The 237,199-nt window shown below is 41.5% G+C and overlaps 3 protein-coding genes across 6 annotated transcripts; 1 reads left to right on the forward strand and 2 right to left on the reverse strand.

Moving 5' to 3' along the window:
• Nucleotides 1-9,573: 9,573 nt before the first annotated feature.
• On the forward strand, nt 9,574-186,570 carry WDFY2 (WD repeat and FYVE domain containing 2). 4 transcript variants are annotated; one of them, XM_077973835.1, is made up of 12 exons: nt 9,574-10,270; nt 83,472-83,539; nt 99,525-99,598; nt 126,668-126,722; nt 137,084-137,234; nt 145,522-145,634; nt 157,030-157,156; nt 169,294-169,399; nt 175,144-175,245; nt 176,140-176,270; nt 178,013-178,121; nt 179,542-186,570. In XM_077973835.1, the coding sequence occupies exons 2-12, from the start codon at nt 83,533-83,535 to the stop codon at nt 179,569-179,571; spliced, it is 1,005 nt and encodes a 334-aa protein (XP_077829961.1). In that variant the 5' UTR covers nt 9,574-10,270; nt 83,472-83,532; the 3' UTR covers nt 179,572-186,570. The 4 variants fall into 4 exon arrangements, with proteins under 4 accessions (XP_077829961.1, XP_028693401.1, XP_077829960.1 ...); XM_028837568.2 differs by having other exon boundaries at nt 9,574-9,952; XM_077973834.1 differs by lacking the exons at nt 137,084-137,234; nt 145,522-145,634 and having other exon boundaries at nt 9,574-9,952.
• HNRNPA1L2 (heterogeneous nuclear ribonucleoprotein A1 like 2) lies at nt 92,243-93,497 on the reverse strand. Its single transcript, XM_015121112.3, is given in 2 exon segments — nt 92,243-92,471; nt 92,474-93,497. Coding segments are annotated over 2 exon segments (1,068 nt in total). The 5' UTR covers nt 93,416-93,497; the 3' UTR covers nt 92,243-92,345.
• A 1,257-nt stretch (nt 186,571-187,827) lies between the features above and the next one.
• On the reverse strand, nt 187,828-228,574 carry DHRS12 (dehydrogenase/reductase 12). Its single transcript, XM_002808146.4, is given in 11 exon segments — nt 187,828-188,060; nt 195,109-195,243; nt 197,779-197,869; nt 199,932-200,036; nt 201,150-201,211; nt 214,366-214,383; nt 214,386-214,446; nt 215,518-215,610; nt 222,212-222,294; nt 223,892-224,043; nt 228,443-228,574. Coding segments are annotated over 11 exon segments (966 nt in total). The 5' UTR covers nt 228,499-228,574; the 3' UTR covers nt 187,828-187,950.
• Between the last annotated feature and the right edge of the window lie 8,625 nt (nt 228,575-237,199).

Raw genomic sequence — 237,199 nt, forward strand, 5'->3', positions numbered from 1 at the left:
TGCTTATTGGCCATTTGTGTATCTCCTCTGGAGATATGTCTACTCAGATCCTTTGCCCATTTAAAAATGGGGTTGTCTTTTTATTATTGAGTTGTAAGAGTTCTTTAGATATTCTAGATATAAGAACCTCATCAGGTATATGATTTGCAAAAGGTATCTCCCAACTGTGTGATTTTTGACATTTAACTCAAAAAGAGTTCAAAGAACTGAGTGGTGGCCATGTGCAGTGGCTCACACCTATAACCCCAGCACTTTGTGAGGCCAAGGTGGGTGGATCACCTGAGGTCAGGAATTCGAGACCAGCCTGGCCAACATAGTGAAACCCCATCTCTACTAAAAATACAAAATTAGCTCGGTGTGGTGGCATGTGCCTGAAATCCCATCTACTTGGGAGGCTGAGGCAGGAGAATTGCTTGAATCTGGGAGCCAGAGTTTGCTGTGGGCCAAGATCGGGCCATTGCACTCCACCCTGGGCAACAAGAATGAAACTCCATATTAAAAAAAAAAAAAAGAACTCAGTGGCATTGCTACACCAAAACTCTCTCCATTCCCTCCATTTATATAAATGAGGTTGCTCAGTCCTTATATTTACAAAATAAAATGTGGGAATAGAATTGATCCTGAATCCTGCTTAATTCTAACAATAAATTATTATTTACTTTTGAATACAGGGAAATATAAAAACCCAGTCTTGTTCATCTCCAATAAAAATTTTTATTAAAAATTTACTTTTGGCCAGACATGGTGGTTAATGCCTATAATTCCAGCACTTTGGGAGGTTGAGGTGGGTGGATCACCTGAAGTTAGGAGTTTGAAACTAGCCTGGCCAACATGGTGAAACACTGTCTCTACTAAAAAATACAAAAAATTTGCCAGGTGCCACTGGTGGTGGGTGCCTGTAGCCCTAGCTACTCAGGAGGCTGAGGCAGGAGAATCAATTGAACCAGGGAGGCAGAGGTTGCAATGAGCCGAGATCGCACCACTGCACTTCAGCCAGACTCTGTACCTGAAAAAAAAAGAAAAAAGAAAAGAAAATTTACTTTTTTGTTGAATAGTTTTACATAAAACTGTAATATATTTTGGTTGTTTTAACTATTGTGAACTAACCATTGTAATGATTAGTTAATCTAGAAGAAACTTTGAAAAATTAGAGCTTATGGCCTTAGTATATTAAACAAATTATAGAATTTTAATTTATATATACATATTCACACGTATATATTTTATTTCAGATAGTATTACAAGGGGACTCAATAACATTCTCAAATGTAAAAATCTTTATAATAAATGTTAATATTTATAAGGTGCTAGAATTCAGACTCAAACATTTAAAATTATACTTAATTTCTGCAAGGGGTTAGCAGTTTTTCAAAATTATTTAAAGTGGTATATAAACAAAGAAATTTGAAAATCATTTTTCTAGAAGTCTACTCCTTTCTGTCCTTGATCCTCATCAGAATGCCATTTCTTGTGTGGTGAGGAGTGGGACTAAGTAGTCCTATATTTTCCCAGAGCAGGCAAGAATTCTCAGGCTGGATTTCTGATAGTTGCGTGCCTTCTGAAATTGCATGTAAAATTTAGTTTGTACATGAGTACATGCCTCCTCCTCTAGCAGATGTGTAATGTTGATCTGATTTTTAATAAGGTCTGTGACCTAAAAGGTTAAGAACTACTAGGGTAGTCTTCCTCTATCAGGAAGGCCAGAAGCTCTAAATTTTCAAAGTTTCTCCTATCTGTCTATTAGGACACCTCGTTTATTTCATGCTATGCTTTTCTCTCGGATACAAATTGCTAACCTGTTGCCTTTACCATACTGATATTTTCCTATGCCTGTTGGACATACCTGCAGTTGTGTATTTTTTCCCAAAGTCAGCCCCATCCCACAAATTAGGGCAAATTCCAGATTCCAGTGTTTCCATGATGCTTTAATGGAATAGAGTTAAACAAATCTGAACCTGCCTCTGGCTAGTCATTCATTCAACAAATATTTAAAACATGCCTCCTAACATGCCAGGTGCTACTCCAGGGGCTAGGAATACAATGGTGCACAGACTGTCAAGATCCTTTCTTTCCCGGTGCTTCTCTTCTAGAGAAGGGAGACTAACGAATACGTAAGAAACAAACAAGATGATTTTAGGCAGAGGTAAGTACTGTGAAGAAAATAAAACAGAGTGATATGACAGTGAGTGTTCTGAAGAGGTGGGGTACTTCAGAGGTGGTAGGTAAGGCTCTTTTTTTTCTTGAGATGGTGTCTCACTCACTCTGTCACCCAGGCTAGAGTGCAGTGGTGTAATCTTGGCTCACTGCAACCTCTATCGCCTGGGTTCAAGTGATTCTTATGCCTCAGCCTCTCAATAGCTGAGACTACAGGCGCATGCCACCACGCCCAGCTAATTTTTGTATTTTTAGTAGAGACAGGGTTTCGCCATATTGGCCAGGCTGGTCTCAATCTCTTGACCTCATGATCTACCCGCCTTGGCCTCCCAAAGTGCTGGGATTACAGGCATGAGCCAATGCACCCGACTAGGTAAGACTCTTTTAGGAGCTAACTTTGGAGCTGAAGCCTGAAGGGTGAGAAGAAAATAACTAGGAGGTGCATATAGCTGGTGCAAAGACCACCAGTAGGAAGGAAGTTTGTGTTTCTGTGGACTTTCTAGGCCATTACTGAGCAGGAGGAGAGGTGAGGTTGGTGAGGCATTTTATCCCAAGTGTAATGATAAGCACTGATGAATTGAAAGCACTGGAGGAATATAATATGGTTTACATTTTAAAACAAAAAACACTCTGGCTACTGTGATAAAAATGGATTGTATGGGGTTGATGAGAAGAGTTCAAGAGAAGAAGCAGAGAAACCAGTTGGCTACTGTGCTGGGGCCAGAGATTATGGCAACTTGGACCGAGGTAGAGACAGCATAAAGTAGGACAAGTCAAGATATACTTTGGAGGTGGAGCTGACAGGACTTGTTAATGGTTTGGATATGAGTAATGAGAAAAACAAGAGAATCAAGGATGACTCCTAGGAACTTACTTTTGAAGGATTGGGTGACAGATGCAGTAGATTTAAAGATACGGTTTGGGAACATTTAAAACATCTATTAAACAGTAAGTGACAAAGTGGAGAAGTCATTAGATATATTAGTCTGGAATTCAGGAGTGAGGTCAGAGCTGGAGATGAGAAATTGGGAGTAAGATACTTAAAACCTCGGTTGGCTGAATAACAATTCCCCAAATATGTCTACGGTCCAATCCTTGGAACTTACAAATACAGCAAAAGGGACTTTGCAAATGTGATTAAGTTAAGGATCTTGAGATGAGAAGATTATCCTGGAGAGCTGGGCAGGTCCCATGTAGTCACAACAGTACTTATAAGAGGGAGGACTGGCCAGGTGCTGTGACTCATGCCTGTAATCCTAGCATTTTGAGAGGCCGAGGCAGGTGGATCATGAGATCAAGAGTTAAAGAACAGCCTGGCCAACATGGTGAAATCCTGTCTCTACTAAAAATACAAAAATTAGCCAGGCATGGTGGCGCAGGCCTGTAGTCTCAGGAGGCTGACACAGGAGAATCACTTGAACCCAAGAGGCAAGGGTTGCAGTGAGCTGAGATTGCGCCACTGCACTCCAGCTTGGGCAACAGAGTGAGACTTCATCTCAAAAACAAAAACAAAAAAAAAAGAGGGAGGACAGAGAAGTTAGAATTGGAGAAGGTGATGTGGTAACAAAGGCAGAGACTGGAGTGACACAATTTAAAGAAGGAGGAAGGGGTTACAAACTAAAGAATACAGATGGCCACTAGAAGCTGAAAAAGGCAAGAAAATGGGTTTTCCCTCAGTGCCTCTAAGGAATTAGCCTTGTTGAAACCCTTGACTTTGGCCCAGAAAGACCCCTTTTGGATTTTTGAGCCCCAGAAATATGAGAGATAAATTTGTGTTGTTTTAAGCCACTAACTCTGTGGCAATTTGTTACAGCAGCAATAGGAAACAAATAGAGCCATTAAAATTAGATAAGATCACCCAGAAAGAGTGTGGATAAAGAAGAGAAGAAGACTGAAGACTGAGTCCTAGAGCACTGCAGAATTGAAGAGTGAAGCCCAGGAGGATAAGCCAGTGAGGAGTACCAACGTCCTAGGAGGAAAACTAAGAAAGTGTGAAGCCATGAAAACCAAAGGAAGAGTGTCACGGCAGGAAGAGTGGTCAGTTGTGCTGAATGCTTCTGAGAAGCAGATTAAGATGAGGCAGAAGAAATGGCCATTGCATTTGGCAAGACAGAGGTTGTTTGATCTTGTCAAGAGAAGTTCTAATAGTGTGTAGATTTAGGAAGGTTCTTAAGATAGTTGAAGAGAGAATGGGAAATGAGGATGTGGAAATTCTAAGTCCAAACAAACTGAGTAGTTTTTTGAGAAGAAGAATGAAGAAATGGAGGAGAATGTGCAGCTAGAAGAGTTTTGTGGGTTTTTTCTTTTTTTTTGGCCAGGGGGTCTCACTCTGTTGCCCAGGCTGGAGGGCAGTGGCACGATCTTGGTTCACTGCAACCTCTGCCTCCAGGGTTCAAGCAATCTTCCCACCTCAGCCTCCTGAGTAGCAAGGCCCACAGTTGCATGCCACCACATCCTGCTAACTTTTGTATTTTTTGAAAAGACTGAGTTTCTTCATGTTGCCCAGGTTGGTCTCGAACGTCTGGGCTCAAGTGATCCACCCGCTTCAGCCTCCCAATGTGCTGGTATTACAGGCATGAGTTACCACACCTGGCCTGTGTTTATTTAAAAAATGGGAGACAGAGTAGTGCATGTTTATACTCCACTGGGAAAGATCCAATGGAGAAGGAAAAAGTGGCGCAACATAGAGAGTGAATAACTGCAGGAATCTTCAATGAGGAAAGAGAGGTTTACTCATGCTGGCCTCGAATGGGAGCAGACTCTTTTTCCATTGTTACAGAAGAAAGGCAGAGAATATGGAAGAATATGGGTACAGATTGCAGGCAGGATGATAGATCTGATGACATGAAGATGAGACAGCTTCTGATTGCTTCTTCCTTCTTCCCTCCCTCCTTCCTTCCCTCCCTCCCTCCCTCCCTCCCTCCCTCCCTCCCTCCCTTCCTTCCTTCCTTCCTTCCTTCCTTCCTTCCTTCCTTCCTTCCTTCCTTCCTTCCTTCCTTCCTTCTTTTTTCTAAGACAGAGTCTTGCTCTGTCACCCAGGCTGGAGTGCAGTGGTGTGATCTCGGCTCACTGCAACCTCTGCCTCCTGGGTTCAAGCAATTCTCCTGCCTCAGCCTCCCAAGTAGCTGGGATTACAGGCATGTACCATCACACCCAGCTAAGTTTTGTATTTTTAGTCGAGACGGGGTTTCACCATGTTGGCCAGGCTGGTCTCAAACTCCTAACCTCAAGTGATCCGCCTGCCTCGGCCTCCCAAAGTGCTGGGATTACAGGCGTGAGCCACTGCGCCTGGCCAACTTTCTAATTAAAGAGAGATAAGAGAATTACCAGAGACCTAGAGTTGTGAGTCTAGAGTGAGACCAATCAGAATGTTTGTGCAATTTTCTCCTGCCAAGTTCAAAGCAGATATGAAGCAAGTGAAAAGTTGGATTGGTCAGGATTGGGGTTTTGCCTGCCAAGTATGAAAGAGAGGCAAGGATGCTATGGGTGTTTGCAAGAGACTGCTAGGATAATGGGCAATGGGAATTAAGTAGTGAAAGGAGGGAAGTGAGAACATGAGGGGGATAATGGATAATAATAATATAATGGCAAACCCTACATCGTGGTTACTGGGTGGCAGGCACTGGTTTTAGCTTATTACATATAATAACATATAATCTTATGACTACATTGGACAGTGAAAAAGTGCAATGGTCAGTGAATCAGAAGTCTCCTAGGAAGCCAAAGAATCAATGGGGTGGGAATATTTGAATAAATGAACCTGGAGGCGAAGGAGACAGACAGACTTGGGTGTGTGTAACCGCTGTCATCTGTTATAACTGTGTGACTGCAAGAAAGGCACTTTGCCTCTCTGACTTTCTATGGCATAAGCCAACAATAACCTATGCCTTTCAGTTTTCAGCCAGTTGTGTTTTTGTTACCTGCAACCAAGGGTTCTGACAATTATAATACAATTGTAATTACACAATTATGAGGATAGAGTGCTGGAGTATGTGGCTCACAGTGAATTTCTACAGTCACTAGCTCTCTTCCTTTTCCCCTTCCAGCGATGACCTCCAAGAGCAGCAAATGTCTCTTGTATTATTCCAGGAGCTTGAACTTGTGCTGGTCACAGCAGAGACGTGCTCTGAGGACACAATAGTTCTCCATCACATAAAGGTTAAAACTCAAGTTCCTAAACAAGGACCTTGTCCACACCTGTCCATATTTCCAGTCCAATATCTTGACCTTCCTCCCTCCTCAAACTTTGCCCTCCAGCTACTAGAGGTTCCCAGAAGAGACGACGCAATTCTCCCAACTTCTCACCTCTTGCACATGCTGTTTCCTCTGTCTGGATTTACTAGTTCCAAACTCAAGATGAGCTCTTTCTTCTCCAGAAAACTTCCCTGATTTAACAGCCAGACACAGGTGAGGGTCTCCAGTTCTCACCGAACTTCATAGCACTTCCATTGTAGCAGCTGCCACATTGATAGTAATTGATAGTTTGAGTACCCATCCCACCTAAGGATGATGTGGCAGGTGCCCAGGGTGCATCCCTTCCAACCAAGAACAAGTGCGTCAGGCCATGGTCCATACTCAGCTCCTCTGATGTCTTCACCTTCACCTCTCTCTTCATAAGCCTTTCACTTCCCTAACAAGCATGTAAGGACTGCCCCCACTTTACTCACCCCTCTCCCGAATACTCTTTGAGCTCATGTAACCAGACTACATCTGCTCACTCTTCAAGACTCTGTCTAGTCTCTACCTCCTCTATGCAGCTTTTCCTGCCCAACCCTCTCCACTGCAGGCCCTGTTAGGTATTTCTCCTGTGTTACCCCATCTTCCTGAGTCCCCTATTATAACTCTTGCCATCATCACTTCCCTGTCATGACCCATTCTCTTATCTGTCTCTAATGATCTGTGAGATTCTTGAGAATTGAGAGGTTTGCATTCAAATCTGCGTTCTCCCTGCCTATCACTAGTAGTTATTAAATATTTCTTGAATGAATGACAAGATAGAGATTCTGGCTCTTTGGAATTGAGGGTCAGACTCAGGGTTATGGTGATGCTATTCAGGTTCTAATTCCCATAAAGCCTGGGGTGGGGGCAGCAGGTGTTACCTCCTTTGTAACTTTAAGAGGATAGGGGAAGGTATCTGGGTCATAACTGTAATTGCCACCAGAACCACCCGATGTAGGTGTTATGCCCTATTTAAATAGATGTGGAACCTGAGACTCAGAGAAGTGGAATGCCTGCAGTAGGTCCTACAGCTGGAAAATACCTCAAGCCTATTTCAAGGTTCTTACAGAATTTCTGCAAAACGGAAGGTGGTAAAGAGTTGCCCTGTGTGCTTTGAGACAGGTTCTTTGCACCTGTTCTCTTATGTCTCTAGTGATCTGTGAGATCCTTGAGCTGTCAAACACCTACCTTAGACATGCATTTCCACAAGGCCTGTCCCTTTCTTTTCCTAGCTATGGCATTATTTCTCTCTCACTTCCAGAGCCCTGCAACTCAATCACACCACATAGACCATGATTACTCTTTAGCTAACTTAATTCTGGGATTGCTCAGTGGAGGTTATCACATAATGACTATTGATGAAAAGAGTTAAACTTTGTAAAATATTTTAAGAAATTTATTCTGAGCCAAATATGAGTGACCATGGCCCATGACACAGCCCTTAGGAGGTCCTGAGAACATGTGCCCAAGGTGGCCGGGGTACAGCTTAGTTTTATATATTTTAAGAAGGCATGAAACATCAATCAAATACATTTAAGAAATACATTGGTTTGGTTCAGAAAAGCGGGACAACTTAATGCGGGGGCTTCAAGGCTATAGGTACATTTAAACATCTTTTGGTTGACAATTGGTTGAGTTTATCTGAAAACCTGGGATCAATGGAAAGGAATGTTCAGGTTAAGGTAAAGGATTGTGGACCAAGTTTTATTGTGCAGAGGAATCTTTTAGATAGCAGCGTTTAGAGAGAGCAGGTTGTAAAATGTTCCTTACCAGATTAAAAGGATGCCTGGTTCTTAGTTGGTTATCTCCCGGGTGTGGGAAGGAAGGAAAACAAAGGCGAAAGGGGATATAGAACGTGGATTTTTCCCACAAGAGACTTTGCAGGGCAATTTTAAGGTATGGCAATGAAATATCATTTGGGGTAAAACATTTTGATTTTCTTCCTTGTTATGCCAGAGTCCGATTGGAAAGTAAGTCATGATATACACGGTCAAAACCCATCTGATGAGAATTTATGGTTTTTGTAGGCCATGACTCCCCAGACCCCTTAGATAGGAATTTGGGCAAGACAAAAAATCGGAGCTTAGTCTTCACGATCAACCCCACATGCCAGGCCTTGTGGTAGGCACCTAACATTCATTCAGTAACTACAGTAACTCTGTCCATTGTGTTCGGAGCAAGTTAAAAAGGCTGGATTGCTGGGGAAATGGAAAGAAGCCAGCACTAGGGGACTGGGTTCAAGTCTGGAAGGAAGGAGGGGTTGTTTAGCCCTAACTTTGCACTAAAGTAACCTTGGCTGAATAATTTAGCCATCTAAGAAAACGAGGCGATAGACACCACAGATGATCTCTGAGCTCCCTTGAAGATATCTGTATGAAAGATTCTCTCCTTTCCATGTCCCTTCCGTGCCACTATTCCGAGCATCAGCCTGATCCTAGGAGTGGTGACGTCCTGCTCAGCTGGGGGCTGCTCCTCAGTTCCCACAGAGGCAAGTCCAGGTCCTGACTTGGCCAATGGCCCTGGAGGCCGCTGAGCTCCCCAGGCCCACAGCCCAGAGAAGTGGGCGATAGGTCATTCCAGGACAAGGGGGCGGAGGCTCCAAGAAACTACGACTCCCAGGAGGCCACTGGGTGCCATCCGGCAGCTTGGGCCTGGTACATGTTGGGAGCTGTAAGCGGCCTCCCGCCGCGCTTCATTGTTAAGACAGCTAGGCCAGGTACCCCGCGCGCATGCCCAGTCACGTCCCAACTAATTGGGCTTCTTTCCTTCCTGCAGGCCTCTTCTCTTTCCGGTCTTGCTGAGGCGCTCCTTTCCCCGCCCCGCCTCCGCCCTCTTTTCAGGGAATTTCGAAGGGGCGTGGCCTCCGGCAAGCGCGTCCCCAGGGGTGTGTATACGCGCGTTCACGGGAGGTTAAAGAGGGAGGGGACTAAACCTTGGGTGTGGGAGGCAGAGAGAAGACCGCGGGGAACGGAAAGCGCATGCGTCCTAGTGGTGCTGCAGCGCCCGGGGAGCCGCGGAGGGGAGGGGGGGAAAATGGGCGAGGGGGACTGACGCACGCGCACTGGGACACCAGATCCCCGCCTCCTGCTCCAGGTTTCCCCTCCTCCTTCACCACCCTCCCGGAAGTGGACCCGCCCTCGCGCCCACCAGCGGCCACCCCCCTGCGGCAGGCCCCGCCCACAAGGCTCCGCCCCTCCGGCTCTCCGCCCCCTCCTCTGGTAGTGGCGCCGGCTTGCATCCCGGTTGTGGCGGTTTTGGTGCCTGAAGCAGGGAGCGCGGAGTCGTTCCCGAGAGAGGAGGCCAGGCTATGCTCGCCGGTTTCCGGCGTTCCGCTCCGGCCAGCCAGAGTCTCTGTCTCAACCTGTGTCCGTGCCCCAGCAGTCTCCTCAGCCCGGCCCCGCGGCGCGATTGGCGGCGGCGCCCAAGACGCGCCCCCTCCTCCGATGGCGGCGGAGATCCAGCCCAAGCCTCTGACCCGCAAGCCGATCCTGCTGCAGCGGATGGAGGGGTCCCAGGAGGTGGTGAATATGGCCGTGATCGTGCCCAAAGAGGAGGGCGTCATCAGCGTCTCGGAGGACAGGTATGGACTGCTGCCCTTCTGCCGCGAGGAGGGGCGGGACGGGCCGACGGTCCCCGAGCCCGCGTCAGGGGCTGTGCCTCCGCGTCGTCGCGTGTAGACTTGCTCCCCCAAGTTTTACTGTAATGCGCCTCTTGGCGGTGCCGGTGTCCAGCTGCGCGCCGCCTCCGCTGCGTGGCTCCGGGAGCTGGGACGGCGGAGTGCGCTCCGGCTTCACCCTTGCGGGAGCCAGGTGGCCCTCGGGGTAACGGTGCGCCGGCGGGACTTTGGTCCATCCCTGAGGACAGGAGAGAAAAAGGGAGAAGCCGCCCGGCCCTGCAGGTGTGTGCTTGGGAAACGATGCCCTGAGCCTCCTCTGCAAGATAACCAAGAGGTTGGGGTACTCTCTGCTACAGCTCCCAGGGTTTCAAACGGAGAAAGCAAATGCCACTCCCTTCTCCCAGGCATTCCCACCGAATCCAGATAGCCCAGACATCTTAGGCTGAATTCAATGAATATTCTAAGTTGTGCCAAGAGTAAGTTTAGGCTTCTGTGTGGTGCCTTCTCTCCTTTCCCCTCCTTATCTCTTGGAACTCAAGGAGAAGCACGTAGAACTTGTAACGGATCACTGCTGCAAATAGCTCTTGAGTTCCTTCCCTTTGCCTGTTTCCTTTATTTTTACTTAATTTTGCTTAATTTGCAGAAGTGGAACCAGTTGTTCTGCCTTCACATATTCTCCCTGTTTTGCGTTTTCGCTTTAACTGAGTGTCCTTTAATAATTGCAGAAATAAAGCTGATGAAGCTAATTTCTAGAGGAATGTTGCTTGAAGATAGTGTTATGATAATTTATCTGGAATTGTTTCTTTGCTAAAGTCCATATAAGCATTCTTAAAAAAGAACACCGTAGAGGAACATAACACAGGGGTTTTACAGTAGGTAGGTTTTCTTAATATAAGTTCAAATCATGCAGAGGTAAAGCGTCCTTTCTTGGTGACTCTCAAAATTGAGAGGCTAAGCAACAAAGTGCTCATTGCTGTCTTTATAGTCGTTTCAGCACTTTGCATAGTGTGTGGCCTCAAAAATTGAGCTTGATAGGTTTGTTCATGTCTTATTCAGTGTAATTAGGATAAGTATATTAATGACATATTCTTGTCTACATCATGCTCGATACAAATGGCGCCTGATTAATTTCCAATGCAGATCCAATGGAAAACATTGTAAACATACACCAGCAAGCATTCTGCAATGAACAGAAGAAATTCATGGCTGAAATGGAGTACATGGATGTAGGACCCTTTTGAAATTCGCAGATAAGCTTTACAAGAAAGTTTGATTTTTTTCCATAAAGGCAAAATTTTATTAAAAAGACTGCTTCTGGACCTAGAAATTCTTTGTCACAGTATTGTTTTTATGGGATATATTCCATAAAATATATTGAAGGAATATATTGGTAGATGTCACTTTCCCAGTCTGTAACTACTGGAGATGGAACTAATCAATTTCTAACTGCTGTGGAAAATTCATATGCAAGTTTATGGAATCAAGAAAAGGAGAAAGGTAGTTAAACCTAAGCTCCTTTAATATTTTATTTATTTATTTTTTTAAGACTAGTCAAGTATGGTAGTGAGAAGGGGAGAAGAATAGAACAAGGAGTTCAATCTGTAACTGACTGTGAACAATTGAGATAATAAAACTACCTTCAGACCAGCCTAAGCTCCTTTAATATTAAGTTGTTATTATAGTATTGAAACTTCTGATTCCCATTTCACCGCATTTACCTTGAAGTAAACAGCTTTACTGGGGTATATTTTCAAGTGTTTGGAGACGCTGAAGTAGTGTATATGAATGAAACTGAAGAATAAATTTTATTTTATTATAGGATGAAAGAAATGCAATGTTTAACTATATCTTAGCCTAATTTTCACTTTCCTAGTTTACAGTGTAAATAACAGAAATTATTTTGTCATGGAGTTACTGTTAAATAAGGTTTACCCATAAGTCTGGAATTATTATTAATATACATTTTTTATTATTCAAGTTGACAAGTCTGCTTCTTTGGGTCATGTACTCAAACATGAACATAACTTTGTTATTTAGAGCTCAGTTTTGGTTATGGTTTTCATTAGAAGAATTGATCTATCTTCTTGCTTTCCAAAATTCAATGTTAATGTCACTTGATATAATGCTAAATATATGAAAATGGAATATTGATTTTCATCACAACCTACAAAGCCATTACCATTCACTGCTTTGGCTAGAAACTAGTAATCTCCATTCCTGAACTCTTAAGGTTAAAGCCGCAAGTAATGTCCCATACCTGAATGGCCGTGTTCCATAAATTCTTATGAAACCCTGGTTTATCTTTTTGACCTTTGACTTTTTCATTGCCTTTATGTGTGCCTTTGAAAACACATAACATTTTCCATTTTAAACAGTGTTATACAGTATATGCTTCATGTCCATTTTATTTTCTCGTCTGTGAGTTCCCTAAGGAGCTTTGTGCGTCTTATTCATTGTATCATCATTAGGGCCTGACATGGTACCTGGCATGCAATAGGTCCTTAATACACATTTGTTGTATTGGTGACTGATGTGTTTTGTTGCTGTTCCAGAAAGCACAGCATCTTAACTATTGTAGGCTTTTAGTTGATATTTGTTGAATTAATTATATGATGACCTATGAAAGCCTTACGTGGACAAATATACACTTGTAGGAAAAGTACTGGACGAGGTGGACTTTAGAGTCCACGCCGAAAGTCCATGAGTTGCTTCATTTATTCTGTCAACAAACATTTGAGTACTTACTGTGTTCCAGTCACATGCGTACATGGTAATGATGAAAATGATAAGATCCTTTCAAGATGCTCACAATTTAGTGGAGGAATTTTAGAAGAACATTGCTTAATAAAAACAAAACTACTACTTCCAAGATTTAGTACTGGAAAGAGAATTTGCAGATGGAGAAGAATGGCTGGATTCCACAATCCATGTTGTCCCCTAAATTTTACCTCCCTTTGGAGGATTCTTTCACTCAAATTGCCCTCAATAGTGGCCTGATAATACTCATGTCTTTAAGCCCAAGATTGGATAAAAACTCTTGCCTTCAAGTTCCTTTTACCTGAGTTCAAACAGCCTTGAACTTTACTCATTATCAATGGAGGAAATATAAAGGAATAGAAGAAATATAAATACAATCTGATTTACAAATATAGATTTCTGGTGCTACCATAGTACAGAGCCTGTTTCAGAAACTCTCCACCCTTGTCTGAGTCTATCTTTGCCTTAGTTGTAGTTGGGTTATATACCCAAAGGGCATACCAAACTTTGACACTTTGGATACCTCATTTCCCCGCTTCTTTTTGGACTGTCTTTTCTGAGTGAATGCCATTTTAGCATTCCCTGCCTAGGAGCTTCCTTTCAGATATCTCCACTCTGTTTTGGTCAAGACTTATGTTTAGTCTACAGCTTAGCAGGGGCTCCTTTGTTTAGTGGCAGCCTCTTCAAGTGATGAAATCCAGGAGGGACCTCTCTCCTGGTGGGACCCAGTCCCATGCAGACCTTTGTATCTTCATAAGTTCTTTATAAGCATATCAACACAAGTCAGTAATCTTAGCATTCATACAGAGATTTTCAGTAACTAGGTAGTTTCTATTAGGCAATTATGGGAAATCATTCCCTCCCTAGGAGTTAACAACAGGTACAAACATTGTCCTCTGGGGTTGCCAATGAACCTCCTGCTTGTGGTTAGAAAACACCAATAATCTCTTCTACAGATGGGTGTTGCAGGGTGAGTAGGAGTTCTTGTGAAAAAGCCTTTCCTGTGGAGGAAAGGGCATTTTAGATAGAGGAGGCAAGAAAACTCCCATTCATTAAGAAGCACTAGAATGTCCTGATTAAGGGTAGACAACGGAGCCAATTGGCTTGAGTTCAGAACTCAGCACTCAGTGTCCTCACATTTTGAGGAATCTGGAAATTAGTGCCTGCAGGAAGAGTGACTCTGATAGCAAAAAGTACTGAACCCGTTGGATGAAAGATTTCAGAGTTCTTTTTCTGGATAAAAAGGCCTGTGTTGGTGGTAGGGTGTGGAGAAGGAGGCTGTGGGAGAGAGAACTATAGGGAAGAAAGGTACTGGCGAGGGCGATATGGGGAACTGCCTTTTTATATTATGACTTTATTCAGGGCCAATTTATACAACATAGTTAGCTGTGTTCTCTCTAAGTCCTGAGGGCAGAGCACAAACAATTGTTAAGAGGGGGGTGAGATTTTTATCCCAATATATAGAAATCTGACCCCCAATGCCTAGCACAAAGGAGATAGGCATTATATGTTCCTTGAATGAATTAAGCAATGACTGGTGATCACTTTTTGAATTGAAATGGACCTGAGGATGTTGTGCGATTCTGTCGGCAAAGGTATTTAAGTTGAGCCTGAGAAGCCGGGGTGACCAACAGTACAATATGGGATGGGAGTGGGAATGGGCTGGAACAAGGGGGTTGGATTTTTTTCTACTTCAAGGGCCTTTTTTTTCCAACTCCAAATTACTATGATTCGAAGTGGCCATGACTACTTGACTATTTCCTGAAAAAAAAAAGTTAAAATTTTATTTCGTCTTATGTATCCTCATAGTATTGGTTCATTTACCATTAATTCTTTGTATTATGAAATTGCACTATCTCAGTTCTCTGCTTCAACCATTAGTTTAACTGATAATTAGACCTTGGTGCAGTTCAGTTGAGCTCCTGATAGAGTTTTATGTACCATGTATTTTATAACATTTGCACAATTTTCATAAGAAATGCAAATCAAAGTTTTACAGTGCCAAGCACAGTTCTGAAAGTTGAGGACTCTTCAGAGTGAGGGAGTGAGGGCTCTGAAGTCAGCAAAATTAGAACCCATCTAAACTAATTTTTGAGTGTGTGAAGTCTCTAATAGCATAAAATTAATACACTTTCCACTGCGCACTTGAGACTCGTCACTTGGTGGTAATAATTGTGGATTTCAAGGTCCCGAAGAGGGAACTTGTCCTGTATAATTGTGGAAAATTAGACCTTTACTCCGAATTCAAAACATGAAGCACTCTCTTCATGCTAGCAAATCTTTCTGGAAACAGGCTGTCTCTGTCTCTAAAGGTCAGAAGCAGACTGACTTTTTAAGGAAAGATCACTATGGGAAAGCTTATTTGAGGAGGCTTACTAGAGTAGGATTAGCTTCAAGTGATCCCAGAGCTCCTGACAGTTCTGAATTTCCTATTTTTATATTATCAAACCAGAGTCTGTCCAGGACTTCACAGATCTTAATCAGTATATATTCATCCAGATATTGCAACACTATGGGAAAGTTAGGGTGGCAATTCCGACACTCTTAAAATGAGTGATTTTTAAGTCATGAAATCCTGACCATCTGTCTTACACCTCAAGTGTTACTAATCTTATTTTGAAAAAGAAATATAGGTAAAAAATCATAGGATTTAAGTAGCTAGAAGAAACTTTAGAGAGATGGCCTTTTCCAAACAAACAAAATCGAAACTTTAGAAAAGGAAATGTGAGTTTTTACTTGCGTAGCATCTTTCTCTGGCTGTCTCTTTTCACTTTGCATTTGGCTTTGAGAAAGCATGGAGAATCATCTTCATGTCATTAAAAATAACAGTTTGGGGGAAATTACAACACTTAGTGGCATTTAGAAATCAATAAGTAGATTGTGGTTTAAGACTACTGCAGTTGGTGATTTGTTGATATCTGTAACACTAAACTAAATTGTGTACAGTATATACTTATCTGAGAAGAGAATGACTACCTTACCAAGCTTTTCTTCTCAACTATTGTCAGAATAGAAAGAATTCAAAAAGAGATCACACTGCTTTATTTTTATATGAGTAGGTCTCCCAAGGAGAGTGTTACAATTAACCTAGAAATTCCCTGATAGAGAAACAAACAAAAACAAACAAACAAACAAACAAAAAACCTCCCCTTGTGCAGCTTCAGCAAGCAGTCTTATTAACTCTTTAAAAACTTTTTTAAAATTTAAGGACGGGGGCCTCTTCATCCAAATATTTTATTTAGTCCTTAGTAAAAATTAATTGAGAAGTATAATAAACTAACCAGTAAGACCAAAAAAGAAAAGAAAATGTTATCTGCTTGTCTCTTGGCAGGGAGTGCTGCTTTATGCTCTCCTGTGCCTTTAATTTAAGGATTCTCGGAAAAGAACTGGGACTGGGAGTCTGATCTCAGCTCTACTCGGCATTGACCTTGGCATTTCCTGGGGCATTTCATCACTCTAAGCCTCAGTTTGTCCATCTGGCAAAGGAGGGGGTTAGATTTCCTAGCTATGACTCCCGGTACTGTGATGTGCTTCTGTAGTGACTAGATAAGTAGTCTCCACAACCATATCATCCTAAAATCTCAAGTGGAGGAAAGCACGCATTAGGGAAAAGGCAGCATACTTGTGTGAAACTGTCAGCACCTCATGGTGCAACCGTAAAACGATGCTTTCTGGAGCCTTTGGTTGGCAGCGGTTATTTATTCCTGAATGAAATATTAAGAAGTATTTGTTTTGTGTTAGTGCCTAACACCCAGTTGAACTGGACTCACTACATTCCTACTTCTAGACGAGTCCTTTAGTTTCAAACAATTTATCTCTGGGTGGTTTTCTAGCACCCAAGTCAGGGCCTGGGTTATCTAAATGAATGCTTTGGAAATTTTTTTGACCACAAATCATAGTAAAAAATATAGTTAGCATTGCTACGCTGACATACTGTTTCACACATATACACACATATGATAGAAACAAAGGTTTTATGAAATGGTATCCTCTTAATGTGACATGCACACCATTTTCTGTTCTGTTGCAGCCCTTATAAGATCCTAGTTGTGACCCTTTCAATTTTGTGACTAACTAAAGGGTTGTGAACAACAGTTTGAATTACTACAGAGCTTTAGAAGAACTGGTAATGTTTCGTACCTTCTTTTTCTCCCGTTATGTAGTTTCGGTTTTTTAGAAGATGGAAATGTAATTCGACTTGGGGACCTTAACCCTACTAGCCTACCCTACCTCTGGCCTGGCCTGCTTTTCTGAAATTCCCACTGACATTATAGAATTGACCCAGACTGACTGGAAGCCTTCAAATCAAGAGATAACTGTTCTAAAGCCTTTTAGCCCAGAGCCAGAGAGGGCTCAGAAAAAAAGTAGGAATGTACCAAATTGAGCATTTGCTATTGTTTGAGTGTCTTCATTTTGGCTTCCTGTTATTTATTACTGAGTTAGGACTCAGAAATGATGCATCACATCTGAATTATGAATGTCACCGGGTGGGGTGGCTCACGCCTGTAATCCCAGCACTTTGGGAAGTTGAGGTGGGTGGATCACCTGAGGTCAGGAGTTCGAGACCAGCCTGGCCAACATGGCGAAACCCTGTCTCTACTAAAAATACAAAAATTAGCTGGGTATGGTGGTGGGCACCTGTAATCCCAGCTACTCGGGAGGCTAAGGCGGGAGAATCGCTTGAACCCGGGAGGCGGAAGTTGCAGTGAGCCGAGATTGTACCACCACTGCACTCCAGCCTGGGCAACAGAGGGAGACTCCATCTCAAAAAAAAAAAAAACAAGAAACAAAACAACAACAAAAAAAACCAAAAATAAATAAAATAAAATAAAAATAAATAATAAATGTCAGTTGCTGACTTCTCTGTGTGACTATGCTTTTCTTTTTAGCTGGGCAGATTTACTTATAATACGGAGCTATTTAGAGATTTTATGTATTTTCCATTGGTTATTAAATTATCTTTTCTCCGATTTCTAAGGATCAACTTAAATTTTAAATAATTATCATAATAATCACTCTGGAGTGTGTTTACATTTTAAATAAAGATAATAGGCCAGACATGGTGATTCACACCTATAATCTCAGCACTTTGGGAGGCTGAGGTGGGAGCACTGGCTTGAGGCCAGGTGTTCAAGACCAGCCTGAGCAAGATAGCAAGATCCTGTCTCTACAACAAATAAATAAATAAAAGATAATAACCACAATAAAGAATTAGTGCTCATAAACCCCTTAGCACAATGACTGTTAGTATTTCATATATTTCTAGCAGTTTTTCTAATGCAGTTTTCAAAAATATGATTGTAACACACTTTTATGTTCTTGCCCTCACTTAAACTTTTGCCAGCACCTACCTAGATTTTAACCATCATTTTAAGTAGCCTTATATTTTTGCTTTCCTTCAGTATTCACTCATATTTATTTAATGATTATACTGTATATACTTGGCCCCTGATCTCCCATCGTGAACAAGACATATCCTGCTCTCAAGGTACTGGTAATCTAGTCACTACATCATAATTTATCTTTTCCCTATTTATTTACATTATTTTCAGTTTTATAAATGTTACGATGAACATTGTTACATGTACAGGTGTCCCCTTTTATCCCCCACTCTGAGTTTTTTGATTATTTCTTTAGGAAAGATTGTAAGAAGATTGCCATATTATTTTCCAAAAAGTTTATGCCACTTTAAAATGCTTATAGTTATGTATGCATATGAGAATATTAGTTTTGCCATACCTGACCAGCCATGGATATTATTATTTTAAAATTCTTGTTCATGATTTGCTTGATAAATGGTGGCACTTTATTGATGTTTATTTGTATTTTTTTGGCTGACAGTCAGTGAATATTTTTCTGTTCATTTATTTCTAGTTATTTTTCCTTTTTGAGTTGTCTGTTTCTGTCCTTTGTCCATTTCTCAATTGAAGTCTTTTGGTTCTTCTTAACAATTTCTTTTACATATATTCTTTTTTTCTTTTCTTTTCTTTTTTTTTTTTTTATTGAGACAGAGTTTCGCTTTTGAACCTGGGAGGCAGAGGTTTTTTTATTTTTTTATTTTTTTATTTTTTTATTTTCTTTATTATACTTTAAGTTCTAGGGTACATGTGCATAATGTGCAGGCTTGTTACATATGTATACTTGTGCCATGTTGGTGTGCTGCACCCATCAACTTGTCAGCACCCATCAACTCGTCAGCACCCATCAACTCCATCAGTTATAACTCCCAGTGCAATCCCTCCTCCCTCCCTCCTCCCCGTGATAGGCCCTGGTGTGTGATGTTCCCCTTCCCGAGTCCAAGTGATCTCATTGTTCAGTTCCCACCTATGAGTGAGAACATGCGGTGTTTGGTTTTCTGTTCTTGCGATAGTTTGCTGAGAATGATGGTTTCCAGCTGCATCCATGTCCCTACAAAGGACACACACTCATCCTTTTTTATGGCTGCATGGTATTCCATGGTATATATGTGCCACATTTTCTTAATCCAGTCTGTCACTGATGGACATTTGGGTTGATTCCAAGTCTTTGCTATTGTGAATAGTGCCGCAATAAACATACGTGTGCATGTGTCTTTATAGCAGCATGATTTATAATCCTTTGGGTATATACCCAGTAATGGGATGGCTGGGTCATACGGTACTTCTAGTTCTAGATCCTTGAGGAATCGCCATACTGTTTTCCATAATGGTTGAACTAGTTTACAATCCCACCAGCAGTGTAAAAGTGTTCCTATTTCTCCACATCCTCTCCAGCACCTGTTGTTTCCTGACTTTTTAATGATTGCCATTCTAACGGGTGTGAGATGGTGTCTCATTGTGGTTTTTTTTTTTTGCAATCTACTCATCAGACAAAGGGCTAATATCCAGAACCTACAAAGAACTCAAACAAATTTACAAGAAAAAAACAAACAGCCCCATCAAAAAGTGGGCAAAGGATATGAATAGACATTTCTCAAAAGAGGACATTCATACAGCCAACAGACACATGAAAAAATGCTCATCATCACTGGCCATCAGAGAAATGCAAATCTTTTACATGTATTCTATAAATATAGTAAGACTATTAACCCCAGGCCTGTTATATATCCAGATATACCTTACATTTTGTTGTTTGCCTTTTCATTTTTTATATAGAAAACATTTACTTTTAAGTTTAGCTCTCAAAATTTATTTATTTAAACAATTTTAAAATAAGAGACAGGGTCTCACCATGTTGTTCTGGCTGCAGTGCAGTGGCCATTCAGAAGCACATTCCCGCTACTGATCAGCAAGGGAGTTTTGACATGCTCTGTTTCCGACTTGGGCCAGTTTACCCCTTCTTAGGCAACCTGGTGGTCCCCAGCTCACATGAGGTCACTAGATTGGCGTCTTACTTAGTGTGGACACCTGATTAGCATAGCGCACTATAGCCCAGAACTTCTGGGCTCGAGTGAACCTCCTGCCTCAGCTTGCTGAATAACTGGGACTACAGGTGTGTGCCACCACACACCTTTTTTTTAATAATTGAAATTTCTTCCGTAACTCCTAATTTTTGAAAGTAACACTTTGCCCGGAGAGCCAGTGATACTCATTTTTCTTTCATCTTAGTTATATAATTTGATGAAAAAATAACTTTTCGATTTGTTTGAAGTGTATTTCATTAAGTGGCATAATTTGGGAAGTATAAATGGATTTTCCTAAAACTTGCTGTTAATTATTTCAACATTACTTATTGAGTGGTCCTTATATTTTCTTTTGTATTTATTTGTGAAACTAATTTTGTCACAAACTTTAAGTTCTCATAATCAACAGGGCCTGCTGTGGCCTCTGCTGTGTCTTAAGGAATCTCTTTGCCTCTTTTAGTGCCAGTTCTACACTTTTAATTATTGTAGCTAATGAGTTTTTCTTGACTTCTTGCCATTATGTGTCTGCAATGATAGCCCTAATCTCTCTGGCCAGGTCATCTGGCTAATGGGAAAGGAATCAGATATTGGCTCTTTCCAAAGCCTTAGGATTTTACAGTCTCAGTTTCCGTGTCTGCAAATTGGGAATAATGACTCTTTCTAGTGTTGTTGGGAGGTTTACATAAGATGATCTTCCTGCAGCACCTGCAGCACTTGGAGCATCGATGGCGCTCAGTCAAAGTTTGTTTTATTTTTTGTTTATAACACCAGCACACCTCTAAGCAGGTAAGCTTTTTCTGTTGCCATGGTTCCATTAAGACTATTTTGAAACTCACTTTGGATATACAGAGTTTGGGCTGTTGAACTTGTTTTTTGTTTTTCTAGAATTCTGAGCCCCTTTTTTCTTCTCTAATATAGAAGGGTGGGGTTAACTCTGTCATCTTTGTACCACCACTTTCCAAATTTGCCCTGTGACAGCCAGTGGTAAGGAGAGGTGTGTGGTGGGTGGGTGCTGTGCTCTCCTTTGCAGGCTTCTCTCTCTCTCTTCATTTGCTATCTTGCCCTGAAATGGTGTGTCCTTTGTCCCCACTGGTCTCCTGGACAGCAAGGGTTGTATCTTCCATGGCTTCCATAAGGAATATATTTAGGGAAGGATAAAAGTTTAACTAAATTGTTCTTAACCAGAAGCTTAGGCATTATAAACTGGCAACTAGCAGACTGAAGTCCACCCTTGGACAGATTTAGAGTGGTCCACACACAGTGTTTTTAGAAGTTTTGAATTTGTCGGCAAGGTTTAAACATATGGACTTCACATAAACATCCAGATTGCCAGCTTCTCTTGACACATGGGAAGACGGAGCTGTGCCAAGCCATGAAATTACCTCCTGCGGACCCCTTGCTCCTGCTGTGCCTGCTGGGGCTAAGGTCCTCTGAGCTGGCTGTGAGAGGTGAAGGTTTGCTGCCATGGCTGCCTGCCGGTGGGAAAGCAGCACATGAGACCCAGAAAGCCTTCATCGAAAATCTGAAATGCTTCCCCTTTTTTGGACTAAGTAGTTAGAGCTTTTTTGATATTTAGAAGAGGAAAAAGAAAAAAGGAAATCAAAAGATAGCCAGAAAGCTCATGTTTCTAGAAACTTAGGTGTGGGCCAAGGGTGGAAGCATATACATAAAAAATCAAGACAGCTTTTATAACAGATGCTGATGTACCCAGTAAATATAAAAATAAAGGTGAGTATTGGTAAATTAAGGATGGCGTTTACCCTGATTCCCTGTCTGGAGGCATTTTTGGGGGGGCCAGGGACTGGAGTCAGAGAAGCCTGGGTTTGACTCTTTGCTCTGCCACTTCATATTTAAATACATTTAAATTCTAGTTTTAGAAAAGCTTAAATTACATTGTTGCTTTTTATTTTGTGCATCTGGATTAATATTCCTGGAATCAGTTTACATGCCTTGTTAGAATCTCAGTAACCTGTTTCAGTGTTCATTGGGGGAGAAGGAGTGTTGGAATGGCTAATTTATTTCATTATATTTTGATTTGGGGGATATTTTTGAATTTATATTTGAATGGTTTAATTAATTCTCTTTACATGTCAAAGCTTAGATTGTTAAACAGTTTTGAAGGATGAATAATTTTTATCTAGAAAATTAAATTAAGGAGGTTAATCTGCATACGTAGTTAGCTGAATTGGCATGCTGTTTGAATGGATTCAATTGGTTTGGAGTTTGGTTGCAGTGTGACTTTTCTGACTTATTTTTCTTATTGAGCTTCCATTTGGGAAATTTCTGTCACATCAGATGTGCAAAATATAAATCTTTGAGCTTGATGTGGATAGGATAGGGCAAAGTTTGAGAAAGTAAAGTTCACTCAGTCTGAAAAGGTTCTGTCAACCTTAAATAATGAGATTCAGAAAATATGATTTAAGTACAGTTTATTTGAGTGCAAAGCTTGAGGATGATCACCTGGAAACACTGACTCCAAGTGAATGGGGTCAGTGTTCCAATGTGAAGTCAAGGTTTCACTTACATAGGTAGAGACAGAGAAGTTCCAGCAGGATTATATCGTTCATACAAGACCAGAACATACACCACAGCAATTTGATTGGTTACAGATTGCTACATTCCAGGGAAGATTCCTTACTCCGTGAGAAGGGACAAGGATCTGAGGGGGTCTTATCTCTGGTGCTGCTTGGCATTTTAATTATTTACAGAAAAAATGGCAGAAGTTGCACCTGTATACCACGTGACTTGGGCTGCGTAGCCATATTCCTCTCAAGGCTCAGAATCAGTTAAAATTCCCACAGCTTTAAGTTGGAGTTATTTTAAGTTTGAACAATTTTATTTCACAGTTCAGTGTAGTATATGGAGAAGAATTGGTCCAGAAAAGTTCTTTTGAGACTCTGGGGGCTTGTGTGGGCTTGTCTACAGGTAGATTATATTTCTCCAGGGTGTGGTCCTCCTCTCACCTCACTTTAATTTTTTGTTTTCTTTTTTAAAATGTTCTACCTTACTCTTTACCAATTTCTCATTATTGAATTAGTGGAAGTATAGATCATTGTCAGGATTGAACCTAGAAGAACTGTATACTATATACCAAGTTGTTGCTTTATTGATCAGTGAACAAAAGATTGAGTTCTTGAGATTACTGTGATGAGATTTCCAGTGCTCATAGGCACTTTTCTAAGGGTCTTTGGCTATAATTGAAGTTCTTATATTTTGGTCATAAGAACTTCAGTGATGTCCTTATCATTATATAATTATTGGGAAACTACATTCTTAAGCTTGAAGGACTGAACTTGAACTTGAAAGCTTTTGAAGCAGTGAACTGTTTTCACATTGCACAAGTAAGTTTGTCCTTTGAGGGATGCTGCTGTAGTCACTATTTTCAGGACCCAGCATTGCTTATTTCTGCCTTTTCAAAATTTTTGCTTAAAAAGTTGATCCGTCTGTTGCTTTTGTTGCCTAGTAGTTCATGCTTATGTGTGTGGAAAAGTGAGGTTAATGATGGCAACAAATCCTGGATGGATTTGCAGAGAGAATGGGATCTAAATGACAGAAACATTTAGTTACTTGAAATGGAGTTTAGCTAGGAGATTGCAACAATTTGAAATTAAATAATCGTAGTACAAAAGAAGTAAGGTTTTAAAAATATTACTTATTTGATAGTTTGTTTCCCTTGATGAAATTCTGAATATTTGAATGAAAAACAGGAGGTAGAAATAGATACTAGCATTTACATTTACAAAATAATCAACCTTGGTGGTTATTAGTTGATGGTACATGTATATGCAAAATTCAGAAGGCTGTGATGAGAAAAGTCTCCTTCCCACTCACGGGTTTTAAGATTTTGTGAAAGGAAAACTGATAGAATTTGCACAAGCTGTAATGTATATGCCCTGATATGGATCTCTGGGCATTTCTGCTTCAGCTGTGTTAAACTTTTCACTTATAAAGCTGCTTTGGTAGGGGCAGGTGTGGTGGCTCACGCCTGTAATCCCAGCACTTTGGGAGGCTGAGGTGGGCAGATCACCTGAGGTCAGGAGTTTGAGACCAGCCAGGCCAACATGGTGAAACCCTGTCTCTACTAAAAATACAAAAATTAGCTGGGTGTCCATCCTGGCTCACATGGTGAAACCCCATCTCTACTAAAAAATAGAAAAAATTAGCCTGGTGTGGTGGGGGGGGGGGGCGCCTGTAGTCCCAGCTACTCAGGAGGCTGAGGCAGGAGAATCGCTTGGACCTGGGAGGCGGAGGTTGCAGTGAGCCGAGATCGCACCACTGCGCTCCAGTCTAGGCAACAAAGCGAGACTCTGTCTCAAAAAAAAAAAAAAAAAATTAGCTGGGTGTAGTGGCAGGCATCTGTAATCCCAGCTACTCAGGGTGCTGGGACAGGAGAATTGCTTGAACTTGGGAGGTGGAGGTTGCAGTGAGCCGAGATTGCGCCACTGCACTCTAGTCTGGACAACAGAGCGAGACTCTGTCTCAAAAAAGATAAAAATACAAATAAATAAAACTGCTTTGGGAGGTCAGGGTCACAGGGATGCTAAGACTGCTGCCTTGGTACTTTTCTGCTGATGCCACAGTGGCCCCCTCTCTGAAAAAAACAGCCCTCCTAGGTCCAGGAGGCATGCAACAAGGATCTTTCACACAGGGCAGCCAAGTCTTACCCCTCTACTATCTCTTCCTGAATATGGAGGAAAAGTTCTTGGCCTGATCCCTGAGGAATTCCTCATTTCTTTATCCTAAAACCACTGTAATAGGACTGTGTGTACTCAGAAATGGGTTTATTTTGTATTCTCTATCCAAAGAAATATATGTGGTTATCCTGGAGAACTTTTCTACTCTATCAGTAGTAGGGATACTTGTCTATGTAATTAAAAATATTATCCTCTATTAGAGAATTTGCTGATGAACTCAGTGAACAAAAAATTGCCCAATTAGAAGAGGTGAAGCAGGCTTTTCTCAGACAAATTCAGCAGGAGATTGATTTGGAGAAGTCACAGCAGGCACTGGTTCAGAAGTGTCATTTACTTTTTTTTTTTTTTTTTTTTGAGATAGAGTCTCGCTCTGTTGCCAGGCTAGAGTGCAGTGGTGTGATCTTGTCTCACTGCAACCTCTGCCTTCCAGGTTCAAGCGATTCTTCTGCCTCAGCCTCCCGAGTAGCTGGGACTACAGGCGTGCGCCACCATGCCCAACTAATTTTTGTATTTTTAGTAGAGACGGGGTTTCACCACGTTGGCCAGGATGGTCTTGATCTCTTGACCTCATGATCTGTCCACCTCTGCCTCCCAAAGTGCTGGGAATATAGGCGTGAGCCACCGCTCCCGGCCTTAGAGTTGCCATTTACTTTTTTGACACCCAGAGGAATAACATCGCTTTAACCTTGAAGGCTACTTACTGAGAATAGCTGCATAAAGTATTGAAGGCTATAAAGAATTGCCTGACTTTCATATCTCTGTGCAGAATATTATGGGAGGAGCACAAAGTGCAGAGCATCTCTGCACAGCAAGAAAAGGAGACATTTGTCAAGCGCATTGCACAGTAAAGCTGCTCACAAAGAAGGCTCAAGCACAGCCAGCTCTATTAACGTATCTATCCCAATTGAGACAGCTGGAAACAGTTGACTGACTAAATGGAAACTGATCTATGTAACAACATGTTTTTGTGTCGCTGTCTACTGAAGTTACTGTATATGTTTCCTAAAAGTGAAAAGTTTGCCTTTCGTGTGATGAGAGAACTAAGTCCACTGGCCAGGCAGATGTTTTTCACCCTTCTTACTCTGGACTTTGAGTTGTTCCAGGATCACTTTTGAATAAGGAGCTTACTTTTGTTAAAACTTGCTACCTTACTAAAGATTATAAGTTATAGTTTAAATTTGTAATTAATTCTGCCATCTTGCAATAAAGTGACAATTGAAACAAGGTGTTCCAAGTTGCGTAGTGAAGTACTATTCGACTTTTGTGATGTGGGTGAAAGTTAAAGATGCCATTGAACTACAAACAACAACAACAACAACAACAAAAACAACAAAACTGCTCTGGGGCTTGCAGCGCTTGCATGTGGCCACTGTGACACAAAAACTTCCTTCCTTCCTCCTTCCCTACTTCTCCCTCCCTCATCTCCAGATAGCTGCATTCTCTTAGCACACTCTTCATGTATTTGTTAAAGCACTGCCTCACATTGAAATTATTTCTCTTCTGCCCTGTGGTCCTTATCATTGTATCTCTGAAGACCTCTAGATCAGGGCTGAGAACACAGTAGGTAAAATTGAAACAATACAGGTTTGCGTTATGTATTAGGTCACACTGTGGGAGAGTTACTTTGAAAATCAGTTGTCTCCTAATGATATATAGTAATGGAGTCCCTTAGGTTTCTTTGATACAGAAACCAGCTCTGGCATTTCCTGGTAGGAGACTCAAGTATCTTGCGGAATCCAAGGGATGCATTTGGTCCTTGGGAATAGAACTGAAGACTGAAGCACACGGACAGCCAGGAAATCTCTTCTCCCTGCTGCTCATCGGTTTCTCTGTATCTGCCTCATTCTCTCTTGCTCACACTGGCTTCCTCCGTTTCTTTCTTAGTCCACATGGCAGAACATGGCTGCCAGCTGCTCCTGAATTTTACATTACAGTCTAGATAAGCGGGGAGAGATTGATCTCAGGCTCCCAGAATTGCAGAATTCCTTGGGAAGGAACCCAGTGGTCTGGCCAGGGTCAGCTATTCACGCTGGAATTATGGCCAGAAGTAGGGTCATGTTGCAGGGATATGGCAATCCCCACTGCAGTCTGTGGATGGGGAGAGGAGGGAAGGGAGGAGGGGCATGTCTCAGAAAGAGATGAAAGATAAACAGTCCAGCAGGTGCCCACTACTGGACCCTATGGGCATGAGATGAGCCCATGCCCTTGTGGCTTGGAGTATCGTTGGTCATTGCTTTGGTAGCAGCAGAATAATGAACACTCACAGACTCTTGTGTTTCTCCTGACCTTCGTTGCTATTTTCCTTGAAGTCTGCTCATATTGCAGGTGAAATGTTCAGATGGCCATTTTCTCATTGCTTTATTTGCTGGTTTGATGTGTGGACTATTTTCCTGTAGTGGATATAAGATGAAGAATGGGTAGATATTTCAGTATGAGTGTTCTGAGCAAAAGCCATTGTTATGTGACAAATTTTAGCAATGGTGAGTGGACCCCATATGATAACCATATTTTATAAACTCCAAGTAAAAGCACATGGCTCAACAAAATATTTTTTCTTCTGATGGATGAAATTATTAAATTGCATTTTGTGATATATTTAACCAACTGAAAAAATAACATGAAACTAGACTGCCAAGCATATATGGGCACAGTATATATCCTATCTCAGGGAGGAAGTGGAAAAGCCTCAAGTATATTAATAGTAATTAATACTAGGTTACTCTTTCTGAATATGTTCCATTGGCCAGACACTGGGTTACTCTGTTTATGTGCCTGTTCTTATTTAATTCTAAGAATGATTGTATGAAGTTAGTAGTTTACTGGGTTTTTTTGTTTTTTTTTTTTTTAGACAGAGTTTCGTTCTCGTTGCCCAGGCTGGAGTGCAGTGGTGCGATCTCAGCTCACTGCAACCTCTGCCTCCTGGGTTCAAGCGATTCTCCTGCCTCAGCGTCCAAGTAGCTGGGATTACAGGCGCCCGCCACCACGCCCGGCTGATTTTTGTATTTTTTAGTAGAGACAGGGGTTTTACCACGTTGGCCAGGCTTGTCTCCAATTTCTGACCTCAGGTGATCCACCCAACTTGGCCTCCCAATGAGTTTACTGTCATTTTAAAGATGTAGAAACTGATGCAGCTAGGAAGAGGCAGAGTGGGGAGGGGCACCCTGATTCATCGGACTCCACACCCCTTCTACTGCACCTTACAATGCCACCTCTCCATGAGGCGCTCTGGAAGAAGATGCAGAGGCACGAGTATGGAGCCTCCATGGAAATCGCAACAGGCTGAACTTGGTTTTTCAGAGGAAAGGCTAGCAAGTCAGCTAGCCAATCAACAAATGACAATACAAATTAAATAGAAGAGGGCAGATACCCCTAAGACATTCCTTTTAAACCCTTGCAACTCCCTTCTTTACTTGCTCTGAGTATTGGCATTATACAATTGTAGATATGACTTTGAGTTATATTAGGAAAAGCTATGCATTTGTTGTTGGAACAGGGTCTTTGAGGAAGTACTTAAGAGCTGGGTGGGGCTTTTTTCAGTGTGGCCTAACCAAGTGTAATTAATGTGTCGCATAACAACATTTCTATCAATAACAGACTGCAAGTATGACAGTGGTCCCATAGATTATAATGGAGCTGAAAAATTCCTATTGCCTAATGACATTGTAGCCATCTTAACATTGTAGTGCAACTTTTTCAATGTTTAAATCCATTCAGATACCTAAATACTTTCCATTGTGTTACAGTTGCCTATAGTATTCAGTACAGTAACACGTTGTACAGGTTCATAGCCTAAGAGCAATAGGCCATACTGTATAGCCTGTATGTGTAGTAGGCTATGTACCATATAGGTTTGTATAGATACACTCTATGATGTTTGCACATTGATAGAATAGCAACTCTACTGGTTTATTTTTCTCACATAACAAAACGTCTGGAAATAGGTGCTCTTAATCTCTTTCTTCTCCATTATCCCCAATTTGTGGCTTTCATCCTGCCCCATGGTTGAAGATGACTCTTTGACCTTCAGCTTCGCATCTGCTTATAAATATGTCACAAGACTACCTAGCTACGAGGGATGATGAGGGCATTTATTCTTTAATTATTTTTAAGCAATTGTAGTTTTTTAGCTGAGCACATTGATAATTGAACAAATTTGGATATTGGAGAGATAAATGACTAGTATGACCTCCCATGAGGCCTTTGGTTAGGGGAAATTCTTTGTACTCATCTGACCAGTGTTCATGCTTTAAGCTTAGGAGTAGCTTTTTCTCCAAATGGGTTCCGTTTGCATTTTGTACCCTGTAAAAGTATTTATAACTCTTCCCCCTACTCCCAGCTCTGCCCCTTCTGCTTATATTGCAGGATTGCCTTTGCTGCTTGGAACATGTTTCCAGATTGGACTGAATGCTGTGATCTAAATCCTTATGCCTGGGGACTTGTGGTTTCTTGAGTTCAGGCATATAGGCCTGGGACTTTTATTACAGATACAAAGTGATTTGACCATGGCCCACCATAAAGTTAATCCGTTAATATGGCAAATGGAAATACCAGAAAGATTCCCAATTTTTGACTGCCTTTAGGAACCACCAGGAATCATTCTTTTGCCCTTCTTGTTTAGACACCACATATTGAACTGCTGGAGGAATTCGTAAGAGCCCAACCACTGCATGTTTCCTACCAACGTTTTTATTCCAGAACATCTGTAGCAGAAGTTCTCTTGTGGGGGATTGGGTTACAGGTATAGTGAGGTAGTAATGCCTGGTGGGGCCTGGAGCAGCAGGAGCCTCAGGTTGTGTGTTTCCAGCTGTTAGAAGCCCTGGTTAGTTCTTTGGGGGTAAAAGGGTGAGAAGCTTCTCTCTGGAGATACTCATGACTTCTCACGTTCTGTATACATCAACCTGGCCGTACTTTCTCTGTGACATGTTCAGCAAAATATTGAAGGATGTTTTCTTTACATTCTAATGTAAGAAATTTGCCCGCAATTTAAACCATAGACTTTTTCTTGGGCTAATGTCAAGTATTGTCTTGTGGCAAAAAGAGCATGGAAGAAGGAGTTATAAGACCTGAGTTAAAACCATGCTTTTCCAATGTATACTTAATTTTTCTGAGGGCCACTTTTCTAATTTACAAATGGGAAGAATAATGCTTCCTTCTTCATAGGATTTTGGTAAGAATTAAGCAAAATAATGGATATGAAAAAAAACTTTGTAAAGCTTTTTTATTAGGGGTTGCTGACTCATATGGCCTTAGGCACAAGGCAGGTAACATAAGTGAGTAAAGTGGCATGCTTTACCTGGGTGTCAGAAATACTATACAAGAGGGAGCAGTGGGGCTTGTGGCACACTGGAGTGTTTGCCTAATGAAAGAGGGCAGCAACTTCTTGGCACCAGCTGATGTTTGCCATCTGGGAATGCGGACCCAGTGTCTCCAGATCACTGGATTTTTCCAGAAGTGCTAGAAATCAATTTTTGTGTGAAATATTTACATTTTTAAAGTTAATGCAAAAACTTTTTTTTTTTTAACTTTACAGGAGCAAGCACAGTATTAATGCACACTGGAGCCAGCCTTTTGTGCTGTAAAGATTAATTTCTTTAGAAAATAATACATGCCAGTTTATAATACTTATCGACAAGATTTCCAACTAGAAAAGACATTTGTATCTGGGTGGCCTCCCTCATCTTGCCACCTCAGAAATTTCTGCTTCAGATTAGCCCCTGAAAGGTTATTCCCCAAATGTGTTGAGAGAAACAGCTATGATTCTGCCTCTGCCAAACAGAAACTCAGAGAAGAGGCCATTTTCATAGGAATCAGACTATGTCTTCATTTTTAGACAAGAAACAGGAATGTTCCAAAAAAACCTAAGGAAAGGGGAGTTTATTATGAGCCTACAGGGTAACTCCTGGAAGCCAAGTTCAGAAGGAAGGTCACTAGACATTTTGAATGTCAAGGTTTGGGATAGAGAGACTTGAGGACTACGTAGGACAGTGCTGTCCAGTATGGTAGCCACTTGCTGCATGTGGCTATTTAAGTTTACATTTAAATTAATTAAAATTAAATAAAAAATCCTTAGGTGGCACTAGCTGCATTTCAGGTGCTCAGAAACCACTTGTAGCTAATGGCTACCGTACTGAATAGTGCAGATTGTAGAACATTTTCATCATCACAGGAAGTTCCATTGGACATTGTGGATAGAGGGTCGGGGGGCATAAAGTGGGAGATCTAGTTAAAGGTTAAACTAAATGATGGTGGTGCCTGAACTGAAGCATTGTCAGGAGGGCACATTGAGAAGGATTTCAGAGTTATTGAGAGGTAGTATAGTTCAGGGATTAAGAGCAAGGATTGGGTCAGATGGTCCCTGCTTTACCTTTACTTATCTGTATGCTCTTAGGCAAGGTACTTAAGACTTACTTTCCTAGATGATAAGTGGGGATTATTGAAGCCTTGGGGATGGATGCAATATTGCGGGAAAATACGTAGAATGAAAAGGGAGGAGGGTGAGAGAGCGATCAAAGAGAATGCTGCAGAAGCTGGCACTGAGGAATGGCCATCAGGGAAGGCCTTGGAAAGAGATGGATGCTCACTGTGTTTCAAAAGATGAGTGGATTGGTCAGTTGGATCTCTAAGTTGGTCAGTGTCCACATATGGACAGCACATTGGATCAAGAGCGGGCATTGGAGTCAGACCTGGGTTCAACGTCACCATTTTCTAGCTGTAAGTAGATATGCAGCAGTTAGCACACAACGCCCCATTACCTGGACCTTTGTTTTCTTAGGTACAAAATGAGGCTAGTAATAGAATTTATCTCAAAGGTTGTGAGGATTAAGGGATATAATTCATACGAAGTTGTAGTAAGGGGCCTGATAAGTGGTAAATAAATACTCAATAGATGTTAGTGTTTGTTGTTAGAATCCATCCTTGAAAGGTGAAAGTTCAATAGAGTATCATGGTAGACATGGGTTGTATAAATATGAAGAATTTTCACCAAATATATATTATGAAAACACCCTGTCAGAAATTTAGAATGTGAAAGAAATAATTTTGGTAAAAATGAAGAGTTTCACATTACATAATTATTACTCATGAAACTTATTACCCAGAACTTTGTAGAGAAATAAGTTTAAGTAAAGTTTAGAATTTTGAATTCATTGATGATAAAGCCACACTGGGTGATGAAGGAGAATGCAAAGGGTATTTGGTACATCTGAGAGAGCATGTTAAGATTCAAGAGCCATTGTAAATGTTCTCCTTAGGGACGAATGGTCACATGCCTTACAGGGAATGGGAAGAGGACTTTGCCAGCATTTTATCATGATGAGTTGCTTCCAGGACAATTCCTCTTTCATTGTTACTCTATGAGATTTTCCTTCTCTTTCATTCTAATGTCAATCCCAGTTAGTCTTTACTCACTTTAAATAAAAAAGCACAATGCAGAGATAGCAAAAGGCAGTGTTGGATGGTGAAGAAAGCCAGGAAGATCTACTTGAACTATATCCCAGCTCCTCCACTTACTAGCTGTGGGACTTCCCTCAGAGAAATTAAATCATTTTAGAAATGTGTTCTGGTGTTGTGAGGATTAAAGGACAGAAGTTGTACGTAAAGCTCCTAGCACATGATAGGATTTTTAGATATTACACAAATGCTTTAATTCAGTTGGTATCTCTAATTCAAAAATTTCTATTTGATTTTTGGTGAGGATTTTGTGTCCCTGGTCTCAAGTACAGCGTCAGACATGTTGTAAGCACCTCAGTAACTGTGCATTAGATTAATAATCCAAGAATGTATGTAACTCTTTGTATATTTGGAGAAGAAATTACCTATGCTGTTATTTCTATTGCTTTTTTTATCTAAAGTGATATATCCAGGTTAGATGTTTTTATAACTAGGTATTTGGGAAACAAATACCGTAAATGGGAGCTATTGTAATAATCCAGAACTTGGATTTTAAAAGCAACAGTGTGGAAAATTTACCTTTCACAATGAAACTGGCATTTGAGCTTTTATTGACAAATACATTTTGTTCATATCAATGGAATATGAACAGGAATGTCACAACATGCCTAAACATGCAATATTGTAATAAGTAAATATTATTGTATTTAGAATTGTATTAGTTAAAACATTGCAAATGTAATAAGCCCTGGAATATACAGTATATCACTGTATTTTCTGCTTTTTAATATAAATATATATTTTATATAGTAAAATGGAAAGACATTTTCCAGTGTTGTCACTCTTAATTTATGTTTCATACTGCCTACCTAAATAACAAAATAATAATTTTTCACCATTTAATTCTAGAGGTTGCTAGTTTCTTTCCCATTGAATGGACAAGATAATTTATCTTGCTGTAATATTCTGTGGCAGAAAGCAGTATCCCTTCAGTACCAGCTGCCATTTGTTCAGTGACTTAAGCTATATGAAGTGTAACTGAAAACCAGAAAATAAACAAAAATAACCTTTAGCAGCCAAAATGTGGCATAAAAACTCTGTTCCCTAAAATTTGTATGCTTTTCTCCTCTTAGAAACACCCTTTAGATACTTACTTATGTACTGATTCCATAACATAGCATATTTCATTGATTCTAAGATCTATAGTTCTTCACCCTTAAGTATCTCTGAAATCAGGGTTAGTGACTTAAAACAGCAATCATAATTTGTGCAAGATTCAGTGAGTTGTTTAGGGGAGGTTGGGGTAGCTGGCATGGCCACATAGTCTCTTTCCGTTAGTAGACTTGCTTGGATGTGTTCACATGGTAGAAGGGCAGTAGCAAGAGGCCACTTTCGGTGGCACCAGCACTTCTCCAGGCTCTGCTCAGATCATGTTTGCTGATATCCTGTTGAAGAAATAGACTGCCTCTTGATAAGAGGAGGACTCCAGTCATGTTGCCAAGGAGTGTATATTTTGGGATGGGAGAGATTTCTGAGAACATTTTTGCAAATAATCCACCGTGATATTACAAGGAATATCAAAGTTGAGTGTTTTTTTTCTTTCAGAGTCATACATAAAATAATGTATCTTATAGTCGAGGGCATCTTAGAGTTGATAAAAATATAGTCTGTTGGATTTTTAATTAAAACAACAAAACATTTGTTGCGGGAAGTCAGGGACCCCGAACAGAGGGACCGGCTCAAGCCATGGCAGAAGAACATAAATTGTGAAGATTTCATGGACATTATTAGTTACCCAAATTAATAGTTTTATAATTTCTTACACCTGTCTTTACTGCAGTCTCTGAACATAAATTGTGAAGATTTCATGGACACTTATCACTTCCCCAGTCAATACCCTTGTGATTTCCTATGCCTGTCTTTACTTTAATCTCTTAATCCCGTCATCTTCTTCGTAAGCTGAGGAGGATGTACGTCGCCTCAGGACCCTGTGATGATTGTGTTAACTGCACAAATTGTTTGTAGAGCATGTGTGTTTGAACGATATGAAATCTGGACACCTTGAAAAAAGAACAGGATAACAGCAATCTTCAGGGAACAAGGGAGATAAGACTTGGAGCCTGACTGCCGGTGAGCTGGATGGAACAGAGCTGTATTTCTCTTCTTTCAAAGGCAAATAGGAGAAATATCGCTGAATTCTTTTTCTCAGCAAGGAACATCCCTGAGAAAGAGAATGCGCCCTGAGGGTAGGTCTATAGATGGCCCTCTTGAGGTGGCCGCCTTTTATGGTCAAAGCCGAAGGGATGAAATAAGCCCTGGTCTCCTGTAGTGCTCCCAGGCTTATTAGGACAAGGAAATTCCCACCTAATAAATTTTGGTCAGACAGGTTGTCTGCTCTCAAACCCTGTCTCCTGATAAGGTGTTATCAATGACAATGTGTGCCCAGAACTTCATTAGCAATTTTAATTTCGCCCTATCCTGTGGTCCTGTGATCTCGCCCTGCCTCCACTTGCTTTGTGATATTATTACCTTGTGAAGTATGTGATCTCTGTGACTCACACCCTATTCGTGTACTCCCTCCCCTTTTGAAAATTGCTAATAGAAATTGCTGGTTTTACGGCTCGGGGAGCATCATGGAACCTGCCGACATGTGATGTCTCCCCCGGACACCCAGCTTTAAAATTTCTCTCTCTCGTACTCTTTCCCTTTATTTCTCAAACCAGCCAAGATGCTTAGGGAATAGAAAAGAACCCACGTTAACCATTGGGGGCAGGTTCTCCTGATAAACATTCAATGTAAAAAATAAAAATAATATAGAAGTATCACAATGAAAGTACTCCCCTACTCCTGGATGCTGTGTCTCAGAACTTAGCTGCACGACAGTTCAGCAAATGCTGTTGTGATAGGCTGAATGATGAGGCCCCCCAACACGTCAAATGATGAGGCCCCTAACACATCTATGTCCTAGTCCCCAGACCCTGTGATTATATTACGTGTAAAAGAGATTTTGTAGATATGATTAAGTTAAGGATCTTGAATGGGGAGATTTTCCTGGACTCTCAGGATGGGTCCAATGTAAACACAAAGGTCTTTGTAAGAGGGAGGCAGAAGGATTAGAATCAGAGAGGACAAGGCAATGTGTAGATGAAAGCAGAGATTGGAGTGATGTGGCCACAAGCTAAGGAATGCTGGAAGTCTTTAGAAGCTGGACTTCTAAAGGTGAGAAACAGATTCTCCCTAGCAACTCCAAAGGAACCAGCCCTGTTGACACCTTGATTTTACCCCCTTAACACTCGCTTTGGATTTCTGACCTTCAGAACTGTAAGATAATATATTTGTGTTGTTTTAAGCCACAGATTTGTAATAGTTTGTTATAGCAACAAATGGAAATGAATATATTTGTTTATTTAATTTTTATTACTTTAAAAGAAATACATGGTTATTGGCCAGGAATTCAAATAGAATCATATGGTAGAAAGTAAAATCCCCTATTTTTCCTCATGAACTATTCCTGCATCCTCTAGGTTACCACTCTTAACATTTTCATATGCATTCAAACTGTAAGATAATATATTTGTGTTGTTTTAAGCCACAAATTTGTAATAGTTTGTTATAGCAACAAATGGAAATGAATATATTTGTTTATTTAATTTTTATTACTTTAAAAGAAATACATGGTTATTGGCCAGGAATTCAAATAGAATCAAATGGTAGAAAGTAAAATCCCCTATTTTTCCTCATGAACTATTCCTGTATCCTCTAGGTTACCACTCTTAACATTTTCATATGCATTCATTTCTTCAAAAATAGTCATGTTTGGCTGGGTGTGGCGGCTCACGCCTGTAATCCCAACACTTTGGGAGGCCGAGGTGGGCAGATCACCTGAGATCAGGAGTTTGAGACCAGCCTGACCAATATGGTAAAACCCTGTCTCTACTAAAAATACAAAAATTAGCCAGGTGTGGTGGCTCATGCCTGTAATCCCAGCTACTTGGGCGGCTGAGGCAAGAGAATTGCTTACACCTGGGACATGGAGGTTGCAGTGAGATGAGCTGGTACCACTGCACTCCAGCCTGGGTGACAGAGCGAGACTCTGTCTTAAAAAAATAAAAAGAAAAAGAAACAGTCACATTTTATTTTCTCATTTTTGGACAAGTAAGATTATATAGATATGCATATTTTGTTCTTCAACTTGCTTATTTAATTAAATATTTTTTGAACATATTTTCAATCAGAATAAATTGATCTACCTCATTCAGTACCATAATGTATTTTACCGTTTCTCTATTGGGGGCCTTTAGGTTGTTTCCGGGGCATTTTTTTCTGTTTTTTCTTTTCCTCTTTTTCTGTTATCAACAATGCTTAAATGAACTCTCTTCTACAAATATCATTGGCTGTCATCTACAAATATAATTGCAGGCAGTGGAATTGCTACTTGAATGTTGCTCTGTTTGTGTGTGTGTGTGTGTGTGTGTGTGTGTGTGTGTGTGTGTGTCTGTGTGCATGTGCTAAGTGAGAGTAGGGGGAGGTGTATCTTCCTATTCAACTCTTTGCCTATATGTTATTTTTAACTTAAAAAAATTGTGAAATATACAGAAAAGCGCATATGACATAAATGTATGGTTCAATGCACTGTTGAAAAGCGAACACTCATATAATCACCATTCACATCAAGAAATTGAGTGTTGTTAGCACCTTGTATACCCTGTACTGATCACAACTCCCAAGAGGGAAGCACGGTTCTGCCTTTTATATCCTGTTGTTATTTTGAGTAGAACTCTAACAAACTTGGTCATGTGTCTTTTTAGTCCTCAAAAGATTAGACTTGTGAAAAGGGCTGATTAGGGTATTCATAATAATACAATCAAGCATTGATAGATGACCTTGGAAAAAGTATAGAAAGTAGATACAAGAACTAAAAATAAAGTGAGAGTTTGAGACATTTAGTGTTGGTATAAGCAACCCTCTCTGCAGGACTGTAGCTCCTGGGACATCTGTATTTAAGGCATCAAAAAAACAAACAAACAAAATCCAAAAAAACCCAACCTCCCCGCCCCCTAAAAAAACCAGGTTCACATATGTTTAAGAACACAGGAGAATATTTTAGAAAGGAGACCATAAAAGTGATTAAAAGAAAAAAATAGTGTTTGAAAAGCTGTCTGCTTGTTACCTTGAAAATTCAGTCTGAGAGATTGCCTTAATGTACTGAGATGTCAAATATATGCATCTATTATATGGTGCATTAAGCAACCCCATCTTCATCATTAAAAGCTAAATTGATTCTAAGGGAAGTTCCTAGGAGATTTGATTTAGAGCAGCCTTGAAGGTCTAGTTCTTAAGTCTGTTCTGCTTTGTAAACTCCCTGGAGGAGTTCTTTCTGAGCAATGCTGATTGGTCAAAGATGGAACTGAATCCTCGACACATATGATTCTTGTCTTTCTTCTTCTTGATTTATACCTAAGTCCAGAGGGTAGCGCTAAAAAAGGCAAGAATGAGCTCCTCCTCTATGAAAGACTTGGCTAGGTTCTGGGGTTAGGGTGGTGAATGTGTGGAGATGGGTGTGCATAGATGGAGAGGTCTCATCCCTCATCTGAAATGGCTTAGAGCTGGGATTGCCTTCTGAGTTGGACTCAGAGTTATCGTCTTTGCTAATTTTGCTCCCAAACTTATTTGACCTTTTTTTTTTTTTTTTTTTTTGCCTAAAAGCCAACCATCTAATCCCTTTTCATTGATGATTTTTATGGATATAAAGTTTCAGGGATTTGGGAAGCATGAAAATAAGTAAAATGGAAAGTTTAAAGGAATAGTAACAAGTATTATGTATTTATAGTATGAAATTTGCTTTATTGTATGAATTTATTGTATGAAATTACTAGAGAAAATTCTTTTGACTAATACCCAGGTGATGAATATTTGCTTAAGCATATAAATTTCTTTCCCATTTTTAAGTTGTGTGACTCTAAGGTATCATTTAACTTCATTTGAAGAATAAAGCAACCAAACTCTCTTTGCATCCAATAATGTTACCTTGTTTAGTAAGGATTGGTAGGAATGTAACATTTACTTGTAAGACTCCCAGATAAGAATATAATGCCAAATCTACTATCTATTAATAGACAACAGTCATGAAAATTATCCATCGTAGTTTGCTCTTATGATTGATTCTCTAGTTGTCTGTATTTTGTGTGCATTTGGTTGTTTTTATACTGTAGATATTGCCGCTATTTCAGTTCTGCCCTTTGCAAGTATCATTTTCAGAAATGATAGCTGAAAGGTGGCCTTCGTTTTTGGCATTCATCTGGAATTGGAGGGAGAAACAGAGGAATTTGAGTAACTCATCCTTTGCTCTGTTGGTGAGCAGCTGTCAATTTCTTTCCCCTAGATTCATGATTTTATTTTTGGGTGGTATAGGGAAGTAAGAGAAGTAAACAAAAACTAAAAGTTATTGGAATTAATTAAAAATTACATGTGTTCTGGTAATTTGAGTTCAGCATATGCTATTAATTAAGAATGTTTGTCTCCAAAAGTATTTATGCAGTTAAGCGTACAGTGTAAGCACCAACAAGGCAGGGATTTTTCTCTGTTCACTGATATATCCCCAGTGCTTACATACTGCCTGGTACATAGTAGTTGCTCAGAAAACATTTGTTGAATGTAAAATGGAGGTATATATTGGCTGTAAAACCTATTGCTGATGCTTCGTTTGGTCAGTCTGCATATACTTGAAGAATATGTATATTCACCGTTTTTCAAAACCTCACATTTTACTGTGTTAGGAATGGTGGTCATTATAGTTTGTTGTTTTGTGATTTTTTTTTAAAAAAAGGAATATCTTTTGTTTTCAATGAATTTATTTTATCATCGAGATTTTGCCTCAACATAAAACAGATCTCCTTAAATGAGTAATAATATCTTGCATCTATAAAGCATTTTATACTTTGCAGTTTTTTTTTTTTTCTTTATCATTTGATCCTCACTACAGTACTGTGAAGTAAGAGGTTCACAACACTGTTGGTTATCTGTTCAGTTGTCTGTTTCATTCTTTCTTGCTAGTTGAACCTCAATTTTGTTTAGGTATTTACCCCTACCTCACATGACTCAGGACTGAGTCTTGATGACACTAAATCTGTTATGGTAAATTCATTCCCTTTGCCAGGAGTTTGGTTTAGGACAGGCATGAGATCCAACTCTGGCCAGTGATAGGAGCGGGGACGTCTGCTGGGCATAAAGAAGGAGATACCTCTGGGAGGGGAAAGTTCACTCCCTTCTGGGAAGAAATACACAGGAATGATCCCTGTTTTTCTTCTACCTGTTGTCATGACTGGATGTGACTACTTGGAGCTAAAGTCATGTGCCCATAAGGAGAGGTAGCCTGAAAATAAGTTGACTGACTAAATATGGCAGAAAAGAAATATGGAAAGAGCCAGCCATCAAATGAACCAACCTGGAGCTGCCCTGCTGCTTGACTTCTTGTTACTAGACAATACATTTTCCTTATTGTAGTTGAGAGCATCCTAATTCATATTGGTATCATTATTAACTTTTACAGGCAAGGGAACTGAGAATTATAGAGCTTTACATGGAATGATCATCATTAGATGGTGAATGCACTAGTGAAGCTAGGAGAATTAAGACACATACTGATTTCTAGTCTATGGCCTGTTCCACTGTGTAGCTTCTCTGTAAAGCAGCCCTGCCTCCCTGTTTAGGAGGGAACTGGGTTACCAAATTTAGGTATTTATGTATGAAATCCATTTTAGACAGTTCCTAATTATTTGGTGATTGATTACCTATGACAGATACTGCTTTGGAATTTTCACTGATAATCTTGCTACCTACTTTTCTTAACTTGGCTGACATAAATTAGAACTTTGAACACTTTCAAACAGTGTTTCAAATTAACACTTTGAACAGAAACCTTTTTACAATTAATTTTTTTTTTACTGTTTTGTAAATACACATTTCAAAAAGTTTGTTAAGTTCTGTCTATGCTTGTAGATACATATGCCAAAAAGTGTATTAAACTCTGAGAAGTGATATGGTCCATTTGTAAAAGGAAGTATTAAAATAATAACTAACCAATGCACTGGATCGGAATAGGGGATTTATGTCTGGCTTTGGCAGCTGTATAGTTCTTTGTTAATGTGGAGAGTTTATGGTTGACCATATACATTATGTTCTGTGCATTGTCCTTCTTTGTTGACTTTCTTCTTTGTACTCTATTTTTTTCTCCACGTTCCTCCCCCTTACAGGTAGAGGGTACAGAGATTGTGATCAGTAGAATGTGGTACATTTCTTCTTATTACAGAGACAAATCAGGACAGTGTTCAATGTGAGTAAGGGAGTTTATTCACAGTTGAAGAATTCAATTAAAAAATATCTGATGCCATGTGAAAGACCCTTTGATGGGGGAGGGTTAGGTGTTTTTGAAAAGAAAATTATTCTTGGTGGAGGCCGTGGTGGCTGATCATGAAGAAGCTGCAGCCATGTGCAGCGGTGCATGCCTGTTGTCCCAGCTACCCAGAAGGCTGAGGTGGGAGGATCACTTAAGCCCAGGAGTTTGAGACTGTAGTGTGTGATCATCTTGCCTGTGCATAGCCACTGCACTCCAGCCTGGGTGACATAATGAGACCCTGTCTCTAAAAAATAAAAAAGAAGAAGCTGCAAAGATGACAGTGCTAGTCCCCAGTCTTCTGGAGCTTACAGCATATGCCCCCCATCTCCCCTTCTTTCCCAAGCTGAAGTGACTGCTATCCTGGGAGGACCTCTGTCAAGGGCTAAATCTGCTCCTCTTGCGGGGCTTTTGCTCCTTCTTCGGTTCTGAAAGGCTGGCTAGCTGAAGTGAGGACTAAAACAGTACTTCATTTTGAGTGTTCTCTCCAGTAGCAGAGTGGTTAAATAGTTCCATCAGCTTGTGCGTTCCCTTCCTTATCTAGTGAAATGCTTTGAAAAACGTGATTTCGGACAGTGGTGGGACTTTCCCTGGGCACATTCTGTAATATTTTCTTAATTCTTCATTTCAGGCTACAAGTGAGCCCAAATTCTTGGGAATGGATTAATGACAAAAATACATACTCAGTCTTGTATAATTGTTAATAATTCCTTCTCAGCTGTGATTTTGTTTTTTCGTTGAAGAGTCTTACGTGCCTAAATTTTATGTCACAGCTAAAACAAGCCATGTAGTGTGCTGATAAGGGTAATTTAACACCAAGTTAGCACAGGTGACACCATATGTTGCTGATTACTGACTTCACCTTAAGGGTGCTCTTGAATTTTGTACTTGAAGTGCTTAATGATTTGATTTCTCCTATTAAAATTATGTATGTCTGTGAATAAGGCCGGGCACAATGGCTCATGCCTGTAATCCCAGCACTTCGGGAGGCCGAAGCGGGTGGATCATGAGGTCAGGAGTTTGAGACCAGGCTGGCTAACATATTGAAACCCCGTCTCTACTAAAAATACAAAAAATTAGCTGGGCGTGATGGTGGGCGCCTGCAATCCCAGCTACTTGGGAGGCTGAGGCAGGAGAATCGCTTGAACCTGGGAGGCGGAGGTTGCAGTGAGCTGAGATCGCGCTCCAGCCTGGGTGACAGTGTGAGACTCGGTCTCCAAAAAAAAATACAAAGTGTATTTGTGAATAGGGAACTTGCCTTTCAAACCAGCATAGCTTTTCTTCAAGAGATTATCTCAAGCTATGAAAATGAAGGGGTTGTTTTAAAATTTATATGAAGATGTTGAGTGAACCCTGATATATAGTTTAGATTCTAGATTTTGCTGCAATGAACAGAAAACCTGACTAATTCATAATGTCTTAAACGAGTAAATGGTTATTTTCTTTTAATACCAAGAAGTCCAGAGGTGGGCGTTCTAGGGTTGGTCATTGGCTCAGAGAAGCTATCAGAGACCCACGCTGCTGCCGCCTTTCCATTCAGCCATCCTTAGTGATCTTGTCACTTTGAAGTCTCATGATGGCTGCTCTCCAGTCAGCATTGCATCTGCTTTCCAGGCAAGAAGGAGGAGAAGGGCAGATGGCAGAAGGCACATGCCAGCTGTGCTTGTTCTCTTTCAAAGAGCTTCCTGGAAGCTCAGTTCAGTGACTTCCGCTTACATGTCATTAACCAGAACTGTGTCACATTGCCACCCGTAGCTGCAGACGAGGCTGGGAAATGTAGTTTTGGCTGGGCACGTTGTCACCCTAAATACAATTGGAATTCTGTTGGAAAATATTTTAAAAAGAATTATGTGTCTGTTGTCTCTAAACTAATGGGACTCAGGAGGAATGAAATAAGTGAACATTTATTGAAAATCTACACACTGAGTGTTGTGCTGAGTTCTTTTGAGTGCTTCTGAGAGATCATATACACTTTGATGTAAAAGAATAAAATAAGCTCAGAGTGCACATAAAGAGGTAAAAAACGGGATTAATTGTATCCTTTGTGGATGTGTCTCTCAATTGATTTATTAAGCTTGGAATTAGTTTAAAAACTGTATCTTGAAACCCAGAAATTATAATGGGAAATTTTGACTAATTTAACCATATTCATTTAAAAAATCTATATGTTGAAAGCCAGCATTCATAAATGAAGGGTTAGAGAGAATATTTGCAACACAAGTTGAAACATCTTAGTATTCATAATAGATTAAAAGCCTCAAATAGTATAAAAAAGCTAACCCTATTAAAAAATAAAAAATATGGGCAGGTAGATACTTCTCCAAAGACAACATACAGATAGTAAAAAAAAAAAAGTTGGAAACAAATAATTAAATCAGTGCAAATTAAAAAAAAAAACCAAACACTGAAACATCATATTTTGATTCCTAGATTGGTAAATATTTTTAAAAATGGATAATAAGGATCTAAGGAGAAAAGGCACTTTCATGTATTTTGATAGTACTGTTGATATCATCACTTTGAAGAACAGTTTGGCAGTACCTGTCGATGTGAAATATACATACCCTTTGATTGTTTAACAAAGGCCCTTTAAACAGGCCCACTTCTTGAGATAAATTTTACTTCTTGGGATAAATCATACATTGCAATTAAATAAAAATGTGGAATAAGCTGCAATGTCCGTCAGTAGAGACATGGTTAAATAAATGATGTTATGACCATACAATATAATTATTAACTGGAAAGCTGTTAAGGTCTTTGCAAAGTATACTCTTTTTGTGACACCGTGTCTCTTTCTTTTTAAAAAAATCTATGTATGCATATAAAGGAATCAAGGTAAGAGGTTTGGTTATTTTTTTAATTTTTATACTTAGGGGTTTGACTTTTTTGCTAGGGTGAATTATTCTGTGTGTGTGTTTTGCAAGGATGGATTTCTATTTTTTAACCAGTAATGACTTTTTAAAAAGCAGAATATTTGAAAATAAAAGAATAGGCCATATGTGGTGGCTTTTACCTGTAATCCTAGCTCTTTGGGAGGCCCAGGCAGGAGGATCACTTGAGCCCAGAAGTTCAGGACCAGCCTAATCAACATAGTGAGACCTCATCTTTACAAAGACAGTAGTCGAGCACAGTGGTGCATGTTCCTAGTCCCAGCTACTGGAAGGCTGAGGTGGGAGGATTGCTTGAACCCAGGAGGTCAAGACTGCAGCCAGTTGTGATTGTGTCACTGTGCTCCAGCCTGGGCAACAGAACAAGACCCTGTCTCAATGTGAATCAATAAGACACTATATAAATTCATGATTCTCATAATGCCAAAATTCAGATAGCTATTTTTATGACTTGTGTTCTGGGAGAGTTTGGGGAGCAAATGATATGGTGGGGAGAAAGTCTGGAATAACAAACAATCTGAATTCTAGAATATTGGAAAAGAAATGCTGTCTTCTTTTTCTCAGTTACCTAGTACTCACCTGCATCAGTCAGGATAGGCTAGATTAAATTGCAATAACAGGTAACTCCCAAATCTCAGAGGCTTTTAACCCAAAGATTTATTTCTCACTCATGGTCCCTGACTCTTGAGAGTTCTGTATGTCTCTTCTAACAGAGCTGATAGGCTAACTGAGGCTCTACCAACTTGAGCATTGCCACTCACCATGATAGGGGAAAAGATTTGGCAGATCCTGCACTGGCTTTTAAAAACTTCTGTCACCCAGAAGTGACACACGTCTCTTCCACTTATTCTTCGTCAAAGTAAGTCGCATGGTCATGGCTAAATTTAAGGAAGCTGGAAAGTGCTATCCTATCATGTGCTTAGGAGGAGGAGAATCAGAATATTTGGTGACACCTCAACAGGGTACTATAAGATGAGTTACCATATGTAAAGCTTTTAGAATAGTGCCTGGCACATAGTTTTAAGTGTTTTCATTTTTAGAGATACAGTCACTTACACCAAGCTAGAAGAGTTTCTTAAGAAATGGTTTTCTATTTATTAAATCAAAAGGTATTTGTTGAGTTCATGTCATTGTGATAAACCTGTGAAAGATAAAGTGATTTGTATATATTTAGGTGAGATTTTGTGAAAACTTTTCTTAAATTTCTTGAAAATCTTCCCCACCTCTCAAACATGTTTATTGCAATTTTATAAAGGAAACTTATGTGGAATTTTGTTGTGCTTATACAAAACTCTTAGTGTTAACTCTAACAGAACTCTAACTTAATCTATTTAATAATAGCTATCAGATGTGTTTAACAGCAGTAACTCCTTAGGTCTGCTTCTAGGTTTGGCTGAGTGGGAAGGTTCATTCCATTATGAGAAAGGAAATCTTTTTAGATTCTTTATATATGAAGTCCAAGTACAGAATTTTTTTTTTTTTTTTTTTTTTTTTTTTTTTTTTTTTGAGATGGAGTCTTGCTTTGTTGCCCAGGCTGGAGTGCAGTGGTGTGATCTCAGCTCACTGCAACCTTTGCCTCCCGGGTTCAAGTGAGAATTCTTTTCTTATTATGCTGTTCATGGTTCAGTACAAAGTTGTCCTCATCTGGACATCATGAAGTTATTCTTCCCTCTCTTATCTTCTTTTCCCCCATAATCCTCTGTCTTTTCATTCTTACTGTCCTCAAGGACTTAGCTCTTGACTGTAAGTTTCATTCTGTTTTCCCATAAATGAGCAGATTTTTCAGGCCTTCAGATTCCTTAGGGTGGAACATCTATAAGACAAGCAAACCTTTCATCTGCAATCCAGGAGGAGGTGGAAAATTCCTCTTGACACTTTAATAAAATCGTGAGTTGTATGTCAAGAAATTTCAAGTCATATGTCCCAGCCTGCTTTGAGATGCAGGCTAACATTCTAGGCCTTGAATTTTCCACACTTGTTAGATTTATTGGTTATATTTTTCTTCTCTAGCCATTGACTACAAAAAGCTAAGTCATTGCCATATTTAAAGAAATTCATTTATAAAAGATAAAGCTGCCCATTTGTTTCTATTTGCTGTTAATTTCAGCCATCATTATTCAGCAGCCTTGGTCTAACTCTAGATACTAACATCTAGTTAAGAGAACCATCACAGCTTTTTTGATGTAGACGTACACATTAATGCCCAAATTTGGGATGCCTGTTAAGTACAGGTGACAAGCAATCTATTAATTCAATAGAATTTTATGTCATTGTCTTCAGGCCCCCTGTTGTTAGTGCTATATTTTGGCAGCACTTCCTGAAGCAAATTAGTATCAACACTTCTTTAAGAGAGGACAGGAAAGAGAATTAGTATTTTTTTGAGCACTGACTATGTGCCAGTGCCATGTTATTACATACCTTGTTAGAAGTTTGCTTTAGGCTCACAGCTGGCCTCATTTCTCCTACTAGTAGCAGTGATATTGATAATAAATGGAGAATTGACAGTTTGGTGCTTTGTCTTTCTCTGTTAGCTTCGGAGCCTGTTGAGTGCAGGAATTGTATTTTGTTCTGTGTATCCACAGTGGTGTGGCACAATGTGTTATTAATAAAATTAGTTAATGAATGCCTGTGTGTGTGGATGAATAAGTGGACAAATGAGTGGACATAGAATCAGTTATACCACCTGATCCCTAATCTGGATAACTTTATGATTTAGAAATAATTAATGAATCTTGAAAATGATTAGTGAATGTTAAAGGGCTTCCTAATTTATAGAGTGTAATGAAGCTTGCCTACCTTGCATAAGGTGAGTCTACCTCTTCCTGTCACTCATGACACCACAGCAAATCCTTATTGCTATTATGTTGCATCACAGCCTGTGGCTAATTAACCCATATTCTCACAGATTGTTGCTGGGAATTTCTCTGAGCACAGAACATCTCAGTTCTAGAAGATGGGAGGTCTGCCAATGCAAAACAATAAAGGCTTAGAGTCCTCCCTGCCTTTTGCCATTGTGAATAGTGGAGGAGGGTGTGTTGAAGAGAGAGTGGGCAGTACCACATACCTTTCATCAAGCAGCAATCACAAGACTGCTGGAGCTCATCCACCTTTGGTAAGGCTAGGGAAGTGAACCAAATGTGTGATCCCCTTTGCTGCTCTAAAAATGCTATTATTCTAATGGTGAGCTACAGAGCTCCAAGTAGGAAAAGCAAATTGTGTGCCTCACTCTCTTTCTTTGATTTGCTCTCACATCTATGTCTTTTCTATTATTCTTCACAAGACCTGCTTCCTCCATCTTCAAAAATAGGCAAATAAAGAACTCAAGGCTGCATGTAGTGGATCACGCCTGTAATCCCAATACTTTGGGAGGCTGAGGCGGGCAGACTGCTTGAGCCCAGGAGTTTGAGACCAGCTTGGGCAACATGGTAAGACCCCATCTGTAACAAAAAAATGCAACAACAACAAAAAATTAGCCAGGCATGGTGGTGCAGGCCTGTGGTCCCAGCAAGGCAAGGAGATTGAGGTTGCAGTGAGCTATGATCACACCACTGCACTCCAGCCTGGGCAACAGAGCCAGACACTATCTCCAAAAAAAACAAAAAACAAAAAGCCTCCAGAAGGTATCAGAAGATATTTCCATCCCCTATTTAAATTTAGATGATGAAAACTAGGTCTTTCAAATACACTCGGGGACTATTTTCCTCCTTCTGTCTCATATGTGAACAATTAAAGTAAGGGTCAGAACAAACAATGGTTATTTATGGAGCATGCGGGCAAAGAAAATAAGTCCTGTTAAAAGAAAAACTTTAGACAAATTAAACAGAGCTTGATTGAGCAAGGAATGATTCATGAATTGGGTAGTCCCCAGAACCAGAATAGGTTCAGAATGACTCCAGAACTGCCACATGGTCAGATAACATTTATGGACAGAAAAAGGAAAGTGATGGATAGAAACAGAAGTGAGGTACAGAAACAGCTGGATTGGTTACAGTTGGGCCTTTGCCTTATTTGAACCTGCCTTGCATAGTTGGCTTCCTGTAGTTGGCTGCGACTCGCCTACTCGTTCATCAGGTTAGGTTATTGTTCCCTGTGTATGGAGAAACCTTTAGGCCTAACTTAAAGTATGTATGGAGGCAGCTTTAGATCAAACTTAATTTAATAGTCCTTCTTTTCTAATAATCAGGGTTGATCCTCCTTACAAGCTCCTTGCCAGTACAGAAATACAGGAGAAGAGGCAGTGCCCAAATCTGGTTCCACCCAGTAAAATTAGTCTGATGTGACAATTTAATACCTTTTAGATAAATGTTCCTTTTAAAAAATGTAAAATGCTGTGCTTCTCATATTTCCTCACTAAGATGGCATCTGGGTGTGGGGTGGGTGGGTTGGGAGACTGTGGGTGGATGGAATCCATAGACCCCCACGGAGTGACCTCAGGTCCTTTTTGGCTCTGCCATGGAACAGCTGCTCTGGCCTGTTGCCTGGACTGGAGATGGCTGAGGATGGCATCTCTCCCTGGTGTCTTCTGTTGAAGACTCTGGCGGGTCCTTGCCTGTCTTTGCTTGGCCATGCCTGGTGGTGCTCTGGCGGGCTCCACTTCACTTCATCTCTTATGGCATGATTCCCTTCTGGGTCTCTGTCTTATCCTTCATCCTGCTCTTGCCCTAGAGGTCCCCTGTAGCCTTTGTAGTGGCATCATCTCCCCCATACTACTGTGGGCTCTCAACCCATCCCAGCCCATCTGCACCTGCTCACTCCCATCCCCTCTATCCAGACAGGATTTTTCTGGGTCTATGTAAACAAAAGTCAGGGCCACAGAGGAAGGATACACTCCAGCCATTGTTCTGTCTGACTTTGCTGTAGCACTGAGTTTTCTTTGATGTAGCTGAGCCGGGCGTGGTGTGGTGTGGCCTGTGAGGCAGTCTTTCCCCAGAATCCTAAATGGGAAGTGTGGCAGAAGCTCTCTCATGTCGATATTTCTCTTACCCGGTGAGCACTCCTTCCAAGAGGGAAGTTGGATGCGCTCATCTCATCCACTTCTTCTCCTGCGTCTGGCTCTCCTCCCCTCTCCCATTTTCCTCTGTGCCAGGCTTTCCCTCTGTCCTCATCCTGTCAGAATAGTACTGCCTGCCCGTACACACAATATATAAAACTCTACCATCAAGTCCTGTTGTTTTTAATATGTTTATTGATGTGAAAGGGATTTAGAAGAAATTTTCTCTGAATAAAGCTTGAGGTAAACTTCCTGTCCTCTCCTCTCTTCCCCCTTCCTGCATTTCTGCTGCAGTACAAGCCTTACCTACACAAACGCATACCTTTAATAGATTGGAAGTGGTTATGTGCAGAACAAGTATATTAATAGCTTTTGAAAATACTCTTGGCTGGACGTGGTGGCTCACGCCTGTAATCCCAGCACTTTGGGAGGCCAAGGTGGGTAGATCACTTGAGGTCAGGAGTTCAAGACCAGCCTGGCCAACATGTTGAAACCCCGTCTCTACTGAAAATACAAAAATTAGCTGGGCATGGTGGTAGGCACCTGTAATCCCAGCTACTTGGGAGGCTGAGGCAGGAGAATTGCTTGAACCCAGGAGGCAGAGGTTGCAGTGAGCCAAGATTGCGCCACTGCACTCCAGCCTGGGTGACAAGAGTGAAACTTTGTCTCAAGAAAAAGAAAGAAAATACTCTCTTCATTAAATCTAGAGGAATTAAAGGGGCATCGGTTACCTGGGAAAGCAGACCTTGATGCAGTTGAGACTATTTTGAATTGAAGATTCTTATGGACTTCATGTCCTAAACAGAGTTGCAAATAATTAAGTGGCTGCTGCCTCACCTCTCTGAAAGTTTTAAAGAATGCAACATGATGCTGGCCAGATTCGTCCTTTTGGTTTTCCTCAGGCCTAAATGGCAGTCAGCATCAGAAAAAATGCAGTTAAGATTAGACTGGTTCTGGAACAGCCATGTGGTACTAATGACTCTACAAGTTGGGTGGAGGGTTGAACAAAAGAACTGAAGTATTATGAGAAACAGTTCCTGTTTCTCCCATTATTGCGATGGGACTTTCTGTCTTTAATTCAATTAAAAATCACGCCTCCATTCTTTTTTCTTTATTTTTTTTAAAAACCTTTTTGCTCAATTTAGCTTGATGTAGAAAGATGGGTGTGTGTGTGTGAGACAGAAGGGAGGCGGGAAAGATGGACTGTTTAGCGTCGTCTTCAACATTATATTTTGGGTTTATAAAATTGCCCTGAAATTGGAGGTCATTATTAGTTCTCTTTTCACTAAAGCGCAAGATTAACCCAAAGTACATTTGTGCTGTGATTGTTGCAGGAGGCCTTGTGCCAACAGTGCTAAGCTTTGCAATATTTGTATTCCTGAAGATGGTTTTGAATTTTAAAAGAATGTTTAAGTGGAGCAGTTGACATTCCTCTCTCCCCCCCCCCCGCCCACCCTTTTTTTTTTTTGGAGTCCCTTCTCCTTTAGTTAATTTCTCTTTGTTTTTATTATTGTTTTTTATTTGTTTTTATTTGTATTTATTTTATTTTGTTTTTATTTTGTATTTATTTTATTTGTTTTTATTATTTTGTTTTTTATTTTAGCCTTGTGAATCTGTCCAAATATTTATAAGCCCACATACATTTCTTTGTAGCCACTGTCTCCTGTGGTTACCCACAGGTGAGTAAATGACTATTCTTTACTTGGGCAGCAACACACATTCACAGCATTTTCTAGTACATTGGCTCTTTCTCCAATTTTATTAACCATCTCAGATACAGCTGAAGCAGTTTATAAGTTTCAAATTCTGAGCCTGGTGGATGGCAGATTTCCTCTGTGAAATGAAAATGAACCAGGAGGCAGTTTAGGATAACATTCATGCATTTGTTCATTTATTAAACATTTATTAACAGTATGCCTGACATTATGCCGGGTTGAAAGCATAAAAACACAGGATACACATAACTGTTCTCAAAAAGCTCACAATTCAGGGAGGCAGGTAACTAAATAGTTACAGTAGAGTAGGGGAAAACAAGGATGATCATGTAATTATAGTTTGAACTGGAATACCTTTAAAAGTGAAGGTAGGTTTAACTGTACACTTGTATTTTATTTTTTTGAGATGGAGTCTAGCTCTGGCCACCCAGGCTGGAGTATGGTAGTACTATCTTGGCTCACTGCAACCTCCACCTCCCGGGTTCAAGCAATTCTCCTGCCTCAGCCTCCCGAGTAACTGGGATTACAAGCACACACAACCATACCTGGCTAAGTTTTATATTTTTAATGGAGACGGGGTTTTGCCATATTGGCCAGGCTGGTCTTGAACTCCTGACCTCAAGTGATCTACCCTCCTCGGCCTCCCAAAGTGCTGGGATAATAGGCAAGTGCCACTGTGCATGGCCTTAACTGTACACTTTTAAAATGATACATTTTATCTTACGTGTATTTTTAAAGTGTAATTTTTCTAAAAAGAAAAAATGAAGGTAGGTGCTATTAATATTCAGGCCAGGCCAAAAGACATAAACCAGGACAGTCCTGGGCAAATGAGATAAATGGAGAAGCTAAGTAAGAGCAATACTACTAGAAAGATGAAAAGGAGGCTGGAGGAGGAGTAGGGAGAACGACAGGGATGTGAAAGAACGCTGTGCCTTACTTTCCTCCAGTATAAAATGGGCATGAGTATAGCACCTAATTCATAGCAGTTGTGAGGATTCAGTGAGTTAATTCAGGGTCCTGGATTACTGCCTAAGGTAAGAGTTCCATTAAAAAAAAAATCTCCATTTTTTAATAACCGCCTGTGACTTTCCTTGGTTATAGTTGCTAATTTTTTGTGTTGTGTTTTTTACAAGTAGTCTCTCAACAGATGTTTGTGGTTTATTCTTTCAGACCTCATCATTCTCCTATCAGTCGATACCACCCATCTCTCCAGCGCACCACGTGTCAGAATGCACATCTGTGAACATTGGGAAGCTACCTCGTTTCCAACTTTTTCTCATTCCCATAAGAAATTTTGGTTATTCTGTGGCTCGTCTTTCTAATTTTGTGGTCATTTCTATCTTTCCACAACAGGCAGTTTTTACAGACAGTTTTTTTTTTTTTTTAAAGGAATAGGCCCTTTTTTAATCTACAGAAGTTATTTCTTCTGTATCTCCACACCATCCCTGCCCTGCACACCAAGCTGTTAAAACAAAGAGGCAGAATAAAGAAACATAACTTGCCGTATTCCTACTTTTGCTCAGCATTCCTTTAAAGAGATGTCTTGGAAGTGATTGACCCCTATTTGGGATAATAAAGGATGACGAATTAGAGAAAGGACCAGGTTGGGATAAACCCATATACGGTGAAAATGATTCATTTAATCAGAGGCTACTCAAGGTATATACTTTTTCTTGGGGCAGTTTGGACAGATTACTGCTGGATTCTGATAGAGTCAGAACTTGCTGAAAGCAGGAGTTCAGATTTGATTCGATGTGTTCTAATCTATGTCTCAGGCCTTAACTGATTAGTTATAGTTCTGCCCCCAAGAACTGTGGTGCTAGCCGTTGCTCCTGCACTTTTTCCACCCCTGATTTGCTTTTTCCTGTTCCATTCATTGCTAAAAGGGCAAGAGTTTGTGTGTTGAGTTCTTGATATGACTGTATTATCAGACCACTTTCCCTCTGCTAATTTTACTTTAATTCACCATGTGTTCAACAACTGTTAGTTGAGCTCTGACTCTGCACCAGGCACTATTCTAGTCAGGGGCTAAAATTAGTAAACCAACAAAGATCCCTGCCACCATGGAGTTTATGTTCTTGGGGGGAAAAGACATAATAAGCAATGATCATGACTGATAAGCCTATGTTAGAAAGTGATAAGCACTGTGGACACAAATAGAGATCAGGGGTAAAGGACTGAGAATGTAGGTGTGAGTAGGGGAGGAAGTGAAGTTTCTCCTTTTAAAAAAGGAATGGCTAGGGCACTTCTCATGGAGGCAACATCTGAGCAAAGATCTGAAGGAGGTGGAGGGGTTTCCTCTGGGGCTATCTGGACATGAGTCTTCTTGGCTGAGGGAACAGCCGGTGCAAAGACAGGAATATCCCTGGTTTTCAGCAGGCTAGTGTGTCTGGGAGGAAGTGAGAGAAAGGAGAGTATTAGGAGGCAAGATTAGGGCGATGTCACAAGACAGAAAGTGTTGTAGACCATGGTGAAGATTTAGTCTTTTGCTCTAGTAACATAGGGAGCCACTGCAGAGTTTTGAGCAGATCAAGATCGAGATTTCACTCATTTTGATAGTATCAACTGACTGTGTGTGACAGCCAACTAGGTGCAGGGTGGGGCGGGTGGGGCCAGAAGCTGGAGGACCAGTTAGGAGGACATTGCAGTAGGAGACGTAAAAGTGGCTGTGACCAAGATGATGTGATGGTGGCCTGGGTGGTAAGAGGTGTTAAGGTCTGGATATACTTTAATAGTTCTTTCATAATTCAGACTTGGCTTGGTATTTCTGGTTAAGTATATCTGATTGGACAGCACTTAAGCCAGACACATTTCTAGTATCTGCATGGTTTCCTCCTCACTTAAGAGTGCATGTGCCCAGCATTTGTGTGTGTTAATGTTTGCACTGTAAAGCTCCTGTTCACCAGTTTTAGTTTGTTCTGTTTTAAAGTGGGAAGGAATGTAGCTATCCTTTAGCCTTAACTAGTAATAAAAAGAGAAAAGGTAAATCTGTTTATCTTAAAAGTAGTATATCCTTTAAAAAACAAATTGATACTTTGCTTTGTTTCCTTGCATCCCAAGGCAACCATCACTAAAATTTGGTACCCATTCTTAATAAGAGTCCATTAAAAATCCTCCTCAATTCAGAGGGTTTCAGAAATTCGATACAAAGGTGGCAGTCATGTATAGAATAAGTATCTCTGAACTTGAGAGCTAAGCAAAAATATTACTGAGGCCAACTGAAATCCTATGGAATTCAGCCAAGATTAGCCAGTCCAGAGCACTGCCAACACTGGCTGAGGGCGGAATGCTGACAGGGCAGGGATGAGGCACAGCCAGGACTTCGAAAAGGAAACTGCTATCAATGGAGGGAATTTTTCACCTGATGCAGCATTTCAAATACTTAGCACTCCAGTGAGTTCCTCCTGTTTGATTGTTTTAATGTCATCATGCATTGTTTATATATTTATAAATAAGCCCAGGTAACAATTTTTCACACACCCTTTGGTCATAGTTGGGTGGCCCAGAGCACACTGGCAGCCAAGCATGGCCTGCTGGCTGGGACATCAGTGTCCTGACAGCACAGATCTGAGGGAGGACAGATGCAGAAGGGGAAAGAATATTTCAGATTTCACTTGAAATCCTGAACTCTTAAATAAGTGAGGGAATGAGGCCCAAGCTTGTCTTCAGAACATAAATTCTTCAACAATAAAACCTGGATCTCTTTCCATTTTTTATAAATACTTGAGGCAGCATTTGTACAACAGAAAGAAGATAGGGTTTGGAGTGAGACTGGGCTGGTTGAAATTCCAGTATCTCTTTCTGCTATCAGTGAGGCCTGAACAACTTAACTTCCTAAGCCTCCATTCCCTTCTCTGTAAAAGAGGGGTTTTAAATATCTGCTTACCAGAGGTGTTCTAAGGATCATACCAACATACACAAAAATACAGGCACATACACAAAATACAGGAAGCACCTTCCGTAGCACAAGGCTCAATAATAGCTCCTTTCTCTTTCTCCACCAGTGAGGTTCATTCCATAAATTTTGATGGATGGTTAACAGGTATTTATAGTTTGTTCAATGTTGTATATCAAGTATAATTAATAAGTTGTGTGATTAATGTGGCAGGGGCTAAAAAAATGAAACACACCTAATATAAATTTTTATTTTAGCATGCTTTTGTTTACTATTTGATATTTATAAATTCCTCCCTTCAGTGTTTCATATCACATTTCTGGAGACAGCCACAATAATAAAAAAAAAGGCAAAGATTTATTTCCATTCCTTGTAGAAGTGTCATGGGATCCTTGGAGTGTTGCTTTGCCAGCCAGGAACCTCTGTGGCCAGTGGTGCCTTCTGCCTGAGTATTGCTCATGCCTGCTGGGCTCATTCCACCCATTCAGCCCAGCAGGCTGTGCTTGGCTCGTGCTGCCAACCCAGATCCCACACCTACCAAGTGCAAGCCAGGTGCAGAGCGATGATGGGGGTGTAAGCCAGTGAGCGTGGGATCTGGCCACTGCGCACAGCCAGGCATGCTGGCTGCTGTGGAGGGCGGGCAGCTTCAGGTGTTGGCACGGGTGCCGGCTGCATGCCAGGCTGCGGCTGGAGCAGGTGTACTGCATGCAGCTTCCACTGCAGGCACCTGCATCCAGACGAGGGGAATATGGTGGCACCTGGAAGCTTGGAGACACCAGGAACTGCAGAGCCCCAAAGAGGGTGTCACAGCCCTGGCTTGGGGAGCTCCTAGGCCTGGGATTCCGGAAGGGCTGACGTCTCCTCTCCTTTTCACTGTCAGTATGGTGAGTGGGAAGGGGCAGGGAGGGGGGCATGTTTTAGCCCTGTTTGTTTTGCAGCTTTTTCAGCCCCACCATTCGACGGGTTCATAGTTTGTTTTTTTTTTTTTTGAATGGAGTCTCGCTCTTGTCGCCCAGGCTGGAGTGCTGTGGCATGATCTTGGCTCATTGCAGTCGCCACCTGCTGGGTTCAAGTGATTCTTCTGCCTTAGCCTCCCAAATAGCTGGGATTACGGACACATGCCACCACGCCTGGCTAATTTTTGTTTTTTTTTTGTATTTTTAGTAGAGATGGGGTTTCACCATGTTGGCCAAGGCTGGTCTTGAACTCCTGACCTCAGGTGATCCACCCACCTCGGCCTCCCAAAGTGCTGGGATTACAGGTGTGAGCTACCATGCCCAGCTGGGTCTGTAGTTCTTGTCCCATGTCCAGGAAGAATGAGGCATGCAGACAACCGGAGGGTTAGCAAGGCAAAGAGGTGCTTTATGCAACAGAACAGCTCAGAGAAGACCTGCAGTAGGTAGCTCTTCTCCACTGGTGGGTCATCCCATTGTCTGCTTAACTCTCAACAGAGAGGAGACCCACAGTGGGTAGCTCCTCTCCACAGGCAGCTGGTCCAGTCATCTGCCGGAGTCTGGCTGAGTCCAGGGGGTTTTTATGGGCTTCAGAGGCGAGGAAGTGCTTGCTGATTGGTTCATGGGCAGCCATGGGCAGGCTCAGAAAAAGCACCATACGTTCTCATTCTGGGTCCCAGACTCTACCTGGAACTGGCAGCCTGGCCCCCAGACTTCAGGCCATCCCTGGCTTGAAGGTGGGGTTTCACTGGGGACCCACCCCTTTCTGCGAATCTGTCTGTGTCCTGGCATCAACACGCCATCCACGGTGCCCAGGCTGTTTGTGCTGAGAGGCACCTGCAGCCCTGCGCTGAGCCGCCCCTCAGCCCCCACTGGGCTCCCTCCCTGAGCTCCTTGGTGCCCACAGTTTCAGAGGCGGCTGAGGTGGCATTGGGGGTGCCGGTGTGCAGTGCTGCCCCATGTGCATGCACACCCAACCATGTTATGGCAGTGCCCAGGCTTGGCTTCAACTTTGTTCTGAAATCAGAGTGGATGCCGGGAGCTGGGAGAGGCCAGGATGTGGGGGCAGGCCCTTTTGAGCCTGTGGGGACAGGAGGGCTTCCCAGGCCCCTGAGAGTCCAGGAATGCTCGGGTCTGGAGCTTCAGCTGGGTGACTGCAGCCGCACCCAGAAGCACAGGGTTCCCACCCCATCAGCTCGGTAGGGGGCAGGGTTTCCGCCTGTTCCCTGCTTCCGCTGGCCTCACAGAGCGAGCAAGCAACCCTGGTGGCATGGCCCCTGCTGCAGCCGGCCTCTTCCCAGTGGTCCCTCCAAAGGACCACAGCTGCCATCAGAAGAAGAAAGGCAGGATGAGCTAATAGAGCCCTTGATGCATCACAGATGCCAGTTAGCTGCTTTACTCTGCAAGTCATGTTTAACTAAATGGAATTTTCTAACAGGTGGAATTGCAGTGTCTACAAAGGGCCTTAGAAACCCATTTAAAAAATGGTGTCATAACTTTAAGATTGAGCAGCAGACTAAATTCTTCCAGGATTTAGATCTCTTCTAAAGACATATTTGTGTGCTCTGTGGGACTTTTCTGTTTCTGTGATCCATTTTGATGGTTTTAAACTGTACATTGACAGATTCCTTGTGTGTGAAATGAAGAGTTTGAATAGATTATTTCTCAGGTCCCCTTCAACTTTGAAATTGAAATTCTGACACCCAAATTTTTAGTTTGAAGCTATGGAGAAAAGAGTCTTGGAAAATGCCTGTGAAACTAAGGGATAAGTGATACTCCACGTGGGAAGTCTCTCAAGCTGTTCTCTCTCTTCCAGTGAGGAAGGCTAACAGAGGAAGACCATGAAGCACACCAAATGGATAGTGTGGGTTTCTTCTAGCCTGCTTTGGTCTCTAAACGTTCATGTAGATAGATTACAGTAGATTTAGGAATGCAAATGGTTACTGGTATTAATTAGATACCTAAAAGAATTTTAAGTCTTTGGCAATTTATATAACCATGTATTTGTTTTAATATTGTGTTTATGAAGTATGGTATATGAAAAGAGGATGTTACGTGGGTTGATTTTAAATTTCTCAATTTAATATGACTTTGGAAGAGGTTCCTCACTGCAAAATGGTCTATTTACCTATTTTTAAATTTTCTCTATTTATTTATAAGGGTTGTATTCAGTAATATAAATGAAATAAGGGTGTGTGAAATGCTCTGTGAACTGTTATATACGAGCATTGCACTCTACATAGAGGACAATCATTAACAACATCATGAGCTTCCTTTTTGTACAAAACTACTGTGTGTGTGATGGAGAATTTAAAAACCTCATAAACAAATCAACTTGAGAGAATTCTAATTGGAAAACAAGGAGAAAGTACCTATGTCATTGTGGCCAAGGGGTGATTGAGCCTTTTTGTTTTCTTCAGTAACATTTCTCTTTAGTTCTTTGGGTTTTTTTCTTTTCTTTTCTTTTCTTTTCTTTCTTTCTTTCTTTCTTTCTTTCTTTCTTTCTTTCTTTCTTTCTTTCTTTCTTTCTTTCTTTCTCTTTCTCTCTCTCTCTCTCTTTCTTTCTTGATTTATACATGTATTACATCTGAAAATTATTGAAAGTACAAAAACAGTATATGAAGCAGGAGGTATGAAACCACTCATGATCCCACAATCTTGGAGCAACCACCATTAATATGTTTCCTAACTTTTTTTTCTATGATCTTAGTATAGTTAAAATCATTTTATATACACAGTCTTCTAAACCTTGTGTTCACTTAACATAAGTCACCAGCACATTGACGTGATAGAGCAGAAATATGGAGCCTTAGCCATTAAAGACATTGAGTTACTGAATCAGCCTGGACCTACCTTCTAGTCCTTTTGTTTAAGTCAGACCCTTTTTTCTTTAAATCACTGAAGTTAGGTATTGTTATTTGTAGCCCAAATCATCTTAAACTGAGAAAACTGTCCTAAATGTCTTATTTATTCCCATAGTATGATTTCTTACTTTTATAGCATGTGAATGTAGAGTAAATTTCTGTAGTGGAATTTCTGAGTCACAGATTATATACTTTGTTTTTGATTTCTGATGATTTATTTTCCTGTCAGCTCATCATAAGACTTAAAAAATATTATTTTAGTTAATTTTTTTGGTGTTTTAAACTGGTAGAGTTTCCGTTCTTTTTTTTTTTTTTTTTAAATGTTTGGGTCACCACAGTGCCTGCAACATTATTTCTTTATGCATACTTTTTGAACAACTATACATGTGGCACTTTTGCACACATTGCCTCATTTAATAACCAAGTAAGATGGGTGGTATTTTGTTCTTTCACGCAGTTTATGAGGGTTTCTCTTTTAAATGCTTTTAATATAGTATTTAACCCACTTGCATTTACTGATTGTTTGGTCTTACCCTTGGCTTTTTGTGTTACGTTTTCAAATTATTATGCTTCCTGATTGTTTAGCTTTCACTAAATTTTTTTTTCAAGTTTTTCTTTTTTTTTAGTTTCTCTTTTTTGAGATGGAGTTTTTTGTTCTTGTTGCCCAGGCTGGAGTGCAGTAGTGCGATCTCGGGTCACTGCAACCTCCGCCTCCCAGGTTCAAGCGATTCTCCTCCCTCAGCCTCCCAAGTAGCTGGGATTACAGGTGTGTGCCACCACGCCCGGCTAATTTTTGTATTTTTAGTAGAGACGGGGTTTCACCATGTTGACCAGGCTGGTCTCGAACTCCTGACCTCAGGTGATCCACCCGCCTCGGCCTCCCAAAGTGCTGGGATTACAGGCATGAATCACCGTGCCCGGCAAGCTTTTCTGTTTTTTAAGGAAAGAGAACAAGCTGGGCATGATGGCTTACACCTGTAATCCCAGCACTTTGGGAGGCCGAGGTGGGAGGATCACTTGAGCCCAGGAGTTTAAGACCAGCCTGGGCAAGATGGAGAAATCCGTCTCTACAAAAAATGTAAAAATTACCTGGGTGTGGTGGCTTGCACCTGTAGTCTCAAGTACTTGAGAGGCTGAGGTGAGAGGATCACTTGAGATCAGGAATTTCAGTCAGCAGTGAGCCAGGATGGTGTCACTGCACTGCAGCCTGGTAGGTGAAGCAAGACCCTGTCTCTTAAAAAAAAAAAGAAATTAAAAAGAAGGAAAACAATTCTCTTTGTGATTTGGAAGTTATATGTCCAATTTTTGTTCTTGTTGTGGGTAATTTAAAATTTGAACTTACTTGTTTATCATTAGAACAGTATCTATGGAGTTCCCCTCAGCCATGTGATCACTTCAGCACATTTTCTTCTTTTCTTCTCCTTACCGTCTAAATTTTGTTGAAATAATGAGAAATATTTGTTCGTTTTTTTTTACATTATGCTCCTTTGAGCATGCTTACTGAATATTTACATTATAATTTCAACCTTGACACACATTATTTAGACAACGATCTTACCATGTTGCCCAGGCTGGTTTTGAACTACGCAGCCCAAGGCTGGGCGCCGTGGCTCACGCCTGTAATCCCAGCATTTCGGGAGGCCGAAGCAGGCTGATCACAAGGTCAAGAGTTCGAGACCAGCCTGACCAATATGGTGAACTACGCGGCTCAAGCAGTCCTTCCATCTTAGCCTCCCAAAGTGCTGGGATTACAGGCGTGAGCCACTGGGGCAAGCCTCACCTCTCTAGCTTTGTTAGCTTTATTGCTCACTGCTGTTTCTCTTATACTCCTATTTATCTTTTACTTTCTTGAGTTTTTTATTCTATTTTTTCAATTGATTATATATCCTTCCTTCCTTAAGAATATTTCTGCAGATAAGGTATGTGGAAAGTATACTTTTGATTCCTCTGTTTATTAATATGTTTCTTCTACTTTATAGTAATGATAATTATAGTATTGATAATTCATCTAAATTTAGAATTTGTGTGTCATAGACTATCCTTCCAGAATCCTATAAGTCTTACTCCATTGTCTTTTAACACTTAGTGTGGTAGATGAGAAACCCAGTGTTCATCTCATTCATGTTCCTTTTTATTTTTTTAATCCTGGTGGAGGAGCGGATGTCTATTGGATTGTTTTTCTCTCTGACATTCCAAAGCTCTCCTGGGATGAGCATGGTTCTTTTATGATTAATTTTGCCAAGCTCTGAGTGAATAATTAGTTTCTAAAAAACTCATTTTGAGTTCTGTTTTGTTTTTCCCATTATTTACTTATTACTTTTTCTTTACTTAAATATTATTTCTTCTGTTCTCTCTTTCTGAAATACCTATTAGACACAGACATGGATCTTCTAGATCTATCATTCAGGCGCTATCTTTTTCAGTCATAATTTTCCATTTTTCCTTGTTTTCTTGTGCGTTCTGGGAGATTTCATGGAGCAGATCTTTCAGGGTCCCATTTGGTTTTCTGCAGGAGCCAGTCTGCAATTCAGTGCATCTCTTTTTTAGGCTACCCGTTTTGCTTTTTTCTTTCATATGCTATGTCCTATTGCTCCTTTTTCATCTCTCTTCATAATAACTTTTTTATCAGTGATACAGATACAAAAGTTTAAATCTCACTGAGAAAATTTTACAATGTGCAATCTTAAAAATTTTTAAATGTGCAAACTTGTCTTGTTTCTAGCAGTTACCCTAATTATTCAAAAATTTTCACTTCACCTAAAATACTGGGTCTTTCCCCTGTCTAGTTTGCTAGCTTCTCTGTTCACTCATCTGCCAAATAGGTCTAATTTGTTCATTATTGGTAACTGAAATATGCTTTGTCAGAGGTTGTGTATGTCATTATTCAGTTCTTTTCATTCCAGGCAAAAATCGGGAAAGACGTTAGATTTACTGTGATTTTTTTATCTGCAGCTTAAGAGTTCTAATAGTTTGTGTGGGGTAGGGTTGAAGCTGTAGGCAGTGGGAGACAACTGCAAGGCAGACTTGGTCTTTGTTCAGGAACAGTGTCCCTTTTGTATCTGCCTTGGCAGCTCCTGGCCCACTGGGGTAGTTTCCCATCCCCCTGAATAGCTGCCTGGCCTAGGCATCCAGGCAGAAACTCTATCCAGCATGGCTGCTTCTCCAGCACTGGCCTGGCCTCCAGCCTCTGCTCCTATCCTAGAGCTGTCAGTAGGCTCTGAAGTGGGGATCCTGGTGGACTTGGCCACCCCATGTGTAGCAGAGTGATTAAGAGTTTAAACTTGAGTCTGATCGCCTTTGTGTTCCAATCTTGGTTGTGCTACTTGAGAACTGTATAACATTGGTCATCTTGTTCAACTTCTGAGCCCCAGTTTACTCGTGTGTATAATAACATTGAAATTTGTTAACGGCTTAAGGCACTTAGTAGGGTATCTGGGTCTAAATAATTGATGAATGGCAGCAGTTTTGTTGTGGGTGTTCTGGGAACTGGCTGCTAATTGGCCTCTGCACTCACTCTGCTGTTTGCTAAATCATTCCCGTTAGCTCTTCTCAAGGGCTCACTTTTGTGGATGGGTCACTTAGGAAGTAGCCAGTCAGTGGTGGAGCCTTTTTTTCTCTCGAATTAGTTGGATCATTTTAGCAAGAAGTGATGAGGGAAGGGAGTCACAAACATCATCTTGGTTCTAGACCATCACAAGTAATTCTTTAAATCACCTGAAGTTTCTAGAACCAAATAAATAAATAGGGCAGCACCTTTTATTGTGTAATTCGTTTGTCCCCCCATGATTTGTAATAAATTTTTAGTATGCTAATTAGTGTATATACTTCGGTAGGTTGCTGGGCTTTCAGTTCTTTTTCCTTGGTCATTCTGTTTAATCTGGTGCAGTGCCACACTCTTTTAGTCTTTCTTTAGTGACAGGAGAGAATTGTTGTTAAGAGCATGAGGTTTGGAGACAGGTTGCCCGGGTTTGAATTCTGGCTCCTTTGATTAATTTCTAAGAGGTTAAATTAATTACTTACCTTAATTACTTAACCTCTTTTTGCCTCAGTTCATCAGCTCCAAAGTGGACATGATGATAATCCCAATTTAGAGGACTATTGTAAAGATTAAATAATTCTCATAATGTCATTAAAACTGAGCTTGGCTTTATGAGAATTATTTGAATTATTACAGGCTTTAACAACCAAGAAATGATAGTGTAGTCTTGCAAAGCCCTAGGAGTGTTTTTTTCAGAAATAGTGGATGAAAATCTTACTCTGTGGGTTCTGTGAGGGCCAGGAACCCATTTTTACCCTCTTTGTGTTCTTAGTACTAGACCTGATTCATGATTAGTACTCAGTATATATTTACCAAAACTAAGGAAAAGTAGTACTTCAGACTTTTAATACACAAAGATTTAAAAATATATCATGAATCCAGGTAAGAGTCAATTGAACTTTTGTAAATTTATAATACCTATTAGTACTTGAAGATTGAAAAAGGTGGCCAGGTGCAATGGCTGATGCCTGTAATCCCAGCACTTTGGGAGGCCGGGGTGGGTGGATTACCTGAGGTCAGGAGTTCAAGACCAGCCTGACCAACATGGTGAAACCCCGTCTCTACCAAAAATGCAAAAATTAGCTGGGTGTGGTTGTGCATGTCTATAAGATTGGAAAAGGCTGTTTTTTCCTCCATATATTCACTACTGGGAAAGAACTATAGTAGAGCAAGGAAGACTTTTTTGTGAAGACGTTTGTTTATTGATCAAAACAATAGAGTCCATCATGGTTGGGTTAAGTGGATTTATCCCTAGGTCAGAGTTGGAGGAGAGAGAAGGGAAAAATGCAGAGTCCCCCCATAAGGAAGCCCTAAACATTTATTTATTTATTTAATTTTTTAATTTTATTTTTTTGAGATGGAGGCTTACTCTGTTGCCCAGGCTGGAGTGCAGTGGCGCCATCGTGGCTCACTGCAACCTCCGCCTCCCAGGTTCAAGCGATTCTCCTGCCTCAGCCTCCCAAATAGCTGGATTACAGGTGCCTGCCACCATGCCTGGCTACTTTTTTTTTTTTTTTTGTATTTTTAGTAGAGACGGGGTTTCACCATGTTGGCCAGGCTGGTCTTGAACTCCCGACCTTCAATGATCTACCTATCTTGGCCTCCCAAAGTCCTGAGATTACAGGCTTGAGCTACTGCACCCCCGCGGGAAGTCCTAAACCTTTTAAATGGCAAGAGTTGAGAGAGAAATTATGATGTGATCATCATTTTTCATGCCAGCCTGTGAAGAACAGCAGCTTTGCGTAATTGAGAGAATTTCACAGAACAGCATGTATTTTGTCTCCTGTACTTTGAGACATAAATTAGATGTGATCAAATCCAGATCTAGTTAATACACTGTGCAAGGTGCTCTAAATGCCTGTAAGCCGTTTTCTTTGGCTTCCTGTCTTCTGTTTTCTAACTAGTGAAAACTTCACCAAACTTCTTCCATTTCACCTTTTGTCCTCCATGTCTGATTTCTTCTTCTCTCTGAGCATTCAGACAACTTCAGAAATAATCTCATGGTAAGTCAAACTGCCAGAAGGAATTCCTGGTTCTTCTTCTCCATGGCTTGGGAACCACAGACAGGTGAGGGTCTCCACAGTACAGTTTCTCACTTCTAAAGGGAAAATGAAAACAGGATCTCTCTTCCTCCTAGTACTTTTGTAAGGATTAAATGATATAAAGCAAATAAAGCACAATGTGTCTGAAAATAACAAATGCACAATATGTTATTAGTCCTTCTGCTACTATTATTTAATTTTTTCAACTAATGGAAGGAAAACTGACAGCTTTACTGTAACCATACCCTCATTCCCCATTCCTCTTCTGGTGTCCCTGTATCTCTGCAGTGCCAAAGTGTAATTCCCTTCTCAGATATGGAAGCACCTACATACACTTTAACCTGGCTTGACTCTCTTTATGGAAGCAATGCCCACCAGAAGTTTCATCATCTTTTTTTTTCAACTTGCTGGGTGCACAACTTTATCTTCCCTTACATGTATCAGAAACCCCAACAATTGTCCGTTAGGTAATTGGTGGTATTTCTTGAAAGATTTTGGTTTTTCCTGAGTTTTGTTCATTTTCAGGTCAATTAGTCTGTTAGCTTCAGCTACCTCTGTGACACACATTTATACATGTACATTTACAGTTCACATGCTGGCACGCACAGTCTGATTTGTAAACACGCTTTAGACTAAAAAATTCCTCATTTTACAATTTTCTTAGTTACCTTGGTCATGGTTAACTGGTTATTATCAAAATAGGCCTGTAGGCTATTATCAGCCCTCAGTTAACCTGGGAAGTGCCAGTTCTAGCAGAGAGGCAAAGAGGGAATTGACCTTGACCCATTGAGGCATGATGGAGAGCAGCCAGTCCTTGGGCTTCGTGATAAGAAAGGTCTTTTTGATGAGAGAAAGCAGAATCACCGCAGCAATTACCCAGGGTCAGTTATGGAAGGTATTCACGAGATGCCACAGAGTATATTTACCTAAGGTTTTAATAAAGATAAAGGATACAGTACAGCGGGGGAAAGAAAACAAGGCAAACGTTCAGGAGGTCTGGGATATTCCAGGTCCTTTGTCATTTGACAGAATGCTCTTTGTCTTTGGATCATGATCCATCTAGATACATGTGAGTGAGATCACTTGACCTAGACAAATAGGTCAGTGAAACAGGATAGAGTCCAGAAAGAGACCCACATGTCTACGGTCACTTGATTTTTTACCAAAAAGCAAAGGCAACTCAGTGGAGAAAGTATAGTGTTTTCAACAAATGGTGCCGGAACAATTGGATACCCACATGGGAAAAAATGAACTCGATCCATACCTCATACCACATGCAAAAATGAATACAAAGCAGATCATAGACTGAAATGTAAAACCTCCAATTATAAAACTTCTAGAAGAAACACCAGATAAAATATTTGTGGCTAGAATCTGCATTTTAACAAGATCCCTGGGTTATTCTTATGCACATTAAAATTTGAAAAGGACTGCCTGGCCCTGTAAGTTGTGTTAGTTTTGCAGGTGAAAACTGGGGATGGAGGAGGAACACTTGCCTCAGCAGGAGGCCAGCATGTGCAGGGACATAAAAGGATGATGAGTTAGGGAGGGGTTTCACTGAACAAGTTCATGCAAAAGGTTTTACCAGTGTGCAGTGAAATTTTTAAAAAAGGGAATGGGGCAGTGCAATGAGCATTTTATTTCTAGAATTAAGTTTCTTCGTGTTTTAAAATGATAAGATCATATTTTTCTTCTTATAAAATGGAAGTGCTAGCAAATTACAGATTTTGTTTTTGTTTGAAATAATTTTTTTTTTTTTTTTTGGCAAATGAAAAGTTGGCAACCCTGTGTTTCACTCACTACCCTTTTAGTTGTTTTTGTTACTGTTTTTTTGACCTATGAAATCCAAATGTTTGTCAGCTACCATGTTAGAGAACTAAGACTGTTACAGGAAAGAGGTCCCGATCCAGACCCCAAGAGAGGGTTCTTGGATCTCGTGCAAGAAAGAATTCAGGGTGAGTCCACAGTGCAAAGCAAAAGCAAGTTTATTAAGAAAAAGTGGTGAAAGAATAACCACTCCATAGACAGAGTAGGGCATTCCTGAAAATAAGAGGAGGAACGCGTCTGCCCTAGGTACAGTGCTTGTATATATAGGATAAAAAAGATCATGGGGGAGATGTGCTCTGCTACAAGGATTTGTGATAAAGGATTGTCTTAATTGCTCTATGTTGCAGGAACTGATATTATTCTGTTTAAAGCAAAATTAGGAATGCTTTTGTTCTCAAGATATTGGGATATTAGGACACTCCCAAGTCTGGGTCCGTTTAGTAAACATTATCAGTTTGTTCTCTTAACCGTGAACATCTAGAGGCTAGGAATACCTAACTTTCTGGGAATGCAGCCCAGCAGGTCCCAGCCTCATTTTCCTAGCCTTTACTGGAGCCTTTACTGGAGATGGAGTCACTCTGGTTTGAATGCCTCTGACAAGAGTAGTTTAGTAGAGGATGGGGCCAGCGTTGGGCAGCTAGGGTGGATAGGGCCAGAGAAGCAGACAGAGGTCAGATCCTGGAGGGCCTGGTAAACTATAGAGTTAAATATGGTCCTCAAATCTTTGAAGGTTCTGACATAATTAGATTTGGATTTTAGAAAGATGACTTCAGTGGCTGGGTGAAGAAGGGATCAGAGAAGGATGAAAAGGAATAAGGAAACCAGCTAGGATGCTCCTGGGGGTGGGGTATTAATGAGAGTGTGAACTAAGGCAGTACAGATAGTAGAGAAGACAGATTTAGTCACATTAAGGAGGTAGAATTTGACAGGGCTGAGCAACGTATTGGGTGGAAGAGATAACTTTATATTATTTAAATTATTCTCTGCGTTTAAATTTTGGTGAATTTAGTATTCCCAAATAAGTGCAAGTGAGTGCATTTTTAAAAACTCTTAAATGGATTGATTTAAATGACTCTAGAATGATTGAGCTTCCGTGCAGTGTAGTCCCTCAAAGACAAAAAGACACTCATTAAAATGAGATCAGAGGGTTAATCCATTTGCACACGAAAGTACCCATTCATGAAAAGCTATGCTGTGTGAGTCAGAAAATACTGATTTCATTCATTTTATTACCTACATAACTCCTTGAGAGTATGGTGGCTAGTAAAAATATTAGGCGCTGCTAAGCTTTTTGGATTTTTATTTTTGCAGGGCTTAACTTGATACTGATGCATATTATGCAGAGCAATGATTTACATATTATGCTTCATTACAGAATGGCCTTTGGTGGAGGGACTATGTGGCTTGTCAGCCTTAACTCAAGCTCGAGATTCTTTTGAATTTCAGAATTTTTTTGCAGTTTGATAAATTCTTGAAGAAAATTTTAGAAAATAATTTAGTTGCAGCTATTGCTTTTACCCCACTTTCCCCGCAAAAACAAGGGCTAATAAACAGAAGGTTCTGTTTCTATGGCTTCTCTGTGCATTTAATGAGTTTCCATATATGCTTTTTTTATTGGCACAGTTTAAAATCAAGGGAGGTCAAGAATATAATGAATTGTCTCTGGCAAGAGACTTTTCTCCAACCAAAAATAAAGAAATTTTGCTATCGTGGGTTCATCTCCACTTTTGTACACCATGTACTTTGATATATCAAGGACCATTGATGCACAATTCTATAGAAGCTTATGGGAAAGGCTGAATGTGGAAGAAAAGGTAATGTGATTTTGATTTATGGGATTTATTAACATTCATGAGTATACATTATGCATCACAAAAACCCACAGGAAGAAAGGTTGATTATGGGAGGAGGGGTTATCTGTATACTGTGGTTTTCCAAGATAACAGGGTTCTTCTTCAGCCGTTTATTCAAAATCATCACTTTATTCCAAGCAAAATTGTAGAGGGCAGTAGTTACTGTTGTTTGTTTATTTGACTTGGCAGAGGAAAGATATGTTATTGTCTTTTAGATTTTTTTGTTTTATACCTCCTTTGTATTCCTACAAAGCATGTCAGATGTATTTAAAGTTTGTGAGAAATGGTTAGTCTTATTTTTAAATATAGGCTGGATTATGAGGGCTTTTATTATTCCATCTGGAAACTCAGTACTTGCCTCTTTGTCACAAAGGAAAGTAGATGGATATTGGAAATAATGTAGGTTATGTAATGTGGAATCTGAATTATTTTATGCTCTTTGGTGTTTTTCAGTAGTGAGGAGAATTTAATCTTCTAATGAAATACATTTAAGCACTGCAGAAGTAGGCATTTTCATCTACTCTGCTAACTTCAAAGACGCCCATATGCTATTATCTCCTTTCTCATTGACATATACTACCATAATATATATGGAGAATATTTGACATGAGAGCTTTTAAAAAATTTCCAGCAGGATTATTCTGATACTGTGTATCAATTATTATTAGTTTTAACAATTGGGCAAATATGCTAGATAATTAGCCTCAGCTATTCAAATCTTTAAAAGCATTAATTTATTCAAGGTGGTTCATTCATTTTAGAAGCGCAGAATTTGTTATCTAGAAATAAAATGTTTTATCTGTGAACTTTTTATTAATACCAATAAAGGATATTAAATCAATTCAGATTGCTAAGTAAATGACAAAAGTGTTTAGTACTGCTTGAATTAATAATCACTACTATTTTTCTATTTACAATCTCTTTGTGCTCCCAGAAGAGGCTGTTACATATATTTATACAATTGTTGACATGAATCAAAAGCTGAAGATTTTTAAAAACAGTTTGTTCTGGGCAATTTCAAATATATACAACACACAAAAATAGCAATATATCCATCACCCAGCTTTAGTTATCAACCTTTGTCAGTCTTGTTTCGTGTTTCTACTCCTTCCACCCTTTGTTGAGTATGGATGTTGGGATTTGCTGTGAACAAATTTTAGATTATCCTTTTACCTGTTAATGCTACAGTACATATCTATAAAGGATAATTGGTTCCACATACCCCAGTGCCTTCATCACACAGAAATAAAAGAATAAGCCGGGCGCGGTGACTCACACCTATAATCTCAGCACTTTAGGAGGCTTAGGCAGGTAGATTACCTGAGGTCAGGAGTTCGAGACCAGCCTGGCCAATATGGTAAAACCCTGTCTCTACCAAAAATACAAAAAATTAGCCGGGCATGGTTGTGGGTACCTGTAGTCCCAGCTAGTCTTGAGGCTGAGGCAGGTGAATCGCTTGAATCTGGGAGGTGGAGGTTGCAGTGAGCTGAGATCACGCCATTGCACTCCAGCCTGGGCAACAAGAAACAAGAAGCCAAACAAATTCTGGACTTCTGAAATGAATGAACCACCTTGAATAAATTATGCTTTTAAAGATTTGAATAGCTGAGGCTATTTATCTAGCATATTTGCCCAATTATTTGGGCATATTTGTCAATTATTACCGACCCTTTCCCCATTTTCTTTCTCAAAAAAAAGGAAGAAACGAATAATAATTTCTTAATATCATTTAACATTTTCAAATTTTCCTAATTTGAACATATTTTTTCTCTTGATTTATTCAAACAAGTGGACAGTCAAAGCTCATGCACTTTATTTAACTAAGACTTTGTTGATGTGCCTTTCCCCACCATTTTCCTATATAACATTTATCAAATCATTTAATTCCTCTACAGTCTTAGCTAGTACCTTCACACATCTGCTGGGGATGATTATATCTTTGTTCTGCTCACTGGGATGATTTCTAAAGGATAAAGAGAAATAGAGACAGCGCAGGCACAAGAGTTGGACTTTCTGTTTTCTGTTCTGCTCTATTTAATTTTGTTAGTGGAAGTTACTTTCTAAAACCATATTCTACCCAAGTTGGGTCCATCTTATTCATGGAACATTTCTTTCTTTTTTTTTTTTTTTTTATTTGAGATGGAGTCTCACTCTGTCTCCCAGGCTGGAGTGCACTGGCATGATCTCGGCTCACTGCAAGCTCCGCACTCTGAGTTCGAGTGATTCTCCTGCCCTAGCCTCCAGAGTAGCTGGGATTATAGGTGCCTGCCACCGCGCCCGGCTAATTTTTTGTATTTTTAGTAGAGACAGGGTTTCACCGTCTTGGCCAGGCTGGTCTTGAACCCCTGACCTCGTGATCACCTGCCTCGGCCTCCCAGAATGCTGGGATTACAGGCGTGAGCCACCGTGCCTGGCCTATTCATGGAGCATTTCTAGTCACCACTGAAATACAAGAGGTGGTATTGAAAAATGTGTTTGGCATGTTTCTTATGAGACTATAGCAAAGAAAAGTGGTTATAATCTAATGATGCATGATTGGATTCCTCTTTTCTCTGATGAGGTCTGCATGCATTCATAGAGAATATTTTGTCTCATGTTCCAGGATATCAGGAAAATGGGAGTGTAGTTGAGTTACAGTTATCGTAATAATCTTATCATTTCATCTGGAAAAGGAAATAAATTTTGATCTGGTCTTGAGCTAATTTCCTTGTCATTAGTTGTCTTCATTTTGGGACTGGCATTTCTCAAAATTTGTCTAAGAGTCTGAGATATTAACTCTCAATTATTGACCCTTTCCCCATTTTCTTAGTGGTCTTTCCAGTTATATATATCTTAGACCTTTTCATTCTAATCTTTTTTACCTTGTTTTTCATGTTCAACCTTTCACATTTTCCATATCTTTGTCTCTGTGAAGACCGTATTCTATTAATAGATTGCTTTTCATTTATCTTACAGTTTATACATTCCTTCTTCATTTGTAGCTAATCTGATTTATTTGTCCATTGAGATTTTTATTTTATTTTATTTTATTTTATTTTATTTTATGTTTTGAGACAGGGTCTTGCTCTGTTGCCCAGGCTGTAGTGCAGTGGCACAATCTCGGCTCACTGCAACCTCCACCTCCTGGGCTCAAGTAATCCTCCCATCCCAGCCTCCAGAGTAGCTGGTACTACAGGTGGGCTCCACCACTCCTGGCTAATTTTATTATTATTATTTTTTATTTATTTATTTATTTATTTTTGAGACGGAGTCTCGCTCTGTCGCCCAGGCCAGAGTGCAGTGGCCGGATCTCAGCTCACTGCAAGCTCCGCCTCCCGGGTTCACGCCATTCTCCGGCCTCAGCCTCCCGAGTAGCTGGGACTACAGGCGCCCGCCACCTCGCCCGGCTAGTTTTTTGTATTTCTTAATAGAGACGGGGTTTCACCGTGTTAGCCAGGATGGTTTCGATCTCCTGACCTCATGATCCGCCCGTCTCGGCCTCCCAAAGTGCTGGGATTACAGGCTTGAGCCACCGCGCCCGGCCTAATTTTATTATTTGTTGTGTGTGTTTTTGTAGAGATGGGATTTCACCGTGTTGCCCAGGGTGATCTCGAACTCTTGAGCTCAAGTGATCCACTGTGGCCTCCCAATGTGCTATAATTAGAGGTGTGAGCCACCGTGCCCAGCCAGAGATTTTTATTTCAATAATAACATTCTCAACCAGAATAACTTTTAAAGACCTGCTTCGTGATCAGCCCATGGGCATCTTTTTTTTTTTTTTGAGACGGAGGGAGTCTCACTGTATCACCAGGCTGAAGTGCAGTGGCGCAATCTCAGCTTACTGCAACCTCCACCTCCCAGGTTCATGTGATTCTCCTGCCTCAGCCTCCTGAGTAGCTGGGACTACAAGTGCGTACCACCATGCCCAGCTAATTTTTGTATTTTTAGAGATGGGTTTCACCCTGTTGGCCAGGATGGTCTCGATCTCTTGACCTCGTGATCCACTCACCTTGGCCTCCCAAAGTGCTGGGATTACAGGTGTGAGGCCCTGCGCCCAGCCATGTGGCCATCGCCATCTGTAATTGCTGCACCGTTGGCAACTCTATGAACCCTACAGTTTTGGAGAGAGAGAGTCATTCTGCTATTTTCCTTTTTTTTTTAAATTGTTGTAAAATATATATAACATAAAGTGTATCATTTTAACTATTTGTAAGTGTTCAACTCAGTGTCATTAGGTATATTCACAATCTTGTGCAACCATCACCACTATCAATTTTTTCATCATCCCAAACAGAAATTCTGTATCCATTACACAATCACTCCCTGTTACCCTTCCCCCAGGATCTGCTGTGTTTTTAAGATGGCTATCCTGGAAGGCAGCAGTTAATCCATCTCAGATTCAGAACAGTAGCAGCCAGGGGCATCCTCTGAACCACTGCTCTTTCCAGTTACTATTTCATTGTTTCTACTGAGCATTTTTCACATGCCTGCCACTGTAACTGACTGGAGGAATATAGTGGTGAGTAGGATGACACAGACCATGCCCTCCCACTGTGTATGGAGCCAAGAACAATATTTAAATCTATATTATTCCTCTAATGGTATCATCCCGATTTCTCCTACAGGGTGGTATTGATGAACACTCTCATATTGTTGAATTGCTTAGGCTGCCAGTTCCAGGGTGGTACTCATGTTTCTCTTGCCTGTGAGGGACTCTGGCTGAAGAGCAGATGGCATGGCTGAGGCTGATGCTGATAACCAGGGCCCTGTTCAGCCTCCCTGATCTTCTGGTGCATTGCTGTTCCTGCTGCTTCCTTGTGGGTTCCTCCTCACCACTGCTTGGACAATGTTCATTTTTCTCTTTAATTTCCCTTTCTTTTTTTTCCCCCTGTATTTATATGACCTTTTAAAAGCACTTCCTGTATGCTAAATACTGTATGTGATAAAAATGAAAGTATTGTAGGTACTTTAAAAAAAATCAAAGATAAAGATGTTTGAATTTTTATTCAAATAAGGAATTATTGATTATTCAAGGAATTTCTTGTATTCCTTACAAGAAGGACTTGCTAACTAACATTGATTAATGTGATGTGTCCTAACACAGGCCTTTGCAAGGTACAATGGGATTCTGGAGCTTAGTTTTGCCTGAGGAATTGCAAAGGCTTCATAGGGAAAGTGGATATGTGTGTAACTCTGGGGAGAGACAGAGGGAGTCAGGGAAGTATAAAACCCACAGCTATGCAAGGACAGGAAGTCGTGCTTAAGCATTAGTCAGTAAGAGTTAAATTACCATGAAAACAAAAGCAAGTCTACAATGCAAGGGCACTATCTGCAGACACAAAATAGTGCTGTTTGTAAGAAAACTACTCAGAATGACCTTGTGGCTCATCTTTTCCTTCCCTCTCTGAAGGGTCTTACTACTGACTGTCTAAGACAACCATTTCCAGGTATATTGTTTGTAATTTCTCACCTGGTATATATGGGTCCCATTAACCTCATGTTGAGACTTCATTTTATAGATTTTTAAAACGCTGAAAATGTCACTTGACTGTGATTTTAAAAATTCTAAATTGTGAAGGTTTTCACAGCCTTTGGATTAAGAGAAATGACCCAACTGATAAAAACTCCAAGGGGAGATGGCTAGAATAAAGAATACACCTTGCTGATGCAAATGACTGCAAATAACCGGAATGGCGGTGTTTTTTTAAAGCAAGAGTGCCATTAGAAACCCAAGGTGTGGAAATGTAAAATAGCCACACCTCTTCTCTGGCCGCTGACTGCTGAGTTGCTACAGCTGTGAGGAAAAAAAATCCAGGTGTATGATTCAGCAGTTATTTGGATCTGTTGTACCAAGGTCATTAACGTGAGAACTGAGCTTCTTGGCAAGAGGGGACCAGAGGCTGGACAATACTGGACAACACCCAGCTTGAGTCCCCGATTCTTGAAACCCCTGGCCAGCCACCTCAATTCACTTGCAATTTCCACACAGTAGCATCTGTCTATCACGGAGGAACCCTGGATACAAAAGATACACAGTGCATTGTGGAAGATTGGGTTTAGTTTATTTACTATATGTGGTTAGAATGCATTTGCTGGGAACCTCTCAGTTTGTTTTTATTACAAGTAACTAAAGAAATCTGATAATCATAGAGAAATCAACTTTTAAAAAATCTTTCAGCTATGTTTTCTAAGAATCTCTGCAACGTTTTCTGCATTTGAAGCGTTTTTGTTTTTTTTTTCTCTCTCTTTAAACAAATGACTATAAAAACTACATCCTGTTGCTCAAAGTTTTTCTCTTAGTTTGCAGATCGCCGGGGGCTGCCTTCCTTCTGTTTGTATTGCTGTTGCAGGGTGTGATCTGTAGAAAAGTATTCCCTGGAAATTCAGGGTCTTCGAAACACAGTGGGCTTCACTTCTCCCAGCCCCTACCCCAAGTTACTTCAGTGGTGGCAAAAATAACAATTGTCCCCTGGGAAATGAAGCTCATTGCTATGGTAACTAATGAAGGTTGCATCATTCTAGGGCACATTTTTAAAAGCCTGATTTCAACATGGGTAGACGCCCCGTCTTATTTTATTCAGTAGCTTAGCAACCTGTGGTATACTGTTTGTTGCCACCCCCAGCCTTCCCTTTTCTCTCAGAAAAATGACCTATATAGATAGTATTTTATTGTAGGCACGTTTTCACTGTGAATATAGTTCAGCTCTTAGGTGTGCTTATGATGACCTTATTTTCTGGACAAAAATTCAGGACACATTTTGTGTCTGTAAGGTAAAGAAGGATTATTTCTCTCTGCTGGCGTTTTTCTCTTGACTACCCCTTAACTCTCGGTGTTTGTCTTTGTTGTTGGCCTTCTTTTCTTATTCTCTGGTAGCTACTCCCTATATGCTGATGTCTCCCAAATCTTAATTTTCAGCCCGGGTCTTACCCCTGAACTTCATGTAAACCGTTTTCTCTGCAACAGCCCTAACTGGATTTTCCCCACACTCAGTGTATTCAAGATGAACTCAACATTGACTTCCACAAAAATCACTTGTTAATGAATGATACCACCATTCATATGACACCCCACATCCAGCCAGCCCCCAATTCCTGATGCTTCTACTTCCTGACTGCTCTAAAATCTGTCATCCTCTCTCTTTTAGGCCTTCATCGTTTTTTACTTGGTTTGCGCCTGCATCCTCCAAACTGGTTACTTCAGGGTAATCCCGCCTTTTCTAGGCTGCCCCCAAACAAAGAAAAACAAGCGTCGGTGGCCTTCTGCCTGTTCTTTGTCCAGGCCGGATTCTCACCACTCCCGCTCACCTTGCCTACCTGGGCGGCAGAGGCAATGCTCCTGCAGAACGTGCTCCTACACCCTCTCCACTTTCCTCTGCCAAATGCCTTTTCACCCTGCATTTCAGGCGCCATCACCTCTGAGAAGCTTTGTCTAGCCCTGCCTGAGCCCGGGCTCTGTAGTCAGAGTTAGATGCCCTCACGTGCTCCTATTACAGCATGGGCATCTCCATACCTTAGCTCTTATCTTGCTGTGTTGTAATGTTCTATGACCTGTCTCCCCCTGTGGACCGTGAGCTTCCTGACAATAGAGGTGGCATTTGTTTTTCTTTGTGGTTTCAGTGTGTTTCACATACTAGTACCTAGTAGGTGTTTGATAATGTTGGTCGAGTAAATTAATGAATCAACAAGTCAATGAATGAATGTATGTAAGTGCACTTGTGGGGCAGTAGGGGAGAATTCCTAACTTCTAGATTTTCATAGTCTTGGAAAATCCAAGTTGTTCCAGAAGCTGTTTTTCATTATCTGCATCACTATAAGCAGACTCCTAAAGATTGCTAGAATATAGCACAAAGGATATGTCTTTGCGGGCTAGGATGGTTAGGGGCATGAACCTGGTGTGGTGCTTCATCATATCCAGTTGGCCCTTCTTATCTGTGGGTTCTGCATCCATGGATTCAACCAAACTTGGATGGAAAATATTTGGGGGAAATGGGGAGGAAGGTTGGTTGTATCTGCACTGAATATGTATAGACTTTTTTTCCTTGTCATTATTTCCTCAACAATACAGTATAACAACTGTTTACATAGCATTTACGTAGTGCTAGGTAATATAAGTAATTTAGAGATTAAAGCCTACGAGAGGATGTATGTAGGTCATATGCAAATACTGTGCCATTTTGTATTAGAGACTTGAGCATACAAAATCTGGGGGAGATCCTGGAACCAGTCCCCCATGGATATAGTCATGTGTCTCTTAACAGTGGGGATACATTCTGAGACATACGCCATTAGGCAATTCAGTCATTATGTGATTGCCATAGCATGTACTAACACAAAACTATATGGTGTAGCCTACTACATACCTAGGCTGTATGATACATATAGCCTTTTACTCCCAGGCGACAGATTTGTATATCATGTAACTATACTGAATAATGTAGGCAACTGTAACACAAATGGTAAGTATGTGTGTATCTAAACATAGAAAGCATATGGTAAAAATATGGTATTAGAATCTTAGGGGGACCAGGTTCAGTGGCTCATGCCCGTAATCCCAGCGCTTTGGGAGGCCAAGGCGGGAGGATCACTTGAGGCCAGGAGTTCCATACCAGCTTGGGAAACATAGTGAGACCTCCGTCTCTATAAAATTGTTTTAAAAATTAGCCATTTATGGTGGTGAGCATCTGTAGTTTAGCTACTTGGGATGCTGAGGTGGGAAGACCACTATTTGAGTTCAGTAGTTCAAGGTGACAGTGAGCTATGATCACATCACTGCCTTCCTGCCTGGGCAACAAAGCGAGACCCTGTCCCTATTAAAAAAAAAAAAATTTATGGGACCACCATTTTATATGTGGTCCAATGTTGACTGAAACATTGTTATGTAGCCCGTGACTATATATGTATATGCATGTATACACACGCGCACACACACACACACACGTGTCAGTTTAGCAACTGTGTCTGATAAAACTCTACTGCCAGCTTATGTGTGTCAGCACAGTTTAAAACAATAAAATACAAACTAAAAAATTGGGATCTCAAAAAGGGAATCAAAAACATATGATTCCCTGCTTAGTTGAACATGTGAGTCCCCCTCTGCGTGATCAGACTGGCTACTGTGCTGAGTGCTGTCCCTGAGGTCACACTTGTCTTAGTTAAGGTTGTAACTGAGGCAGGCACTGAATTTAGTCTGAGAGAGTTGGGGTGAGACGGGAGGCATGTGGGAATTCCCTGCCCATCAGTATTTCTTTAGGAAATAAAAGCTGGAGCTGTACAATTAAGGATTCATGGTTCTCTCCCATCATCTTACCCAGCACAATGTATAGACTTCTCAGTATCAACCTAGCTTCCTTGCTGCCATTTTGCACTACATGTCTGTCTAGGTGCAAATCAGAGGACTTCCTGACAGTGGACAAGTAGGTTGGGGTGGCCATGGCCGTAGGGAGAGATTTTTGATTGATTCTTTTAATCTTTCACAAACAGTGAGCACCAGTTTTGGATCTGATATAGTGCTTGGCCTTGGGGCAGATATTAAGTATGGTAAAATGTGGCTCCTTCTCTGCTTGCATTTATAGCCCAGTCAAGGAGCAAACCAGCACTGATCCTAGTAGAACTTTGATAAACACCACAATTTATCTAACATCTGCTTTAACCTTAAAGAAGCAATTTTGGGGTGAGGGGAGGGAATTTAGAGGATGGGTCAATAAGTACAGCAGACTACCATGGCACACATATACCTATGTAACAAACCTGCACGTTCTGCACATGTATCCCGGAACTTAAAGTAAAATAAAAATAAAATAAAAATAAAAGCAGTTTTGTTTTAGGTCTCAGCAATAGGGCTGATATTTAAAAGTAATTTTAACATGTTGAAATGTGATCAGCTATATCCAACATAGAATGAAATTATGCTGTTTTTAAATAGCTCAGGCCAGGCATAGTGGCTCACGCCTGTAATCTCAGCACTTTGGGAGGCCAAGGCAGGTGGATTGCTTGAGGTCAGAGGTTCAAGACCAGTCTGGCCACTATGGTGAAACCCTGTCTCTACTAAAAATACAAAAATTACCTGGGTGTGGTGGCATGCACCTGTAATCCCAGCTACTCGGGAGGCTGAGGCAGGAGAATCACTTGAACCTGGGAGATGGAGGTTACAGTGATCCAATGTCATGCCATTGCACTCCAACCTGGGCAGCAGAGTGAGACTTGGTCTCAAAAAATAACAAATAAAAATAAATAGCCCAGTTGCTGAACTACTTGAGACCCACTATGGGCTACCTCATCTTGGTATTTTTTAGATGAGCATTGTCTGTCTCCCAGTGTTGGTTTGTGCCTTGTGCTGGGAGCTTGGGAGAGAGGAAGAGGCAGGGAGAGAAGAAAACAGCACGTGCAAGATGGACTGTGCAATGCATTTGGCCCTGTCCTGTTCCTGCGAACTCAGGGGCTTTGTGTGGGGGAGGTGAAAGGACACTTTACCTGCGTTTCAGCGGTCGGACATTCTTCCCCTCCAATACCCTGACCTCTGCTGGCTTAATATGACTCTTAATCACAGTTGTCATTTTCTGAAAATTTTCTTCAGGGAAAAATGTTTTTTGTGTTGCTCTTAAAATATAATTTTCAGAAAAATTAAAACTTACTTCTAAGGCTTTGTATAGTAAAATTTACATTTATTTAGGAAATTCCTAACCATCCAAATAGCACTTTTGATCTCTAAGATGCAGAACCTTTTTTTTCTTTTTAAAACTGCTCTTGTACCTGAAGAGATAAGAGAACAGATATTTTTATATACTGTACTTTTATTTTTAGGTGTAAAGAGTTGATGTAAGGAGGGCAGTACGTTTAGTGAAGAGAGCTCTATTTAATAGGGTATTGTAAAGATTAAATATATATGTAAAGTGTTTTGGGGGCTGTAATTTCTTTGGAAATGTTTGTTATTAGAAACACAAATGGTTTCTGTTTGCTGATCTTGCACCTTGTAACTTTGCTTAATTTATTTAATTAGCTTTAGTCGTTTTTTTCTTGAGTGGATTATTTAGGATTTTCTGTAAGTAGAATTATGTCATCTTCCAATAAAATAGTTTTACATCTCCCTTTCCAGTGCGGATGCCTTTTATTTCTTTTATTTGCCTAATTACTCTGACTGGGACTTCCAATAATGTTGAATAACAGTGATGAAATTGAGCATCCTTATTTCTGATTTTAGGGAGTATGTTTTCACTTTTTATTGAGTATGATGTTAAGTGTGGATTTTTCATGAATATCCTTTATTAGGTTAAGGAAATTTTCTTCTATTCCCAGTATGCTATGTTTTTTTTTTCACGAAAGATTGTTGAATTTTGTCAAAGGCATTTTCTGTGTCTATTGACGGGGGGGGTGTGTGTGTGTGTGTGCGCGCGCGTGCGCGCGTTCATTCTATTAATGTGCCATATCACATTAATTGATTTTCTTATATTGAACTACCCTTGCATTTCTGGGATAAATGACACTCGGTCATGGTATATAATCCTTTTAATGTGCTGTTGAACTTGGCTTACTAGTATTTTGTTGTGGAATTTTGAATCTCTCTTCATGAAGATTTAAGTCTGTAGTTTTCTTGTGTTATCTTTGTCCAGCTTTCATAGAATGTGTTTTAAAGTATTTTCTCTTCTTCTATTTTTCTGAAGTTTGAATAGGATTGTTGTTCATTCTCCTTTAAGTGTTTGATTGACCTCACCAGTGAAGCTGTCTGGCTTTGCACTTTTCTTTGTTGAGAAGTTTTTGATTATTGATTCAATCTCTACTTGTAATAGATTTGTTGAGATTATCCATTTCTTCTTGAGTCAGTACTGGTAAATTGTATGTTTCTAGGAATTTGTTTATTTAATCTAGATTATCTAATTGGCTAGCATATGAAATTTTCTCGTATAATCCTTTAAATTTCTGTTCTGCTAAAGGTTTGTTACTTTTGCTGATCTTTTCAAGGAACTGACTTTTTGTTTCATTGATTCTCTATCTTTCTCTATCTTTTTTTTTTTTTTTCTGCTCTAATCTTTGTTATTTCCTTCCTTTGCTGACTTTCGGTTTAGTTTGCTTTTCCTTAAGGTATAAAATTAGGTTATTGATTTGTGATCTTCTTTTTTAATATAGGCATTTATAGCTATACATTTCTTCCTGAGTACTGCTTTCACAGCCCCTAATACATTTTAATGTGTTGTGCTTTTGTTTTCATTCATCTGTAAGTATTTTCTAATTTTCTTAGTAACTTCTTCCCCAGTTTTTTTTTGTTCCTGATTTTAGCCTCATTCCCTTATAGTTGGGGAAGATCCTTTGTATGATTTCAATCTTAAAATTTATTAAGGATTGTTTTACAGCCTAACAGCTGATCAATCCTAGAGAATGTTCCATGTGTACTTCAGAAAAACATGTATGTTCTGTTGTTGTTGGTTGGAGTGTTGTTTATATATCATTAGATCTAGTTGGTTTGTAGTGTTGTTCAAGTCTTCTGTTTCCTTATATGTGTGGATGTTCTTTTATTGCAAGTGAAAGACTTCAATTATTGTGGAACTCTCTATTTCTCCCTTCAATTCTGTCAGTGCTTTTTTTTTTTTTTATTTTATTTTTTTGTTGAGATGGAGTCTGGCTGTCACCCAGGCTGGAGTGCAGTGGCGCAATCTAGGCTTTGCCTCCTGGGTTCACGCCATTCTCCTGCCTCAGCCTCCCAAGCAGCTGGGACTACAGGTGCCTGCCATCAAGCCCGCCTAAAGTTTTTCTATTTTTAGTAGAGACGGGGTTTCACTGTGTTAGCCAGGATGGTCTCGGTCTCCTGACCTTGTGATCCACCCGCCTCAGCCTCCCAAAGTGCTGGGATTACAGGCGTGAGCCGCCGTGCCCGGTTACTTTTCATATATTAATATTTTGGGGGCTCTATTCTTTGGAGTATATGTATTTGTAATTATTATTTTTTTGATGAATTGACCCCTGTGTCAAAACATAGTGTCCTTGTCTCTTGTAATAAACTTTGACTCAAAACCCATTTTATCTGTTATTAGTATACCCACCTAGCTCTCTTTTGGTTACTATTTGAATGGAATGTCTTTTTTATTGTTTCGTTTTCAACCTATTTGTGTCTTTGGGTTTAAAGTGAGTCTCATTTAAGTAGCAAAAGGTTAGACCGTATTTTTTTAAAATCCATTCTGCCAGTCTCTGTTTTTCAATTTGTGAGTTTAATCCATTTATATTGAAAGTGATTACTGATAAGGAAAGACTTCTGCCATTTTGCTATTTATTTTTTTGTATTAAATCTCTTTGTTTTTTGTTTCTCAATTTCTCCACTATTGCCTTCTTTTACGTTTGAATTTCTCCACTATTCTTTTACGTTTGAATTTCTCCACTATTGCCTTCTTTTTTTTTTCTCATGTACCATTTTGATTCCCTTATTTTTCTCTTCTGTATGCCTAAATTTATATAATCTAGTTTGAATTGATATCAATTCATTTTTACTAGTGTACATTAAATCTGCTCCTAGTTAGCTCTGTTCCCACCCCTTTTGTTGCCCGTTTACATAGATAGACTTAAAATTCTTGTTCTATGCATATGTCTTTTAATCCATTTAGGAAACAGAAAGAGGAGTTATAAACAAAATATACAGTGATACTTGCTTTTATATTTACTTGTGTAGTGACCTTTACCAGTAATCTTTAATTCTTGTATGGCTTCAGGTTACCATCTAGTGTCCTGTCGTTTCAGCCTGAAAAACTCCTTTTAACATTTCTTGTAAGGAAAATCTACTAGTAATGAATTTCATTCACTTTTGTTTATCTGAGAATGTCTTAATTTTCCCTGCATTTGGAAGGATAGTGCAGCTAGATAGAGAATTCATCTGTCATTCCATATTGCATATGTTGGTACACTTGATGATGGCCCATAGGTCTCTTATGCTCTGTTTGTTAATCTTTTTTCTTTTTACTTTCTCCTCCTCAGACTGGGAAATTTCAATTGTCCCATCTTCGGGTTTGCTGGCTCTTCTGACTCTCAAACCTGCTGTTGAACCTCATTATGGAATTTTTCATTTCAGCTATTGTACTTTTCAGTTCCAGAATTTCGCTTTTATTCTGTTTTGAAATTTCTATCTCTTTATTGATATTCCCCATTCTTTCATACAAACCTTGCTCTAATTTCCTTTGTTCTTTATCTATTTAAAACTGTTAAAGTCTTGGTATAATAAGCCTGTTTTAGTTTCTTCATGGATGGTTTCTGTCAATTTCTTTTTTTTTCTGTGAATTTCTGTCAATTTTCTTTAAAATTTTGTCAGTTTATTTGTTTTTCTTTTCCTTTTTCTTTGTATACTTTGCAACTTTTGTTAAGAACTGGACATTTTGAATATTATAATGCAGTAATTCTGGAAGTCATATAATTCTCCTTCTCCAGAGGTTGCTGTTCTTACTTGCTGAGTGCTGTAATTATCCATTTGTTTAGTGACTTTTCCAAACTATTTTGGCAAAGACTATATTCTTTGTTGTATGTGATCACTGAGGTCTCTGTTCTGTTATGTCTGTCAGCCAGTGATTTCCTTAAATGCCTGCATCCGACAAGGATAAAAAAGTTTCTGTCTCTAATTTCTTTTGAAATTAGAGAAAATGTTCTTTATTATATCTGTAGTTGGTTTAGTCTTTTTCCTACTACTTATTTATTTATTTATTTTTAAATTAATTTGTTGTTTTTGAGACAGAGTCTTGCTCTGTCACCCAGGCTGGAATGTAATAGCTCCATCTCAGCTCAGTGCAACCTCCGCCTCCCAGGTTCAAGTGATTCTCCTGCCTTAACCTCCCGAGTAGCTGGGATTATAGGCATCCACCACCACATCCTGCTAATTTTTGTTATTTTTAGTAGAGATGGGGTTTTGTCATGTTGGCCAGGCTGGTTTCGAACTCCTGACCTGAGGTGATCCGCCCACCTTGGCCTCCCAAGGTGCTGGGATTACAGGCATGAGCCACTGCGCCCGGCCTACTTATTTATAGAAGACCTCCTGATTAGCTGGAGTGGCGCAGGTGGCAGATATCCAATATAATTTGAAACTCGGTCCAGTGTCTTTAGGAAGTATCCAGCTCTCTCTGAGATAAAAGTGCTCAGTTTCTCACTCTGCTTTTAACCCTGGGATGGCTTAAGAGTGTGGGGTGAGATGTGTGACCTATGATCCCCTGGCAGTGGGACACTGACTTTTTCCAACTGTTTGATGTTCACTATTTCCTCTGGTCTCTGGAATAATACCTTTCAACCTCCTACTTGTGTTTGCCTTGCTGGCATATGCTGATGATGCTACGGCTAGTGCAATTCATGGTCAGGCCTTTCTGTTTAGTCTGAACCTCATGATACTTCCCAGCTAGTTGAGTCTTTGGCACCTGCTGTCTGACTTCTCCTAGGTGTCTGCCTTGTCTCTCTACAGCTGCTGGCCTGGAACTTCATGCGCAGCCTTTGGTGCAGTATCACTGTGTTCCACAGCAAGCCCCACGGACAACACTAGCTCAGAAAATCTGCCTCAGAGCTTATAATTACTTGAGCATATTTGGAAAAACTCCCTTGAGACAATGGCTTGCTTGGCTTACAAGACCATGGACTGTATAATCCTCTTCATGTCAGAGACTGCATATTTTTTCATTTGATCTCTTTGTAGTCCCTTCACTAATAAAACCAAATAGTTCCCCAGTCAGATGAATGCTTCCAGCTGTCAAGGGCAAAGGTCAGATGCTTGGAAAGGCAAAACAACAAGAATGAAAATAATAATTTCCAAACACTATCATGATTACACACGTGTGGCATGATATTTAAAGAGTTATATGTAATTCTAAATTTGTAGAAGCCTCAAGTTTAAGGAATATAGAATCTTTAGACAGGTATATATGGTGTTCATTTATATGTATTTATGGTTAAGATACATATGTATGTTAAGATATTCTCTCTCTCTCTTATTTTTTTTAAGATGGAGTTTCTCTCTGTCACCCAGGCTGGAGTCCAGTGGTGTGATCTTGACTCACTGCAACCTCCACCTCCCAGGTTCAAGTGATTCTCCTGCCTCAGCCTCCCGAGTAGCTGGGATTACAGGCACACACCACTACTACCAGCTAATTTTTTTATTTTCAGTAGAGACAAGGTTTCACCATGTTGGCCAGGCTAGTCTCGAACTCCTGACCTCAAGTGATCCTCCTGCCTCGGCCTCTCAAAGTGCTGGGACAGGCGTGAGCCACCGCGCCTGGCCTCTCTCTATATATAATGTTAAGAGGTTTATTTTCTATGTATCAGCATTTTCCCATGGCTAAGAATAATGTGATTTCATGCACATATTTTCTTCTGTTGTAGGACAGTTCGTGTTTGGTTAAAGAGAGACAGTGGACAGTATTGGCCAAGCATATACCATGCAATGCCTTGTAAGTATCCAAATCTCTGTCTTGAAAAACCAGACATATATCCTAACTCTCCTTCCTTCCCAGATTGCCTTCTCTGTGTTTTCTTCTTAAGTGGAGAAGACTGAGGTTGGGATTCTCATTATAATGAAAAGTACCATATTAAATCATTTTAGATTTTCTAAGGCTTTCACTATGTAAAGTAAGAAAATTGTTCTGAAATTGACTCTATATTCATAGCTTCTGAATAAGATTAATGGAAGAAGGACTACAGCACATAGGCTTTCTGATTACAGCAGTCTCCCTTTCTTTTCCAACTTTTTGTTCAGCTATTTTATGAAGTATGTCCTTAGGCAATTCAGAATTTTGTCCAGTGATTACATTTGTGAAGTAAATTTGTCCTTGCCTTATTGTTATATCATTTATTCAAATTCAAGACATTCAGCATTGAGCATTCAGTTCTCAAAAGGATTTGCTTAGGATTGAAACATTCTAATTAGAAGTTGATTTCATTTCCCCAAGATCATATCTGAGAATTATGTCCTTGCACTGATAAATAATGAATCTTCCAAGTACACTTTTAAAAGAAAAGATACGTGTGATTCTTAGATTATTCCACTGGCAGAAGTTCCCCCACAGCTGAAGAAGAGCTGGCCCCCCAAAATAGGAATTTTCTTTTCAATCTAGTCTTTTGTCTTTAAAATTAGTGAAGTTTGGGCATCCTATCCCATGTTTATTTTAGTGTAAAATAATTATTTAAATTTAATATTACTTGTATTAAACATTTCCCTTACTTCCCTCCCTTCAAACCTTAATTAAAATTGACATTGTAGAAAAATCCCCCAGGTTTGTTGTTTGGACTCCTATACCTTCTGGCTTGCTGCAGTGTACACCTCATCTCTTGATATAAGTATCCCAGTTTCAGAAGCACATGCTGAAATAAATTCATGCTAAATTGTAGATTTGCTTAAAATTCTGCTTCTGGCAAAAGGATACTGTAATAACTCAAACAACAATTTTGCTTGTTATAAACAAATGACTATTAATGATATAATAATTTTAAATGATTTTCAAATTATCTTTGAGGCTTTGCATGTCTTTAGAATTTTGTAGTAAATAGATGATAACAACCAAGCTGAACAAAGTATTCAACCCTTTTGTGGGTAGAAAAAACTTCTTGTGATTCTGAATACTATATCCTTCCTTTACCTGTTTTGCTTCTAGAAGATATTGTTGTACATTACGGGATCAAGCTGAACTTTCTTTTTAAGCCATGGCAGTGATGAGGGTTTAGATAAATGGAAAAGTAGAGAATTCTGTAGGATTTTTTTCTTGTTGTTTGTTTGTTTGTTTTTGAGATGTAGTCTCCCTCTGTTGCCTAGGCTGGAGTGCAGTAGTGAGATCTTGGCTCACTGCAAACTCCGCCTCCCGGTTCAAATGATTCTCCTCCCTCAGCCTCCCAGGTAGCTGAGACTACTGGCACATCCCAGCTAATTTTTGTATTTTTAGTAGAGATGGGGTTTCACCATGTTGGCCAGGCTGGTCTCGAACTCCTAACCTCAGGTAATCCACCTGCCTTGGCCTCCCAAAGTGCTGGGATTACAGGCGTGAGCCACCGCGCCTAGCCTTTTTTCCTATTTTTTAAATGATATAACCAGTCTTTTTTCTGGTCTTGCTTCTTCATCAAACCTGCCACAGTATCTAACTGTAAGAGATAAGGGAGGGCTGTATGTAATCCAGCAAGTTGAAGTTGGCCTCAGAGATCAATAGCTCACATGACTCTGCAAATAGGAAAGGCTGACCTGGGCACAATGATGGGGATTTGGGGATGGCAAGCAAGGAATCTTCTTGAGATAAGCATTAATAGGAGCTTCATGAAGGCACAGGATCCTAAGCAATTGCTAACTCATTCTCTTCCCCCTATACAAATATATACACATTTTGGTGTCGTCCTGTAATGCTTTCTTTATTTGGATATCAGTGAGATACAGAGAAGCTTTTAGTTGCGTTTTCATCATTTATTAAGCTATATGCAAGAATGACTAAAGGTCACTATAGCTCTTACACCTGGCATAGGTGCTCAGTAAATACTTATTGAAGGATTTGGTCTGATAATAAAGATGTGTTTCCCTGAGAGGATTATCATCCAGTTTCCTTACGATTAAACATGAACTTTGAGAAAGAGGACCTTGTGATTATTTGTATACTTTGCCTTTGGTGTTCTACTAAATGAGTTAAGAAGGGATTACTTTGCTATTCAAAGTATGATCTGTGGGCCAGTAGCATCAGCATCACCTGAGAACTTATTAGAAATGCAGTCTTGGGTTCTATCCCAGAGCTACTCAATCAAAATTTGCATTTAACAAAATCCCTAGATAGGCTGGGCGGGTTAGATCATGTCCGTAATCCCAGTGTTTTGGGAGGCCAAGGCAGGAGGATTTTTTGAGGCCAGGAGTTCAAGACCAGCCTGGACCATATAGCAAGATGCCACCTCTCTCTCTTCCTGTCTCCAAAAAAAACCAAACAAACCCAAACCCTAGATAATTTGAATATACTTTAAGGTTTGAAAACATTGTCTTGTGACATTATAGCAAACATGTTGATGATCTATGTACATGTTTATATGAACACATGTAAAGCCACACATATATAGTGTTGATTGGTAACTATATGGATGTAAGCATACATGCTAGTCAATCAAATGTTTACTGTGCATCTACTGGGTACAGGCCACAAATCTAGATGCCAGGGATTTGCAGACAAACAAGATGTATATGGTCAAGATGATTTCAGTAATCTTTTGAATGGATTGAAAAGATTACTGCTGTGTAGAGGTGAAAAAGAAACTTATCTTCATCACAATTGGTTAGAAACTGGCTTTGGTGTTTCTAGGAATCTTATGCATTCAGATGACATAGTAATTGACCTGGGCAAAAATTTAAGATTTGTTTAACTTGAGAGAGGCAGAATCTTATTGCATAAGGAAATAAGCTACATTTCAATCAGTTAGAGAACATGAAGTAGATTTGAGTTTCCAAGGAATTGTTTTGTAGTCCTTCCTATTGAAAGCTGTTTTGTTAAGAGGTTACTCAGTATTATTTGTAAATAATGGTTATGTGATACTGGTTTCAGAATAGGTGAAAATGCACAATATATTCAGAGGCTATAAAATAAATATCACAAAGCAAATATTACCGTATTTTGTGTTTATTCTACTACATAATAAGTAGCATTCCAAGTATACAAGAATTTATTCTTGTGCATGTATTAAAATGACTTATTTGTTAATTTTGTCCATTAAAATACCTTTTTTTTTTTTTTCTCCCTGAGACGGAGTCTCTCTCGGTCGCCAGGCTGGAGTGCAGTGGTGCATTCCTGGCTCACTGCAACCTCTGGCGCCCTGGTTCAAGTGATTCTCCTGCCTCAGTCTCCCGAGTAGCTAGGATTACAGGCATATGCCACTACGTCCAGCTAATTTTTGTATTTTTAGTAGAGCCAGGGTTTCACCATGTTGGCCAGGATGGTCTCGATCTCCTGACCTCGTGATCCGCCCGCTTCAGCCTCCCAAAGTGCTGGGATTACAGGCGTGAGCCACTGTGCCCGGCCTAAAATACCTTTTAAATACAGTGTCGTGATCCAGGTAAGAGAGTAAATGCATTATAGCTTTGAGAAGAATTTGAAGTTTAATGAAAGGAAGGAAGTGGGAGGGCATTGCATGAGAAAGAATAAATAGTGAAGGCCAAGTTTGATGACAGGAAACCAACTTGAAAGGCAGTGTGATGAGGCTGAGTGATCTTGGGGGAGTTGCAGACAAGAGAAAGAAGAGCAGACGCATCGTGGTCAAAAACACAAGCACTGCTATGGGGATGTGGGATGTCTTCCTATCCAGTCTTTTCTGAGAAGCTCCTCCTCCGTAGAAGGGAGCCAGGAAAAACCAGGCTTGCCTGGTTAAGGCTGTTTGTCCCTGGGCCAATCTGATTTTCCCAGGAATTTAGAATTTGGAGGCAGAAATGCTAGTCTCAGCCTGGGCAGGGCCTTTTTACTGGGAACATATAAACCTAAGAGCTGTGAGGTGTTTGTGTGCATGGAGAAAGAGGAAAAAAGCTGATCTGCAGGGAAGGAAGAACGTCTGGCTCCTGATGAAGAGAAAGCCCAAGCAAGTGATGCACAAGATTTTCCTCATCCTACTAATCCCCTGAGAATCCTGGCTCTGCCTATTTGAGCTCAAAAGATACCCCTCTCTCTTATTGGATATGCCCATTTGTTCCTAAATTCACCTGAGCAGATTTCTATTACTTGTAACTGCAAGTATTTGACTAAGCCCGGGCCTCATTGTATACCTCCTAATTCCTACTCTTTCAGTTTTTCCTGGATCTCTGTGATCTTTAATGAGAAAGGACTGAGTCATGGCCCTGTTGGTGACATAGTAGAGTTAAGCTTAACATAGCCTGGGAAAGGTGAGGGCATGTAAAGAAGGAAAGCAGAAAGTAGTATTTGATCTTGTTTAATTTTTTTGGATAGTTCATTCAACAAATGTTAAGTGTTTCTTCCACATGCAACATTGTACGATGTACTAAGGATGTAGTAGTTAAATATGGCAGAGGGTTCCTGTCTTTGTGGTGTTTACAGTCTGGTGGGGAAGGCAGACATTAAATGAATACCAACCATCATGTGTGGTGAGTGTTGTAATGTGGGAAGCAGGCATAATGGGGACACGGTCACAAAGTCTGCCTATGGAAAGTTCATTTTAAACCCTACTCTCTATAGAGAATGTGGGGATGACTGCTGACTTGTTTCGTAGTTTGCCATAAGCTAGCTGATTTTTATGGATGAATGAGACATCAGAGCTTTTCCTTATCAAATATTCTTTCAAAAAAGAATACGTGTATCTTATGTAGTAGCTGCACATTGCCTGTGACAGTATCAACTTACAGCACACCCATCTGGGACCCTGCACGAGCTTGTAAACCAGGCCCTCAGGGTAAGAGTGGAAGTTTCAGTTACAGCCATAAATGTGATTATTTGTTCCAGGCTTCTAATAGATATAATTACAACCACCATAGTTGGATCACACTGTAGAGAAAAATCATGTAAAAAGCACAAGCATTTCTATTTCTGTGGTTGATTTATTTCATATTTGCTTTACCAACTAGGTTTGCCATTCATGGGATCAGACCTTTGTCCTTTGAGAGGTGACGGAGGAACCTCTTGCAGGAGGTGGTGCAAAGAGCTGGAGATTTTTCTTACTCTATCAGATAATTGGATGTCATGCCTGGCATTTATTGCCAACTTCTCCCTGGGTATGGAGAATAGATCGATCAACTTGGCTGCCAGAGATGTTGTGAATAGGAGGCTTGAGAGGACTGGAGCCTCAGGTCGGGTGTGTTGGAGAATTGGAAACCCTCTATGGGTTCTGTTCCTGCCAGGGCAGGCAAATGGAATTTACTTTGGCTCCTAAGTGTTTATAAATTTTTCCACAAAGCCAAACAAGACTTTTTTTTTTTTTTTTCATTTTTTCAAAGGTAGTTACAAATAAAGAGGCACACCTGATGTAGCAATAAAATGACCTGCCTTGTGACCTTCCCAGTTCTCTGCCTTGGCCTGGTGGGATGGCATTTGCGCAGTCTGACGTGTGGTTGGGCCGCTCAGTTTTCACACAAGTATGGATGCCTACCATCTGTTCAGTTAATGTTTAAAGTATAGGAACTCAAGGCCTCTCTGAAACATGTGATTTTGAACTGCTTGCTTCCCAGTTTTTATCAAAAGCCTGTTTGAGAGAAAGGCTATTTGTAGTGAACAGCATGAACGATAGTTAGTCTGATTATTCCTCTAAATTTGGAGTTTTCCCACTTTGTGTCAGCCCTCTGCAGAAATGCCTTCATTCATTGTGCCCTCAGCTTACACTGATGTGTACATTATATGAAGTGCTTTATGCCTGTTTTTGAAGTAATCATCTACCATAATGTGCAGTGCCCCTTTTATGAAGGAGCAAAAAGGTGGAATATTTTTCAGAATGAGGGCCAGGAACTCTTTGCTGTCTCAAAGGCAGAACTTCCCAGCCTATGTGACACAGCCTACTGGTGTGGTCTAAATGGATTACATTAGAACATGAGAACTGATCCCCTTAGCTGAACAGGGGAGTGGAGAAGAGGATGGAGGGAGGGCTAGTCTCTTCTGTTTATTCCAGTGGCTTTACAAATACAATTTTCTGTGTGTATTATGAGGCAGAAAAGATTGGGAGCAATAGCCCTAGGACCTGGTACTTCGTCATTATCGATAATGTGAAACATGAAACCAAACTGAATCTCCTAACAGATCTTTATTTTAATTTTTTTTTCTGTTTACACACACACACACACACACACACACACACACACACACACTTTTAGTCATAACTTCTTTTTGCTTATTTCTATTGTTTGGTTTTATTGGTTTTATTGTATCTGCTTTTTAAGCCATTTTAAATGGTAGGGAATACATTAAGAATAATAAATAATCTTAGTTAAGAGTTCTATGGAAAGAATATTTGAATATAGTCTATTACTTACATTAAATTCAACCTCCAAAAATGTATTGTTTCAATTGCAGTATTCAAAATGGCTTGTAGGTTAGATCCTATGCCTGGGTGGGAAACTGGAATTTGATTTTCATTTTTGCTATAATTTGCTGAATCACTTTGGGCAAGTCCTTCACATTTTCTCTGCTTTGAAGCCTAACAAATAAACTGTTATCTTTGTTCTCAAATTTGCAAAGATATTTTGGTTATTAGATATACCAAATAACTATTTGTAAAATGCCTTCAGGTTCTTGATGTTTAACAATATTACTGCCATTGTTGATATTAACCCAGAGTTATTAGGAAAAATTGGCTACTTTGTGGAGTTGTAGCTGGATTGGTTTATTTTTCTCATTTATTGGGACCATCATCTTAAGGTAACAGATAAGTTAAAATTGGGGATTTGGAAAATTAAGTTGATTAATGTGTGTATATGCTTTTATCTGGAATGGAAATGAGTTATTTTGTAAGTGAGTTGAAAGTGTTAGTTTTCCCATTGGTGAGGAGGACTTTCGGTAACTTTAGACTGTGGAGGTGGTGTATGCTTATTCCACCGCCTCTGCTGGGTGTTTTGGAGTGGGGGAAAGTTCATGTGGGTATATTAGTGGTATTATAGAAAGGTATTTAGAATTATGAACTTGGCAGTTCTGCTTTTGTGAGGTGGTGATTGTTTTCCTGACTTTTAAACATCTTTAACTCAGTTGAGAGAATTTCTTGGCAGATTGGGAGAATATGTATATACTTGGGATATGCTCATTCTGTTGTTTTAATTTATACCTTATTTCAAAAAAACCTCTGGGTTCCTGGTTGTGAAATGTATTGATCCATTTATTGCTTTCTTCTTGGTATAGGTTTTATTATGGAACCATGTGTAATTTGTTGTTTTTACTATTCGTATTCTTATAAACCATAATGTAATGTGATCTTTTAAATCTGTATTTACTAAGAAGAAAAAGGTAGCTGAGGAACTTCTCATTTTTAATGGAAATGAAGGAAAACATAGATTATCCAAACTAAACATGCTAGATATTATTTAATCTGATTAAGTACAACATTTATTTAGCATACTCTTCTTTGATTTTCATCTGAGGGGGCATTTTAAAATTTAGTGTAGTTAGATAACTTTACTGTAACTTAAAACTTGTCTGAGAGTGACCACTTATAATTCACTTTGCTGATATTACTGAGCCTAGATAAAAAGAAAACTAAATAGTTAATGTTAGTAGAGTAAATAAAATGTTGGATTTAAATGTAAAATGGTTTTTAGTGCTAGAAAATTGAAGTCCTAAGTATAGGTATGCTTAATAAAATAAAACATGTGTTAGGTACTGCAAATCTAATAAATATTATTCTATTATAAACAGGGCTGAATGAAATAGTGTCCATGAATTAAATTTTTGCTTTGTCAGGGTGTATTGCTCATTGGAAGCTCTATTGAAGACCCTCTTCTTGTGGAATCCTGACATTCAACTTCACCAGGATACTGTTAGCACCTGAAGTTTTATTTGCAGAAGTCACCATTGTTTATTTAGTTTTAAAGTTTGAACCAGAACCTCTCATGAGGAAGATTAGTGTCTCCTGCCAAATAATGCCCTTAGCATTGTAAAGCAGTGTGCTTGAAATCCACAGCTTAACCTTCAATGAAACTTGTGTTTATTTGAGCAAAGTTCAACTGGTCAGCAAAGGACAGAAAATACATTAGTCATAAAATGAAAGAATTATTGGTGTAAGTAACAGAAATTAGAAAACTTTCCTCCCAAATCGAAATATTTTGAGATTTCCTCCTCTTAAGTACATGTTTTTTGAATAAACAAGGGCAATTTTAAAAATACCAATTTTGAGATGGTATTAGAAATGCAAATAGTCACTTTCTCTCTAATCCATTTAATTATTGACTGCTGAGATTTTATGCTGATCTCTTGGGTCCCCTTTGTCTAGGGCTGTGTCTTCTGTGGTTTCCTCCCTTCAAATTATATGGCCATTAATTTAATTGCCCATACAGGAGCGTCTCTTTATTTTCATTTTCTTTTCTTTTTTTTTTTTTTTTAAAAAAGACATTTATTCAGTGTCACGATCAGACTATTACATTTAGCAATCAACAGCATGGGTGCAAAAAAAAAAAAATCTACATTAAAACTCTTTGTTGGAATGCTTTACACTTTCCACAGAACAGAAACTAAAATAACTTGTTATACAATTACTCACAAATACAGTCCTCGAGTTTTTTGCCCATACACATGAGTATTTGTCTAAAACATGTCTTCTTTGTAGCAGCTAGGCCCTGCCACCACTGTGCTTGGCTGAGTTCACAAATCTGTTGTAACCTGTAGCTTCCCTGTCACTTCTCTGGCTCTCCTCTCCTGCTAAGCTTTGTTTCCTAATTAAAATCTTCTGCCACTGCCATAGCTACTGCTGCTGCTGGAACCGCCATAGCCACCTTGGTTTCGTGGTTTTGCAAAGTATTGGCCTCCACCGCCATAGGGGCCAGAGCTTCTGCCTCCAAAATTTCCTCCCTTCATGGGTCCAAAATTTGAAGACTGATTGTTGTAATTGCCAAAATCATTGTAGCTTCCACCACCTCCAAAATTGCTTCCATCATTACCAAATCCATTATAGCCATCCCTGCTGCCACCATATCCACCACCACCATGGCTGCCACCAAAGCCACCACGACCACAGAAGTTTCCTCCACGACCGAAGTTGTCATTCCCACCGAAACCACCTCCACGACCACCACCAAAGTTTCCAGAACCACTTCGACCTCCTTGGCTGGATGAAGCACTAGCCATCTCTTGCTTTGACAGGGCTTTCCTAACTTCACAATTGTGGCCATTCACAGTATGGTATTTCTAAATGACAATCTTATCCATGGAGTCATGGTCGTCAAAGGTTACAAAGGCAAAGCCCCTTTTCTTGCCACTGCCTCGGTCAGTCATGATTTCAGTCACTTCAGTTTTCCCATACTGTTCAAAATAATCTCTTAGGTGATGTTCTTCAGCGTCTTCTTTAATGCCACCAACAAATATCTTTTTCACAGTTAAGTGGGCACCTGGTCTTTGAGAATCTTCTCTTGAGACAGCTCTCTTTGGTTCCACAACTCTTCCGTCCACCTTGTGTGGCCTTGCATTCATAGCTGCATCCACCTCCTCCACAGTGGCATATGTGACAAACCCAAAGCCCCTGGAACGCTTGGTGTTTGGATCTCTCATTACCACACAGTCCGTGAGCGTTCCCCATTGCTCAAAATGGCTCCTCAGGCTCTCATCGGTTGTTTCAAAGCTCAACCCTCCAATGAAGAGCTTCCTCAGCTGTTCGGGCTCTTTAGGAGACTCTGACTTAGACATGACGGCAGGGAGAAGAGAGACTTTAATGATGCTTCTTCGGAGGCATCCACGGGCAGAAAGGAGCAAGCTGACGAACGTATCTCTATATTTTCGTTTTCACTGAATTTTAAGCTGAATATTTGTCTTAAGTTACAAAGACTTCATTTTACCAAACACACAGTGTTATGAAAGTGTTTACTTTTATCTTATTTCTTTTTCTTTCTTTATTATTTTACCAAATACCCAGAATTCAAGGAAAGAAAGTATCTAATTTTAAAGGTGAGACACTGACAGGCCAGTCAGAACCAAAGTCTTGATACTAATATAAGAGAATAAGAGGTTACATTACTCATAGACCTGCACAGTTTCTTCTTTATCTTATTTGTGCATTTCATTGCTTCCTAAAACTTTTCCATTATATTTCTTTTGACTGTCATTAGTCTGAAACAGAAAAGGTAGATGGGAAATCTTATTCAGCTAACATGGAAAATGAGTCCTGTACTGTTTACCAAAAAACCGTAATCATTTTTCCCCTAGATTTTAATTAAAATGTTGGGGAAAATATAGACTAGAATATAATGTCAACAAAACCAGTGGCAAGGCCTTGAATTTCAGTTATTGGGTTAGTAAAGAAGTCTCAGGCCACCTACATATACCATGATATATGTGATAAGTCTTGGCAAATGGCATCACCCTACACATTTCATTCTGTATGGTTATTCTCGTGGGGAAACAGTTAAAAGTGGGGGTGATAAATATATCTTCACAATCTCTATCATGCTGTATTTATTTCATCTAGAGTTCAGGAATACAGTTTTGATAGAGGAAGTCAGTAGAGGGCAGCTGTATTATAATTTTATGGTTCTGGTCAGGCACTTCATTCACCCTTTGGAGAAAGTAATTTTAAGGTGGGGAGTAGACCAGTCTCCAGCCAGTTTGCCTGTAATTTGCATATTCAGATTTCATAGAGACCAATTATTACTTTATTGTCTTATGAATTATTCGTTTTATAGCATTTAAAGCAGAGCTCTCATTTGTGAGGCATCACAAATATTTGTAGCTATATTTCACAACTTAGCTACAAAAAATATTGTACTTAAATCATATTTTGTTTGTCGCTTCCCGTTATTCTTCCTGCCAAAGGATCCCCTTTGCCATTGGGTCATAGTTACCTTTACTTTAGTGTCTCTTCCTTCCCCAGACAGTTTTGCCCCTTTGATATTTGTCTTTCATGGCTGGGAGCCCATTTTGTATGGGCCATAGCACTAGTTTTTTTAGTTGCTTTTTTGTTAATTTCTGGTGAGTTGAAGTTAGAAGAATCTCTGTGTCAATCTGTTTACCTTTCTAATTCATAAAAGAAAAGGAAGACTTTATTGTAACAACAAATCTGGGCATCAATATTCTTTTGAATCTGCTCTCTGCTTCTTTGGACCTACCGGGGTCAATCCAAGGCCTGTTCCTGTGGGAGTGTCACAGTTGGAAAATGGTTTGAGGAGTGTTGTACGTCTCACCTGCTGCGTGCACATGTGCCCGCGCGCACACACACACACACACACACACACACACACACAGAGGTTTGCCTGGTGTTTTCCCAGAATGCCTCTTTGAAGTGGTGATTATGCCTTTGGATGTGCCTGGGAGCTAATGCTCTCAAACTCTGACACTCCCCTGTCTAGAACATCTTGGGTTCAGGCATATGGGTTGTAGAACAGTAAGATTTCTGCTCAGATTTCTTTTGTTTATGCTCATTTATAGAAGCAGTCTTTTATTATTATTATTATTTCTGTAGGTTTTTGGGGAACAGGTGGTTCTTGGTTACATGAATAAGTTCTTTACTGGTGATTTCTGAGATTTTGATGCACCTATCACCCGACGAGCGTACCCTCTACCCAACCTGTAGTCTTTTATTCCTCACCCCACTCCCGCCCTTTCCTCAAGTCCCCAAAGTCCACTGTATTATTCTTATGCCTTTGCATCCTCATAGTTTAGCTCCCACTTATGAGTGAGAACATGTGATGTTTGCTTTTCCATTCCTGAATTACTTCAGTTAGAATAATGGTCTCCAATTCCATCTAGGTTGCTATAAATGGCATTATTTTGTTACTTTTTATGGCTGAGTAATATTCCATGGTTCACCACAATTTCTTTATCCACTTGTTGATTGGTGGGCATTTGGTCTGGTTCCATGTTTTTGCAGTTGTGAATTGTGCTGCTATAAACATGCGTGTGTGAGTATCTTTTTCGTATAACGACTTCTTTTTGTCTGAGTAGATATCTAGTAGTGGGATCTCTGGATCAAATTGTAGTTCTACTTCTAGTTCTTTAAGGAATCTCCACACTGTGTTCCATAGTGGTTGTACTAGTTTACATTTCCACCAGCAGCACAGAGGTGTTCCCTTTTCACCCCATCCATGCCAACATCTATTATATTTTGAATTTTGATTATGGCCATTATTGCAGGAATAAGGTGGTACTGCATTACAGTTTTGATTTGCATTTCCCTAATCATTAGTGATGTTGAGCATTTTTTCATGTTTGTTGGCCATTTTTATATCTTTTGAGAATTGTCTATTCATGTCCTTAGCCCACTTTTTGATGGAATTGTTTTTTTTCTTGCTAATTTGTTTGAGTTCCTTGTAGATTCTGGGTATTAGTCCTTTGTTGGATGTATAAATTGCTAAGATTTTTTTTTTCCCACTCTTTGGGTTATCTGTTTACTCTGCTGATTGTTTCTTTTGCTAGGCAGAAGATTTTTTAGTTTAATTAAGTCTTATCTATTTATCTTTGTTTTTGTTGGTGCCATCTCGGCTCACTGCAACTTCTGCCTCTTGGGTTCAAGCGATTCTCGTGCCTCAGCCTCCCAAGTAGCTAGGACTACAGGTGTGCACCACCATACCCACCTAATTTTTGTATTTTCAGTAGGGATGGGGTTTCACCATGTTAGCCAGGCTGGTCTCAATCTCCTGACCTCAAGTGATCCATTCATCTCAGCCTCCCAAAGTGCTGCGATTACAGGCGTGAGCCTCTGCGGGCAGCCTGCATTTGCTTTTGGGTTCTTGGTCATGAAGTCTTTGCCTAAGCCAATGCCTAGAAAGGTTTTCCAATGTTATCTTCTAGAATTTTTATGGTTTCAGGTCTTAGATTTAAGGCTTTGGTTCGTCTTGAGTTGATTTTTGTGTAAGGTGAGCGATGGGGGTCCAGTTTCATTCTTCTACATGTGGCATGCCAACTATCCCAGCACCATTTGTTGAATAGGGTGTCCTTTCCTATTTCATATTTTTGTTTGCTTTGTCAAAGATCAGCTGGCTGTGAGGATTTGGGTTTATTTCTGGGTTCTCTTTTCTGTTCTATTGATCTGTGTGCCTGTTTTTATACCAGTACCGTGCTGTTTTGGTGACTATGGCCTTATATATAGTTTGAAGTCAGGTAATGTGATTCCTCCAGATTTGTTCTTTTTGCTTAGTCTTGCTTTGGCTATGTGGGCTCTTTTTTGATTCCACATATGTTTTAGGATTGTTTTTTCTAGTTCTGTGAAGAATGATTGTGCTATTTTGATGGGAATTGCATTGAATTTGTAGATTGCTTTTGGCAATATGGTCATTTTCACAATATTGGTTCTACCCATCCATGAGCATGGGATGTGTTTCTATTTGTTTGTGTCATCTGTGATTTCTTTCAGCAGTGTTTGTAGTTTTCTTTGTAGAGGTCTTTCACCTCCTGGGTTAGGAATCCCAAGTATTTTATTGTATTTTTCTGCAGCTACTGTAAAAGGAGTTGAGTTCTTGATTTGATTCACAGCTTGGTCACTGTTGGTGTATAGCAGAATGACTGATTTGTGTGCATTAACTTTGTATTCTGAAACTTTGCTGAATTCATTTATTATAGGAACAGTTCTTTGCTTTGAAATATGGTGGTGTTTCTTATTATGCATAAAATGATTTGAACCAATAGGGTGAAATTGTCTTACAGTTCCTATATACCATTGGTTTCACAATCTATAAATTCTTTTAATTCCTTGATGGCAGCAATAATACCTTATATATCATTGTAGGACTTGCCTTGAACATAGTAAAGATTATAAATTTTTCTCAAAAGAATAACAAGAAACATAGGAAATTGGGGAAAAAACAAGGAATAAGGGAATGGCAATGAAGATTTAAGAGTAGCCTATGCAGTGTTGTAAAAAAGCATTTTAAATCACATTCAAAGTTCAGTGGGTTTTCTAATTATAGCATAACTGGATATGGACTTTGGAGGAAATCACACAGGAAATACTTTTAGATGGTCAAGTGGGCAGCTAAATGATAAGGTTGTTCCTGGCTAGTCACTAGCCCCTTGGGGTTGCAGTTGAGTTTTGCTTCATATGATCATACTTACATCTTCATAAATTGTGAGATATTTAAAATTCATTTTAACAGGAATGGCAAAATAAGAGTAAAGACAGTGTTATAGAAATAATCTTGTCATTTGAACACAAGAATAGTCTTTCCATGTATCCTGTACTTATGTGTGTATGTACTTTACACAGTTGTAATCCCAGTGTATTTTTTCTTTAGATTTTTTTTCAGCTAACATGTTAATTTTCCATGAGATGATTAGATTTTAATTCTGCACACATGTTATGGGATTATGAGGCCCGGCATTTTAGTGTTGTATAGAAATTGTGCCAACATAGTTTACAAATCAAGGGCAATAAAACTGACTTTCTTAGGGCAGTGCATTAAATATCATTTGAATGCTGTTTTCAGCAGTGTGTTCTTGGGAATCTGGTTTTATTTTGTAGCTAAGTAGAAAGAAGATAGTCTGTTGTACTGGTGGAAGTTTTAGGGGGAAGTTCTTTTTAGTATGTTTTTATTTTCTGAATATATCATAGAAAATTAGAAAAAAGTGAATATGCAGTTTAGAAGATCTTTTTGTTGTTTTATTCAGGGTCGTTTTATAGAGAATGAAAAATATCTTACTAAGTGATATGTTTATGAAGTGACTGTCAGTAGAACTTGAAGTTCTTTTTTCGTTTAAAAATAATCTAAGTAGGTTGTTTGAAAATGGGACTGTATGTTTGAATGATGTCTTTGAACCTTCTCCAACTGTTTCCTGTGTGACCTTGGGTAAAACATCTAATCATAACTGTGAAAAGTAGGAATAAAAAATACTTGATGCTGATTGTGATTATGATAATAGGTAGTTCATGATCTACATGGCTTCTGTGAATATGAAGGGAGACATATAAAAACTGTGCTGGGCTCTTCAGAACAACTATTAAATATTTCAGTATTGGGTGAATTGTCAAAAGACCCCCTATTTAGTGGGAGCAGTTAGGAGCAAGCATAGGTAGAGAAGGCAGGGGCCTGGGAGCCGACTGTTTGGTAAGCACTTGTTGACCATACGTGGCTTCCAAGCATACTTAATTTACTTAGGCTCAGGTGTACTCAGGCAGTCAGTCCTGCGGAACAGGGAGACCCAGTCCAGGCCTGGGTGTACTGACTCACCTGGTTTCTTTCCTACAGTGCCTAGCCCTATGATGAGTTGGTTCTTTTTTAGATTGAGACAAATCCTTCTTAGTCATTTTCAATCAGCAGACTCCAGCACACCCCCAAAGGCCAACAGCAAAAAACTCCTGTTAATTCACACACCCCAAATCAATTCTGAATCAAAAAATAGACTTCTGTACTCATGTGTGTATGTGTCTGTATGTGGGTGGGGAGGGTGGAGGTATAATAAGATCTTTCTTTTGTTTGTCTAGTTCAGAAAGGATAGGTTATTTCTGTTTAAGATGGAATTGGAGTGGTACAGAGAGAGTGGTAACAGAAATCTTACACAGCACAAAGTATTGTTAATCTAGTCAAGCAAATTTAGACTCCATACTGACAGACCCAGCCAAGACCAAGCCCCTTGGAACTTGCCCAGTTTGAGAATATCTTATTTGTTATATTCATTAAAAGGATAACTGAACAACTATGGGGTAGCTGTAAAATTACTGTTTTTATTTTTTGGTGAGTGGGTGTTAAATGAAATGTTTTCCAGGAGATAGTGGGGAAAATACAACCCCACACTTTTAGCTAGTTAGGCACTCCTGAATCGATGAGAATCATGGTTTTGTTAATTTCATCAACATGTTCATTTCTTTCAGCTCCATGTTCATGCATGTCTTTTAACCCGGAAACAAGAAGACTGTCCATAGGTCTAGACAATGGTACAATCTCAGTAAGTACACATAAATAAGATTTCCAGTTGAAATACTTCCCTTCCTGTGGAGTATGTGTATGTATTTACTAGTTTTTTCAAGTTAACAGAATAATTTTCTTGCTAAGTAGCATAAAAGTTGTAGCGTAGCAAATTATGGTGAGGTAAGAGATTCTAATGTAGGGAGAGCTATCATCAGTATCCACTTAAATGCTGACAAGGTTCAGCTTGACCTACCCTGTCAGAGTGGCGAGGATGGGGGCAATTGGAGGCCAGTGAGTAAACTCCATGAATCTGCGTTAGTGAGAGCAAGCTGTGATGCTAGTGGCTTTAATCAGATGGTTAATCATGGTGCCTTAAACTTTGCCACATAAGCAACAGAACAGGAAGAAAATGCTTTCCCTTATGTCTGCATGTCTGATCTTGTCTTTGATACTCTGTGTTCTTTCTTTGTTCCTTCTGCTTCTTGTTTTTTCCAGCTCCCTCTAGCATCTGAATAGAATGCTGTAAATTTATATGAAATTGTGAAAAAAAGCACAGAATCTAGGTTTAGTCTGTAGATAGATCCACATAAATATTAGACCCTTTGATTGCAGATGTTTGGGGAACTGAAGTGATTAAAGATTGGAATTTTAACTTTTATTTACCTACTTAATCTTTCTACATATTAAATTTCAACTAGTATATTAACTAATAACAAGACTGATTTGGTAAATTCTCCATTTGGTAAATTATCCAGTGTTGCCTTTAGTCCTGGGCGAAGAGAAACTCTGCTTCAGAACCTATGAATTAGAAGGCTCTGCTCTGCTCACACTTCCCCATAGGGTGAAGAATCTGAGGGCTCAGGGGGATATATGTGATCAGCCCAAGTCCTCCCTCTTCCCATTCCATCCTCCCTCTCTCCCACTCCATCCTCCCCCTACCAAGACCCTGGAATTACCTGCCCCAAACTGCTCAGAACCTGCTTCCAGACTCTTCACTGACATTTTTCCTAAATGTGTCCTTAGGAAGATAAAACCAGTGAATATGCTCTTAGGCCTGAGAGGTGGCAAAGAGGTAGCAGTTTGCAGTAGACAGGATGTCCACACTTGAGTGCAAGGCCCCTCAAAGTCTTGACAAAACTGGGAACGGAAAGAGAAGGGGGTGGGCTGGCCCCCTGTGTCACCACAATATGGCATGGAACTTCAACAAACTAAGAACTTTGAGTTTGAACCTGTACCTCCAGCTGTTGGAGGGTGTATTTGTCAAGACTGGAGGATGAGACCATATTTTATTTAATAGTTCACCTGGACTTGTAACTTTTAAATATGTAAACATGGAGTGTGGGCCTCCATTTGTAATCCTGCCCCAGCCCCTACAAATGTTAGTGGACCTGAAGTTTTCTGTTTGATCTCTAGTCAAAACATTTGCTTGGTGCCCTTTCTGGGACTATTAACAATATTGTTAAATATAAGTCAGCCTAGTGACAAGTATTTATGAAATTTCTGTAATATCTAATACATTTGATAGATCTGTAAACTCTGTTTCTTAGGTAGATAGAAGTTTATGATACAAAATTGTCTACTTTGAGGAGAGCTGTTTTTAAAGGGAGGGGAGTGTATGAGATAAATTTATTTTTAAAAGATAAAGGCAGATCATTAGATTTTTCAATGGACTTTTGAAGTGTTCATTACAAAGGAAATATGAGAAGATGAACAGAGATCCCTCCATTGCCCAACAGTTATAGGATAGTTTGCGTTAACACTTACTGTCCATGGAAAAACTTAGGTTTATTTAACATAGGAGTGGTTTGTTGCACTTTTGAGGTTAGTGTAGGTGCTTAATGGATACTGATTAATTTGGCTTTGAAGGCAAGAAAGATAAGCAAAGTAAGTTATGGAGAATTCTAGCTATTTATTGTATATAAGAGGAGAAACCATCTTAGCCATTATTCTTTTAGTAAATGAAACTGCCAGGGAAGCAGAGCATCAGTCAGGGTCCATCTTTCCAAGTATGTCAGTATAGGGCTGAGATATCAAACCTTAACTTACTCCAATCTTCTGAAAAAGATTGAGGACCCTGGCTTATATGAAATAATTTCCTTAAAAGTACTTCCTTTGTATTGTTGAGGAAGATGAATTGCACACCCTACCTCTTCTCATCTACAGAATTAGAAAGAGTTCTGACTTAGGGAAAGATACACTGAGAGAACAGCATGTTTAAGGTTCAGAATTCTCATTAATCAATACAGTAACAGGCTCTTTACTGAAAATACTTAGTCTCAGCTGTTTTAATAATTTACTTTATAGACATGAGAAATCCTAGTCAGAGAGTATATATTCTGTTTCCTGGTTGTAGCCAATAAATTTTAGGAAGAAATAGTGGTTAACTTATTTTAAAACTAAGAAAGTGTAAAATCAGAAAGTAACATCATTATTTCACTTTATTTTACTGAATAAAAATAACACATTGTGTAAGATATAGGAGACAGTTAAACTTAGGCAGCTGAATAGTGAATTAGAGATGAAGTAGAGATAAGACATAGAGACCATTCTTTCAAAAATGTGGCCACAAAGAGCAGGAGAGAGAACGTGAGCACTGGAGCAAGATCTGGCAGGAGACAAGCAGCAAGAGGGTCCTGAACAGTTTGGAAAAGTTAGCTGTGGGAAAGAATGGGGACAGTTGAGAGAGCAGGAAAGGAGAGAGAAATGTCATTCAGTTTTGTGATATAGGAGAGGAATGCCTTTTATTTTTTCCTGGGAGGTAGCAGGCAAGGTCATCTGCTGAGAGAAGGTAAAGATATGGGGTGAGAGTAAATTTTCCTACCTATACCTTTTGCTCTTTCTGCATATAGCCCAGAATCCTGCTTTGCCATCTTGGTCTACAAAGTTGTAATTATCTTCCCCACCTCATTCAAATGTTATCTTTTTGTTTGTATTTTTATTTTTGGCAGATGGTTCCTGAGCCCTACCAATTGAAATGAGTCACACACGGTACTCAGTGGGTTAGCTATGTTGTATTGCATATTTAACTTTGCTTCACACAATGTTTAAGTCTGTCTCTTCCGTTAAACTGTTAGGTGTTGAAGAGTTGGCTGGTCTTTTATTCATCTCTCCTCTGGTAGATCTTATTGTGGCTCCTTGTACAAATTGGGAACTCAATGAATAATTTGTTAGTTTATTGACTGAAGTACAAACGCTATTATTATTTAATATAGCTGATTGTAATAAGCAATTACTTAAATTCTGAAGATAGTTTATTTGTACAGTATTATTACCATTCAAAATGTTTTTCAAAATAGAATGACCTTCTGTAGGGGAAAAATTTATGCCAATAGTTTAGTTTGTCTTGACCTTCTTCAGAAATGTCTTCTGTTTTAATATTGAGAGAGGTTAGTCAGATTGTGCTAACTGCTATTCATGCTGAAGTGGCACTTTAAACTTTCCATTTTTATGTCACATGTATTCTAGCCAACTAACAAATATTTAAATATCAGCTCTGTACAAAAGGTTATGCTCAATTCTAACGTAGTGTGGCTTCTGGGTCTCAGACACTTTATATTTCAGTTAGGGAGACATTTTTCATTTTTATGAAAAATGAAATCATGAAATAAGTAACACAGAGTAAACATAATAGCAGAAGTACCGGTACACCAGTGAGTGTGATGTTGGCAAAGCAGTGAGGTCAGAAGACAATGGGAGATAATGGTCTAGGACGGCTCCCTGGATATGAACTGGATTTAGAAGACTGGCTAGGATTGGATTAGCTAAAGATAGGAAAGTAAGGTATTTCAGACAAAATTAATGGAGTGGGGGGAAAAAAAACGCCCAAACCATGGAGGTACCAAAGGACCAAACATGTTTGGAGAGAAATAAACCAATTTGGTAAGAGGATTAATGGGATAACGTGAAAGCCTTGATTCAGGATGAGTAGTAAGCGTTATGTAACGTAAAGGTAGTGGATCCGTAACATGGAAGATTCTCCCCATCCCACTCCAAGACTTCATACCATATTTAAAGGGGATAAATGACTGATGAGTAAATGTCAACACAGAAGTAAAGCATTTCCATTAAACTAATTTTCACCAACCCTACTGAATAATTGCTATAGGATAGTATAGGGTGGATATACATATATATATCTTGCTAAGATAAATGCATGGTCATTGAAGATTTTTTGAAAAAGGCCTTAAAATGGTAAAATCTCGGTTCTCTGAAGATGAATCTCATGTATGTGTTATGGGAAGTTTGATTGGGATGAGAAGATTGATCTATAAATGGTTAGCATTCAGAATTGTGATTATTGTCTAAAACTAACTGACATTGACTGTGTATGGATTTATTGTTGTTTTGGTAGTTCTTGTGATTGTGATTATTACACTCTTACGGTATACATTACCGTTAGTTCCTGTGGGTTACCTGATATGTTAGTTTCCTGGGGCTGCCATCACAGTACCACAGATTGGGTAGCTTCAAACAGCAGTTTTTCTCTCACGATTCTGGAGCGTGGAAGCCTGAAATCAGGGTGTCAAGGGGGCCATGCTCCTTCTGAAAGCTGTAGAGCATTCTTCCTTGCTTTTTCCTAGCTTCTGGTGCTTGCTAGTAATGCTTGGCATTGCTTGGCCTGTGAATGTGTCTCTCCAGTCCTTGCCTGCATCTTCACATTGCCTTCCTTTCTGTGTCTCTATGTCTTCACATGGACTCCTTTAAAAACAAAACAAAACGTGGAGTCTCGCTCTGTTGCCCACACCGAAGAGCAGTGGTGCAATCATAGCTCACTGCAGACTTGAGCTCCTGGACTCAAGTGATCTTCCCACCTCAGCCTCTGGAGTAGATGGGACTATAAGTGTGCACCACCATGCTTGGCTCATTTCACGGATGTTTATTTGTTTGTTTTAGGAAGGGGGTTTTGCTTTGTTGCCCAGGCTGGAGCGCTGCAGCATGATCATAGCTCACTACAGCCTCAAAGACCTGGGCTCATGTGATCCTCCTGCCTCTGCCTTCCAAGTAGCTGAGACTACAGATGTTCACCACCATACCTGGCTAATGTTTTGACTTTTTTCATAGATCACTTCTCACTATGTTGCCTGGGCTGGTCTTGAATTCCTACGCTCATGGGATCCTCCCACCTCAGCCTCCCAAGTAGCTGGATTACAGGTGTGAGCCACTGTGCCCGGCTCCACGTGACCTTCTTATAAAGCCACCAGTCACTGGATTTAGGTCTCCCCCAATCCAGTATGATCCTGTCTTAGTTACATCTGCAAAGACCCTGTTTCCCAAATAAGGTCACATTCTGAGGTTCTGGGTGGACATGAATTTTGAGAGGATACTGTTTAACTCAGTACATCTGGTAATGTTGTATCTACTGTGTTTCTCTAACAGTGTTAGAGCAGTTGATTTGGAAACAGTTTTCTCAATGTGAGACATGATGTCTTCAGGAAGAAGTATCCAAGGATATTAAAAAAAAGATGATTCAAAATCCTCTTGTGGGAGATAGGAAAATATAATTGAAAGGATCTTCTGCAGCTAATGCCACTCTCCTCTAGATTAAGTGATATCTTGAATAGGCCCCATGTCAGGATAATGGTGGCAGAGTTAGGACTTCCCTGAGCCCTAGACAAATTTTATTTATATTATACCAGGCCAATTTCTTCATACAAGTAGGACAGCCCAGCTGCAAGGAATTACCTTAGGGTATTCACTAGGGAATTAGGAGGGAGCTTGTGTTATTCTGTGCATCCAGCCACTGTTAAAAAATATGTGTTGGGTTGGGGGCGGGAATTTCATTTAATCTAACAAGGAGTTTTGGATGAGTTGTTTATTCCCATGAATTATAATGAGCCTATGGGGAACTGAACCCAAATGGTAAGGTCATGTTCTACGGCAATGACAAATGGCCTCTGAATAAAGCACTTCAGCCGTACCCAAGCAAGTTACTGTACACCTTAATCAGCTTCAAAACAGCAGTGTAATAGTAGACTCTCACTCATCAATCATCATGATGCATTCCAAGTTTTGTACTTACAGGAGAAAGCTTCTGAAATTTTCTGTTTTCCAGGATTTCTAGTGTGATACCATTTATGAATAATATCCTAATAAAGAAGACATAGAAGGTGAATTTGAAGAAAATTTCAGGAAGCTCTGTGTCCAGAGAAATGTGCGCATGGAATCTATGCGGCCTCCTCCTTTTAAACTGTTACATAACCCTGCCGTTATTTACACTAGCTTGTGATTCTGTCATTATGCCATGGTTTCTACCATAGAAGACCAGCATTTCTGAGTCATTTTATCCTTCTGAGTCACTGGACTTCCTAATGTGAGGAGTTCATTTTACACAGTGTTAAGTAGGCATTTTCTTCTGAGCTTGTGCTAAGTTACAATGAATTTAAACATATATATTACATATATAATATATGAAAATATGTGCTAATTTTAATGCTATAGGTGTGGAGCTATGCTTAGCAGGAAAATAGTCTTAGAGTGTTGACATTCCGGTTGCTTACTATGTATTCATTTAATATCATTTGCTGAAGGTGGTTTTATCAAAGAAAACTCTTGCTGTATTGTAGGACTTACTGTGCCCTTGGTATTTGTGTGGATCCAAGATCTCTCAAACACTCACCTTCTCCCTCAGTTATGTCATTGTACGTGTAGCCCTGTCATCTTTTGCTCAGCACCTACATGTTATCTAAAAACTTGGTCAAGCAGTCTTGAATGCAGATACCAAGAGCATTTTTTGACCTGAGATTAATTTTGTTGCACTTCCATTGCAGTTGTGAATTTTGAAAGGCCTTCTTGAACCAACTTTTAGACTAATTCTGTAGTGTGAATACCCGTAGGAGCACCCAGATTGCTCTGCATTTTGAGTTAGGTACTGAAGAGATTCAGTAGAGTGAGTGGTGGATTGAAATAATTTATATAGTATCTACAGAAGTTATCTTGGCCACATCAACACAGCACATCTACGCTTCAGAAAGGCAATGGCTGGGAACTGATGAGGGTATTATGTTCCAAGTTACTTTACCTTTGTCCTAGGAACCTTATATCTAAATAATCTATCTCTCCTGGAATAATAACTGATGTAATTATTTTATTAATGGCATATATTCAGCATAAACTCCACAAGGCAGGGACTGTGTTTACTTGACTGAGTTACAATCTGGCACCCAGTACAATGTCCATGAATTTCTAAGTACTCTGTAAATATTTATAGACTGAATTAATGATCAAGTAAGTGAGTGAATATAGTTTATGGACTTGATATTATATAGAGGTTCAGAGCACAAGCCCTGGTATCAGACTGCCTCTACACCCCTCAAGTTGTGTCACATTGGGCAAGTTGCTTTACTCTCTGTGTCTCGGTTTCCTTATCTGTAAAATGGGAATAATAGTTGTACCTATTTTATAGGGTTGTTATCAGGACTGTCTGATATATACATGGAAAGCTCTTAGAACAGTCCCTGTATGTATCAAATGCTCCGTAAATATTAACTCCTGTCAGTGTCATTATCATCATCAGTGGCAGCATCCTCCATTTGCAGTAACTAGGAAGCCTTGGTTAAAGTCTATGTCATGAGCATTTAGTGGGCCAGTTCCAAGGGGAGGAAATGTCTTAGTCATGGCATATTCCTTAGGACGATTCAACTTATTTCTGGCCCCATCTTTAGTCTTTGCTGTTGCATCACAGGAATTTACCAGTGATTTGCAAAACATGTACTGTCATCTGATATGGACACCCTTTTTTCTGCAAAGGAGTTTCCTACCCAAGTTGTTGCCATTTTGATCTTCATCATCCTCAAGAAAACGGGTTGGGCTTGGAGAGATGTAGAGAGTACTCGAGATGCTCTGAATGGATGACTGGAGAAGATGGAGCAAATTTGTCATCACAAGTGACTCCCTTATTTTCGTGGATTGAGAGTATGGAAAAAGGAAAAATTGCAAGCCATTAAGGGTTAAATTGCTTTCTATTGTTTTAGGAATTTGGATTTTATAGACCAATGTCCAGAGAGCCATCTGTGGTCCTACAACTTTTAAAATCAATGATTTAAAAATTCTTTTGGTATCAAAATTCTTTTCTTAACCATTTCCATCTACACATTTGAGAATATTCTCTGTATACACAAATATTTTGCTGATTTTTACTTTGAGTTCATCTTTTATACAAACTAGAGGTGAGCCATGGTTCCCATGTCACTGTCATTTTGTATTGCAAGGTTTCAAGCCCAGATGGACTGGTGTGTGGCATTTTACTGTTACTCACCTTTGAAGGCATTCCTCTCAAGAGTACCTTGACAACAGCAGACTCATGAAATATATCTTCCAGGGAACCATCTGACATTTATTCTTTTGCTGTAAAGCTTGAGAACTCACAAGAGCCAAAATGCATGAAGGAAGCAGTCATTCTTTTATAGCCCCTGTGGTTGCGGAACTGCTGTTACCTGGTGGTGCTCCACCTACTGTGTGATCTCAGGCAGTCTTGGCAAAAGCCTTCCCCCTTGCTGCCTTGATGCTTACATTAGCAGAGAGGGAAGTGGTATTAGGTATGTCCTAGTCTCTGGGGTTTAGTGCTGGGGTTAAATGCTGGACTTGTATGTCTTTGCTTAGCTGTAGTTGGATGCTACAGTGATCCAGGCTGGTGGAAACCTGAGTAGTTTTTCTTTCCAAGATGTGTGCCCTTCCCTGTTTATTTACTGCTCCTCCTGTACTAAGCTTTGAATGCAGGCTTTACACCTCACTTTCCTGCACCTTCACCTCATTACAGGTGGAGGAATAGCTCTTCTCTCAGTTACCAGTGAATGTTTTACATTTTTATAAATATGTACTCATTTAGTATAGGAAGACAACCATTAGTATTAGACCTTAAGCTCATTGGAACAAATTACATAGTTGCAAAAAGACTTCTAACCGTATTGGCACAAAGAACAGAAGAGCTTTTCCATCTGCAGCAATTATGCAAGTCCAGCTTGTTTCCTGGATTGGAGAGAAGTGAAACATTAGGGTAGCTTCTTCAGCCCAGAGCTATTGTTATGGGTAGGAAAAGAAAGGAGCCAAAAAGATGCCTTCCAGTGGATTGAGTTATATCATGGTTGAGTATTTGGTGTGTGTGTGGTTTTTTTTTTAAGTGTAGTAAACTCTGAGTTACCTCCAGATTTTTCTGTTGGTTCTTCTTTCTCAGTCAGAGCCTTTGATGTGAGGCTCCCGAAGGTTCTGCCCTCCTGCTGCTTACTCTTTTTTTTTGGTGATCTACATCTGTGGTTTAATTATCCTATACCTACAGTTCTCAAGACTGTGGCCCATAGCCCGAGACTGCATTCCAGTTTAGCATATAATAAATAGAAATAATTCTGTTTCCCCCGCAATATGCTCTTCTCTCTTCCTTCAGTAAATGACATCAATGAGTAACCCCAACCAGAAATAAGACCCGCATTTTCCGTTTAACCTTACGGTATCAGTGCCCATGGCCTGCTGACTTAGCTCAGACCTGTCTCCAGACTCTGGCCTTCTTTGTCTATTCCCAAGAGTACTTTTGAAATTTCCATCTCTTGCAGGTTTACTTGGATTGTTGCAATAAGCCTTAGATTGGTCAAACTGCCTGTTGTCTCTAGGTTCCTCCAGCTGCTCTGCCATCAGATATCCAAAGTTCTATACACATTCCCCAGTGTATAGACTCTCAACCACTTTTAGAAAAATGAAGCTCCAAGCCCGTCATTCTCCCCACTTGGTCAATCTCACCTGTCACAACTTTCCGACCAGACATCAAACTTTTTGAATCAGACATCCATGCCTGTGTACATGCAGTCCTCTACCAAAAATAGATGTTCTCCTTCACTGAACTCCTGCTGCCCCTATGGAACTTCTCTCCTACCTTCAAGAATTAGCTTTAAGCTCCAAACCCATTCTTATGAGAAGCCTGTCTTACTACAGGGCAGGGTTGAAAGACTCTTTGTAAGAATTCTCACAGCCCTCAGTTCAAATTTCTACTTTAGTATTTATGTATCATTAGATTACATGTACATTTCATTTATATAATTTTGTATTAAGTAAGATATATATACAGTTGACCTTTGAACGATGCGGGGGTTAGGGGCACTGACCCCACCTCCCCGTCCAGTGAGAATTTGAGTATAACTTTTGATTGCCCAAAAACTTAACTACTAATAGCCTACTGTTGACTGGAAGCCTTACTGATAGGGTAAATAGTCGAGTAACACATACTTTGTATGTTATATTTATTGTATATAACATATACAATATATAACCTATCTAAATGAAAACACTAATAATGTCACACATATATATAAATATATATAACCATCACTGAAAAAATTATACTTAATTATTTTATAGTATATTATGTATTAATATTTTCATATATTTTAAAAGTATATTAATAGAGAGCTACTATGTAAATTAATATAACACTTAAAATAACACTTTTATTCAATTCACTAAACCCCCAATTGAGAAATCTAGTCTTACAATAAAGTAAGCTGAAGAAAAGAAAGTGTGACTAAGAAAATCATAAGGAAGAAAAAGTATGTTTTCATTAGATGGAAGTGAATCATCATAAAGGCCTTCATCCTCATCCTATTGACGTTGAGTAGGCTGCTAAGGAAGAAGAGGGGTTGGTCTCAGGGGTGGCAGAAGTGGAAGAAAATCCATGTATAAGTAGATCTGTGCAGTTCAAATCCGTGTTTCAAGGATCAATGTAGTCCCTAAACATGTCTAGTAAATAACACTTAATTCACTTATTTTCTTTATCTCCAGTAGCCAGAGCAACTTGGAGGCAGGAAACATATGCATTGGCATTTCCAATACCCAGTAGAGAGCCCTGCGCAAATTGGAATGGCAGTATTTTTTGAATGAATAAAAGCCAAACCAGTTTCCTTTGTGTTTCCATCCAGAAGTTTGTTCTCCTTTCACCTTCATTCTGATGATCTAGTTATTTAGATCAGAAGCCCTTTCTTCCCAGCACTCTGATAGGGAAGCAATTGTTTTATTCTCTTCCCTCCCTTTATCAGGTAGAGCTTTCTCAGAGTTTGTGGGAGAAATGATTGTTAACATTCCTTACCTTCATATAGCAAGGGCAGATGTGGTGGTGGTTGAGGTACGAACTTTGCTCCCATAAAGGTCTGTATCTGTATTCCAGCTCTTCCATCTTCTAGCTTGATAATCGTGAACAAGTTGGTTAACTTCACATACTCCTCAGTTTACTCATTGTTGATTGAGGGTGATCTGTGCCTCATGGGATTGCTGTGAGAATTACATGAGGTAACTTAAAGATCTTGGTACTCAGTAAGCCCTCAGAAAGTGGTAATTACTGTTTTCATGGCAGAAATTATATTCATTTCAGCAGTAGGTGAACTTTAATTTACTTTTAGGTAAGGTTAATTTTATCTGAAGTTAAAGAGTAGTATTTTTCACACAATTCTTTGCCACCTCAGGTTTAACAATAATGTTTAAAAACTCATCGTTTTTAAACTGGTTTCTTGTGTGTGCCATTTTTGACAAATAAGATTGGGTTTTACATGTAATATTGGCTTTCTTTTGGTGTTCATTACTTGCCAAATGTATATTTTTGTTTGAATAATGTTCAGGACTGAAAATATATGAAGTTAAATATAGAAAAAGAGATAATTATAACATTTTAGTATGGAGACCATGGTTATAAACAGCTTGAAAAAGCAACACATTATTGTGTTTTCTATTAATCTAAGAAGTAAAGCATTGGTTCTGAGATTTGAGATATACTGAGATTTGAGTCAAAAGTGTGTACTGTTCTATTTTTCAGTATTGATTAGGAAAAGTAATAGGTTAGTAATTAGGCTCTCTTTTTTTTCTGTTATTATGTGAATGTCTGGTAATTGCACATATTTTCATTCAAAATTACTGTGGGTAACACTGAACCCCCAATTGAGAAATCTAGTTCCTACTTCCAAGCCTACTATTGATGAGCAAACTGTGGAATCTTTCTTTGATGGCCTATCTAAATGAAAACACCAACAATGTCACACTTATATATATCTAACAATATATATAACCATCACTGAAAAAATTATACTAAATTATTTTTATAGTATATTATGTATTAATATTTTCATATATTTTAAAAGTATGTTAATAGAGAGCTACTATGTAAATTAATATAACACTTAACATAACACTTTTATTCAATTTTTAAAATACGTATTGGACACCTACTATGTGCCAGGCAGTGTTCTAGGTACTTGAGATACATCAAAATATACTTTCCCCTACTGAAAAACCCTTCCTCTTGTTTATGTTGCATTTAGTAATTGCTGTATAAATAACATTATAATTTATATATGTTAGAAGGTCATAGAAGTGATACATGCTATGGGGAAAAATAGAACAGAGTAAGGGGGATTGGGAATGTGAGCGTAAGGTAGAGGGAATAGATGCCAGTAGGTTAGGCTTCATTAAGAAGATAGCATCTGAGCCAGAAGCCTTGAAGGGTGGAGGACTGAGTCCATCATTTTTCTTGGGAAGAGTGTTTCAGGTAGAGTAACAGTCAGTACACAAGCCCCACAGCGGGAGTGTCTATAGTAGTAGTACAACGAAAATCCTGACTTGATTTAAAAAAAAAAAAAAAAAAAAAAAAAAGGAGTATTATTTCTTTATTTTTAATATTTATTGAATACCTCTTATATATTGTATATTAAGAACAATGCTGGACACGTTGGGGAGACATGTTAGGAAAACCAGAACTCCATTCCTTAAACTCTATAAAGAAAGATCAAATCATCTGATCATTGATAGTTTTCATTTAATGCAGATTGTGATCTATAGTCTAAAAGAGCTACAGAGTCTCTTGAAATTCAGAACAGAAAGCTCCATCCTGCCTGAGGTGATTATATGAAAGCAGACCATTCAGAAGGATAGGTTTGAAAAATGATGAAGATTGAGGAAATGAGACCCTAGATCAAAGGCTAGGAAATGGGGATGTGCAGGTCATTGTCAAAGATAAAAGTTTACTTGGAAATGCATTGGAAGGGGCTTGGATTCAAGAAGGATGTAAGGATCTGATGACTAAATGTGTAGGAGAAATTGAGTGGGGAGAAGGGGTAGTTGGCAAAAATAACTCCCAACCAAGCTTGTGTTCAGTCGGTACACAGTTGCTGCTGTCTGCAGCTAGCATCTGTTCTGATTAGCCGGTGTCCTTGGCCAACCATTTGGTCCTGCTTCCAGGTGTCAGACTTGGGTAACAGGGCTCATGATGGAGGCATTAGTGGTGTGTGGTGCTTTCTGCTTATTTTTCTTTTGTGTTTGTTATAATGCATTGTCGCCTGGATTTTCTAAAGAGTGTAGTGACTTCAGAATTTGCACTGTAATTTTTTTCTTTGCTCATAGAGATTCAATGAAATACTCTCCTGAGTTTTAATGTCATTTTGAGGGGGCTCTTTGAGGTTTGTGTGAGTCAAAGGATCAGTGGATAAAAAATCAAGAGACAGACCCACATTTTAAGTGTGGGCTATGCAACCTGCAACCAGGTAAGCCTCTGACCCTGAGACTTTTTCCTTAGTATCTCTAGACTTTCTCCTTAGTATCTCTAGACTTTCGTTTCCTTATCTAAAAAATGAGTCATCGTGCTAGGTAATCTCTAAGACCCCTTACAAACTCTGAAACTCCACAAAATCCAAAACTTAACAACCAAAGATCCAGACTTCTTTCACCAGCAGCTTTCCTGAGTAGAGAAACAGTAATTATCAGCCTCTTAACCATTAGGCTAAATATTATGATGTTAGGTGTAAGCAGTTTTCAATTTCAGCAGGCAACCTTTTGGTTCAGAATAATTTTCTCAAAAGTTTTGAGCTGTTTTTTCTTTTTAAAAATAAATATCAGCAACTAGACTAAACTGATTTCATATCATTTGCTGTTTAATATTACAGCATGATTTTTATTGTGTATAAATGTTATTCAAAATATCCAATACCCTCTTTCACTGAAGGGAGGCACAGAATTCTTTAGCTAGTAGCTTCCTTTGTGTGATACATCAGTGCCTGGCTTCAGAGTTTGGCCGTGAGCAGGATATACCCCATTCACTGAATAGCTTCCAAGAGCATCTGTCCTTAAGATTGTGAAATTGGCCAGAGGCGGTCTTGAAAGTGGTTACATCCAAACCTGTGTGTCTTTTCTCTTTTACCTTCTCCCTTCCATCCTCTTGGGAGGGATATTATTGAGAAGCCAACTGCATCTGCTTACTTGTAGTCAGTGTTGGGGGACTGGGGGTGGGAGGGCACAAAAACATGTTACCATCGGTGAGAAAAGATGATGACAGGTAAACCATGAAGCATCCAGGCAGACTAGAGGGGCAGCAGCCAGACAATTAAACAGTTCATATGTGGAGAAACCTTGAAATTGCTTTGTTTTGTGTTTTATATGTGTAAACCTGAATTTGAGGAAGAATTTATAGGAAGAATTTGTAAACCTGAGTTTGTCTCTTTGTAGGTGATATTTGGAATCTGGAGAGGCAAGCAGCTGCTGTGGTTACACAAACCCCAGTTATCTTTAGTTTTCTTGTTTCTGATGCTTCCATGTAGTGTGGCATATGCCTGTCTTAGAAATGTGACATGGGATTTCCTTATGGAGTTCGGAGCCTGGGTGGGGGATTTGCATTTGAAGCATCCCTTCCCCCGACTTTTTAAAATACATGTGGTCAGAAAAGATTAGGCTCATAGGCATTTGACCAGAGGGGAAAAAGGCACTTACTCTCTGGGTTCCTGGGTGAAACAATGTCCCATTGTTTGGTAGCCAGCGAAACCTCTTTTCATAATTATAAACAAACAAGAATAATCTTTGAACTCCGTAGGCACATTTGCAGAATCTGAAATGAAGATTAAGCAAAGCCTAACATCAAGTCAGTCACTGAAACCTGTAGTTTTCAAACTGTGATCTGTGAGATGAAAGCTATTTTCATAATAATACTATTATTTCCCCTTTTCACTCTCATTTTCTAAGAAATGTCCAAACTGTATGCAGAAGCAGGATGGGAATCTGTCTTCAGTTAAGCTACACATTAATGAGATTTGCTAAAATGGAAAACAGTGCCACTCTTGTTACTAAATTTTTTGTTTTGTAAAAAATAGTTATTTTTTATAGATTGTTATTTATAGTAACATGTAATACATTTGCCATTGTTATTTTAATGAATTAATATTTAAAAATTTTTTCCATTTTAATTTAGAACATGATATATTTTAATCAGTACCACCCACATAAATAAAAGCTCATCAGACCCCTTAGTAGGTTGTTTTTAAGAGTAAAGGGAACCTAAGACCCAGAAGTTTGAGAACTGCTTATTTAAACAAAAAGACAACCAAAGGGTACAAGTTCTAGGCCACTGGTTGTTTAAGTGTGGAGATAGCCATAAGTAAGAGGCATTAAGTATCTTAGAGGGTCTTTCGTAGAGCCATTCTTATGGGATTTGACAGTTAATGGGGTTTTTTTTTTAGGGTTTTTTTTTTTTAGAGCAGTTTTAGGTTCACAGCAAATTGAGAAGAAGGTTCAGAGACTTCCCACACACCCCCTTCCACACACATGCATAGCCTTCCTCATCATCAACATCCCCTACCAGAGTGATATGTTTGTTATAACTGATGAACTTACATCATTAATGCCTCATTATCACACACAGTCAATAGGTTACAAGTACGATTCACTCTTGGTGATGTACATCCTATGGATTTGGACAACTGTGTAATGACTTGTGTCTACCATTGTAGTATTGTACAGAGTAGTCTTAAGTACCCTAAAAATCCTCTGTGCTTTGTGATGGCCATGTGCAAACTCCAGTTATGAAAGAACAGAAACTGACTTATCAGAAGAGAACAGTTGGTTGAGAAGGGATAATATGAACAGATTATTGCACTTACAGAAAAAAGCAGAGATACCAGGGAGAGGCCCTGAGCCTGCGAGATACAGAGGATAACTAGTACAGCTTCATTGGCCAGTACCTTTCCCATTATACTTTCTGTCTTTTTACAGTAAATCCTCTTTTCTAGCCGTCTGAGGTCCTTGCAACCAATGGAGCCAAGTAAAACCTACAATAACACAAGTATGGAGATTATAAGGACCAGCACAGTTTTTATGATTAAGACTTGGTTTTCATTCTGAACTTCTTGGTAGTCGAGGCAAAAAGGAGACTGTTAATCTTGAAGCTATATAATTTTTAAAAAGGCAGTTTTAAAGGTAGTAATACTTTTCTAATACTGAAGTTAAATTAGTCACTGTCTTATGCATAGAGATTTTTTGAAATGTTAAAAATAGAATTACTTAGCTGGGTACGGTGGCAAATGCCTGTAATCCCATCTACTCAGGTGGCTGAGGTAGGAGAATCGCTTGACCCTGGGAGGCAGAGGTTGCAGGGAGCCGAGATTGTGCCATTGCATTCCACCCTGGGCAACAAGAGCTAAACTTCATCTCAAAAACAAACAAACAAACAAACAAAATTACCATATTCTAGCAATCCCACTTTTGGGTATATACCCCAAAGAATTGAAAGCAAGATTTTCAAGAGATGTTTGCACACTCATGTTTCTTGCAGCATTATTCACAATAGCCAAGAGGTTAAAACAACCCAAGTGTCTATCAGCAGATGAATGGAGAAATAAAAATGTGGTATATACATACAATGGGATATTATGCAGCCTTTAAAAAATAGGAAATCCTGTCACATACTATAAAGTGATGAACCTCAAGGACATTATACAAAGTGAAATAAGCCAGTCAGAAAAGGACAAATACTCTCTAATTTCACTCATATGAAGTATCAAAAGTAGTTAAAATTATAGAAATAGAAAGAATAGAAAGGTGATTACCACAGACTGGGGGTAGAGAAGAAGAAGAATTAGTGTTTAATGGATATAGAGTTTGTTCTGCAAAATGAAAAAGTAGCGGAATTTGGTTGTACAACAATGTGAATATACTTAACATATCTAAAGTATCCACTTAAAAATGATTAAGATCATTTTTAATGTTACAGGTTTTTTACCACAGTAAAAAAAAAAAAATCAGTCACCCTCATTTCAGTTAATAATCGAGACACTAAATATATTGGACAATATCCTGGGCATTTCTTTTTTTTATCCTGGGCATGTCTAAAGCAGATATAGAAATAAATTTTATATGGAAATGCAAATGAGAAGTTTACTAATATCAGGCTTCCCAACTAGATTTCGCCTTTAAACCAACTTCTCTTTTATGGAGGCAGATGTAGAAAGAAAACACCTTTATCCTCAACCAGAAACATAGTACCTCTGTGTTCATGAAAATTTTTATGTATATATCTCTTCTCTTCAGTAACGGCTTTACATAGGCACACAAATAATATTACTTCAAAGCCATGTAATTTCGTATGACACTTCTGCTGGGTAGTTAAACCAATGACATTATTCTTTCCTTCATTTTTTATCACATTTGGGCCAAGTTAAGAATTCCTGTTTATTTCTTAGATGACCTCCCTGGATGGTTTGAAGTGTATTTTTCTGGAAGGAGAGAAAAATCTACATGGGAAATGTACCTACCATTTAGTTTTCTTCAAAAAATCTGATCTATCAAGCATTACATCAATTTTTATCTCTGATGTGCAACAAACATGACAAAGAATCAGTAGCAAATAATTGAATTTTAGATATTTCTATTCCTAAAGTAGTGTTATATTTTAAGAAATGAGAGATCATTGGCAAAGTTTCAAATAAGGAAACTCACAATTGAATTTTTTTTAATGTGTAAGGTACTATGGTTCTATTATTGTAATTCTTGAGGATCTATTTCACTGAAATGTACTTAATAGGTGAGCAGGTGGGCAGTGCTTAGAACTGTATAGTATTCCTTTACCAGTGAAGATACAGCGTGAAAAGTCAGGGTGACCATGGTAATAGCAAAAGAACCAAGCTTATTGCTTTCTAATTAAATTTTTTGCTGTTCAAAAGTTCTTTATTTTTTATTTTTTATTTTTTTTAAGAAACAGAGGTCTCACTGTGTTGCCTAAGCTGACCTTGAACTCAAGTCATCAAGCCTCAGCCTCCCAAAGTGCTGGGATTACAGCCGTGAGCCACTATGTCCACCTGTTTAAAAGTTTTTATATTTTGCAATGGCTGAACATTACTTTTAAAAAGAAGGAGACACAAGGGTGGTGGCGGGGTGGGGAGGGGGAATAAAAACTGACCAGTAAAAGTACTTGGCCCAGGGTAGGGGCTGCTGCCTTAACAAGTACATGAAATTGAAAGTATCTTTGTGTGGGGTACAGATACTTTAAATTTCTTCCTGCATGTCTTAGTCTGTTCCTTCTGCTATAATAAAACAACTAAAGCTGAGTAATTTGTAGACAACATAAATTTATTTCTCACTGTTCTGGAGGCTGGGAATTCTAAGATCAAGGCACTGGCAACTTTGCTGTCTGTTAAGGGCCCAGGCTCTGCTTCCAAGATAGCACTTGAAGGCTGTGTGCTCTGGAGGGGGCGAACACTGTCCTCACACGGCAGAATTGATGGAAGGGACAAAAGGGGTGAATGTTCCCTTGAAATTTTAAAGTAAGGTCCCTAATCCTATTTAATAACCTCTTAAAAGTTGCACCTCTCAATAATATCATATTGGCAGTTAAGTTTCAACACATGAATTTTGGGAGGGACACAAACATTTAAACCATAGCATTGCACCTAGGCCTTACTGTGCCCTGCCATGCCCACTTCTGTGGATGGAACCAGAAGCCGCAGCACTTATAGACCCCGTAGCCTCCTTTCCATTTCTTCCTGCTTTTCACAGAAAGATTCAAGACATCACTGAGAACTTGTGATGTGCAGGAAGAACCAAAGGATGACCAGAAAACAAAATTGTACCTTTCATTTAAAGAAAAAACTAAAGTCCTGCCTCTTGGCCTCTTACTTAGACTGACAGAAAGCTGAATAACAACTTGATTCAGATAAGGTGACCTCTGTTATCAAACAAGAGACATGGTATCTGTTTGGCAGGTGTATTTTTATAACCCAATAGAAAATAAGGACTGTTCTTGAGAAAAACGCCACAAGAGTGTTGTGAATGGCATGTGTGTACACAGGCATGGGCCTTGCCTTGTACATTCTTTAACAACAGGGCATGCTAGAACCTTTTAAAAAAAATACAGTGTTGCCCAAATACAGTAATATTACCATCCAATTGACTTATTCTGCCAGGCTTGGTTTTCATAGGAATTTAGAGAGACAAAGAGGAGTGGAAAAGGCATTGACAAATGTACAAACAAGCTTATATTATTAGTTTTCTCCATTTTTATTCTTTTTTTCACCCCCAGCCCAAAGCATTGGCTACGAATAATGTTGCAGCTTAGTCTTCTTAAATAGTCTTTTTATCTTTTCTTCTCTTTCTGTAGTTTGTTCTAAAACATCAAAGAACTCTTCTTCCTTTCCTTCTAAATCTTGGGAGTTAGGAATATAAGTGTCCCATGTAGCCAGGCACCCTATCCAAGATTGTTCAACTCACTCTGACTACCACATATCAAGATTTCAAATGGATTGGTAGTGAGCCTCCCGGGAGCTGTGAAATCACTGTTTTTCAGTTTTGGTCCAAAGTTAGCACCTGTCAATCTACCTTTTTGTTGTTGTTGTTGTTAAATTCAGAGTTTACCAAGTAATGGAAAAATGATCCCATTCACAGAAGTTACTATCACATAAATATAGAAATAATTTCAAAAAATATGTATAACAGTTGAAGAAAATTATAAAAATTGATTACTATACATAAAAGAAGACCTTTAAATCTCAAATCTTCCTGAATTTAAAGGTTTAATTCAATTCCAATCAAAATTGTTAATGTGATTTTTCTTTTTTGCTATTAAAAAGATTATTTATGTTCATCTAGCTACATTTTTCTTTAAGAAATTAGGAGACACATAGCCTTTATATTAACATATAAGTTGTATCTACTGTAATTAAATCATTTTGGTTCTGGCAAAGGAATAAAACAGGGTTAGAGAACTCCCAAACAGACTCAATTCAATGAAAGCAAATAAAAGATGGTAAAGCCCACAAGGCAGTGTGGATGGGAAAAGTTACTAAACAAATGGTGCTGGAGCAGCTGGTTTGCTTTTAAGAAAAAGATCGATTTTAATTCTCACCTCTTGTCTTATACCAAAATTAATTCCCGGAGCATGAAGCAGCATTACATGTAAGTAAAGCCTTAAAAAAGAAAAAGAAGAACTAGAAGTCAGTTGACTAGACATTTATAAACAATCTATCAAGAAGAATGTTGTACGCTTAAAAGAATAGAAGTCATAAATGAAAATATTATTATATTTAACTACATAAAATGCAGAACTTCCCAGCATTAAGAGAATCTACTTAAATACAGTTTTTTTTAAAAGCAACAAATAGTTACGTGGAGTATGACAGAAAAGGGAAAATATCCTCAGTCCATGACAGGCGTATGCAAATAGATAAGAAAAACAATAAAATCCTGTAGATAGAAAAGTAACGAAAGAGGAAATACTAAGGGCCAGTAAACATTTTGAGGTGTTAAAATTTTTTTAATTCTATTTTTATCTAAGTTGTAGTAGTTTTAGAATATACATATCAGCTAGAATTAAATAAAGTAGGCACTTTAGAACACTAATGGAAAGGACATAAATTGGCACAAACTATTTAGAAAAAATATTGGTAATATTCAGAGCTTTAGAAATGTTTTTCCTTTGTGTCAATAATTTCATTTCTAGAAAACCATCCAAAGAAACTAATCATAAAAATACACAAAGATTATTCATAAGGATATTCTTATTTTTGTAATAAAACATTGGTGTCTTAGAAATGTAACAGACCAAATGCAGTGACTCAACGCCTATAATCCCAGCACTTTGGGAAGGCTGAGGCAGGCAGATTGCTGGAGCACAGGAGTTTGAGACCAGCCTGGGTAACATGGCAAAACGCCATCTCTACAAAAAATACAAAAATTAGCCAGGTGTAGTGGCTCGTGCCTGTAGTCCCAGCTACTCAGGAGGCTGAGGTGGGATGATATTTGAGCTTGGGAGGTTGTGAGGCTGCAGTGAACTGTGTTCACGCCACTGCACTCCAGCCTGGGTGACAAAGCAAGATCCTGCCTCAAAAAAAAAAAAAAAAAAAAAAAAAAGGAAATGTAACAGTTAAAGACTAATTAGGTAAAATCCTTTATTGCCTTCCAATGGGATATTATGTAGCCATTAAAATTCATTTTTTCAAAAAAATAGGTAGTGACATGAGAAATGCCCATGTAATAATGTTAAGTTAACATCACATCATCAACACTACTACTATTCCAATTGTATGTGTTTCTGTGTATACACGGGGAAAAGCTTGAGAACCTGAATTCGAATTCTTCAATTATAATTGTTCAATGTTTTCCAAAAGATTTAAAGAAAAGCTTCTTAATCCATTTTTTAAAAATTAACTCTCATAGAGTACTTACTATGTGACAGGCACTGCTTTAAAATGCTTTTTTATAATAACTCAGTCTCATACAGTCTTATGAGGCTAGTACACAGAAGGAAAGTGAAGCACAGAGCTCTTGAGCAACTTGTCAAGATCATTTAACAAGTATGTGTTTTAGCTCAGATTTAAACTGGACAATTTGGTTCCAGTGCCCAAGCTCTTAACCACCATCCTTTGCTATCTTTAAGCCAGAACCCAATGAAGATAGCACCAAAATGAAAAGCTATAGACCAATAATACTCTTACATGTAGATGTAAAAATTCTTATCAAATATTAGCATATCAAATCCAGTAGTGTATTAAAGGAAGAATACATCAGGGCAAGTTTGGATTCTTTCCGGGAGTTAAGAATGGGTCAATATCAGAAAACTGTTTAACAATAATCAGTTACTTTAATGAATTGAAGGATTTTAACAAATTTCGTTTAATAGATATCAAAAACACATTCTGTTCAATTTAATTAAATTTGGCAGCTACTGTTAATAAAAATTCCAGATAAAACTAAAATAGCAGTGATTACCTAAACTTGGTCAGGGTTTAGGTAAGTCAACAACAAATACTGTGCTACAATAGCATACTAAAACTTAATACATGGGTATCCCAAAACCAAGAGTTGTTTTCATTATGTGTGAGAAGTAATTCATTGGAAATTGAAATGGGGTTGGGGGAAATGCCATTTAAACTAGTAAAGAAAAACTGTATTTAAGTACTTGAGTATATTACAGTTAAAATATTATTCCTTCCCAAATTAAAACTTAAAAGATATAATGCAATTTTAACTCATAATGCCATGGTTGTTTGTTAATTAAAAAAAAAAACATTTCAATACTACAAAATATTTAATAAAATTCCAAGGCAGAATATTAGGAGAGAAAATACTGTCAATTCACATATTAAACAAAGGATAACTATCCCTAATAGTCAAAGAATTTCTACAATTTAGTAAGACAATTACAAATGTAATAGACAAAAAGAGCAAAGGGTATGCCTGGGCCACATGATATATACTGCCTCAGATTTTCTTGATTGTACTTGTTTCCTGGGCTCTCTTGGCACCTTGTTCCACCCTGAGGCCTAAGCCCAGAGGATCTGGTTCCCCTGCTACTTCTGAATTATATGAAGCACAGCACTGCAGAGACACAGATATGACTTCCCCAGTGGCTGCAACAGGGCTAGGTGGTCCAACTTTCTACAAGCAGAGAGAAATTAGATTCATGTGGAGCTATGATTAAAATGCAAAAGGGTATGGGAGACATCTGGCAGATAAATTCCCTTTCCATCCCTCCCTTCAGTGGATTTTTCCAAAACCTGGTGTTTCACTTCTATCTGTCCAGAGACTTCCTGAATGCTGAGAAGCAGCTGGGCATCTTGTGAAACTCAGGCGAGCTTGGTAATGCACCACCATCTTTCTCCGCTTTGCTTTGCTTTACCCTCACTCACTGTTGCCGATACTGCACCTTCATATAAAGCATTAGGCTTAAGCTTTGCTTCACGCTGTTTTTCAGAGAACCAGGCTACAGCAGAATTTGAACAAAAAATTCGTAAAACAAGAAATGAATGAAAATAGCAAATAAACACAAAAAGTTCTGCAGCTCATAAATAGTGTAATGAACATAAACCACAATGAGATACCCTTTTGTTTCGCACATCAGTTTGGCAAAAATTGAAAAGATCAATAGCATTCAGTGGTGATAAGATGTGGGAAAAAATGCTGTCAAATGAAGATGGGGGTAGGTGACAGAGTGCATGGCTGCATACTTCCTGGAAAATAATATGGCAGTGTTTATTAAGACATTAAATGTACGTGATATTTGAGCCAGTGTCTCTTCTACATAGACATTAGTTCATACGGATATACTTGCAAAGACCTTTCTCAAAGTATTGATATAATTGTAAATTATAGCAGACAAATGGAGTGTCCACTTAAAATGTGAAGTACTTGAATAAAGTTTGGCATATCCATTTTATGGAATATTATACAGCCATCAGAAAGAATAAGTTAGAACTACGTGCTTCTGGAAAATAGGGCTCTGGTGTACTTTAGATGAAAACAGAAAGTTACAGAATAATATCTATAATGTGATCCTGTTTTTATACAACAAAAAAATGTATATATGTTCATATATGTTTGTATAAGGGTTTAAAAAAAAGACATTTAAAAAATACGCCAGACTGTTAACATTGGTTGCCTCAAAAGGGTGAGATTGAAGGTGAAGACAATTGTTAGCTTTTTGCTTGTATATCCTATATTGTTTGATGTATTACAGTGAGCATTAAAAACAACTAAGTGATAGATGGGTGGACAGCTGAATGGAAAGAAGGAAGGATAGAAATAATAAAGAAGGAATAGAAACTATTTTATCCAAAATATTTCAAATGTGTATATCTTTGATCTAATTTGTTTTGAACTTTTATTGGTCAATCCTAAGAAAATAACTGCAGCCAAACCTTTACATTTTAATTGTTCATGAGTGTTAACAGACAAAATCTTTTAAAAACTCAATTTGGCCATATCTATCAAAATTTCAATGGTTATACTCTTTGATCCAATAATTCTACTTTTTGGACTTTTATTTTATAGAAGTACTGCTGGAGACATATAAAGATATAATACATTTAATGTAATATTTTCTTTTTTTTTTTTTTTTTTTTTTTTTTTTTGAGACGGAGTCTCACTCTGTCGCCCGGGCTGGAGTACAGTGGCCGGATCTCAGCTCACTGCAAGCTCCGCCTCCCGGGTTTACGTCATTCTCCTGCCTCAGCCTCCCGAGTAGCTGGGACTATAGGCGCCCGCCACCTCGCCCGGCTAGTTTTTTGTATTTTTTTAGTAGAGACGGGGTTTCACTGTGTTAGCCAGGATGGTCTCGATCTCCTGGCCTCGTGATCCGCCCGTCTCGGCCTCCCAAAGTGCTGGGATTACAGGCTTGAGCCACCGCGCCCGGCCTAATGTAATATTTTCAATAAGGAAAACTGGAAACAAACATTCATCAATAAAGGAATATTAAAGGAATATTATGGCCAGGCCTGGTGGCTCACGCCTGTAATCCCAGCACTTTGGGAGGCCAAGACAGGCAGATCATCTGAGGTCAGGTGTTCAAGACCAGCCTGACCAACATGGAGAAACCCCATCTCTACTAAAAATACAATAAATTAGCCAAGCGTGGTGGCACGTGCCTGTAATCTCAACTACTCAGGAGGCTGAGGTAGGAGAATCGCTTGAACCCAGGAGGGCAGAGGTTGCGGTGAGCCGAGATCACACCATTGCACTCTAGCCTGGGCAACAAGAGTGAAGCTCTGAAGTTCTCTCTCAAAAAAAAAAGAATATTTACTGCATCCTATGCAGTCATCAAAAAGAATGAAGTTGATGAGTATGTACTCGTGGAATTATATGCATGAACTGTAAAAAGAAAACAGCATTGCCAAGTAGTTTTAATGTTTTGTTTTATTATACATTATTACAACTGTACTTTCCATAATACTTATGTTTGAGAAATGGTATCACAAGGGATTTTTAGTGTTTATTTTTCTTACATTTCTTAGAGTAGTATATTGTGTTTCTGTTATCAAAAAAGTAATAACAAAAGCTGACACAAAATCTACATTTTCTCCATAATTATATGTTTTTATTATCATAGGAAAAATAAATGACCCAGAAATTAGGTTTACCAATGCATTGAACTGGTAATTTTATTTTTAATGTGTATATTAAATCCTAAATGCAAACCTCTATTAAGTTGTGTTATTTTATACCTTATGTTGTTTCGAAAGGAATTGTGGTATCTTTTGACCAGGCCAGAGAACCATTTCAGTATATTCAAAATAGCATGAACAATATGAATTCAGAAAACATTTGGCCAGATAACAATTGTCTTTAATAAATTTATTTGTGTATGTGTCACGATATTTGGGACCCTGTAAAGTTGGGGGTCAGGGTTGAGGTCCTGTTGCCTGGGATTAAAAGTTGCTAGTGACTTGTGGCTTAGGCACCTCCCGGGTTTCCTTACCTACACTATAAGCACTTTATGGGCCAGCTACTTTACTTCTTTAAAAATTAGTCTGCTCTGGCCGGGCACGGTGGTGCACACCTATAATCCCAGCACTTTAGGAGGCCGAGGTGAGCGGATCACCTGAGGTCAGGAGTTCAAGACCAGCCTGGCCAACATGGTGAAACCCCGTCTCTAATAAAAATACCAAAATTAGCCGGGCTTGGTGGCATACACCTATAATCCCAGCTACTAGGGAGGCTGAGGCAGGAGAATTACTTGAACCTGGGAGGCAGAGGTTGCAGTGAGCCAAGATTGCACCACTGCACTCCAACCAGGCAACAGAGCAAGACTCTATCAAAAAAAAAAGAAAAGAAAAAAAAATTAGTCTGTTGTGTCCAGTTGTAGGTCTAACTCTTTCAAAACAAGAAGTGAATGTAGTGCCACTCCTTGAAGAAATAATGATATGAATTTTTAAAGTGACAAGTTGAATAATGTTATTACTGAGAAAATCATGAAGAAAATTCATTTGTAGATAAGCTTCTTAAAGGGGGCTGGAATAGAAAAATGAATAAGCAAAGTAACTTTATTGCCTTGTATGTTCTCTCACATCATCTCCTACTTTACCTTTGTGACATTTATCACAAAAACAATAAAATAATTATTTCCTTCTGAAAAATTACACAAACTACTAAACTCAGGAAGACCCAGATAGCAAGTAAGGCATTTAGGCATCTTTCTTCCCATCCCCCTTTTTTAAAGTTATCAAAGAAAAATCCTGGATGCTTCCAGATATTTTGAAAAGATTAATTGCCCTGTTTCTAAACTCAGATGAAGGTATCAATTTATTATACTTTGCAGCTTTCCTTATGTTTCATAATATACTCTTTAAGAATACCTGGATATTTTTCATTTGAATGAAGCCTAAGGACTCAAAACCTGGCTGGATCTCATAAACCCTCAATCAGCTTCTACATACGGGTCACTGTATACACAGATGCTTGGGCGAAACAGCACACACTTACGTGTCCCTACAAAGGGTATATATAATGTGCGATATAGAAACTGATATTTTCAGTAAATTTGACATTCAGGCTAATCTCATTACATTGAGAAGTGTCTTTGTGTGACCGTTATTTATTAATTACCTACTGTGCCGAGGTACTGTGCCTGGTTCCCTGGGGGTACAGAGATGAGTAAGATGCAACCTTGAGACGCTTGTAGTAAGGGGAAATAAATTGCTAATCTTAGAAAAAGAATCTTTAAAATACCTAATTTATTTTTAGTAGAGAGTTGCCATCCATTTCCTTACTGGTTAGAGCCTTGAAAATTTTTAGCTTTGGCACCCTTGAAAGAAAAGTATTTTGAATTAGGTTTATCTTCAAAATTGACCAATATCAAGATGCTCAACTTGATCTGGTTTTCTTCTCGTGCATACACAAAAAGTCAACACTTATAAGGTAAAATTATGATAACTGCATTGGATCATAATTATGATTGTTACTTTTAAAGGGATACAAAAATTCTGAGTTGATGGGCAAAATACTAATGTTAGATGTAATTGTCATGATAATTTGCTTTATTCAATCTGGTTTTACCAAATATAGTCCTTCACTTAAAGAATTTATTTTTGTTTAATATTTTTCTTTTCTCTTACAGGAGTTTATATTGTCAGAAGATTATAACAAGATGACTTCTGTGAAAAACTATCAAGGTAGGGTGTGAGAGGAATACCTTCATTACCCAGATTCTAAAATACTTCTTGGTGCTTTTCACTGCCACAAGAGAATACGTACTTTACAATCATCAGGGAAACAAAACAGAGCAACCTTTTGAGTGAATGTTATCCCTGTTTTTTAATTAAGAAACTGAGGCCCAATGAGGTTGGGTGGCTTGCCTGGGGTTCTAGTTAAGTGCAGAGCCATATCAGGTCAGTGTGACTCCCAAACCCACAGCCTTTGTCTTCCTACTATAACACGCTGCCTTTCAACAGTACAGCAGGTTTAGAAAGTGGGTCCAGTAAAAAACCACCTTAATAGGACTTATCTTTAATGTGGTTAAATGTTTTAAAATGCTCAGAGTGTGTTGTCCAAGGGGAAGAATTGTGGTTTTATCATGTCTTCAACATTGACAGGCCATCTGCCAACAATTTTTGGAAGGGATTTCTTTACTCAGACTAACAGTATTGTGGAACCAGAAAGTTATTAACACTTAGAGTCACGAGAATTCCCTTGACTCGCCTTTAATGAGAGGATGATCATCCAGCCTCTCCTTTAGTACTGCCAGAGACATAGGAACCATTATGATTTTGGAAAATTCTAAGCATTAAGTTCTTTAAGATTTGGGGCTAAAATTTATTTCTCTTTATTCTTTAATTTTCTCACATATCATTCATCAAATATTTATTGAGTGTCTATTATGTTCTGGTAACAGAATTGCAATAGTGAACCAGACATGTATAGTATCTATGTATAAGTAGTTTATAATCATGGAGAGGATGCAGATGGCCATTAAAACATTGTGTGATAAGTGATATTGGTGTTTGCTTAGCCTGTTGGACCTACAGAAACTGAATACAATCTCTCTTACACATGACAACCTTTCAATTATTTTAAAACAACAGTGAAAGTTTCTACCCCTTCCCTTCTGTCTCCTGTTTCAATCTGCAGTGTTTTGCTCTCACTTCTCTTTTCCAGGCTATATATTTTATATCTCTAATTTTTATTTTACGTTATGTGAGTCTTTATTCTTTAAAACAGTTTTTACATGTATTCTGTAAATATGGACAATTGTTTTTTATCAAGTTTTAAAAATACATTACTTAACAAAAAATTTTTTTAATTGGCTTGATCACATATTTGGGATATCATTTGGTACCTTTGGGACCATTTAAAAATACAATACCTTGTGGTAGGTAACCTTTAAGATGGTTCCTAATGATCATTGCCTCCTGGAATTTACCCTGTACCTCCAGTGTGGGCTTGACCTAGAATATGGCAAGTGATGAATATCACTTCTGAGATTAGGTTACAAAGATACCAAAACTTCCACCTTGCTTGCCCACTCTGCACTTTTGTGTGCTTGCTCTGATGAAAGCCAGCTGCCATGTTGTGAGCTGCCCTGTGGAGAAGCCCATGTGCTGAGGAACTGAGGGAGGCCTTCTCAACAGCCAGTAAGGAACTGATATCCTAATTTAATAGCCCACAAGGAACTGAATCCAGCCAGTACTATGTGAGAGAGTTTGGAAGCAGATTCTCCCCCGTCAAGCTTTCAGATGAGACCACAGTTCCATTCCACACCTTGATTCCATCCTGTGAGAGACTTTATGACAGAGGCATGCAGCTAAACTGCACCAATATTTCAGACTCTGAGATAATTAACATTTACTGTTTTAAGGCACTAAGTTTTGGGGTACTCTGTTACACAGCAATAGGTAACTAATACATGCATGTAATCTGATAAGTACAAAATTATATTCTCTCTTTTCCTCAGCACTGTTCTTATATAGGGTGAATTTCTGGCAGCCATTTTACACTGTGGGCTCATGTGGAGCAGTCAACTCAAGCTCCTCCACAGTTCTCACTTGAATTGTTGTTGTTGTTGTTTTAGTTCTTTTTTTAATTTTTAATTTTTATGGGTAGATAGTAGGTGTATATATTTATGGGGTACATGTGACATTTTGATACAGGCATGCAATGCATAATCACATAAGTGTAGGTGGGGTATCTGTTGCCTCAAGTATTTATCCTTCATGTTACAAACAATCCAATTATACTCTTTTAGTTATTTTAAATTGTATTGAGTTATTTTTAAGCTGTATCTTCAGTACTTTTGAAGCTGTTTCTTGTTTTTATTTTTGTTTTTAAAATAAAAACTAAATGCTGCACTTAACATCCTGTTATTCACAATCTCATTTTATTTAGCCTATCACCTCAACTTACCAAGATACTTAGAAATCCCAGTTGTCATTAAATATATTAATTTCTGCTTAATTTTGTGTTTTTCTTAAATGTATAAGCATAACATGCCATTTCCTATGTCTTTGTTAAAATAATGATTGGCCTCACAGGTATAGGTATAATGAGCATATCACTAGAAACTTCTCTTCATATGCCATTATTCTTTGAGTCTCTTAATATTTCATATAAGTTCATTTTATCTACAGAGGATTACAAAAAAATTGATAACTAGAATACTATGGAAACCTATTCTCCACATATACCTGGAGATAATGTTAAAATTACACTTCTTGTTGGTTTTGTCATTCTTCTTAATACAATACTAGACTCATGGGAGATACAAATAAAAAAATTTCTATGAGCCAGAACCAAAGAGAGAACTAAAACTCAGAGTGATATACATACAATCTGTCATTGCAGCTGTCTTGGGGAGATGGAGAACCAGTAAGAGATAGATACTTGTGTATGAACATGCACTTGGGGACAAGAAATAAGGCCCAGGGCCTGAGTGAGATGAAAAATTGGAACTGAGATTTCCATAAAAGGCTGAATCTCATAAAGGACTGTACCCCATAAAAAGAGGAACAAGACTTTCCAGTAATTGGCCCTGAAGACCACAGGGAAATTTATTCCTGACCCCAGCTCTGGATAAAGGATGGAATTTTACCTTGATAAATCAAAACCTGAAATGAAAACTTTTGAGTTTGGAATATAAATTTTAACCGATTGTAACATGCTGGAACTCCATGTTAAGAAATTAACATAAAGTGGGTCCTTGGCCAATAAGATACCACAGTTACTTTCTAGAAACAAATGCGGGCTCTTTTCAGTAAGACAAATTGCACAAAGGCCCTGCAACAAAAACAAGCACTGCTTAAGATGAATTCTTCATTTTTTTTTTAATTGTAAAACTAACAAGCAATCAATCTACTATGAGTAAATATTAGCAGATATCACAAACAGGATGATTAGAGTACCAAGAATCTTAGATAATAATCAGCAAAGCGAAAGAAGCCATAACACAGTATGTTAAATGATTGAAGAAAAAAGTTTCAGAAACAACAAGGAAATAAAATGATTATGGAAAAAACAAGGAGATTTTTAAGAGAACCAAATAGAACTTTTGGATAGGAAAAATATAGTCATTGAAATAAAAAATCAGTGGGTAGATTAGATTTATTAGACACAGACAAATTAGTGGAGTGGCAGATGGATTCGATGTCCACAGAACAACATTTTTAAAGCTTTTTTTTTTTTTTTTTTGTGACAGGGCCTCACTCAGTCGCCCAGGATAGAGTGCAGTGGTGTGATCTCAACTGACTGCAACCTCTGCCTCCTGGCCTCAAGCAGTCCTCCCACCTCACCTCCCAAGTAGCTGGGACTACAGGTGTATGCCACCACACCTGGCCAAGTTCTATATTTTTTGTAGAGATGAGGTTTTGCCATATTGCCCAGGCTGGTCTCAAACTCCTAAGCTCAAGCAATCCACCAACCTTGGCCTCCAAAAGTGCTGTGATTACAGGCAAGAACCACTGTGCCCAGCCCATTTTTAAAGTTCTAAAAGAAGAAAAAACTTCCAACATAGACTTACATACCCAGAGAAAATATCTTTCAAAAACTTAAGTAAAATAAACATTTTGTTGGACACACAAAAACAGAAAAAAATCATCATTCATAGACCTTCACTAAAAGAAATGTTAAAGGAAGTCTTTCAGGGAAAAAGAAAATGATGCCAAAAGAAACTATGTGTCTACTCAAAAGAAAGAACAGTTTTAAAAATGGGAACTGAAAGGTTTTTTTTCATATCTTATATGAATCTCTTTAAAAGACAATTGACTTTTAAGTTAAAGACGAAGTAGCAAGGGGTTAATAATATATGTAAATTAAAATGTGCGACAATAGTACAAAGGCCAGAGAAATGGAAGTATACTATTGTAGGTTCTAGAATACTATACATGAAGAAGTATAATAGCACTTGGAGGAAGACTGTGGTAAGTTAAAGATATATACTATTAACCCTAAAATGACTTTTTTTTTTTTTTTTGGAGACAGAGTCTTGCTCTGTCACCCAGGTGGGAGTGTGAAGCGGCACAAGCAATTGTGGGCACCCCCCAGGTTCAAGCGATTCTCCTGCCTCAGCCTCCCAAGTATCTGGGATTACAGGCACCTGCCACCACACCCAGCTAATATTTGCATTTTTAGTAAGACAGGGTTTCACCATGTTGGCCAGGCTGGTCTCGAGCTCCTGACCTCAGGTGACCCACCTGCCTTGGCCTCCCAAAGTGCTGGGACAGGTGTGAGCCACCGCTCCTGGCCCAAAACAACTATTAAAATAACAAATTGAGGACCAGGGACAGCAGCTGACACCTGTGATCCCAGCACTTTGGGAAGCTGAGGTGGAGGATCCTTTGAGCCCAGGAGTTTGAGACCAGCCTGGGCAACACAGCAAGACCCCATCTCAAAAAAAAAAAAAAAGATTAATTAGCCTGTAGTCTTAGCTACTAGGGAAGCTGAGGTGGGAGGGTTTTTTCAATCCAGGGGTTCGAAGTTACAGTGAGCTGTGCCTGCACCATTGTACTCTAGCCTGGGTAACAGAGCAAGACCCTGTCTCTAAATAATAAAATAAATAGCAAATCAAAAAATGACAGCTAATAGGCAAACCAAGGAGATAAAGTAGAATCATATAGTAATTCCCAATTAAAAAAAAAAAAAAAAAAGCAGACTAAGAGGAAAAAGGGTGTAAAGAACAGGTGGAAAAATGTAAAACAACACTGTAGTAGATTTAAACCTAACAATGTCAGTAATCAGATTAAAAATAAATGATCTAAAGGCAATTAAAAGGCAGTTAATGTCAGATTGAGTGAAAGATGAGACCCAAATATAAACTGTAAGAAGTGTGTTTTACATATAAAGACACAAATAGGTTAAAAGTAAAAGGATGGAAGATGATATACAATGAGAATACTAGTCCTGAGGCCAGGAGTTTGAGACCAGCCTGGCCAACATGGTGAAACCTCCTCTCTACTAAAAATACAAAAATTAGCTGGGTGTGGTGGTGTGCGCATATCATCCCAGCTACTTGGGAGGCTGAGGCAAGAGAATCGCTTGAACCCGGGAGGTGGAGGTTGCAGTGAGCTGAGATTGTGCCATTGCACTCCAGCCTGGGTGACAGAGCAAGATTCCATGTCAAAAAAAAGAAGAAATACTGAAGGATTTCCCTTATAAATGAGGTACTTATTGTAATCAAATTCATAGAGACAGAAAGGAGAATGGTGATTGCTAAGGGCCAGGAGAGGGGGAGATGGCGAGTTAGTGGGTAAAGTGTTTCAGTTTGGGAAGATGAGAAAGTTCGAGAGAGTGAAAGGTGGTGATGGTTACACAACAGTGTGAATGTACTTAATGCCACAGAATGGTATGCTTAAAATGGTTTCAGTTGTAAATTTTTTGTTGTGTATATTTTAATACAATAAAAATATTAAAAGATTACATATGTGGATTACTATCTGAAACATAGTTTAATGGTCCAATAAATATTAATTCCCTTCAAAAAAAAAAAAGGAAAGCAGTGTTGACAAGAATGTGGAGAAATTGGAACCCTCTTTTTGTTTTTGGTTTTTTGTTTTGTTTTGTTTTGTTTTGTTTTGTTTTTTGATACAGAGTTTCGTTCTTGTTGCCCAGGCTGGAGTGCAGTGGCGTGATCTCGGCTCGCCACAACCTCTGCCTCCCGGGTTCAAGTGATTCTCCTGCCTCAGCCTTTTAAGTAGCTGGAATTACAGGTGCTCGCCACTGATGCCTGGCTAATTTTTGTATTTTTTAGTAGAGACAGGGTTTCACCATGTTGGCCAGGCTAGTCTTGAACTCCTGACCTCAGGTGATCCACCTGCCTTAGCCTCCCAAAGTGCTGGGATTACAGGCATGAGCCACCGCACCCAGGCCTGGAACACTGTTGGTGGGAATGTAAAATGGTGTAGCCACTTTGAAAAAGAGTTTGGCAGTTCCTCAAAGAGTTAAATATAAAGTTACCTTGTGACACAACATTTTTACTTCTAGTTAGGTACCCAAGAGAACTGAAAGCATAGTCATGTGTTGCTTAATGATGGTGACACATTCTGAGAAATGCATTGCTAGGCGATTTCAATGCTGTGTGAACATGAGAGAGTGTACTTACACCCCTAGATGGGATTGCCTGCTACATGCCTGGGCTAGAGGGTATAACCTGTTGCTCCCTAGGCTTGCACACCTGTACAGCATGTTACTGTTATGAATACTGTAGGCTGTTGTAGCACAATGGTATTTGTTACAATAAACATATCTAAAAATAGAAAAGGTGCAGTAAAGATTTGATGCAAAAGATTTAAAAAATGGTATGGTTTGCCTGGATAGGGCACTTAACCATGAATGGAGCTTAGAGAACTGGAAATTGCTCTCGGTGAGTCAGTGAGTGAGTAGTGAGTGAATGTGAAGGCCTTGGACATTACTATACACTGCTGTAGACTTCATAAACATTGTACACTCAGGCTACACTACATTTGCTTAAAAATGTTTTTTCAGTAATAAACCTAGTGAACTCTATTTTTACTTTATAAACTTTTTAATCTTTTCAACTTTTCAGCTTTTTTGTAATAACAGAGCTTAAAACACAAACACAACTGTACAAAATATTTTTTCTTCATACCTTTATTCTCTAGGTTTTTTGGTTTTTTAATTTTTAATATTTGTTTTATTTTTTAAACATTTTTGTTAAAAGCTAAGACACAAACACACTCATTAGCCTAGGCCTACTTAGGGTGAGAATCATCAATATCACTGTCTTCCACCTCCGCAGCTCGTCCCACTGGAAGGTCTTCAGGGGGCATAACACCCATGGAGCTGTCACCTCCTATCACAACAATGCCTTCTTCTGGATACCTCCTGCGGGACATCCATGAGGCTGTTTTACAGTTAACATTTTAAAAATATATATAAAAAGAAGGAGTACACTCTAAAATGCTGATTTTAGAAGTATAGTATAGTAAATACATAAACCAGTAACATGGTCATTTAGTATCATTATCAAGTAACATTATTGCAGGTGCTATACTTTTATATGACTGGCAGCACAATAGGTTTGTTTTCACCAGGATCACCACAGATAGGTGAGTAATGCATTGTGCTAGAACAGCCACGCCCTTTCAGCTGCATTATACTCTTATGGTGCCACAGTTGACTGAAGCATCGTTAGGTGGAGCATGACAGTATTCACACAAAAACTCATACATATCTCTTCATAACAACGTTATTCATAATGGCCAAAAAAATGGAAGTAACCTCAATGTCCATCAGTGATGAATGGATAAACAAAATGTGGTATATATATATGCATTGACTTATTTAGCCATTTAGGAATGAAGTACAGGCTACAAAATGGTTGAACCTTGGAAACTTATGCTAAGAGAAAAAAGCCACACACAAAAGGCCACGTGTTGTATGATTACACTTATATGAAGTGTCAGGAATAAGAGGTAATTCATAGAGAAAGATAATAGATTAGTGTTTTCCAAGGATGAGGGAAGTGGGAGTTGGGGATATAGAGTTTCATTTTGGGATGATGGAAATGTTCTGGAAATAGATAACAGTGATGATGCACAACATTGTGAGTAACTAATAACCAGTGAATTACATACTCTAAAATGTTTAAAGTGGTGAATTTTGTGTTATGGGAATTTTACCTCAATACAAAATTTTAAAAATCAATAAATGATCCCAAAACCAAAAAAAAAAAAAAAAAAAAAAGCAAATTGACCCCAACCATATATAAAAAGAATTACACAGCATGACCTAGTGGGATTTATTCCAGATAGGCAAAGCAGGTTCAGCATTCAAAAATCAATGTAATCCATTATGTCAACAGGTTAAAGAAGAAAAATCATATTGTTAATTTAATGTGGCAAAGCATTTGGTAAAATCCAGTTCATTATAAAATATTCTCAGCAAACTTGGACTAGAGGGGAGCTTCTTCAATAAAGAAATATCTACAGAAACCCTGCAGCTAACATCGTCCTTAATGGTGATAAAAGAGATGCTTTCCCTCTAAGATCAGGATCAAGGCAAGGAAGAGGTCCCTCTCACCACTCCTATTCAAACCCACGTTTTTTCTTAGGAGTTTCTGAAGCTTAGTGATAAGTTATCTATCTTTGAATTTTTTTTCAATAGAAGAATCTTTTTCACCTTAAACAAAAGTATGTGATCTGAGTTTTGGGGTTTTTTTGTTCGTTTTTGTTTTCTGGTAATCATAGGTAGCCTGACACTGAGAGAGAGGACCAACTTTGACATCAGGGAGAACAGGATTTTTATTCTATCTTTGTCATTCGTTGGTTTTGTAGCTTTGAGCAAGCCACTTAACATTTCTAGCCTCTGCCTTCTCTGGCACAGGAAGGCCGCTCAGAGGGCTAAAGCCCCTTATCATCTAGGGCTGCTGTCATCCCCTTGGACTCGAATCTGATAGATAGAAGGCTAAAGGCCCCCTCAGTGAAAAGAGGGGTGAGGTGCTAGGGGCCACTTTCTGCTTGAAATAGACTTGAGTATACTTGAACTCATTAGAGAGTTCACTTTTTATTCCCTCACTGATAGAACTTGAATTGAACATTTGATGATAGAGACATAAAAAGATCTTCACGAGTTTCTCCAAGAAGACACATCTTTTCGTTAAAGCCTGTGTTTTGACCTTGATGGTGGCTGGTACTCCGAAAGCAGATGTGTGTTGTAGACACATCACAGTGTCACTGCTTCCCTACTCCCTTAGATTCTCCAGGCTTCAAACACCAGCTCTTAAAACATCAGGCATTTGTTGAATGACTGCCCTGTGGCTGTTCACTCTGGTTCTGACTGTATTGTATGGTAGCAATCCCAAAGGGCCATCTTGCTAAGGTTGTATTTGTTGTAAAATGATGAAATCATCCACTTTGCAGGGTCATTACAATGATTAAGCTAGAGAATGTATTTAAGTGCCTGGCACTTGTTAGACATTCAAAAATTGGCAGATGATATTATTGTCAGTAGAGCCACATTTGTCCATCCATACTGTCTAACTCTGTGTTCATGATCAAAATGTGAAACCAGTGTCTTCTCTGTGACCTCACCACAGTCATGATGAGTGTGTTCATGCCCCGTCAGACTGCCAGCCCTTGGGAGCAGGGCCCGGTGAGGTCCAGGTTGCAGGATGCTAGTCTTTGTTCATTCCAGTCAGCTCTGTTCAGTGACTGCAGATGCCCTCCACCTTACTGCCTGGAATATATAATAAGGCAAAAATCCTTCCACCTGATTTCATTTGGTAACTGAGAAGCTCTAAGACCTCAGTCAAGCTACTCCACCTCATTGTGCCTCACTTTGCCCATGTGTAAAATAGGGAGATGGGTTAACTGATATGAATAGCCTCTTCTAATTCTGGAATTGTGTGATGTGGTAACTGTGATCATGTTACTCTTGTTTATTAACAACTCTAGAAAATTTACTCTTATTATCATTTGTACAAACACACACACACTTTGGCATAAGGGATACTTCACTTTCTTCTATATGGTTCTTAGGAATAATTCTGTCCTCCTTTCCATGCATTTAATTTCTGAAAGAAAGTGTTCATCTAGAACTTTTGTATGACTTTATCAGACAGACTTCATTAAAAGAATAACGGTATGCTCCAGTTTTTCTATAAGTGCACATAAATTGATGGTAGTGATATATATGAACATCGCTCCTAATGTGTTTTGTGGTCACACTGGATGTGGCTCTCTCCAGTCCAGCAGCCCTAGCTTGTCTGAGGAAGTGGCCCAGGCCCTTTGGTAACAGGAGCTATGTGTGGCAATAATCCTTGTGTTGGCACAAATGGGGCAGAGGGGGAACATTGGGAAGAGATGGATAGTTTTATTTTAATCACCAAAAACACTCAGACACACCGGTCTACAGGGGAATACCCCCACCCCCGACGAGAACCACTGTTCTACCTTGTCCTTAAAATGGTTCTGCCGTTCAGCTTATTCTGGGGTGGAGAAAAGAAGAGAATGGTGAATCTCTGTGGGCCGTGTTCTTCCAACCTCCTTAGGATGCTTTATAGGTTGTTTTCTTTTCTCTTGGTTTTCAGCGCATCAGAGCAGAGTGACGATGATCCTGTTTGTCCTGGAGCTGGAGTGGGTGCTGAGCACAGGACAGGACAAGCAATTTGCCTGGCACTGCTCTGAGAGTGGGCAGCGCCTGGGAGGTTATCGTACCAGTGCCGTGGCCTCAGGCCTGCAGTATCCTTTGCTGGACAAAAATCTCTTAGTAGGAACTTAACTCTGATTCATGAAATTTTGGGATGTGTGCAACTTGAAAGTTTTGTTAATGACTGAGTTGCCCAGTATAGATTACAATGCTCATAGAATTTCCTGAGGCACAAATCATCAAGAGTTCCCATGTAAGTAGAGTGAAGTGCGATCACTTGACCTGAAATAATAGACTGCTGAGCCATTTGTGAGTCTACCGTAACACAAGGTCTGACATCTAGACAGAACACAGTGCAGATTCATGAACCTCAGCTGTCAGAAATAATTATGGTACATGAAGATGAAATCATCACCAAAATGTAATCTTTGCTCTTCGTACAGAAGTAATTTACACATAGATACCAAGGTTGTGAACGTTCCTGTTGGTGCCTGGGAAAAGAACCACAGGATTCCTGTTCAGTTTTAAATAGTTATTGCCAGGTTACCAAGCTAGGACCAGAGTGGGTGAGCTGGTATCTACATGGTGATGTTAAAAGCTTTGTTCCAGGAATGAGACATTTTCAGGATATGTAGAGTGATATTTTTGTTTCCCAAATTGCCAGGGTCCTCATGCTCATGGTGAATCCTTGCTGATGCTGGGTAATGCTCACATCTGCCCAACTAGGCTCCAGCAAGCACAGTAATGACTAGTGTGTAGCACGTGTGGATGCGGCTACCACTGTAGGGAGTAAAGGACCCTGGGTTCTTAGTTTTAAAAGCATATGGTCTCTTTATCTTCTGACAAATTAAGAAGTAGGTAGAAACAGGCCACTAGTCAGGGAAAGCAGGAAGAAACAGTAAGTCCTGTTTTCTAATTTCATCTCCATATTTATAAAATGCCTATTCAGTGATTCTCAACATCTGACAAAGTACATTGCTGTTTCTGTGAAACTGTGTGGCATTCAAAGGCATATTTTTGTGTATATATAGGCTAATATCACTCTTTTTTTTCTCACTAGAAGAGCAAGGTGAAGAAACTAAGAATGACCATTGTGGAAAGTTGTAAAAGTAGCAAGTTGCTGAGAAGACCAAAGGCAAGGATGATAAGGAATGGCAGGCAGGATCAGCTCACCTTTGAGAGGGTGGTACTACCGGTTAATAAAAGAAACGCCAAACTTTACTTTCTAAAAGCCAATTCAGATGAGCGTAATACGTAAGTTGAAATACATGAACTCTCTTGCCAATACATAAATGACGTCTTAGTGTTAGAGCTGGAAGTACACTTAAAGATCACCTAGTCCAACCCTCTGTCTTCGTCCATTTGGGCTGCTATCATAAATTACTGTAAACTGGGTGTCCTTTAAACACCAGCAATTTATTACTCACAATTCTGGAGGCTGGGAATTCTCAGATCAAGGCACCAGCAGGTTCAGTGTCTTGTGAGGGCGCTTGCTTCCTGCTTCATAGACAACATCTTGCTGTGTCCTCACATGGTGAAAGGGCAGAGGACCTTTCTGTGGCCTTTTTTTATAAGGGCACTAATCCCGTTCATGAGGATTCATCTCCAAACACCATCACATTGGGAATTAGGTTTTAACATATGAATTTTGGGGAGACATAATCATTCTGTCTTCCTTATCTCTTTCTCTCTGTTTCTCACACACACACACACACACACACACACACACACACACACACACACACACTGTAACTGGGTAGTGATGGATGTGTTAATCAATTTGACCATGATTATTACACAGTGTATATGTATATCACATCATCACATTCAACATTTTGAATATATACAATCTTTGTCAATTAAATACTTTTTTAGAATTCAGTCTATACTACCTTCATTTTACAGATGAGCTGGCTGAAGCCCAGAAAGAGTCCTGTGTTTTATCTGAGGCCACCCAGCTAGTAAGTAGGAAAATCCTCACAAGAACCCAGACCTTCTGCCTTGGACTCCTATTTTTTTCCCATTGTACTGCATTGCTCGTTCAAAAAGGAACTAATGGCATCAATATAATTTGGTCTTATTCTGGTTTCTGTATCACTTAGCCAAGCCCAGCAAGAATGGAAAAAAATACAGATCTTGCCCTCAGGAAGCTAACTTTTTAAACTATTTGAAAATAAAAAACAAATGGATAGTGTCCAACTTTCCCTGACTGATGTAGTCTTTGATGTAGGATTGTAACCACCACAGCTTCTCCCTTCGGGCATCTCCAGGAGTCATCCTCATTTGGTGACTATTCCCTTTTCCCACATCATGTGGTTTACCAAGCAGAAAGTCGTGTGATTGGGTATGAGAAGCCTGTGTGTGTGAGAGTCTCTGGTTTCAGTTCCATCCAGCCAGCCTCACTGTTCAGGTGGTGGAGAGGTGCAATACTACAGACAGGCCCTCCCAGAAGATTCCCTGACCTCTGCCAGCTCTGCCTTGCCAACTATGATTTTGGAGCCATGGTTTCAACCTTTGCTCTTGAGTATTTTTCCATTGCTAAACACTGATGGCATGACAGCTCTGTGCTTTTGCCAGAGGGTCTCAGCCAATAACCATGTGACTTTTCTAAGGCTGGAAGTTTTTTCTGGGAGCTGGCTGATAGATTAATAGGCAAGCCATACAGTATTAGGGGTTCACATTTAAATTTAGCTTTTAAAAACATTTCCTTCTGAGAACCTCCCACCGCCTCCCCTCTCTTCCTTCTTTTTGTCACCCTCCACACTTACAGGGGTTTTGGTTTCATCATTGTTTGTTTTAGTGATGAAGGGAGGAGGAAGATCTGATGAATCAACATAAAATATTATGAATAATATCATTAATCCTATTTATCTTCATAGTAGACAGCTAATGGTTGATAAGAGACCTCCACAGATGAACTCATTCTCTTCTATCACCACCTCAAACAGTCATTCAGCCAAGGCAACAAGTGACAGACTAAATCAGATCAGCCTTTATTCCTCTTCTTTCAGGCATCTTAGTGGAGAAGTAAATATGCAATGAAAATGACCAAAATTCAAGTAGAAAAATAAAGGAAGACAAAGAGACTGGTTCATAAATTGAATTGTCAATTTATGAGTAACCTCAAATTTTTTGATTGTTTTGACTGAAGATCTGAAACTTCAAATATAAATTACCTGTAATAGGAACAACAAGAATGACAATAATAATAGAGAAGGAAAGGAAAGGAAAAGGATAAAGAAAGAAATATCTTAGATTTGCAGGCCCTGAAAATATCTTAGATTTGCAGGCTTTTACATATTACTTTGTTCACTGTCAAAACAATAATGTGAAGTAAAAACAAAAGACCTAATTCTCAGTTTTCACAGTGTAGAAACCAAGGCTCAGGGAGTAGGTGACTTGCTCAAGGTCACGTGACTGTTGGCTAGCAGAACCAGGATTAGAATTTGGGGATTATAATTTTTCAGCCAGCCCTCTGCACAACTGGGTACAGCAGAATAGGGTTACTTCCCAAACGCCCCATGGAAGGTAGATGATAGTAAATAGAAATGTGTTCCTTCCCCACTTCACTTGTTAGTCTTTAAATTTGTGAATACTTTATCCAACGTCATTTGTCAGTGTCTTGTTATTTGACCATGTTTTTATCATATTTTTCATGTTTTCACAAAAATAATTCAAATACTCTATTTTAGGATTTTGTTCATGTCAGAGATATTTCCAAAATGTCACCATGTGTAGTGGAATGTTTCCCACCTAATGTAATCTCTTAGATTTATTTCTGTTCAGGTGAAGAGTTCTGAAAAGCTGTTAAGATTATGTCAATTTCTTCCTATCATACTTAATGCCAGTCATTCACATCCACTGTTGGTTCTTCTATCCCTTTTTGCTTTCTCTCAATTTTTGCTGGAGTATTTTAAAGCAAATTCTAGACCTTATATCATTTTATCCTTATATACTTCATTGAAAATATATGGGTTACTTTTTCAGTAATCACAATGCTATTGTTACATCTAAAAATTAACAATCTTTGATCTCCTTGATATTGTTGAATTTCAGATTTCACTGATTATTTTGAAAATGATTTTTGTGCAGTAGGTTTGTTGGAAATTGGATCTGGACAAGATCCACACATTGCACGTGGTTGTCACATCTTCTAAATCTTTCTTCATCCAGAGCAGTGCCCCCTTCACTTTTTTTAATGCTACTGCCTCGTTGAAGGTACTGAATCAGTTCTTCTGCACACAGTCCCACATTCTAAATTGATGTCATTTAACTTGCTCCTGTACCTACCTTCCTCACATATTTTCAGTAAACTGAAAAACTGCCCTATAATCTTGATTTCATTCAGATTCAGCCTTTTAGTGAGAGCATTTGGTTCTCACCAAGCGTGCTTCATAGAGCTTCCCATTATAAGGCACATGGCATTGCATTGTCGCCCTTTCAGTTATGCTGAGATTGATCGGCAGTTCAGGTGGTGACAGCCGGATCCCTGCAGCGCCATCCTCCATACCAGCCTTTTAATGGTTTCATCTATTGCTGAGCTTTGCCGGAACACTTTTTCGTTAAGGTTGCAAAATGGTGATTTTCTAATCCTATCGTATTTTTCCCATGTATTTGTTGGAATACTTCTAAAGCATAACTTCCCCCACTCACTAACTAGGGCTATTTGGTTACCCTGAAATACAATTATTATAGGAAAAGCAAGATAAATTCTTATATCTTTCTTTTTAGTCCTAATTTTCAGAGTACAAATTTGGTGCCCTGGTTACCTTTAATAGGAATCTTTTTTTTTTTCTTTTTGAGCACTATTACGAAATCTTAGGTTGATTGGTTGTTTTTAAATAATAATATGTTCAGTATATTTCAATAAACTGCCATCTTTTTATTTTATGTTCCAGTTATTCTATCTTTGGCCAGTAACAGCTCCATTAAATGGGCTCCAATGTCTTTTTTAAATTTTTTTTTTTTTTTTTGAGATGGAGTTTCACTATTGTCATCCAGGCTGGAGTGCAATGGCACGATCTCAGCTCACTGCAACCTCCGCCTCCTGGATTCAAGCGATTCTCCTGCATCAGCCTCCCGAGTAGCTGAAATTACAGGCGCCGACCACCACGCCCCGCTAATTTTTTGTATTTTTAGTAGAGACGGGGTTTCACTATGTTGGCCACGCTGATCTTGAACTCCTGACCTCATGATCCGCCTGCCTCGGCCTCCCAAAGTGCTGGGATTACAGGCATGAGCCATCGCACCCAGCCCAATTTTTATGTTTTAAAGACTATTTTTTAGAGCAATTTTAGGTTCACAGCAAAATTGAGCAGAAAGTATAGAGATTGCCTATGTGCCTATGTGCCTCATGAGCTCAACATGCATGGCCTCCCCACAGTGTAGTGTGAACCTACACTGGCACGTCATTATCACCCGAAGTCCATAGTTTAGGGTTCACTCTTGGTGTTGTGCGTTCTGTGGATTTGGACAAATATATAAAGACATGCTACAATTACAATGGTAATTGTAGCATCATATGGAATAGTTTTACTGCTCTAAATAGCCTCCGTACTCTACCTGTTCATCCCATACCACCGTGTCTGAAATAAGCCCACTTAGCCTTGGGTAGCTTCCTTGCCTTCTGACTCAACATGTCTCAAGTTCATCTTGTACTTTTCCTATCCCAATCCTGGAATCAGCCATTTTTTTAGTGAGGAACAATATTCAGAGATAACTGAGACGTGTATATAAATGTGTGTGTATTTTTTAAAAGAGAATAAATCATCAGTTAATATAATATTTCTTATTCAAATTTAACATTACGTGATTTTTACTTTTTGGTTTTTGTACTTGATTCTTTTATCTGAGGCTGAAAATCTTGGTTGTTAAAACACTGGCGTAGTTCCTCGTTTGCTTTATCCTACGTTTTATTTAAATGGTTCCAAAATAATGAGCAATACTAAATAACAATAAGACTACTGAATGAGATTTTAGATTTCTTTGCAACTCTCTTTGTCCTTAGAATATATTCTACCAGTGATGGAGGTGAGACTTCCCCCTTGTCATAGTTCCCATTTTGGAATCCTGTAATATTTTTACATATTAAAAAATACATAAAATTTTTGCTCAGGCATGGTGGCTCACACCTGTAATCCCAGAACTTTGGGAGGCCAAGGTGGAAGGATCACTTGAGCCTAGGGTTTGAGACCAGCCTGGACAACAAAATGAGACACTGAAACATTGAAAATGTTGTGTTTTAAAGGCACTTGAAATCGTTCTAATTATGTGATTATGTCACCAATTTGATAGTTAGGTTCATTCATTTTACTTTATTTTCAATTTGGGGGATTTTAAAAAAATATATTTGAGATATATATGTATATATATGTTACATATATATATTCTTTTTTTCTTTTTTTTTTTAAAGACAGGGTCTCACTGTGTCACCCAAGCTGGAGTGTAGTGGCTTGAACATGGCTGACTGCAGCTTCGACTTCCTGGACTCAAGCAATCCTCCTGTCTCAGCCTCCCATGTAGCTGGAATCACAGGCATGTGCCACCATGCCCAGCTAATTATTTTAATTTTTGTAGAGGTGAGGTCTCACTTTGTTGCCCAGGCTGGTCTCAAATTCCTGGGCTCAAGTGATCCTCCCTTCTTGGCCTCCCAAAGTGGCTCCCATGAGCCACTGTGCCTGGTCACAAATTTTATGTACCTTTTAATATGTAAAAATATTACAAAATTCTAAAATAGGAGCTATGACAGGGGAGAAGTCTCATTCCCATCACTGTCCCCTCACCTTGCCACTTTTGTTAGATCTTAATCCCTCTAGTGCTTCCCTTTCTAAATATGAGTGCACACATGCAAATGCACACACATACATATATACACTTTTGTATTTCTCTCCGTTTCTCACACAAAGGTAGTATAGCTTATAAACTCTGATATGCCTTGGCTGCCCCCCACACACACACTTGATAATATATCCTGGTGTTTGTGTATACAGATCTCCATTTTTCCCCCAGCTGCATAATATTCTGTTGTGTGGATGTAGCATAGTTAATTCAGTAAGTCTCCTGTTGATAGACGTTTGGGTTATTTTCAAACTTTAGCTATTAAAATAACATGGAGTGACTAGCCTTGGGCATGTGTCATTTTGTATTTTTGCCTGTGTATCTCTGGGTAGATCTTTAGAAATAGGGTTGCTAGGCTTTGTCAACCAGAGAAGCTTGTTAGAGACTCCATGCCTAGGGCTTTTACTGGTCATGTAGGCAGGTCTGCCTGGGACATTCCAAAATTCCAGATTCCCAGAAGGAAAGCAGGTATTCAGTGTAAGCCACAATGTTTGAACAGTTAAGGCACAGTGAACCACTCTTATCAGTTAATGGTGGGAACCTTCCCAAAATCCAGATTCCCAGACACTATGCCAACTTCATAAGCTGGCTTTCAGAGGATCACAGTCAGAGCTGCTGTGTTAACTCTTTTTGCACAGCACCATTTTGATTTATTCTTGAACTATCTATTAATAGCTCCATTCAAATTTTGCCCATTTTTCTATTAGGTTTGGGATCTTTTTCTTCTTGATTGCTCTTTTTATATTAGAGATTTGGGCCCTTTGTGACATAAATTGCAAATATTTTTTTCCAGTTTATCTTTTGGCTTTGCTCATAATATTTGTTGTGTTTTTGAGTCATAGCTTTTCCCACTCCAAGGTTACAAAGAAACTTTCCTATCTAAAGCTTATGTTTTCATTTTCTACATTTAGATCCCTAATTCATTTGGAATCTGTCCTGGTATACATTGTGAAATACAGATTCTATTTTCTTTTTCCAAATGGCTATCCAGTTTGTGCCAACATCATTTTTTTAAATTCATCTTTTCCTTATTCATTTGTAAAGCTACCTTCATCAGACATTTACTAAATTTCAATGTGCTTTTGGGTTTATTTCGCAACTTTGTATTCTGTTAGTCTGTTTATGCACCAATACCACACTTTTAATTAAAGAAACTTTATAACATTTTTTAATATCTGGTAGGGCTAACCTCCCTATCACATACCATATTGTTCTTATTTTCAGAGTATTCTTGGCTCTTTTTGCTTATTTATTTTTCCATATGAATACTTCTAGCTGTAGAAAACAACATGTGGTGATATTTTTAAAATATATAGATTTATGTTATTAATTTAGGAACAAGAAGTGACATTTTTAAGTCTTACTGTCCAATAATACAGCATGTCCTTCATTTGGTTAAGTTCACTTTTGTGTCGTTCAGCACTGTCTTCAAGTTTTCCTCAGATGGGACTTGCGTATTTCTTGTTACATTTATGCCCTGTTTCTTCATTGTAAATTCCCCCATTTAATTTTGAGAAACAATCCTTAATGCTTACATGATAGATTTGATGTTGAAACCCGGCATGTGTTTATTGGTGACCACTCAGGCCAAGTAACAATCCTCAAACTGGAGCAAGAAAACTGCACCCTGGTCACAACATTCAGAGGACACACAGGTAGGAGTAACAGCAAAATCATCATGTGCTGATAGCACAGTGAGATATCACCTGCTGCATCTCCTGATGTTCAGATATGTTTTGAAAGTGGCAAAGTACAGTCCATGCTTGTGCAAAGATACACATGATATGCTTAACTGATTTCAAAATGGTTCAGTAAAATATAACGTCAAACATTTTTCTGTATAATCCAAACAAAAGAGAAACCAATCTATTTTGAAAATGTTGATAATTTGGTTCTCTGTCATACTGCACCAGAGAAAGCCAGTGTTGGCATACATTAATGAGGCATTGTTTGAGAGCATGTGGCCTCAGACGGCTGAAACCCCAGAAGGCCGAAAAGACAGCTGCCTTGGTCTGACCTTGCCTTTCCTGGAGTTAGAAGATGGTGTACAAGAAAGATTCCCACTTCCAAGTCAAATGAAAAGACAGATATATTCTTCATGAGTAGCTAGACTTTGTGAAAAGGCTCAAGTTCCTCTCCAACTTTACTTCCTTCATATCCTTTTTAGGTTAAAACCTAAGGTCCCCTTTACGTTACTGCTCTGCTCAGGGTCATTTAAGCAAGGTAGTATAAAATATTCATCCTTAGCCTTTGAAAGACTTGATCAATGATGATGATTAATTTTTTACTAGTAGTTTTAACATGTACTTTTGACTCTAGAACATATCGACCCTAGAAAATGAGTCATTGCCAGTTTTCATGGTTCTTAAAGGGCCTTTCCGTTTTCTACCAGCTACCAACCCATGATTTTGTGTAAAATGAGATAATACTGAGTTTAGATGTCGATAAGAAAAAAAGTAGGGGAAAGAGGATATAAAATTGGATAATACCTAGATCATAAGGGGCTTCCTAAAGGGAAAAAATGGAATGCTAGAATAAGAAACATATAGTAAGGAGAAAATTGAATACAAGGAAGAAGATTCATAAAAGATCATCTGAATTATTTATGCCTTTGGGAGGAAGAACACATGGAAATATCCCCTATGGATAGGACCCTGGTCTTCCCTGACTGAATTTCTTTTTTAGCCACTTACACCCTCACCTACACTTTGGCCAAGACTGGGCCTGGGGTTCTGTGGGGGACCCAGAACTGTCCCACCTCAGAAGTCTTAAACTTCTGTGCTTCACGCAGACTTCAGCCTCCTCATCCTCCAATTCCCTACACCCTTTCTTCATTCCACTTACTGTTTCCCCTTGTGGCGCATTCCAGCCTGTGGTCCCTCCATTTTTCCAGCATCTCAGCCCCTGCATCACCTTTCCTCCCAGTGGTGCATCGCTTCACCCATGCCTTCCCAGCATTCTCAGTTCTGTGAATGTAAATATTCTGCCTTCTTGGCAAGCCTGTCTGATTCAGACTAACTCTCCACCTTTTCTTGTTGTGCAGCCAGCTGCTGGGTCTATAGTAGTCACACTGCCTTGAGGTTTAGACCATCATTACCATTGCACACTCAGGATTTCCTGTGTAGACTTATGAAGTTGTCTAATAATCACTCTCCCTGTCCTCAGTTCGCTCCTTCTTCCAGGCCCCTAAACAGAGACCTTCACCATCCTTCCCAAGCCCCCATCCCCATCTCATTCCTTGCCTCTTCCTTCAAAAGCTATCAGATAGAAGCTTAAAAAGAAAAAAAAAAAAATATTTCTTGCCCACTGTATATCCCCCCCACCCCAACAAACAAACTTTTTCTCTCCCCACTTCTCCTCTTCTCAGTGCAGGAGAGCTGCCTTCCTCTGGCCCATTCTCGTCTTCTCAGTGCAGGAGAGCTGCCTTCCTCTGGCCCATTCTCGTCTTCTCAGTGCAGGAGAGCTGCCTTCCTCTGGCCCATTCTCGTCTTCTCAGTGCAGGAGAGCTGCCTTCCTCTGGCCCATTCTCGTCTTCTCAGTGCAGGAGAGCTGCCTTCCTCTGGCCCATTCTCGTCTTCTCAGTGCAGGAGAGCTGCCTTCCTCTGGCCCATTCTCCTCTTCTCAGTGCAGGAGAGCTGCCTTCCTCTGGCCCCAGGCTATTCGCAGGGTGTCCCTACCAAAATGGATTGCCTTGGTCTCTCTTTTGACTAACTCTTTTCAATTTATTAACATGCTTATGTTTTTTGCCTCTGGTAGAAAAACAAACCAACACCCTCTCAATCCCGTGTCTTATAGCAAGTTCCTTCTTATTCTCTTAATAGCAATGCTTTAAAAATTGTGGTAAAATGTATAAAACATAAAATTTACCATTTTAACCATTTTTAAATGTACTATTCAATGACATTAACTACATTCACACTGTTGTGCAATCATCAACGCCATCCATCCCAGAACCTTTTCCATCTTGTGAAACTGAAACTCTGTTCCCTTGGACATGAACTCCCTATCCTCTCCCCCTACCCTCCCAGTCCCTGGAAACTGTTACTCTGCTTTCTGTTTCTATGAATTTCACTAGTCTAGGTGACTCATAAGAGTGGAATCATGCAGTATTTGTCCTTTTGTGACTGGTTTATTTCACTCAGCATAATGTCCTCAAGGTTCATCCAAGTTGTAGCAAACAGCCGTGTTTCTTAGAAGAATATAATTTTCCCAGCTGCTTCGCATTTTCACTTCCAATTTGCCTTCCAGCTCCCTGCAATCTGGTTTGTCGTTACTATGCCACTGAAACTGCTGTCCCTGAGGTGACCAGTGGCCTGCTGGGACACGTTGTAAACCTTGTCGTACTTAACTTTTCAGCAGCATTTTACATTGTGGCCATTCCTTCTGGCTGTAACTGCCTTCCTTTGGCTTTTCTTCTATGATGCTGCTGGCTTTCTCGGGCTCCCCTGTGGTCGGTTGTGTCCCCAGGATCTTCCCTGGATCCTCTTCTCTTTATGCTCTGTGCTGTCCCTTGTCATCTCAGCCATTCCTCCCAGTCACAGAGTAAAATTGTCATTATCCTCAAATTCTTCACAACCCAGTGAGAGACAAAAACTAAAGCACAGTTCTAGTGCATGCTGGCAGGGGCTGGTGGGAGCAAGCACCTTGCGCTTCTGGGAACACAGAAGGGCAGCCCACTCGAAGGAGATGGAGGCGGTTAGGAACGGCCTCCTCGGGAGTCTGCCTGACCTCAGATCTTTGGGGATGAGTAAGTATTGAGTTCATGGAAAACAACTGAGAAGAGCATCTCAGGCAGAGAAAACCAGCGTGTTCAAGGCAAGGAGATGTGCAAGAGCATGGCTCTCTTGAGAACTGCTAGTCACTCTTTTATGGTGGATGCACTGGGTATGAGGGAGGGAGAGGGGAGGTCAGGGTGGAGGGGCAGCCAGAAAGCAAGAGTCACTTCCCATCACTGAGACCGTGCTGGGCATTATCCTGATGTCACTGAGAGACCATTAAAGAGTTTGAAGCAAAGAAGGTAACCTGATTGGATTTTAAAAGGTTGTCTGGCAGTAGAGAGTGGAATTGGAAAGCTAGTAGGGAAGTGTCCCTTGAGAGGGGACTGTGACAGTGGGAAAACAAGGAGTGGGTGGATTCAAGGTAGAATTCAGAGGTGCATTCCGCAGGCCTAGTGATGGACCTGATGGTTCCCAGGTTCGCTTTAGGCAGAGGTGGCTTTCAGCCTGACCTCTTGACTCTTCAGTAATCAGGCACGCACCCACTCACAGTATGGTGGCTGATAGGAGCCCTCTGAGTTTTGTATTGTTGCCTCCAGGTCAGAAAAGGACAGTAGCAGCTTCTAAGCACTCTTGTCAGCCACATGTGGTTCAAGGGTCCCATGTTTTGCAGGCTTGTTCTGATATGAAATATGACCTTGGTATTGTGTCTTATCTTTCCTAAAGAGTTTAAAGCATTTTCACTTTATTTTTATCAAGAAATATATTTGAGAAAAACAGGAAATGGCTCAGGAAGGTCACTAACTAACAGGAAGGCAAATGTAGCAGGTCAGATGTTACCTTATTATTGTTCCTAAACAGTGGTATCTGCCCATCACTAATGTGGCTGGAATACAGCTCATTCCTGTAAAGCTAGAGTGAGGACCTGTAAGAGAGTCCATGGTGATTTAGACATATTGTTGAGCTCTTCCTAAGTGGTAGGCTCATTCTGGGCCCTGGGAGGTCCCAAACACAGCAAGTCTCAGTTCTGGGAAAGAGATTTTTGTAAGGACAAAATGAACACCCTAAAGTTAATCCAGTTCCATTAAAGGGCAGCTTTGGAGGTCCCATCACTCCAGATGCAAACTCAGAAGCAGGTCTTCAGTATGCGTCCAGAGTCATAGCCCTTCACCCCATCATTCTCTCTTACAGTACAGAAGGTCATACAAAAATGTGGGTTAATGAGGGAATCGACCTAGTAGTCATGCCCAGAGGCCAAAGCATAACATTTTTCTAATCTCTAGGGATTTAGGAAACTAGTTTTATGTTCTTATGCTCCCTCTACTGGTTTTCTTTCTGGAGCTAAATGCCAAATATCACAGTTCTTTGCTATTTCTGCAGAAAGTAGAATGTATTTCTATGAAAAAGTCAAAAACTAACTTAGAGGAGTTGCTTTTGTTTTTCTTGTTTTGTTTTGTTTTGAGACAGAATTTCGCTCTGTTGTCCAAGCTGGAGTGCAGTGGCATGATCTTGGCTCACTGCAACCTCCACCTCCCAGGTTCAAGCAATTCTCCTGCCTCAGCCTCCCGAGTAGCTGGGACTACAGGTGCCCGCCATCATGGCCGGCTAATTTTTGTATTTTTAGTAGAGGCAGGGTTTTACCATGTTGACCAGGCTGGTCTTAAACTCCTGACCTCAAATGATCCACCCTCCTCAGCCTCCCAGAGTATTGGGATTACAGGCATGAGCCACCGTACCCGGCCAAAAATCATATTTTGACCATTGGAAATTAATAGTGTTAATACAATCTTTTTTCTTTTATTTCTAAGAAATTATTTTATTAGCATGAACATATTTGAAACAGGAGGGCTTGAATGTAAATCTGCCAAAGCAAACTAATTAATGAATAATTAAATGCAGACTTGTTCATGAGCTGTTAGGGGAATCATTGAAGGGAACAGTGTAACTATAACAAAAGAAACTAAACAAACTAAGAAAGTCACAGTTCAATGTAAAGAGGCAAGTTCATATAATTTAGAACTTCAATTTTTGTTTACAGTGGAGACTCACACAGATCCAGTGTATATAAAGTGCAGGTCAAGAGATGTGAATTGTCATCCATAGTCAGTCATCCACTCTCTCTCTATACGATGGTGCCAGGATATGTGGGTGAATAAAACAAGCATAATCTTTGCCCTTATCCATCTTCCAGCCGGCATGGAATGCATGCATTAGACCAATAGTTACAGGGAATTCATCCAAACCGTGTGAGTAGCAGGTGCTGCGGAGCCGTGATGCGCCCAGAGGCTTCTTTAGAAGCAGGTAACAGAAGGTCCTCTCCTCTTGCAGATAATTAAAGGGAGGCTTCCCAAAGAAGTGTTTTGTTTTCGTTTTTGTTTTTTTGAGACAGAGTCTCGCTTTGTCACCCGGGCTGGAGGGTAGTGGCAAGATCTCAGCTCACTGCAACCTCCATCTCTTGGGCTCAAGCAATTTTCCTGCCTCAGCCCCCTGAGTAGCTGGGATTACAGGTGCATGCCACCACACCCATCACATTTTTTTATTTTTAGTAAAGATGGTGTTTCACTATGTTGGTCAGGCTGGGCTTGAACTCCTGACTCCAGGTGATTCGCCCATCTCAGCCTCCCAAAGTGCTGGGATTACAGGCGTGAGCCACCGTGCCCAGCCAGAAGGTGTTTAAAGGAGAAAAAGGAGTTACGTAGGTGGTGGAGAACATTCCAGACCCGGAACAGCAGCCTAGAGTGGGAAAATGTTAGCAACCACCCAAAGGCAGGTGACCTTACAAGTAGTGGTAGGAGCTTCAGGCATTATTCTCAGGTGGGAAACCAGTGATGAAGTTTAAACAGAGTAGTGACATGGTTTGCATTTTAAAAAGCCACTGTGGCAGCAGTAGGTGGTAGATTGACTGGGAACAGAATGGATGGAGGGAGGTTGTTTAGGAGGCTACTGCTGGAGGCTACTGCTGGAGACCCTTAGAACGCTGACTTTGTTTGGACTGGGGGACAGCAGTGTGTGTGGAGACAAGTGGAGGAGATTTAAGATCTGTTTGGAGAGCAGGGGTCAGCAGCATTTGGTAACTAGGGTAGCAGTGACTCCCAAGGCTTCTGTGTGGAGCATGTATTGACTGGTGATGGCATTTCCTGAAACCTGGAGCACTGCTGAGAGAGCAGGGAGAGAATAGCACTGTGATGCGTCCCTGGGGTGGCAGCAAAGAGACAGCGGGCTGAAGAGTTACGGATCTCAGGAAGAAGGTGTAGTCTAGAGACGGAGGGCATTTAGCTTGACGAAAACCCTTGTCACTTCACGTGAACCTAGAGCAAAATGGAGCAATCAAAAGATCAGATACTGTATTCAACAGGCTCTTAGTCTCCTTTAGCCTCATGCTGGCCTGCAGATATTACCCTTGAGGGTGTGGTGTGACACTCCCTCTGCTGAGTTACCAGATCATACTCTGGAAAAGACAGACCCAGCAGTTTCCAACCCTGATTTTGTAACACTTCACGTGATCATTCACTTTTGCAAGGTATGTGGTAAAAGTCTCAAAAATATTAGTTCCCTAAGCATTTTGGTAATATATATTAAATTTCTAAACATATTTATACTCTCAGGTTCATTACCATGTTTGGGAGTCTCTTCTAACTAATTGGAAATGTGAACAAACTTGTGTGTGTAAAAATGTTCTTCTTGGAAAAATTTATACTTAAAAGTTGAGAAAAATCTAAAAATAGTTTAAATGAGATACATACGTGGGAGATATTAGCCAGCCACTAACAGTTATACTTATGAGAGTATATAATAGTATACATTGTGTAATTATGAAAACTTTTATTTTAAAAGTATTTTGGAAATTTTTTATTTCGATAAAATACATATAACCTGAACTTTACCGTTTCAGCCTTCTAAGTGTACAAGTAATGCACAAGTCAGTGACATAAAGTACATTCACAGTGTTGTACAGCCGTCACCACTATCCATTCCCAGAACTTTTTCATCATCCTGAATAGAAGGCCTGTGCCCACTAAAGAATAACTAGAAAACTTTATTTTTAAGAATTAAACCATTTTAATTTAAAAATTATTCTGTAGGTCATATTAGGGAGATCAAAGGAAGGGAGAAGCATAAAATGAAACGCTGAAAGGGATCGGAAAGATGGATTAACTTGAAATGAAGTCAAATGAAATGGAAGAAATGCTTTTTGTCATTTAAAATAGAAACACTGGAAAACCACAAGCATTGAAGCCCTGGGCTCTGCCCCCAGTGTGGGTTGGGGTATGAGGTGGGTGTCTGCACTGCCTGGAATGCAGGCTGGCTGAAGGTGGTTGACTTCCTCTGCTGCCAGAAATGTTAGGAGAAAGAACTATACAGTTCATCAGGAAGGCCTATGTGCAGAGAGCTGCAGGAAAAATTCCCTCAGAAGGGAGAGGCCATTTCCGTCAGCACCTCTCCTCACTGCATCTCTGACCCTTGGTGTCTTGCACAGCCTTCCCACCAGCCCCCATCCCAGGCTGTCCTGGATGCCTCCTGCTTATTGTCCTCCTATTCCTCTCTGTCATTCAATGCAGCAGATCAGTTGAGTAAACATTTATTGAGCACCTCCTGCATACCAGTCACTGTGTGCTGTGCTGGAATACAAAGGTACATAACCCAACTTATAATCCAACCAAGTTCAATATAGTGGGGTCTGTGTAACAATAGAGATATGCACAGAGACTGGAACCTCACCTGGATTGAAGGTGTTGGGAAGGCTTCCTGGAGGGAGAAAAAGTTACTTGGGTGATAAAAGGCAGGACAGGCATTCCAGACAGGGGAAGCAGTCACATATCCCGTAAGAGAGTGGCTCAACCAAACATAATGTGCATGCCCTTCTTGTTCTCAAAAGTAATCCATCATCTTACTGCTTTTTGGTGGGTAGAGTCTAAGTCTTATTTCATTGTGTCTGCCGAGCCTAGCACAGTTCCTCCACATAGAAGAGGCTCAATACATGCTTGTTGAACTGATTTGAAATGAATGCTGTGATTTATTATTTATGGGCCAACTTTCAAATGACCTCGTTGTTAGGACGTTTACATAGAGCAGGCATAGGACCCCAGAGTTATTTACCCCCTACATCATCCTAAACTTCTCCTTGTCTTGCAGCTTTTCCTTCTGTCTCTTCCACTCTGGGCCCTGGGAGGGCCTGATGAATATACCCTGACTTGCTTTAACCACATTATCTATTCCCCTTCCTAACTCTCTGTGTTACCAAAAACTCCCCTTCCTAGCCCTGGCCCCTTCTGGCCTGATATAATGTGGCAAAGCTAGAGACTGGTCTTGTTTTTAAAACCTTAATTGATCTCATGATGGCTGGGATAGCATAGAATAAGCTGGTCACTGCCTTAAGGCTGACTCAACAAAGGACATTGTCACAGAGATTGTATAGATGAGGTCTCCTGTACTGTAATCATAGCTGACATTTGTTGAGTGGTGCTTCCCATGTGCTAGGCACTGTTTTGTGTTGCTTATATATATTAACCCGTTTAATCTCAACAACACTGTGGGTTAGGTACTGTTATCATCCCTGTTTTACAGATGAGACTTACGAGGCACATAAACATTAAATAACTTGCCCAAGGTCCTATACCTAATAAAGATAGAGCTGGGATTTAAGACTAGATTCTGGTTCCAGAGCCTGTACACTTAAAATGCTATTCCAAACTTTCTCTTCTATCCCCATAAACTATCCTCATCCCATATTCCCAACAAAGAAGGCAGAGAGCTGGATCTTCATGGTGCAGTGTTTTTTGTTTTTCGTTTTTTTTTGTTTTGAGATGGAGTCTCACTCTGTTGTCCAGGCTGGAGTGCAGTGGCGTGATCTCGGCTCACTGCAACCTCTGCCTCCTGGGTTCAAGCAATTCTTCTGCCTCAGCCTCCCAAGGAGCTGGAACTACAGGCGCGCACCACCATGTCTGGGTAATTTTTGTATTTTTAGTAGAGACGGGGTTTCATCATATTGGCCAGGCTGGTCTCAAACTCCTGACCTCGTGATCCACCTGCCTCAGCCTCCCAAAGTGCTGGGATTACAGGCGTGAGCTACTGCACCCGGCCCCATGGTGCAGTGTTCTTAGATGTGTTCTTAGATGTGTAGGTGTATATTGGTCAGGGAAGTCTAAAGGTATCTGTCACCTGGGTCATGGTAAACCCTATTTCAATATTTCCATGTTGATTCTGAAAGGATGAACAACCCTTACAATTAAGTCTTTCTAACTGAGTCTAGTAAACCTTTCTAATCATTATTTTTACCAGTGCCCACCATTATTAAATCTGATCATGATGCCTTAAAGAACCTGAGCTACCCATTTCACATGTTATATAGGAGAAATCAAACACTTGCCACTTTTCTCTTATCTATCCCCCCAGTTGGAGTGGCTTAGTCAGTCAAGCAAGACCATCTCAGAGATTGTCCTTGACATGGATATTCCATGACCGAAAGACGTGAGCAGTCGAACACATGAAGGCATCACATTAACAATAGTAGTCAGCCAGGCACATTCTTCCCATGCGCTAGGGACTGTTTTGTGTGGTTATATATTAACCCATTTAGTCTTAACTCATTTAACCTAATTAACCCATTTAATCTAATATTAACCCATTAATAGATGTCACATGCCCGTTTAATCTGCCAAGAACAAAGCCAAGGGCATTTCTTTCATATTCTCACTCCTTCATTCAATCATTTGCCCATTTGTCGGGGCTTATTGAGTGCTTGCTGTAGGTAAGCCAGGCAGAATTCTAGGTTTTGGTGATCTCGTGGTGAACAAGCCACAGCTCCAGCCCTCCTAGAGCTTCTGTCTTACTGGGGCAGGAGACAATCAATTTAAAAAAAAAAAACAACAATAAGCAGGAGAGTGATGCGTGTAGTCAAGGAAGGTGTTTCTGAGGAGGTGACCTTTAAGCAAGAACTTGTGTGAAGTGGAGAAATGATCTTTATGTTTGCATTCATCTGCTCCTTCATTCATTCAGCTGACAATACAGTTTAACAGACAACACAGTGAGCGGCCTCACTGTGTTTGGTTGCTGCTGTGGGGAATGTTGGTGGTCGGGGGTGAGGGCTGGGCTGCTTGTGGTGGCTAACCACATAGGCACTGGGGGAAGCCATGTTTGTTCTTACACGGGCAGGAGTGTATACCAGCAGCATAGGGTGCAGGTTTAGGAAAACGCTAGGAAGCATAATCCAGAATAGTAGAGTTTGGGGTTCCTCCTCCCTCCCTTTTTGATCTTAAAAAAAATCTTACTAAGAAGAGTCATATGACAAATAAGAAAATATTCTCCTGAAACAAATGTATGAGAGAAACTTCCCTGAAAGCTCTTAAAGTATAGCACTTCATTAGAACAAATGGATAATCTAAATAAGAAAAATATCAGATTCCAACAAATGAGAAGCTATTTTATGTTCTTCTCAGAATACAGTATGTTTTAATAATGTAAAAAAATGAGTATTTCTGACGTTCTTAAGTATTTGCAGGCTTTGTGCTCATCTTATGTGGAAAAAATTATTATTGTTCTCAGTACATAAGGGTTTGATTTGCAAAGGGACTACCATAAAAAATCTATTATAATGTTTTATTGCCATACCACTAGAGTAATCCTAATAACCCACATCTGTACTGCACACTACAGTTTAGAGTGGTAGAGTGGTCCTATGTAATTGATCGAATTCTCACCACAACCCTATGAAGGTAGGTAATGGCTGGGTTGATGTTATCATTCTTAGTAATAGTCCTAGTGGTCATGGTGTTACCATCATCTGCGTTTTACAGTTGAGGAAACTGACATTTAAGAACATAAGTAGTTTTCCCGGAATCTGTAAATTAAAATTCCCAAAGAGCAAACATAATTTTAAATTCTGATAGTGTGGCCTAATTAAATCTGATATTCAAGAATAAAACATCTAATTGAGCATTTGTAAACCCCATTTCCTTCTCATCTGTCATTGTCAGGGGTGGGAGGTAGGCAGCAGTTAAGAAAATGTGGTTAATATTTCCCAACAGTGCAGTGTTTTCCATTCTTCTTAGAATTATGTCTCCCTTTTGAAGGTCAATTTATTGTCTTTTTTATTTTCTTTTGGTCTTTATAGTAATTGATTTTATGGTATATGAAATGTTGGTGAAAAATGCTTAAAGGGTGGGAATTTCCTTGGAGCCAATTTTTTTCTCTTTGGGTACTTATTTGTTTGTTCTTGCCACAAGAATTTATTGTGTGCCAGGAACTGCACTAGATCCTGTCTCCGCTGCATTCACATTTCTTTGGTGGGCAAGAGTCTTACCTTGTGACTGACGTCTGGTTGTGTCTGTCCTCTCAGGTGGGGTGACCGCTCTCTGTTGGGACCCAGTCCAGCGGGTGTTGTTCTCAGGCAGTTCAGATCACTCTGTCATCATGTGGGACATCGGTGGGAGAAAAGGAACAGCCATCGAACTCCAAGGACACAAGTAAGGCTGCTGCTGGTTTCATAAAGACTCTCAGCTGACAACTAGAACAAAGGAGTGCAGCTCAGTCTCTATGGCAGGGTCTTAGCATGGGAAGGAACATGGCGGGAACACAAATACTGGCCACTTTGATTTATAACTGTGTAAAACTGTGTTTATATACTTATACCCCATTTTATTCCACAGAGCGTCTGAGAGTGCTTACAAAAACCATAAAATAAAGTAACGGCAGTGAATAAATAAAAGATAAAAATTAGAACTGGGAAGAATATAGCAGTAAAACTTTGAGTGAGGAAAAAAAGAGCTTAAAAATACAAGCTGTGAAGGCTTAGAAAATTTATATAATTGAGTTCAAATGTGGCTTCAGGCTCCTTGGCAGCATACGGAAAAGAGAAGAGGTAAGATCCTTCACAGTACATTTTGTACTTGACCAAATATTTATTGAGTGCTTGCCTTGATTCATGTCAGGCTCTTCTTCCTTAAGGGATAGGTTTTAGGGGGCTGTGAGGAAGTACAGAGAAAGCCTTGCATTTCCTTGGAGCAGTTCTCAAACTTTGCTGGGCACAGAGAATCTCTGAGGAATTTGTGAAAAGATGCCCGGTCCCTGTCTGCTAAAATTCTGGTTGCCATCCAGAGCTGTGTGGATCTGTGCTTTGACAAGCTTCCCAGGCAACTCCCCAGTGGTGACCCTCAGCCCACACCCAGAGACGCCCTGCTGTCCCTGGGGGCAAAGCCTAATCTTTTTGCATAAAAGAATGTTAGATCTGCTTTACAACTCCAGTGCTCATCTGAATTGTTTTTTGCTTGTTAAGTTTTCAAAACGATCTTGAACAACCCTTGACAGCCATAAACAATTGTTTGTAATGCTCCTATGAATTAACCAGTTTTAAGCAACATTAGCTTTTCCTGTAAATCTGCTTGGAAACCCTAGTTTTAAAATATTCTCCTAAATAGTTAAATCTAGTTTGGAATTGTTGGACATAAACTAATTAAATTTTGGAGGACCCATGTACAAATAACTGTTTTAGTTTTAGAATTTAGTGTTAGAGAAATAGCTATTAAGCCCTTCTTTCTCATAGTGGAGAACAGAACAGCTGTCTGGGGTCACTCCTGGCTTGTGGGGCCACTCAGACCTTGTCATCAGTTCATTAGAGGAATCATTCCCTTATGTTTATCTTTATGACAAGAGAACACACATCCATGTCCTGTAGAAAGAGTTCACATCATCCATGTAAGAGAAGGAAAAAGGAAACCAGGGCCAGGTGCGGTGGCTCACACCTGTAATCCCAGCACTTTGGGAGGCTGAGGCAGGTGGATCACGAGGTCAAGAGTTCAAGACCAGCCTGGCCAACATGGTGAAACCCTGTCTCTACTAAGAATACAGAAAGTAGCCAGGCGTAGTGGCCCGTGCCTGTAATCTCAGCTACTCGGGAGGCTGAGGCAGGACAATCACTTGAACCCGGGAGGTGGAGGTTGCGGTAAGCTGAGATTGCACCATTGCACTCCAGCCTGGGCAACAGAGCAAGACTCCGTCTCAAAAAAAAAGAAAAAAAAAAAGAAGCCAAAGCACAGTTGTGTTTAATAACACTATTATCATCTAATCTACCACATAATTCCTGCCAACTTAGACTTTCTCAGAGAAGCGAAATGCAGGTTTTGAATGAAGATGCCTAATATTTACTGGACTCATTCAGTTTAACTCCTAACTGGTTTTATGTGTCCACAGTGGTTAATAAAGACTGCAAGCACTCTTGCACGATTTCATGCACCATATGCTGAACTGCAGCAGTGCTTAACACTAGCATCACTGTGTGCAGAGGGCCCTTGACCTGAATGGAAAATGTGGGTCTGGGAAACTTACCCCTATAGTTTGTTAAGAAAGGAAAAACTATAAAGTTTAGATAAGTCTCTCAGTTCCAGAAAAACAAAACTTTAACAAATAGGTCTTCCAGTTTCTAAGTACAGACTTGTCCTTTTAGAAAATGGAATAAACCCTGCTTGGAGTTATGCTGATAGAATCGTGCCCTTAGCACTTGCACAGGTAAGCAGGCAGGCTGCTGAGATGAGGAGCCACTAGGCAGAAGTGGTTTTACACAGGATGGAGGGCAGAAGGCCTTTGCCTGGTGCTTTATTCAATTCAAGCTTAGTAATACGTAAAGGAAGCTCTATGAGGGACTTCTTGTCATCAGGTTTTAACCCCGGGGAGTGGTGGCTCTGGTGTCACAGAGCCAGGAGAGGAAACTTCCTCAGCATCAATCAGTGTCACTCTGTTAGAGTGATCTGAATGCCAGGGTGGGGATAGAGAAGCCTCTGGAGCCGCCGGAAGTAGTGAGATGGCATGGAAAGAAGGTTTCGGGATCATCTGGCAGAAAAGGAGACCACTTTCAGGCAGGCAGGGAACAACTTTCGCAGCCGCCATTCCTTTATCCTGAAAGCCAGCTGCTGGCATCCAGTGATTCTCGTATTTGAGTAGCACCTAATATTTTGTGAAAGAACTTTCAAACCACACAGACTCCATTTAATCTTGGCAGTAACACTATAAAAGAGAGAGCTCGGATACCATTTTTAGAAGAGAATAGTGAAGTATTCAATATTAATATTCAATATTAAGCCCCAGCTGATAGCTTAGATCTCTAAACCTTAACTGAGTCCAGCAGGGAGCTGCTTAGCACCTTTGATATATCCAGCCCTCAGTAAGGCACTGGGGATACTAAAGTGAACATTTATTGACTAACACATGGTCCCCAACATGCCCGGTGATGTTTGCTGATGCTTAGGCCTCAAGGCTGCCCTTTGCTTTCCTACAGTTCCTGGTTTTCCTTCCACCCCCAGAGTGACTGATGGTGGCCCGAGTTCCAAATCGGGGACATAACTGGTGAGCCTGGAAACCGGGGAGAGCAGACTGGCCTCCCCAGGATAGGGAGACTGCCTTTCCTTGGTATGGAAATGTCCAGCCATTCTGTTGAGGGACAGCTGCACATGTCTTCTGTTCTGAGTTCCACAGCTTCTTACCATCCTTCAGCAACAGAAAATGTGACATTTTTATAACTAGCTCGATTTGGTGTGTAAAAATCCCATAAAGCAGAGAACGCTTTAGCACCAAAGAAAGTGATTGATGACAGTGAAACTCTTTCCAAGTCCAAGGGAAAAAAGCTAAGAAAGTATTCTTTTATATGGTATTATCTGCATTGGAAGCATTCTGGTGTATTTATTCCCTGTAGCAAGTGGATCGTGATTGTGTGCTGTGCTAGCTCTGTGGGAGGAAGGGCAAAAAAAAAAAAAAAAAAAAGGCTCCAGATTCCGGGACCAGTTATGTTTGCAAGCACCAGTTACTAGTTGGATGATTGTTAGCGAAACATAAACCTGGACACTTATTGTCCCATGCCTACCTTGTCATAGTTAATAACGGTACTTGGTCTTTTTAGATCCCTTTTAAATTCTTATATAATACTGTCATTTCATGACCAACTTCATGCCCATAATTTTTCTTTCTAGTAGTGTTTTCCTATCCTTCTAAGACTTGATGGTGATTTAATATAACCTGACTTGAAGCACCAATAAAGATCTTTGCTACTCCTCATATTGGAACCCTCTACCAAGACTGGATTCAGCGGCTTATGTGAGGCTAGGTCACAGTCAGGGCCCCTGGCACTTCCAGTCTGTGGATTTGCTTTTTCCTTCCAAAATCCAAGCTCTTGATTTCTCTCTTACTGCTCTTACCATGCATGAGAATTTTGTTATAAGAGTTCTCAAAACCTTTTGGTAAAGAAATAGGCCACTTGTAAATAAATACACATTGAGAGAATTTGTGCTTTTTCCCCTTGTATCGAGTAAATTGCATTGAAAATTATAAAAGGAGTAGTATTCTTGCATTCAGCTTCTGGGTTAGGGGACAGGAGGACAAGGATCAGTACAAATGACAGCTTTCTTTCTGCTCAAATCTGTGAGATTTAAGAGCATTTCCCACTGTGGTGCTAGGGAACTGTTAGGATAGAGGGAAAAAGATGGCTTTTTTATTTCTAACTATTTAGCTAAACACATAATAGATCAAAATACCAGCCATGAGAGTTTTCATAGAAGGTAGAATCTTCTCAAAGACAGAAGGGCTGGAAAATGTGGTCATTAGCGTGCAGGCCTCTGAGTCAGGTCAAACTGTATTTGAACTGGCCCTTCTGCCAATGGCCTGCAGCCTCAGGCAAGGCACTGCACCTCTCTGATCTTCAGTTTTCTCATCTCTAAAATAAGGACAAAATTGGAAGGAAAAACCCTCACAAGGTTGTCAAAAAATATAAATGATGTAATGCATGTAAAATAATCAGCCCAGGAGTACAGGCCTGGTAAATGGCGGTTGTTAAGATTACTCTTGGTAATAAAAATTCCAAGTCAAAAATCCTGCCTTGGGATCTGACTACTGTTTCTCTTTGTAGAATTTCCTAAGGAAATATTAACATATATTCAAAACTCAGTCAACACATGTTTACTGAGCTCCAGCTACAGACTTTGTGTTAGATACTCAGGACACAAAAGTGAGTTAGGAAATAGCCCTGCCTTTGTGGAGATGTGCTACCAGTATGAAAACAGGCAAAGGTGGCACCGTTCACCAATTTTACTGGAAAGTGGGAGGCCTCAGTGCGGGGGTGGGGGGTCACGCTTGGTTTGGATGTTAGATGAAGAGATTCTCATAGTTCTCAGGATTAGGAGGTTACCCAGAACAGAGAATAGCATGAACTAAAATACAGTGGGTTCAGGAAATACAAGTGGACAGAGGACGAGAGCCTAATCTAAACCTTCACCCTGCCACCAAACAGCAGAACATCACTGGTGCTCAAACCAGTGCCCCCAAACAGGGGTCCCTGAGTTCAGGTTTAGCCTGGCAGTGGGCCAAGGATCCCTGAGGAAGCAGATCCCTTTTAGGGTGCTTTGGCTTGGGATGACCCTACATAGTACTGTCTGGGAGACCTCACTCGCGTGGATTGCTCACAGCCTTCTCTGGTCCTTGGAGCTTGGAAGACCTATGCGTATAGGAGAGTGAGATCTCTGGTAGTAGAAGCATAATTAGATGCCCACTAAAAAACCTAAACTTTTCATCAAAGAAATGAACAATGCTATACATTTGAGTTCCCCTTACTCTTGAGGGATGAAGAAAGGCTTAAGTTGACTGTTGGGCAGATGTTAGCTTGTGTCTGAGATCTGTTTCTCTAAAAACGTAAGGCCTTCTCTACCCTCTCCATTAATAATCAGACACAGGACTGGCTTCATGGGCATGTGACCTGTGCAGTCACACAAGGTCCCATTCTTAGAAGGGCCTCACACTTGGTTTAATGAGCTGCTGCCACCATCTTGTAATTCTTAATCAAGTTTTTTAAAGGGACTCTGTATTTTCATTTTGCACTAGTCCCTCCAATTATATAGCTGGACCTGACAGACATATGTTGCTGCTAGGACTGGTGAGAAAGGAAATGAGGCCATCCCACTAACTGTAGTATTTATAGATGGCAGATCCTGGTGGTTGTGAAAAGTGGGGGTTTTGTGCACTTGTAAGAGCATTTGCAGTGCAGTACATGGTAGCACTTGTCCATGAAATAATGACCAGTTTTGAAATGCTTTCTAGTATAAATGCTACAGTGATGTCAGCTGAAACACAAATGTTAGAAGGTATCTTTTCATTCTTCATAACCCTTAACCTGTAAACCTGGGATGTTCCCTCACCTAGCTTTTAACTGCAAGGTGGTTATATTTTGAATCCCTAAATCAAGAAGTCTAGAGCAGCTTTATTGTCAAACTTGGAATCCAGCATTCATCACTGTGTTTCACTCTTCTATGTTGGAATATTAACAGTACTGGAGTCCCATAAATTATGTATTTGTTGCTGAATGTTGCTGCCAGCTATGAGTGGCAAAGCAGTTCCTTATGTAGCTTATTTTGGTTTTACAAGATCATTGATGTGTATCAAGATGCCTCAACAAATGAAATGTAGTTCAAATCATACAATTACGAGTCTGTGCAACTAGACAGATTTTTCTTGCCCTTGAGTGTCACAGTGGTGGCACTCTATACTTTAAAAAGTGTGAAAAAACAACCAGGAGAGATAGGGAAAACCCAATTGGCTTTTTACAAAATGAATACATGTCAAAGATTTTATATTAGGCATTAATTAATAATTAACTAACTGGCAGAGTAAAAGGTTACAGTCAGTCCAAAGGAAAATCCAAAGAGTAGACACATACATAGGCAACAGAGAATGTGAAAATGAATTTGTTAGCAGACGCACAGCTGGCTTCTCCCATGGGCAGGGTGGGGTGTGGGATTAGGTGTGTCTTCACTGGACAAGATTTGTTTGCAATAATATCAGTATTCTTTATAGAGTTGTAAGTAGATTAGTAAAAATACTAAAAGATGTAGTCCCCTGTAGAATCAGATAGCCCAGAAGAGTGTGCTAGACAACACCTGAAGTTCCGCTGAAAAGATGACCAGTGATCTCTTTTTACCCATTTCAAGTCTTTCTGAGTTTACCTGATTGTGCTTCCCCCCTCCTCCCCTGTGATCATAATAATCTCAGTGATTATCCTTCATCACAAAAAAAAAAAAAAAAACCAGGCTGGTCTCAGGAGGTTAGTCCTGATTATTTATATTGGTAGAGTAAAGAGTCTTAATGAACCATATAGGCCACTCATATTTGCTTTGCAAATCCAGAGCCACACAGTATCCAACAATTTTGTGTTAAGCCCACAAAATTCACTTCTACCTGGAAGTTTTTATAAAGAATCTTGCACTGGACTTTTCTTTTCTTTCTTTCTTTCTTTCTTTTTTCTTTTTTTTTTTTTTTTGAGACAGAGTCTCGCTGTGTCGCCCAGGCTGGAGTGCAGTGGTGTGATCTTGGCTCACTGCCATCTCCACCTCCAGGTTCAAGCCATTCTCCTGCCTCAGCCTCCCAAGTAGCTGGGATTACAGGCATGCGCCACCATGCCCAGCTAATTTTTGTATTTTCAGTAGAGATGGGGTTTCTTCACATTGACCAGGCTGGTCTTGAACTCCCAAAGTGCTGAGATTACAGGTGTGAGCCACCACTGGACTGGACTTTTCAGAGCCTCTAAAATTTGCCATACCAAGGCTAGAAAACTAAGCTCAAGAAACTCTACTGTATTTCACCTACAATACTTGCAACAGTTGAATTCCTCAAAGTTTCCACCATTTGCTAGGTTCTTGGCCTGGTACCTTCCTTACCAGTTGTAAGGCCAGGACCCTGCAAATCAGATACCAGGCCAGTTTTCCTGGGAAGGCTTTGTAAGTTGGCTCTATGAGTTCTTAAAGTGGCTAGTCATATCTGATTCAGTGAGCATCATTCTCACACATGACACTCCAGGTTATACAGTTGATTTGCCCAGTTATATCTTGCCAATAGATTCTCATTGAATCAATGCAAATAACTGTGTTTCCATGAAAATTAAGGCGTCTCTGTAACAGTTTTCTTAAATTCTGGGCAGTCAGTGAGAATTGGGTATCATTTCTTAAATGTTTTGATTTAACTTATAATACCAGAGTTTACGAAATTGTGGGTTAGAGATAGCTTTAAAATAAGAGAAAAGGCATCCTCATATATCCAGAAAATAGAACATTAAAACAACATCAACAGTATTCCAGACAAATAACCACAATAGAATTTCCCTGTTCTGTTCATTCAGTTCTATGAATGAACTGTAATTAATTCTTGTTCTGATGGTTCTTGGTTTAGCAGTTCACATTCATGAAGCCATCTGCATTCAGACTAAAAAGGGTCCAGAAATCCAAGGAAATCCTGACTCAATCCACTGGCACAGCTTAAAAATTATCTAAGCAATGTCAGCTCAGCGGCCTGTGCCAAAGAGTCTGTTCTTTGAAATATCAATATTTTAAAATACCTAGTACAAATAGTTCTTTTCCATGAAACTCTGAGGCTATCCTTTATTGAAGTCACAAACTCTATAGCAGGGCCTTCGGGCAAGGATCAGAATAATACAGAAATTATCTACAGATTATAGAGATTTTGTAACTTAAGGGTTAATTTGTAATTGTGACCAATGATATCAGAATGAGGGAAAGTAAAATTCCCCATTGGGATATGCTATATAACTATTTCCTAAGAATTGTGATCAGTATTTCCCCATGGGTAAAACATATTATAGACAATAATGACATCAGGAAATCTCCACAGTCTTCCAATAAAACATATAATTTCTGAAATACTAAGAAAATTTTTTACTTACTGACTTAACCTAGGGCCGGCTGAGCATCTCTTCTGATCTGACAATTATTCCCATTTACTCTTAAAATAGTAACACATCAAACAAATGCAATTATTTATAGCATTTCTTTTTTAAATTTTTTTTCCTTTTTCAGACAAGGTCTCACTGTCACCCAGGCTGGAGTGCAGTGGTATGATCACAGCTTGCTGCAGCCTCAACCTTTCAGGCTCAAGTGATCCTCTGATCTCAGCCTCCCTAGTAGCTGGGACTATAGGCGTGTACCACCACATCTGACTATTTTTTTAATTTTTGTAGAGACAGGGTCTCACCATGCTGCCCAGGCTGCTCTCAAATTCCTTGGCTCAAGCAGTCCTTCTGTCCCAGCTTCCCAAAGTGCTGAGATTACAGACATGAGCCACTGCACCTCACCACATTTCTCTTTTTGTAAGACAAGGGAGCAAGTCTTTATGATTTTCTAGGACCTCTTTGGGAAATCTTCAGGCATAAAACACATCCTAAAAATTTTATTTTTTCAAAACAGAGGTTCAGTTTGGAAAGGCAAAACCAGGGTTGTATATAGTAAGACATTCTTCTTCAAAGGGGTTAACGTGTTTAAGTTCCCTTGTCCATTGTTCCCTGCTCTCAAGGCCAGACTTCCTTACTCTCTGTGTTCCCTTGCCCTGGGAAACAACCTTCCTCTCAGTCTTTACCTATAGAGCCCACATTCCACATCTGCTACTCCCTCTGTAAATCACCCCTCCCGTTGCAATGCCCCCTACCCCCACCGCCAAAACTGTTTTCCCACCAGTGTAACCGCATCCCTGCACTTCTCAAGTTAGCCAACTGAGTTCAGCTTAGATTGTGCAGTCCAACTCTACCCAATGGAGACTGGACACAGCAGTAGGAGCCAATGCGTTAGGGATAAAGCCACTGTTTTCCTTTGTTTGGTGTGCTCTTGTGGTGACCAGACTAACGAGCAGCACCCTTCTGCAGAAGTAAACTTTGCCTTGCTGAGAAATCAACTGTCAGAGTGTTCATTTTATTTGTTACTTCAGGCTTTATTTCTAACAAGAGCTGTCAAGGGAATTTTAAGTGGGGGTAAGATAGGAGCATGGCTGCTTAAGAAGCAATACCTGGTTATCTGTATAATTAAAGCAGTAAAACATTTAAAAATAAGCATAGATGATAACACAATTTTAAATAATTTAAAATTCTTTTCACACGTGAGTACTTCTTGTTCTGTCTCTTTTTTTTTCTTAAGAGCATTAATCGAGTCAACATTAAAGTACTGAAAATAATTCTGGTGAGACATAGAATCTCTGCTAGCTAGGCAGATTCCACAGAAGGTAAAGAATATCCTTTCACATTGTAGGCATTAATCAGTAAACTAACGAAGCAAGCCATCAAAACTGAGGGAACTTAGCCAAAATTGTAATGCATCTTACAGCTTTTTTCCAGACTAAAGTATTGTAAGCCAAAGCAAGTAAAACTCGCTTTCCAAGTTTTGTCCTTCATTTTTCTCTTTCATATTCCAGAACAAATTGACACTTTAGTATTGCCCTTTTCATCTTCATTCTCTCAAAAGTATACAGTGGAGTTTTCCAGAAGCTACAAGAAGTGATATTATGATTATGATAAATACAGAAAGATGATTATCCAGCTCTCCTATTAAGTCAGATATTAGAAAGACTTGCAAAAATATTAAAGAATGTCATTTTTCTCATCATAATTTTTTGTTTTGGAAAATGTCTTTTTCTTTTTTTTTTTTACAAAATATGTGACATGTTAAAATGAAATGGATTCATCATTGCTGTTTTCAAATGAATTAATGTTTTTTAAATTTCTCAGTTTTATTTCCAAATACAGCAAACATTGATCATTGTCACTTATTAAACCAAAGCTCTTTGGTGTCCTCAAATAAGTTTTAAGAGTATAAAGGGATTGTGAGACCAAAATGTTCAAGAACCACTGCTTTGATACAAAGCTAACCTGTTTTTCTTTGAAAAACAAAAACCATTGTATTTCTTTTTCATTAATGCTCCTGGCATAATCTCAACCACCCATTTAAATTATAATAATTAACCAAAGAAACTAATTTATATTTCATAGAGAAAATTAGGAGGAGGGAGGATATGGATAAATCATCCCATATAATCATTTTAGCAGACTAGCAGAACTCATGAACACGCATTACTGAAATTTCCATAGTGACATAAGGCACTTTTACATTCCCTTAAAGTGGCAAAAAATGAACTCATGTATTGACACAACTCAAAGGTATAGCCTCGCTATAGCATAGAAACATAAGAAGCAAACATATGTAAACTTAATATTATACTTTATACAAAGTCACAGTATTCTAACTTATGTAGACATTATCTAAGTATCCAATGGTTATTGATTAGCTCAGGTTAACATTAGTCCATTTTGTTACCTAAGGATCTTGGAAATTATCTTTAAGTTGATATGCTACAAAATATAATTGCTATTCATATAAAAAAGTTTGTCAGAATATTCAATTCAGCTGAACACAATTTATATTTTTAATAATCTTAAACATTATGTATGAGCTCATTTGACCAGCTATCCTGAATAAATTTAGGATAAATAAAAATAAAATGCACACTTGTATTCTGTTCAACACTAATAAATCAGAGAAAGATGTAACATTTTAAAACCTATGTTACTAGTCTCATTTGCCAAATGAAACTTAATTTTATGAACTTGGATTCTTAAAATATTACTGAATTGGCTAGCAGTTTCTGTTAAAAGAATTTGTATGTTTAAGTCTAGCAGGTTCACAATATTAGAGGTTGATGTTCCGTGATTTTAGGAGGACTCAATTTAGAAAAGCACTTGTTTATCTCTATCAGACAATCAGAACAAGTTCTTTTAATTTAAAAGGTATCGTAATCCCATTTATTGACACCCTCTGGAAATAGGAAAGCATTCCACACACAGCAAGAGGTGAAGGCTCTTCTGGATTATAAACACAAAGACAGAGCTTAATAGCTTTAGGTTTTCAACTTCAGCCACAGATCAAGAATAAACAGAAACACACAAAAAATCACCAGTCCAGATATCAAAGAGCTGTTCTCCTTCCCAGTAGAACCAAAATTCTTCATTGATTTGAGCTCAAAATAGACAACCATACCAAAAAAAAAAAAAAAAAAACCAAGAAACTATATATCCTATTCTCTCACCCAACAAAGACAGATCTCTGTAATCCATTGTTAACAATCACTCAGACCATAAAACTAAATTCTCCATCATCTTTGCTGCCAAGAAGGAATAACTTGTCAGCCCTGCACAAACTAGAAAGAAAAATAAAACAGAATCAGGAGAGAGAGTAAAAACTAGAGAAATGGAGAGCCTGTGAAATTCAGGTCTGTTACTACTATGGATTCACTCTGGGAGCCAAGAAAAGGCACGGCTGGTCCTAAGCCACTTGTGAGATACACACCTGAGGCAACACAGTTTACCTGGCTGTGTCAGGTAAATCCGGTGGGCATCTCAACGGATGACCTCCAAAACTCTTCAAGGATAATTTTGTAAAAGGGAAAATCATGACTCTTGAACAAATATAAAATGAACATATGCTATAGATTTTAATTACTTGAGGAAGGAGGGAACCAGTAAGAAGTTACAGTCCATTCAACAATCAGCTTTTTTCCTTAAGTGTTGTAACTGACAGATTACCTCTTCCTGGGGCCTGAACATGTCAAGGAGCATTCAGACTTATTTTAAATCCCGGATACTCTTCTGACCTTTAGCATGCTGAAAATTCCATCAGGTTTCTAAGATCTACACTTGGGGCTCAGAGTGAGTGAGCACGTTGGCTGACTTTGCCGAGGTTTCTGCAGCGAGGCTTTGCATTTGTTCTCCTAAACTGTCACTAACCCTTGGTTTCTTTCACAGCGACAAAGTCCAGGCCCTCTCCTATGCGCAGCACACGCGACAGCTGATCTCCTGTGGCGGTGATGGTGGGATTGTCGTCTGGAACATGGACGTGGAGAGGCAGGAGGTAGGTGGCACAGCAGGGTGGGGTGGGCCTTGTGGTTCTGGCCCTCCTCCCTTCCTGCTTATTTCTTATTCCTTTATGATTAAACCATGAAATAAGGCATGTAACGTCAAAGAATTATAGCATAAAAGGAGTTGTTTGGGTTGAGTTTTTTTTTTCCCCCCTCACAAGTTGGCATGTAACATTCCTGTGATGGAGATTTCGTAAGAATTTTGACTGAGACTAAGCTGTTTAAATCTGTTACACCATTCACAGCAAAAGTACAGGTTAGGAAAAGAAATCATCTACTTCCTGGTGATTAGTCCTTTGGTATACAATGCCCTACAAAAACAGAGGACTCACGTGATTTATGTCATGGAAGAAAATAGTGGCTAAGATGAAGCAAGAATCCTTAGTTTGGTATTAATAGAAATACTAGAAATAATTATTTTGTACTTTGTAAGTCATGTTCTAAATAGTTCTCCAGATATAAATATATCCTTAGTTTTTTAGCACATATTTACATGTTATCAGAACATTCTTTTTTATGAGCTTTCACTTTAATCTTGGAGCATCTTAACAAATATGTTTCCTGCATGTCTCCTTTGACAAGTACTTTGAAGTTAACCATTTTCCCATTACATTAGAATTATTCTGGGTAGACTTTCCCTTTGACAATGCACATTCTTATAATTAATTTCTTGCAGGATACAAGAATTACATAGAAAAGAAACACTTTAAAAAGACAAAAGTCTCCTACCTTCTTTCCATGCCCTCACCCCAGTCTCATTTCAAGAGAGTAGTTGCTATTACCCACAATGTAATGCCTTACTCAAATGCCAGTAATTATATGCTTAAGAAGATTAAAGCTTTATTTGCTCAGATCTTAAGTCCATGGGAATTCTATTAGTAACTAATCAAAATGATCATTACTGTTAGAAGGTGGGGAATTATAGAACATTGCTTTTGAAAACTATACTTGGCATCATTAATACAAAGGCTGGAGATGTTTGCAATGAGTGCCAGTCATGCTAACCATGTTCCCGCATGGCTTGTGATTATGTCCTGGGTTGGGTTCTGCATGTCAGCCTGCTTTGGGTTAGGGACAGTCACACCTGGTCTTTCCTGACTTTTTTCTGGACCCACCTAACCAAACCAGGGGAGGGGAGAAGGACCCGATTCTTTTCCCTTGGCGCATGCAGCCTGGACCCTTTATGGACAGAGGCCAAAGGAGGATAACAGTGTGGTGTCCAGAGATGAAACCAAGTGGTTGATGGGCAGTTCTTTGAGCAACCTTGTTTATGAGCCTCTTGATGTGCAGATATAAAGGCACCCAATACTATTGACTAATTTAAAATCTTAGTGAGTCAACACTCTAAATAAGCAATGGAGATTGTTCCATTCATTTTTTTTGCAAGTATCATTTTTATAAACATAAATTTCCTGAGATTTTTGTTTTAATCTTAGCCTCTATGGAGCTGCTTCCTAGTTATGATAAGTGCTGTGTAATGCTCACCTTGGGAGGTCTGCGACATATAATGAAATCGTCTCTAACCTGAAGTACTGACAGACTTTCTGAAAGAAAAGGCTTGTAGGAGGAAATTTCAGAATTCTATTAAACGGTATAAATCGTGAAATTATAGTTGATATATGCTAGAGCATCAGTGCTGGGTATTTTAGAAGGAATGGAGTCATCATTGGCTAGTGTTCTCAGTGAAGGATTGATGGAGGAACATTGTGCTGAAGGATCAACAGGGTCTGGATATGCTCTGAGCAGGAGCACCTGGGCTTTGCAGGCTAAGAAACAGCAAGAGTAAGGACAAGGTGAACACGATAGGTTGATGCGGTGCATTAGTGCTCATGAGCAGTTTAGAGCAGCAGTCAGATGAGAGGATGGCAGCTAGCTGAAAGATAAGGGCAGACAATGGAAGACCTTGAGTAGCTGGATGTAGATCGAGCGACATCTCATAGGTTGAACAGGTGTCTTATACAGTTAAGAAAATCCATTTTTGTTTTGTTAACTTTTAGCATTTTTTATTTTTATTTTTTTTTTAATTTATTTATTATTATTATACTTTAAGTTGTAGGGTACATGTGCATAACGTGCAGGTTTGTTACATATGTATACTTGTGCCATGTTGCTGTGCTGCACCCATCACCTCGTCATTTACATCAGGTATAAATCCCAATGCAATCCCTCCCCCCTCCCGCCTCCCCATGATAGGCCCCGGTGTGTGATGTTCCCCTTCCTGAGTCCAAGTGATCTCATTGTTCAGTTCCCACCTATGAGTGAGAACATGCGGTGTTTGGTTTTCTGTTCTTGTGATAGTTTGCTAAGAATGATGGTTTCCAGCTGCATCCATGTCCCTACAAAGGACACAAACTCATCCTTTTTTATGGCTGCATAGTCTTCCATGGTGTATATGTGCCACATTTTCTTAATCCAATCTGTCACTGATGGACATTTGGGTTGATTCCAAGTCTTTGCTATTGTGAATACTGCCGCAATAAACATACGTGTGCATGTGTCTTTATAGCAGCATAATTTATAATCCTTTGGGTATATACCCAGTAATGGGATGGCTGGGTCATACGGTACATCTAGTTCTAGATCCTTGAGGAATCGCCATACTGTTTTCCATAATGGTTGAACTAGTTTACAATCCCACCAACAGTGTAAAAGTGTTCCTATTTCTCCACATCCTCTCCAGCACCTGTTGTTTCCTGACTTTTTAATGATTGCCATTCTAACTGGTGTGAGATGGTATCTCATTGTGGTTTTGATTTGCATTTCTCTGATGGCCAGTGATGATGAGCATTTTTTCATGTGTCTATTGGCTGTATGAATGTCTTCTTTTGAGAAATGTCTGTTCATATCCTTTGCCCACTTTTTGATGGGGTTGTTTGTTTTTTTCTTGTAAATTTGTTTCAGTTCTTTGTAGGTTCTGGATATTAGCCCTTTGTCAGATGAGTAGATTGCAAAATTTTTCTCCCATTCTGTAGGTTGCCTGTTCACTCTGATGATAGTTTCTTTTGCTGTGCAGAAGCTCTTTAGTTTAATTAGATCCCATTTGTCAATTTTGGCTTTTGCTGCTGTTGCTTTTGGTGTTTTAGACATGAAGTCTTTGCCCATGCCTATGTCCTGAATGGTACTACCTAGGTTTTCCTCTAGGATTTTTATGGTATTAGGTCTAACATTTAAGTCTCTAATCCATCTTGAATTAATTTTCGTATAAGGAGTAAGGAAAGGATCCAGTTTCAGCTTTCTACTTATGGCTAGCCAATTTTCCCAGCACCATTTATTAAATAGGGAATCCTTTCCCCATTTCTTGTTTCTATCAGGTTTGTCAAAGATCAGATGGCTGTAGATGTGTGGTATTATTTCTGAGGACTCTGTTCTGTTCCATTGGTCTATATCTCTGTTTTGGTACCAGTACCATGCTGTTTTGGTTACTGTAGCCTTGTAGTATAGTTTGAAGTCATGTAGCGTGATGCCTCCAGCTTTGTTCTTTTGACTTAGGATTGTCTTGGAGATGCGGGCTCTTTTTTGGTTCCATATGAACTTTAAAGCAGTTTTTTCCAATTCTGTGAAGAAAGTAATTGGTAGCTTGATGGGGATGGCATTGAATCTATAAATAACCTTGGGCAGTATGGCCATTTTCACGATATTAATTCTTCCTATCCATGAGCATGGTATGTTCTTCCATTTGTTTGTGTCCTCTTTTATTTCACTGAGCAGTGGTTTGTAGTTCTCCTTGAAGAGGTCCTTTACATCCCTTGTAAGTTGGATTCCTAGGTATTTTATTCTCTTTGAAGCAATTGTGAATGGAAGTTCATTCTTTTAGCATTTTTTAAAGGTATATATTGTATATAATATTCTTGGTAGAAAAGTTACAAAGTGCTCATTAGTAAATAGAAAAGATGTCAGTTACTCATACTACCACCACCCAGAAATAGCACTCTGAACATGTTGGCATACATCCTTCCTAACATTTTTCTCTACACATAACACGTATGTAAGACTTTTTTTTTTTTTTTAACAAAAAATAGAATCACAAACATGCTGACTTATTTTTTTTCCGCTTTATCGGTCCTTAACTCCCAAATGCCTCCTCATGGATACCCACTGTGATGCATTTAATGTGTGTCCTGAACACACATGCTTCCTTATAAAAGGGGTGTGTGTGTGTGTGTGTGTGTGTGTGTGTGTGTTTTAAAGTTTACATAACTCAGCTGGGCGCGGTGGCTCACGCCTGTAATCCCAGCTTTTGGGAGGCCAAGGCGGGTGGATCACTTGAGGTCAGGAGTTCGAGACCAGCCTGGCCAACATGGCGAAACCCTGTTTCTACTAACAATACAAAAAAAATTAGCCAGGCATGGTGGCAGACGCCTGTAATCTCAGCTTCTCAGGAGGCTGAGGCACGAGAATTGCATGAACCTGGGAGGCAAAGGTTGCAGTGAGCCAAGATCACACCACTGTATTCCAGCCTGGGCAACACAGCAAGACTGTTCCAAAAAAAAAAAGTTTATGTAACTGATGTACTGTAAGTCTAGTTCTAGTTCCAACTTTTGCCATTGAACCCTTTTGAGCTCTACCATCGTGCTGTTTCTTGTGGTGCTTCTGCACAGGACCCCATCATGTGTACCAGTCACATTTTACTTCTCTGTTTCCCAAGCAAAGGGCATGTAGACTGGCACAGACTCCCTGGTACCACACACAATGCCCAGATGACCTTCTTGTATGTGTCCCCTCACAGACCTGCACTGTGTGAGACTCTCAGGGCCATAAACCCAAGAGTGGGATCAATTGAAGGTATATTCTTGATTTTGCTAAATGCAACCAAACAGCTGTACTCATTTATACTTCTAATGGAGAACAGGGAGTTTTCTGACACTCCACATCCTCACCAGTAGCAATTGTTCCCTCCCTTTCTGGTTTTGCCCTTTTGGAGACAGAGGTAAAATAGTATCTCATTTTTATTTGCATTCTCTGCTTAACGGTAAATTTGAGCCTCTCCATATATGTTAGCCATTCAGACTGCCCTGACTGTGAACTGCATGCTCATATCTTTTGTATCTTCTGCCCGTTTCTCAACTGTTTCTTGTGATTTCCATACTGATTTTCCAGGGGTTCTTTGTATACAGTAATTTGCAGGAGTTGTTAGTTACAAAACTTTATAAATATCTTCTCCTAGTCTGTCTTAACTCCGTGCTATGATACTGTTTAATAACCTGGGGGTTTTGTGCTAGTTTATTATATATTGAACGTGTTCCATGTCTTTAAATATTTATTTGTTTTTACTTCATAATTTTAATGGTAATAAGTTAGTATTCGAGAAATTGTTTCACAAACAAACATTAATCCTGCCCCCTCCAGCCTCATCCCTCGTTTTCCCCATCTGCGCTCCATCCATCCCCAGGTCTCAGTTGTCTTATTTGTCTGAGAACCTCAGCCTGGGTCAGAGGCTCTTGTGATCCCTCTGCCAAAGCACTCTGTGCTTCTCCCTCTTGGGCCTTCACACACTTATGCTTATGCAAATAATTATTAATCATATTTTCATGATGGTGGAGATTCTTATTCACCACTACATCCCATCCCCAGGGCCTGCCACAGAATAGACATTCGGTAAATGTTTTTTGAATGATTGACAGAGAAATCACACCTCTTATAAACACATCCTGATTGCTCCGTAAGTTTCATCAGGGTCAGTGGTTCCATTGTCCTCACTGCTGGCCACACTGACCTGTTCTGTGCTTTATTTGACAAGACCCCTGAATGGTTGGACAGTGATTCCTGCCAAAAGTGTGATCAGCCTTTCTTCTGGAACTTCAAGCAAATGTGGGACAGTAAGAAAATTGGTCTAAGACAGGTGAGTGATATGGATGCTTCATCAAAATGTAATTGTGTGGAAATAGCTCAACCATGTGATCTTAGAAGAAATAACACCCCTGGGTGGGAGTTGTGGTGAGGGTAAATTATGATCCTGGAGTCACCTTGTGATTGCACAGTAATTTACTCTGTTTGTCTACCGTAGCTCATTCCTGCTGGATTCAGTTTCTGTAGTGGCTGGTTCCCAGTAAGCAGTTAGGGATGTGATGTTAGAATTCTAGTGGCCTCTGTTGCAATACACCTTACAATTAGAGGTGTCATGCTTAGTTCGTATGGATACCAGACCATGAAATTATATAAATTATATAAATGGTGTTTCTCTCTCCTTAATTATTTTACTTTCCCTCCTTCTGATTACGTTTGGTTATGTAGATCTACTTATAATACAGCATTCTCAATCTGAGTCCATGGTTCAGTTTGGTCTTCCCCAAGGAAATAAAATGTTAGGTCACCTAGGCTTACACCATGGCCAAAGTCAGCAGATTGAATCAGGTTTCCTGCATGTTCTCCTTCATCCAGCAGCATAATCTCCTGAGATGTCAGTTTCTCAGACACCCTGCTTTAAGATCACCTGGCCCCTGGGTGGTTCCTGTGTAGTTCCTAGTATGATCATTGGAAAGGACCAAGAGTAGGGAAAAGCAAGAGAGTGGGGAGGTGTCCCCGTCAGGTGTGTTACCCAACAGTCCTTGTTGAATAAACAGAGCCCCAAAAAAGAACACATCTAGTGTGTTCCCTTTAGTTCTGAGGCACTCTTGTTCAGCATCCTCACCTGAATGCAGTTGATTACACCTCTCTCTGCCAGGAGGGGTGAGGTGCGGGGGCCTCAGGAGCCGAGGGAGCCATGATGAGTATCTATTTTCTCTCCCTCCTCCAGCACCACTGCCGCAAGTGTGGGAAGGCTGTCTGCGGCAAATGCAGCTCCAAGCGCTCCTCCATCCCCCTGATGGGCTTCGAGTTTGAAGTGAGGGTCTGTGACAGCTGCCACGAGGCCATCACAGATGAAGAGTAAGTTCCTGCAGCCTGAGGACCGCTTCAGGTTAAAGCGAGAGTCTAATCTGAGCCCTGCACTCAGCGCCGCAGCCATCACTCGGGTTGCTCTAGTTTCTGCTGGTTTAGAATATAGTCCATGGCGAGTAGTAAAAGCTCTCCTTTGCCACCGAGAGATGTGTGTTATCCTGTGAGACAGGAGAAGAGAAAATACACGCAAAGAATTCATCCCTGTGTTCTTTCTAATTTCTAGGTTATGTGCCTTTAAAATAGGTGCTCTCAGAACAAACCTCCTGTCTGCTCATTTACTTGAGAATTACCCAGGAGTATAAGGGCTCAGGATTCACTTTCTGTCCCAAGCTGGTATATTTACAGGAGTTGAGTGAGTCCATGGGTCCAGAAGGTTTCATTTTCCGGGAAGAGCCAAGTCACTTTACCCAATAGGCAGATATTCCCAGTTGCCCAGTTGCTCAGCTGGCTGCTCGTCAGACCTGCCCAGTAACCCAGGATATACGTTACCACCCCTCAGTGTGCTGTGGAGGTGTGGGGGCAAATCTATGTTATCTCTTTAGTGTTGGCTCATTGAAAGCTGCCCCCAGATGTAAACACAGTGCTCCGCAGCATTTCGCTGATTTTAGTGACTTACAGGAGGATCTGCGGGTTAGCTTGTCTTCCCAATCCTCCCAGCACCTTGTATTACAGTAAAATCATAAGTAGTCTTATTTATCCATATCAAATATAAAATAAGATGCCCTTGCATAAGTATGCATTTATGTTCATTCATTATTTTCCACTCATCATACATGATGAAATTAGTAAGAGGGTTTTCTCATTGAATTAGAGAGGACAAGAGACCTTAGGGATAGTCTACTTTAATTCTTCATTTTCTAGCTAAAGACACAGACTTTAAGAGTCTAAAGGGCTTACAGTTAAGCCTAAATCTTCTAAAAATTTAAAGTAACCATTTTAAGTTACTGAAGATCTATCCTGCCAGTTTAACTGTAGAAAAAAAAAGAAGAAAATTGTCCTGAGAGAGCCCACTGCAGTGAAGCGGGCCCCTTGAAGCATGATAAGAGCGCCGTCTCCTAGACTGCACCCTGCGCCTTTTCCCACCTCTGTTTCTTCTGCCTCTTCTCTGTGGAAGCACTCGCATTGCCTCTAGAGCACCCAGGCAGTTGACAAGCCTTCTGACTTAAAAAAAAACAGTGTATGTTAAAAATCCAAAAATAATGATGTTTGTTTGTTATTTTGTTTTGCTTGTTACAGCTTTAGAATACTATATAAAAACCAAGTCTGCAGTCATACCAGTGAAAAAGGAAAAATGAATGGAGGGGGATAGTTCTCCAATTAGAACGACACTTAGTAATATCACGGGACACTTAGTACTATCTTGGTCCTTTTTTTTTTTTTAATTAAATAGACTATTTTACTGGCAAGTCCTTCTGAGCTCAAACTTAGCAAAAGCACTATGGTTTTTAAAAGCTCGGGTGGAGATTATCGCAGACACCATCAGAGCAACATTCTCCAGAAGGACTTTTAGAAATTTTCATCTCTTTCCCATTTTAAAGACTACAAGAATTCTTGTAATTTTTTTTAATCATAACTGGTCACTAGGGAATAAAGTCAGATCTGAGGAACATTCCTATCAGTGAAGCAGTTTTAGCCATGAGGCCAAAATTTAGAGCCTAATGTCATCCTAGATCTCTCTCATTCATATGTCACCACCTTTTTTTCTCAGAAGCTTTCTTTGCTTCTTCCAGACGTGCACCCACAGCCACCTTCCATGACAGTAAACATAACATTGTGCATGTGCATTTCGATGCAACCAGAGGATGGTTACTGACTTCTGGAACTGACAAGGTTATTAAGGTAAGACGCCATCTTATTAAGAAGCTTTCCGTCTTTGGCCTCATATAAATATACAGGAACACCAAGAACATGGGAGGCACTGCTCTAAAGGTTATCGTTGGGTGGCCAGCCATGATGTGTCTGTAGTCCCAGGTGCTCAAGAGATTGGGAGGGAGGATTGCTTGAGTCCAGGAGTTGAAGGCTACAGTGAGCTTTGATCACATCACTGCACCCTAGCCTGCGCAACAAAGCAAGACCTCATCTCTTTAAAAAAAAGTTAACCGTTGAAGGTGAGTGTATTTGAGGACCTATTACAAACATGATACATGCACAGCCTCATCCCAGGCACTGGCTCTACACAAAGAAATAAGAGCTTCAGCCTGCAAGGAATAGTCTACTTGGGACAGACTAAAAAGACTGTAATAGGTTACATGTGTAGCAGTCAAAACAGTAATACAGATGAGAATTTATAGCGCACTGAGCTCTACCTCCCTGACCCATTCTTGGGGGTCACAGCAGGATGAGATAGCTAAAATAACCCACTTTGGAAGCTACCAGATCTCCATGATTTTGAGAGGAAGTTTAAAATAAACTCTGGGGCTGGGTGTGATGGCTCACGCCTATAATCCCAGCACTTTGGGAGATGAGACTGAGGATCGCTTGACCCCCGGAGTTCAAGACCAGCCTGGCCACCATAGTGAGACCCTGTCTTAACAAAAAATTTAAAAATTAGCCAGATGTGATGGTGCCTGCCTGTAGTCCCAGCTACTCGGGAGGCTGAGGTGCAAGAATTACTTGAGTCCAGTAAGTTGAGGCTGCGGTGAGCCTTGATTGTGCCACTGCAGTCCAGCCTGGATGACGGAGCAAGACCCTGTCTCAAAATAATTAATTAATTAATTAAAATAAGATAAACTCTGGCAGCCTCAGGTCCTTTATTTTTGAAAACGAGGTATCTTGTAAAATGGTTTGGAAGTTTAAATGGAAAGGACACAGCACGTGCTTAGCGTCCCGTTAATGGATTGAGTTATTTAATGGATTCAATCTATTTGGAGGGTGGGACAGATCTATATTGTCTCTTTCATGTTGGCTCATCGAAAGCTGTCTCAGATGTCAACACAGTGCTCTGCAGTGTTTCCCTTTTAGTGACTCACAGGAGGATCTGCAGGGCAGCTTGTCTTCCCAGTCCTCTCAGCCATTAATAGATTGAATCTGCCGTTATTCTTCATTAGCTACATCAAAATTTCAAGCTGTCATTGTCATGTTTTTGAGCTTTATTTGAACTTTTTTGATGAAAAAAAATTTATAGATTTAGAAATCATGTTAGTATAGTATGTGGTTGTTTGTTAAATGAAAAAAATTTCCTTGAAGAATTTAGTTCTAAGGACTGTTATCCTCAACACAATTTAATTTTAGTTCATTCTGTATCTTTTCCTATTTGCAGTTGTGGGATATGACCCCAGTCGTGTCTTGATGACTCTCCCAGGAATCAGAAAGATAGTATTTACTAAAGAAATGGTTGTTTTAATCCAAGTCATTACCAGAGTGGTAAAGCAGACATGTGAGAAGTAAGAAAGAAACTAAAGACCCTGGATGAATTTGCAGATGACCCATGCGCACAGTGGGGACCCGGCGAGTGAGAACTTGCAAGGGGACTCTTCTAACTTGTTCATACAATATAAAAGAAGCTATTTTTTTAACAAATGGTTTATACAGTCTGGCTGTGCTGCATTGTTTTGAGTATACCGAAAAATCTGTGTGGGGTGTTTAATTTTATACTTTCCACACCCCATTTTATGTGTTGCTTTGTGTGTCAGAGAAATAAGGGAAGTATCCACTCAGAGTATTTTGGTCATTATAGTTTCTGTATTTTCTTTACTTCAACATGTGTCACATGGCCAGCGGCTTTTTGTTCTCTCCCCTCTGCACCTACCTGCACCTCTCTGCCTTTCCTGAAGGGGATGTATTTACATTATTTATTCCCAGTGTTTCTGCTTTCATGTCCTCCTCAGTGGAGAGATTCGGAAACTCATCATGTGGATTCACCAACCAGCTGCTGGAATCGCCTGAAGAGCGATTTGTTTGTAATGTCTGCCTCATTCACATTCTTATTGAGTAGAAAAGACTGTGTTTCTGCCTCAGTTGCCTCTGTCTTTCCCGCATTTAAAAAAAAAAAAAAAAATGCTGTGAGAAAGCTGCTCCCAACCATGGTTATCACAGAAGTAGATTATTTTAACTCAGAGCTTCAACGATTAGTGCCTGATCATTTAGAATTCAGTTGGAGCCTCCCGAGCCTCATGTTTTAGCTTTTTTGACACAGCTCTCCCTCACTCATAACAATGAAAACAAACGACACACACACACAAAATCCTACATCAGTGGTCCTCAACCTTGTTGGTAGCAGGGACCGGTTTCAAAATGAAACTGTTCCACCTCAGATCAGCAGGCACTAGCCTCTCACAAGGAGCATGCAACCTAGATCCCTCGCATGCGCCGTTCACAATAGGGTTCGTGCTCCTATGAGAATCTAACGCCACCGCTGATCTGATGGGAGGCGGAGCCCAGGCAGTAGTGCTTGCTTGCCCGCTGCTCACTTCTGATGGGTGCCCCCCATTCCTCACAGGCCATGGATGGGTACCCACCTGCAGCCCGGGGTTGGGGAGCCCCACCATACATGCTCTGAAAATAAGTGTCTTTAAATCGTGTGTTTCTGTGTGACATCATCTCTGAACTTGAACATGTTCATTACAGCAGGATTGTAATCCTGCTGTATTCCTCACCCTCTGTATTCTATCCCTTTAAAAACTAGATATTTAAACATTTTATCTTAATGTGTTTCATCAGAACACTTTGCACACTTTCTTACTAAAACGGTATGTGGTTGATCCGAGACAGAATGGTACCTACAGTGCAGGCTGTGTTCCTATGGGAATGGAAAAGAGGACTTTAGAAAGCGAACCTGAAGAACTCTTATTTCTAAGGGAATCCAATCAAGCTTGAGAAAATGAAATATTCTTGTGTGTAGTGACTCAACTCAGGATACCGAAGTCCCTTTTAAACATCTTATTTTCCCCTGTAAAAATAGAATAAAAATTAATGGCAAGCCTGCGCCAGGTGCCTACCCCTCCTAAGCACTTTACACGCACAGTTCATTCAACCTCACATGTCGGGAGCATCAGGGAGCTCGCCAGTCTCTTGAGGATCACAGGCCAATTGCTTGTCCTTCCCGACCCAAGCCCCACCCCACAGTGTCTTGCTGTCTTCTGATTCTACAGGTTTTTTTGGTGGTGATACATAACGGGAGTGAAATCGAAATCCTCCCTATTATTTTCCCTCTTTTCCTGGAGAGCCGTTTTTTGCCCTCACAATCATTCATTACTTCTCTAACTAGGGGGAAGTACTACAAGCCATCCTCGGGCACTGCCCCATGTGTGCTTCCCGGGGGTGGGGCCTTGCTAGAGGTGATTCTGCTGCCCTAGCATTGGGAAGCAGGACCAGTGCATGTGTCCCATGCAGCCATGGTACATGGAAGCTGTCACCTGAGCCATCGGCCCAGCGCAGCCCATGTGACCGGAGCTCTGAAGAGGCACACGCATGCCCTGCACAGGGTATTAGCACTTGTCGCTTCACTGTCCTGCTCCACACTACCCTTGCTTGCATCAGTCAAAACTGTTATAACTACTTGGAGTCTTTTCTGCATGATTGCTCTGTGAGAGAGCTTTAACAAGGGAATTAAATTTAAAATACTCAAATATCTATTTTGTAGTTTATTACTAGAACCTGCAGCCACTTACTAAGTTGTATGTATAGAGGACTGTGTGTTGGAAATGAGTAATAGACATGAGTCACTCCATTTTCCCTTCCTAAACTTTGGCCTGCCTACAGAGAGAGGAAAACAGTATTAGGGCAGCAAAGGCCCAGGCGCCCAGCAAGCTGTGTGGGTTCTGAGATAGGTCTAGATGGCTTCAGACCTTATTCGGGAAGCAGAGTATCCCCGTCAGATCACATATGTCCTCTACAGTCGCTCTGGCCTGTGGCCTTGCATGCCACTCTACTGTCTTCCTCCCAGCCCACAGAGCCACTAGAGGCTGAAGCCACTTCACATCTCACTGGTGTTGAAAATCATGATCAGAAAACCACAGATATGTCAAGGTATCTATTGCTCTTCCCTTTTCTCTCATCTGTATGGGTGCTTGAATTTGATGAAATGTGTTTAGCAAACCAACTGTGTGTTTGTAATACTGTGAATTCTTGAGTTTTGCATTAAGTGTCTCCCCCATTTTTGTAATTTGTAGAGAAATATGTGCTGGTGTTGGGTGTCTTCCAAGCATTTTAGGGAAATGGAGGCTCCATTCCTTAGGAGTGAAAGCTGGCGCCACTACTTGGCTTTTGTTCTGTCTAGGTGAACTCTCATAATTCTTGTTTTACCCTGTTGGATTTGCACTTTACATATATTTTTGCTCTGTTGCTTAAACATATAGCAGCTCTTGCAAATAATGCCTAACTTGCCTGCGTTGAGAAAGTGGCAGATCTACACATATCATATGCAGAGTTCTCTAGCTGGTGGGACAAAACCAACCACATGCTCTTAGTTCCTCCAAACGAATGACATTACTTGACATTACTGCCTGAGTGTGTCTTCACAATAGCAAAATGGTTTGAGATTAAACATTTGGAATCTTATGTCATTTTGTATGAGGTCAATCCACCATAATGTGTTTCTCATTTGATTGTTTTAATTATTCCAGAAATCATAAAGTCACAAAACTGGAAGGCATCTTCAGAGATCTAGAGTGTTCCAAGCAGAAAACACATTAGTTATACGGGGCAGTTAGATATGACTGAGACGTAAACAAGAGAAAAGAATGTTTAAGGAGTAGCTGTTCTTGAACATTACTTAGTAATGGCATGAGTGGGAGGAGAGACTTTCAGCGCCTTGAGACAGGGCGCTGTCTGGAACCAGCTTTGTTCCTCTTATCAGAAGCATATATGACACTTTTTTTGGCTACAGCCCTGTGGTGGGGGAGGTAATTATTGCCTTCATCCACATAAATTCCTTCCTATACATTCCCCTCAAACCACCCCAGAGGCAAAACTGAAATGGAAATCCAGGGGCACTTAAAATTCACCCTACCCCATTTGGCTGTGATTCCCAGGCTTACAGCACTGCCCTTATGGAATATCACATTTTCATTTTCTGAGATTCATTTTATAAAATATAGGCCAGGTGCCATGGCTCACATCTATAATCTGAACACTTTGGGAGGACGAGGCGGGAGGATCGCTGAGCCCAAGAGTTCAAGACCAGCCTGGGCAACACAGCAAGACCTGTCGCTACCAAAAATGTAAAACTTAGTTGGGTCTGGTGGCACACACCTGTATTCCCAGCTACTCAGGAAGCTGAAGCAGGAAGATCACTTGAGCCCAGGAATTCAAGGATGCAGTGAGCTATGATTGCACTACTGCAGTCTAGCCTGGGCAGCAGAGCAAGGCCCTGAATAAAGTATAATTTATTTTTGACTGATACTAATCACTTCTTAAGGCCCAAATTTTTGTTTTTAAGCAAAAGGATAGCTCTAAGCGTGGGTCACAGTTACTGGACACAAATATTCACTAAATGAGATTCCTCTGGTTATGGCTATTCATAGAATTTTAATTCTAGGTAAGTGTTCTTGTTCACTAAGATACTTCGAAGTGAAAGAAAGCATTTTACCAATACATTCTTATTTTTTCTCCTTTAAAATACTACTGAATTTTTCCTGGTATGAAGACAGATATTTATTAACTGGATTGGAAAACACAGAAGTTAAGTTCCTGTTGAACACTGAGTTCTCTAGATGATCCCTGAGATTTGAATGTTCATGTCAACGTGTTGAGCGCTCACCAGCCACCAGGCTTTAGGCACTGGCGGTGCAAGCTGTCTGCAGCCCATTCTCAGGCTGGGCAGAGGTCACACAGTGAGTAAATGGGTCTTTTCAGTGCAATGTGGTCATAATAGAGGCATGCCAGGGTGCCACTAACCCAGCAGGTGTGGCAGGAGGGGCTTCACAGAGGAAAGGACTTTGAGCTCAGTGTTAAAGGATGAGGAGTGAGTCATAAGGGGGAAAAATGGAAATGACTTTCCAGGCTTCAGAAACAGCATAAACAAAGGCCTGAGAGCTGGAGTCAGTGTGGTGTGTCCAGGGATCACAAGTGGGCTGGAGCTGCCGGAGAACAGCCAAGTAACTCAGCTGCATCCCGGAACCGAGCTTGTTGCTATCAGATGCTGTTGCTCCCTGGCCTCAGAGGAAAGCAGCACACGGCTCACTGCGAGGGGTTTCCCCAGAGGCTCCTCCTGCAGCCAACGCTACTATTAGTTTATATTATAATAGTATCAGTTTCTTTTTCTTTGGAAATCCCTAGAACTGTTATCTGGAAGTGACCCAGGGTAACTAATTCTGGATCTTTGGGTGCACAGCCTCTCACTGGAGTCTGGGAGGAGGAGGTGGAGCCTATGAGTGCACGGCCTGCTACCAGGAAGGACTCACAGACTAACACCAAAGGTGTGCTGGGCTCAGCTGCTCCACTTTGGAAAAGGAAAGCCCTGGACCTGTGGCAAGAGGGGATTGTTCTAGTCCAGTGTGGCATTGCACAGATAGGCGGGGCCAAGTGTTTGGGTGCAGACGCAGGCAGCTGCTGCCCTCCACTTTCTGCTCTTGCAAGTCGCAGATGATTCCAGTACAATGTGGGGGATCCTCCTTACAGGGGCACTTGCAAGGGGAAGGCAGAGTTTTGTCAATTCAGCTACAGGTCTGTCTGGGAGACCTGGCCCTGTGGAGGCAGGAACACCATGCAGGGGGATGGCAGCGCCTGTCTTTGCTATCACATCATTTGCCTTTTCCTTGTAGGACCCAAAGATCTATGTCCAAAACTGAGTCCAGAAACATCTGTGTTCCTGTTAAAACTTCAGCTCAGCTTCTTAACCAGGAATCACATGTCAGCCCTCCAGGGTTGTGGTTTGGATTTTTGCCTTTAAACATTATCTCCTTTCCACCAAGAAGCCTACTTAGCTTTAGCACATGAAAGCAGTGTCTATACATTAGACCAGTCCCAAATTGGAATGGGATATCTTCCTTGCACGTCCCATACCAGGGAATTTTTTTAAGAGCGTAGAGCCTTTGCCAGAGATGTTGAAAGGGAGATTAAAGGCTTGAGTGAGGGATGAATTTGATCATCATTCTTAAGGTCCCTTCCAATCCTGTGATTCTACGATTCCACGAGTCTCGTTTATTATTGGGCGTGCCTAATCCATCACCAGTGAGCTGCCCACATGTTGCTGGCTTCCCTTGGATACAGGAGGGTCTATCACCACATGCCTTTGTTGTCTTCCATCATATCAAGTGAGTTACTTTCTGGACTTTTTCCATCTACAGCCTACTAGGTTTGGTTTTGGGAAAAGATGGTAAAGTTTCTTTTCATGAGGTTGTAGGGGAAAATTGTTTTTTAAGATGGTAAGTGTGAAAATTAATTATGGTACCACCTCACTAAAAACAGATACCTCAAAATGTTTACCTTTACCAGTCAGGAAGAGTATCTGACTTTCTTGGAAGTGTCAGGAATTACAGGTTGGCTGAAAAGTTAGATTGAGAATCTGACCTTGATACTTACGATTCTTTTTTCCCTTGGTTCTCGGGGATGCATGAAAAGGTGAGCTGTCACTCACACAAAAGGGGAAAATGCTTTGAAAAATATGTTTCACATATACACTCTCTTTTATCATTTTAGTGGATGGCAGCCTTACATCAGCAGTATATGCCAGTATGACATATGGACCAAAACACTAGTGTCACTTGAAACCATTGTACTCTTATGGATTTGTGTCTTATACCATTTGCCTTGCTTTTTACATGACTTTGTTTTTCAAGGTACTGTCATTTTGCAAAATACATGAAATGTACAAAAACTGTTACTAACTGGACAACAGGGAAGGTGCTGGCCCCACATTAGTGCCTGCCTACCACTCTACTTCTAACCAGGGACACGGATCTTCCATTCTCTACATCCACCAGGCTGCAGCCCACATCTGGACCTGGCTGCAGTGGGCATGTTGCCGTATGGCTATCTTTTTCTTTCTTTTTCTGAAGTGAGATTATTCGGGGGGGTCAGGCTGAGAATGTAATAAGCCCGACGTTGGAACAGATTTCTCCCGTGTGGTCTAGCTGGACCCCTCCAGCATTTACCACGCTCCCTGCCGGTCCTGACACTGACTTCCTGAATGGGATTAGGTGGCAATGAGCAAGAATTTCCTAGGATGTTGAAATGTCTGTATCCAGGCCTCCATTCAAATGCTGCTGAATATTGTGAATGTTTTTTACTCTGCTCACTTTCCCACTGTGCTTCCCTCTAACCAAAATATACGTGTATACATTACCAATGTACAACTCTCAATGCAGAGTTGCCTCCATGGTTTAAAATAAATCTCTGTGAAAACCTTTCTGCAGCTGTGGTCCCATCACTGTTACATGTGGCCACACACACGCACCCCGACAGCCTTGCTGTGCTGTTTAGCCCTGTGGGTTCTGTCCAGTTGGTGGGAGAGGGAGGTTCCAGACCACTCCACCTGCTCTCTAGACGCCAGGGAGAGCTGCTGTTTGGAGGTGACGATGAGCCCCGTTCACCACAGTCTAAGTACAGCACACGGGCTCAGGCCATGGAGCTCTTTTTCTTTATCATGTAAGTCGGCTTTTTCCTGTGTTTAGTAAACTTTCCAAATGAGGAGAAATGACTTCGGGGCAAACACTGCCAGGGAAAGCCTCTTTTAAAACTTGTAAGGTTCATTTTATGGAGAAGAAAAATCGGTGCAAAGGCACCGAGTGACCTGCATGCTATGGAATCAGGGTTGAAAGAGTGGCTGGGCTGTCCCGTCCCGGTGTTCGCCCAGCACAGCCTCGCCCACACCCAGCATTGCTGAGGCCCCTCATCCTCCTGCAGAAAAGGAGGCATGAGTCAAATGGAGCTGGTGCTTGCTTGATGGTGCCTCCTTTTGTCAGAAAGATGCTGATGTTTCAGGCTGGCACACCCAGAAAAATCCCTTCCTTGTGGCCCTTGGCTGATGAGCCCTGGATCAGTGTCTCAAGGACCACTGAGAAGCTGCAGCCGTCTGGGTTCTCCTCTGCTGTGGGGCCTGAGTTATGTTGATTCCACCATGGACACGAAGAATGTATGTAGATGTATTCTAAATCTGCTCATTGGTTTTATTGCAACTTTTCCTGGAGTCACTAAGAGGTAAAATGGTGTAAATTAGAGGTTTCATCAAAGTGTAGTACCAGAATGCCACATGCATTACTGAAGCCACTCCTAGTCTTAAGCAAATGCAAACTAGGCCTCATTCAATTGTGTATGTAAATATGCAGCATCCGTTGGTTACATTTGTGCTCCTGGGACCATGCACAGCAAAGGCAGTGTCCAGCCCTCTCCTGGGGTGGGGGGTGGGGGGGCCCAGCACCAGCCTCTGACACTGGAGGAGCTGAGAAAGGGAGGGGAAGTGGAGTCCACAGCGGGGCATTCCTGCTGCCTCCAACCCTGGGTCCCCTCAGACTGGCAATGGTGGTTCATCTCGAACTTCGAATTCTTTAGAAAACCACATTCTGGAATAAATGAGAGACTTAAGAACCTGCTGCAGGAGTCACGGCCAGCCTGATCACAGCCCCGGTAGTATTTATTTTGAAATAAAAGTTCCCAGCCCTTGTAGGCCCCTCACTGTAAGGCACAACGTCTTTGAGGGGAAGTTGAAGTGAGGTCTTGTTCACTGGCCCCTAGACCACACCTGGTATTTTCTAAGGCAATTCTGGTACCACACTGTGCCTCAGTTGGTCTATTTAAATGTCTGAGCCAGCTGCTCTAGGATTTCAATGAGTGTCTCCTCTTCGGCTGGTGAGGAGGACGTTCTAGTGAGAGGCAAGTGTGTGGAAACTGGCTTCCAATCTAAAAGTGAGAAGGAACAGCAGAGAGGTGTGAGCTGCCGCAGCATGGCTGGGTCCATGTCCCTGTGCTGCTCAGGCCTTGAACTGATGCCTGCTGGCGTGGCGGCGCCCCACGGGTGTTAGACCCCATCCCTGCCTTCAAAGGTCCCCCACGGATTAGGCAGCATGGATTGATATGTAAAGTGCAGTTCAGTAACTGGGAGGCTGCAGCCAGGGCTGGACGGGAGACCATATTTGGGTGATCAGCGGGAAGGGGCACGGCTATCCTCCTGGATATCCCAGGGGTCACCAGCGCTTCAGAATTCCTCAAGCAAGGGTGGTTCTCATCAAGAACAGAGGAAAGAGAAGCAGAGCAAAGAGCCTGGCTTCTACCCAAGGTAAAGTGCTGTCTTCGGATGGCATCCACTCACATGCCTGCCCCCTTAGGCGCCCATTGGGAAGAGACGTGAACAGAGCACTGCTTCCAAAAATAGAAAAACCGAGTCCGGGGGGGCGGAGCAAGATGGCCGAATAGGAACAGCTCCAGTCTCCAACTCCCAGCGCGAGCGACACAGAAGACCGGTGATTTCTGCATTTTCAACTGAGGTACTGGGTTCATCTCACTGGGGAGTGCCGGACGATCGGTGCTGGTCAGCTGCTGCAGCCCGACCAGCGAGAGCTGAAGCAGGGCGAGGCATTGCCTCACCTGGGAAGCGCAAGGGGGAAGGGAATCCCTTTTCCTAGCCAGGGGAACTGAGACACACAACACCTGGAAAATCAGGTAACTCCCACCCCAATACTGCGCTTTAAGCAAACAGGCACACCAGGAGATCATATCCCACACCTGGCCGGGAGGGTCCCACACCCAAGGAGCCTCCCTCATTGCTAGCACAGCAGTCTGTGATCTACCGGCAAGGCAGCAGCGAGGCTGGGGGAGGGGCGTCCGCCATTGCTGAGGCTTAAGTAGGTAAACAAAGCTGCTGGGAAGCTCGAACTGGGTAGAGCTCACAGCAGCTCAAGGAAACCTGCCTGTCTCTGTAGACTCCACCTCTGGGGACAGGGCACAGTAAAAAATAACAAACGCAGCAGAAACTTCTGCAGACGCAAACGACTCTGTCTGACAGCTTTGAAGAGAGCAGTGGATCTCCCAACACGGAGGTTGAGATCTGAGAAGGGATAGACTCCCTGCTCAAGTGGGTCCCTGACCCCTGAGTAGCCTAACTGGGAGACATCCCCCACTAGGGGCAGTCTGATACCCCACACCTCACAGGGTGGAGTACACCCCTGAGAGGAAGCTTCCAAAGCAAGAATCAGACAGGTACCCTCGCTGTTCAGCAATATTCTATCTTCTGCAGCCTCTGCTGCTGATACCCAGGCAAACAGAGTCTGGAGTGGACCTCAAGCAATCTCCAACAGACCTACAGCTGAGGGTCCTGACTGTTAGAAGGAAAACTATCAAACAGGAAGGACACCTACACCAAAGCCCCATCAGTACATCACCATCATCAAAGACCAGAGGCAGATAAAACCACAAAGATGGGGAAAAAGCAGGGCAGAAAAGCTGGAAATTCAAAAAATAAGAGCGCATCTCCCCCAGCAAAGGAGCGCAGCTCATCGCCAGCAACGGATCAAAGCTGGACGGAGAATGACTTTGACAAGATGAGAGAAGAAGGCTTCAGTCCATCAAATTTCTCAGAGCTAAAGGAGGAATTACGTACCCAGCGCAAAGAAACTAAAAATCTTGAAAAAAAAGTGGAAGAATTGATGGCTAGAGTAATTAATGCAGAGAAGGTCATAAACGAAATGAAAGAGATGAAAACCATGACACGAGAAATACGTGACAAATGCACAAGCTTCAGTAACCGACTCGATCAACTGGAAGAAAGAGTATCAGCGATTGAGGATCAAATGAATGAAATGAAGCGAGAAGAGAAACCAAAAGAAAAAAGAAGAAAAAGAAATGAACAAAGCCTGCAAGAAGTATGGGATTATGTAAAAAGACCAAATCTACGTCTGATTGGGGTGCCTGAAACTGAGGGGGAAAATGGAACCAAGTTGGAAAACACTCTTCAGGATATCATCCAGGAGAACTTCCCCAACCTAGTAGGGCAGGCCAACATTCAAATCCAGGAAGTACAGAGAACGCCACAAAGACACTCCTCGAGAAGAGCAACTCCAAGACACATAATTGCCAGATTCACCAAAGTTGAAATGAAGGAAAAAATCTTAAGGGCAGCCAGAGAGAAAGGTCGGGTTACCCACAAAGGGAAGCCCATCAGACTAACAGCAGATCTCTCGGCAGAAACTCTACAAGCCAGAAGAGAGTGGGGGCCAATATTCAACATTCTTAAAGAAAAGAATTTTAAACCCAGAATTTCATATCCAGCCAATCTAAGTTTCATAAGTGAAGGAGAAATAAAATCCTTTACAGATAAGCAAATGCTTAGAGATTTTGTCACCACTAGGCCTGCCTTACAAGAGACCCTGAAGGAAGCACTAAACATGGAAAGGAACAACCGGTACCAGCCATTGCAAAAACATGCCAAAATGTAAAGACCATCGAGGCTAGGAAGAAACTGCATTAACTAACGAGCAAAACAACCAGTTAATATCATAATGGCAGGATCAAGTTCACACATAACAATCTTAACCTTAAATGTAAATGGACTAAATGCTCCAATTAAAAGACACAGACTGGCAAACTGGATAAAGAGTCAAGACCCATCAGTCTGCTATATTCAGGAGACCCATCTCACACGCAGAGACATACATAGGCTCAAAATAAAGGGATGGAGGAAGATTTACCAAGCAAATGGAGAACAAAAAAAAGCGGGGGTTGCAATACTAGTCTCTGATAAAACAGACTTTAAACCATCAAAGATCAAAAGAGACAAAGAAGGGCATTACATAATGGTAAAGGGATCAATTCAACAGGAAGAGCTAACTATCCTAAATATATATGCACCCAATACAGGAGCACCCAGATTCATCAAGCAAGTCCTTAGAGACTTACGAAGAGACTTAGACTCCCATACAATAATAATGGGAGACTTCAACACTCCACTGTCAACATTAGACAGATCAACGAGACAGAAAGTTAACAAGGATATCCAGGAATTGAACTCATCTCTGCAGCAAGCAGACCTAATAGACATCTATAGAACTCTCCACCCCAAATCAACAGAATATACATTCTTCTCAGCACCACATCGTACTTACTCCAAAATTGACCACGTAATTGGAAGTAAAGCACTCCTCAGCAAATGTACAAGAACAGAAATTATAACAAACTGTCTCTCAGACCACAGTGCAATCAAACTAGAACTCAGGACTAAGAAACTCAATCAAAACCACTCAACTACATGGAAACTGAACAACCTGCTCCTGAATGACTACTGGGTATATAACGAAATGAAGGCAGAAATAAAGATGTTCTTTGAAACCAATGAGAACAAAGATACAACATGCCAGAATCTCTGGGACACATTTAAAGCAGTGTGTAGAGGGAAATTTATAGCACTAAATGCCCACAAGAGAAAGCAGGAAAGATCTAAAATTGACACTCTAACATCGCAATTAAAAGAACTAGAGAAGCAAGAGCAAACACATTCGGAAGCTAGCAGAAGGCAAGAAATAACTAAGATCAGAGCAGAACTGAAGGAGATAGAGACACAAAAAACCCTCCAAAAAATCAATGAATCCAGGAGTTGGTTTTTTGAAAAGATCAACAAAATTGACAGATCACTAGCAAGACTAATAAAGAAGAAAAGAGAGAAGAATCAAATCGACGCAATTAAAAATGATAAAGGGCATATCACCACCGACCCCACAGAAATATAAACTACCATCAGAGAATACTATAAACACCTCTACGCAAATAAACTGGAAAATCTAGAAGAAATAGATAATTTCCTGGACACTTACACTCTTCCAAGAGTAAACCAGGAATAAGTTGAATCCCTGAATAGACCAATAGCAGGCTCTGAAATTGAGGCAATAATTAATAGCCTACCAACCAAAAAAAGTCCAGGACCAGGTGGATTCACAGCTGAATTCTACCAGAGGTACAAGGAGGAGTTGGTACCATTCCTTCTGAAACTATTCCAATCAATAGAAAAAGAGGGAATCCTCCCTAACTCATTTTATGAGGCCAACATCATCCTGATACCAAAGCCTGGCAGAGACACAACAAAAAAAGAGAATTTTAGACCAATATCCCTGATGAACATCGATGCAAAAATCCTCAATAAAATACTGGCAAACCAGATTCAGCAACACATCAAAAAGCTTATCCACCATGATCAAGTGGGCTTCATCCCTGGGATGCAAGGCTGGTTCAACATTCGCAAATCAATAAACATAATCCAGCATATAAACAGAAGCAAAGACAAGAACCACATGATTATCTCAATAGATGCAGAAAAGGCTTTTGACAAAATTCAACAGCCCTTCATGCTAAAAACGCTCAATAAATTCGGTATTGATGGAACGTACCTCAAAATAATAAGAGCTATTTATGACAAACCCACAGCCAATATCATACTGAATGGGCAAAAACTGGAAAAATTCCCTTTGAAAACTGGCACAAGACAGGGATGCCCTCTCTCACCACTCCTATTCAACATAGTGTTGGAAGTTCTGGCTAGGGCAATTAGGCAAGAGAAAGAAATCAAGGGTATTCAGTTAGAAAAAGAAGAAATCAAATTGTCCCTCTTTGCAGATGACATGATTGTATATTTAGAAAACCCCATTGTCTCAGCCCAAAATCTCCTTAAGCTGATAAGCAACTTCAGCAAAGTCTCAGGATACAAAATTAATGTGCAAAAATCACAAGCATTCTTATACACCAGTAACAGACAAACAGAGAGCCAAATCAGGAATGAACTTCCATTCACAATTGCTTCAAAGAGAATAAAATACCTAGGAATCCAACTTACAAGGAATGTAAAGGACCTCTTCAAGGAGAACTACAAACCACTGCTCAGCGAAATAAAAGAGGACACAAACAAATGGAAGAACATACCATGCTCTTGGATAGGAAGAATTAATATCGTGAAAATGGCCATACTGCCCAAGGTTATTTATAGATTCAATGCCATCCCCATCAAGCTACCAATGAGTTTCTTCACAGAATTGGAAAAAACTGCTTTAAAGTTCATATGGAACCAAAAAAGAGCCCGCATCTCCAAGACAATCCTAAGTCAAAAGAACAAAGCTGGAGGCATCACGCTACCTGACTTCAAACTATACTACAAGGCTACAGTAACCAAAACAGCATGGTACTGGTACCAAAACAGAGATATAGACCAATGGAACAGAACAGAGTCCTCAGAAATAATACCACACATCTACAGCCATCTGATCTTTGACAAACCTGATAGAAACAAGAAATGGGGAAAGGATTCCCTATTTAATAAATGGTGCTGGGAAAATTGGCTAGCCATAAGTAGAAAGCTGAAACTGGATCCTTTCCTTACTCCTTATACGAAAATTAATTCAAGATGGATTAGAGACTTAAATGTTAGACCTAATACCATAAAAATCCTAGAGGAAAACCTAGGTAGTACCATTCAGGACATAGGCATGGGCAAAGACTTCATGTCTAAAACACCAAAACAACAGCAGCAAAAGCCAAAATTGACAAATGGGATCTAATTAAACTAAAGAGCTTCTGCACAGCAAAAGAAACTACCATCAGAGTGAACAGGCAACCTACAGAATGGGAGAAAATTTTTGCAATCTACTCATCTGACAAAGGGCTAATATCCAGAACCTACAAAGAACTGAAACAAATTTACAAGAAAAAAACAAACAACCCCATCAAAAAGTGGGCAAAGGATATGAACAGACATTTCTCAAAAGAAGACATTCATACAGCCAACAGACACATGAAAAAATGCTCATCATCACTGGCCATCAGAGAAATGCAAATCAAAACCACAATGAGATACCATCTCACACCAGTTAGAATGGCGATCATTAAAAAGTCAGGAAACAACAGGTGCTGGAGAGGATGTGGAGAAATAGGAACACTTTTACACTGTTGGTGGGATTGTAAACTAGTTCAACCATTATGGAAAACAGTATGGCGATTCCTCAAGGATCTAGAACTAGATGTACCATATGACCCAGCCATCCCATTACTGGGTATATACCCAAAGGATTATAAATCATGCTGCTATAAAGACACATGCACACGTATGTTTATTGCGGCACTATTCACAATAGCAAAGACTTGGAATCAACCCAAATGTCCATCAGTGACAGATTGGATTAAGAAAATGTGGCACATATACACCATGGAATACTATGCAGCCATTAAAAAAAGGATGAGTTTGTGTCCTTTGTAGGGACATGGATGCAGCTGGAAACCATCATTCTTAGCAAACTATCACAAGAACAGAAAACCAAACACCGCATGTTCTCACTCATAGGTGGGAACTGAACAATGAGATCACTTGGACTCAGGAAGGGGAACATCACACACCGGGGCCTATCATGGGGAGGGGGGAGTGGGGAGGGATTGCATTGGGAGTTATACCTGATGTAAATGACGAGTTGATGGGTGCAGCACACCAACATGGCACAAGTATACATATGTAACAAACTTGCACATTATGCACATGTACCCTACAACTTAAAGTATAATAATAATAAATAAATTTAAAAAAAAAAGAAAAAGAAAAACCGAGTCCGTCACTCCCTGTGCAGTGCAGAGAAGCAGAGTCCGTTACTCCCTTTGCACTGCCGCTTTGAATAGCGCCCCTCCCTGGCCTCAGGAAACCGCAGAGAAAATCTCCCATTCCCAAGGTAGGAACTGCCTCTCCCCTGTTCCCATGGGACCTTGATGACAGGGTTATCACAAGTCTTCAAAGAAGCTACCAATCCGGGGTGAAGCACTTCCCAAAACTAACCTCAGCAGGCAAAGCAATCATCTCGCCAAAGAAGCCCAGGCACCGCCCAGGGGACAGTCCCATCCCAGGTTTCACGGAAGGGAAGGTGCACCTCGATAGCCCAGCTGCTGCCCCCAGCCCTGTGTCAGCTGCCTTCACAGCCAGGGAGGAAGTCACCTTGAAAGAAGCGGCTGCTGGGCTGCGCGGCTGCGGCAGAGGAGAGGGCCAGCCACAGCACCGCGTCGGCGCCCTGGGCCTCGGAGCGCAGGCGGTCCCTGAACCTGGCGTGGAATCCCAGCATGCATCGCGTGCCTCACACCTGGGAGAAGGAAGGGGCAGGCAGATTAGGACAACATTCTCCAGCAAATGTGGTTGACTTCCCTTAATAAAAAAAAAAAAAAAGTGTAAAAATGAAATGGAATCATAAACTGCTGTATTTGATAATAGCACTCACCCAAGCCACTCGGAACCAATTCCAAAGAACCTCGTTACAAAGCCCCCAAGGTGTCATCTGATGGAAAGTGCTGCTCACCGGAGCCTGATTGAGTCCCCATGTCCCCGGGGCACCAGCACCCAGCCCAGCCCCGAGAGCACAGTCGCCCGCAGAGCCCCCCTTTCCATCCTGAGAGGATTCTAATGAGCTGCGAGGCTCACCGTGAGGCTGGGCCGAGCAAACCACTCAGCCTCCTGGGTTCAGGAGCCCTCTCAAATCATCCTAGGCTCGAGGATCCTGACTGTTGGTTCCTTGGACTGTTTTAGTATTTTCCTCTTTCTAGGGAGGAGTAGATAAGAGGAAAGAATTGTTCACTTCCTCTGCCAAGCCCCTCGAGGTGTCCCACCCTCTGCATCCCAGGGCTACAGGGAGGTGTTTGCCTGGAGTAGCCTCCGTGGCCTGTGCCGCTGGTGGCCCTGCATCGGCCGCTCTACCTGCCCACGCCTTCGAGGACCCAGCCACACGCTCTGGCTCCAGTCCACACCCCATTTTCCCACAGACCTCAGGGAACACAGTGTCTCCACAGTGAGCACATTGGGAAACAAAATAGTTCTCTCTCGAAGCCAAGGAAAGAAAATAAACCACAGAAAACAACAATTAAGAGCTGTACCGAGATCCTGGAATTGTAGAGCTAGAAAGATCACCTAAGCAAAAGCACTCCTTTTTTAAATTAAAAATAAACATCTTTTTTTCTTTTCACAGAAGCAATACTTGTTTATTGTAGAAAAATCAGGATAAACCGATAGGCAAAAAGAAAAAATTTGAAAACCTTGTGGTGTGTCACTCAGAGGTGACAAATGTCCGTATGCTCAGCCCTCTCAGGCCCCTGTGGCCACAGACAGGTCATGTGCACCTGAGAGCTGCTCTATATATGACCTCTGAACAACACATGGTAAACTGCACCTTGACGCAGATGATAGAGCCCGGTAGTGGGCTTGCCAGGCAGATTTTAAACATCTGAGCTGATGTTGGGATTGTCAGGATGGTATCCTTGGAGGGTAAGAGGCTGGGGTCCCCCACAGCCTCCTAGAATTCACCCTGGACAGGCAGAACCAAGTATGTCTCCCATTAGGCAGTGAGAAGAATCGAGAAGCCATGCTCTCTGAGCACTCCCAGCCTGAGTCTCCCCTGGTATACTTTGCTGAGACCATCCTTTTTGTATTTAAGATAGGAGCCTCAGATCTATACAGCAGAGGACTAATTTCTGCCAAATCTCCAAGCTGGTCGCCATGAGATGCCACAAAGCACCAACATACACCTTTTTCTATAGAGGTGTGGTAGTTACAAAAATAAGATCATGAGGCATGTACTATTCAGGAACTCAGTAGCTTTATTTAATGATATAGTGCACACAGGCTTTTTCCATAGGCATGATTGACAGCAGAGTCTTCAGCCCGGAACAGATTTTGCACAGGTGTGCCATAATTTATTAACTTCATCTCCTACCACCAGCACTGTGATAAGCAACCTTGTTTTCCCTATCTTTATTTCTTAGGATGAATTCCAAGGCTTCTGATACATAGTGGTTTTCAGAAAGGCCATGCCAGCGGTGTGTGAGAGCCTGATTCCCAAAACCCCATGGCCAGGACCAGCTGGGAGGTCTTAGCTTCTCTGGGCCTCAGTTCCCTCATCTGTAAATGGGTGTGATAATAGACAGTAGTGGCCACCCCACAGGGGCTTGAGGACAAATAAGTTAATCCGCAGACAGCGCTGAGACCAGCTCTTAGCGCCGCGGGTGCACCCTGGGGTGTGTGCTGTGGCTGCTGCTGCTTTCAGTTCCCTTGTTCGTGGAGGAGGAAAGAGCTGCAGAGAGCCCAGGTGAGCAGCATGAGGTCACGGAGTTGGTGAGGCAGATCTGGAAGAGAATTCTGCTACCCTCCACTGCTGCTCCAACACGCTTCCAGATCATTCGAGCTGTGTCCTTGTGGCTGTCATTTACCTTCATGCATCATTATTTCCAAAAACCTGGGGAGTGGTGAGGCAGCCTGGGCCTCTCCCACTCCCTTCCTCAGCCCCTGCTCATTCCTCTCTGATGTGGAAATGACAGTGGTCACCAGCTCCCTCTCTCACCAGGATACACTGTAGTTAGGAGGGTGCCCCAGCCGCACCCGCTCCCGTTCCCACCATCCCCTTCCCTGACTTGCACAGGGCAAGCTGGAAGCAAAAGCTCTGTGTCTGCATGAGGCTTCCCCCAGCTGCAGTCCCAGCGCGCCCCTGCCTAAATGGAAATGAAGCTACTCCCCAGTCCTCATTACGCTGGTTTTAGGTCATTCCTAGGGAGAGTCAATCCGTCGGCTGCTCAGGTATTTTTAGATGAAACATAAGTGGCTCAGCAATTAAAGGCTATGACATACCTGAGGTGTCGGCCCAGCCAGGATGCATGGAAGAAAAATGGATGGCCGGGTGCCCTTGGGCCCACCACTCCGTCAGAACCACTTGCTGTCTCTGGACAGGAGCGAGGGGGTGAACAGGAGAGAGGAGACGCCATTAGGTGAAGGGCAGGAGAAAAGCCCTGCCCAGCCTGGCTTATCTTACACTGGACTCTGCAGCATGTACAGCCACTTGATGTCACCCTCCTCCAGAATCAGTCTTTACCCAGCATCCCCGAGCAGGACCTAGCAGGTCCTGCCCACTCCAAAGGAGGCGAGAACAAGCAATGAGCGAACCCAGCAAAACGCTGAGAGAGAAGGAACAGCAGACCCTCCCCCATGAAATTACACCGCTCAGCACCCAGGTGTTCCTCATCCACAAGGTGCCTGGGTGACTATTCTTTGCTGCTCACTGAGGGCAGGGATGGTACCTGTTCTGTTCACTGCTGGACCTCAGGCCCCCAGCACAGACTGGCATAGAGTGTGTGTTCAGCTAATATGGGAATTAAGGCGCGGCACGGTGGCTCAAGTCTGTAATCCCAGCACTTTGGGAGGCGGGCAGATCACCTGAGGTCAGGAGTTCGAGACCAGCCTGGCCAACATGGTGAAACCCAGTCTCTACTAAAAATGCAAAAATTAGCTGGGTGTAGTGGCGGGCACCTGTAATCCCAGCTACTCAGGAGGCTGAGGTAGGAGAATTGCTTAAACCCAGAGACGCAGGTTGCAGTGAGCCTATATATATATATGTGTGTGTGTGTGTGTGTGTGTGTGTGTGTATGTATGTATGTGTATATATATATATATATTAATTAACTCCTTCCTTAGGCAGACTGCAGCAAATGTACTGGACACAGAGAATACATCAGTTATAGACAATAAAAATCTTTAAATCCTCCCCTTTCCCAGCTGCAGTCACGCTATTGCCCCATCCCAGGGTAGTTTGATCATGCTTGGCAAAGAACTCCATCTCTGGGCCTCATTTACAAGTGGATGGTTTATTCCCATGTCCTCTGGGAAAACTGTAAAGAAGTGCCGGTCTTTCAAATGTCAGGATTTGGAGTCGTGAGATGTCATTCACCAGGATTTGGTCCGGGGTCAGGGAGCAAAACTGGGGCACACCCGGGACATACAAGCGGAAGAAGTGGAGGTGCAGAGAGTCTCAGACAGGGCCACCTTCGGAAGGCACACAGCACCGACAAGGAAGGCGGAGGGTGCTGGCAGCCTTACAGACAATGTGGGCGCCCTACCGGGTGAATTTAAGGGCAAGAACTGTAAATATGGAAGTTATATATATCCGGCTTTTAAATGTAGCTGTAATAAGCAGAGATACAGCAGTACAGGTTGAGCATCCTTCATCTGAAATGCTGAGGCCCAGAAGTGTTTCAAGTTTCAGATTTTTTCAGATTTTGTAATATCTGCATATACATAAGGAGATATCTTGGGGATAGAACTCAAGTCTAAACACAAAATTCATTTATGTGTCATATATGCCTTCACAAATAGTCTGAAGGGAATTTCATACAATATTTTTAAAATAATGTGCACGAAACAAAATATGTGTTCATGAAAAGCATCAGAAAGCAAAGGTGTGGGATTTTCCACTCGTGACATCATGTCGGCACTCAAAATGATTTGGATTTTGGAGCATTTTGGATTTGGGATTTTCAGATGAAGGATGCTCCATCTGGAGAAATCTACTTTCTGTTCAGAGTAGTCAAGGGTTCTGGACTGTGGCCCCTTCCCTCCCTCAGAATCCAATGTGCAGCCCCTCCCAGTGGGCCTCCAGGGAGCCAAGAGCTGCCCAGAGGAGAGAGGAGGGACCACTCGCCGCCCTCATTCCCTCTGAGCAGCACAGGGTAATGGATCCCCCTGCTGGGATCCTGTTCGGTGTGGGTCTGAGGAACACCGAGAGGAGATGTCGCAGCTTTGCGGCTGCTCCCAGGATGCTGCTGAAAGCCCACCTGGGTCTGAGCAGAGCTGTGCTCCCCAAAGGGGAGCCTCTTGGTGAGGGAACATTTTCAGGTGCTGCATGAACTACTAAGGTCCAATTAATGTGCATCCCAGAGTAAGCATCCCTTGGAAAAGGGCCCACGCAGCCTGTGGGTAAAATGCAGTCTCGGGAAATCCATCTCACTGACCTTGTTTTGTGCATAGACCATAGTTCCATCAAATGCTGTTCTTTCGGACTGGAGATCATCGGTGTTCAGTTTCTGAACCAACATTCCTCCTGAGGAGACGGTTATCTGCAATAAAGGTAACAGAGATTTACAAACTAAAGCCTGTGACCCCTTCCACTCTTCACCCTCTGTGGAGCAGTGCTTCTTGCTGTTGTGACCAATGACCACAAAATTAGTGGCCTGAAGAAACACACGTATTCTCCTACAGTATTCTCCTACAGTATTCTCCTACAGTATTCTCCTACATGTATTCTCCTACAGTATTCTCCTACATGTATTCTCCTACATGTATTCTCTTACATGTATTCTCCTACATGTATTCTCATATGGTTCTGGAGCCCAGAAGTCTGAGGTGGGGCTCATGGGCTAAAATCCAAGTGTCAGCAGAGCCACGTCCCCTCTGGCGGTTTCAGAGGAGACTCCATTCCTTGCCTTCAACTTCTAGAGGCTGTGCCAGCACTCCTCGGCTCACAGCCACGTCCTCCACCCTCTGCTTCCATGGTCAGTTTTCCTCTGAGTCCCGCCCTCCTCCTTTTCCCCATAAGGACCCTTGGGACTCCATCGAGCCGATGGAGGATACTCCAGGACATGCTCCTCATCCCAAGACCCTGAACTGAACTGCAGCTGCCAAGTCCCTTCTGCTATATAAAGGTGACACAGTCACAGGTTCTAGGATTAGGATATGAACGTTGGGGTGGGGGGTGGCAGGGATCATTATTCTGCCCACCACAGCAGAGAGAAGGCAGCCTACATTAACTGTCTTCTTCCTGCTTTCTCCCAGTTTATGATATTTCAACCCGCTGGGGGAGAACAGGCTCCAGTAGCCAGTCCCCTCCCCTCTGAGCAGGACAGTCCTCAGAAATAGCAGCACCACCCTGACCTGAGCGCCCCACAAGCCGCCCCGGCCCTTCGGAGGCCTCCCTCCCCAGTGCTTTGCCGACGCCCATGTGACAGCCGGAGTGGGGGTCGGGGGTTGGGGGAGTTCAGAGAGGGCTGGGGTCTGAATGTGCTCTTGGCATGCCTCTGCCTCCCTCTCGGCCCCCTGACAGAACTGGGGTTTTGCCGTGGATGTGGACAGAATGGCCCCCGTAGGGCAGCCTGGCAGCAAACCTAGGCCCACTGACTTCCTATCCGGAGCAAAGTCCATTACCATCAAAACATCCCACAAGGTCACCTCACCACTCGGGGGTCGTGTTCTTTCTCCAGCACAGGGATCAGGCCGGTCGTGAGAATGTACACACCTGAGGCAACACACAGCATCCCGTGAGGGGGCAGCAGGAAGCCCCACTCAGGGGGTCCTGCAGGACTGATGTGGGGCCCATTGGCCCGCACCTGCGCCCTACAAGAGGGCAAGTGGCCCCCTGAGGGGCAGTCCCTCCTTCCAAGGATCCGCCAAGCCAAATGTTCCTTTTCCCAGGACTGGAAGAAAGATGACTTAGAGCCTCATGTACCGACAGGAAAAGATGTCCATGCTACAGGAATACAGGAAGGGAAAAAGAACACTGCCAAACAGTAGGTGGGCCCACTTTGCAGAAGGAAAAATGCATCTATATGTCCAGTCTGTGCATAGAAAAACATGAAGATGAAATTCAGCAATACCGCTAAATTAGGTCTCAAGGGTGGAATTCAGTAAAACTTTTCCTTCCTTTGCTATACATTTCTGCACTGTTTGGATTTGAGTATTTTTACAGTGAGCATATAACTTTATGGTTATTTCTTCAAGAAATATACATATAACATTTCTAATGGAATGAGAAAAACATTGAAGTGTATTTGACATGGAAAGACATTCCTAATATATATGGAATGAGAAGTTACAAAACAGTGGGAACAATACCATTCCATTTTGGTGAGGAAAGATGTGTCAAGATGAAGAGAAAATGTCTGCAAGGATGAGTGATGCCCTGAAAGGTTAAAAATGCTCATCTCTGAATGGTGAGATTATCGTTTCTATATTCTTCTTATACATGCCTGTATTTTTTTAAACAATGAATGTTTATTACTCTGTGTTTACAAAAAAGGGAGAGTTTAAAGCCCCTCACCCCAAAGTGAGGCAGGAATCAAGTTAGGGGCTTCAAGTGACGAGCCCTGGGCTCTTTTGTGGGCTATGCCACGGAGTGTCTGTGTGACCAGCTCTCACCACAACTTCCTGCACCACCTGCGACGTGGCCTGCATCCAGCTCGCAGGAGCTGCCTGGCATCGTGGGAAGGGTCCTGGAGGCGGATCCAGGGGCCTCCCTCTGAACCCTGGTCCTGGCACTTACCAGCGGTGTGACCGTAGGCAAGTACGGTGGCATTTTCAGGAGATAATAGCTGACCAGCCCACCCCACAGCATCAGAGGGGCTTGTGGTGACATAAAAATGTATGCATGTCCTGTGAGGACTGGAAAGTTCTCTGGGCAGGCCTCCTTTGTCCTGCTCTTGCTGCATTATCATTTGTGATTCTGAGTTGTGACTTTCATCCCAGACAGCATTCTTAGTTGTTCACAGCCCAATTTATTTGGAGGAGCCTGCCTTGTTCGTATTTGTGGATTTGTGAAGTCTCCTGAACCCTGGGTCACTAACAGCTGTTAACCTCCAGCCAGTGGTCTTGGACTTCCTTTGTATTCGCCGCCGGTGGCTTTCTCTGTGATTTAATTTATGACAAGTAGAAAGGACTTCTGCCAGAAGCGATCTGCCACGTCGGCCTGCCCTGACGGATTGTCATCAATGGCTCTTGTGAGGAAGGGAAATGAAAGCTGGCAGCCGGGCTGGCTCTGCTGCCTGCCGAGGGCACCTCCTCTCTCCTCTCAGGACGGCGAGAGCTTGGGTGAGCCCCTTGGCACCTGTCCTCCCTGCCTGGGAGGTGCTCAGCTCTCATTCCCAGTCACCTGCAGGAGGGCTGGCTGGGTCGCTTGTCCCTGCCAAGTACTGTCTTGTCTAGGGGACCGCCAAGTAGCAGGTGCTTTTTAAAACACAATAATAATCTGCTAAAATAATACACAATATGTAAGTATGTATGTGCATACACATATGTGTGAACACATATACGTGGGGGTATGTGTGCATATAGATAACCTCTTATTGAAAGAATTAGAGTTATAGAATCCCAGTGAGGTTCAGTGACTTATCCAAAGTCCCAGCAAGTTCAAACAATGTGGAAAACAGATGGCGCATCTCCCTTTTCTTGAGTCACGCAGCCATGCTGCATGCCAACCAATGCCAGGGAGAAGGAAGGTACCCATTCTGCAAGTCATTCTTTCCTCAGTGAACATGGCACCAGTTGCTCCCTGCCCAGCTCACACAGATCCAAACGGGCCTGTCATTAACACGTGAGCCAATGTCAGTTTCCTGCCCCCAAAGTCCTTCAACACTCTGGTCCCCACTGAATTAAGCAAACAACTCCTCAGCCTGGTGCAGTGGACTTCTTTGGGAAACATGCCCCATTCCGTCTTTTTAGGGGTAGGCCCCAAACACATCCTGTTCATAACAACAACACACACATAACTGAGTCTTCGCCCTGGGCCAGGCGCTGTGTTTGTCCCATGTGGCCTTGACCCCATGGGCAGATGGACTGGGCCAGGGGGGTGACACCTGGTCCAAGCTGTCCCAGCCAAACTCTCCCTACAAGAGTGTAAAAATGGGATGCTGAATGGAGGACAGGTGACTCAGTGGCGGCCATATGTGACCCAGATGCAAGGAAAAGCAGAGACAGAGAGTGAACGAAGCACTTGTGATAAGAGGCCATGGACAACAGTCCCCGGGAAGCAGAAGGTCACCTCAGCGGCTGACAGGTTCTCCTGTCCTGTCCCTCGCCCTCCCAAAGCCCAGCTGTGCCTCTGCCATTGAGTTCTATGAGGGCTGCCCTTGTAGCCTATTGATAAATTATTTTTTTGTTTAGTCTTCCTATGTGGGTTCCTGTTACTTGTGACCACACAAACCCTAAGACACTTGGCTTACCTCAGTTAGGAAGTCCACCAGTTCTCCCAGGATAACCAGCTACCCTTTAAAATAAGAATGTTTCCTGGGCGTGGTGGCTCACGCCTGTAATCCCAGCACTTTGGGAGGCTGAGGCGGGCAGATCACTTGAGGTCAGAAGTTTGAGACCAGCCTGGCCAACATGGCGAGACCCCATCTCTACTAAAAATACAAAAATTAGCCAGGCATGGTGGCCCACAACTGTAGTCCCAGCTCCTCGGGAGGCTGAGGCAGGAGAATCGCTTGAACCCGGGAGGCAGAGGTTGCCGTGAGCTGAGATTGTGCCACTGCACTCCAGCCTGGGCAACAGAGTGAGACTCCGTCTCAAAAATAAATAAATAAGAATGTCTCTGGATAGACACAGGTAGGGCATTGTTATAAATGGTTAATGGGTGCTTTTAGTCATTCATATCTTCTTGTGAACCAGGTCAACAACTTCCTTTCCTCTAAGACTTCCTATTAATATCAGGGACATTTGGGTGATTTAAGGTTTTGATGAGAGAAAAAGAGATATTTTAAAGTACAGAATCCCATGGGAGGGCAGGCCTGGGAGGAGGGAAGGCACCTTCAGCTACTGCAAAAGTTGCCCAAGGTTAGTCCTGCTCCCAGTAATAAGGAAACTAATTCATTATCATTATGACTCATTAGTATTTTTAATTTACACAATGCCTTTCTTCCAAGGAACTCATTATGTCGATGGATATTCATTACGGGAAAGAGATCTGGGAGTGGAATTTATGTTGGACATAGTCTTCTAAATATGGCAACAAGAACTTTTATGACATGGGTACATGACTCGAAGCAAATCTCTCTATCAACTAATTAAGAAGGGAGGTAAAACTGTGTCGAGCTCAGGTGATGCTGAAGGAGATGCTGTGTGTTCTTAGAGCACTGTGAAACTCACGTCTGCATCCTCCAAATACTAAATTCATAGTGTTTCTGAAATTATGATATCTTGAGTATGACATTTTTTTTTTTTTTTTTTTTTTTTTTTTGAGACGGAGTCTCGCGCTGTCGCCGGACCGGAGTGCAATGGTCAGATCTCAGCTCACTGCAAGCTCCGCCTCCCGGGTTTGCGCCATTCTCCTGCCTCAGCCTCCCGAGTAGCTGGGACTACAGGCGCCTGCCACCTCGCCCGGCTAGTTTTTTGTATTTTTTAGTAGAGACGGGGTTTCACTGTGTTCGCCAGGATGGTCTCGATCTGCTGACCTCATGATCCGCCCGTCTTCGGCCTCCCAAAGTGCTGGGATTACAAGCTTGAGCCACCGCGCCCGGCCGAGTATGACATTTTAATAGCATTAAAGATAATCATTTTTAATGAGAAAAATATATCTCAATTTGTAAATTTAGCAGAGGAAAACTGATTGGCATTTCTATTAAGAAACCTTCAAAGCCACCTTGAATTAAAGCTACTTTGGTTACTAGCCAATGGGTTATGTGCTTCCATCCATGCTACTATTTGCCAGAGAAAATCATTGTCCTGCTGTCCCTGGGAAGTTTCTGGTGTTAATTTTAAAGGAGCAGACAGCTGCACTGGTGAACACCATTTGGTACTTCTTTTGTACGGTAACAAAAACACCCCATAGTGAGCCTGGAGGGCTCACACACTAATTTCACACATTATATAAAGATGATTTCAAAGATCACATTACCTGCAGAAGACTGCAGAACAGAGTCCCAGAGGAAATGAGCTATTAGAAGACATTCAAGGCACTGGCTTCTTATGGGGTATTCTCGGTTTGGGCTCAGAGAGTCGTTAGCATGAGTCAGGCCTTCCCCTTTGCCCCCTACCTCAACTCATCCCCGCCACCTTATCCAGTTCCATGCACTGAACAAGTATTTATCAAGGGCCTGCTGAGTGCCAGACCCAGCGCTAAGTACTCAGGATACAGACTGAGGGCGCCCTGCCCTCTCAGTGCCCACCAGGCATTCCCAGGCATTATACTATGTGACAAACCTAACTCATGGTCAAGTGCTAGACTGCTGTGGGTACATGGGGGGGGGCGGAGGAGGTGTCAGGTTCTGCATGAACTATGAAGGGACATTTCAGCTAAGACCTGGAGAAGAGGAGGGAACAGGCAGGTAGTGGGCTGGGGATGGGAAGGAAGGCTGCAGGTATGGAGCACAGCCTGTGCAAAGAGGCCCTGAGGCTGAAGAGTGCAACCAGGGCAGCTGCAGCCGAGTGAGCACAGTAGAGGGTAGGGCAATGTGAGGCTGCAGTCTACAAGGGAAATGCCAGAGACACTCACCTCATATGAAACCAAGGAGTGACTTTAAGCAGAAGGAAACAGATTTGCATGTATAAGGACCACTCTGTCAGCCTTATGGAGGAAGCTTCTGTTGGGGAGGTAGGTATAGGAGGGCACATAGGGCCCCATATTACTCCACTGCATCACAGTGACCTCAGTGGCTTGGGCAGAGTGGTCGCAGTGGAGCTGAAGAGCAGGAGACAGACTGGGGACAAGTTGTACAGGGAGTCCAAAGGCATGATCACTGCTTGGATATGAGAAGTGAGGGGGTGTCAAGGACGAGCGGTGATGGACACGATGCTGGCCACTGGGGTGGGGCCCATTACAGGAGCAGACCAGTGAGGGACTAAGGGCTCAGTTTTGGACACGCTGGGTCTGAGGTGTTTGAGATCTGGACCTGGAATTCAGAACAGAGATCTGGGCTGGAAGGGGGCCCTTGGGAGCCAGGCACATGATGGCATTGGGGCAAGGAAGAGATCCCAACAGAGTGTGGGAGGAGGAGAAAGGAGGGCGCAGGATTGGTCTAGGAGGGATGCCAACATTTAAAGTCCCCGCTGACATGCTGCAGCTGGCTAAGGAGGCTGAGAAGGAGCGAACCTCCGAGGGTGGAATCACAGGCGGCTCAGAAGCCATCGCGCCACGGCAGTGTGGACAGCTGCGTCCAGTGCTGCCGATGGATGTCGTAGAGGTGCGCTCTCCAGACCAGGAATATCAGGGTCACAGGTGACCTCAGCACAAGAGTGGTCAAAGGTCAGGGAGATAAGCCGACTGGAGTGAGCTGCAGGATGCCCGGGACTCGGGAAGCATGAGAGGCTGGTGGAGGAAGTGCTGTGGAGGCTTTTCTCCAGGGCCTAGCCAGGTGACTGACGTCACCCCCTGCTGTCACAGCCACAGTGTGGGGGGTCCTGTGTGCTTCACTGAGATGTATGAAAGAAGCTGCTTTACCGCAGGGAGAACCCGAGTGTGGGCCCTTGGGCCTCAGCTCATTAAAAGGACAAAAGTGCTTATTTGGGGTTTTGTTTCTAAAACTCCCCAAATGAATGCTTGTTACCAGCTTGCCTTTAAAACACTCATCAAATCCCAGCCAGGTAATTAGATATGGTCCTGGCCCACAGGAGGACTTGGATTTGGAGCCGGTACTCCTAGGCCAGGAGACCTAGAAGGGCAGACACCACAGAGCCTCGAGAGGGCTCTACATCGCCATGGAGCTGCCAGAACGGGGTACACGGCGTGGCCCAGGAGGCTCAGCTCTGGGAAGCTTTTGTGTCCTGTCAAAAGCATCTTCCATGGCTGGCAGAAAACCAAAAATCAATGGGAAAATGATCTCTGACTTCTGAGTGTGTCCATTCTCTCTCCTTAGGAGGGCTCCCCGGTGCAGCTGAAACCAAGAGTCTCACCTGGGGCCCTTCTAGGGGCCGAGGGGAAAGGGGGTTTCTAGGAGCTCCAGACTCCACCAGCCTCGCCTGTGGCCTGAAATCTGCCCCCACCTCAAGCTGAGGACACAGCCTCCCCAACAGCAGCTCCCTTGTTACTGAGGACGAGCACCAAGAAAGAATCATAATGAATAACATGCTTCTTATGACGGAAGACTCACTACATGCCAGGCGTTGAGCTGAAAGTTACAATGCTTTCTTTTTACTTGTTCATGTATATATATAATTTGCTTAAACATAAAGTAAAATGTCTGTGCGTGTGTGTATCCACAGTTCTGAACTGTGACAGATGCAGAGTTGTGTAACTATGCATTAGACTGTGGTGTGATTCAGAACTCTATCACCCCAGATGTTCCCTCACAGTCACTCACACTCCCTTTGTAGTCACACCCTCCTCCTGCCCCTAACCACGCCCTAATCCCACCCCTTCAGCCTCTGACCTCTTCTTAGCCCCCTAGGTTGCCTTTTCAAGAATGTCCTATAAATGGAATCATACACTCTGCACCCCTTGGGGTCTGGTGTGACTTTGGCTGGTGCATCTAAGAGTCACTCACATTGTTTTGTACATTGACATTTTGTGCCTTTTTTTTTTTCCTGAGACGGAGTCTCGCTCTGTCGCCCAGGCTGGAGTGCAGTGGCGCGATCTTGACTCACTGCAAGCTCCGCCTCCCGGGTTCACACCATTCTCCTGCCTCAGCCTCCAGAGTAGCTGGGACTACAGGCGCTCACCACCACGCCGGGCTAATTTTTGTATTTTTAGTAAAGATGGGGTTTCACCGTGTTAGCCAGGATGGTCTCAATCTCCTGACCTCACGATCTGCCCACCTCAGCCTCCCAAAGTGCTGGGATTGCGGGTGTGAGCCACCGCACCCGGCCCATTTTGTGCCTTTTCATTGCTGAATCACATTCCGTTGAATGGGAGTGCCAGTTTTTCTATTCACCATATATCTGGCTGACTCCTGTTTGGGGCAATTAGGAATAAGCTGCTATAAACATTCGTGTGCATATTTTTGTGTGCACACAAGTTATTTCTCTTTGGTTAAATAATTACAAGTCTTTTTATAAATCTTATAAACCTATAAAAGTAGCACCATCCCCATTTTACAAAACGGGAAAGGAAGGCGTGGGGAGGTTGAGGATGTTCATACAGAGTCAGGTAACTGGAGGAGCTGGACTACTACCCTGCTCAGTATAGCCAGTGTGACTGAGCACCTCCTGAGAGCCAGGTGGAGTCCGCCCTCAGGGATCCATCTCTGTGCAAGAAACCCACCCATGAGCCGGTGGCTTCACTGAGCCATGACAGGCACACAGAGGGGGCCGTGGTGGCCCAGAGGGGAGCATCTGACCAGGCTCAGGGGGAGGAATGTGTCCAGCAGAGTCACAGAGGAGCAGTACAAGTTAGCCAGGTAGGGGACACTCCAGGCAGGGGAGCAGCAGGACAAAAGCATGGAGGTAGCACTGCCAGTGACAAGTTCCAAAACAAGAGGCTGACTCCTACAGAGTCCATGTAGGAAAATAATGGGAAATACATTTGGACAGGAGGTAGGGTCTGCTAACAAAGGACTTTAATTCCAGGTTAAGGAATCTGCATGTTAAAACATTAGCTGCCATTTCTACAGTGCTATTTCCCAGGCTCTGTGCCTCTCTGGGAGCCTTGAAGGTTTGTGAGCTGGAATGAGATCTTAGGAACAAAACGGTGCATGAGGATAGCTCAGGTAAAGGTTATTGACAAGTAAGAATGCCTGGCACCAAACGCATGTCCTGTCTAAGGAGGCATTCTGCCTTGGAAGCACTGTTCTGTTTTCCTCTGAGTCTCCGTACCAATCTCCCTTCATGGATGAAAAGAGAGCTTTACCACATGATTACTGAAATTGTGTATGTGTCTAATTCCCCCACTAGGCCAGCAGTCCCTTCCATTTCTCAATCCCCATAACTGGCCACAGCATCTGGCATAAAATGGGCCCTTTATAAATGTTTACGTAACAAGCCAGGCGCGGTGGCTCATGCCTGTAATCCCAGCAATTTGGGAGGCAGGTGGATCACCTGAAGTCAGGAGTTCGACGACCAGCCTGACCAAAATAGTGAAACCCCATCTCTATTAAAAATAAAAAAATTAGATGGGTGTGGTGGCATGCACCTGTAATCCCAGCTACTCAGGAGGCTGAGGCGGGAGAATTGCTTGACCCCAAGAGATGGAGGTTGCAGTGAGCTGAGATCATACCACTACACTCCAGCCTGGGTGACAGAGCGAGACTCCATCTCAAAGAAAAAAAAAAGTTTATGGAACAAATAAGGTGCCTTTATTCATTAGGTATTTTGATTAGTAAGTAGTTATCGTATTAAACTCAGGTGACCCATTTTCAAAGAATTAGAATGTAAAAAAAAAAAAAAAAAAAAACCCTTGTGGCAAATTATTGTTCAATATTCATTCTCTGCTCGCCACCTCTGTGGGAGAAGTATACTTCTCTGATGCTTGATTTGGAGCTCTGTGAAATGAGTTGCTTTGATTAACTGGATTATCTGCTGATTTCTGGATTGGTTAACTGGATATCATATCCAGTTAATCAAAGGGGCTTGGATGCAAGCAGAGGCTTGGAATTGCTCGCACACCTGGGCCTCTGCCATTGCCCTGAGAATATACCTTGGCCAGAATATGCCTTGGTCCAAGGAGGATGCAAGATATTTGGCACATACTCCATACCAAACCTGCAGCTTGGAGACACACAGCTGAGCCCAGCTGAGATCAGCCCGCCCCACAGATCTGCAGAAAGTCAGCAAAAATGCATGCTTATCATTGTACACCCTGAGATTTTGGAGTTGTTTCATAGCAATAGCTGACCATACAACCCTACGCTAAAAAAATGCCCCCACCATAATTTTGTTGTCCTTTGTTTAGGAAGTGAGTCACAGACTGGTTTTAGACTACCTCTGAGCCTCAGTTTCCTCATTTGTAAAATCTGTAACATGGTTATGAGACTGAATGAGAGAATCCAAGAAAAGCCTTCAGTGCAGGCTGCAGCACGGGGACTGTGCTCAGTATGTGCTATTGCTATGAAGGCGTCTCTGGACCTGGGGTCCCTGTGTCGAACAGCAGCTCTCACTAGGTACTGGGATGTGCCTGAGGAGGGTGCCACGTTAACAGAACGTCAAGCAAAAACACTCTCTGTCTCCCGACATACGTCCTTCCAAAGTGACCTCAGGCGAACTTCCTCGCCTCCTGCCAAAGAGCTAAGGCACCACTGCCTGTTTATCACAGTCAATTAACTGGTGACGCAGCTGTCCTGGTGGAGACAGAATCAGTGTCCTCGTCTTGTGTCCTGTGGTGAGAGAGGCTAAGATGCGGGTGAGAGTTTTAATCTGCTAACGCTAGGCTGTGGCAGGCTGCCAGCAGGGCACTTAGCTCGGCCTCCCCGCCCTCCCCCTCCCATCTGTCTTCACTCCTCATGGACTCTTAATGCCACTGAATGCTAACAGGCAAAACGTATGTGACTGGAGGAGACCCGAAACAAAGGGGTGAGAACAGCCACCCAACAGAAGCCGTCTCCTGCACCGTCTTCCCCTCCATGGCTCAACTGCGCATCAGCCGACCCAGGGCAGCTCGCCTTTGTCCCTCAGTAAAATAAACTATGAAAATCTCTCCAGGCCCCACCCGCCTCCGCAAAAGGTTCAGAATTATTCTTTCCAAACTATCTAATTCATACACTGTGATGTCTCAACAAAGCCGTGTGCAGGCGTGGACGCTGAAGGCATTTTGCATTTAACTATTCGACCAGCTTCAAGACCCTTAGGATCCGGTGATAAATCCTGCGAATGCGGAGGTTTACGCTCTCCTCACAGTATCAGGAACCTACTGGTGTTTGGCTGGAGACTGCAAATGTTTCTGACGGCTCATATGAATCTTAGAAAATAGAAAACAACCTATCCCACATTACATAATCAGGCCAGGAAAACATGTTTCCTATTAGAAAGGCAGCCAGCAATTTCCCAGGACTCAGACAGGGGTCCAGGATTTTTGTCTGGCCTGCTCCTGCTGAGGAACGACAGCACTTGAACCTCTCTGTATCTCCTTCTCTCTCAAGCAAAGACCCACGGAGCCGCCCCTCTGTGCTGGCACAGCCCCTTCGTCTATTGTACCATTTCTTTCACTGGAGAGAGGATGAGTAAATATCAAAGCCCGAGAATTATTACGCTTCTCAGAGAGGTTGGAATGATCAATAAGATGCTTCTAACACAAACAGGAAATGAAAATTCAGAGATAGCAAGGTCTTTAGAAGCAGGCTGGATCCTTACAAAGGTGCAACATAACCAGCTGCATAATCAAATAGTCCCTTTAGAGTCTCTCAAGCCTGTCCACATTCCCAAGCAAGGCCAAGGTCCCCAGATTACCCTCCTTTTCATCTTCCAAAACCTTCGGACTTCTCTGAGAGGTGCCCCCAACCCCAGCCCAGCCTCCCCTGGCATAGCTGGTCACCCCCTCCCAGTACTTCTTAGCACTTATTTGTGATAACACGGTGAGGGGGTGAGGGAGGACATGCCGGCATGGGTGGAACTGTGCACTGGTAATGAACAAGGGTCGTGGAGGAAGTCAGACCGAGGTTCACATTGTGGCTCCTCCACTTGACCTGAGGCAAGTGAAACAATCTCTCTCAGCCTCAGTTTCTTCATCTGTGATGCAGGAATACCTCCATCATAGCACTAAATTTTATATATATATGCAACTCTCACTCATGGCCAGGCCACAGTGAGCACTTAGCAGAATTTTGTCAGATGGTGGGTGGATGGATGAGCAAAAGAGCTGGCTTCATCCTGTGAGGTCGCACAAAGCCCAGTACTTGGAAGGACCCTGCATCTGGTTTAATGCTCTGTGGTCGCTGCATTGAAATCCTTAATAATTTTTGAATGTGGAGCCTCGCACTTCCATTTGGCGCTGGACTCTGCAAATTATGTAACCAGTGCTGCGGAACAGTGACTCGGGGGCCAGCCGTGACACTCTGGGAGTCTCAGCGGTCCCATTGAGTTATGAGCCAAACTCTAGCATGACTCCACATTTTGGTACTTTTGGTAATGGCAGCAAGGATACCACATTTGGAACAAAGTCAGTGATGAAAATATTTTGTACTAAACCTGTGCCATTTCACACAAGCTTCCAGGTATTTGTTTTGAAAAATGCAACCTCATCACTGGGGAGAAGGCATCTTACCACTCCTAGCCTTTCTTTCCTTGAGAAGAGAGTGCAATTAGGGTGAGTTCTTTCTCTCTTGGACCTTCTTCCATCTGCCAGGGAGATGGAGCACGTCTCAACAGTAAATTTAGGCTGGGTGCAGTGACTCACACCTGCAATCCCAACACTTTGGGAGGCTGAGGCAGGAGGATCACTAGAGGCCAGGAGTTTGAGACCAGCCTGGGCAACATAGTGAGACCCCCACCTCAACAACAAAAAATTTTTAATTAAAAAATTAGTAAGGCATGGTGGTACATGCCTGTAGTCCTAGCTACTTGGGAGGCTGAGCTGGGAGGATTGCTTGAGCCCACGAGTTCAAGGTTGCAATGAGCCATGATCACATCACTGCACTCTAGCCAGGGCAACAGAGCAAGATCCTGTCTCAAAAAAAAAAAAACAGTAAATTTAGTAAATTTGGGGACAATGAGCGGGGCTTGCTCAGTTCTGCTCCTCCCTTTCTCCCCTTTCTGGGGAAGAAGAGAAGGGAAGTTCCAGGTGACTAGGTAGGTGAATCCTTCTAATTCTTGGGTTCCAGATGAGGAAACCCATTTGGCTCTTGCAGTGAGCCATGCCTTTCGACCAGCCTTATCAGTAACAATAGTGATATGTTGGCTTTCAACTGTTATTCCATCGGCTGACTCAATCTGTTCAGTTATTGGTTTGGAATAGGGTTGCTATATATTGGACACACTCAATGACTCCAACAACCACCCAAACCCTGCCATCCATCTTGTGACCTAGAACAATACTTAATTAAAACATCCCCCTCATTACAAGGAAGTAGGATAGGTCCAGGGAAGAGTGTTAGATTCATTGCATCTCAAAATTGAAAGGCCCCTTGGCTCGAGAAGGAGAAACTCCAAGGAGACTAAAAGCATGGTACATTAGTTGTCAATCTCTAGTGTGCACCAGAATCATCCAGAAGGCGTGTCAAAATGGATTTCACTCTTGGCCTCATTCCAGAGTTTCAGATTCTGTAGATCTGGGTGAGGAATCTAAGAATGTGCATGTCTATCAAGTTCCCAGGTGATGCTGAGGCTGCTGGTCTGGGAACCCCACTTTGAGAGCCACTGGCCTGATATAAAATGACTTCACTCTGCTATTACAGAGCAGCAGCCAGAGTCCAGGTATCCTGTGCTCTAGCCAATGCCCTTCTCGGTCCATCTTCTTGCCCATTGGTTGCACCTTCCTCAGCCCTAGCTGGAAGTTCCCTTGGCTGCAGTTTTTAGATTTGCACTCAACACTTAAGGTGAACTTGCTCTCCTCTTCAAAATAATGTCTATAAAGAGCCTAGAGCTTCCTAGGAAAAAAACACTTCAATACTAAGTATTTCTGGCACCAAAACCTATTATAAGAAACATGAAAACAGAAAGTGTTTTATGAAGAAAAATAAGTACAATTCAGGATAAACTTAAAGCAAATGTCATCAGCCCAGGACCAAAAACCCAAAAAGTTGGTCAATTTTTTTTTATCCTTTTATGGTACATTCTATGTTTATTTTGCTAAAACCAAATAAGAAAACTTCTTGTACTTACCCAGAGTATTGGTAGCAAGTTTTTTTCAAGTCCATCTTCTGTGAGCTCTCTTTTATTGACCATGCAACCTGCATTATTGATCTAAAAATTATAGTTCCCATTTCAAAATAAAGAAAAACAGGGCCAAAAGACCTACTTCCATCCCCACACCTCCACTACCCCAGCCCCAGCTCCTTCTCAACTTTCAAGTGACACTGACAATTTGCTCAACTGATTCTGCACTCCAAAGCCCTTGCAGGAAAATACCACTTGTGCAGAGGACTCAGCCACAGAACTGTGCAAAGATCGCCAAGTGAGACAGCTGGGCCAGGCAACCTAATTCATGAGAGAGTGCTCTGGAAATTCATCTAGTTCAGAACCGTCCAACAGAAATATCTAATCTTAAGATTTCTAGTAGCCACACTGAAAAGGTAACAAGAAACTGGTAAAATTAATTTAATAAGATTTTAAACCAAATGTATCCAAAGTAGCATCATTTTAACATGCAATCAATATAGAATATTAATGAGATGGCATACATAATTTTTTTAAGGCTTTGAAACCTGCTAATTTATACACTTACAGCACATCTCAGTTTGGACTAGCTACATTTCAAATGCTTCACAGCCATACTGGATAGCACAATTCCAGACTCTGGAACAACATTTTAGAGCACATCAGAAAGTCTTTGGATAGAAAAGCAACTTAGCTCAAAGTGGAATATCTGGGAAGAGCATACTGGGACTCTTTCTATCTGAGTCCACCCAGGCTCTCTGTGGAGTTTTGTGCTAATTATGTTACTAAAAGATTTGCTTGTCTGTAGGAGGTATTCTTTTGGATGAAAAGAGCTTCTAATTTCAATACACCAATCCCCAAATCTACAGAACTGAGAAATATTTATATACAAATCATCATTTTATAAAACATGGAACATGTCTGTCCTCCCACAATACCTACCCAGTGGATGGCCCCTACCTTTCCCCACTAATCTAACCACACGGGTCTCCTCTTAAATCCAATGAGTAAAGTTGATTCCATGAACAGGCCCAAGCATAAAAGAGTCTTACTAAGATTATTCCATAAAGACACGCAAACATACATATCCGTCCACATCCACAGACGGAAACAATGGCCAACATGACTTTATTCTCCACTTATGTTTACAAAGCTCACTAGAACATGGAGTTTATGTTCCTGCTTGAAATTTTCAACAAATTTCCAGATTTTCTTGGGATCAGACAAGTCCACAATGTGCAGAAAAATGTTCTAAATTAGAAAGCAAAATAAATAAATAAATAAACCCTTTTTAAAAAGATATAAACTAGCACTTTTAATTTTTTAAAAGTACATGATTTTTTAAAAGCAAATACTTTGAAATGATATAAAACGGAAAATACCAGTCCCACTCCTCAAAAATAAACCATTGTTCACAGTTTTTTGTGAATCATCCAGAAATATTTTAAGCATATACTATATATACTATATATATTTTAAGATATATATATATATATATTCCACACAAATAGGATCAGACTATGCATTGTTCTACATCCATCTTTTGCACTTAACAATATGTATTTTAGTTTTTGGTGGTAAAAACAATTTTTACTTATTTATTGTGATAAGAATACTTAATATGAGATCTAGCCTCTTAACAAAATTTCCAGCATGCCGACTAGGTACAATGCTGTACAGTGCACCTCTAGAGTTTATTCACCTTGCCTAACTGCAACTTTGTACCCTTTGATAGTAACTCCACACTTCTCCTTTCCCCAGTCCCTGGCAACCACCATTCCACCCTTTGGTTCTATGAATTGTGAGTACTATGGATACCTCACATAAGTGAAATTGTACAGTCTCTGTCTTTCTGTGCCTGGTTTATTGAACTTAGGTTAGGTCCTCCAGGTTCATCCATGTCATTGCAGGATTTCTTCTCTTTTAAGGCTGAATGATATTCCAATGTGTGTATGTATGGACCACATTTTCTTTGTCCATTCATCTGTTGATGGACATTTAAGCTGTTTCCACATCTTGGCTATTTTGAATAATGCTGCAATGAATATGGCAGTGCTAATGGCTCTTCAGGATCCTGATTTCAATTCCCTTAGATTAGTACCCAGAAGTGCAATTGCTGGGTCAGACGGTAGCTCTGTTTTGAATTTTCTTTGAGGAACCTCCATACTGTTTTCCATAGTGGCTCCACCATTTTGCATTCCCACAAATGGTGTGCAAAGGTTCCAATTTCTCCACAACCTAACAAACATTTTTTGTCTTTTGTTTTTTTAACAATAGCCATCCTGAGAGGTGTAAGGTGATATTTCACTCTGGTTTTGATTTGCATGTCCCTGATGACTACTGACATTAAAAGTATTTTTTCATATATATATTGGCCATTTTTTTTTTTTCTTGAGAAAAAGAGTGCCAATGCGCTCTGTCACCCAGGCTGGAGTACAGTGGTGCAATTTTGGCTCACTGCAACCTCCGCCTCCCAGGTTCAAGCGATTCTCCTGCCTCAGCCTCCCAAGTAGGTGGGACTAGAGGTGCATGCCACCATGCCCAGCTAATTTTTATATTTTTAGGAGAGACAGTGTTTCACCACGTTGGCCAGGGTGGTCTTGAGCTCCTGACCTCAAGTGAGCTGCCTGCTTTGGCCTCCCAAAGTTCTGGGATTACAGGCATGAGCCACCGTGGTCAGCTTGTGTTGACCATTTGTATATCTTCTTTGGAGAAATGTCTATTCAAGTCCTTACACCATTTTCAAATAGGATTATAAGTTACGTCGTCGTTTGTTTGTTTTGCTACTGAGCTGTAGGACTTGCAAGAGGTCTTGGAGATGATTTTGTTATATATGACTCCACCCTATTCCTTTTAATGACTACATAACATACCTTTGCATGGATATGTCAGAGTTCCCTGCCGCTGATCTTTTTTTTTTTTTTTTTTGGTCAAAATTTTGCTCTTAAGACAGTATCTTAGGCACATCATAAATAAGATGGTAAGTTCTGCTGTGACCCTTAGTCCTTGGTCATGACACTTTTCCATCTCTGCCTTGTATCATGGTTATCACCGGACACAGCCACCTCCCCAGGAGACTTAGAACTCCGTGAGCAAGGGACACTGTCTAATGCGCCCTTTCTCCTTATGGTATTACACAGTCACGGGCATGGTAGTTCAATAACGGACCTTGGCTGTCTAAACCTTTTTCTCTGTACCCAGTACCTAAGTCCAAATTTGCATTCTTGGCATCCAGTGAACGCAACGGTGCCCTCTCTGAGCATCAGTGGACATATGTGACCTATCACTAACCCAAGGCAGAAATTCCTGCTGCTGCAGGCATGTAAGCACTGAACCTGCAGACGACGATCGGAGCAAGAGCCACAACTCCTTTGACAAAGCAGGGAAGTTCCGTGCCCTGCCTGAGTTTCCCCATTAATTGAGCTATAAACCCCAAAGCTGTAGTCAGAATTTCTTTCTACTCATCTTAAAACATATTGTTTTTTCACCTGAGACAAACGAGACAGAAGCAACTCCACATTTTCATGACTCAGAAAGTCGAGTCAGGTTGAACACCACATTCAGCTTAAGCCTGGCCCAACTGGATATTCCTCTGCCTTCAAAGGATAGGAAAAACGTTGTCTGTACAGAGCTATTCTCTTTGAAAATGCCTGTGAAGGCCCTCACCCAGCCAGAGCATACAAGGCTGCTGAGTCATGTCTGAGTCAGCCGGGAGCCTGTACCAACGACTGCAAACTGAGTCTAGACACCTAATCCTTCCATTTTGAGGCCTTGTCTGCAACCACCCTAAAACTCCCTCCTACCAGAAAGCGATGTGTTAACATATACACAAACTCCAGGTTAAAACAGCAACAAAACTCAAGTGAACTAAAACCAATTCTGCTTGAAACATTCCACAAGTTCTCTGAGCTTCCTGGAAGTGCTTGAGATGTCTCAGAGTGAAAAGGAGGTAGCAGCAGGGAAGAGAGAATCACTGTCCTAGACAGATCAGCCACGGGGCTGGTGACATGAAGCACTATGAAAAGAGGAAGGAAATCATCTGTGTCCCTCTGAGGCAAAACAGGAGGCCACAAAGCACCCAGAAGGAAAGGCCAGCAGTCTGTTGTGGCCAGGAGAAGGAACTGGAAACAGGTGCATGTGTGTAAAAGTCCCAATCTGCAGAGCCACACAACGAGAAGGCTCACCTTAGCAGCCACTAGTCCCCACTGTGACAAAGCATGGTTACTGAAACTGAACAAAACAAAACAAAGCTGGGACCCTTTCTGCAGATGAGCCACCATCTATAGCGGCTGTGTGGCCCAGGACTCATGAGGTGACATCATGGGGACTGATCCCCCAATCAGAGCAGTTCCCGCAATGAGCACGGTAAACAGTGCATGGAGGTGCTTTGTTAAGTAGAAATCATTCTGGAGAAATGAGGCGGTATTTCGTAAAACCACGGAGATCTTGGGAAGCTAAACCAACCATTCTCAAGAAGCTAGAAATCACATTGGCCTGGAAGAGCTGGAGTAGAAACCCGTTTTTTATCGTGGCGTGTGACGTTGGTGGAGTTAATCCCCCACAAGACATAAGTGCTTTCACAGAACCTTCCAGCCACATCAGGAAGCCTGCAGGACTGAAATACGTTGCGCAGGCACCTGTACCTCTGTGATCGTTCCCTGTAAAACCCGTAACTCCAATGTAATCATGAGAAAGACATCAGACAAATCCCAACTGCGAGAGCCTATCTCAAAAATCCCAAGTGAGAGCCTATCTCAAAAAATAATAAATAAAATAGAAGGGTTTTTGTTTGTTTGTTTGTTTTGAATGTTGCCCCTGGGGATAACTGCTAGACAAAAGTCTGGAGCCAGGCAGTAAGGCCGGGCTGAACTGCAACCAGAAGCCTGGGGAGAAAGGTCCAGTCTGTTTCTCCCTTAGGCCCTTTGGGAGTATCGTGTCCAGTGGACTGGTGAGCCGGAAGTCTGCTCTACAGTAACCAGTACTCCTTTCCCCAAGGTTAGGCCACACATAACCTCTCTGAAAGATCACTTCGGCATGATATTCACCTCTCTATATGGCCAAACACCTGATATTACCAAGCCAGCGTGTACAAGCAGCTGAGATCCCCACATGACCCTGAGTCTTACCTGGTGCCTGTACTCCCTGGCTAAGCTGCCCTGCTGCACACCTCACCCCGACCCTCCTGCCCAAGGGACCTTCTTTCTTTGATGTTCACCCAACCATGCAGGCAGGACCAGCTGCTCCAGTGCCCTCACAGCTTTACCACACATCTCTTCTGCTTCTGGGGGCTTGCAGGCTTCCACCTCCCACTAAGCAGGGCCTAAGCACTGATTAAACAGAACAAACTTGAAGCAGAGAATGTAAGGTTGAGAGTGGTAATAATCCTAGTATAAACAATAATGATAATAGCAACAACAATAACAGTAGCTACTTCTATTGATTGAGAGCTGTTTGTTCTTAGGATACCCTGAGCTTCCCATCTTGTAGCCCTTATCATGTTATTTCAGTAGCATCTAACAGACACCTCTTTCAACAGAGGGAATTGAATGCAGGGATTGATTTCCCAGGTGATTAAGGAAGGTGAGAACTCAACCACGATTGGTGAAGTAACGCAGAGATTAGTAACAACAGGAAACTACCACCAGCCCTAGGCTCAAGGAACAAAGGGAGAATGCAGTGTGGCCTGAGCCCAGGAACCAGAAGGAAGAACCAGAGAGGAGATTCAGCCATCACCAGGGAAGTCAATATCTCTCAATTCCCCACTTCCTTCCACCTACCAACCTTCCTCTAATACCTGCCATTGGCCAAACCCAGCCAAAAGCTATCTGGTTGTAGGAACTGAAGAAACACATACCTTGGGGTTCATACTATTTGTCCCCCAAAGCACCCCCACTGTGACACAGAGCACAGAGGCCAGGCCCAGGGCAGGCACACACACTTCAAAGAAACCGCTTGTTAATCACTTGTACCCTGCACAAGACTGTCAGGGGCTGGGTCTGTCCCAATCACCGTGTCTCCAGCACCCAGCATGCTGCTTGGCATACGGTTCACCCTTAAATACACGTTAAAAAACGAATAAAGTCAAGTTACCCCTATTTTTTAATGAGGAAGTGAAGGTTCAGGGAAGCTAAGAACATTGCCCAAGCTCACAGGCCAGAAAGTGCAAAACCAGGACTCGTATCAGTGCCCAACTCCGTCCTGCATACCATGCTTTTGTGTGTGGGTTGCCTACCAAAGGCGGACCAGAAGCAGCTGTGGAGTGGGGCCTCTTCATAAGCAGGGAGGCGCAGCTGATCCCTGGCAGAGCCTGGAGGAGACACTGAGTCAGGGAAACCAGACACTGGCATAAGCAGACAGGTACCCTCATCCTGGACGTTCTACCTGTGAGTGCTGGAGGCCACTTATAAACCCAAGAGAGCAGTGAATGTCCTGTGTGTGCGTTCAAATCCCACCAAGTGTGTCTGTATGGAGGTGAGGGGGGCAGCAGGCAAGGGCTCACTTTCTCCCCAGCGCAGGAACATGCTTGCTCCCCTTGTCAGCTCTCTACCCCTCCTAAAGATGGTGGCATTGGATATAAGCCTGGCTGGATATTACAAACAGATCCATATTATCATCGTTTTCCATTTAAATATACTTTTTAAAGCCTGTGGCCCACACCACAGAGGGCTGGAATCCAGGCAAACCTCCTCCTGCCCGCGGCCTGAGATTAGTATTCTTGTTGCATCCTGCAGCAGCACCACTGAAAGTTATCAGCAGGCAGACAGCCAGCTTTCAATCTCGAGAACTGCAGCCCGCAGATCGCAGCGGCACTTGCAGACATTAGAGGAAGATTTAGAGACCCTCACACTCGCCGCCAGCACTAAGCCTCTGTAAGGCACCTGATGGCATGAGACTGGGGATTTCCACGAGAAAGGGAAAGGAACAGACACTTGGTGTGAAAATGTTATTTCAAAGTTGAAGCAAAATATTCCATCCTAGACAGGGGCATGCTTCTCTTTGGCTAGGGTCCATGCCTGAGGGTGGGTACCGTCTGTCCCTCCCTGGCTCCCCTCCTACGGGCTCTCCAATTGTGGGGTCTCCTAGAGAAGAGGTGGGAATGGAATGAGGGCGTTCTTCAGTGACAGTGAGCGACCAGCCATGGTGACTGAGGGTCCTTTCTGGGGTCAGGGTTTTCCATCCAGGGCCAGCCTCATGGCTGCACGATGTATCACGGGAATATGATCTATACAGCTGCACAGGCCCTGCGACTAGGCCTCAAGCTTGGTTTGATGTTCTGCCTTTGTTGTGTAGAAATTCTAAATAACTTTTACACAAGGGTCGTGCATTTTCATTTTGCACCGAGCCCCACTAATTATGTAGCCAATCGTGGTTCCAGCTCTTTCAGAAGAGAAAGATCACAAAATGTGAGGCAGCTCTGAAAGCCCATGTCAGAAAGTAGCTCTCATCAAGACCCAACGCTGCTGGTGCTTCTCTTTATTAGAAGACATCGGGTCAACGCATGGCTCCATGGCACCCCGGTGACCCTTGCTGTGTGTCGCTGATGTGGGCTCCCTCTGGGGTGAGGAGCCTGGAAGTATCACTGTCCACTGTAATGGGCCTCTGCCTGCTGGCCTCTGCTGGTTTCACAGGCAGCTCAGGACCATGCGGTCAAGCCTCAGTGCCCCACTTATCCTCTTGTCAAACCTAGCCACTCAAAAGCAGGGCCCAGCTCTCTGCTGGCTGAGGCTGCTTCCAACGCAGAAGCACAAACACAGGCCATCATTAACCCAGGGAACGTGGGCAGGAGTCCAGCCTCCTCACAGCTGACCGTGGAGGCGAGGAAACCCAGCAGGAGGGGTGAGGAGCTGCTCACCTGGTTACCGCTCTCCCGGATGATCTCACCCCTGGCATCTTCTGCTCGGGCTTGATCTCGACAAACCAGGTGAACTGTGCCATCTGGTGGAATTCAATGAAACCATCTGTGAGTTACAGCGAGAGCTACAGAAACCAGGTCTTCCGAATGAAAAATGAAGACATATGGGCTCACAATTGACACTCCTCTGTTAAACCTAGATGGGTGGTTCCCAGAGTTAGAGCAGCGAGGGCGATCGTGAGGGAGGTACTGGAACCTTCCTGTCTGTCTGTGCTGACAGTGCCTCTGGGATAACATCCTGATTTTTTGAGGGCCTGAACACATCAAGGATAAGAAACATTGATCTGGGTCACATCTGCCTCCCTAGCATCGAGCATAGTAGCTGACCCAGAGGTGTTAACCCTGGCTGCACTTTACACTCACCTAGGGAGCTTTTAAAGATCTAGGCGATGGGCCCAGGCCTGGGTAAGTTTTACAAGCTCCCCTGGTGATGTAATGTTCAGTCAAAGTAGAGAACCACTTGCCTAGCATGTAGTAGGGACTCACGTATTGACTGAATGTTGAATCCATCAGCAGCCCTCATATTATCCCAGCCAATGCCACACCGTCATCAATCAAGATCAATTTAAAGCAGAATGCCTTCGCTGTGGCAGCTAAGAAAAAATCATTATGGAGTCTGCTTTCTTTACTAAAAATCACCCACTTGATTAAATGGGGTCTGTTTCATGGGAGGCTACAGGCTAACCACAACACCAGCCCCTCTTCTCTCTCCTCCTCTCCACACTTCAGAGTGCTTCCCAGCTGCTAAGATGCAATTAATCCTCTCCCTGACTTGGCAGATAATTAAATAAAGCTTCAAATGATATAACAGTCCCCTGAAAAATGCCTAACTTGGATTTAAAGAGAGGAAAAAAGAAAATATCTTCAGCATCTTAAAAAGCGATAAATTCACAACCTAGTTCCCCATCTTCTGCTGGAACATCCATTTTTCCAGAAGAGGCTCTGGAGAGATGCAGCAAACTTTTCCAGCCACTGCAGAGCCATTTGGTGACCCAGGATCATGGAGCTCATGCAGGAGATTCTGGCATTTACCATGAGGAAGACTTCTGCTGACTGAAGACTCTACAGGGCACCTGAAGCGCCTCTTTATAGTCAAGGTTAGGGGAGGGAAGCAGGAGGCTGCCCTAGCCCTGGAGGCTGGACCCCAGCAAGGAGGAAGGTCAGTTCAATGCACTCTTCTCTCCAGGTATTTTGGGGGCATTGGTTCATAACTACCATCCATATCCAAATTGTGGTGGACTCCGAGGCTCCCCCTCCCCGTCTCTAACCCCAGAAGAGTCTCATTGAGAAGACATGAGTTAGAGACCAGGTGTCCACGTTTTTTTTAAATTAAATTCCACTGGGAATTCTGACGTCCAGGGTTTGCTTGAGCCCCTCACTGGTCTTAATCAGAAAACACTGGGACATGTGGGCAGGGCCCAAGCTCTCCTGTGAATTAATTAAGTGTTGAGGAAAGGGCTCCTGTTGCTTTAGCCACCTCTAGCTCAAAGCTCAGAAAGCTGGCAGCTGTGCCCAGAACCACGGGATCGTCGTCCAGGACTTCCTGACCTGCCTGTGACACAGGGTACCCTCCTCCGTGTGGACCGGCCACAGTCTGGCCGTGGGGCTCAGTGGACACACGTGTTAGCAGCTGCTTATCTCGCTTGGCGATTTCAAGGGCGGTTGCTTTGCCAATGCCGCTGTTTCCTCCAGTGACCAAAAAGACTATTCCAGGAACCTGGACCTCCAAGTCATGAGGGACAAAGTCTTTGGACGCAGATTCATAGCCACTCCCAGAAACAGCAGACCCACGGGAAGACCAGCTATAAGGAGAGGGGAACATAAACCCCTGAAGGAGAAAGCCTAATTCTAGGATGGCATTATTGCTGTCTCTGCCTCTCCCAACACATCACGAAACTCCTTTCTCCCTCGCCCTCCCTGCTCTCATGAACACCACCATCGCAGGGCCTGCATTTCCTGGACCATGATCCTCCCGAACTTTTGAAAATATTGGAGATTCCAACATTTTGGCATCCAAATTGTCTTCCTCTGACTGCCCCAATCCTGGGGAGTGTCAAAAAGAAAAAAATCCCTTCACAGATGAATTGCTCTTTTCCCTTTTGTGGGGGGCAGGTTTTGGGAAGTTTAGGAGACCATCTGCATTATGCTTATTGCATTGCAGGACAGATATCCTTGCCTACTTGGAGAAATGCGGGAGATTTGCAAGTAGGGAATAAAGGAGGAGGACGGTGGAGTTATTTAAGCTCCGCACCCATCAGAGGAAGCCAAGGCTCCTTCAGGGACACAGGGTGTGCACTGAACAGCTCTAGGGAGTGCCATTCGGATCAGAATGATGGGAGATTTGTATCTGCATTATGATAATGTTCTGGCAGGTGGCAGAAAAGCATATTGCAGAAGAGGTATTTTTTCTGATTTGCACAAAGGCATCATATTGGATAGATGCAACCGTGAGTTCCTTAACTGTTTCTTTCTCCCATTCCTTTTGCGATACCTCCCTACCTTTACCCTTCCAGTATTTCCTGGCTATGAAATTGGCTGAGGGCAGTGGTGGCAGAATGGTGGGTTTGGCAGGAGGAGGCCCAGAGGGCAGACTCTGCCCACGTACAGGCAGGCTGGGGTCTCAGAGCTTACTTATATCTCTCACCCATGGAGTCAAGAGATTTTTCCCCTGCAATGCAGAACAGGACTCTGATCGCAAGGCTCCACACATGCTGAGAGCCCTCCCACAGGACCTGTTTACAAACGGGTAGCTAACAGCTGGCCTCCTGCCCCATGCCCTGGTCCAGCACAACTGCCAGTTACATGCTCTGGAACTCGGGGAAGTGGCCAAAGGATGTTTATGAGCTTGGGTTTGGTTTGAAAGTCATTGCCACAGGGCAGGCATTGCCACTTGTTTCAGTCAAGCCAGATGTTCTTAAGAGAAGAAAAATGTTCCTGTTTTCACCATCTGTAACTCACCAGAACACGCAGGGCAGCTTAGAGAACAGCCCACCCATTGCTTCTGCTGTGAGTGGCAAACAAGCCTTCTTCTTCCAAAGCCTTCCTGAAAGGTTGACTTGAAACTAAAAAAATATCAATAACAAGGGCTTGGACTGAACAACCTGAATTTAAGTCACAGCTCAGCCTCTTACTAGCTGTGCAAACTTGTGTTGACTTAATCTTTCTGAGCTCTTATCTCCTCATCTGCAGAAAGGGAATAATATGAGATACCTCTTGGGCAGCCTAAATGCGATGCTGTGTGTAAGGCACTTATGACAGCACTTGGAACATATTAGGAGCTCAATAATTAGCAGTTGACATTATTATTATTATTATTATTATTATTTGAGACTAAGTCCCACACTGTCGCCCAGGATGGAGTGCAGTGGCGCAATCTCGTCTCACTGCAACCTCTGCCTCCCAGGTTCAAGTGATTCTCCTGCTTCAGCCTCCTGAGTAGCTGGGGTTATAAGCGCCTGTCACCACGCCCAGCTGATTTTTGTATTTTTTAGTAGAGATAGGGTTTCACCATGTTGGCCAGGCTGATCTTGAACACCTGACCTCAGGTGATCCACCCGCCTCGGCTTCCCAAAGTGCTGGGATTACAAGTGTGAGCCACCGTGCCCAGACGACATGATTACTATCACTATTAATAATGACAGCACCTTCCCTGTTCAAACTTGAGCTCATTTGGCCCCCAAGTCTTCAAATCAGTAGGGACTTTGAGAGCATTTTAAACTACAAAGAGGAAACTGGAAGATTTTTTCCCCCCATACACAGACGTGAGCCCTGGAATCTCTGTGAAAGACTTTTCCGGTAGAGGCAAGGGCCTGAGTCATTGAATAGGGGCTTAGCTAGGAGGAGGCATTGTGGGGAATGAGTGAGAACTTCGCAAATACAATAGAGCCAGAAAAAAAGCAGTCCACGGGGAATAGGCCTGAAGAGCCCTTCTCCAGGGGCAGGAAGCTGACAGGCTTTTCTCTGTGATACCCAGCCAGAGGGGCCATTAGCCTCTGGGCTCCACGTTGATCCGAATGTTTGCTGAGCGTGGCTCCTCTGGGTTAAACCTCTTCCTCAAACTCCATCCTGGGAGTACTGCCAGGCGGGCAGTATCAGCCTGGCCTGCAGGACATGTCCCCGCCCTCTGTCCTCTGCCTTGGATCTTGTCTTAATACAAGAATTCCATCCTGGTCTGATCTGTTGTTAAAAAGACTTGTCTTTTATGTACTCTGCCCCTTACTGGGGAAGCAGTTTATTTTCACAAACTCTAGATATCAGTCTCTCTTTTTCAAACACACACATACATGACTTTCCCAAAGTCACCAGAAGGTAGGTGATGAAGCCAAAGGCTGGGTGTTCCATTCTTCAACACCCAGCCTCGGTGCCAAAGGGCAGTCCCCAGACAAGCTGCATCAGCATCACCTGGAAACCTGTTGGAAATGCCCTGCCTACTGACTCAAAACTGCTTGCTTGGCAACCTGCGGTTTCATGTGCCTTGCCCATGATTTTGATTCAAGCTGAGAGGGCATTTGTACTTACTGTTTCCTGAACCTGAGGTGACAGGGATGGGGAGGGGGAAGCTGGCAGGTATCTGTGTCTCCCCACACCCTCAATTTACCCAAATATGGAATTTGCTTAGGACCCATCCACACTTGCCCAGGGTTTAGAAGTCTGTTTAAAACTGCCCCAGGGAATTATTAGGTTCAGCAAAGTCGAGGAAACAGTGATTAGATCCTCCTGCCTAGGAGCCCAATAAAGGGAGGCTTTATAAAAATCCTTGTGCCAAGAGAAACGCTGTAAACTCTGACTCCGCGCTCTCACACTGAAGTCAAAATAAGGTTGTTGTTTTTCTGTCCCATTCACTAAATCTACAAGAACAGGAAAACCCATCTAACTTTGCCAGCTGCCTTCCCCTCCCCTCCCTTCCCCCACCAATGTGTGGTGAATTGGGCCCCTTGGCCTCACTTCTACCTTCCCTCAAGGCGGGGAAACAGAGAGAAAGAGTCCTCAGAGAGATTTTTACAGCCTGCTTTCCTTGGGGCCCACCCCGGCTTGGAAACTGACGCAAGCTTTCATGCTGTATAATGTGGAAAGATCCAGCAATTAATGGTCATTGCCAGAGGACACCCCTTTGAAAGAAAGAGGCTGCCACTGTACTCCCCTAAAAACAGTGGGACAGGGCGCACGGCTACACTCCCCACCATTCTCTGCAGCAGGGGCTCCTGAGGCAGAGCTGAACTTTCCCCAAAACGATGTGGGGTGAAGAGAAGGGAGCTGCAACTCCTACCTCCCCTAGGAATGCTGGCCAGGTTGCCGTGAGAACTGATAACGCCCCAGTGACGGGAGAAGCCTCTCAGAGGTGAGAATCACCTGGGGATTTGGGTGAAACGCCAGTCCAGGCCCCTGTGCAGACCCACTGAATCAGAATCTGTAGGGACGGAGGCTGAAAACTGGGTACTTTTAATTCTCGCCCAGTGATTCTGATGTGCAGACAGGGTTGAGAACCAGCGGTTAGCCTAATCCCAAGAGAAAACCTCCATCTGTCCTCCGTCACAGGAACCTGTCACCTCTTAAAACAACAATGAGGTGGAGAGCCAACTAGGGCACACTGAGCGTGATCACGGGGCGACAAAACCACCACGCACTGTTCCCCAGAAGCACACACTGGGTGCACAGCCACACTGGCTGGAGACCCAGGCTGGAAAGTTCCAGCTGGAGCCAAAGGTCGCAGTCCAGGTGCCGCATCTTCTTAAAGGAAACACACCCAAAGGTACGAGGACAGAGCCTGGGCTAGCGATTTAGATCCAGCCCTATCTGACGCCGCCAGCAGCACTACGAAGACAGTTCCAGGAGCACACCCCGCAGGGCGCCGAGGTGACGCCCAGGAGTCTCGTTGGCTCCAGGGCCGCCTGACGTCAGTGGGACGGCCCTGGGCCTGGGCGCGCCACAGTCCCGCCCCTCGGGCGCCAGTCTCGGTTGCGGGCGTTGAGGGGCTGGAGTCTGGCGACCGCCCCACGCCCAGCCGCGGACCAGTAGAGGGCAGGCGCCCCAGTCGTTCTGGACTCGCTTAGTCGGCCCAGCGAGACTGCGAAGGAGCCGCGGGCGCGTCCCCGCCAACCCCGCTAGCCCGCGCCGAGGCGGGCCACGTGACAGCCCGGGGCCCGGGGCCCGCGCCCCGCCGCGCCGCCTTACTTGGTGTCCTCGCGCAGCCCCTTGGTGAACCACACGACGCTGCGGTACAGGGACATGGCGGGCGCGCCGCACGCCGAGCCCCTCCGCGCTCCCGGCGCGGCCTCCGCCCCGGTCCCGCCCCGCGGGAGTCGCCCGCCCTTACATCATCCCGGTTATGTAAGAGCCGCGGCTTCCGGGACCTTGCTCCACAAGGAAGGCGAGGGGTCTCGGGGCCGGCCGGTCGACTCCGCCCCAGCCTCAGAGGGTGGAGTGAGGGCGGACCGGCCCTCGTGGGGGCCACAGTCGAGGTCCGCAGTCTCCTCGGGGTTGAAATCGGGCATCAGTGCCGTTTAGAGAACACCGTCCTGCTGGGCATGGCCGGGATGCGACGCACCTCCGAGAATTTGGTTACCTAGAAAACCATGTGGAATAAAACGACGAGGCTTACGATATTTAAAAGACTTCTGCATCGAATTGGTGTTAAGGGTTATTGTAATAACTGGCATTCTCTAAGTTCCTACATGTGTTGGGGGATGCAGTGCCCTGCCACATTTCCCGTCTCCAGCAAGCGCAGTCAGATTGGCGACATCGCAGGCAAGAGGCAGGGCTGGGGCTCCCACCCGAGAAGTAATTGTCTCCAAAGTCTGAACTTTTGCCACTGGTTCTGCGACTTCATGCAGTGCCAGGGAGAGCCCCTTGATTTCCCCCAAATCCTCATCAGCCTCCTTCCACCCAAGCCCAAATGAACAGTGTGAGTAAAAAAGTGTGGTTGCTGCATGAACCCAGATCTCAGACTAGTAATCCAGCCCCATTCCAGCCCCGCTATGTAGGACTCAGACACCCCTGTCCACATCTAATCTCCAGCCCTAACGCCACATTAGAAATGGGGGTCTTACTGCTGCTGTCACTGCTAGTCACCCTGTTAAATTCTATACCGGTTTACCCAAGTCGCCCAGAGACTGGGTCCCACTTACATAAGCTGAACACAGACTAGCTGCTTTCATAGCCTCATTACCTAGGATATAGGATCACTGTCCAACCTCACCCCGCAGTGGGCAAGTTTTACTTCAGAATAACTTTTGAAATAAATTTCCCCAGAACAGCTCGCCCCTCTGAACAGGACTCTGAGGCTCCACTACGTTGCTGTTATTCCTGACAGAGTGATGAAATTTAAACAAGTGGCGTTTTGTAAAACCACCCAGCCTCGTGTGACGTTCAATGCCTGTCCGATTTGGCTCCAAAAAGCCAAATTTTAGATCCCCAGGGCTACATACTGTTTTTAATACACTCCTCTTTGTGTCAGTGATGGAAAAGGTGTCAGTCTGCTCTGAATCTCTCTGACCACCTCAGGAAATAGGCTTTTGGCTCACAGAGCGGGGATGAGAAATAGTTTTGAACCACCACGTCTCTTGGAGGGTGTCAGCGGCCCCTTGAAGTAAAAATGTGGCTGGAAACCCAGCTCTCTGCATTAGCCAGGTGAACCTGAGCATGCTGCATACGCCCTCAGTCTTGGTTTTTTCATGTGTAAAATGGGAATGAATATGCGCACCGCGTGGGGTGGTTGTGATGATTAAAGGCATTCATTATAAAGAGCTTAGTTTCATACGAAGTGATCAGAAGTGTTCATTTCCCTCAAGTTTTCTTCTCATTCCTTTCTCCCCTACGCTTACAGCCACACAGTGTACATTCAAGAAAGGTTCCAATGAGGGCATGAGGTGTCCAGTGTTAGCCTCCAATCAAGCATCCATGAGGTAGTTCATGTATACATTATATACATTTAAAGAGGAGGTCTTAGGAAAAGCCAACCCCAGTCTCAAAATGAGCTTCCGCTCTCACTTGGATGCCAAGTAACACACACAAAGAAACAAAGGGCAGTATGGAGTTCATAGACGAATCTTCCAGTTTAACTGGAGTCAGCTGAGCTGGATTCTAAACCAATTTCTGCCAGTTATTCCCTGTGTGACCCGTGTGATAAAATGTATAGAAGGCTTAAAGTGTGCCAAGCATTGTGGATTATAGCACTTAATTCTCACACTGATCCATATGGTTACTCTTGCTATTATCCCCATTTTATAGATGAACAAACAGAGAGAGGTTACATGACTTGACTCAGGTCACAGTAAATACACGGTGGAGCCAGGCTTTGAGGCCAGGTAGTACGATTCCAGAGTCCACACCTTCCCTGCTGCACCATACTAAATGGGGGCAAGTCAGCCGCTGGGCCTCACTTTTTCTCATCTGAACAAAAAAAGGGCCAGACTAGGTGACATCCGGGGCTCCTTTTAGCTCCAACTTTCTATACATCTAATAAGAAAATTACGGATGTTAAGTAAGTTAGGCCCAGGGTGCTTTTAAGAGAAACGTCAAAATGGGTAGGATTGCTTCATTTCCCATAGGTGGAAAGTCACTAAAATATTTCTTCTGTGTTCCTGGTTCCAATTTGCCACTCAAAAAGCCAAACAAAGAAATCATCCTCCAGAGTTCCCTTCCAATTGATTTAGATCCCTGAGGCTAATTTTGACCACATTGGAAGGAGAAGCAGAAGGTGTGGAAATCCATGGCTTTCTGCACAACAGATACACACGATGAGAAGTCTGTATCCTCTTACACACACACACACACACACACACACACCAGTGTTCATATCGCCTTCCACTGAAGCTCATACCAGTTCCTCTAGCCAAGTTGTCATGGCAACACCAGCTGCCAATGAGATCATGGAAGACAAGGTCATAATGGCAATGGTACCTTAATATTTTACCTGGCAAAGCCACTTAGTTAATAAGATGAATAACTATAAATTGTAAACTCATAGGAAGCCAGGCACCATTCCTGTACATGTTTAGTGGGCAATTGGGGGTGGGGAATGGAAATGACAGCAAAGGGAAAGGAACAAAAAGGAAGAGAGGATGAGGCAGAGAGTGGGGAAGAAGGTCTCTGATGCTGATCCTTATTTTTCAGTGTGGACCACGCACAGGTGCTGACCCTGCCTGTACATGGATTAAGGAACTGAGCTCTTCCTAATGACAAGAAGTGGGGGGCGGGTCATGGGATCCCAGCCTCTATCACAAAAGCCTTATCAGAAACCCAAGGCGACTGCTTTCTGGCATTCACTTCTAGCAGAGGAGAGCAGCAGCCCAGGGAAGACGTACGTGGTAGACACCAGCCTGCCCTCCTCCCCACTCCACAGCTGACACACTCACCGTGTAGAAAGGTCCTTCCGGCTGCCTCCCGGTGTCCCTTGGTGCCCATCATCCTTTACAGACTGGCTTGCCCCAGGGCTGTCTGTTGCCCATCTGAACCAACTTCCTACCGAACAAATCAATTTGATTTAGGGGTTTCCTTCCTTTCACAAGAAACTAATCACAGCGTGGGCCTCCGGCCAGAACTTTGGCAGTGGGGAGCCGAGGCGGGAGACAGACCCAGCTTACATTGAACCTTCTGTGCCATTGAGTTTTGTACCATGTGCATGAATCACTTACTTAGATTTAAAACACGCAGAGAAGACCCTTCTTTCCCCAGCCCTGTGCACCCTCCAAGGACTGCAGACATTGGCAGTGAGATGGGGCCAAAGTGGGGCAGTAGCGAAGCCAGGGTGGTTAGCCTTCATATAGCCACGTTGATGGGGAAAGTGATTTTCCACAAACGGGACTCGTGTTTGTCTTAAACTCTCATGCAGCCTGCTTCCAGGGCTTCCGTTTTACGACAAGCAGGTTCTGTTTTGAGTGCAAAAGCCGTGGGCTTTCTCTAGTGGTGCCTGGGGCAGGAGTAGCGCAAGAGCATGCAGGCTGCTTGGTGAGGTGGTTGTAGCTCGCCTTACCCACGCTCTCCGTACTACCTCACACCCACCGCTGGCCTCAGGAGAAGGGCCACCTACAAAGGCGGGAGAGGGATGCAGACACAAGGTGAGAACTGGGATAGAGTGTCAGAAGGCCCACGTTCAGCTCTGAGGCATCTTCAGAAAAGACACTTTACCTCCGTGAGCCTCAGTTTCCCCTCTACAGAGGAGCATAACTATACAGTCCTCATAGCATTGTAATGAGGGTGAAATAAAGAATATTTTCTTTTAACAAATACTTATGCCTCACCTACTATGTGCCAAGCATTGTTTTAATCTCCTTACAAATGAAAACAAGGCACAGAGAGTTTCAGTGGCACATCCAAGATCACATGCATCTGGAAAGGGGCACAGCCAGGATCCCAGCCTGACAGTCTGGGTTCAGACGCCACACGCTTAACCCCTTCTCTGGAAGGGTGAGGGATGTGTCCCATGGTGGCGTCTCCTTGTTTCTTCTTTTAGTAACTTTTGTGGGACTAGAAATTTCCACTACTGTCCCCTCCCCTTTTTTGGTTGGTTGATTTGTTCTTGGGTGTGACGGGGTAGCTTATAATTCCCACAGTTTTTCTACCAGCATTGCTCCCACTCCCAAACCCGCTAAGCCTGTGGCACTCAGAGCTGGGTGCTGAGCACTGCAGTCACTATGAGTGAGACTGGGTTTGCAGCATGGCCCTGCGTATGCATAGAATGACCAAATGACCCCACACTGGCCAGCTATTTAATATAGAGCGACTGTGGAGGCTTGGGAGGACTGAGGAATACTTATTTTTATTTTTGACTATGATAAAATACACACAACATAAAATTTACCATTTTAACCGTTTTTAAGTGTATAGTTCAATATTAAGTACATTTACATTGCCATGCAACAATCCATCTTCAGAACTTTTTCATCTTACCAAACTCAAACTCTGTACCCATTAAACAAGAACTCCTCGTTGACCCCTTCCCCAGCCCCTGGTAACCACCATTCTACTTTCTGTCCCTATGAATTTGACTACTCTAGGGACCTTATCTAAGTAGAATCACACTTTGCCTTTTTGTGGCTGGCTCATTTCAGTTAGCGTCATGTCCTCCAGGTTCATCCATGTTGTAGCAAGTTTCAGAATTTCCCTCTTTTTCAGGGCTGCATAGTGTTCCATTGCGTGTATACACCACATTTTGTTTATCCATTCATCCATAGATGGACACTTGGATTGCTTCAATTTCTTAGCTATTTTGAATAATATTACTATGAACATCAGTGTGCAAATACCTCTTTAAGACCCTGATTTCAGTTCTTTTGTGTGTTTACCCAGAAGTGGAATTGCTGGGTTATATGGCAATTCTATTTTTAATTCTAGGGGGACCTGTCATACTGTTTTCCATTAGCTGCTGTTTCATGTTATGTTCCCTCCAGTATTGCACAAAGGCTCCGACTCACCATATTCTCACCAACTTGTTATCTTCGGAGTTTGTTCCTTTTTTTATTTAATGGCATCCATCCTGATGGGTATGAGATGGTACCACATTGTGGTACATTATTAATTTTTGTTATGTAACTTAAAATACATTTTATAGTTTCTGCAATATTCAGGTGTTGCTTCCGTCTTGTAGCTGTTGCTGAATATATCTCAGCTGTAGGTATTCACACAATCACATGATATTGGAAGGATAATTTGGTCCTTAAGTAGGCGGCTTTGATTTTTTTTTTTTTTTTTGGAGACGGAGTCTTGCTCTGTCGCACAGGCTGGAGTGCAGTGGTGCGATCTGGGTTCACTGCAAGCTCTGCCTTCCAGGTTCATGCCATTCTCCTGCCTCAGTCTCCCAAGTAGCTGGGACTACAGGCACCCACCACCACGCCCAGCTAATTTTTTGTATTTTTAGTAGAGACAGGGTTTCACTGTGTTAGCCAGGATCATCTCCATCTCCTGACCTCATGATCCACCTGCCTTGGCCTCTCAAAGTGCTGGGATTTTTTAATGGTTTCGTTGGTGATGATGGGATTTTGTTGACTCTCACATTCCTGGGGAACATAGAGAAGAGCATTTACCCTAATCAACCTCTCTCCTCTCAGGAGCTCAATGCATCATCACGTCCAGGTGGGTCTCCCTCAGGTGCGTCATGTGCCTAATCCAAAGGCCCTGCAATGAACTTCCCCAGGAGCCCGGTTCAGCCAGGGCCCTACTTAGGTACACGACGGGAGGAATAATGGCAAACGGTTTCTCACACTGACCTCTCAGCTGTTCATTTGTCAAAATACAATTTCACATTACTGCTCTTCCCATTTTGGTTCACAGAAGTGACAGACCAGGCCAGTTACAGAGGATGTGCCTCTTAAAATGAGTCCTATGAATATGTATTAGTCATGTTTGAGGCTCTGCGCTGATAATGGAAAGAAATCCATGATCCAGGAAGTAGCAAAATGCAGCTTGCCAAATAATATGAATAGTTTGACATAATTTTTTTTCTTTTCCTTTTTTTTTTTTTTTTGAGATGGAGTCTCACTCTATTGCCCAGGCTGGAGTGCAGTGGCATGATCTTGGCTGACTGCAACCTCTACCTTCCGGGTTCATGCGATTCTCCTGCCTCAGCCTCCCAAGTAGCTAGGACTACAGGTGCCCGCTATCACGCTTGGCTAATTTTTGTATTTTTAGTAGACACAGGGTTTCACCATGTTGGCCAGGATGGTCTCAATCTCTTGACCTTGTGACCCGCCCACCTTGGCCTCCCTAAATGCTGGGGTTACAGGGGTTAGCCACCATGCCCAGCCTAGTCTGACATAATTTATGTAAAAAGTACATATATTTATGCTTAACGATACATAGACATTCCATAAGGATACTACAGAATTAACATTGGGTACCTTTTTGGGGACCGGGAGTTGGGTATGGGGGCTTCAAATCTTTTAACTTTTTACTTCATACTCTTTGACATGATTTGAATCTCCAGCCATAGCATGTATCACTTTTATAATAAAAATAAAGCTTTAAAATTGTCATTTTAGGAAAATAAAAAGGGTTGTAAAAGGGGACATACTAGTAATTTATGTCACGCCTCCAGCTGCGGAGAAATAACCCTGGCTTAGGCCAGCTTCCGTGAAGCAGAAGAGATGAAGCTCTGGAATAAGGGATGTGTTGAGGGTGTGGTCTCGGGAGAAACGAACTAGGGTGAGGGAGGAAGCACTGGGAAAAGGGAAGCGCTGGGAAAGGATGTGGCTTTCCCTGAAGCCCTGCTTTCACCTGATCCCACGGGCAGCTCTGGAGCATAAACGCCTCAAGTTTGACCTGCCCTGAAACAAGCTGGGCTTTTCCTCCCTCTTCCCCAACTCAGTCCTTAGCTATGGTTGTCGGTGGGGTGAACTGCGAGGGGGCGGAGGAACTCTCAGCAGCTGGCTCCAGTCAACCAAGGCGGCCCCCACAAAAGGGTGCAGGTGTGCACCATTAGCACCAGCACCTGCTGCTGGGGGTGGGCGGGGACGCTGGGCTGACAGAAGGGATCCCAAGGGAATCTGGGTTTCAACCCCTTTCCCCAGTGACTTGGGAATCGAACCCAAACTGGTTTCCTTACAAACAAATGTATAAGCTGTAAATTGATGTAGGAAATGTTTTTCTTCTGTTTTCTTTTTGATGGCCATGGAAAGGTACAGGCTATAGGACATTGTATTAAATAGCAGCTGAAATACTCAAAGAAAAGATACAAAGAGTGAAAAACATCAGTTTGCATGAGTCCGATCAGACGGCAAGAGTTTTGCAACGGTGGGAAAAGTCCCTGGAAGGCTGGAGAAGAGGACGTGCCGGCCTGCTCTCGGTGAGCAGGCGGCGAGGCTTCTGATCTGCTCCTGATGGTGGTCAAGAAGACTTTTTCATTTTTTTTACTTCATGGACAATGTATATCTCATCACTGATTACATCTCCCTTCCTGCATTGAGAATTTGAGAACATTCAAAGACAGATTTGAACCCAGGACTAGATAACCCGGGGAATAAGGCACAAGAAAGGCAGAGGTGGCTCTAGGAGGCTGTATTCCAAGGCCTACAATTCTATGGGCGGCCTTGACATCTCTGAGCGTCACAGAGGCCCAAGGGCTTAACTGTGAGTTCCCCTGCCCTCACCAGGCATGCCCCTTACCCAGCAGGCAAGGTCTCCCACCTGACCAGTCCCCCGTCAGTCACCGCCCCTCACCCAGGCACCAGCCGAATGGGTTTCACCTCACTGCCCATCTGTGAAATTACTCAAGCAAGACAGGAAACTCCTCCCATGGGAACACAGGGTTACCTGGTCCTCCTGTTACTACAAGGCATGACCGTCATGGCCCCTGCAGGTCCACTCTGTTCCCAAGTGCAAGCCCCATGTGGCCCTACATAACATGCTATGTCCTCCTCGCCCAGGCAGTGAGTCTAGTGACTAATAAGCTGCTGTCCATCTCATCTGTCCAGTGGGGGAAGGGGTGCATTGGGGCTTCTCCCACTATTTGGGACAGAGCCCCTCCCCCACCAATAGGGTAAGTAGGAAGTGATCAGAACAGAGGGACGTTTTGAGTCACAAGGCTTTTTGGGAACATGCTGTATGTGCAAACTCTTAATGCCAGCAGCAAGCCCCAGTTGCTTTTCCCTTGCCTATGAAACAGAGCTTACTTCTCTTAACAAAGCAGTAAGTTTTAAAAGCTGACCGGTATAACAAAGGAAGGAAGTGTCAGAGGAAACAACAGGGCTGGGTGAGGTGGCTCATGCCTGTAATCTTAGCACTTTGGGAGGCTGAGGCAGGAGGATTACTTGAGGCTGAGTTTGAGACCAGCCTGGGCAACATAGTGAGACCCCATCTCTTAAAAAAATAAAAAAAAAGAACCCACAAAAAACAAAAAAACCTGACTGGGCATGGTGGCATGCCTATAGTCCCAGTTACTCAAGAGGCTGAGGTGAGAAAATTACCCCAGTCCAGGAGGTCAAGGCTGCAGTGGGC

Source organism: Macaca mulatta, chromosome 17 (genome assembly GCF_049350105.2).
Source record: "Macaca mulatta isolate MMU2019108-1 chromosome 17, T2T-MMU8v2.0, whole genome shotgun sequence".
Lineage (NCBI taxonomy): Eukaryota > Metazoa > Chordata > Mammalia > Primates > Cercopithecidae > Macaca > Macaca mulatta.

What these genes read in the sequence shown, in the direction of transcription:
- WDFY2 (XM_028837568.2), top strand. Translation starts at nt 9,816, where the DNA reads ATGGCGGCGGAGATCCAGCCCAAGCCTCTGACCCGCAAGCCGATCCTG. An exon ending in ATCGAACTCCAAGGACACAA is followed by an intron (nt 157,157 to 169,293) that starts GTAAGGCTGCTG and finishes TTTCTTTCACAG; the next exon opens with CGACAAAGTCCAGGCCCTCT. An exon ending in GAACTGACAAGGTTATTAAG is followed by an intron (nt 178,122 to 179,541) that starts GTAAGACGCCAT and finishes TCCTATTTGCAG; the next exon opens with TTGTGGGATATGACCCCAGT.